At 42.5% G+C, this 241,176-nt stretch overlaps 2 protein-coding genes across 13 annotated transcripts; one reads left to right on the forward strand and one right to left on the reverse strand.

Moving 5' to 3' along the window:
* Positions 1 to 16,010: 16,010 nt before the first annotated feature.
* Positions 16,011 to 202,422, reverse strand: NHSL1 (NHS like 1). 10 transcript variants are annotated; one of them, XM_049800371.1, is made up of 10 exons: positions 202,016 to 202,422; positions 68,012 to 68,164; positions 52,895 to 53,022; positions 49,904 to 49,975; positions 43,628 to 43,820; positions 38,606 to 38,737; positions 25,517 to 28,942; positions 24,837 to 24,966; positions 24,375 to 24,426; positions 21,110 to 21,279 (listed from the first exon to the last, which is right to left on the reverse strand). In XM_049800371.1, exons 1-10 carry the CDS (start codon positions 202,371 to 202,373, stop codon positions 21,253 to 21,255), a joined length of 4,671 nt encoding a protein of 1,556 aa, XP_049656328.1. In that variant the 5' UTR covers positions 202,374 to 202,422; the 3' UTR covers positions 21,110 to 21,252. The 10 variants fall into 10 exon arrangements, with proteins under 10 accessions (XP_049656318.1, XP_049656325.1, XP_049656322.1 ...); XM_049800361.1 differs by lacking the exon at positions 24,375 to 24,426 and having other exon boundaries at positions 16,011 to 21,279; XM_049800368.1 differs by lacking the exons at positions 24,375 to 24,426; positions 202,016 to 202,422 and adding an exon at positions 107,442 to 107,461 and having other exon boundaries at positions 16,011 to 21,279.
* Positions 202,423 to 219,836: 17,414 nt separating this feature from the next.
* CCDC28A (coiled-coil domain containing 28A) lies at positions 219,837 to 227,862 on the forward strand. Of its 3 annotated transcripts, XM_049800667.1 has the most exons (5): positions 220,040 to 221,070; positions 223,783 to 223,946; positions 224,944 to 225,098; positions 225,722 to 225,744; positions 226,786 to 227,862. In XM_049800667.1, the coding sequence occupies exons 1-5, from the start codon at positions 220,913 to 220,915 to the stop codon at positions 226,838 to 226,840; spliced, it is 555 nt and encodes a 184-aa protein (XP_049656624.1). In that variant the 5' UTR covers positions 220,040 to 220,912; the 3' UTR covers positions 226,841 to 227,862. The 3 variants fall into 3 exon arrangements, with proteins under 3 accessions (XP_049656622.1, XP_049656623.1, XP_049656624.1); XM_049800665.1 differs by lacking the exons at positions 225,722 to 225,744; positions 226,786 to 227,862 and adding an exon at positions 219,837 to 219,912 and having other exon boundaries at positions 220,876 to 221,070; positions 224,944 to 225,713; XM_049800666.1 differs by lacking the exons at positions 225,722 to 225,744; positions 226,786 to 227,862 and adding an exon at positions 219,961 to 219,980 and having other exon boundaries at positions 220,876 to 221,070; positions 224,944 to 225,713.
* Positions 227,863 to 241,176: the final 13,314 nt, after the last annotated feature.

The raw sequence follows: 241,176 nt of genomic DNA on the forward strand, positions 1-241,176 counted from the left end.
ACTGGATTTAACTCCATTCACCACAACCCTGTGGGCTCGTCCATCCAGCCAGTTTTTCACCCAGTGAAGAGTACACTTGTCTAAGTCATGAGACGCCAGCTTCTCAAGGACTATGCCATGAGAGACAGCGTCAAAGGCCTTGCTGAAGTCCAGGTAGACAACATGCACAGCCTTTCTCTCATCCACTAGGCGGGTCACCTGGTCATAGAATGAGGTCAGGTTGGTCAAGCAGGACCTGCCTTTCACGAACCCATGCTGACTGGGCCCGATCCCCTGCTTGTCCTGCACATGCCACGTGAGCACACTCAAGATGAACTGTTCCATAATCTTCCCCAGTACCGAGGCCAAGCTGACTGGCCTGTAGTTCCCCAGATCCTCCCTCCAACCCTTCTTATAAATAGGAGTCACATTGGCAAGCCTCCAGTCATCTGGGACCTCCCCTATTGACCAGGATTGCTGATAAGTGATGGAGAGTGGCTTGGCAAGGATCTCTGCCAGCTCCCTCAGTACTCTTGGATGGATCCCATCTGGTCCCACGGACTTGTGAGTGTCCAGACAGCGTAATGGGTCACTAACTATTTCCTACTGGATTTGTTTGGTTTGTTGTTTTTTTTTTCCCCAGGTTCAAACTAAGAGAACTGAATGCCTGCTTTTTAGTTCTTTGAGTGCAAATGAACTGAATTTCGTTAGTGGACTTTCATGCACAGAGCACAGGCAGCGGAGCCATACTCTTACTGTCCTACCCCATGAAGCACCCTGAAGAGAAAGGAGTATGCAGAATAATGCAGTTCACAATGAATAAATAAGAACATACCCATCAAGAAACAAGCCTTTTACAAACCTGTTTTCCCTTTCCTTAATTCGCATTCTTCACTTCTCTCTCCTTTAGTTTAATTCTACTTTTATGCCAGCTATATAAAAGGCAACACAGAAAGGGAAACTAAATCTACAGCCTGACCCACAGCCATAAAGAGCAAAACTAAGTATCATGTGTTATTTTTTACTCATAATCTGGAATATCTGTTTTTCATTTTGGAGTGCTTTGCATGAAACCAGCTTCCATTACAGGTTAAACAGACAAATTCAAGCATATTTCTGCAAACACATCTCACTGCCTGTGTAGCCTACAACACACCAAATTACTTAAGCATAGCCATTAAAATCTCAGTATGTTTTTCAGTTCTGTAGAATTTGTCCTTCCTCTTTTTCTTCCACTTTGGAAAACATGCAGTTGACACCAATCTCAAATGTTAGTATGGCCTCAAGTTTCTTCAGAAAGACTGTACATCTGTGTTTTAGACACAAAAATCAACTTGAAGTGCATTAGCCTGCTTATAAACCCCATCTTCAATTAATACTCACCCACCTTACTGCAAGTAGTTTTCCTCTGCAAAGATGCAGAACCTAAACGTGTCTATAAATGGCTAGTTTCTAGTGTAATTCACACAGCAAGAAAACATTGTGGTCATCAAATACAAGAAAACGCTTCTTTTGTATGCAATGGAAGGAAAAAGAAAAAAATGCAGATCCATTACCACAACGCTTACAGTGTTCAGCTCCAGTAGGAAGATCAAAGCAAACAGAGGACATTGGCATGGAGACAGAAGAAGCAAAGTAAGTACGCTCCTGTCTAGCACAATTTTGAGACCTTCACAGCAGCCCTTTTCCAAAGCATTACCAGAAATCATCAACTGGAGAACGAGCACAGTGCTACACAAGCGACTAGCATGGTGTCCCTGACCCAAGACAGGTGAGACGGTCCTTAGGCATTGACACCAACAGGCCTGAGCAGCGCCACACTCCACCCCAAGGTCCTGCACATCTCCCGTGCTTCTGTGCTCCCTTTCTGCAGCCCTGGTCCTGCCACTCCCACCCAAAAGGAGGACAGGCCGAGTGGTCTCAGCCTGTCATCTCATAAGACCTCTATTGGAAACAAAATAAAATAATCAAGTTTCAGACCCTCAGAGCAAATTTTTATTACAAAAGTAGCAAGTTAACACACTGGTAACATCTAGACCTGTGTGCCAGCGGTCATGGTAGACTCTCTATAAACCAGGCACTGAGTACATTCTACTTTCTTTTCCCAAAAACATGACCTGATATAAATTAGAGCACAAGGAAAGAACTGCTGTTTGATATTGCATTTTATGCCTTGCAAGTTATCCTGTAAATCAGAGGGCTTATTTTCTAATCTAGTATTCTTTATCTAACTTATGCATACATTGTTTTAAATATAATATATAACAGATTTTAGAGATAACAGGCAAGGTGTACTATAAGCATGAAGTATGCCTGGATACTGTATCCAAGGGCTCCACATGAACAGCTCACTCTCTTTAGCTAACATCACCTCAAAAAAATTATCACCTCCTTTTAGACCTATGAAACAATACAAGTATTTTGGCAGCTATCTGGATTCCTTCCAAGCAGCCTCCCCCAGCCAGCTAACCACACAGTTGTCAGAGACATTTATGATTTTGCTTTGCCCAGTTTTATTTATTAACAGATTTCCAGTTTTACTTGTGTCACAAAGTACTTACACCAAGTGTATTAATTTCCAGTAAATGTAATTCTCTAGCTTTGTTAGAAGATAAAAAATATTTCCAGAATGGCTTGTATTTAGTGTGATTGTACTGATTTTTGAAAAGCTGAAAGCAAATTTTCATTATTATGATAGCCTGCTTCCCTGGCAGAAGGTGCGCTGTGCGCACCTCCCCGTTCCCAGGAGACCGCCGCAAGGCCTCCTCTCTGCTAGGTCGCTTGCCATCATGTTTCAACAGTGCAGACACCGAGATGAGGTTCCCACTTTCTCAAAGAGTCAGCTTGTTTGGGGAAACAACATGTGCCCCAAGCAGCAAAACAACTGCCAGGTGGCTAAATAATGACTGGCACCTGGGCTGATAAGCAATCAGCTGCCCTTAACAGTACAAGGGCTTCCATCCTCATCCCTGCCCCTCCAAACGTGGCTTCCGACTGAGGCTATCAGATGTTTTCCCACATGCTTCAAGTTCCTAGAAATGAGAACAAACCTCCAAACCCACCCAGGGCCTCCAGGGGTGTGAGACCAGAGTGCTGGACCAAGCAGCAGCTTCGTCCAAAAACCCAAGTGACAGTTCAGTACCGCTGTATTGAACCATTAAGCATCTGGTAAATCAACATAGTTGTAAATATTTAATACCAGATATTTTGCTCCAAGTAGACTAGCACTTGCTAGTTTTTGTCTCAGTTTCCCTCCCTAAGTGCTCTGTGCAGAGGGGACAGGCGGCCTCCAAACCCCATCAGCATTTGCTCCCACATCCCCTACTGGCACACCTTCCTCGGGGGTGTCCATGACCAGCAGGTACCCTAACGAGGTAACAGTGCGAGGAGGTACAAGCCTTATGGAGAGCAAAAGGCGAGTAATGTGTATGTAGGAAGACCAGGAGTGCTAACACCAAAGGGAGAGCTTGGACACCCCAACAGTTTCCTAGAAAGGGTCACCCAGTACCTGCTGAATCATTAAGTTTGCTGTACAGCCACAAGGATCTACCAGCACTGACTTTCTTTACCTTAATTCACAGAACTGCAGCAATCCACCAGCAGATTCACAGGTCTGGCTTTAGAGAGGGCAGGGAGTCTGTCTTGCAGAGAGTCTGGTAATTAGCAAACACCTACTGCTGTGCAATTTTAATCCACAGCCTCCAAACAGCTGACAGCCAGGGCACCCTTAATCTAGCTGTTGGTAGAATCAAGGGCACAGAAGCTAACAGGTAGTAGTAGTAGTCCTTTCAGCAGTCAGATTAAGGACAGGATCAGAAAGAGAAGGCTTTAAAGCCATGCTTTGTTCACCAGAAGCATTTAACACAGCTCCTTCTAAACCTACTTTCCAATTTCTTCCTCTTGAGGTCCTTCAAGTATTGCATCCTCTGGTTCCACTGCTCACACCACTCAAAGTTATAACTTCAGATTAAATGCAATTTGTACTGAAGAACAAACAGCAACAGGACAGTTTCTATACTATTTAAAGCAACTTGAACATTTGACCTACATTGAAGCTACTTGATCACAACTATTTTGAGAGGATTTCCTTAGCTGTTTTCCATACTGTACAAGGTCTTTCTTCAGCTTTGATCTAGCTCTCTGAACAGCAAATTTTCCCTGACAGGGCATTAGGAAGGCAAGGATCCTTCCAACAGAATAAATGACTTCTGTTCTGAGTCACAGTCAATAAAACAGCAACAAATATCCTAACGTAATTCAACACTGTGCACTTAAAAATACCTGTAACAAACAGCACCTGATGAGCCATGGGAAAGCAAGGTTCAGCATTACAGATGTCTTCAGATGCGACCGCCACCTTCGCCGAGTTTTTCAAAGCTCACGCCAAAACTAACTTTAACTTGTAATAAGATTTCACCTGTAGCCTGTTTTTTGCAGAGCAATCAAGGAGTTCCCAGGATTTAAAGGAACCCTTATGCAATCATTATGCAGCCAAAATTGAGTTTTCTAGGATAGTCTGGCTAGTTTCAATTAGATGCGTGCTGCTCTTGACTTCCTTGAGAATTACTTAGCTGCTACCACCTGGCCTAGCCTTTCCAATCCCACAGGCAGCTGTGGCCATTTCTTGTGCCCACCTGTGAGTAAATTTAACTCTTTCCAGTCCTCAAAGAGAAGACAACTGAGATGAATAAACACCTTCTGGGGACAGGAACATTCTTTTTGTCAGGTCTGTAGAGTACTTGGCCCACAGGGACCTTCCCCAGTTCCTTAACAGGCTTGCTACAAAACAAACAACATTCAGGACCAGTAGTGATCCATCAGACATACTCTCTTTGGTCACACTGCTAGGACCCTACTACATAGCTAAGGTGAAAAGGTATGCTGGGTAGCAAGGTTTCCTCAGGAAACTAGTCTAATGTAATATGATTATGTTGCATGGGATCTCAGAATCTTTTCTTCTCCTCCTACTGGCTTTTCCACCCTGTTACGGCCTCTTTTGTGGAATCTGTAAGAAATTAAATAATTTCAAAAATATGAAATTTCTTTCGGTTTCATGGACACTCAAGTTTCAAGGAAAGTGACCATAATAGTGACCTCACTAACAGAAAGACTGTAGTATTCACCTCTTGTAAGACACTAAGAAAATCCACATAGAAGAAAGACTGCATAAATACGATGAGCATGTTATGGCAGCATGCACTGTGTGATGCAGCAGAGAATCCAACAAGACGTGAAGGTACAGAAAAACAGGCATTCATACTTTGTTGCCCAGAGAACTATGGCAGAAAAATGAAGTTATATTAGCTTTATTTGTGGTATTACTGTCCTCTGTACATAATTAAAGGAGCAAATGCAGCCTTTGAACAAGACACCAACATAGATGTTTTCTTAAACTCCATACTCTTTAGCTGATCTGCTTGATTTTTTATGTGCCATTGAGCTGTTTTTACTTATCCGGTCTTCTGAAGGGATGAGAATAGAGATTGTGCCGCAGTAAGTGCACATCCACTCTGTGTCCACCTTTGCAGTCTCCTGTTAATGCCACTCAAACACCAGGGTGATGAAATTAATCTGTGGGAATTGGGTATCTTCACTGAAGAAAGAGCAGAAATGAGTGTGTCTGCCAGGTGTGGATTAATTTGTGTGGTGCTGCCAAATGGTTTGTGTCCTTATAATCCAAAGGGAATCTCCAGAATAATAAAGTTAGTAAACTAGTACCTACTTTCCTGCATTAGGGAGCTGAATTTTCATTTTCACCAACAAAACCATGCACTGCCTAGAGCCAAAACCTGGTCTGAATTAGCCTCTAATACAGCAAAAGTCATTACCCTCTTACCATAGGCATTCACTGGGGTGATTCTTATGCAAACCCCCACATTTTTCTTCTCTTTCCTTACAAAGGCCACAATTTATGTAGATTATATCACATCAGATTATATATTACTTTCTCTAATCACACATTTTCCCTACTTGGTTGTGTGAGTCAGCACAGGCAGGACGCAGGAACAACCACAAAACCCCAGATGAAATGGAAAGAGTAAATTTATTTTCTTTACCTTGCCAACCGGGGGATCCCTGAAGCAGCACCCAGGCAGAGGCACCCAAGTGGGGACGCAGGCACTGCTGAGCTCAGTCCATGCTAGAGGAGTGCCAAACCTGCTGTTTTCACCATACAATTAGTGTGATATAATTAGTGTGATACATTTATTTTTCTACACCCCAGCTGCAGGTCATTTGAGCTTGTTTATCATCCTCCTCCCCAATCTTCTCTTATTATCTCACATTACACCCCCTTGCTCAAGGGACCATCTCTGCTGGGGCTGGCAGAGCTGGAGCTGTCCATTTGGGCTTGCGGGGTGTAGGGCAGGGTAATTTAGAGAGGCATATAATAAACACATATAGAAAAAGGAGTAAACATAACCCTACATTAATGCTTTGAATCAGGTGTCCCACAATTCCTGTCAGGGAATTAAACCACTCAGCTAGCCAGGCACCACCTGTAGATTGTTTCATTTGATGCATTAAGTCCTGGGATGTTGAATGTCACCCTTTACACTGGCTGATTCATCAGCTGGGTTGAAGCAACACATGCCTTCAAAATCAGAGCAGCATTTATGGTGTCGAAGAAGGAGATAGTCCACCACCAATCAATCCTGTAATGTTCCTTGGCATACAGCCATCACCTACTCAGAAAAAAATAACAATGAGGAACATCAATATCAAAAGCACTTAGCATAGTATAATCCTGTAATACAGCTACTGGGGTTGGCACGCCAGTGAGGCACGTTGTCAAAAGATCTGCAGCTGTTAATCCTCCCTCAATACAAAAGGCAGATGAGTTAGTTAAAGTAGAGGCCAACCTAGGCCAAGTATTTACATGTTGATCTCATGAAATTGTATCCAGGGTATGTGCTTGTAGTACAAGACTACAACAAGACAAGCCAACCTGTGATAAGGGAGAAAAACAGGAATGTCATCTCCTTCCAGCAATATGTATGCCATTGCTCTAGCTCCTTCAGCTAATACTACTCCAGGTTTGATAACTTGATGTGGGGTAATTGCCCACACAGACTGAAGAACTATGCCTTGCGCTTTTTCAGATTGAAGTTCAATTCGATGTGGGGTTTGTGACACCGTTAACACCATTCCAATGCTATCTCCTCTAGATAATGCAGAGGTATTCATCAAAGATACCTGAAATACAAGAACTCGAGAATCTGATATCAACAGAGAATGTAAAATAAGAGGAGAAGTTGGGGTGCAGAACCATATGGCATTCTGAGGGGTTATTATATGAATCTTCACGTCTAGAGTAATAGGTCGCGGTCCCACCATGCAATCCATCGGTGTAAACAATTCAGTTTCCCCTGTAGTTAGTATTTTGGGAGAGATACCATCTGGAAGAATTTCAGTCCTAACTTTGTGTTGTACTGGACGTGTTGTAATATGATCATAGGTTGTTTGATCATGAATATTCTGTCAGTTTAACAAAAAATTTGCCTTAGTAAGATGTGAACTCCAATGTTGTAAAGTTTTAGCTATTTTAACTTAGCTTTTTTAATTGTTTCTTCAACATCCCATTCATTCTTTCAGTCAAGCCATTACATTGTGGATGGTAGGTAATGTAGAATATCCAGTCTGTCCCCAGCCCTGGAGCACAATCTTGGACATTATGCCCACTAAAGTGTGTTCCTTGGTCACTTTGTACTTGGTGAGGAGGTCCATAGTGATGAATGAGTTGTTCTAATGGTTCAGTTGTGCTATGTTGATCAGCATATTTGGTGAGTTTAGCAAAAAACAGTCCTGACACTCTATCCACAGCAGTGAATACATATCGCCACCCCCTCAACGGGGACAGGGGACCCATGTAATCAACCTCCCATATACGCAAGGCTCACCGGCCCCATCTTATCTTTTCCCATGGCCTATATAATACCCTTAAATGTAGCTGTGCACAACTAGTACAATTATGTGCACATGTTTTATAAATATGTAATGGCAGAGGTATTTGATTGTGAGCAATATGTCCCTTGCACATGCAGTATGAGCGGATTGATATCCACAAGCTATATGTGCATTTATAGCTTGAGCATGTACTTTGGCAGAGGTCATATCTACTTCCCTATTATTTTGTGACTCAAGCGAATCATCTTTTTGATGAGCTGAGACATGCCTTACTTTTAAAGGATACCTTTGTACATATTGCTAATTTGTTGCCACATATCTGCCCCCCCCCCATATAGGGTATTTTTGTACATGCCAATTCTCTTGGGCCCAGTGTGGTAACCATGTCGTGAGGCTTTTGTATACAACCTGTCAGTGTATAAGCAATGTGCCTTCACTTCCAGGGTGGCAAGAGATGCTGCAATCAATTCAGCCAGTGACTAGATGCCTGTGCACTTGTTTACCATAATATAATTCCTGGAACCGGAGAACACGCAACTGCTCTCCATTGTCTTTGTCCATTTGCCGTGTATGTTGCACTTCCACCGATAAACCAGGCATCCTTTTTTGTGCTCTTCTATTAACTCGTCGTAAGGGGGCGGCCTCCTCCACAGGAGATGTAGGGATATCTCCAATGGGAGGAGTTTCCCCTGGTGTGGGTATAGGATTGAATGACACGGTTCCTAGAAAAGTGGCGTGGAGTGGTTACATGTGGTTTTCCTGGTAGGAACCGTTGCTGTTGTCGTGGTTTAACCCCAGCTACCAGAAAGAAAATTAACTCTATCTCAGCTGAAACCAGGACAGCTGTAAATAATGTTTCCGTTTCCAATGTGGGGCTGCCTGAGCTACCCCTGCATGGCCCCTGATGATATCAGCAGTAACCCACCCATGAATAGGTATGGGTGTGAGTACAGTCATGCTATCTTGGCCTGTGATTCTTTCAGCTTCTTGTAGTGCCCACACTACAGTTAAAATTTTTTTTTTCCATTGGGATGTAATGTACCTTGTAATGTCTCGGACCAAAAGCCTACAGGTTCTTTCTGATTTTTCAGCCCAATCATCTGCCACAATCCCCACAAGACTATGTCATCTAGAATTGTTACTTCTAATTCAAAAGTATATCCTCGCCTAGGAGTGTATAATGGCACGTGCTCAACCAAAGTGTTTTTGCAGGCATCAAAGGCACCTTCTTGTTGCTTGGTCCACTGCCAAACAATCTTCTTCCTAGTTAGCGTCTGCAGGGGGCGCATTAATGCTGCCAGATGTGGGATAGAAGTTCTCCAATACCCTGAAATTCCCAAGAAGGTCTGTGGCTGTTTCACTGTGGTTGGTACAGGAAATCGCTGGACTGTTTGCTGTACGTTATGTGGTATTTGTCTAATCTGTCCGTGCCAAACTATTCCCCAAAATGGTACAGTAGTACTAGGGCCCTGTATTTTCTTTGGATTAATTGCCCAGCCTCGGTCATGTAAATGCGCTTTCAGCGATTTGGCAGCTACTTCAATTTCTTGTTGTGACTCTGTCATAATCAATAGATCATCAATATAATGCTAAACAGTAGCGGTGCCTGGCCATAGTGCTACATCATCTGCTATCATTTGTATCCCTGAGGCAATACTTGGAAAGTGTATTGCTTTTGTTGCCAGGTAAAGGACTGGTTTTGGTGTCCTAAAGCAATGGCTATCGAAAAGAAATCATTAGCAAGATCTATCACCACCATCCAGCATTGTAAATTCTTGCTAATTTTTTCTATAGAAGTAACCGTGTCTGGTACCGTAACTGCAAGTGGGGGGGTGACTTTATTCAGTTCTCTATACAGTCTACAGTCATTCTCCAAGGGCCGCCTGGTTTTTGAACAGGCCAAATAGGGATTATTAAAAGTAGTCATGGTTTCCTTAATGATTCCCACTTGTTGAAGTGCCTGAATTGTTTGAGTAACTTCCCCCACCCCCACCCCAGGATACAATATTGGTTTACAGTTACCGCCTTGGCAGGCACAGGCACCACAACAGGATCCCACTTCAGGAATCCATGCAAGGTGGCTGTAGATTGAATAGTGAATCCCGCTTGAGAAGTCCTGAAGCAGAGGCGACCTTTTAAAGTTTCAACTGTTCATCCTGCCAACACATCAATACCCAAAAGATATTATTTAATTGCGGCAATTAACACTGTCATGGTAAATGGAGTGGCATTTCCTATTGTTAAGGTAACCTTAGCTCAGAGGGCAGGGGTTGGATTTCCCCCTAATCCACAGATCTGTGATGTGGCTTCTTTATTGTTAATATTACTAGGTAATACAGTAACTTCAGCTCCAGTGTCCACTAGAACTAACACATGTAAAATCCCCCCAGACCACCATTTTATGGTTAAAGGAACATAGGGGCGTTGGTCCCCCACACTGTAAGAGGCTACCGTGGCAGCAATTTTGGGGGACCTGCCATACCTTCGTTACTGCTGTTTTGGCATTTGCCACGTAGTGCCTTGCCTTGAGGTGGCAGGTGGGGCGGAGGGTGGGTGCGGAGTGGGCGGCAGGGCCGGGGGCAGTGGGCTTTTTGGCATAGGCACTAATTTTTGTCATCGGCGAAACATTTCTGATGTTGTGATCCCATTTATTTCTGAATCGTGGGACACTGGATTGTAAAAGATCATTCCACATTTGTTTCCTCATCACCTATGCTGTAACGTCTTGCGGTTTTGCCACCTTTCCTTTAGCCCCCATCCGCACAAATGGTCCCGAAGTTACAGCCCCAATTACCCTCAAGGTATTCACTAGGGCGCCTATGTTACCAGTAGCATTTGTGACTGCTGGTATAATCAACGGTTTTAGTGAGGCAGGTGCTCCTCTCAAAAGCTGCATTTTGATACTTCTCGTTACTGCTACCCTGTCCAGATTGGATCCTGTAATCAACGCACGAGCCATTCCCATCTGCCCCACTAAATTAACACCCTCCTCCATTGTACACCAACTTCTGAGGGACAACACTAATTTGACAGGTTCAGCATATACTATTAAAACTGCTGTACACAATTGATACAGAGTAGGTACAATAATATCTTGCCCATCAGGATCTCTGATATTTTGCAACTGAGCGTATCTTTGTTGTATCTGATCATCACTAGCTATAAGGCTTAATAAAACTTTTTCACCCATTAATAAATAGAGAGATGCAGCTCCACTATCCCAAGCTTGCAAAATCCATGCCAGTATGCCTTCCCCACTCTTTTGCTAATAATCTCTAAAAATTCCCTTAGATCTTTCAGGGTGTAAGTATGTGTGACCTGCACTCCCCCATCTGTTTGTTCCTGCTGCCCCTTCACTTGTACGGGGGGGTGTGCTTCTACCACCTCCCTGCCTTCTAAATCCAACTCAAACTCAACCTCGGAGTCCGAGGATTCACTCCAGATAATTTCCTCCCATTCCTTGGGATCCCACGAAGGTTTTGCAGTGAGAGCACAAACTTGGGAAATCAAAACTTTACTTCCATATCTGTCCCTTCGTTTATTAGCAATACATGCTACCAACTGGTCTGCAGTACCTTGCAGCCCATGGCACCGCTCTGCTTGAGTAGTAATCATTTCTTGTATGATCACCTTTGCATCTTGTAAAGTCCTGATTTCCTTTTCCAATTCTCTCATTTTGCTCTGTAATGCTACAACCTCAGGATCAAGACCTCTAAGACAGGTAATTAATAACCATCCCAATCTCCCTGCTAGCTTGCGAGAAGACTCCCATGCCACTTTCCGTGGCAACCCACACATAGCTGTTTCAATTGTCTGGGGGGTTACCACTGCCCCATCACCTATGTCAGGCCGTGCTTCTGGCGGAGCCCACGTAGCTAGGAAAGCGGCCGTGGGGGTCCAGCACTCAGTACTGGGCCAGCCTGGAACACAGGGGGTCACCGTCGTGGCCTCCCCAGTCCCTGACTCTTTTGCTAGCCAGGGCATGGCTGTTCCTGGATCCTGCCAACTACGCCAAAATGTGTGAGTCGGCACAGGCAGGACACAGGAACAACCACAGACAAAATGCAAAGAGTACATTTATTTTCGTTACCTTTGAAACGATCCCAGCTGGGGGATCCCCAAAGCAGCACCAGCGCAGAGGCACACAAGCAGGGACACAGGTGCCGCAGAGCTCAATCCTTGCTAAAGGATCGCCGAAACTGCTGTTTTCGCCTGCTTATCAGGGATTCGCGCAGGCGTAGTTTACCACTGTGCTTTGATCTTTCCCACAGCGGGGCAGGAATCTCAAGCATGTCTGATAGGGTGCCTCTAAGTCTATCACAGGCCTATGTTATCTAAACACAGATGTTCTACTTGTCAAACACACAAGGCTGAACAACAATTAGTATGATATATGTGTTTTTCTACACCCCAGCTGCAAGTGACTTGAGCATTGTTTACAATCCTCCTTGCCAATCTTCCGTTATTATCCCACGTTGGTTGTTCATATATCACAATAAAAACATTGTGCCAACAGGAGCTAGGGAGGAGAGGAAAAACTTGAGTACGTCGCAAACATGAAGGAAACAAACCGAATTCCAGATTCCAGTAACTTCTCAGAGTTATAGACTGCTGAAAAGTGCAATTGAAGACTACCAGGAAAAACACAGATCTTTTCTGTTGTTTCAGTGTTCCTAGTTTGACCCTATTTGATAGAATTTTGCTTCTCCGGGTAGCATCTCTCAGGACATCAAGTTCTTGAGAAATGCAAATCAAATCAAGGTGTGCAACCATTTATCTTAAAAGTTTGCTCACTGAAAATATGTTTAATAGACACTGTCTTTTGTCCTAGGGCCACCTCTCTTCACAGATATTTAGGAAACTCAAACATTTGCAAGTGAAGACTGCACAGTATAATAGACTAGCCGAGAGTCTTGCAAGGTGTAGGAAAACAGGCTATAGGAGAGGCTCCCACACTGTGGGCACTAACTACAACTTGATGTTGGATGCCGACGGCAGAGACATCTCCCACCATGCCTTTAAGTGCACCCTGTGAGCGCCTGTCCATGCCGTTATTGCTGAAGTGGTGTCACTGCTATCTGTAGCTGTTTGCAGTCCTTTCATGGGTGTGATGACAAGGTGGGGTGGCAAAGGACACAGAGCTGAGCTCCTAGTTTGTGGGAGCTGGGTGTGAAATGGGATAGTGAGTGAGAGCTTGGAGGTCAGGATAAGTCTCTGGAGCTCTGCTGGACGAGAATGAAAAGAAGGCATTGGGGATTGTGACTAAGGAGGGCAGACATGCTAAGAGAGGGGAAAGGTAGTGGAGACGAAGATTGGCACATCGTGTTAGAAGAGGCGAGAGAAATGTAGCTGCAGGAAACTCTCCTCTGAATCCACAGCCTAGCAAACTAAAAGGTTTCAGCTGTCTACAATAACTGGAGAGCCAACAAGGCTGGAGGACCCTATGCTGTCATGTACGCACATGGACTGGCACAGAAGCAGGAGCTGCTGCCACTGATGGCATTTTCCCAGACAGATGAACTTTGGGAGTCCATGGTCTATAGACTAGGGCATAAAGGACAACCAAACTTAGACTCCCTTCATATTTATTATTCTTGGCAGGACTTTTGGAAGATGTACCAGTATCACAAAGAAGTCTTGATGATAGCAAGATGTTTGAAGCAGGATGAGGAAATACCTGTTGAAAGAATATTGCTGTGGCAGTCTACGTAAACTAATAGGTGTAGCTTATCCGAAGAAGGAAGAGTCCGACAAACAAGAGTAACAACCAGGGTGACTTTTGAGAAAGACAATTTTCATTTATTGTCAAGATACTTCCCTCTTTTCTCAGCAAGTATTTTAGATAATGTCTAACATGGACTAACAGTTTCTCTTCTAAGAGGTCACTACAATTTCTCAGACACTGGTGATCATTTGAGACAGAGTATGTTCATGGCACAGAAAGTAATTTTTGAGATTCTTTGTTCCCAAAACCCAACCAGGGTCTACAGAGGTTGCCACATCATGCAGGAACTTTTCCCATGAATTAGATGACCAATTTGTTGCATAGTTAGTCCTGGTCTTTAGAGCTGCACTTCAGAAAAGCTTTTATTTTACACAAGCTGGCTTGCCTAGGGTTGTGATTAACAGTCTAGAAACAAAGTAGCGCTGGTGACTTATTAAACTCAGAGAAATAATCTATCAACTGCTTTTCATGTCCCCACGTCACAATCTTCACTTCTGACAAATTTTGCAAAAAGCTGCACCAGTAAATAGGGAAAACCAGTCTTATCAGTGTTCCACATTGCAATAAAGGGCTACCCCCTTGAATGTTACACTGAGGTACACTTTTTTTCTGTGTATCACATCACAGATACCTTTCTGTAGAATTTAAGTTTGGTTGATTATGGATAACAGACTTGCCCTAAAACATCAAGTGTGCTGTGTATGGGAATACGCTAGTCTCATCTGGGATTGCCAGTGGTTTGGTACTGTAGGTCATGTCCATGGCTTGCAAGTGGATGTCAGCTACCCCAGAGCCACACTTTGACTTCTGTGCAACTGCACGACCTCTGCTCCCAGCCACATGCTCCCTGGTGTGCGCATTTTTGTTGTCTTAAGATCTCCTTTCTGAAATGTACTTTTGCTTTGTATTAGGACTCTATAAAAAGGTAAATATATTAAAATCTTTGTCACTCCCTAGCTTGTGACTGCTGTACTGACTACATAAATCTGGACTTTGCTTTTTTTTAAAATCCTTTTGACTACACTGCAGCTCCCAGTGGGCACAGTAATTTACAATAATCACCATTTTTTAGGCAGCACATTACAACATCCTGATTAAGGAGAGGATTGGACTGTCTTTCAGACTCCATTAGGGCAGCTTCTCAACTGGTGATGCTGCACTGGCCACTGAATGCTCTTGTCATTGTAATGCCCTTTCACCGGTTTTAAACTGGCCTAGAAATCAGTTTACTTTTTCCAAACAAAATTACTAGCTACATTTCTAACACTCTTTTCACACGTGGTTGCAGAAAAATGGGCACGGAAGCTCCTGCCTTCAGGAGCTAACAATGTATATTTGACTGACTTTTAAAGACAACATTAGTTTATGACCGAGATGTATAAGAACATGGGAGTTAAGCAATTCTTAAACACTGTCACGGTGGAAGCATTCTTCTTCAGATGGCAGATAGAACATTTTGTTTCTATTTCTTGTTTGTTGCCAGATTTGATCTAATTGTTTTTGTAATTAAACTATCTCCCCCCCCCCCATCAGATTTTACCATCTAAACACAGAACTTACATATTTACTGTTTTTTTCAAGAGGTAGTGAATATGCAGAAACTTCTGGAATCTACATGTCCTGATGGATTTTTACTTTTTTTGTTCCTTTAGTAGCTAGAATTTCTGGTTTTATACTGAAGGCTGGTGCACAAATAGAGCAGTACACTACAGACAGAAGCAACTCATGTACATTGGGATTGGCCTTTCTCTTGTCTGCATGTATCCCCACACATGCATATACACGAACATTTGGATTCACTATTAACAGACAATTTCCTACTAAAAATCAATGACATTTTGCATTAGCATTGTTGGGAGAAGAATTGATTAGCCCTTAAAAGGCTGGTTGCGCATTATGTGAAAGAAGCTAACTGCAAAGAGCCAAATTTGCAACACAAAATGTACTCATTCTGCTGAGGAAGCACTATCAAGGCTTTTACCCAGTCTTTCAGAACAATATAGGACATAGCACTTCTTTATCAGACATCTCTGCATTTTACTCTTGTTCATTAATTCACACCAGTATAGACACAGTCATGATCCAGTACTGCATACCTGCAAGATTTTAATGGTGCACTCCAATTTAAAGTTGATAACACCTCTTTAGAGAGAAAATTATCAATTTTATGTCAGAAGACTTTGCTAGTCTTAACCAGTTAAGAAATAACTTCTGAAAGTTATTCAGAAAATAAAATATAAGGGGGAACTCAGAAAGCTAATATAATGTACCTTGTACATTACATAGCTAATGTGATTTCTAGCTTTGTGGTTTTTTTGAGTACTGAAGTTATTTAAAATAAAATAGATAAAATGATTCCTCATTGCTACTGTAAATTTTTTTAACACTTTGTTTTATTCTTGAATTCCATCCTTTTAATCTTTTATAGACGCAAACAATGCATCATTTTGAACTACTTAAATGTACTATAGCAACAGCTTTGTTGGAGCAGCGACTGCTGCTATAAATGGCTTTTCCAGAACATTCTGGGATACAAACAATACCTGACAAGACATATTTGCTTGCAGCATCATGAAAACGTTTATCCCTGTGCTGCATGCACAAGTGGCCTCTCTTTGCTCCAGGACAGGACACGACTGAAGGTTTAGCAAGTTACCACCACACAGGTGTCTGGAGAACTGGAGCTAGTCCACAGGAATCACTGGACACAGGGCTGTTGGTAGAAATGAGGCAGGATGAATCTGAGCTTTCATCTTCCTTATCCCGTATTCTTTCCAGATCTCAAGCATGGCTTTTCTGTACAAAACCCTTCCAAGTGTTGTGCTCAAGCCTGAAGCCACCTGCCCAGTGTTGCCTGAGGTCTCCTAGAGCATTCCTTACTTCAGCCTATTACTGCTTCTCTAAGCTCTCACAGTTTCGCTCTTCTTCCTGTTCTAAAACGTTTTTTTCATGTTTGACTGACTTTCGCCTTCTATACCCTTCGAATTGTGAAGAAACGCATAGGCTAAAATTTTTCTTTCCCCTTGCTGTGACTATCCCATTGTTCCTTTGCCTTTTTCTGTCTTCTGTACTTACTAAAGCTTCTTCAAGAATCTGCATTAGCCTGCCTGCCTCATACCTTACTGTCCATCTGTGCATTCAATGTACTTCTCAGTAATCTCCCTGCTTCACCTTTTCTGCCATTATCCCATGCCTTCTTTCAGGCCAAGCCTTACGCATGAACCAGCGTTCAGTCCTGGTTCCTCAAAACCCTGTCTTCAAATCTGCTTCCTTCCCAATTCTTTTAACTGATTTCCAGTAACCTTCCAAACCTCCTCTCACCAAGCTATTGCTCCTTGCATAACCATCCTTCATTTAAATTAAGATACTACATTCTCCTCTCTCCAGTATATAAACAGTGAAGGCTTGTAAGTGCCACAAAGCCTTATGAATGTATTAACGTAGTAACTGAAGGGCTCCAATTCTAAGGGGGATTGGGACTGCCTACATCTGACGGCAGGAATAACAAACTTTGAACATAAATGAAGGAAGCACAGAATGAGTTAATACACAGCAAAATTTCAGAAAAGATTGTAGCTGAAAACCATTCCCAATAAAAGGAAAACCAGAAATTAATCTCACACCTAGCTTCAATAATGACTCATTTTAGAGGCAAACTGTAAACCAGCTGTGAACTCTGAACAAGCCCTGAAACAGTATGATTTATTAAACATCAGGGTGACAACAATCTCCCTTTTCTCTTTAGCATGCGCAAAGTTTGTGTACTTTTCCTTCTCTCCTACTGCTCTGGATGTCTTTAGCAGAGGTTTGCTAAACTTAAATCTATACTTGTTGACCAATAAAGCCACAATGACAAAACCTCGCTATGGAGGAAGCTTATCATGGAAGAAAGTAATTTTGAAGTTGGATGCATGACAGCAAATTAAGCATGTTTTCCTTAGCATAATTACATACACATCAAATCTGTTGACAGTACAGAAAACACAGCCTGAAGCTGTCATGCTCTTAAGGTTTCGCAGCAGAAACTTGGGCCAAGGACTGTATTGCTGAGAAAACTGAACTACTAACCAATTCTGTGTGCTGCTACAGAGGATGATGGTAGCGGGTAGATGACATGGTGATATCTCCATAAGAAAGTTACATCAGTTGCCTAAATAAATACCATTATAAGCACTATTAAACATATTTCAGCACATTTAATGTATTTCACTACATCTCATACTGTGTAAAATGTAGTCACGGAGCAGCATCAGTAGGGCTACATAAATGCTGCCTTCTGCACACGAGCCAAAACCTAAGCCTCAACCCAAACTCACCTTACACCAGACGTGGGTTTTAGATGAGCATCAAGGATACTTGTGGCCAGAGAAGTAATTCAGTCCATGCTAACTTTAAGTTTAATCTCACCTACCTGCATTGACAACATGGTGTGCATGTAAGCTGAGACTTTCCAAAGAGTTCCCCATATAGCCTATAAAAACAACTGGCAGCATCAGCTGGCCAGCATCAGGGAAACAAGCTGGCTAGGCTCCCTCCTACAGGCACTTTATGCAGAATGCTGTGAAGTACTGCAGAAGTTGCAGACACCAGAACTATAATTTTACCCAGTGCTGCAATTCTTCACTTTTAAGTGATTTCCCCATTTGTAAACAATAAAACAAAGGCTGAGTACTTTCCTGGCAGGATGGTGGCATGAGGACTAGTTAGCATTTACACACAGCTTTGACAGGGACGGTACCTGGTGTGAAAAGGACACAGCACTTATGTTTCATGTGATTAGCTCTGGGAGAATCGCCAAAGCAATGCTCACGAGACATTTAGCAGCTGCGGAAGAGTTCACACTACCTCCCTGCAACAGTATATAGTTCAGTTCAGTATTAATAAAATCTGAAATAATCTACTTTATCCAATTAGGTTTTCATTTAATTAAAAAAATCCAATGGTTCTTTAAATATATTTAGCACACAAAAATGGTAGAAAGTTTGCTGTGCACCAGTTAATCCCACCCTTGTTCCAGTGAGTGCAGCTGGATTTATCTTCTCCACTTCATTTCACTTCTCACTCACTCTGCTTATAATCTGGTTCTCCAAGAATTTTAGTTTTCTGCGACAGGTTGCAAGCAAGAGAGAAGCAGTAGGAACACTCACAAATGATACTGGAAAAAGCTTTGGATTATTTCAATTTTTTTAGTCTCAGCATTGAGGTGCCAAAATGGGATGGATATGTAAGTACACTTTAGTTGTCTCTGAAGTGAATTAGTAAATACTGCAATGAAAACTGGAGATTAGTAGTTCGATGAATGGTTTATGGCATTCAGTGGGTTGCCATACGCTGTGGGACACATCTTTTGAAGGAGATTTTAATCAACTCAAAAGACAATATGGCAACTGGCAGCCTTTTTCTTTATTGAAGCAAAGTCACAGCATTTTCAACACTATTCCCCTCTTGTGAAGGGAAGAGTTAAACGAAGGCCCCTGAAATTTACATTACTAACAAGTAAAGGATTGAAGAAAGAGATTACAAGCATATTTCTCTAAAATAAATAATCTACAAAGAGTGCTTTTTCTTCTTAAAAGCAATCTAAAAATGTATAAATTCTACGGTAGGGAGATCAAAAGATATTTTAACAACTTTCAATATTTACAAACAATACAAAAACTGCGCACGCCATCAAGTGATGCAAAATTCTTCTTAGAAATTAAAAGCTTCATTCCTACTAAGAACCAAAAACTGCAGCCAATATTTCAGTTTTAATTAATGGTCTTCTTGACAATTGGAAAACCGTTAAATGTTTTTATTACCTGTAAAATATACAATAAAACCGAACCTCACTAAATTATTAAGGTTAAAAAAGAAGAGAAATACTGCAGGCAAATAAAAAAGGAAAGTAACTGTAACTTATTCTTTGGTAACCAAAAGTTAGCAAGTATCTGTATTTCAAGTGATGAAAAGTAATAATCTTCCCATTTTGACAAATGGAAGACAGACTTCTGGCAAAACACAACTCCCAGGTTTCAATTTTGAAAGACAGGCCCCACCTACAGCTCTGTAGTGCAAGTTCCCAAAGTCAAATTTTGCTTTCTAATTCAGAAATGCAACCCTTCCAAACTCTGGCAGTACACTGCTTAATTCCTCTCCCACTTTTCTGTTGTCTGCTGGCATCCTCTGCACACATCCAGTTGTTCCAGTTCTCTAAGGGAATACTCTAGTCAAGGAAGCAATTCACTTGGAAATGAGTGTTTCACCAAGCTACACGTGGCTGCATAGCAGCTAGCAGTGTGCTATAAAACTCAGCTCCCTTTTCCATGTTAACTACGTATTTCATTTTCCCTCAGGAAAAAAAAGGAAAAAAAAAAAGTACCCTGGACCAATTCATAACCTGGTGACCTAACCGCTTTAGCAGGACACGCTTCATTGAACACTGGGGCACACCCCAGTAATAAGCCATGTAACCCCAGCACCAACCTACTACCTTCTCATAGGTGAATGTGCCTCATCGTGCCTCCCTCTGCTTAATGAACACACTACGCTGCACCACTACAATGCTTTTGAAGCAGATGTCCAGCTTGTACCACAGGAGCCTTCCCATTCCTCTTTTTTCAGGCTTATTCCTAAATTTTGCTTGCACAATTGCAGTCTCAAGAAAAAGAAAAACTTCACACCCCTACAGGCTCTGAGAAAACTCCCCCCCCCACAAGAGGACTTCTAAGGCTTTACACAAAAAATTCAACCGTTAACTTTCTTGAAGCCACAGACCACTCATTCATAGCAAGTCCTCCCCAACACAACCATGCAGAACTATCATTGCTTTAGCATTTAAACACACACATGCAGTTCATGGCATAAATGCTCAGCAAAGTAAACTTGTCCTGGTCTGGGCTTTCTTCTGGAATCTAGTCCTCTGACATTTTCTAGACTAATATCCAATGCCTTCTGTCACTGCCTTTTAACTTTCTTCAGCTGAAGGGCTTAGATACTTCCTTGAAGTACCTGGCTGAGTCATTAAGTCTAGATGGGTTGGATCCAAGGTCTCCTTGCAGCCTGCCTCCTCAGCATACGGAAAGTCATTCGTGTCCATTTCATCACTGTTAAACATATCAAGCTGCCTCTCTTGCTGCTCTTCCAAAGTCCTTCGGACCCTGCCCTCTGACTGTTCCACCACTTCCCCATCTCCTTCACTAATGACAGTCATGGGGCTGCTCTGGATGCGGTTGCGGACATTGTACTTGCTGCTGGCAGCAGAGGGGGGTGTTCGGGACCGCCCGTACCTAGTGCCAGAGAAGGACATGCTCCTTGGCATCAGGCCCTCGCTCTTGGCCCACTCTTCCTGGGCCCGTTTGCTCTTGCTGGGCGAGCAGCTGGCAGGGCTGTCGGAAAGGTCAGGGGAGGCATCTGTCTTCGGCCGGTGGAACCGCGGGTCCGTGTTCTTCAGCATCTCTGCCGCGGACATGCGGGAACTGGTGTCGCAGCGGCTCCCTTTCTTCAGCAGCAGGGCTTTGAAGTTGTCGTTGCTGGTGCTGCTCTTGCGAATGCTTCTCTGAATTGATCCGGCTTGTTTGAGGGTAGCTAAGGTTGGGGAAGCACCAGTGGGAGTTACGGGGGGCGACGGAGAATGGTTGCGGGTACGGTCGTCTTCAGAATCTTTACGGCCAAGGACTTTCCTTTTGGATCTGATTTTGAAAAACAACAGAAAAAGAGGACCAAACAAAAAATGAAACTTTTTACCTCCCCTAATTAAACTCAGCGTAGAGGGATGACAATGAATTAAGCTAAAGCAAAGAGAGGAATAAGGGAGAAGTAATCTAAATCTAAAGCATGAGTAAGAACACCACCAAAACTGTATACGCATTAATGCAGGTATTGGAGGTATAAGCCAAGTGTATTATTCTTTTTCTGCAAATCTGGAACAATGAAACTACTAAGACCGGCAATTCTGATGTCTCAAACACTTAAGCAAATTTAGTGAATCAGGTTTTCTGGAGTCAGTATTCAATTGCTAAGACTAATGCATTATAAAGATTATACATAATGCCATTTTTCTGTTAGTTTGGGGATTTGATTAAAAATATGTAATCTAAAGTATGTTGGGTTTTTTGGTTTTTTTTTTTTTGTTTTACTATTTCATTTGATGCTTTCTGGAGAATTAGAAGTGTAGTTTAGTGCACTTGCCTTTGAAAGGGATATTGAAACGTACTCCTGCTGAAGTTAAGATAAAGTGAGCCACACGTAAGCATTCTGGATTAAATGATTAAATAAAAAAAATTCCCCTCCCCAACCCAAACATTAAATGAATAGTGAAAACCGAGTTTTCCAGCTTCTTTTAACATGCACAGACAAAATGCACAGTTCTGTTGGTGCTCTGTCATTGCACAACTTGTCGACTAGATGAAGGAGAGACCAACTTCCTGACATGAAAGTTATCTTTCCAAATGAAAGGGCGGAGTGTTTTTTTAATTTAAATGTAAAGTGCGTGGATAACAAAAAAACAAAATTAAGAAACAATCATGGAACTGGGAATAAGTGGAAACTGGACTTCTATTGCCCCATTTTCACATTATTAGAAATCTTAAAGAAAAACATGTACTACATGCCTGGTATCTGTAGCAAAGCTGCTTTGCTTCTTTGTTGACTAAGCAAAAATTAATTCAAAAAGATTGTATAAAGGCTAATTTTACATATGCTATTTTGGCAAAAGTTTAAAAGAAGTCAGCAGACTTGTTACAAATACAACATTATCATGCTATAATTCCATTTTAATTTTTATCAAGTATGTGTTCAATACAGACTGCTCCCCCTGTAAAACAGGTTTCCAAGTAACATGATCTTTAGCTGTATACTTTCTTAAAGGCCTTGAGATTTTGCAGAGGCAAGCTCAAATGTCTTTTTGCATTGCAGCCTACTGATAACAAAAAATACCAGAAAACAAAGTAGCAGAATCCATCAGCTGAGTAGGTGGCAGCAACAGACATTGCCATAAACTCTGCCAAGACTTTGGAGCGATCCTGTCTCTTAAGTGGTGAAGTTTATGCACAGATCACTTACGATACCCCCACAGGCAGCTGTAACAGCTGTTACTTTCAGCTGCTGGTGCCTCCACCTGCCTTTCTGGAAGAAGAATGTAATACCGAAATCCATTCAGCCTGAGGATGAATGGACACCAGAAGATAGCATTGGGATAAAATGATGACATCAGTAGTGGCAAACATAAGAACCTTGTCTAGATTTAACTGTCTATCAGTACCGTAGGCAGCAAGTGAATTTGGTGCTTGGATGCTCTGCGAGTCTGTACACGAACATGCGTGTGCATTAGTTACAGGGAAAAGATTTCCCTTCGTTAGGGTTTTGGCTGCCTAGGGGTATCTTTAAACACTGCAATGCTGGGATTGTACTGCTGCCAAAAACTAAATGAAATTCCAAATAAACAAAAAGAAAAATTCAGTTGCAAAGATCTGCAGGGAAAGACTCAGTTATCCTGACTTAAACTAATTCAGTAAGACTGTGAATGCAGCGCAGAGCAGTCAGTCTGCTGTCAGCATCTAATCAGCTTTTCTCAGCATGTATAGATTGTGGCAGAAAGTTAAAATTAAGAACCAAATTTGGTTTTGGTGGCTTTTCAGACAGAGATAGGGTATATATACAAACAAAACCGTGACTTAAACTTGGATTGTTCTTCCTGCCCTTAACGCACATACCACTAAATTTCTTGCCTTACTCCAAAGCACGTATTCAAGAGTGCCAATCACTGAAATAATACCTTTTAGAAATAGCGGGGGGGAAACCAAAACATTTTTTATTAATTAACAACCAAGGAAGATAGTGGTTCAAGTCTAAAGCCAGCAAAAGCAAGGTCTTAATAACAAATGTGTCAAGCAGTTTTAACTATGTCACATCCAGTTCCATTGTCCATTTCCCCATAAACTCATGAATTACATGTATGTGCATACACACAGAGATCCACTCTCTATCTGCATACATAATGGAAAGGCTACTGGCCAGAATATTTCGTTCTAAAAATAGATTTGTCACAGTCCTAGCGAGTGCCATGCAACATGAATGCAACAGACCATTTTTAGAACAGCTCCTACAGGCCAAGTCCTAAGGGGTAAGCGTAAGTTATAAAAAGTCAGTATCATCTATATGTAATTTTTGTAACATCTGAAACATAATCATTTAAAAAATGAAAAAATAGCATTTGCATCCCAAGTGCTGCAGTCTCCCAGCTCCCAGCCACGTTCTCACAACAGGCTTTTCCCATCCCTCAGTACTCCTGACACAAAACTCAGGCACAGATGCGCAAACTGACTGAACACCTAGATAAACCTGTGTGGATGCTGCCAAGCACTTTCTGTAACCAGTTAAAAGAGATGGCCCCTTTACATTTTAAGTAAAAGACAAAGCCACAAGATGGCACTACCACTACATCGATTCTAGTCTAAAAGCAAGCTCAGTAGTTCAGAGAGTGGTAATGGTCTTCTGTGTGTACTGTTTAAATGGTGCACACCTTTCTTTTTCTGGTTTTAAGCATTTTTTTCCTTTTCTTTTTATGACAACCTAATGTGAACAGCACAAAAATCTAGTTGCCTATTCAGGATGATTCTGTTTTTAAGGGAAATGAATAATGTCGTTAATAATAGAGCCAGTATTGCACATTTCATTCATTAACCAGTTTGACACAAAACACCCGACCTCAGGCTGGATTATGGCAAACTATAATCCAGCGTTTGCCATATGTTTTGCCATATGACTGACATGTTGTGTTACTTGCCAGTTTCAGCCACGCTTGCCATGAAGCATTAGCGTTGAGCCTCTGTCCCAAACTGCACCATATAAGCAGCGAAGAGAGTAAAAAGAGATGGAGAAGAACGAGAATGAAAACAAAAAGATACACAGAAAAAGCAACAGTAGAGTTAATATGGCAGATCGAGAACAGTACAATAAATACTAGATGTAACTTGATATTTTAAGGGGCAGGATATTTGTAATATAATCTACATTGATTTAATCTGGTAGCTTTTAGTTCAGAATGGATTAAATATATTTGTAAAACAATAAAACAAAAGTTCTTTTCCTTATCTTTGTCATACATAGCCTTAGTAGAAAGTTGATAAATGTGTGCTTTCTGTTAAAGCAATGACTGTTGTAATTGTGTGTTTTAGTAAAACAATGTTAATTAAATTTTGAGAGAACTACTGGAGCTGACAGTATGGAAGGGCAATTCCTCCAGTACCTGTGAATGGCTGCAAAAAGATCCTCAGTAGTCCTTGGTCTCGCTGGTGTTGCCACTCCGTCCGTCTCTTCCCCATATCTATTGCTCGGCAGGAATGAACTATTTGCTGTATCTGATTCAAATACCTCCGCTATGCAGAAAGAATGAACAATACTATCAGTCCATCGTGGGAACCCAGCAGGCATATAATGCTGAAACTAGCCCTCGCTGCCTCTAAGGCAAAGCATTCGAGAGATTTAGCAAGTGCACTGTTGTCACTATTGTCATTTCAGAACAACGCTTAGGAAATTGCAGTGCATGAAATGCCTACACTTGCTCACACACACAGGCGGAGAACAGTACTGAAAGAAAATTTGTATGGTTTCCACTAAAATGCAAAATCAAAATTAACAAAGCCGACCATGTGTTCATAGCATGTTTTAATCCTAGCACAGTTAAATAAAGCATCATTTTCTTTCCATGTCTGCAATAATGAGAAGTTAGAAAGGAATTCTAAGAAATCTCATAAAGTATTAATCGGATACCTGCAACTTTCTTCAGGCTTTCATTTATAACTATTGCAAGGGGTACTTTTCTCTACAGAAACTCACCTGAATGCTAGGATTGCTATTCTCACTCCCCAGCTTCTTTAAAAACAGCTACTGCTACATCTGAAGAAGAGTCAGAGAAGAGAGACTCACCACTTTCGTTCTCTTGAGATAGGTGCCCGTCAGCGTTACTGCCACTGTCTTGGCTGCTGCCTGAACTGCTTCCTTCATCAAAAGCGGACTGCTCCTCCTGCCTGGGTTCTTCTTGAACTGGTGATGCAGCAGGCTGCACCACAAAGGCATTAGCTCCCGCTGTCTCAGAGAAGGTGAATCCGGCAGCTCCTCCCTCAGGAACCAGGCTGCCAGAGTCCATCTCGCTAGAAATGAGTCCATCTGTAAGACAATTTCTCGCCTCCTCGCAGTGTGCAAGCACAGCGTCTCCCTTAGTTGGGCTTGATGTGCTTCTGACAACATCACTCACTTCAGCTATTTTCTCCACTGTAAAATCTAACTGTGGAGGTGGTACAACAAGGAACAGTTTGGGTTTCTTTGAAATAGGAGGTGGTTTCTTGCTTGGCAGTATAACCTGAGTCCTGTCGGGAGATGCTGGTGACCCCTGAAGTGACACGCCAGAATGGAGGTCTTCGCTCTGCACTGAAGACTCAGGCGTGTCTTCAGCAGCTGTCCCCAGTGAATCAGCTTCGAAAGACTTGCTTAGACCCACTGCACTTGCAGGCTTTTGATCGCTGTCAAGCACAGGTACATTTTCGGAGAGAATGAGAGGAGAACCCCGAGCCAGTGTTTGAACTGAGTTTTTAAATGAAGTGCCTTGAGTTTTCATTTCCTCTTCGCCTAAGCTGTTACTGAGTCTTAGTGAGAGAGATGGCTTTAGGGAAGACTGTGATGATGAATTTACAGTACCCTTTTCCTGAGAGGTGGTTTCAGAAGCAGATTCAGGTGATGGTTCACCTTCTGTCGCTTTTTTCACGGACCTCAGCTGCACCATTTGCAATGCTTTGGTAGTTACTAAGGGCATCACAGGTCTCGATGGGTCTTGCTTGTTGAATGGCTGCTTCACTGGACTGTAGCAAGAATCTTCCTGGTCACGTTTCTTAAAAGAATACTGCGGGTATATTGTTGCACCTTTTGTTAGTTTGGGATCAAGAGGTGGTGCTGGTGGCGGGACAGCTAAGGGGAAAGTAGAAGGAGGAGGAACAGGGGAAGAGAACGAACTGATGGAGGCTTCTTGCGGAAACCACGGGACAGTCTGGGCAAAGGAAGAATTTACATCAGCTTCTGGCGGAGGAGGGGGGAACGTGGGAGAGGCTGGCGATGGTGACAGATCCATGACTTCTGCCGGAGGAGGAGGAGGCGGAGGGGGAGGAGAAAGTTCGGGGCAATGCGGAGGAGGTGTTGGAAGAGGAGGTGTTGGCGGAGGTGCTCCAGAATCCGGAGGAGAGCTCAGGGTGGGGTCCAATTTCTTCACACTCACGCTCCCTTCAGTAGATGTATTGGAAGAAAGAGACGTGGAGGATGAAGACATGGAGACTGAAGACAGAAGAGAGGATTTCCTTTCAGGCACTTTAGGCTTCAGCTTGGACTTCCCATTTCCTGATGATGCAGATTTCAAGACTACAGGCACTGGAGTAAGCGCAGTGGGTGTATTGGACTGGCTGGAGTACCCACTCGACGGCGATGTGACTCGGTGGGATTTCTCTGGAGAAGTGCTCTTTGGTTTGGCCAGTCCACTGGGCACTTGTGGCACAGAAGCCCTTGAGCCATCACTGAAGTGGCTGATGCTGTAATCGCTGAGAGCAGATGATGTACTGGCAGAATGGGTCACTGAGGATTTTACCTGGTCATCTGTCACTGCGGCATAGTCGCTGTAGTAACCCCACTGGTCGGCGTACTCCGACTTGATGCTACTTGTTTCACTCTGAGAGGGAGTGACTGTGCAGATGGAGTACAGGTTTGGAGCAGTGGTGGACATCATGCTACTGCTTGCACTGACCGAGCTTTGGCTGCGGGAGCGCAACACCCAGGGATCCTCATAATCACTGCAGGGGCTCTGGGAAGGGGAGCTGCCATTTTTGCACTTGAGATTCAGCTGCAGAGAATGCTGGAGGGTGGCAATGAGGGTTTCATCAAGTACCTGTCCATTAGACTGGGCTTTTTTCTTGGGCATCCTTCTGAGTGAGTCTGTTCTGGATGGTGGCAAAGGCGGCTTCTTTGCCTTTTTCAGAGAGATGTTTCTTGCAAGGGATTTCTCACCTTGGCCTGTCTGGTCACCCTGATGTTTCTTCTCCTTTCCTTCGAAGACATTTATCACGCTGTCTCTGGGGTTCCCAAAACCATTAGTACTACTGCATGGCACGTCTGACTTCAGTCCCGAGTCCATATGCACGGAACCGTAATAACCATCGTGGTCCACAGAATACAGAGAAGTAGAATCGTCCCTGACCGAAGTCCTCTCCAGGCTGCTGCTGCTCAGGTTGCTGCCGGGAGTGGCACAGCCTGGTGTGGTACAAACCACCTTGCATGAAGGAGTCTCACTGTTTTCTGCAGACTTGTACAGCCAGTGCTCTGTGCTGCTCACTGCTGCTTGTGCTCGCTCCCCTGAATAGCTAGATTCACTCCTACCATCGCTGTCCTGGGAAGGGTTTGGTAAAGCAAGATTGTTCCTACAGCTGTAGCTGATGCTCTGAGACCCAGACTCCGCATTTCCAGGAGTGCTAAGAGAGACAGCAGAGTCGCCAAGAGAAAGCATCATGACAGTATTAGATGGGATGGTATCTGAAGTCTGTGAGTGACGTGTGGAGCTACTCTCACTCCAGTTACCGCTTGAAGAATGGTGATCTTCTTTCCCACTTACTGCACTGCTGGCAACAGGATTGTCTCTTGGCTTTGGGTAGGCAGTGGAGCTGGTGATTTTACTATCCAATGAACCAGCACTCTGGGCAGTGTGAATAACGATAACTTCTGAGGAGGATGACAGTGTTGCATTGGGTATGATGCTTGTTGAGTAGGTAGCATGAGGAGAGACCACACATGCCGGGCTTGCGGACTTTTCGCTATCATAGCTTCTCACCTCTTGAGACTTTGGCCTTGACAGGGTCCCCGCCGTGGGATTATTCCTCAGATGCACGACACTATCATCCACTTGCAATTTACTTATCTGGTGAGGTAAAGTGCCAGCAATGTCTTCTGTCTGCCTAGAGATGCTCTGTGTCTGCTCTAGGGACTGCAGAGACACTCTCGCACCAGCCCGAGGCAAGCTGTGAAAACCTATGTCGCTATTTTGGCGAGAAGCAAATATAACTGCAGCAGAATCACTCATCACTGACATGTTTCCAGATGAACTGGAGAACTGAGACATCTGGGCTGCAATGCCTTGTCCTTTCTGTGCTCGTATTCTTCTCATTGAAGGGGGCACAACTTTAACTTCCTCCGTCTGGCAGCTGGTGTCCTTGGTTTCAGAGCGCTGCATAGCAGAGCGATAGCTGTCTAGTCTCCCTAGCGTGGAACAGTGATCTGGGACATACATCGAATGCCCTCGGAAATCACTTTGGCCAGTGCCAACTGCTGGAGTCAAAATAAAACAATTATTTCTTGAAGCACAAATTCACATCTATCTTCTTACTCATTTAGAAACACAAAACCCCAGCAAACTGCTCGATCCCCATGCTCTTGCAGGTTATACCTTCTGAGAAAGAATCTGCAGCAATGGCTTTTGCACAGGCATCATGTGTTTTCTGCATTTCTCTTCCCTTTTTCCTTACTACCAGGAACCTTCTGCTTACAGAATCGTCTGTGTTCCTGCCGCACATTCGACACATGAAATCCTCTGTTTATGACATGGTAATGATTTCCATAGTAATCAGTTATGTCAGAAACCAAGTAGCACTGTTTGACTTCCAGTAGGCAAAGCAGCAGGAACAGACAAAAGCCTGAGAAACGTGAAGTGTGTTTCCATGCTAATGCCTCATGTAATAAAGAAAAGGGGAAGGAAATCCAGAGACTAATGTGAATAATCAGATCTGCTTTTTAAAAGCATTACAGCTCAGAAAAAAAATTTCAGGAGACACGGATAGCTCTCCAAGTCTTGCAGTTTGTCTGAAAGGAGGCTAACACATTGAAACATGCATTGTTTTACCACAAGTAATATATACGCTATAAGAGCATTTATACAAAGACATTATCCAACACTACAGAGAAAAATCATTAAATAACATTTTTCCATACAACTACTTTCTATTTATCATAAAGGAAAAACTCTTAAGAAGTGGGGAAAAGAAACAGCTAGTACTGATGGTCGTCTCATCCTCAGCACCGTCAGGAAATAAAAAATAACTGTACCTTTTTTTAAAAGAAGTAATAATCATATATTGGCATAAAAAAACCCTTTGAGGACAATAGAAAAACAGTTTTAGTTCAAAATATAGTTATCAATGGGTCAGTAGAAAGGACTCTAGGGTTCTTTTAAATTTACATTTTTATTGGTAGCTGCCTTTTAAAATCACAAACCAGAGCACTGCTTTAAAATTAGCCTGTGTATAGCTGTTGCTTTTCAATTCAGTTGCATTACTGTATAAATAGCAGACACGAGAGGCAGGCGAGCTGCTGGAGATGCTTGTAAGGATGCTGCATATGTAACTGCGGGGGAAAATTGGTTATTTCAAGTCTCCGCCTCAGCTAGTCTCAGGAGCGATGAAGTAGCACACTTGATAGGACTGTTCTCCTTTCATATTTACTATATGGAGTTGGATCAGGAGAATAGGTATTCTTATCATGCAGCTTTAAACACCACTTAAAGGACATTTAATTATCCTTATTCTTGGCAGGCAAAAGAGGCATTTAGGATAAGGAAAAGAGGGCTCTGAAAAGGCTACAGTGAAAGCAGTACACACAAAAAGATTGTTTACTTCTTTTCCCCAGGCACATAAGTAGTCTTTTAGCAGCTTGAAGCCTATTTAGTTTGCTTTGTATAGAATCTCTTGCTCTCATGAAAACCGTAGCCTCTTTCTGCTTCTGGTAGAGGTTTGCAGCAAAGCTAGATACTTGGATGCTGGCAAGCATCTTGGATAATCTAATATGAGATACTGTCAGAACAGATGGACTACTGCAGCCAACCAAGAGGGGTATTTGCATATTTTGTATAGTTATTAAGAAGCTTTAATTTTGCTTTCCCTGTGTATTTTTTGTATAGAATCAGTGTCCCCCTTTGGTTAAGGCAAAGAAAAACATCAAAGTAGACATTATGAATGTTTCTGGAACCATGACATCACCGATGACAACTGTTAGCCAATTAAAAATATCCGCTAATAAAAATCGGCATACTAAGTTATGGAAATAACCAAAGAGATGGGGTATTTTTCTTCTTTCTACCACTGTGAAAGACAAACATGCACACAAATACACACACACACAAGATAGGATGGGGCTGGTGGAGAATGAAGCTGTCAGCACTACACCAAGTATCTAAAGCTGGCACATACTGACCTGTGGCTGAGAGCACCTCATTTCAGTATGCGGTATGTTTGTATTCACGAAGGAAGCTAAACGCACTGTATTTCACAAGCAGCATAACACAGATGGATGGTTTATGCTTGTTAAAAACGTTACTGCTAGGGAAGGTAAATGGCAAAGTGGAACGACACTGGACTTGCTAACCTCCCCTTTCCTCCTTCCAAACCCAGGAGTGTTAGAAAGCTCACAAGGGGGGGCAGCATGAACAACCACAGGGCACTGCTGAGCATCCCTGCTAACCCTGTGTTTGTTACCAGAACAGATGTAACTCGGGGTCCAGTCTAATACACTCATGGAAACTGCATAAACTGACTCAACACCAGTAAACCTTTACAACCTCGATCCTGCAGGGAAGCCCATCAGGGCAGGCCTTTGCACCAGTGCAAAGCCTCCTGTAGTTAGAACGGTTCAGAGCTCAAATAAATACAGGGTTCAGAGGGGGCAAGACAGCCCAGTCTCAGAAGTATAAACTACAGGGCTACATGCTTCAATCATTATATGTGATATGGTCAGGGAAGGGACTTCTCACGGCTGTTGCTACTACAAAAAAGCAACTTTAAGGTTTTAAATATTTTTTTGTAGAAATGCAGCATATTCTGAAATTACTTCAGCTTTGTTTTTGGCTTTACATGTATGCACAATCTCATGCAAAGCTGTGAGGATTTTCTTGCCGTTTATAATACAGCAATTGCTCTTTTTACAGTTCCATTTCCTGAAGAGGGACAATAGAAATCTGCAGGGAAAATGGTTCAAAAAAACAACTAAAGGAACATTTAAGACTCAGGTATTCTCTTAAAATGTTGAGGGTTTTAAGATTTTGGTGGAATTCAGAGGAGGGTAGCAAGGAGTATTTTGTTTGTAATTCACAAACGCACTGTAAAACCCCCACTCGCTTCCAGAGAAACACTGAAAAGCACGTTTTTTCAAAAATCCTTAAAATGAAACTGCCTTTGTTGGTACTGCAGCTAGAAGATGAACGATCCAATTCTAAGGGACAGCTCAAACCTTTAATTGACTATTACACTGAAAATGCCATGTCTCTCAGAAAACCTCTACTTAAATAAAGAGCAGTCAGAAGTTACAAGGTGTCTGCAACACCAAAATTCTGGAACTGAATCAGAGCTTTTGAAGAATACCATCCACAAATCCATCTAGTTGCAGGGGCAATGTCTGAGCAGACAGCAGCAAAAAATATTGCAGAACTGGACATCAGATTACAGATGCTGAATGTTATGAAGTCAGAAGTGGCTGCAATTTGGTGGTTTGATAAAGGTGGCTGAAAGTAATTAATAATCATCTTGTTTGCATCTTATATTATCCTGTGTCCAGTAGACCTGCAGCCAGTGCTATGTCCACCACAGGAGACCTGTTATCTCCACTCCTGTCTTCTTTATTACCCTACTTCTTGGGGCAAAGGCTCTTCCCTAATGCACATGTTCAGTGTAGACTCCAGAAGTGAGTAAAGAACACCTACTATCTGGAACAAGCGAAACATGCAACATATTTAACAACTCTTGCATGGAAGCACAGAGAAGAGGTGCAAATACATACCTTAGCTCCAAGCACTTGATCCAAGATAGGCATATACAGGTTACACCAGTTTTCCCTGACTCTGGTAGTTACTGGTGTTGCTCATTAGAGATGACAGGGATTGAGACTGACTGCATATTTGATGGAAAAAAGAAAGTGTCTGCATGTAATCCCTAGGCCCAGGTAATAGCTACTAGAAGGCTCCCTATCTCACTGTGACTCTGGGTGATCTGGTGGCACCTGCAGCTTGCTGCAGAGAATCAGCACAAAGGTCCTCTGTGTTGAAATAAGCGTAGAAAACTGAGGATTTGAGAGGATAAAAAGTATGTGTGTTGATATCACAAAGAACATGCTTGTTTCAACTAGTATATAGAAGTAATCTCTCTTCCCAAACTTCTTCTGACTAATCATTTCTACTATAACCATTTGTCTCTTGCGCCACAGGCACATTCCTAAGATTTGTTGCTTTCATCTTCTCCTCATGCCCCACCTAGCAATCCTCCTCCAAACCTGGTGGCCTGGCCAAGTCACTGTGCAGGCACCACAACTTCCAGTGTTACAAAAAACCCCAGGGATTTTTAATCTGTTTTACCCTAGTACGTACTTACCAAATGATTGTTAATAGACTCTCAACAAGAAACAGACAAGTACATCAGGCTTATGGTAATTCTCAGGAATTTTCACTGTGTTCCATGAAGCATCTATAATCTCTCAGAGGGGAGAAAAATATCGCAGAGAATCCTGTGATATTTTTCAGTACGGCCAGCCAAAATATATCCTGAATCCTTGCACATACCACTGCCACCATGAAAGGGAGAATTTTGATGAAAATATAGGGAATTTAAGTTTTCTTGATCCTGTTAACTTCACTAACTGAACAGCCTCTGGTAAAGATTATATTCCTGGCACCTCTGCCTTTTATCTCTCACTATCAAAAAGCAGATGATACATACTTTGTAATGCCCTGGCCTCTGGATGAGTAGTGCTGGAAACCTACAATGTTGAGAAACTACAGCTACAAAACCAGTAGTTAGTTAAAATGCACAATAACTCTTGAGAGATATTCTCTCCAAATGCTGTTCAAGTCGCAACTTGAAGCAGGTGCAGAATTACTTGGCTTGAACAGCCGGGTACTTGCATGGTATTTCTGTAGGACCACTGGATATCTGGGACTCTTCTTACCTGTGGCACCTATAACTTGAATGACTGCTAGTGCCAAAGGAACTAACTGGAGAAGAATATCAATTAAAAGGAGTCTTCAACAGAACAGCTTAGTTCCCAAAGATCAGGACTTATGTGCCCCCCATGTTGCTGAGATGGAACTGTTTCCTCTAAGGTGTGTCAAAGGAGAAGCTTCAGCAGTCCCAAATGAAATCTGGGACACTGGCTGGTACTAACAGGGGGTCTGAGCTGTGCCGCAAGAAAGCAGATGAGGGACTGATGGTTCAGGTGTCAGTCATACCCATCCTGATGACTGACAGGAGGTTCTGTAGGTGACAAACCATTGTGAGCTACTGAAAATGGGAGGCAGGGAAATAAGCTGAAGAAAAGCATATGAGGTTATTCTGACCCTCTGAACCCTTTGGTTCAGAAGAAAAAGGAAAAAAAAAAGTAGATGGGGGGGAAAATCACAGGGCTGTAAAGATCCTGAATAGCACCTTAAGGTGGAGAAAAAAGTATTTAAATAATTCAAGGGAAGTACATATACAAAGCATACAATTAGAAGACATTTTTTGAAAACCAAAAGAGGACAGAAACTTTCTGTTTGATTAAAGAAAAGCAAAATGCCTGGCAGAAGAAGAGATCAAAAGGTGGAAAACTTGAAGATTCTTACCTCTCCCCCACTTTGGTGAGGTACGTTTATTTGGAAGATGAACTGTGGTGAACCAATACTTGGGTCTGGTACCTGCTCCTCCTGCAAGACAGGGAGGGAGTCCAGGACACCAGAAGATGTCCATCAGTGCCTGGGACTGCACTGGTGCAGAGCTCTGGAGAAACACTCACAACCAGGTAACTTGGTACCTCCACAAAAAGAAAGTTAGTCTGAGCCAGACCCTAGAGCACTGACACAGAGAAGGGACCAGGGAAATGTGAAAGCATTTTGGTGCCTTTATTTCATCTGGCGAGTTGGGACGGGTGAAGGAAGCTGAAGATAACCAAGAGCCAAGAAATGAGCAAGGCCTGCGACAGGTTCTCCCAGAGAGCTGCTCATCCCTACCAAACTTCTGTTTGGGAATCATCTTCTTGCCTGAGGGTAGAATACCAGTTTGATTGTAAAATACCATCTGAAGACGACAGCTAAAGGGATAATGGCAACACAGAGCAGAGAAACCAAGAACATGGAAACGTGAAGTGAAACATCATCTCAAAGTTTCCTGCCCTTTCTGCAGTTTTGATCCAACACTGACTCCATGAAATATACATAATATTTATGTTCTGTAAGACAATGAAGGTAATTGAGAAGTAAGCAAAACTAATTTTCTCATTGCTGTGTTCGGCAGAGAGAGGAATGCTTTGCCTTCTCCTTTTACTTTGGTGTCACTCTGCTAAATAGTACTGAGAGTCCTGCTGTTAAAAAATAACTGTTCAGAAAATAACTGGCATCTGTAAACTGGTAAACATCTCATATTCTTATTCTGTCTCAGAACCCCATCTATCACATTGCATTTTATTTATGCAGCATTTTTTATGCAGAAGTTTCCAGTCTATGCAGAGAGACTGGTTCATTGCTGGAAGACACCTGAGAAAACACGGCAGTATTACAACGCTCAAAAGTAGGCATGTCTAAAGATACTTTGAGCGCATGCCTCATGGGTGCAGTTAATGATTCCTTTCAGTACGCTTGGCTAAATTCTACGAGGGCAACATGGCCGCTGAGCTCAGGCCAGCAATCAGCGCAGGCTTTCTCTTCTGTTTGGGTTTTTTTGTTCCAAAGGAGCCAAAGCAGCCAGGGGAGAACCCCAGCAGCCTGGCCTGGCAGAAGGTCTTCCAGGCTCTCTCGCTAGAAATGAAAATAGTTCAAGCTTGGTTGAAGCTTTGAGGTTCTCTCAAATTTCTGCTTCCTTCTGAAGGATAAACAAGAGGTAACAAGAATCTGCTGTATGTGTTGGTTATTTAGCCTGTGCACAGCAACTTTGGTGTACCAAGGGATTTTAATCTTTGTGTAAATATTATAGCCATTCACAGCAATGCTTTAGGGGAGAAACAAAGAGATTTATTCAGCTGAAACCACAGGAAAAATGTCAATAGGCACAATGCAATTGCTTGATTTGGAGTTTAGTCCGGATCCTTGTTCCGATCAAATGAACTGTGGAATGTTTTAAAACAACTCATTGTTTGTTTTGGGACAGTGGAAGAGAAATAGGGAATGGACAGCTACAGAAATATTTGGGGAGTGACAGGGGAGAAAAGGCAGTAAGATCAATGAACAAGGATGGGGGAGACTTAATTTATTCCCAGCCTTGCCAGAAGCCTAGTGGGTGACTTCAGCTAAGTCACTGCAGCATGCCTGGTTTCCTCATCTACAAGATGAAGACACTGACAACTGTTCTCTTTTCAAGCACACCTTGTTTCTAGTGGTGGAAAGCAATACACTAACAGGATGGATACAGCCATCAGAGAGCTTTCCTGACATACATTTTGCCGTCCGGACGACATACAACCACCATGGAAGCAATGTGAAGCTCCTCAGACAACTTCCACCGTAGGGCAGATGGCTGAAGCCCTACATGCCTGCTGGTCGTGGGCCAGGGAACCATTCAGAGAGAGCTCCTACAGTGACATACTGCCAACCCTGAAATTTCCGCAACTTAAAATAGGAGCCAAGGAAAACCTTCAAGCAGTGCAACATGAAATGTGCTCAGCACAGAGAAGAAAGACCGAAATCAAGACCATAAAACCGTCACCCTTAGCAAACAGATTGGCAAAAGTCACAAACTTCTTTTAAGATATTAAATAAAGAATTCTTTTTAAGATAGATGCCAAGTGCATTCTCAGTTTATTCCACCAGATAAACTGCAGTTGATGTTTCCAAGCATTAAACATCTGTCTGAAGTGGTCACAAACATAACCTTGAAGTTTTGGAAACTCTGCCAGCAGGAAGCATTCTCCACACATCCACCCAAGTACTGCTGCCATCCATTTCAAAATCCACGTGCCTGAAAGAGTGTTGGGAACCCCAACAACCGACAAACAGTAGTGTGGAACAAAACGTCGTGCTTCGCTCTGCTTTTCTCTACTATCTGCCCTTGAGGCAGGTCCTACGTGTGTCAGATCACCTTTGTCGAAAACTATGAAAACCACCTCTGTCAAAAACTATGTGTGTAATTTTCACACTACCACACTAGACACCAAGACCACTGTAACAACCCTGAAAATGAACAGTTTAAGTCATGTCCTGTATCTGTTTTGTATTTAAGTGGCACAAGCGTTTTTAAGTAGCACAAGTCATTCCACCTCAGCTCTAGACAAAGAGCAAAGCACTTTAGTTTAAAATGGAAGAAGGGAATGTAAAAAGTGTCCATCCTGAACAGATGAGAGAGGATGAGGGTTGTCTCTGCTATTCCTCAAACCAGCTGTAAACATGGTATCTGAGGGATTAGCCTCAGAGAGACCTAAAACAGGAGAAGGGCATCTTTTGTTAAGAATAATTCAATATTATGTTTTATGTAGCTTTGTTTCCAGCTTTGATCTTCGGTTAGAACAAATCTACTTTATTTTATTTAACTCTCAAGCTTGTTTATAGTTAATTGCAAGGCTGATAAATGTGTCATTCTCTCTCAGGAAATAACAAATTCAAATTTTGACCTCCAGGAGGACTCCAGGTCTGGAAAGTGTCTCCTGCCAGGTGCCAAGGCCCACTATGGACAGTGAAGAGGGAGGAAGGGAACCCACACTATGAGGAAGAGTTCCCTGTGGCAGGCACAAAACAGAATCCATCCCACAAGAAGAGACGGTCAAAGACACCTGACAGCTTTGGACAAACCTCAGAGCAGCAGTTAGAAATAACATCATTATGTGAGATCCAAAGGTAACGAAATGTGAAGCTGCCTAACTTTAGCTGTCCTAACAGGGTTAGGGCAATTGAATTTTCTTTCTTGAGGCAGGGGATTCCCATGGCAGAGCGCTGTTTCATTATAGATGCTGAAGGAGCACAGTTCCATTCACAAACTGCTCTTCACATACTTGCTTGTTTCTTGGCTTTCTCTACCCCTGGCCCTCTAGCTGATTTCAAACCCATCCAGACACGTTACATATTTTTATTTCTCTTTCTGAAAAATCAAGACAAAGAACCAAGAATTGAAAACATAATTAAAAAAAAGATGCAAAATGCGAGGTAGTCAAACTTTCTGAAATCATCAATATATGAGACAATTCCACATGCAAAGGACCTAAAATTATGCTCTGCCAGCTACTTTAAAAGACATTCTTCCTCTACTGCAGAAAAAATGGAGGGGGAGCATAATTTTATCTGTGAAGTTATAATTTGGGAAAAACTTAAACATCTTTTTTGAAAATAAATATGAATGACCAGATTTAAATCAAAGAATTCTGCAAAAAGTGTCTGAAAGGTCTGCCAAAATTCAGACTGCTTCTTCAACCCTGAATATCATGTATGCTACTAACTGTGAAAGAGGACAGCCTGAGGTAGTGTAAGTGTGACCCAGTAGGCATTTTTCCTTTGGAATAGATGCAATAGCTAATAAGCCCATGTAAATTACTTCCAATCAAATAATACTGATACTTAAGGGGTTGCCAAATAGATCTAAACTACACTGGAAAACATACACGTTTTTCATTGGCAGGTTCAGGAAGGCATCGATGAATTGTTTTACTCCAGTGAGTAACTATTTGCAAGCCAAAATGCGTGCCCGCTTCAGTTTTGCTTCAGTGAACATCCTGGGGGAGCAGACCAAATCTCCAGAATAGCATTAAAGACCAGAAACCTTACATCCCTGCAGATTTCCATTGTACCAGTACACCCTGTTCCCTTCAACAGATGAAAGTCAACAGATAAAAGGTCCTAATTTCCCAATGCACAAGGTGGCAAGGAGGCACACACGTATTTGGAACTGTAATAGGCTATCAGACTGTATTGGTTTCATGAGCACTGGCAATGTTATTAGTCGAGTAATGATAAGCAGTGACAATGAACAGTGGATGGAATACAGTTCTGATGAGCCATACCTAGCTCCTTTTGTATGTTGTCAGGGATTCCTGTAATAGTCTTTCTCCTTTTGACTTTCTTCGGCCGTCTTACCACCGTGTCTGTGTAAATTAGAGACCGCCGAATGCTGGCTTGGCGGTCGAAATTCTCCCCTAATACATGGTAGAACAAGCAAAGCAACATTACTTCCAAGCACGCTGACATCATGCACCTTCTTCCACTAGTTTGGTTGTAGAAATGGAAAAAAAGGCATTAACAAATGATGTTAGCTTGGTCCTACAATGAAGGTTTACACTGAAGGAAGATACTGCATATCGTCACAGTAAGGCTTTAAGACACACATATCCATTACACAGTACTGCAGGTTTTGAAAGGAATTCTGACTTCCTCAGCCCAGTTCAGACCTGGTAAGAGCAGCTCTAATTCCACAAGTGAACAGAACCCTTGCTTTATTTTGGCCTTTTGTGGGTTTTTGTATGGTTTTGTTGTTTTATTTTAAAGTAACGAGCTGCAGAAAAAGCAAATCTGCTCATGAAAATGGTTTATGCGGGAACAGACATTGCTATTGGCAACAGCTATTACAACGTCTTTGCACAGCTCCATCATTAAATCACATGAGACGCTTCTTTTTCATTCCAAGTTGCTCTGAACCTGTCAAATGTACCACATTTTTGGTGGTGATCTTTTAACATGAATACAAATAAGTACTACGGAGCATGCAGAGATCAAACTGATCTTGTGGCCTCATAAATATTTCAGTCAGAGTGGAAGCTGCTTAAAATTGAAACTTTATAAATTATTAGAAAAATATACAAAGCCAAGAGCTGAAAAAATGTGCATGTAAGTGCACGTTGCCAGACAAAGCCTTATGATGACCATGTGCTGTATCATGATGGGACCCAGAAGCACCACTATCATTAAGCAGCTTTTCTTTAGGAATTCACTTTTGTTTAGAGGTTTGTAATTTGGCCATTTTACTAGTAGCAAGATAAAACTTGCTCTGCAGATTGTGAGCTGAGCTAATTCTCTGTCGCTTCTAAAAATCTAATGACTAAACCCCATATCTCACATGTAAGTTCCCTTTTTAGAAGTTAAAGCATTTTAAAGCACTGCTAAATGTCCTTTAGGTGACCCATTTAAAACTTAAATGCAGGAAAAACTTGATATACGTGTATATGCTTTTTGCCTTGTACACTTTTTTTGAAAATTGATGACCAAATTATTTACCTCTAAAAAGTGATTAATGCACAGTAACTAATACATCATGAATATTATCCCTGGCTGACTGCACATCAGTATGATGTGTGTCGTGGAAACAGCATAGAAAACCTCATTACCTCTACAACAGTTAAAGATACAGTCATATATGAAAGTACAGCATGTGGACTTGTGGAAATGCGAAGAAAAAACATAGCAGTTTCATTCACCATATTGTAAATATAAAGACTCTGACTCTGTTTGACCGGAGCCTTGTGCTCCCATGAGCCACACTTGTGCTAATTGGAATCCTTGCAGCTACAAAGAAGTGCCAGTTTCATCCAAGTTTTTAGATTGACTGAAGTCAGGGCAGATTAAGGGAGGAGGAAGCCCATGGGATCTATAAAATTTAGACCTATGGATCCCACCGGCTTAGTAGAAGCTCTGAAATACAGAGACAGACTATCCGCTGTCTGGGGCATTGCCACTATCAGGACGTTAGGATCCTTATGGGGGTCAGGGTCAGGACCATTAGGTAATCCTGCCATGCAGGATAATAATTACTCTAGCCACATTATGACAAATCCAAAGAATTTGAAGGAAGAAGTTTTGCATCTCTGATCATATCTTTATCCATTTGAAGGCCAGCAATTATGCCTGAGACAGTGAGTTGCAAGAAAATTAAAATACAGCTTTGAACGCCCTGGAATAAAATGTAAATGGTAAGTAGAGGGTGCAAACAAGGAGAGAGTCTTTTACATGAAGCCTCAGACAGCACAAACAGGATGACCATGGGGAAATGTTACTGTGTCAGCTGATCCACAGTAACTTCTTCCCCTGAGCTACCCAAGAGCTAACTCAACCAATCCATCTTCAATGGCTTTTGATACATAAAAGCTTTTTCAAAGCCACTGTGCAAATTTGTAGAATTTCAAAGTAGCAGCTTCAATAAATTCCAACAAGCAAAATCAGTATGCCTGTCTTTTTTCTCTTCTCCATTGTCATCTTTTTTTTTTTTTTTTTTTTTTTTTAAGAAAATGTTGATGTTAAATATATTTTGCATATTTAAGGATACTTTTCTTCTTCTGTTACAGGTCTGCAACAAATCATCTAGGCATTCCTTACACAGTTTATTCAGTTCCCCTTCATGCATTTGGATTCACCAAAAATATTTAAGTATGTGCTTAAATCTCACTGAAGTCAGTCAAGCTGGACTCAAGCAAATGCTTAAATGTTTTGCAGGATCCAGCCTAGCGCTGATAACCTCCACCATCACCAGACTCCTCCATCTGGAAGGAAAGTTCCAGAAAACCCACGAGAGCAGGCACCATTATACATCTTTTAACCCCCAGGATACGTAAAAGCAAAGACTGGCCACCACTGAAAATCCAGCCCAACCCCTTCCAGGCCAGAATAAGCTCAGCCCAGGCACACCCAAAGACTAAAACTGCTTCCAAATCCCAATGTCTAGTCAGCAGCTTGTCAGCCTAATGCAATGCCCCCGCAGCTTCAGGCTATCCAACAGATTTTTACTACTACTGTATTAGTTGCAATCTGTTCAGCAAAGAGCCCCAAAAGCTGAACTCGTGGAGCATTTATTGCACAGCCACGGGAGAGGCCATCGTAGCAGAATCATTACTAATGCACTGCTGAAAACGGTGTCAATTGCCAGCAGCCTCTTCAGAGGTTAACCTTTTATTTCATGCTAGAAGTAATAAAATGCAAGTTTTTTGACCTCTCTTCTGGGAGAGTGAGAAAAAGAGCAAGTGAAGGAAAAAGCCAAATCAAAACAAAAACCGCAATGGTTTGTTCCACGGCACGTTGAACAAACGGCACAGAATTTTTGGTCGTTTTTTTCCCTGCCTTATCCAGTAACATAAGGAACTTCACAAAATAAAATTACTCGGTGTGTGGGAGGGCAGAGGAGGGGAGCAGATTGTGACTTTTTAAAGAGGAACAAGGACAGCAGCTTTTTTGCGTGTGTTGTGCGTGGCTCGTAGTCTGTTACTGTCGCTTGCCTTGTTTCACAGCAGCAATATAATTATTCCAAGAGAAAGGAAACAGTGGATCCCAGAGACCAGTCCACATAATGCAACAGCAGTCTTGTTTTACTGCCCTCCATTTCTATCCTTTCCGATTACCGTGTTTATAAGGGAATAAACGCTCAACGGTACACTTTGGAAAGGTGAAGCGTAATAAGCACGTGCACTATTTTTATAAGAAAAGTTGAGAACCGCTGAGTTTCCTGAGCGCAAACCGAACAATTCAGGGGATGCAAGGTTTGCTACACCAGTCGAATTAAGCTGGCTGAAGTCACAAGTGTAGTTCATCCAAACATGGTAATGTTCCCAGTGACACTGAATTAAATCTATCAGGGTTATTTGACCTCTTTCACCTCATTTTTCTTTCTGTGTTTTTATTTCCCCTGTATATTTTCAGTACACAGGGTCATTAAATCAAATAGCAGACTACTCTTTCTGCAGGTATACCATGTTCCTGCTGTCACAATACCTAAGCCCTGCACATCTTATCGATTATGTCAGATTATCCGTTGTTCCCATAACTCGGCTTTCTGCACCTGTATCCTACATTCCCTAGATAATGCCAGCTAGCCTACTAACATTTCAGCATTTCATTTATTTTCCTTCTATTAATTTTCCAGAGGTGAGGTGTTCGTAATTTTCTGTTGTCTTCATGCTATTTATTTCAAATACTTTCTGCTATTTATCTAAGGAAATGTTTCTTGTTGATTTCTCAGAGCTCTCTGATGTTTGTCACAGAAGTACTGCTCCTATACTATTTAAATACCATTAAATAATACTATTTTAAAATACTAATTTATAAAAATATAGGTGAAAAAATTATTGGTAGTCACGCAGGGAAAGAGAACACCTAATTTACTTTCAGAACAAACCAAACATTGCAAGCTATTGATTGTAAGAGCGAGCATGGAGGCAGAGTGCGCCATATGGCGTTTGAAATAAATTGGATATTGAATATCATCCTGGTTTTGGCAGGCAAACGGTCAGTTATTTGAATTAACTAATAACAGACAATCTTGATACTGTACAGAAAAAGAGGGATTATTAAATTGAAGTGATAATTTGATCTTTCACAGAAATTCAAACACACAACAAAGTATCTATTCAGTATTAGGCTTTAACATAATTTAACTTCCACAGAGCGGGAGTTCTGCAACTGTAAAACCAAAGAGCATTTTCAAAATGCAGAGTTAACACTCAGTTCCTAACAAGAAAATGTGGACTATGGTCACGTACGTGGAATGTCTTAACCAAGAGTCTTGCTCGAAGACGTAGTCCCATTAACTTTTCCTGTTCTTACCCTACTCTCCTTGACACCTAAACCTTTTGTTGCTGATAAAAGTGAGACCCTAAAGGTTTTTTTCTTGATTTTTTTTAACATTTAGTCTTTGGAATACAGAAGTCCCTGATAATCTTCCTTACACAAAATTGCTAGAACAAAAACCTGAAATATCATTAGCATTGCATAAAACATGATTTTCCATTACATATATTCACTGCAGTCCACACCAAAACAGTTATTTCTCAATCCTCTTGTATTTCATGAATATCTAATGCTGTTTCAAGCCCATATTATGTAGACTATCTTCAATAATGATAATTTTAAGGGATTTTGAGGTTTTCTCATTAAGTTTGGAGACAGACTATTAAACAAAAAACAGTTTTTACAGAAAGGTGCAATAAGCAATTTCAAATTCATGCATCAAATATGTGAGTGTCAAAATACTATCAAAGTGTATAGATCCCCTTTTATCTGTTCCCTCCCTCATCAGTGTAATGTAATTACTGAAATTAAAAGCCTACCAGTCACATTAATAGGAACCACATCTGTTTGGACTGCCTGGGCTTGTTGTCGCATTTTCTCTTCTGGCGTTGGCAACGGGAGTGACTTAGTCCAGTTGGTTTGGGTGTTAATATCTGATAACTCATTTGAAACTGGAGTTTTAGGCCTCTTGATGGTAATAAGCTTTTCTTCTTCTGAGGAAGAGACGGGACACTACAAACAGAAATACATGCAACAATGTAAGTTTACTACCAAAAAAAAAAAAAAAAAAAAAGTAGGACTATGGTATTACTAAGGCATTGCCACTGCAGTCAGCACAATTACTCATGGAGCAAAATATACCCTCACAAATATCACACTTTGACCTACAAAAAAAGAACAATTTAAAACCCACACAAACAACCCACAATGAAACACCTGGATTGTATTGTATTTATCCAAGACATCTGACCAGTCTAAGGAACGTATACCAATGAAAGAGAAAAGAGTGGTCTTGAGCATAGCAAAGCGCAGTAACTAAATATCTTACACCTTGACATCGTCCGTGGAGTGATTAACCCCGTTCACTACACTGAGGTTTGCCTCTCCTGTCCCCTTCCCTTCCCAGTGACTATTAGGAAGGTGAGATTTGAGCATTGCTTTGCTCCAGCTGTACTAGCATTATGAGGATGCGTAAGGTCTCAGCAAGAAGCCTGTTATAAAGAGACAGATTTCAGGAGAGCTCAGTAAAAGAGCCAGCCAATGCACTCTACAAAATCATCAGCCATGGATCAGTGAGGTAGCAAGAATAACTTTGCTTTGGCCTTGGAGAAACTCATGCCACAGTCAAGGGGTTCACTTTGCCCATTATTCAGGGGGGAAGCAGTTAACAATATTGGTAACCATAGAATGGTCATTTTAAGAGTAATTCCTTATCAAAGTGGCAGATTTTACCTCCATGATGGGCATGTCACTAAAAATAAAAAAGAAAAAGAAAAAGAAAAAGAAAAAGAAAAAGAAAGAAACCAATGAAATAAAAAACTTTCTGCACCAGAAAAAAGAGGTTGCAACAGCTTGTGCAAAACTTTACCCCAGACAAAGTTGTAAGCCAAAAAAGCCATTTGCTTTCGGGGAGCAAAGCTGGTTTTATTACAAGGTCCTTGCTTGCATGGAAGAAAAAGCCATAATGTAGCCTTCTACTGATAGGACAGTACTAGTCCATGGCAAACCCCGAGGACAGGGAGGTTCAGGGCATGCAGAAGACATGACTGGGGCTTCTATAGCAGGTGGTCATAAGCTCCAAGCAAACACGGGGGAAGCAGCCTTCTCTCCTCCCCGCTCCTGCCAGCAAGGCACCCCAGGGAATCCCAGAAGCAGGAGAGGAAGGAAGCTCTGGAGGAAAACCTACCTCTGCCTCCTCCCGCCCCCAGGCAAAACAAAAAAGAGACAAAAACCATGAAGAAGAGTTGCGTAGCGGATGCAGCACTAGCAAAGATCTCTCTGCAACCTCCCGACTCCTCTGCTTCAGGGGTGTTTGCTTTGGGACCTCCCTCACTACCAGCAGACCAGAGTCACAGTCCTCCCCCCCTTTTCTTTATTCCTCTCTCCCTTTGGAGAGCGGAATACTACCCAAAATAGGGTTGTCAGTACTGGATCACTGCCTCTCCCAGTAGTTACTCCCTCACTGCTGTACATGGTCATGGAAAGAAACATTACGGTTATTTATAACATATGGATTTATTATTATTATTATTATTATTATGGGGTTTCGGTCTAAGCGATCTGTTTTTTCTTGAAGCTGAGTGCTATACAAAAGACACGCCCAAACACTGTGCTGCAAACACTGTTTATCATTTCTGGGTTTAATTTTCTTCCTGTTACCATGAGGAGTTCCTGCTGTTTATAAATAAATAACCATTTATTTATTCCATTATACTTAGACTCTACATCCTTTAGGACAAGGCCAAACATTTTATTTAATAAAAAAATAAAGATAAAAGCAACTTCCAGGCAAAAAGCAAAAGAATAGAAAAGTAAAATCTCTTCAGGTAATAATAAAAAACCATTTCAGGCAATGAAATTATTACTAATGTCACCCTGTGGTTTGGAACCACATTTTGAAATGTAGGAGCTTTTCTTTGAGGAAATAATCCATTTCTGCCAGTCTTGCATTTCTTTACTAGAGAGGCTGCAGATGGGATAGAGGCTGCTCTGTAGGAATGGGCTCAGCCCTGTGAAAGCCCCAGCAATTTTTTCAATGCAAGCTTCTTAGAGAACACCAATATTTTTTCAGGCCTGTATTGTTTTTAAAAGGCTCTAAAACCATTTCTATAAAAATATAAAGTGAATGCTTATCTTCTTATGAATGTGTGTACATACACTGTTTATACACAGTGCAGGCACACATATACGTATGTATTTACACACAAACACAAGGACTTTCCTGCCTCAAATAGCTCAAATCCATAAAAACCTTCATTAACTTAAGCCATTTGGGAGAGAGATGCCATTGCAGAAGGGAAAGCTGCCTCCAGGCCATGCTTCCCGCCAGTTAGGTTTAAAACCAGCTGAGAACAGGTTTGTGAGGAATATGGCATGGGGGTGCTAGCCCAGTGTCACGATGGGCACGCGTATGTGCACTTAAAGGAGTCATCGGGGTTGAGGCAAAGAAATACCGCTTTCCCCGTTCTCCAAAGAGCTCTTCTCCTCCTGAATCGGGGCACCAAGGGAGACACCTCAAGCCTGGTTTTCCAGTTTGTGTGGGGTGAGGATGAGCTCCAGTGACCTTCGCTCTGCTTGGTTGACACTGTCAGCATCAATTTCCGTCACATTCAGGCTACACTGCAGTGCCAGGTCTCAGCTGTCATACAGCAGTCACCAGGGGCTACTCCAGTATGTCAAGTGGCAGAGATATTGGTTACAAAGCCACCCTTCCTCTTCAAGGAAATTACCCAAACCATGCAGAACACTTTTTCCATTACAGTATATAAATAGATAGAAGAACTGAAGCATCTACTACAAGGAAATCCTAATTATAAAAAAAAAAAAAAAGTGGAGCAACAATCACAAGTTTTGCAGAATTAAAAGCTGAGAAAATTGGGGACAGATGGAGGAAGACGGCAGAAATTAATCAGCCCAGTGAGCATATAATGAATGAAAAGCAACCGAAAACCCCAATTGTGCAGTTGAGTTCAAAGCACTGTGCCAGTAAGAATGATTTTCTGCCAAAGGACAGTGGTGCGTACTTCTACAAAATAATTCAGTAAAAGAGTTGTGGGTGGTTTTGGGTGTAGGAATAAACGTTGTCATTTCATCTGTAGGTACGCTTTCCATGGTTCCTGAAGAAGCATGATGGTCTCTAAATTCTTTCTTCCAAAGTACTCACATTACAGTGGTATAGAGTTTGTTTGATGTGAGGATACTTTTAACAGGTATGACAAAGCTGTACACAGCTTTATTGCACATAGAAGAAAAAAGCAGCTCACCTTTCAGCTTGCTTCACACAAATTATTTAACTCTATAATCAGGATGAAAATAAGGATTTACATATTTTTAGCGAACATTCCCAGGTTTACAACACAGAAGCTTGAGAGAAGATGCAATGAATTGCTGCTGTATAACAGGAATGTCTGTTACATCAGAAATAGAACTGGACTAGGCAGTACTTTGAGATTATGTATCTGCTTAGCAAAGCTGATCATAAACACTCTGTTCATAATAGAACAGAAAGCACTTGTCCCATTTTTAAAGCATCTCTGATTCATTACAACTTTATTGCTAGAGTTAAATGGCCAAATTTCTGTGCAACATGATGTTACACTCATCTCAGGAAAATTTGTTAGAATTCATTCTTCTTAATGGACATATAGGAAGAGGGAAAGGTGGGATGTAAAAGCAGCAGCCTTGGATGTTGCAGTGTTTTCACGAACACGCATTAGAGGGGAAAAAAGCATGAACTTTCAAATGGGAGTTGAAATGAGAATCCAAGAGAAAAATGGCCTATAAATACCCTGTAGACAAGCTATATGGCTCAGTAAGCCAGAGCCTCTCCAATGCCTTGTTGACATATTGTCCCCCAGCCTACTCAGCCGCTGAGATACAACAAAAGGGTTTCACCATCTCAGCACATTCACGCTATTTGAGAGGTCCCAGATGACAAGTGAGTATATGCTGTGTTTCTTGCAGCATGCTCTGCCTAAATACACTGGTTTTGTATTCCAGGGGTTTACACTACACTGTTTGAAAAAAAAGATGGGACCTCCAGGAGGAAAATTCAATCCATACAAATTTTACCTTTCAGCAAAGGAACTTCAAACTTCTGGTCATGTCATTTACCTCACTGCCTACTGCAATAACGTCTAAAATTATAATTTATCAGGAAAAAAAAAAATTGAGGAAAAAACCCCCAAACCAAATCAGTCTTGTTGGACAGCAGCCATACCAACCCAGCTGTCTATTACTATTTGCCAACATCCTATTTCTTCTTCAACCTTTTACGAGGTTTGATGGCTTCAAGTGCCCTTTTACCCAATGCAAAGGGATCAAGACAAACAGTAACAGGGAAAAAAAAATCCCAAGCCCCAAATCTTTACATTAATCTTTCTTGGTCAACTGAGAATGTAACCATGTGCCTGCTTCAACCTACGGGGTTTCACACTGTGTTATGGAACACTGCCACATTATAAATTTACATGAATTTGCACTTAAGTTTAATTAGTCATGTCTTGCTCTATTTGGTGTCCTCCAGACCAAGGTCCCCTGTCTAGTTCCCCCAATTTTCATAGAATATTCCCATTTATTACTTCTACACACAGATCTTCAGTTGCACTAACCAACTTTGCTATCCTACTAAATCCTTCACTGCATAACCGTCACTGTCTCAGTAAAGAGACTTTTTTTTTGTCAGCAGAAATTACTGACCATCAAGCAAGTTATCATCACCTTAACCAGCATTGCATAAACGTTCCTTTCTTCTTCCTCTACTCTGTTGCAAATGGGATTAAAAACATCAGAAGAGCTGTACTGCATCAGTGCAGAGCTTTAAAAGCCTACCTACGATAACAGCCAGTCAATGGTATACAGCCAATATAACAGCCAATCAAGGTGAAATTAAATCAGAGGATGCATACAGTGGATACCTTACCCTGAATATTCTCTCAGCATTGGATGGAGTCCCCCCCCCACCAAGAATCTACCCAGTTGCCTTCTGAACCCATGTAAACTTTCAGCATCCACAATTCCTGCAGCAGCTGCACAGTGTATGTGGTGAGTGAAGAATTACTCTCTTTAGTTTGTTTCTGCGCTCACTTCCTTATGCTTTCACACTTTATGCTTTGTATTGCTGCTTCAACTCAGCAAACTGAGCAGTATTTTCAAAAATATGGGAAGCAGCAAAATGTACATGTGCTGATTACAAGAGCATCCCCACGCCATGGCAGCAGAGGGGCAGGGAGGCCAGCTGAGGGCACCAGCGCCTGCAAGTACCTCCAGCTCATGCCTCAGGGCTCCCAGGCATTCCCACCTCCAAACTGGAGGGCACAACTGCTTTAGCCTCTCTTAACACCAAGCAAAATTTTGAATTAGACCTCCTCAAGTCCCTGAAGCCAATACAGTTAATGCATTTGTTTTCACTTAAGATACTGAACAGTCCTGCAGATATTGAAGAGACAACTAAGTTTGGCTGAGTACAGTGGCAAAAATAGACTCTTTTTTTTCCCCCATGAATAAGCAAAGTAAGTGTTTTTGCACCCGAGGCTTAACAGACTGTATCAAGGCAAAGTTCATTAAGTTAAATGACAGGACCTGGGGAAAAATACTGTGAGTTTTTGACATACAAACATTTTCATAGATGGAATAAAGACATGATATACTGCATGCCTGGGAGCAACTACTGTCTGTAGCTCACACTCATCATTTAAGAAAAAAAACATTACTCCAAATCAGTGAAGATTTTCCTTGGCTAATTAAAACCCAATGAAGCAGCCATTTAAATAAAACACAGTGTTCATTGGGGGAGGGGTTTCAAAGGAGGCAACTGTTAATAGACAAAAAGGAATTTAAAAATTTCAGTGAACCAAGTAAACAGAGGATATTTGACTGTAGACAAGAAGGAGTAATGAGGACAAATAGAGGAAACAAACCTGGTATGGCATTCTTCTGTTGAGCAGTTGATTTTTCAATATTTTTTTTTTTTTTAACAGAAAACAGAAGCAGGTAACAAGTGAAGAGCAGAATAAGACTGCATATATACTAAATGCTACAAGTAACATCAAGCTGCAGATATGGCAGCTGGATGGTCCCACTCGTGGGCAAGGTACCTTTTTGCTCCAGGGAACCAAGTTACAGCAGGCGCTAATGCAAGACTGAGAGATGCAGTCTAACAGACTAGACTGTTGAGCAAGACAAAAAGAAACACAGAGAATGAGTGATAAAAAGGGAAAGAAAAAAGAATGAGAAAAACACACACAGAAGACAAATACATTTAATATACACAATGTATCCATTTCAGAACATAAGCTGAACCAGAGCTTGAAAGTGACATCTCAATATGTCTTTGACACTCAGAAAACAGACCAATACTGAAGGACAGGAATAGCTCCCAAGTTGCATCACCAACAGTGGTATGTAAGAGATGAAAAAGAAGGACACTGGTCACAGTACTGAGATGTAAAATCCAGATAAACCAGTTTAATCTCCAACAAACTCAATTAGGATCAGCAGAAATACACTGCAGTGGAGCTTGGTCTGTGCTCCATTAACATAACTTGTAAGAATCAACCTAGGAGTAAAAGGGCAGTTCCAAGAACTTCATTTTATATCACAAAACATGAGAACGTTTGTGGATCAAGGTCTCCTCTAGCATCACCTGGCCATGGTTTCAGATTATGGCTCCAGTGAAGACAGCCAAGCAGAATATCTGGCTACATCTTTTTTAAAACCAGATCAAAACAAGTAGGGAAAAATGGTTTCCTTTGTGAAATCACCATGCAGCAAAACATAGGTTTTCTGCAAGTTGGCAATTATGTCAACTTAGAAGCAAATTTCCCAACAGTAAATAGCTATTCATCCATCCACCATTATTCTGCTGTTCTCAAATTTCAACTATTAAGTACTGGATGTACAGAATTTAAATGTTGGCTTTTTTGCTTTGAATAGACAACAAAGCTACAAAGCTTTCATCTAGTGGTGAGGAGTTCACATTTTGAATCACAGGATTTTGGTGACCCCAGTTCCACACTGCTGCTGAAGAACTCTTCTGACAGCTGAAATATGACTTGCTCAAGGCGTAAGACTTACTAAAATTACTTGGCACTTTACCAGTGGGATTATAATTCAAATTCAGAGATCTGTTGTGGTAAGCATTCATTTAAAAAAAAAAGAGTAAAATTTTAGGCCATTACAAAAAAAAAAAGCAGATTAAACAAAGATACTGGTCAAAGGACACCACTAAACACTCAGTTGTACAATATGAAGGGAGAATCATGCTACGTTTTACAAGGGATTAATGCCTCTCTGAGCTGCAAATAAGAGCTGCGGGGTTAAGGTTAAGGTTCTGAGATAATCAGTAACATCCAAGACTGTCAGTTTAGGATCTTTCTCCACAGCTCTGAATCATCCTTTCAGCTAAAAATATTTAAAGTAAACTATTCAATTTGAAATGCAAGTGCTATCCTATCCTTGAAGCATAATTAGTTGCATTAATTTTTTTCAGAATGTACAGAAATTGTTAGTAACACATTATGTTAACACTCCAGAAAAACCTTAACCATGATAAGGATGACCACTCTTAGTCTCTAAGAGGCCTAACCCATGCTTATATGCTCTCATTTGAATTGTTTTTATATTTTTTAAATGTTACATTAGTTTTACATGTGCAGATGGTCATATGCTGCACAGCATTGGCTAAGACTAGTTGATAACATATATGTATGCATATATATGAAGTACATTAATAGCAATGAACAATGTGTTAATACTTTCCCCAGTGGAAATCATAACTCCACTGATTTCAGTGAGGTTTTTCAAATTATCATTATAATGCATTCCACAGTATGAATGTGCTTTACATTCTCTGCTCACTGCCAGTACATACCACACACAGCTAAACAAGATGCTCTAACATTCCCTGCCAATACACAGATATAATGCAATTGCCACCTGGATGAGAGAGTGTCCGTATTCCATGACACCTTTCATTATGTGATTAAAAACCATGGAGGACAGAACTGAAAACACTGTACCCTTTAAAGTAGACCCTTTCAGGATCTACACACTTTGTATAGAGACAGAGTTATTTAGTCCATGCTACAGAGGCACATATGGTTTAGTACGGTTTCAAAGAAATTTAACTGCATTACAATCAAGGATATCCTCCCACTCTCCGAGCATCAGTTGGTGGCAGAGTATTCTGGAATTATTTATCTTGAAAACCCCAGGAGCTCCAGCATTGCGGGTTTGGACAGCCAGGCTCCAGTTCATCTTGCTGTCCACCCCAGCAGTGATGTCCTTTCCCCCAGCACCAAAGTTAGCTTCTCTTTCAGAGCCCACAAGCAACACAGGGTAAGATAACGACAGAGGAGAAAAATTTCTTTTCTTCTTTAGAACACTAATGCAACTTACTGATTCTGTAATTGAAGCGTACATAAATTAAAGTATATATAACAATATGTCTTGAAAACTTTCTTAGGATTTTTGCTCAACTGTCCCTTCTCTTTATTTGTTTAATTAATTTCTAGACTCTAAGCTAAGCATACACGGAGTTGAGATGTGGGCATATAAACATGAAAACCATTAAGCAAACTGAAAAGAAAACCGATAAACCTAACTCAGTGAGCAACCTTTCATTCTTCTGGATGCCTTTATGCAAACAGTTGTGACGCATTAGGACAAAGCCTCTACCTAATGAAACAGCATAACTGCCTGTATTAGCAATTCAAAGTGTGTACATGTTGCTGTTACAGTTCCAGTACACTGATGGCTGGCTAACAGCTCTTCCTGCTACTTGAGTGTCAACACTTAACAGATCCAAAACAGCTACCCTTGCTCGGGTTTTCCCTCCAGAACATTACCAAACTCCTTCTGGCTTTCACACCTTTATTTTGCCAGTGGCAACTTTACATAAACACATGGGTAGAACTGGGATTTTTAAGAGACTACAGAAGTCAGACGACCTAACATCACTGTAATTCAAAGGAATATGCATCTTTACGATGTTCTAAAAATCCTACCTTATTTGAACAATGTTAAGGCAGGCAATTAAACTGCACTAGGCATGTATTCTTTCCAGCACTTTGCCCCTGCACCATTACCTTTTGTTCAATTTCTTCATAATCATCCTGGTAACTTCCACAGATTGCGCTGGAGGACGAGGAGAAGGTAGGGCCCTGAGAGTAGTACTGTGAGCTCCGGTAGCCATCCCGACGCAGCTTGTCACACTCTGCCAAAGGACAGAGAAAGAGGAGATTAATTCATGACAAGAGCCATTACTGTTTACACTCAGTGTACAATGGCACTTAGGAAAGTACTGAATATTTTCTGAAAATGTTTACCATGTGGGGTGGTTTAACCCCAGCCAGCAACTAAGCACCACGCAGCCGCTCACTCACTCACTCACTCACTCACTCGGAAGAGAATTAACTCTATCCCAGCTGAAACCAGGACACCATGCATTAGCATTGCCTGTCCCAAGTGACAGAACCCGAAGGTGCATTTCTCATATTTGCATCTGTATTTCCCCTCCCTCACATATAGCATATACATAAGCCCACACAGCATATATATACATGGCTTTTATTTAACTCAGGAGATGGCTACAGCTTTGGAAAGAAAGGGGAAATGGATTTATTTATTTATTTATTTAAGCGAGGCCTGGCTCCATGTCTTGACAGATGGCAGCATCTTGCAGGATGGGAGACGGAAGCGTGTGAGTAACACCGGGGGTCTCATTTGCCAGGCCGGTAGACATCCATTATGTGCCTTACACTTGAAATGATGATGTTGCTCACTACTCAAGCACCATCTGCTAAATAACTTTGGCACTGACCACTTGTCTTGTCTTCCTACCCGTGGAAGAGACCATTTATTCTGATTTTGGAGAGAGGAATGCAAATCACAGGGATCTCAAAATCTCACGTCACTGCAGAGCACGTGTAGTTTAATACTGAAGAAGTTTCAAAGTTCCGAAAGAATTCAGAACAAACATGCATCCCCACTCAAAACAGCCAAAATCCCAGTCAGCATCTCATCCCTCTCACCCAAGTTTTCCACAATCATCTTCCCGCCTCCTAATTGATATTCAGTGTGATTGTGCTAAAGAATAGCAGACGCCAGAGCATAAGGAAAAATTTAATGTTCAAATGCGGCAACCAAACTCATCAGCCCAGTCAAACTGTTAGCTTTACATTTCCAGAGACAGATATCTCAATCTGTTGAAAGATGAGGAAAGCAAAAAGAAAATTAAGTATTTTGTACATTTCTGTCTAAGGAACTGAAATTTCTGCACAATACACAGGCATTATCATGATGCAAAGTGCTTTTATCATCACTTGCTGGAGAAAGACTTTCTGTGACTGTTATCATCTGTCTCCCTATCTTGATCTTTTGAATACCCCTTAAAATGGAAAACATGCAATGTTTATATTGAGGGCAAGGTTTTAGAGAGGCTTTTGCCTGGCAAATGATAAAGTGGAGTTAGAATTTGCAACTCCAGCATACATTTCCTCTGTTATCCTCAGCTGCTTCTGAGACTAAGGTCTGGAGGACTCTGTGCCGATGGGTTAAGTGACCTTGAACAACCACAGCTCTATGAGGATTTAATCAGTACAGACTCCCCTGTATCTGCACATGCACATCAAGAAGGCAAGCTTACAGTTTGACAGCTAGCCATTTCCATCAGAGCCAAATGTACGTCCTCGTCTATCACATGTTTCTGTATGGGGTCAAAAAGGGCAGCATGGCATGAGCCTGTTAGTTCTCTCTCAATTCGAGGACCGAGGATAGCGGTGTTGGGTTTTGAGATCCAGATCAATTGCTACATCTCAGGAGCAGAGGGTTTACCTGTTTCGCACGTGCGAGCATGCTGACACTGCATGCATCTGGCAAACAGCTGCTGTACTTCAGGAGGGGGTGAAAAATGACTGCCAGCAACCGCAGTAAAACAAATTCCTCCACCGCCCTTCCAAATCTGGCACTGGATCCAGCCAGATCCAGCACATAACACTCACAAATGTGAGCACCCTGATGGGTTGGCTGTTTGTCGGTCTGAGCTACAAATCAACAGGATAAGCGGGCTGCGGCAGAACAAGACAGTCCAAAGACCTGCGTCAACTTGTACCGTGGGTTAACACGCTAAGTTGGCAACTCAGACGCTGCAAGTTTTACCTTCAGATCAGCCGCTAATCACCACAAACAAAGATGAATACAACTTCAGGGGTATGTAAGAATGCAGTTATTTTTTCCTCCCATTCTTGGGGTAATGCCCAGGGTCCTGGCTGGCCAGGCCTGAGACTCTCCAACACCAGGCATCATGGCACACCCCAAGGGTGATGGGCTCTTCTAGAGCATGACAGACACACGCTCTGATGTTAATTGCTTGACCTTATTTACTCTCATAACAAAGGAGATGAAGATGATGAATAGTGCACTTCATGAAGCCCAGAAGAGCTCCAAAAACTTAAGGAAGCCAACACCGAAGGTCTCAAGGCCACCGCAAGTTTAAGCGGACTGACAATAAAAAACTGGCAGTTTATCAAGCTCACAACTGCCATTTGTCCACAACACAAGATCCCTGAAACATCAGAAACTATTGCAGCAACGTTACTGAAGAAGCCAAGAGAATTGCTACAAACTGCCAGGTGAACCACACCAACGAAAAGGTGATTTGTCCCTAAGAACAGCTTTTCTGTATACGCACTGTCACCGTACATTTTGCAGCACAGCAGGAAACACACACCGTGGATGGCACCCGAGGCCAACAAACCTCAGCAGAGGTTTTAGGAGATACCTTTTACTTCACACTGCAACAGCCCACAAGTGCAACACAAGGTCAATCACTGCATCTAACTGAAGCTACTGTCACTGCCAGACCAAGGGTGGCAACTTCTGTTTAAAAACTGTTCTAGCTGGAGGCAACCCCCTCAACCTCATCACTATTATTAAAGGTGCACATGGTCTTCTGTAAGCAATCATGTTTGTGTTTTTCAGATAAAAGGTTTTTATTTATGTAAAAAATACCGACGAAGAAGCTAGAAATACTTGCTCTAGGAAAGAGTAAGTAGGAAAGCTGCTCTAGGAAAGCTCTCTTCCCTCCCGCTGAGTACGTGGGGGAACAGGCGGGCACCAGCAGCACCACGCTGAGAGCGAGGGCTCAGCTGAGCTGACTGTGATTCTGCACCAGAGTTTTGAGCCACAGACAGGCACTGAATTCAGCGCTGCTGTGAATAAGTCGACCTCTCCGCGCAAAATCGTATGGCCTCTATGACAGGCAGTCAGGCCATGCATATGAAAATACTTCCAAGGCCTCTCAGACCAGACCTCCTCTCCATTTAATACGAGGAACTCACATGGAATTGCATCTGACCCTGAGCCAATAACACACAGCAGCAAGTCTCACACGCAGAGGCGATTTACTGCTTTTCCAACAACTTGAAACAGTATTCTTGCATGGTAATTTGAGCCACAAATCACCAGAGTGAACAGAAGGCACAGCACGGATACCTCAGTAATTCGTCTGACATGGTATTACTGTGGAAAACCAGGATTAATGTTTACCTTGTCTGCTTAGTCAGACCTACACACGGCACTGCTCCGCAGTGGAAGAAGGGCTGGGTTTGCTGGGAGGGGACAGGATGAGTTGGCTCTTGTCCTCTCCTTTAACCAACTTGAGTAACATTTCATACCTGCCGAGCTTCCTACCACTAAAACTAGTCGCAGTATCTTCAAGTTTATATGAAGGAAAACGCATTGCCTTGCCAGCAGCAGAACTGGTCAGGGGGAGATGGATTCACGGTTGTTTTTCAGAAGTTTTCCATTAATGTTTTGTTTTTTGTTTTTTTTTTAATCATAAATGAACTATATAAGACTAGGTGCCACTTTTCATGAGGTTCTTCCTAAAACTGTTCTTCTGCCTGCCAGGGTCGGGGCACCCCGTATTGACCTGGCAGCCGGGAGAAAGACTCCAGGGTGCTGGTTTTCAGGGCTGGATCCCATCTGAGCCTGGGCCACCTCCCCAAGGTGCAGCCCCAGCAGCAGCCCAGAGGCACAACTTTCTGCCACCACCCTGGACCAGTCCTCCACGCCTCAGGCCTGAACTCGTAACCATCACTCCCTAAATTAGCCCTAATGAGATTACTCGTATAAGTAAACACTGCCCACGTGACTGTTGCGGGATCAGGCCTTAAGCTCTGTAGCCATCTACATCCACAGGTACACACTCAGACATACTCTTACAAACATGTATTAAAGAGTTAAATGTAAAAAAAAAATTCCACTTTTCTGTGTTTCTAAGTAGTTATTAGTAACCGGTAAAGACACTGGTTAAACAATTAAACTACCACAAGATTCACAGGTATAAACTTAGAAAAATCAGCATCAAGGTTATTCAGACATCTGAATAGCTTTGACTTGCTTAGCATAACTAGCCATCCTCCTGGATAGGTCAAGCAATGAAAGACTGAAAGATAGTGTCCCAGAAACACCTGAATTTGCCTCATTTCCAAGAACAGCACCTGGAACTCGAGACCAATTGCTAAAACCCAAAGAGAGAACGCCGGTCAGACCAGCAGCAGGTTCCTGGAGGAGCAGAGCTGCCCAAAGCCACCGACACAGAAACCCCAGTGCAGAGAGAGAAAGGGGAAAGACCAGCACACGCTTCGCTTGCCTTTGCGCCATCCCCTGGTGTCTCCTCGTCAGCAAGAAGGGACAAGCGACGAGCTGACAGCTGCATCTGCATGCTTGAAAAATTATCTCAGCTAAAGTCACGGTGACTTCTTGGCAGAGCCTTTCATGTTGTAACTTGTATTTTATAGAGTGAGATTTTTTTTCTTTTTTTTCTTTTTTTTCGTACTAGAGAGAGGCTATAACTGCAAGAGTCAGCTAAACTGTCAACTACAGAAATAAATCTGCTGACTAGTATATTAAAACACATTTATCCATTCACTGCACATATCACTGGAAAACTGCTCTACTCCCTGAGGTCTGAAATCTTTTTTTTTCTTTAATCTTCAAACATTGTAGCCAAGTCCTTCCTCTGTAAATACCCACAAACCACATTCCTCCCTAAGTCACAACTACAAACACTATCTTACAAGCAGCTTTTCAAAATTTCACCTAAAACCAGACAGACTGCAGTACAATACACATTCATCTGGTAAAAGCGAACTTCTAAAAATGACCCATTACTTTATAGGTCATGTTGCACTTTAACAATTGCAATATATACTGTATCACTGCTTTTTGTTTTAGAAGAACCTTACGTTTCAAAGCTGAAAAATAACTGCCTATCATTTTAATTTACTTCATGCATATTTTGAATTTGTTTTTCCAGTTAGGCTGAGACAACTAAGACTTCGTGGGTTGGCGACAGACAGGTGTAAGTGTCAGAAGGCCTGGATTCCCCATCCGGCATTGCTGCATCTGAGCAAATCACTTCAGGTTAGATCCAGTAAAGAATATTTACAGACAGAGGCAACACAATCTAAATTTCACGTGTGTGCCTCCTAAATGCAGAGTCCAAGCAGGTATCTACACTCTGCCTGCAGCACACAGGTATACAGCGAGGCACCTCGGGGTAAGTCATCAACTAAGGAAGAACCTGAGGTGCCTTAACTCTCGTCCTCGCCACACAAGTAACGACCAAAGCTGGGTCCAACGCTGCGGGCATCCCTCTCGCGAGGGGCAGAACGTAACAGGGATTTCAACATCTCTGCTTCTGAGGATTATGTGCTTTTTATCCAACAGTTGCTTAAAATACAGTACTGCAAGTTAAGAAAGTATTTTTCATGTAGATACGAATTTAAATTCTTTAAGGATGAGATGAGCATAGGCTAAATCTCCAAATTCCTAACAGTGTGCTCTAAATGCTATGCAAAAAGGTTGCCGCCTGAAGTGTAACAGCCACAGGGAGATCTTGTGTGGGACTGGTCACACCGGTGTGGACCGAGACATGCTCTGAGCACACCTACCAAACTGGGACCTCTCCAAGGGCACAGCTGACTCTCTGTCTGCTTGCATAGATGTAGTTAAGACGTGGATAACACCAAGGTAACTCTGGACTACACAGTTAACTGGGGAATTTCAGGGAGGTAACTTTTCAAGATAAAGAGCTTGTTGAGAATGATTATGCCTGAGACTGTAATTAAAACAGACGCCCTAGTTCAAAGGTCTCTTTGGTTAGTAAAGCTAACTAAAATTACTGCCTTTTGCTCTGTGCCTCTTTATGAGTCCCTCATTCGTAAACTGGGGATAAGAATGCACAGCTCTCTGTGTCGATGAAACAGGCTAATATAAAAGCAGAGCTGTACAAAGGCAATCTTGTTTTCGACAAATATCTCATGCTAAATATGACTTTAAAAAAAGCAGCTCAATTTAATTCCAATGCAGCATCTATTTTTGTCCCTGGATCTAAATATGAGGCAGACAGCTTGCCTCTACCACTTTATATTCCTCCCAAAAATTCATTCAGCTTGGATCAAAGCCCATTTCCCTTAAATGTATAAATCCCCGTATCATCTGCAGAACTTGACTATCACAGGGAGTGCTTCTATATCAAAGCTTTAAAATATGTTGTAAAGCCACAGCAATGATGCACTTGTGTAGCAACTGAACTGTAACCAATGCTGACTGCAAAGCAAGTTCATGAACTTCAGCTGTGATATATCCAGTGTGCCGTTTTCTTCAGACTCCCATTTTAATGGGTCAGCAATTGCAACAGATGTAGTACCGTGGCAACCCAGCTGAAAAAACTTCTGCTCAACAGCTCAGTCTAGATGCTTTGGCTAATACCAGCCTCTGCCAATCCAGCTATCTTGCCTATTATTCCTCCCTCTTCCCCCCAAATGCAATTTTATGTCGCTATTTCTAGATCTTTATTTTTATCAGTACATACAGAAAACCATAAGACAAGCCTGGAGACAGTGAACACTGGTACCCAGCAGGCTTCTTCTACAAGCAAGTGCCATATGAAGTGGCAAGTTTTTAACCCACTGGCAGAACTTAATTGTTTACTGCAAGGCCTTCTTATCTGATGACTAACGAGAAAGGTCTACTAGACTTAAGTTTTAAGACTTATGTGTTCCCTCTCTGAATTAGCAGCCAAGCCCAGCCACACAGGTAGCTTTTAGTATCAGATGCTGTGGGGAGTTTCCCAGAAACAAAGATGTCTTGGGCTCTATGGGATGAAGGTAACCCTAACAGAGGGCTGCTGGACTCTGCAACGGAGCAGTCTGTTGAATGGATACTTCAGAGAAATCTTACTGAAAGCAACCAAATGTATTTATGTTAGGTCAATTCTCTCGCACAAGTGCTCACTGCCTCGTTGGGAAGAGCGTCCTGACGTTGTAATGGGACGCCCAGCCAGGCTGGGAAGCACATCCTTCCAGATTGGCTTCTGCACGCTGCTTCACGGCTCAGCTGTACAGATGCTTGCACTAGCACAAGGATGGGGCATGAAAGTGCAACATTAAAGTATATCAAGTATGCAGTTAGACTTATTTTCAAGGGTCCAAATCAGATGCAAGTCTTTAAGAAGGATCCAGACTGAAAGGAGCTCTGCAATGTGCAAATACCTTCAACAGGGTTAAATCAATGCAAACACGTTGATCACTCCTTTCTTTCTTTTCTTGCAGCTTTTAAAAAACAAATACATTTAATCCCACCCTTAATTCCCCAGGTAATCTGCATGATTTAGCCATACAGAAAACCTTTTTAATGGCACCAAAATGCAACAGCCATTACAAATTATATTTGTTAACAAGCTGTCACTGGGGAGTGCTCAAAATAATTATCACCGTTTGTCTTGAGCTAATTTAAATTTCTGCAAGTGTGTTATACGACTACGTTTAGTGCTGACAAGATGTCTTAAGTTTAACAGTTTATTTGCTTCCTTTTGCGTGTTTGATGCTGGCATTAAAATCATTCTCCCTGCTTTTTCTCTGGCATTTTTATGGATATTTCTTGTTTCTTAGACAACCGAACACAGCTAATATAAAAATATGAAGAGCATTTTCATTGTTTTTTTCTCCTAGGACACTTAATGTTAAACTCAAAGCTATCTAAAGTGCTGCAACCGACCATGTATAACACCCCATTCTAGGAGAGGAAGGAGGAAGAAAAGCAAAAAAGGGAAACAACCAAAAGTCTGATATTCCTTGTGATGGAAGTTGCTTTACTTAGCACTAATACTACACCACAGACAGTAACAGTTCAATTTCTTCTGTCCACTAAGGCACAGATCTGAAATGAGGTGAGGTTTGATAATCTTTCAGTTAAATCTTCCTACTGATTCTGACCTGTATTATAAAACGTTCAGAAAACACATTAATCTGGTTTAGGAAAAAAATAGTATCATTAGTGTTACTTTTAAAGAAATGATCACCTTCTTTTAACCCTTTCACTAGGACTGCTTTCACTATCATGTATATCATGCAATCAATCTACATATAGCCACCCTGTATGTTTTTACACTCAGCACTGCACTATATAACTAAACCTAAAATAGGGAACCTAAGTGCTTCCAAGTAGCTCAATTTTCAGCACAAGAGCAGCTTTCAAACATGTGCAGTGTAGACTCCCAGTCAAATTCTGCTTAGTTTCATTTGCATATTCGCTTTTTTTAAAATCCTTACTAGAAAGGGCAGTTAGAGTATGGAACTTGGCCAAAACCATCAACAGATGTACTGTGAATTAATTCAGGAACAGTAAAAAGGGCAGGATACATGGGCAGAACCTCTGGTACCAACTTGACTGTTGAAATAAATAAATTGATTTCTATTTTTTGATTTTACAGCTCCAAGGCCTTTCAGGAACATATGGTCTACCCCTAGCCTTTAATGGTGTTTTACTTCATTAAGGTTTCCAGTTGGTAGGGAGCTCACATCTTGACATCTCTCTGAACCTGAACCAGATCTATTGTTAATAAAGTGGTTCCACCCTATTTTGCAGCTCTTTAATGAAACATAAGATTATTTTAAGTCCATAATCTTCTCAGCAGGATTATCGACTAGTAGGGCTGACCCTAATATTGCTCATCTGAACAGTGATCTGGCAGATGCACTGAGAAAACAAAGGCTAAACACATACCTGTCTGGAGGGTCTTGCAGCAAGACATAATAGAGGCTTTATGAGTAACTACTTAAATCCGGTTTTATTTGACAATGCTAACCAGATGTCTTCTGGAAAACAAATCAAGTGTTTCAATCACTGCTGCTTAAATACATTCCTTGAATTTGGCCAACAAAGCTAAACAGAAGCTACAGTCAGCCAAATCCAGCTCTTCTGAAGATGAGATAATAAATGAATCATCGCAGACATTGGAACAACGAGCCCTATATTATGTACATAGCTTGAATCAACACAATTACCCTGGGGGCAGGGGAGGAAGGCACGAAGTACAGGCAGTTGTGCAGGAAGTCTCTGCAGCTACAGTCTAAAAACGAGTATGAAAGTCAGCATATGGACTGTTCCCACTATTTCCTCCTCCACCTTCCTCAGTACGTATCTGACACCTCGTGAGCCGCTGGAAAGGACAGCCAGGCTGGGCAGTAACCAGCAGCGTGCGACAAGACATTGCCCCTCATCTGCAACTTGAACTGTGCAGAGAGAGCATCCACAAGACCCTTCAGGAGCTGGCTATCGCCTGAGAGCCTGACATCATTCCAGTCTGGCTGTGTTTGCCCTTTAACATTAACACGGTTATTTCATCACTTCCCTTTATGCCTGTTGTCTCTCCACTCATGGACAAGTGACAATGCACAACAGTGGAGCTTGTCCTCCCCCACTTTTTTTCTTGATTTAAATCAAGTGCTCTACGCTGCTAATTGCAGGAACTGGAAGATAACTGCCCATTGGAAATCTGGCTATATAGGCCCTGCTCTGGCTTCTATCCCTGCAACTGACTTATATCCATGTTTGAGGGAGAATATAGGATAGTTTGAAAAATGCAGAAGCAAAGAGTGTTCAGGTGCATGACAGGGAAATTTTTTTCTGTTCCTTCGCTTCATCATAGTTTGCAAGAATATCTGAGGCCAGTGCATTCCAGATTACTTTTGGCTTTCCTTTAGGACACTGGACCTACACCTGTGAACACACTGCTAACACTACAAACCTGTCCCGGCACAGGTAGACAGGCACGCTTATGACACGCTCCAAGCAGTTAAGCAAAGCAACGCCACAACAGCGCTGTGTCGCCTCCCTGTCTTCACACTTCATGCCTTACTGCTTGTCATTTTATAGTACAGTTAGCAAAATGAGGATTAGTCTCAATTTAGTTTTCTTACCAAATATTTGTGTCATTGCTATATACTACTGCTACTGTATATGTGCTTCCAGCTGAAGACCACTGTACATTACGGACTTCTTCAGACTATGGTCCTTTAAACATGAGACCATGCTGCAGAGCAACAAGCCAGACCTGTCAACGCACTGTGTCAGGGATGAGGGCTCTTTTATGGTGCTACCCTCTTGATGCCGCTGGTTGAACACCCACTCAACCTCTTGGCCTCACGGACCAAAAAAGCTGTAGGAAACACTGCAGTATGTGGCACTGCCCCTTTAGCACAGATAACGGTCTGCCTTAAATGAACCAATGCCACTCTGAACAACATTAAATTCATAGCTCTACTACTGTCGAGACCAGACGCTCAGAGCTGGTCCAGCCACTCAGTAGATACTGGCAACATGAGACTAAATAGTAAGTCAAGCAGCCCTTCAGCCTTGAAGCAGAGCACACGGTGCAAGGGGAGAGGATCGATTTGAGGATCCTGACCCCATGCAGAGCCTCAGCTCTTCCTCCTCATCTGTCACCTTCATCTCCTATTTTCATGACTCCCTAGGAGGAAACAGTGACATGGAGCAGAGAGTCACACAAGACTCCTCAAGGGTCAATATTGATTTTTTTCTATCTGAACGTCTGTATGCTGGGAAACAACTTCCATAAGGTGACTGTCAAAACACGACGAAGAGGCCACTTAAGATAGGCTCTCAGGAAAGGCCAGTTAGAGCAGTTTGGCGCCGAGGGTAAGGAAACAGGCACCTTGGATGGCACATGCCACCCCATCTGCTCCACCTGGCACTCCAAGGTCCTGGCTCCTTCCCCAAAGAAAAGGAGATCCTGTTTTATCCAATGCAAACAAAACATTAAAAAAAAACCTATCACCACGACCCAAGAACTGCATCATTTTCTAAACATTTAAATCACATTACAATGGTACGGTGGCTGTGAAGTGCAGCTGAATTTGCTTTTCTGCTTTAGCCATCAGATTAAGCCACTGAGAGCTTTCATTTAAAACGTAGTAACACAGCCTGGGTTAAACATATCAAGCCACTGATTTTAGTCAATGACAACTTTAAATTTTAATATAAGTTACATAAAGCCACTTCAGTTCTCAGGAACAGATACACCGTGCACCACAAACTATCCAGCTAACAGGTGCTTCATTTTCTGATTCAGATTACTGGACAATACTGCTTTTTAAAACTTCAGGTGGCACCTGAGCACTTGTGTGCCTAAAGGAGGATACATAGCTTTACCTCAGTTATGAACAAATTTGAATGCAGGATGTCACCATGTATACTTGAAAGTAGATTCATAAAGGAAAAGCCCAGTATCTTCCCCAATTTCAAAAGAGTAAAAGGCCAGCTTATAGGTATGAAAATCTAAAAAATCTCCCCATGCAACATCTACTATCACATGCTGCATCCACTTCCCCAGTGTGATAAGCAGAGGACATTTCAATATATAATATACAAAGTAAAATAATAAACTGCACAAAAAATAAATGAAAAAATCTCTTCCTCCTCCAAACACAACACTGCTTCCTGGAAAGGTATGCAGAACGTGCAGAGATCACCAGAGTACTTGATTTTTCCAGACAGGTTAGATACCATACATTTTAATATAGCTATTCCTAACTTCTGTTCTTAAGCCAGTTTAAGAATAAGCAGTGAAAACAGCTTTTCTGGTCCTTAAGTGGTGCTTAAACGTTTATTCTAGACAACAGACAGCTTCTTATCTATTCCACTAGATTATTTTTTTTTTATCTAGACCTATGCTGTCAAAAATCTGCTGTTAAAATTGTACCAGAATAAATAGGTTTGACCTTGCATTGTCTTAAAAGCTAGCCAGGATTTCATCTGGTTAGTATTAGATGGGTGAAAACACCTTGATAGAAAGGAATACCTTGCTTGAATCATTTTGAAAGATTTTATACATTCAGTATCTTTACAGGTCATTTAAACGACTGTTGTGCTCTGCATGTGAATTACTATTTGTTACCTAAGTTTTACACTTACTTTTCCATTCACTGGGGGGAGCAATGAATGCAGTAACAAATTAATAGACTGCAATCAAATTGCTATGTACCAGCAACGTCAGATCTCATAATCCAAACAAGAACAGGACTGGAAAACTGTCAAATATGTTTCAATGGTCTGAACTATAGCTACTAGAGCTACTAGCCCTCAGGACCACATCACCAGGTTCGAGGGGACCACCAGAGATTATCTCTTCCTTCCCAACCTCCTCTACAGGTAGGATTAAATATGCATAAATGATTTCTGAGTAGTGTTTCTCTCACCTGTTCTTAAAAACCTCCAATGATTTCATGGCCCCAAAAATTTATTTTAGCGCTTCAGTATCTTTACTGTGAGGAAGTTTCCCCTATTACCAAACCTAAGTATTTCTCCACTGCCATGCATGTCCGCTACTTCATCTCCAACTTCCAACAACGAAAAAATTATTTTTGCTTTTGTTCTACTCCTTTCCAGTTTGTGCAAACGCTTTCTAGAGAATGGTGGGGATTCATCCCACTGTTTCCTGCACCGAGTACGGCACACCTTGTCATCCAACATTGTTCCTTCCCTACCACCCATGCAGCACGTTGGGTCACGTACAGCTGTTCTACTGCCCCATGCTTCACCCCAACCCCTGAATTTGAAACACCAAAAAGACGTCAAAATGCAGCTTCATCATGAGGCCAAGAAAGGCAGAATTAAGTTCCCATGATAGCCGAACAGTGCTTCTTCTCATGAGACTACTTTTCTCCAAGGTCTTCTATCCTATAATCACATAGCATTGAATTTACTTCCTACCCATTAAAAAGCTTTAGAAAACTCCGTCTTTTCTAAAGCAGCAGGTGGAAAAGCAGTTCAGCAGTTGTCACAATTACGTCACAATTTCAACAGCCCTTTCACACTGAATGAAACTCAGCTCTGGCTACAGAACGTTTAACCCAATCCTCCAAATGTGATCAGAAGCACCGGCATCTTCCTAATTTCACAGTCCTGGCTGAAGCAGCAGCAGAGTAAAACTGATAAAACCTCACTCGGTACCTCTCTTACTACTCAGAACCCCGACCAGCAAGAATGAAATTGCTGAAAATGGTGTTAAATTCATGCTGTAGCTACTCAGGACAGCTACAGGCCACAGCAAAGAGTTACTTTAAAACTGCTCTTAGGGAATAAATATGGCCCAGGGAAAGAGCTGGAGGTAAAATAAATAAATAGCAGAGTTTTGTTGACTATGTCAGCAACTTGAGGTCTGGTGAAGGCATCACAGTTTCTTCTCTCACTTACTGCTCTGAAAGTATGAAACTGAAATTCACTTCATTGCCAAGGAGCCCTACATCATCGGCACAAGCCAGTTTATTTAACACAAATGGCTAACTGGTAAATTGCAGTAGGACTGAATAGCTTTTGTTTTATAAAGAGTAGCAGCTCTAGAGAAAAATCCCAACAGACTGAAATAACTTCAGATGTGTAAGCCGGGGGAAGCAGCATATATTACTTAGTTTCACACAAATATGTTAGATATACATTTATCGAAATAGAAGAGGAAACTGCAGTTGATAAATTTCCGATAAAACACAAGAAAATGAGAGCAGCTTTTTATCCTGTGCAGTTTTCTTTGATAATAGTCCCAAACAGAGAAGAGAAAAATAGAAGAATGAGTAGTTAAAAGTTTACAAAAAGCTAGCCACAAGCAGTATTCTTTTTAATCTAAAGCAGGCAAATATTTTTCTTTTGTGAAGAACTGGTAAGTGTGCCTGCAAGGGAACAGTAAACATTTCAAGGCTAAAGGGCTGTACAAATGTATTAATCCAGTAATAAGTATAGAGGACACACACACTATCTGCTGAGCCAGGCATGAGCTAATAACACTGGCTGTCAAGACTCCCCTATTAAACGATAACAAAAGGCACCTAGTAAGAGATGGTGAAAATCAATTAACTGGAGAAACAGCAAGAGAAATAAAATAGGGCAGCCGAACACTTCTCTATTCAGACATACAAAATGAAGTTTTCTGCACTTCTAAAAAGCAGAAAAGTCATGTTAAAGAAACAAAAAATTACAATGTTCTTTTAAATCAGGTTAACTTGCAAGGTATCAAGTACCTACAGTTCCTGCTGAAACAAAAAGGGACTTGAAACGAGTTGGCTCTTTGCAGGGTAACCCCCTTTGTTAAGTAGCCAATGTAAAGAAAAATCTAGGTTAACCATTTCCAGAACACAGACATTAAGCTGTAATTTTAAACTTTACTTCTGGCCCAGGGACAGGTGTTCTGCAGTCCTCCCCGCTAGCTGCCTGCCTCTGGCCTCATGGCTGCACTAACACAACACAACACCTTCTGTGCCAGACTGTACGGGTACACCCCCAAAGAAGGTACCAAGGGTAAAAATTGGTCCTTAAAAATATGCTGCACCCTTCTGCAAGAAAGCACTGAAGGAATCCTTGTGAGTGCCCTGTTCCCCATTTCCCTTCTCTTCCCTCAGCACCTTTTCTGACTTCTCACAAGTAGCCACATCCCTGGAAACGACACTGTACAAGAACAAAAGAAATCATCAAATGAAACACCTCTGATGTGGTTCTTACACTGAAGTACAAATGGAGTAACTCAGGACTTACTGAAATTGAAGGTACCATTTTGGAAACACTCCAAAATCTGAATGGAAATGGCCAAAACACACAAGGTTGTCCCCTTTTCTATTCTAGAGAGCTCTGCCAGGTTACACATTTCCTTGTCCCTGGATATAGCAAAAGCATTTTTGCCCTGTCCCTAGATTTGAGTGGGTAAATCCCACTAACGTTCCTGATGTGCTGCAGGCAGAAAAATAAGTAAGTTTCTTCCGAAGCCCGCAATTTGGTTAAGTTTGGAAAGTCTGTGGCAAAAACTACCGCCCCTTTAAGACACATCTGTGCCAGCAGCAGCATCTTACCTCTCAGTACTGACTTGAGGTTCAGCTTGGCTTGTCGGTGCAGGTCCTCCACACAAGGTGGTCTTGAGGAGGGCAGGAAGACATTTTCCTGCTGGTGCCACGGAGCGGTGTAGTGCACAGTCCACCTACTCTCTTCATCTAGGTTGGAAACCGCTGCAGAGAGAGACAATAATGAGAAAGTTAAATGCTATTGTACATAGCCATATCGTGAAACCCCACATGTAAGTTTGTTGCGCATCATCTTAAAACGTAAAAGATTGTTTGCCACCGTAGTCCCATCGAAATGCTCTCTTAGAATCTCACTTCCATGACAGTTAAAAACCTTCCTCTCATTTCCACTCTAAACTTATGTTATGTAGGAAACACCTTTCCCTCTTCCCATGTTTATACCTGCTGTCGTATTTACTCTGAACTTGCAACTCTAGCAACTCTTTTCCCCATCTCTAGCTCCCAGTCTTCACAAACGAGATCGGTTTCCCTGTCCCCTGATCCCACCAGGCGCTGCGCATTACAGGATAGCTTCCTCTTGCTCAAAGGTGACCCTGGGAATATGACAGTCGCCATGAGAGATTACGACAGGTTCATTTGTATCGGGAAATAACCTCCTCTGACCTCACGCTCGCTCAAACCAGGAACAAAGATTCCAGTGAGAACAACAAATTAGCTACTTTCCACTGCCATCAGCGGAAAGCAGATTTGGACAACAGCAACTCCCTGGGCAAATACTGCTCAGGGCACAACAGCACTGAAGAGGGCTTGTTCCGGCCACCTCTTCTCAGCCAATACACACGTGAAAATAAAATACAGACCTTGCTCAAGTTCGAAGTTCCCTATAGACAGTCAAGTAGTCAATCAGCCAAAGCACATATTGCTAAGGTTTGTTTATCATTTATGCTTCCTGAGAGACAGCCATTACCTTTTGTTTGAGGCTTATCATCAACAAAAACTTCTACAGTTGAATGGCCTTATCCCTCCACCCTCTAAACAGGAAAAGGGCAGCTGGGGCTCATACTTTATGATCCCCCAGGCACCTTTTGGTCTTCAGCCAGCGTGCTGCACATCCTTGCTTTTAGCTCCCCAAGGCAGAAAAAGCCACTACAGCTGCGCTGCCTCCCAAGCACCTGCCATGCTGGCCTCGCTTCCAGCTCCGCACCTTCCCTTTGCTTTCCCTGATGCCTGGGCACTGCTCGCTGCTGCGCTGCCTTGTAGCATCACTTTGTGTGAAGTCTGGCTGATGCCTCTGTGGTAGCAGAGGAGGTGTCTAAACTGCAAAGCAAAACGAAGGCAACAGCCTCCTGCCATCTGAAAAATGAGTCCTTCCCTAACACCACTGCACATCTGCCAGGATCATTTCAGATGGAAATAATCGGTACTTGTTAAAGAAAATAAGCTATGCCTTTAGCTTCAAAACCTATCCACAGCCTAATGCTCAACACCTGTTTTGTCCTAAAAGGACTTGGGGTGGGAGGGGAGGTTCTTAACTGCCTTTCCTCACTTTGTTTAGATTAGTGTCAGACCTCGAAAAAGGTTTTTCAAGACTTTTCGATTGGTCTCTTCATCTCTGTGGTGGCTTGGTCCTGCATCCCCCCCCGCCCCCGACATATTGGCTGCAACAAGGCAGATACATGTTCAGTCTGTGCCTGCTTTTCCCGTCCTTGCTAACTAGAGGTCAAACCTAAATCACAACAAACTGACAAGTCACCACCTACCTGGTTACAGCATCAATCATCCCGATATTACAGAAAAAATGATAGGTATAGTCAACGGCGTGCTCGGAAAGCGGCCCTCGCCATCCCCTGGCAGAGCAGGGGAGCAAGGCTGGGGGAGGAAGAGGAAGAGGGAAACACCAGTCGGCAAGCCCGCTGTCTGACTGCAGTCCCACCATACCAAAATTAACGTTTACTGCTCATCAGAGCCATGGTCATCAAAACTAGTCGACAGAAGGGCTGCGCACATTTGCCAACTACTCTCCCTAGTGCATTGTCTTCACGAATTGGATGAAGAATTGCGATTTTAAAAGCTGTCCTGAAACTAGAGCATCTTTAAAAGACAAAACTCAGCTCATTACGACACGCTTTATGTAGATAGCTCCCAGGTACAAGCCCATAGCTACACATGGGCTCAGCAGCCGCACAGGCAGAGACAGATTCCTGAGAGAAGCTGGGAGGATGCCCCAGCACACAGCAGGGCACCTGTGCACGACTGCAGGTGCCACCTGTGCACGACTTGTCACCGACCTGCTCCTTCCACACCCAGAAGTTTGGCTCCTTCAAAACCAACAAAGGACTTCAAAAGCAACAGTATTCCAAAGCAGAGGTCCTAAGGGGCCTCATAAGGCTGCCTCCGCACGTTACAGAATACTCCACGGAGAGTGAGATAAATCTTAAAAAGAGGCTTCAGGAAAGCAGGAGCAAAGCCAAAGGGAACTGCACTTCTTTCCTGCAGGACTCGGCTGCCTCCCGAACGGGCAGCGAGCACGCACAACTACTTACTCTTTCTCTTGAAAAATTTCATGAGAGATTTAAGCTTTGTGTTGATGAAAACCACCATGTTCAAGGTGTTGAATTGCGATCCTGGAGTTTAAATCTCAGAAATCCCAGGAGCTGCAGAAAGGTGACTGTTTTCCGGACTGAGCCTGTTCAAACTCTGCACGCCAGACTTCTCTTCTCCCGGCTTTCCCCCTCCGCCTTTCTTTCCTGAAATCACAACTTTAAATCTGTCTAGATCTTCCTGACGCACGAAACCATTTACAATTCTTTAGCCTGAATTGATCCTCCTTACTTGTGACCCTGTGGGCTGAAAACAGCCAGTTTCAACATGCGAAACAGGAGGAAGAAGAGGAAAAAGAAAAAAAGTTAATTGCTATTCTCGTTTGCACAGGAGCAAAAATCGGGCGTCCTTGCTACCCATGCGTTTACTCAGTCGCTCCTCTCCTCCGCTCCCCAAGTCTGGCTGCTCCGTCAGGTCCGGGCTGGCAGGTGATTTCTCTCCGTCCCGTCGCGCCAGCCGGCTCTGCCGGCGGAGGAGCGGGAGATGCCGGCACCTTCCCTCCCCGCCCCCTGCACCTCCCCGGTGCCCGCCGCCGGGCGGGGGGGGGGGGGGGGGGGGCGGCGGGCAGGCAGCCCCCGCGCCCCGCCGGCGGCCGCCCCCAGCCGCTGCCCTGCAGCCGCCTTCCAGTTGCAAATGAGAGTTGCATTTTCGTGCAAATCAGGATGCCCTGCTTTCCCACCGCTCCCATCCTTCCCCCTCCCCCCCCCCCGTTGTTTTTTTTGTTGGTTTTTTTTTTTGTTTTTTTTTGTTGTTTGTTTTTTTTTTTACCCTCTCGCTCCCACTTTACTAAGGACCCAGGAGCTGCGGTTTAGCTGGCTGTAACATGCAGTCTCCCCTCGGCATCGCCTACCCTTCCAGATCCACTGCTCTCCTCCCCGTAGTCATTGCCACTGCCTGGGACATCAGCCCACTAATTTTACATATTGAATTTCGTTCAGTAACGCTCCTAATTTATTCTTATTAGCGTCATCTCAGACCAGATACACGGACAACAAAATCGAGTTATTTCTGGCTAATAGAGAACCTGTTATTCATCAAATGAAACTTGGGCACAGAGATGAAATAGCCCAGCTTTTTGCGATGTGCATTATATACTCATGCCTTAAAAAAAACCGAAGTATCTGTACAGAGGTCCACAGCCATCCTTCCTAGGAATGAACTGCTATTTTGCAGAAGTTAAAGAGAAAATGCTAAGCACCAAATCAATGTGCTCAGCAGGGCATGCCCTTCGCACAATGTTCAGGCTCAAGAAGCAAGCCCTCCCTCACAAAGCAAGCTTAGGAAACACCCTCGGGTTAACAATGAGAAGGATTTTTTCCTCAGGAAAAAGAAAAATGCCAGCAGCAGGGGGCTCAGACTGACCCCGAAGCTGCAGCAGGATCTGGCCTCTGGAGCGCAGCATGTAAAAAGCAGATGCTCCACAGGAACTCCACTCCCAAGTCTCACCAAATGGCCGAGACTTGGCACCGTGCAGAACTGACCATAAACAAAGTGCCTCCACCGTTGTCTGAACACACCATTATCAGGACTTTATCAGGATTTTCCAAACACAGAGATTTTACAATTACAACACGGGTTTGACACCAGAACTCCCATTAGCAGCCGGGCTCTCCAGCAGCTGCTGGTCCAAGAGACATTTTGACTGGCTCACATCTCCCAAGAGGACAGAAGACCATGCTGCCCCTGTGGCAGCGACAGCGGGGAAGGTACCTCTGGTTTTGCATTGATTTGATCTTACACAAAAAATGACCCTGGCATCAAACTCTGATAACAAGATGACTATTTAGTGTTGCCTTTTTAAAAATCACATACACAATAATACTCCTGTTAGGAATTTGCCATCAGCCATACATCATTAAAACCACTTTAAATGCACACTTGCTGGACACACTCTGGAGGTGAGTGCAGAATGGCTCCATTTCTAACTCCAGCAGCATTGCCATCTGAGAGCAACCCCAAAGGTGCTAATTCCTTTTTTAGTGTGGTGGTGATCTTTTTTAGGATGTAGGAAGTGCCTCTATAAGTGGGAGGGGAGCTACCATGCGTTTGCAAAAGGGAAGGTGACAGTTTCAAGCTAGCACGATAGGGAGACTGGGCTACTGGAAGCGGAACAGATTCTCCCTGCGGCCTTTATGGCACCTCACAGAGGCTTACAAGCCCTGGGAAGCAAGACTTTGTTCCCTTTTTATGGTCAGGCCACGTGCATCAACATGATCCTGGGTACTCTGGGCGGCTCAGGGAGCCCTTCCGCGTTCCAGACTGGGCTGCGCCAAGTCCAGTGCTGCTCTTTGTTACTGGATCCTCAACCCACCCTGAAGCCTTTCTCCTGCCTGAGAACAAGTGCTTGGCCACTGCCCTCAAGCCCTGATCTCCAGTAAGGAGGCAGCTATTCAAACCCAGTAACAAACAATGCATAAGATGACGTCTGCCTTTCATCCTCATCCCCCTTTGCTTCCACATTCCCTCAGGTCATGCTGATAAAGAGGTCAAACATCAAAAATGGCTATCATGAGGGGATACCCCAAAGGAAACGCCAGTTGGCTACTTGTATCTCCATCTCTCAGAGTCTGCACTAGGTCAACAATGACCAAAAACTCTTCCCCACTTCAAACCCACAGGCTTCCAAGAAATTCAGCATGTTGTCTCAATACAGCTTTTTTTAAAAATATTTTTCCTGTCACAAGAAACCGTCACCGCAATTGGCTTCTAATAGCACTTCTCTGAGAGCTGAAATCATGAAGTAAGTGTGCTTCTCCACAGCCTGCCTCTCTGCACTGAGAAGAGAAGGAAAAGATGGGACACTGAAAAATTTTATATTGTAGTCACCATGCAAACAGATAAAGGACTTTAGCCTCCAATGTTGCCAAGCCCGCAGACAAACCCACAACCCCAACCCCCCCCCCCCAAACAGCAACAAAAAAAACACCTAAAATTACCTTCAGAGAAAAAAATGTAAAAGTTTGTTAAAGCTGAATAAACCCAGCATGAACAGTAGGTGTGCACACACTGTGGTATCAGTTCTTTAAAAGCAAATGACTCACAGACAGGTAGCAGACTGGGGAGACCTTGCTCTGTGGCACACATCCTACTCCACCTTGGACAAGTTAATATTAACCCACCGCCTCAGCTCCCACATCCTTACAAGCAGGGATCACACTCACTTGCCACCACACAAGTACACTATCACAAGGAATACAGAAAATACAGAGAAGATTTTCAGCAAATGGCAATTCTCACTTCATACAGGATGGGATTGTTAACTTAAGTTACAAAGTTTGCCCCAGAAGAAACTCCTTAACAAACAAGAGACTGAAGCAAACTGAATGAGAGGCACAAGATGCAGTGCCAAACAGCTTGCTCAAAATCATGAATAACGCACTCATTAGCAAAACTGTGTCTTTTTTTTAGTTCACATTATAACAGTTTTTAATCCCTGGGTGGTTAAACTGATTTTACTTTCTAGTAGAGGCCATGTACACCCAGAAGAGAAGTGAACCTGAGTGGCTGCCTGAGCATGGCGTGCCTGAAACACTGCAGCCATTCCTTCACTCCTCTCCCTGCTCTCTCCCCTCTTTAGAGGGGCTTTACAGCTGACCTGCTCTGCGACAGCCATCTGGGACAGCCACCCTCCACATTCACAGCAACATAAAGCACCGGTGCCTGTGAAACAATCTGGAAATACTCGGCTTCCATGGAAATATTTCAAGCCAGCCCCTGGGGGAGAGGGGCTTTCCTGTCCAGCCCCCCCATTCACAACCCAATGCCTCGAACCTTGCACTAGTGCACAAGATCCGCTGACAAAGTTGAGGCTTTATAAAAAGGCAAATGTTGAAGAGGGACATAGTTAGGTTGTTGGAAACCACAGCCAGAGCAGCTGCCCGGCGGCAGCTGTCCATCAGGGACACTAATGAATTGGTGAGAATCAACTCTTCTCCTTCCTACTGCCACTCATCAGCCTATGCACACATGTAGTAAGAAACTGAGGAAGTACTAAGTTTAAAAAAACCACACAAATAAAGCACAAGAATAGTTCAAGCAACCCATTCCTGCTCCCTCCCACAAATCAAGACAAATTTTACCCCTTATTTTCATGAAGGAGAAGTAAACCCAACACACATATGAAGTTCACGAGAGGAATGATGCATCAAACTACTAGCATGTATCACCATCGCAAAACCTAAACTTTTAGTTGTAAGCCGTAGCAACTTTATTCAGACAATGGAAAAATCCTCCACTAAACAACTGCATAGCATTGATGGCATTTTAAAAGGAAAGAAAAAGTAAAACCATACAACTGAGTTGGGAACTGCGCGGTGAGAGCTCTTCTCTTCCAGTGAGTCTCTGTTCCAATAAGCAAAAGGGAAAGTAGAAACGTTGGCAAGCAGATGTACTCAAAACAATTAAATCGATGCCTTTGCTTTTACGGACACATCAGTCACTCGCTCAAAGTAAGTTTCCACTCTGCCACCCTCCAGCAGCTCGCGTGGGATGGACGCATGAGGAAGAAGCTGTTGGAAGGCAGTTGTTTCCAGCACGTCTGCGAGGACGGGTCCGTGTAGGGTGTGCTTGGGATTGCTCCCTGCCAACCCCGTCTGCCCCCTCCGAGCAGCGGCGGTGTCTGGAGGGGAGCGGTGATGGGGCCGACCCCCGAGCACCCCCTCCCCAGGCTGCAAGGAGGCACCCAGGCGTCTGCAGGGCAAAGCCTGAACCCAAGGCGGGTTATAAACCCCTTCCCGCAGGTCAGGAGGCTCCTGCCTGGCTCAGACCAACACCACCCGGCCTTGAAGGCTGCACCTTTACTTCTAGGAGAGACTTCCGTCATTAAGAAACAGCAAGCACCTGAGATAAGAAACACTGAACGTCTCGAGCGTTTTCAAAACTCGTGCCCGAGCCTTATGCCTGTTCTGGCCCCCTCCGCCTGTGCCGTCAACCACTGGCTGGTGTTTACATGGAGCCGAAGCCAGCCCCGCGCACCAGAGGAGTCAACCGTTTGTGGTCAGAAGGAGTCTCTCCCTCCCGAAGAGCCAGTCCTGGCCGGCCCTCTCCAGGCATCTTCCAGGAGAACAAAAGTGCTCCCTCCACAAAGGCAGTCCCGGGCGGCACCGCGTTCAGCTGCCCTCCCGTCTCCAGCTCAGCTCGCTCACAACGGCCTCTTTCAAGGCAACCTCCGCCTTGGTGAAGCACGATACTTCCCCGGCTACTGAGAAATTACAATTCATTAAACCTGGGATCAGGAGGAAGAGGAGGAGGAGAATGCATGGGGGAGAGGAACAAAAGAGGAAAAGTACTTTATCCCAAAGCCACCCCAACAAAAAGCCAAGAAGGACCTGTGCCCCAGCAAACTGGCAGGGGACGCCGGGCACTGAGCCCATCTCTGCACGGGCAGTTAGGACACAGGTATTATTTTAAAGAGGGCACCCCGGCAGCTCCCTCCTTTATTCATGCTCCTAAGGGATTATGGCTGCAGGCTCTGGGAAGAGGGAGGAAGATGAGAAGGAGAAGCAGCACAACCTAAGCCAGAGAGGACGGAAAAGCAGCAGACTGATTGATCTGATGATCCTATTTAGGTCACAGCACAATAAAGCTAATTCATTCCTTTGACAATTCAAAACATCTTTGCACAGGATCCTCTATCATGCAAACACATCACCAGAGAGAAAAGGGAGCATTTGGGCAGGGCTGCCTGCAGACAAAGCAGCAGTTTCTTCTGGTTAGAGCATCTCCCCACACACTGTAACTGCAGGCAGGAGAACAGAAAACATTTAGTGAATGTGCAATTCTGTTTCATGGTTTTGTTTTAAATTGCAGGGCGAAATCCTTTTTTCCTTTGGCCATTCCTGAACCCCAGCTAAGGCAATGTCAGCTCCCAGAAGAGTACTTTTCTCTCTCCCTCGGAAGACCCTTTTAAAATGCCACCAGGAAATAGTCTCAATTTAAATTCCAAATCCACCTCAATGCTCCTACACTACAGCTTATCCTGAAGAACTGATAAAAAATGGCTGCAGCAAGTAAGTTAGTCTGCAAAATCTTGACTCTTATTTGCCCTAATAATGCACCATAGAGAAGATGCTTCTCTTCTGAATTAGTGATGGAAAAAATACCAGGCAGTCAAGTTTGCATAAGTCTTCTCATTGATTCATCCTGTAGGACTCAGAGTGAAGCCAACAAAACTAGACAGCAAAAATGCCATTTCTGAACTTGTGTTCCAGACCGTCTCCCTGTTCAGCCTGTAATTCCATCTTTGGCAGCTGTGCACTTGTGGATCCACACTAATATTCAACAGACATCTTCAACTAATCTCAGTCTGCATTCTCCTTATGGGCATCCTGAAGGGGACATGCTCCCCACTCATTTCACTTATTTAAAGGTCACAGAAAGAATTCTTGTAGCCTGTCTTTGTCCCCCCGCCCAACATTGCTCTTTGGCATACTTTTATTTATATATGGATTATCCTGGTATAAGGAGTTGCCAGACTCTTCTCTTCTTCTTTCTGCTGACTCTTAATAAACTCAGGGTGAGTCTCATTTAAGCTTGGAGACACCCTCTCTTAAAATTAGGCCAGTACATCCTCTAGTTTCCCAAGAACTTTGCAATCTATAAATGAAAAAAATTAAGCTCCTTAGAAAATACCAACCTTCATATGATCATATAACTGCTCGTGCCAAAATCAAGCACCAAGTTCTCGCTCACTGTCTCACACAGCAACTTGAAAAAAAAGTTTCATTTCTTAGTTAGAAACTTTCAAAAACTTCACCTGAAAATGTTATCTGCAGAACACAACAGTAAAATAAGTAAAAGCTAAGGTTCACAAATAATAAACGGATTTCAGCAGTTGTGGCATTTGGTATTGTCCCTAAAGCCCTAAGATTTTTGACAAAATCTGAAAACCTGGGTATGTTCTAATTAAATAATGGCACAACCTGCCCTGAAAAACAATATTCTCTAAACTAAAGTAAGACATCGAGTCCATATAACAGTCACCGAATAATTATGTTGCTGCAGGATTCAGCAACCTGTTTTAAGCTCCTCAGGAAAACAATTGAACCAACATCTCTACCACAGCACCTCCAGAGAACGTCTTTGGCTGGCCATGGGCATGTGGATCAAATACCAATAGCTTTTGAAAACAAATTGTAAGATGATATTTGTGTGGTCAGCATCTTCTTATTAGATGTTCTCAATAAAGCCAAATGAAAGGATAGCCTCCTAAATTCATACTGCTAATCAGTTGAACTTTCAAAATCTATAATGTGGATAACCAACTCAAAATTTTATTACCACCTGTTTGATTAAAAGCATCAGAGATGCAAACATCCTTGTTATTAATCATACGCAATCTAGCAGCCCATACCTCACAACATGCCATGGTCAGTCAACATTAACAGCTGAATAGTTGTGTTTCTTTGGATTGCTAGCAAAATGCATCTAACAGTTTAAATGATGCTACTGTGAAAAAGGTGCTTTGCCGCCAAATGTCTTCAGAAAGCTCTAGTGAGCACACCATCTAACAGAATTTTTAATATTGTGGCAATGGTTTCAATAAGTAAGTATATGGGGGCATTAAGAAAACAACAAGGCATCACCAGGTGCTTTATCAAAAGGTAAGCCACAAAAAGATTAAAAAATGGAGATCCTCTCCCCTCACGCGGTCAGTCTGCCATTTCTGCCCCCATTTCCCACCAGAAAAGGAAAGGAGTGGATCCTTACTTTTTTCTACAGGATCCCTACTGCAGATACCTACACTTTTTTGTATTTTAGAAAAACTAGTTATTCCCTGCTATGGCTGGAGAACTTCAGAAAACTGAACAAACAGTAAAGTTGCAACATGACAAGGGGTTTAACATACAACATTTAAAATGAAAGATACCATTTTTAATTGCAAAAATGTCTCTTTTGGTATCCTTGGCTTCCCCACCTAGCAAAAAATCTAAACTGCAGAAAAGTTTGTATTTTGTTGGAGGAAATGAAGTGTAAATTGGAAAAGTTGGAAAAGAAGTGTACATGTAAAACTTGAGACAGCTGATGCTAGTTTTAAAAATATTTCTTCAAGTACTTTCACTATTTGTATCTGAAAACCTTTGAAAGTGTGCAGCTGTGGCACCATCACCCCCACTTCAGCTCAGTAACCTGACATCACGTCTTCAGAGTTACTTGCTTCCAGTGGTGAACTCTCACCTGAAGTCAAATGAAACGCAAACGTGCATCCACAATTCAGATCAACACCCCTTACACTACAACTATCAATACATTTTTTAAAGAGCTTCTAAACATATCATCCTGCCAACTCAAGATTCACTGTGACTTGGAGATTTCCAACATTTGATTGGAGACTGGAGACACCACACGAACAAATACAGACACAACTATGCAGAGCCTAAAAATAAATTACTGTGCAGAAATACCACGGGTATTCCAGCCCAGACAATAAGCTTGCAAAAATCAACTGTCCTGCCCAGTTTGGTCATTCCTGAAACTTCCCAGTAGCTGTTACTAAGACAACAGTAAGAACAAGGCAAAGAAATATCAGTAGTTAACTACTACTAAGCAAACAACCCTGCCATCTCAAGACAGCTGATAAAACTACCGTGTATCCCAGCAGCTGTATTTTTAAACTACACACAACGATCCAAATTCAACTTTGGGTTACAGATTTGTCCAGAGGACTGTTAATTAACAGCTTGTGCTATTACAGAATTGGAATGGGACAACGTTTTACATCGGAAGTTATTGAGAAAAGGGGATGAGCCCGATTTAAAAATAGTCTGGAAGAGTGAGGTGGGAAACCTCCCGCTGACTCCAGGGCAGGGCTGACCCTGGAGCGGAAGTTACAATTCCAAGGTAAAGAAGGAGGTGGGAGATCAATAACACGGTCAATGCGAATAAAGTTTACACTCTCAGGAAAACCAGTCAATAAAACCACAGCTATATTTTCCCAAAATTATTTTGCAGTATGTAGTCCATGAAAAGGCTCTTCCTTTTTCCTGTCTCTATGGATAATGACACAAGCAGTTCTAGACTTTGGCACCTTTTGAGGACGCTGCAACGCGGCACTAAACAAACTTCAATTCCAGTCCACTTGAGTTAGACAGAAGCGTTGCCTAACAGGATCCCTGCTTTGCCACCATGCCAGGAATCATCTAAGTTGGTGCACACCAAAGCTCAATTTACATTTTTGTTTTTAAACCATGGCTGGTTTGAAGAACATAGTTGAAACTACAGCCATTAAAAACATCTGACACATCCTGCAACATCTAATATTCCGTACAAAGAATACACCTTGCTCCAGGAGCGAAGAAATTAAAAAACTGTGTTCATATAGGCTCTGAAAATATTTCTTTTTATGTCAGGGCGATTAGCATCCTGCTCCTCTTCAGATTAATTAAACCTAACAGGACAAGGTTAGCATCACACATAGGAAAACACTTGCGCTCACCTTCAGCTACTGGACATAAAAGAGTGTCTTTTTCTCTGATGCTATTAATTATTTAACCTAAAATTGCTACCACCATCTGCTTGGGGACCTGCTCACACCCACCAAACAGCAGCCCACTGTCCCTGGTCTAGCCGTGCCATCGCGTTTGTGGCAAACGTCTGACAAACAAAAGGAGGGCCAGGCTGATTATAAGTTGGTGCTGAGAACAACCATGAGGGATCATTCAGTTAGGAGAGGCAAGCCAAACCCGCTTTCGACATGCTACCCAGCTGTAAGTTTAATTAGCCCTCCCTAGAACAGATCATGAAACTGCAGAGAAATGGTTTTATAAACCTCTGTCGATGCTTTTGGGCAATGACAAATGTGCTCCGCAGCCCTTGTGTGTAAAACTTCACTGTTCTTAAGCTCCTTGTCAAAGCACCCAAAGTTCAGTGGACAAACAAATGACAGCACTGAACGTGAGGAGGAGAAGTTGTCCCATAGTCATCATGGCTCAGATCAGAAATCAGAGGGATGGGGGATGAGACCTTTGGGATGAGCAGCATGGGGCCACTGACCCCTTGCAGAGCGGGTAGCTGAGCACTCCCACGGAAAAGGCATCACAGTTGGATAATTTGCCTTTCAACCACAGTATTTACAAGTTTTTCGCTCTTCTCCAGAAGCCTAGCCTCCAGTTACACCAGTTCATGCTCAGCTGATGGGGACAAGCCCTCGCTGGTAACCTAGACAGTCACCAGCATATTGAAAAACAGTTTCCAAACAAAAGCCAGGGGCTGCAGTAACAGCCACAAGCAGCACTTTGGGGAATTCAGCCTTTAAATTAGTAATAGCCAGGCCACAGCCTGCCTGTCTGTGCACTGAAGACACGGGAAGGCTGATTAAGTACCCTTCTGATGTGAGTGGAGAAGTGGCATCATGGGGTTTCGCATTTATTCTCTTCCAGTGACTCCAGGTCAAAACTGGTCAGCTCACAAGTCAGGCGCTGTTTCTGTTAACTGCTGTAATGGCAGGCACCGCTTGCAATCCGAAATTCAAGCTGTGTCTTTCCAGTTGTGCATCATCCACACAATCCAGATCCCACTGCAGTGTATTGCAGCACCAACTGAGATGCAATTGCGATGAACCACTTAAAGCGTTTTTCTTACTAAAAAAAGGAAACAACCCCTCTGACCCAACTTCTGCTTAGGCATAGGAATGTCACCATTATTGTTTGGCACTGCATATTCTTAGAATAGATCAGATCCAATCTACCTTTCAACTGCTTGCTAGTAATTTCTTAATTGTACAATCCTTGTGTCTCCTTTGGTGTTTTCCAATACAGTTTGAAAAATGTTTTTAGGGTGGGGTTTTTTTGGAACAATATGTTAATCAAAACAAAGGCTCTGTCTACCTCCCCGCCCCCCTTTTTTTAAATAACCAATCTCTCCCAATCCTAGCTCTTCTGAGACATTTATAGGAAATGCAAGCAAAATGCCATCTGTTGGCAGTGAGGTGGGACTAAGCCTTTAACGTTGAAATACTCACTTTAGAAAACCCAAGCAGGCAGAGTTAATTGACTGACAAGATTGAGTTATCTAAATCATTGCATATTCCAGGTCCAGTCCTGCGCTTCCTTTCACATAATTAGACATGTTTCTGTTTGATCTGCCATTAACTCATTGCTTCCTTTCCAAGAAAGCAATGAGCTGCCCTTGAGTCCTCCTCCTACCAAACCTGCCGCCCCTTCACCAGCTTAAAAATTCCAGCATGGGGTTTTGCTCACCTTCCTGAAGAGGTGTGAAGGGGAGGAGAGAGCAAATAAACTCCAGGTAGACCTCGGGTGGTTTTTTTGTCTTGTTTCAGTGAGCTTCCTTTGCACGTATCATATAATTTGTCCCTGCTGCGGGTGCCCGCCTGTGGGCCAGCGGCTGCCAGGAGGCAGGAGATGGCCACCCCGCAGTGCCACAGCCCCGCTGAAGAAGATGCTCTACAGACCGTGATAATGTCAGTCTGGGGGTGCCAGGAAAGAAGTCACTGCGTGCGTACTCCTAACCTACACCTGCTGCCCGACAGCATCTGTCGAGAGCGGCTGCTGCCTTCAGACACCGCAAAAATGAAAAAGAGAAGTTGAGGGCAGCTCTCTGAAGCTCTCACTTTCAGGAAGAGCATCATCCAACATCCTACAAGGTAACCTGATGCCAGATACATGCAGCAGCCAGTCCACTACCATTTGCTTTTTGCTGTAGGTATTTTACACCAGCTAACCCACCTGCGTCAAGGTTTTTATTTTTCACTCTTAAGAAGCCCAGTTCTGCTCAAGACTTTCCACTGTTACCTAACAAGACTACATGCTTGCAGCAAAACTGCATCAAGTATAAAAATCAGCAAGTTTTGCACTCCTTTTGGCTCTTCCAGCCTTGCTCCCGTGACAAGCGATTCCTGGCAGCGCGGGTGCATCCATCGGCACAGCAGGCAGACAAAGGCGGATGGCCACATGCCAGCTAGGCTGCCTTCAGCAAATTAGCAAACAAATTTAGTACCAACTTGCTAGTAACAGTAGTACTGTCACAAATACACAGTCATCATGCAAGGCACAGTCCCTTCTACTCAAATCCCCCTCACTTTTAAATACAATAATGTAGCATGGGGAAAATAAGTACAATTTCCTTCTAAAAATCGGATCACATCAGCAAGCTCCAGGCACCTTATCATTCTGAGATTTGTCCTCTGAAGATACCACTCTGCCAGTTCATTTTCTCTTTTCCACCACTAAGTAGCCTTCACTCCACTCCACTATCTCCCATATGGTTAACATGAAAGTGGCAATTAATATGCAATTAATAAAATGGTGCGATCAACTGCTTTTGTTCACAGCAGCAGCTGGTCTGCATGTTAGAGCGTAATTAGACAAATTAAGATGTACCGCTTTTGTTTGCGGATGAACTGACAGCATCGCTCATGCTTAAATGTCACTAAGCCTATTGGCATTTGGGATTATTTTAAACATGTCTTTTTTTATTAACACTACAAGGTATAAATAAGCCAGATTTATATGCTGCTAGCTGCAATGACAGCAAAGTGCAAGTCTGCTTTACCTCCAAGACGTTTGTACAAGCCAACCGAGAGTTAAGAAGTGATGTATTTCAGAGAATGAGCATGTGTTTGCTTCAACTATCACAGCCGTAGTACAGAGCGAGTGGCTGTCGATGGGGGACAAAAGCAGAGCTGATGTGTAACTGCGTCCAAGCAGAGGTTTGAAAATCTTGAGGATCAAGCAGCGCACATATTTTTCAATGATTTGTCATCAGATTAGGGCAGGGAAACAATAGAGGGCTAGAAATCCGTTTTAATCTACCAGACTTTTAATACCATTACCTTTAAAAGGTGTTACTTCGGCCTATGCAGGAGTAATACGGAGGAAAAGTGGTTTCAGGGACAGTCCTCAGCTCTTTGGGAGCTGAGAGCAGAAGCAAAACCCCCACGCCCTGGCAGGGCAGGGGGCCAGGGACCACAGCACCAGCTCCCAGCACCAGCAAACCTGCACAACCCAGATCCCCCAGCAGGCAGAGGCACTGGGGTGGGCGGCTGCGATGCCCTGCCAGCCTGGTCCCCCCCAGGCCTGTCCACAGGAGCTGCCACCCAGAAGCCAGACCCCTTTGCCTGTGCAGGGTCCCCCCGCGGGAGCCCATGTCCCCTGGGGAGGCTGTACGCCCTTTTCTGGTTGTCCCTCGCCGGTGGTACGCTGCGCAGCCCGCATTGCTCCGTCTCAGCACAACATAGAGGTCATCATATCCACCACGTAAATGGCAATACACTGCTTTAATCATCGCATTACCACCTACCACGGGCTCTGCAAAAGCAGCACTGCAGGTTACCTACATTCAAACTGAGGCAGCACGTGCCATACACAAAGCATCACACACGATACTTGATAAATCAAAGTATTTGCAAGGCAACACACCATCACACTTTCCCAAGGTGTCATTATTGAAGCTTCTGGCTTCCCAACAGTGTGAGAAAAAACAAGGGAAAGGACACTGTGCAAGGCGCAGTTGGCACAGGAAAAATAAGGGAGTGGTAAGGAAGCCTTTGAAGGTTTTCACATCTAGTAGCAGTTAACAAGAAAAGACAAGTAACCAGGAGGATTTCTGCTGCAGGAGCACTGCAAACGTGCCAAATGCCACAGAAGCGCTCTACCACCATAACCTAGCACGCACAGGCACACAACCTGACTTAGGAGATGGGTGGAAGTCACCGATCTGCAGACTGCTGGAAAATGGACCCATATCATCCCTTCTGGAGTATCTGCCTTGTTAATGGGAGAATTTGCTTCTCCACTCCTCCAGCACAAGGAAACGCACTGCAGCTATAAAACCTGGTTACCTTTTATCACTTCATCTCAAAGTGTTGGCCTGGGGGAGGGTGGGATGGAGTAAGAAACATGGCATAGTAAAATGGATTTTGATAATGCTGCCATAATCCATTTCTGATTGCTAGTGTGACTCCATTAGCCAGGCTGATAAAGGCGTCCCTTAAAATGCTTGTGCCTTTTCCATGCAGTTTCACATTCTCCCACCGTGTTTCAGCTTTAATCTCATCCGAGTCTATTTTTTTATAGCACTCAAAACCATTTCTTGACTTCACTACACTAGATAAAGCAACTCCCAGTAATATCTGCAAACATACTGTACCCACCATCCATAGACCACAGGACTTCTAATCAAATTAAGCACTGAAGAGCCTATTCAGTCTACCATTAACCATCATCCTCAACCACAGGCTTTCCAATCTCACCTGTTTCACATGCGGATTTGCACTTACATTACTCCACCTCCTTAATTACAGCAGATGCTCCCTGCTCCAACTGCCAAAAAAACTACACAAAAGATGTCTCTGAACTCTATTTTTTCAGACTCCTCCAGATGCACTTGAGTGATGTTAATGAGCTCCGTACCAAAACCTCCCCGCCTCCTCCTTGTGCTCCTGAGTGCCACACGCAGCTTCTCATCTGCTCGCAGGCAGGGAGGAACGCATGAAGCATCCACCACCAGCACCTCCCTGCAACGGCAAGCGCAAGTTCACACCTAGCAGCGAGCAGCCAGGCTAGCAAAGCGTTTTCTTTTGGCAAGGCAGCACAGCAAGGCCTTCATACTCACATTACTGATCCACTTATTAAGTGTTTTACAACAACCCAACATTAATCTCTTTCTACCCAGCATATTCCGTGTTCTTCTTCATCCCTCCCTGCACCCACACTGCTCTCGCATCTGACTCTCAAAAGGGCTTATGAGCCGTACGGCAACAGCACAGGAGACCAAGAGCTGGACCTCCATGGCCGGGCCAGAAAAGGACAGGCGGAGAGGCTTGTTCTCTACGGCATACGCAGGGAACGTGCAGCAAGATGAGCCAGAAATGCAAGACACATACAGAAATGCGCACCAGAAGAGTTGTTATTTATCCAAGATCTGAAGTAATTTTGTACAAATGAACAAGTTCCTCTGCTTTGCAAGACTTCGGTGGCTCCTTTTCGCCAAATGAACAAAAATTCCAAGAAAACTCAGCCATTAAGACAAGCCTTCATTAAGAACACTGAGAGAAAAGGGGAAAATAATCCCCTTTTTTTAGGCACGCAATAAAAATTATATTCAAATTACTTTTTGTTTTCAAAACAAACCAGTTACTGGCTTTATCTCTGATGCAGTCCGATATATCAGCTGTTATGGTACAAGCTGGATGCCGCAAATAAAGCTGGGAACGAGGATGGCCAGTCACTGCAAATAGCCATCCTGGCCATTCACCGCAATAGACTGTCCTTCTGTCACTTAGGGCACAAAAGGCCACAAAGGCTTGCTCAGTGCTCTGCATGGCCTGGGATTTGCAGAGATGGAAAGTGATTCAGTCTTTGTTTCACACTGTTAAATGAGAAGGCAAAAGATGACTCCTCCCAAGTCACAAGGATTCTGGTGCTTTTTTTTTTTTAATATATAACAGCCTTGAATTGGGAAATTTAAATCTCAACACTATCAGAAGAGAAACCTGGGGAAAAAAAGCCATAGCAAATAGCGAATAGTAAAATACCTACCTTGGTTCAGAACATCCTATTAATGTATAAATAGATTTAGTTATTATTCTTTCGAATTCTATGTTTTTCACAAAACACACATCACACAGAAAGGTCTTGGCTTTACAGATGAGACAGAGCTGTTGTTCTTAGAAAGCATAATGAATGAAAAAGAAGAAAGCACTCTTTCATGAGCTAGCAGGCAACAAAACACTGAGAAAAAACCCAGTAAGTGAAGCTACTGTTTAACAAACATTAAGAGTAATCTGACACTGCCATTGGCTGGCTCCCACATCTGTAAAAGGAAGGAAAAAACCTCCAAAATCATTACCAAAACTTTATCATCACAAAAAGCCAGCAGATGCCACAGTTTAGCTAGGTTAGCAACAGCATACCACATCTTTAAACTTTGTGAATTTAATAAAATATGAAGTGGCAATGGGAACCACAAGAGGCCGGCGATGCTCTAACCAGGAGGAGGTGACAGCCTACCACAGCAGCAGTCGCTGCCAACAGCCTCAGACTCCAATTCAGCCGGCATTTAAACCAAACTAAACCAAACCAAACCAAGCCCTTGGCATTTCTGCCAAACCCAGTCAGTGGCGGATCTCAGCTTAACTTTGCTGCAGGAAAACCAACTACCAAACACTCAGCACCGCTGGAGTTTGTCTGTAACCGTGAATGAACACGCGATGGAGATAGTCCCTCCACCACTGTAACACTGTTTTTCCAGCAGGCAGGCTGTTAACGGATATATTGCTGCACTCCAGGCTGATTTCAATCCTATGTTGTCTATTTACAGTCAATCTGGCAGCAAAGAATGGCAGAGGAATGGCATCACGGCTGCTGAAAGGAGGCTGACATGGTAATGCAGAACCTCCACTTCACAGAATCACTAATTTAACAGTTTTCTCAGAACAATTGCTACAGCTTAAAAAAAACCCCAAACCCTAACATGGTCACTTGATTGTTACAGCTGCTACATCACGCCATGAATAATCTGACCACTGAATATTCTGTAGCAGAGATGCTGTAGGGTGAGCAGGAGCGCTGGGGACTACTGCTGCAGACCATCGGGATCCTCTCGGCGAGGATGCTCCCCCAGCCCTAAAGAAACTTCAATAATTTGACTGTATTACGTTTTCAAACAACTCTAACACTACCGGAGGCATTTTCTACAGAGTACATCAGCACTGTGAAACTTCTCGAAGTGCAGTTCTCATGACGCTCAACAAGGACCCCCAAAGGGAGACCTTTATCAACAGAGATAAAGCTCAGCCAATAATCCCCTACTGTGCTCCGCAGTTATCACTTGACCTGGTCCCAGAAAGCACTTCCACTCTTAAACACTTTTGTTCCTTAAAATAAACATTAACAGAATTTAAAAGCAACACAGCCTCCCTATCTCAAAGAGAAATAGTACCTGTCCTGCAAATAACGCTTTTAACTGATGGCTTAATCACGTTGCCACTCTTATTTCTATGGACTGGAACTGAGTAAGAAGTAAAGGGAGCCAGCGGGAGCAGAGCCGGTGTCCCACGTGTACATGCTTGTACCACGGTGAGACACCACCTCTGAAGCACAAGAGCTGGGGAAAGTCAGGGCAGAAAACAGGTTAACTGATTTTTGCCACTCACCATTTTAAGGATCCAACATTAAATACTGAAACTTCAACAGTTTGTAATTCAACAAGAACAAATAAAATGCACGGGGACCAGAAATTGCATTGAAAAGCTTCAGTAGATCACAAGTCAAACAATTCAATTGCTTATACAAGTGCTAGACTATAAATCAACAAAATTACACACATGCACACAAGTTTAAAAATATTAAACAGAATTAAACAGGATTCTTCTCTCTTCATTAGGAATATGTTGAAGCAACAATAAAAAATTAATGCACCTGGACAGGGAGAGCAGGTGCTCCCACCACATATGTAGGAACTACATCACACCACTCAGGTGAAAATTTCCCAGGTTGTTCCTTGCATACCTATTTACATAATTTCAATTCACAGGTCATCAAGTTCTCATCCCAGAAGAAACTGGACAGTGCCTTGAAGTGACTCAACTATTTAAACACAAAAATAACCAACAAAAAATCCCTGTGTTTCTGTTTCCAAACTTTTTACATGCAAAGACGACTTAGGATCATCAGCACTTACTTACTATCGCTTTCTAATACTGTAGTAACGCAATTATTCTTTAAAGTACTGCTCCGTTACCCATTCCTCTGTCTCTACCCATCTTCTGAAAAGTTTTATTAATTTCAATTCAAGTGCATTTAAAAGGAGGGGATGGGCACCTTTCCTTACAGCCAGCACAAAGAGAAAAAGGAGGCAGGCTGCAGGGAAGGAGCAGGGATTTCCGAGTGCCCTAGCTATACTCCTCAATCCCATTTCCACACTCCAGAGAAGCAAGTTCAAATCGAGCGGCTTCTCCCGATGCCCTGAGCTCGGCTGCCAAAGCAACACCTCCGAGGGCACTACAAGAACAGCTCTGAAAGTCAACCTCATGACTTCGTAGGAACGAACTAACCTGTCACCCAGCCAGGGAGACAAAATCATCAATCCCCAGGCTGGCTGAGGTACAGAGGGGCCATGTCCTCCTCCCTGAGAGCATCCCTGGAGCTGCTTCCTAGCCTCCTCAGAGTTTCCCCAGGTCCTACAGTACAGAAGCTATATAATTTTACATAAAGGAAGCATTTCCATTTTCCCCTCTGAATGAACCAGAATTGACCCTGTGCTCTAAAAACACAAAAATTCAGCAGATGAGCTGGATTTTTCTCTCCCTGCATTTTAAGAAATTGCTTCCTCTTGAAAAAGGCCTGAAACACCCATGTGGTAAATCACACCCCTCCTACAGGAGGGGACATCAAACGAAGCTTGCTTAGCACTAGATGGAAAACGCTGTAATACAGAAAACAGAAATACAGGTGGTTTCACTAATCAGTGTTAGCATCGTGTTCTAGACAGTGACTTTTCAATTGCTGGTAATAACTAGCCATTGTCAGATGATCAGCATGAGACTAATGAGGAAAAGAAAAAAATCAATACAGTTGCAAATATATTCATGTACTTTTTTTTTTTTTTTTTAAAGGCCTGGTGCAAGATAGCCAGCCAGCTGGCTTTTGCAGGAAAAGCTTTCTTTGTCTTGTGAAATTTCTCCCCCATCGCCCTTAAATACACTTTTCTGAGCAACCATTCCACAAACAGCTGGGTGCCTTTGCTTAGGTGGTCAGAAAAAAGGGGAAGGCAAGCAATAAGGCTAAAAACAAAACAGCTGAACGTTACCATTGTCTGTCCTATTCTGTCCCTATTTCCCATCTGTATTTGCCAGTGAAACTTGAAACTACACAGATTTAAAAAGGAGAGAGTCATCACAATTCAGGAATTCTTTCTTCTCACGTTCAGAGGGAGAATAACCTTAGACCTAAGGTTATTCAAAAGCAGATTTTTATTTTTTTAAATAAGTACTCATCAACTGCATTAAGCATCATCTTTGAGTCTGTTAGACCTTTTCCTTATTTTTCCTGGCTTTTTCATGCACTGATTGTTTCTAAGGCTTTCAATTAGAGTGCCACGTCAACAACTCCACTCATCTAAAACAATCATTTTGCTGAAAAGGAGCATTATTGAACTGCAAGCGAGTGCTCAAGACCTTTGAAACATAGACATGCACAAAGACAGTGTCATCAACGTAGCGGTCCCACCAGATACAATATTTACGTACGCTCTCCTGAAGTGGGAATACATTCTTACAGTAAGAAAATTGTTCGCCAATGCCTTCATCCTCCAAAGAGTAAGAGAAACACGAGTGTTTTCCTTGTTTATAAGTCTGTTTTCCTTATTTATTTCCTCACTAACGACAACACCACACTAAACGACCAAAACAGCTAACAAAAAGGAACCGATCTTTCTTACTTGGCCAGAAGGAGTTGTCGTCTTTGCTCAGTAACTTTTTCTTGAGGCGCCCGGGCAGCTTGGTGTGAGCGTTTCCCATTTTGCTGGAATACAGCGGGATAAGTTCCTCCTCCTCCTCATCGTTGCAGCTGGGCTGCCACTTGCTCCTGCCGAGGCACCCGACCATGGGGTCGGCGGGCAGGCAGTGCACATAGGCGATCATTGTGAGATGCTGCTCTCAAGGATGTCCCTCCTGTCCTAATGGCTGGTTTGGAGTAGAAGGGAGTGGCCTGCTCACAACCCTTGAACGGACGCATTCAAAAGGCTGCCAAGGAAAAGATTTTCTCCTCCTCTGCACTTAGGCAAGCTAAGCTATTTGGTTATGCTGGGAACTGTTTTGAATGGGGTTCTGCCAGCCCTTAAAAAAGAAGGAAGGAAACAAACAAACAAACGAAAAAATCAACCACCTGGTGAAGCAGCTCGCTCCGGCTGCTGGATGCCCTGCCTGGCCCTACCACCAGCCCCCAGCTCACAGCCACGGGCTGGAAAACGCGGACGGCGGAGAGCTGGGAAACCCCGGCACCTGCCACAGACCTCAGACTTCTCCCTTCCTGCTCCCGCTCCAGTCTGCTGCTTCTCTTAAGCCTTATCCCCGATTATTCACCACCCTCTGAACAACAGGTACTACGGCCACACGCAGATGGCCATGTCCGAGAGGCTTATTTAAAGCTAACTTACTGTAATTGCTGTTGCACTGACGGCTAGGGAACCGTAACTTGGCAGGAATCTGCCAAGAACAAGAACATTTACCTTCTAGAATGCAAAAGCAGGAAAAATACACCAACTAAAGAAAAAAGAGCAAAGTGTCACGATTTCAGTACTTGGATTTTAGTAAGGTAACTCCCTTTCCAAGTCAGAATCATAATGAATGTCACCAAAAGGAGGTGGTGTCTTCCAGTTCAGACTACAACTGGGTTGATGCTGAATACAAAGCACAAGCAGTTCTCAGTTTGCACTCAGTTAGTACTGCATAAATACATAAAGCCTTGCAATGCCTCTAGAGGATAGGTATTATTCCTATTTAAAGATGAAGACATGGTCTCGAAGGGATTTAGTAACCTGTCCACAGAGTGCAAAAACCAGGATTAGAGTTGAGGTATTCTCAGTTCTTTAGCCTCATCCGCAAGCCATTAGTCTGTGGCACCTCTCCCAAATACTGCACTACTAAGCAAGTTTCCATGCTGGTAATCGCGTCAACCCTAATCTCGCATCCCCTATACTGTTTTTCTGCGGGATCCAGGAAGCATGCCCTTCCTGGGCTTTTGAATTGGCTGCAACTGCACAGTCAGATTGGGACAGCAAGAAAAACAGCACATGAAGAGACATGCACCCTGCATAAACTGCTGTCTTCAGCAACTTCTTAAAGTTTGTGTTTCATTTTATATTGTTCAAAAGATTACGTGGGATAATATTTGTTTTTAAAAATGGGAAGATATCAAAACCCTAAGTAAAAGTACATCAAAGACCAATTCTTAGTCTGCTTCCTTAACTCTATAAATGCTTTGGTCGCAGCCCATACCATTCACGAAACTGGCTGCTCTATGTATAGGAGCACAACAGTGTCAGGTAAGTATTTATGCATTTTAAAAAAGTCTTTATCTGCTGTTCGGTTGGTATCTAGAATAAACTTTGGGACAGAAAAGAAAAAAAAATCACCGTTTAACTACAACAATGACAAAAATATCAGATCGGATGCACGTCTCGGCTTTCTCCCTGACGCACGCACCCATCTCCTGCTGCCTTGGCACTGCTGCTGCCTGCATTGCAGCCGCAGCCTGGGAGCGGGGTGTATATACCAGCTGCCCGCAGGCACTCCACCAGTGTGGCTTCAGCATTCAAACATGCAGCAGAGCACCACCCAGCATAAACTGTCCGCAATGCTGACTCAAGGGTGCTGGCAAAATGCAGCAAGTTAGCAAGAAACCAGCTTGTTTGATATTTGGATTTTTTTTTTTGTTTAACATCCTGTTACTCTGCACAGCAACCTGGGCAAATCATTTTCACTATATAGTGTCTCATACACACCTCACATGGTCGAATCTTAGCAAACTTGCAAATAGATGAAAACAGGTCTTGTAACAAAACATGTCAAGTAACTTTAATAAATAGGGATGAAACAAGCCCTGCCTGCAATTTTACGGTTTTTGACAACAATTTCAAGCGTCTGCAAAAATATCGATGAAATGGGGAAAATGTACCAACAGCATGGGCGACTGCTGTTGGCACCGCTGGCTCGTCTGTACATATCAGCAGAAACTCACCGGCATAAACTGAATGCTGGCAACCAGGAGTTTGAGGCAAATACAGATTTACAAAGCCAAGTACATTTACTCATCAGACTATGAGAAAGACAAACTGTGATTAACACTAGCCGAGTTCAACTCACTCATCAACCACACTGATATTCTTGCGTCCGCCAGAATAAAGGAATGTCTAGACAGTCCTCCTGGGTGGGATGAAGCTCCGAGAGCGCTGTTAGTGAACCAGCTCATAAGGAGGCCCTGTTAATGCCTCCCTAATGGGGCAATATTTCTGTAACCCACTTGTCTAGCCACGGTGCCTGCTGTCTCACCCTTTCCATTCCCTGCGATCATCAGAGTCTCGGGAAGAGTCACTCTCATAGATGTGAGGCACGAAACTTCTGAACATCAACAAGCTGTTGATAAAAGAGTGCACTGGGGCTTGTATTTATTTCTCCTGCAGACAGGAGCAGTATCTTTTATTAGACAAGAATACAGTTGAATTTCTGTTATGCTTTTTATTTTAACAACTCAAAATCATGTTATCAAATTGTATTTCAAAAGGATATCAGGTGATGTTCGCATGCAGTTGTCCTATCTCTATGCAACCACATTAGTTGACATAGAAGTTAAGTGTAGATCTACACATCAAACCAGTATTATTAGGTAAGGTGCAGTGCAAACACAGGAGCAACACAACAGGGGACACAGGCAAAATTCAGTGTACAGCAGACTCAGATGTTCCCAAACACTTAACAACATGACACAGAATAACATATTGGCCTGGAGTCCCCGTGACATTTCCCATGCACTTCTCTAGACTACAGACATACTCAATTAGGCATGTTTCCAATGCGTGCTCACGAAGCAAGGCTGATGCACAATAATGGGATCAAGGCTGAAATCCAGTTTAACAAGTATATTTACCATATGGTAGGCATTAATGTCCCCACAATTTTTTTACCTGAAGAATAAATCAGTTCTTCCCTGAAGCCTCGAAGACCTTTGTAACATATATGATAAAAGATTTGGTGATGGTTATGGTCTCACCTATTACCAAACACAAAACCATAAAGAGTTAGGATGAGGACGTACCATCTCATGTGAGAAACACATCATGTGCATTGCCTCTTCCTCTTCTAGTCTCCCCCCAAAAATCCTATTAAAAAAAATTATTTTATACTGTGTCTATATGGAGCAATAATCTAAGTTTCACAAAGTAAAAATTTCACCCAAAATTTTACCACAAAACTTCTGATTAAACTTCACTGCAGCTATAGCGCTGGTTTATGTTTTCAAATACACAAAAGTGAGGCTGTTCATTTTTCTCAGCCTTGGGCTATCATTTATATAAAGATTTTCCCCAAATAACATTTTATTTCCTTTATTAGTCTTTTTCACGCCTTTCAAAGATTGAACTATTAGTAATGCAAGTATGAATGTTCTGAGCAGACTGTTAAACATGCATATTCATCTTTATCAGCTTATTTCATTTTTGCTAAACCACCTCTTTACAGTCAGGCTCTATTAGGGAGAGCTTGAATAATTAGGAAGAAAATTGATTACATTATACTGGGAAACAACATTTGGTCTAAAGAAAAAAAGATTGCTAGGAGTGTGACAGACTCCCAAAATTGTAACTAACTCTGCGATTACAAGAAACAAATTTTTAAAAAAAAAAACCAAAAAACACATTAGCCCTCTTATTAGACAAGCATATATGCTCCTGAGCTCTGAGAACAGCAATAATACTGATGACTTATTATACGTAGGAGTTTAAAAAGCATACAGGATATACCTAATGGGAACTCAGGGGAATTTGGAATCACAAAATATGGCCATGTCAGTCCTACGCTGGTATTAAGATAATCTTTGTAAATATGCTATATAAGAAATTGTATCATCAGTCTGTACGTACAATTTGTAGATCCTCTGGGTAGAAGGAAAACGGTAATATGCACAACGTAGTGAAATAACGTCGCTTTTATGAACACCATGCACAACAAAACCATCAAATGAAGTAATTTCTGATGCAAGCCCAACAGCCACATTGGAAATTGAAGAGAGCTTGTGGAAATCCACAGGGATAAACTTTGTCCTAATTAGACAGCGATTCTATTTTTAGCAGTGATGGGTTGATGTATTCTGGGCTTTTTGGCTGATGAGCTGGAGGTTTTAAGTTGTACTTAAACAGTTATTTTTAAAAGAAACAAGAAAAAAATTATTTATACATTAAATGTGTTTCATCAGAGCCATACAGCATTGACTAAGCGTTAGAATAATACTCTCAGAGAGAAAGTATCCTCCCTTTGCAGACGGACAACTTGGGACACAGCAAGAACGAGGACATGCCCATCACGGCGGAGCACCCCAGCACCCTCGGGAGCTGGCAACGGGCAGATCGGACACAGGATCTCCTTCTCTCCTGGCCTGCGCACGTATCTCTCCTCTGTCCTGTGCGTTAATTCAGTGTGTCTGAAGTCTTAACTCATGCTCCTTAAAACACACACGCAGCAGACAAAAGCTAAAGAATTTCAAAAGAAGGGAAAAAAATCCCCTCGAGGTATTGTAATTTGCTTTTTAACTGAATATGAATCTCTTAAACAGGAAGCAAGCAGGAGGTACCAGTTTTACAGTGTTTAAAGCAAGCTGAACATTTAATGAGCTCGATGAGCTCGTACAATACTGACAGACATCAGGGCACAGGGGAGATGAAAGGGACCGGGGTGGGGGGGGGGGCGGTGGAGGGGACAGCAGGCACCACTGCCAGGATGCGCACAAAGCTTCATGAAGCTCCAAAAAGCTCTCTCCACACGGCCATCTTCACATTTGCCAGCATTAGTTCTATCCCTTACTACTTTCATGGATGTATTTTTATCATATGCTTGCGATCACACAGCTTCTACCAAGCTTTTAGCTTTTTTTTTTTTTTTAAAAGGTCATACACAATAAGGCATGACAGCTCAAAGCAGTCCTAGCAATCAAATATGCTTTGTAAAATCTACAGCAAGTGTTGCTGGCAATTGTGTGCCTAACAAACTGGTTGCGAAGCCCTGAATGCTGGGGCATTTGACTAATTTAATTCCTGGTACCCAAATAGCCAGTTCTAGATTCAAAGTGTCATCCTTAGGCGAACCTCAGCCCTCTCCAGGGACACCAAATCTGCAAACCATTTGATACAGCAGGAACCCATAAAACAGAACAGAAAACAACAACAACAACAAAAATAAACTGATTGTGAGGAATCAATACTTTGGTGGAAAGCAAAAAAATCTTTACAAACCTTCCTGACATAAGTTTCTTGCTTTCTGGCAGTCTCCAGCAACTATAGCCCTACTAGCAAAATAGCTCCTCCGGTTTCACTTTCACTGTAAGCGCAGAATTAACAGCATTCCCATTAAAACCATGCAGAGATTGCCGCACATACTTCTGGTATCTTTTGGTTCCATCAAGAGCCTTTTTCTGTCTCTTCATGACAGAGGAGGAGAGTCTTTTCTTACTATCTGGAACAGCCTCCCCGTAGCTCCCTGCTGCATCAACTCTCAACATGCCCACTACCCTCTCTTTTATATCTTAATTTTTCCTTTGCTGTTATGTAATGGCCCTCTGTAATTATTTTTAATCCAATAAATATTTTGATATATAGCACATACGTAAGACTAGAGGAGAAAAACACACTTTGCATTACATTACTGGCAGTCCCTGGGCACTTAAAAATATACTTCTATGTTCTAATTATTCATCTTTACTTTCAATTAGGAAGCCGCCTTAAGAGCAACAAGCAATGTCGTATGTTTGATATTAACTCTTGATCACTGCTTTGCAATATTTAAACGAGAAAGCAAATAAAGCCAGCTGTATAAGGAGCAGGTAACTCAGAAAAGCTTTTCTATGCCTTTCCGTTGTAGCTCTGTTGCCATACAAAAAGAAAGATAAAGTATTCTGGTTGGTGCATTCTGTGAACCAGACCACCTTTGGGAAGGGGGTGACACACATTTGGGACAGAAAACAGAGCCGTTAGTGAGACCGAACCAATTAGATATTACTCCTGGTGGCTGAAACAGAAGCTATTCTTGCTGCCTTACTCCAGGGGCTGGGTCCCACGCGTCTGCCGATCCTTCTGAAAACGCAAAAGACGCTGCTGCCAAGAGCTGGGGTAGAAGCTGACTTCCAGTCTGGAGCCACAACGGAAGGCAGTGCCGGTAACGCTGGTACACCCACGCACTCTGCGAGCAAAGGAGTCGCATCTCTACCAGCTTATTTTACAACTCTCATTAAATGGCAATTCAGACAGAGTTGGGTAGGATTACCCGCTTCAGGTCTGCTCATTAAACTCATTACCATGGCAACAGGAAGAGAAAGAAGTCATCTCCCCACTCCTATTTTCTCTCACAATTCCTTTAATGGATGTAAAAGCCCGAAGAGGGAAGCACCTCTCCAACACAGAGCAGCAGCGACCTCCCTGCCACCCAAGCAGCTCACTGGAAGAGTCACACACAGTGGGATCTTCAATACGAAAACCAAAGCAACTTACACTCCTTAACAAAAGCCACTGTCGAAAAGCAGCCTTCAGTCAGAAGGCTCCGGCATCCTAGCCCTCCTCCTCCTGGAGGAGATGCTCTGCTGAGGCTGCCTTCTGTCCGTGTTCGCCATCACCGCTGCCAAAAACGCAGTGCCATCTCCTGGACACGCACGTTCCCGTGAAGGCCTCCTTCGGCCAGGTGTGGAAGGGAGAGCCAGGAGGGCTTTCAAGGTTAAAACGGCAAAAATTATTAAAAGAATTCAAATCCGTATCGAGAGAGTTCATTATTTTTAGTGGGTTCTTCTTAAAACGTCTTGGTTTTAAATGATCGGGGGGCTTCGATGAGTGCCCTAAAAAGAAATGCTTTTAAGCTTCATGTAACAAAGAAAAAAAAGTGAAACGCAGTTTTACTAACAAAGCACTGCTTTGGTGTATAGTAAAAAAAAAAAAAAAGTCTCAAGATGTCAAAAAATGAGCTGATCTGTTGCTGACCCGTTTTAGACAGAAACCGCTAGGTAATACCCACCCCCACAAGGTCAAGACTTTCTACTCTGTAGGGCACAACAGGCAACATCGAAGAGCATCAGTCAGCTGCTGCCAGGCAGAGGCATTTGTTCACTCTTTTTCAGACCACAGAGCAACAGCTAACACATTAGGTACAAATACATTACATATAATGCAACAATACTAAAATGTCGATGAAGGAGCAAGAATGGCAAACCCAACTGTCATAACAATAAGAAACTCAATGGCCGTGTTTTTTCACTTTGCAGCCTGAAAGGGTGCTCCTGCATATTGGCACGCATTTCAGCCACACGTTAGTTCAACTCCGGGATGCTCCTTTCGGCACAACCCCGGCCACCTCCACGGCCCGTGCCACCGGTTTGCATTGCAGGCACAAGGACCTCACAACTACTCCACGCTACAGATCCCCTTCTCTTCCATCGTGCTACTTGCCAGTGTAGACATAGCTTCTCATAATCATTGCTGTGTGCTTATGGTAAGGTAGTTTTATTATTTTTAAATGCCCAACCAATGAAAAAAGTAACCTTGCCACACACTTCTGTCAGCGGCTTAAGGAAAGGTTATACCTCAGCAGAGAGAAGTACGCTAAAAGAACTAAAACAATACTTTATATCAAATATCACCACATTAACCTGGAATGGTTCAGTACAAAAACTTTAATCTGAAGTGTCACATTTACTAGAAAATCGTATTTATGCAAGATAAGCCAGTTAGCACTAGCTTCTTAGGAATTATGGCTAAATACAGCCCACCTACTTTCCAACAGGTCACGTAAAGGCTTTTTAAAAAGGGTAAGTAAACTGTCGGATTTACAGATCACGGCAGAGGAATGCATCAAATTCCATTAGAAAGAGTAATGGCAAAAATATTCACCCATTGCCATGGAAAAGATTAAGCTCATGAGAAGCAGTACAAAGTAACAGTATTTCAACCCAAAACAATCAATAATATATCCATATGGTATGTAAACTTTTCAGTATCAATTATATAGTCAATTATATAGTCTCAATTTTTACAGAAAATTCATATTGACTTGTCACTTCTGTATCCCTAATAGCAAACTTTCTGGACTGCTTTTTCATGCAGAATGCGAAATTACTGAAGTCAACTGTTCTTACAATATCTGATTTTCCAACAAAATGATTAAATGCAGGTGCTATAGCTGCTACACAGCCTACCAGTGCCCTTCTTTCTCGGTATCTGCAGTTACTGTTCTGTAAAAAAACACAAGTCAAGTGGGTGAGCTTCACAAAATCAACTGGAAAGAGCAGCCATCTGTATACATGTCACAGTAAGCACACAAATTAATAGATGCAGTTGTCTATGGGTTTCATTTTCAATCTGTTTACTAGCAAAAAAAGAAATTAAATTAATCCTGAATTTCCAAGCAATATTCTTGAAAATAAGCTTCCTTTCTCATTACCCTCCCTACATGCTGACATTGTGTCAGAGAAGGATCTCCTCTGCAACAACCCTGACTGACGAATGCAAAATGCCTTGGTTATGGAAGGCCCATATCAAAGCCATAAACTAGGACATGGAAAATTTGTATAATTCTTCAAATCTATGCTTCTGTTAATTTCAGAATTACGTACTCTGAAATTCCATACTTTAACAGAATACAACCTCCTCAGGCTACTGGATCAAGATAAATTTGAAGCTGAACAGATCATCATAAACTTTTTTGTTCTTGGAAAGAGTCACTCAGCCTTTGCATGTATTTTGCACTACACTTTCTTTTTTTTTAAGAAAAATGACAATAAAGCCCCACAAATTAGGATGCTAATTCAAGAACAGGTTTCAAAATTTTAGAAGCAAAATAAAATCATTTTTAACTGATTTGAAAACAATCCTTTAAAAGAGAAGCAATAAGTTGGCAGAGCAACCCCTGCACAGCACAAGATGAGAAACCCATAACGACCTTCAGGGTGGAGTGACAAGCTGTTTGACCCAACAGGGTGGGACATCTCTCACCACAGCAATCCCCTGGTCAGCCACTGGGCAGGGACACTGCCCTCGCCAGCCACGCTGCTCCAGACCATGCATCGACACGTAACGATACACATGGACACACCGAAGATCGAGAAAAATAAGACTTTGAAAAGAACCAAACACTGTCTTCCAAATATCCGTTAGGCAGGAAAAAGAGCTTTTCTTTTTTTCTATTCTTAAATATATTCTTGGCCTCAAATCCTGCCAAGGAGTGCTATTGCCATCTCAAGTCTCACCACAGCTGCAGAGAGGAATACAGCTGAGGAAGGCATAACTCCGTATCACGGGAAAGCATTCTTCTGAAACCTTCAGAAGGTAACAGAGAAATAGAGACAAGTTGGCAGCTTTCATGTGCCTTTTTTAATTCACTTTTCCAAAAAGGTAAGGTGAACAAAAGTGACCTTGCTCCTTATAAAATTCTCAAAACATAGCTGTATAACAGGCAGGACAAAGAATGTATTTTGTCTTTTAAATTCTAATTAAGGTACTACGCACATATTCCTTTACTCCAGCACTCTGCCTGTAAGGAGAGAAGTTTAACACCAAACCTTGCACCCTTCTTCCCCAAGAAGGACTCAGTCTTCCCACTATCTGCTGTTTTCCAGCACGGTTTGCATGGGGAAGGGCACCAATCCACAGGGTGCTGCACAAATGATGGCTCCTGGTTGCCAGCAACTACAAAAACCTCGTTGTGATCTTGAATTCATCTGAGGTATGAAACTGGGACAACAAAAAGCAAACCTGATCTACTAAAGAAGGGTGCATTTGTGCATTCAGATGGTAGAAAGCTTTTCTCCTATTTGTTTAACACAAACCTCCCTGCAAATTAAGCCTTCAGGCAAGAGCGTCCAACTGGTTGACCTTAATAATGAAGGGAGGAAAAACCTGGGTTCTCCTCATTACTTAAGCGTCACGCTTCTTTATCCCACATAAGCACGTTAAAGATGCAGCAATTCTCTTAAGGCTAAGAGATGCACAAAATAACCCAAGACTTTGTGACTGAGGTGCAGACAGAAAGCACATTCCCTTCCCACAACGCAGAATCTGCCGCTGCTGAAGATGCCTGTGCTTCAGCACAAGTATTAGTCCTCGTCTCCACTAGGATGTGGCTAAAATTCCCGTTTTTATCTTTCTGTTTCGGCAACTATTGATGGGTTTAAATTAAAATGGGGATGGATTAAAAATCAGAAACAGAAAGGGGCCAGGATGCTGTGCGGCGAAGAGCAGATTTCCAACAGGTCTCTGGATTAGGAGGATTCTCGGGTCAAGGAAGACCTTATAACAAGCAGCCTGCAGCGAGACACGGCAGGATCTCACCACGTACGTAACGGCAGCACGTCCCAGGAAAAGAGCAAGAGAAAATGGAAGGGTGTCAGCGAGGTCCGAAGCCCCTGTGAGAGCAGGAAATCTGTAAGACAAAACCTGTAAGGAGCGTGCAGCACACCCAGCGCTCGAAGAGGACAGGGAGAGCCCGGCGGTCCCGACCAGGCGGAGCTGGTGGGGAGATTCCTGCCGCAGCCGTGCCTGTTGCTCAGCCTGAAGGGACGGATGGGGCGAGCAGGGCACAGCGGCGAGCCAGGGCGATGCTGCGAGGACCTGCAGCACACCCCGCTCCTCCTCCTGCCTCCCCCTGTGGCCGGCCCCCAGTGAAGCAGAACAGAATAAAGAGAAACCTCGGAAGCTGCAACGACATTTTTAAAGGGATAATTCTTCCCGGTCTTCACAGGAGGACCAACAGAAGCAGTTAAACATGGGGTGACTACAACATACGCACAGGACAAATGCCTCCACGTAGGCCGATGGCCGTCCGTCACAACTTCCCTTACCAGCTCCAGAAATTCTGACTTAAAACTCTCCCCAAACTTATCAAGAACCATCTTAAAAACACTTCTTTGTCCACATTATCCTGTTTGGAAGTCTGTTCCACAACTTCCCTCCTCGGATGGTTTGGGATCTTTTAATGTCTGACTTCAGTTAATTCAGAACGCACTCAGAACCATTCATCTTGTGCCAATACTATCCTTGGACTTCAACAGGTTTCCTCCCTCCTTGGGGTATTTACCTCCCAAGCTACCAGCTAGACTAAATAAGCCATGCTTTTGTAATCCCTCTGCATATGACCAGCAATTAAGTTTAAAATGTTTTAAATTCTGAAGGTCCAAATAAGTTACACAAGAGCCTCAAATGCCAAAAACATTTTCTGAATTTTTTTTAAATATAGCTAGAAAAAAGTGGGATGCTCTAAAGGACTGGAAGTCAGACAACACTGGGATAGTATTTAAAAAAGATGCCTGGGGTAATTATAGACTGTTTTACCAGCCATTAACCACAGGCAAGATCACAGCTGTGACAGGACTCTGAATAAAAGAATTAATAAAATTTCCATCTCTTAATACCAGGCAATGTGCCTTCACAGGGAACGGGTCTCCCATTTGACAAAGGTTTATGGCATTTCCCCAGAAGGAACAGCGGCCTTCTGCACAAATGCTGTTGGGAGGAAAAAAAAGCCAACGTAGAAGAGTCACAAGCATAGACAGTACAAATCTGGTAACACAATACTTAAACAATGTGAAATCATTACTATGCTTAAACAACTGAAAAATGTATGAAGATATTTATAGGTTCCAAGTATGTACGTGCTGTTTCAAAGACCACTTCAACATGAAATTCTTTCAATGCTTATGAATCCAATCAGCTGTGCATGCTACTTTTTACATCTGTTTTAATATTCTCTAGCCTGCACGCTTTCACTGTTTAAGTGTTGGCTTCTTGCTACAATTTGTCAGAAATTCACTGCCCTCCAATCCAATACTGCTTTGCACAGCAATCCCCATCTGCATTGTACTCGCAGCCCTCCAGATGATGGAGGGGGTTAATAGGTATTCTTCAAAAGCAAACATTAGCAGGTCAAGGAAAACAGCAGACGATCTTTCTACCTATGATTCATTTACCAACAGGCCCTCTTTGGGATTGCAGTGCTCTGTGAATTGTGCAAATGGCTCCTGTTGCAGCCTGCAGTGAAGAACTAGGTGTGGAGCAGAAAGGCAGAGTGTGCATTAAATGCTCACATGGAAGTAAAAACAGAGCCTAAGGAAAAGCTGTGTGTTAATTATACAGTTGTGACAGCAGACGAGTCAATTTTCATAGAGTCTTAAAGACTGAACACCACCTGAGTAAACTAATGGACTACAAGCATTAAGTATTTTTGTGTGTATTTATACTGCCCTGTGTTTGAAAAGCACAAGCTGAATTCAAGTACTGAAAGCTGGGCACATACAGAAGTCTCTCCTGACCTCCACGTTTCCAATCATCAGCTAAGGATTTACTGAAGGAGAGGTTCAATACTAACTGATTTCACAGCTGAACCTGTATGACTCGCCTTGTCACCATACCACTTGTGCCCTGGGAAAAGCTGGTGTACCTGCCAGAAAAGATTTTTATCTAATGCCTGATTATGTTCACCCTGCTTCACCCACTGCCATTGGCCTTCTTAAAAATTTAACGGAAAAAATAGGCGCCCACACCCTGTTCTATGACCAAAAAAAGCAAAGCAAAACGACAGCAAACAATAGGCATTCATTCTGCAGGTTCTGTGCCAGTGCCATTTGGTGGTCTCCTCGGAGGCGGTCAAATGAAACAGCTCCAAGGAGTGGAACAACACGCTTACACAATGTGGTGAACAAATGTATTTACGGCCAATCTCTGAACCACAGAAACGAGAGCTGGGGTAGGGTACTCTCCCCCCGCGACGGGTCGGCACGGCAGCAGTATTCTCCGAGGTCTCTGTCCGCCCCCGCTGCTGCAGACAGAGCCAAGGAACAAGTCGGGCAGAGAAGCGCGGGCACGGCCGCGGCTCAGCCGCCCAGGCACTCTGCTGCCTTCGAAAACCCACTTCGCTTTCATGTATGCTGCCCCCTTCCAATGTATTTAGATTGTAAATTCAACCAAGCAGAAACAGCGTTTTATTTGGTGCTGAAGGACAACATTACACAACAGGACCGCAGCTGTAGGTGGAGCGGTTGAATGATACTTAAGAGGGGAAAAAAGTAGAAAGTACACGGGGATCTTCAATACTTCTGAGCACCTGGCTTCAGCGAGAATGTTATTATCCAGACCTATAATCTTCCTTTCGCTATGTTCAATTTCATTCCGTTCGTCCAGGCAGAGCTGGGAGCGATTCACGTTTACTGCTGCCTGACGGAGAGTGGCCGGTCCTCCGCCAGATGCTGTCAGCCATGCTCAGCCACAGACGTCAGTACCTCTCCTTCCTTCAGCCTGAGGTAATAAAGTCGTCGTTTAACCAACAAAACCTTCAAGCTTCAGGCAGTCTTAAACACTAAAATCTCTTCAGTAATTAAGTAAAAGCCTGTTTTTTACGTCGCATGTGAACACACCGTGTTTACAGAGCTCTGGTGGCTCTCCTGGCATGTCAGGGATTCACACAGGTGTAGCTGTGAACACTTCCATTCCGCCGACAGAGCGAGAGAGAGAGCGAGAGCGGCAAGACCCCAGGTGCACCCAAGATGAACCAGGCAGTCATTCACTTGGGTGGGGGCAGGAAAATCGGGGGGGGGGGGGGGGGGGGAAGAGGCTGGAAAAAGCACAGCAGAAAGAGTAACTCTATAAGACACAGGAGAAATTAAAAAAAATAGCAGAGCTCTTCTTTCAGAAGTAGATTTTTTTAACTCAGAGTCATATGCTTGAATCTTAATCCTCATTTGTTTGTACTAATTCTACATTTGTTCAAACTGCTTTTATATTTTGAAAAGTTGCAGATAAGAAGTGTCCACAGTTACTCACCCTATTAAAATTATGCGTATGACATAAAAAACGACTACAAAAAGAATGGTCTGACTCACGAGTCCCATTGTGATTACACACAACTCAAAAAACCTGAAATGAAGTCAGAAGAACAAAGGCCACACGACCCATCTTGGGCTCAAACAGAACTCATCAAATTCTGCCAGGAATCTTCACTTTGACAGACTCCTTCATTTAGATTACCACACATCCCCTCCCTCATTTTAGCCTGCGCTTATACACACAAAAAAGTAAAACTTTAAACAGAAAAAAAAAAAAAAAAGAAGAAAGCAACTTGTACAAATTTTTGCTTGCCTAGTTTGACTTGGAAAATGCATTTATTTCAAGACATCAGAGAAAATCTGTTTCTGATTTCAAACACTGGATATTTTATGAGAACATTGCCAAGAAAGGAATCCAAGGAATGTCCTTACGCGCACATAACATACGAGACAACTGGTGAGCAGCCCTGTGATCCTTTACAAAAAAATAAATAAAAAAAATCTGCATTTCTAGCATGGAACCCTTCTCCAGGGAGTAAGCAGCACATGCCTGGGATTTTTCATGGATAGCTTCTATCATAACTTCTTGCTATTATTAGTATAAAAGACTTCCCTCTCAAATCCACAGCTGTAAGACAAGCAAGGGTGGAAAATACTTCCCAAGTGCGGGCAAGCAGTAAGCACACATGCTTGCTTTACAGCGTTTCTTGGCACTACTCTCCTTCTACAAAAGCTATGAAGGAAAAAGAAACTCTAGGCAAATATTACAGAAACATGAGCTCATTTTTCAGCACATGGCAATGAACTGGCTCGTGACCCTTCTAGGAATTAATTCTTTTGTAAGAAAATTTATTTATATCTTCCATTTGTACCTCTTCGGTCCAAAAGATCAATAATGAGCACACAGCGTCAAAGCACGCAGCACTGCCTCTGCTGCAAATGCCCAATTTCGATCCAACACCAATACAGCTTGCGCTTCACACGATGGGGGTCACGCCAAGGGCCATGCCAAATAACTGACTGCTGCCGCGGGCCGGTGCGGTGCAAGGGCCACCCCAGCACCGGAGAGCTCGGGTCCACCGGCAAGCGGGAGGTGCTGGGTCGCCCACCCTGCATGGGCAGAGGCAGGCAGCACCCACCGCCTCTCCACCCCAAACCTCTTCAGGGGCAGCCAGGAAGGGCACGGCAACAAGAGGCTCCGTGCTGATGGTACGGACTATCAGAAAGCGAACAGAAACCGCGAACCTGAAAAAAGAAAAAATTAGAGGCAGCAGGCCCCTAGAGCTCGCGGAGACGGAGTTTTAGGGCAGGGATTTCACCACCCATCCCAGGCACACCCAGCACATCCACGCCCACCGAATACACCGCCTCAGTCCCTATGCAAACCTGGGACTAATTCATCTGATCGAGACCGCCTGCCGCATCAGGCTGAGAGGACACCGTGAGAGCTGGCAGCCCGGGCAGCGCCTGAACAACTACCCTGCTCCTTCCTGAGGCCCCCGAGCCCAAACAAACCAGCATCTGAAAGGCAAACAAATCCTCCTCCCTATACAGGCTACCATCAAGTCAGCAAAAGGACTGGTGTGTAAGATTCCTTCGCCTGTTGAGGTTATCAATGATAACACCCCAGCTGATTACTTCAGGATCATGATTTTCAATGCATAATAACGTCATACACAATAACTCTTGCTCCGCAGGGCAGGGAGAAGCCTACTACAACTAACAAAATAGCACAAAGCACCGTGACTTAGAGAAAACAGTATGTAAGTGCAGGCAAACAAGAAAAAACCGAAAACATGTCAAAATACATTGCTGTGCAGGAAAACTATCCAGAACCTTCACTGCTTTTGTATCTTGGAACTAGCAACTTTTCTTATTCAGAAACAAAGCCTGAAAACTTAGAAAATACTTTTTCCATACATTCAACTTCAGATTCACAGAAAAGCAAGTGTAATTCAGTTTTATTACGCAAGACAAAAGTATTTTGCTTCTGTACAAACTAATTTGCTGCACATACGACAGTCTCTGAAAACTTGACTCCTCGGTTCATTTTCAGTCAGGTGATCTAGATTACAGAAGACTCAGTCTGCTTAGCTGTCTGGTTACCCAACCCCCTTGAAAACCTTTATACCTATTATACTTTTCACTTAAACAACAACTTTTATCCTGAGTCTCTAACTTAACGCTTTAACAAAAGTTTCATCGTTCCTTGTTTCTAAATTCCAATGATCTGTTGAGTTGTCATGAGTTGAAAACCTCTTGTTGTGCAGTTAAAATACTTAAACAGTGCAGGTTTTTTGACTTTGTACACGGGAACAACTTCATTTAAGACAAACCACTGCATAGCAAATTCTGTTGTACGATTCGTTAAGGTGTTCTCTAGAAACACTGGTTCACTACTCTGAAATTTGCAAGAAAGGAACTTTTTAAATGCCTTTTTTAATTTATGGTTGGCAGCTGTACCAAGATCCTTAGCAGGGACTTTGCACAAGCAGAATTCATTAGCAGAATAAAAGTAGTCAACGTTTTGAATCAACTTAAGGGAGAAGAATATTCTGAGCAAGCACTCAAGTACTTAACTTCACTGCTGTTCTTTCCCAGAGGAAAGTATGTTTTTTACAACTCCTAAACCCTTCCTTACAACAGCTCTCTGGTGTCAGCTTTCACCAACTGTACTTCAGTAAGAAAAGAAGGGTAGCAGTAATACCAACTTTTAATAAAAACAGAAATACAGACGTTAAACAAAAATAGTAAGCTTTTCCTAGCCGTTTACTTTCAGACCCACATCCTTGGGAAGTTCGATCAGAAAGACGAGACAAAAATAACTCTTTGGACATCGTCCCGAGGGCTCTGCACCGTCTCCGAATGAGAGCACTCATCACCCGGCAGAGCAGCAGCAGCTTCTACCAAGCATCTGCAATACGGCAGCGCGCCCCGTTCTCTGGCATTTCATCCAAACGGAGGCAAACCCCATAAAGGTAAATGAACTTCTGCCGCAGCACCGCGGGTGAAGAAGCTCCGCAGAAGTTCCTGCCACGCAAAGCACCCCCCGCAGCCAGCCAGCCAGCCAGCCGGCCGGCCGGCCCGCCCGGCCTTTTGTCTGTGGCGCTGCCGCGCACCTTCCCGCGGGGTTCCGGCGGCGTCCCGCTCCCTGCTCGCAGGAACAAAAGGAGCAGCGAATTCAGGCGCCCTCCCACCCGCGCGCGGAATACGCCTTCTGGTTTGGGGGGGGGGCGCTGCTGGTGGTTTTTTTCGTTGCTTTGGGGTTTTTCTTGTAATTCAGTTCTCCAATCCCTCCTCCGCCGGACGAAAAGCTCCAGCCGGCAACGGCGGCGCCAGCTCCCCTCCCCGCGCGGCGGCCTCACCTTTCAGGCAGAACATCCCGCAGCCCCGTCCCACGCCGAGGCGCGGCCCGGCCCGGCTCCCCGCGGCGCCCGCGACCCCCGCCGCCCTGCCCCCGGCCCCCGCCCGCTCCCGCGGGCCCCGGCCGCCCAATCGATCGGCCGGCGCCTCCCGCCGCAGCGCGGACGCCTCCCCGCCGCTCACCTCCCCTCGCCCCGATCGGCACTCACAAAACGGGCCGCCGGTCCTCTTCGGGCCGCGCCCGCAGCCCCCGGGCCGAAGGCGGCCGTTGGAGCTCCCCGGGCAGCGTTTTGCACCGCTGCGCATTCAGCTGACGGGCGTCCGTGGGTCAGCGCTCCAGAAATGCATCGCTTCGGTCCCACTCAACCGTTCGTGATGAATTACTAACCCTGCTCTGCGTGGTCGGGGTTTTGGTTGGGCTTTTCTGTTTTTTCCCTTCTGGAATACATGTCTGGTCTCTCCCCAGAAAGTGCTTTCTTTGTGCGGTATTCTCTCTCTCACCTACACGTACAGGCTTAATTAATAAACGGAAACCCTGCAAGTGTACTTCAACATTCGCGCCAGAGACAGCTCATCTTTACCTGACCACTAGCAAGGGACAGAGGACCCCTCCACCCAATTTTCTGTACGAAGAAGATGAAGAGTACGGAGAATCTAAACAAGACGTCAAACCGTGCTGCATCTTAATTGACGTCTTATATTAAGATGAATACCACCGTTTCTGGAGACAGGGCCAGCCTGAACCTCGCAAAGGTGTAGTCCCTCTCACCAACATCTCAGTTCTGGGCGTACTGAATTTCCACAATGCACCAGTTACTCTCCACAGTCTAAGTGGGAAAACGCTTGTTTTCTGAATACTGTGCATCTCTTTCTGTGCGCCTTAAGCCTGCTTCCCCAGCTCAAACACCAGAGATGTTGTGGCTAAAAAGATTTCTCACATACACCTTGTTTCTGCGGAAGAGACTTTCAGGAATAGAAGCACACAACCTTGTAAGCATTGTATTGTTATAAGGGTCACAAAGAGCTGCCACCAGCACTGTGCTTACTGGTGGTAGTTGGGTCTGAATGCAGCTGCGTTGGCTAACTTTTATAGGGCCTGGCCTTGTACAGCAAAGAAATAAAAGAACCAGGCAGCAAGGTAAGGGTGAGGGTAACCTACCTTGCTGAACAAGCCAGAACTGCAACTGTCTCCAAATGCACCAGCCCTAAAACCCTCCATGTAAAGCCAAATGGAAGTAAGGAACACATGCAAACACACATTATCTTTGGGTGGGGCTCCAGAAAAAACCCTGGTCCAGACATCTTGAAAAGGGCAGTTTAGACCCCAGATGAAGCAGCACTGATGCGATGCTAAGTCCCATTAGCCCTGCTTAGATCTTAAAGTATCACATTTCAAGTATCCACCATCATGTAAGAAAAGTTACTTCATTTTAGAGTGGGCTAAGAGCAGGCTGCAGTGGCAGAGAAGTAGAGACGTTACAGTAGAGTAGCTCAAAATCCAGGAACAGCATTTACATAGCTTAGCCTGTCTCTCTCTTTTAAATCCTGCTAGAAGGGGTACAGACTAATGTCAAGATTTCCTTATGCTCTGAGAAGCAAAAGGGCCCTTTCCTCTTAATTCCATTTTCTGGTGCTCCAGGCATGCACGCACTATTTCCTACCATAACTCTTCAGAGGGCTCCAGGAATAAACACTTCATGGAGGCAAAATAAACAAAACCATATTGTAGCTGGAGGAAGGTTACTTGGATACCAGAGGGATTTTAAGGTCCAATCTTGTTAAATCTACTCATTAATTACCTGGAAGGGGAAGTAAGCAGCGCATCAGTGATAATCACTGGGGACCAAGAGCAGCTGTGAACACACCACTGGGGACTGAGAAACGACACAACAGATTTTAGGAGAATCACAAACACAAGCAGAAAAATACAAAAAAGAGACAAAACCAGCAGTCAGTTCTGCACATAGGCAGTGGGAAGAACTGTCAATAAAACAAGGAAGAGGAAGCCAACTACAGAACAATAACATTGTCTGAGAAATTAAGACACAGCTTAGAGGCAATGTGGTATTAAAGTGCTGAAAAGTCAGAATTGCTTTGGGCCGTAACACTGGCGGCTCATACCCCTCTAGGAGGGTTTGGGTCTGCCTCCCTTCCTTGGGGAATACCCTGTGTCCTGTTCACCAGCTCCCTCTCCCACCCTCACGGCAATGACAGCAAAGAAGCCTGAATGGGAGGGATCCCCACCTTCCTGATGACCAAGGCAACGCTTAAAAAAAATAATCTAATAAATACATGAAATAAGAATTCACAGATTTGGGAAGGGAACAGAATTACCAAACCCCAGACAGGCAGAAAGCAGTCCAGCATCTATTTTCCCCCTTTTTTAGTGTGTCAGGACTCTGAGTGCCCCAAAGACGTGCATAGCTTTACAAGCAGCAGAACTACAGAAGCCTGGTATCTCACCGAGTGCCTCAGAGGTGGTGGACCTTGCCACCTAGGAAGGCGGGAGGTCCAAGTGATGGTCTTCTCTTGCCTGGACATTTGCAGCAACTGGACAGGTGCCTGGACCCTCTCTGGCAGCTGTGACACTTGGAGGACATCACACCTGGTCCCAACTCTGAGTCCCATCAGGCAACTGATTCTTTGACTCCCTACACCTCATTTTGCTGTCTGTGACGCTAGGGAACCAGATTTCCCCATTGTACCAGGGTGAACTCTATAGAAGTAACATGGGAATATCTTCCAACAGTCAAATCACAAAGTGTACTGTGGAAAGCATTACATGTCATAGAATCATAGAATCATTTAGGTTGGAAAAGACCTTCAAGATCATCGAGTCCAACCATCAACCGTGCCCACTAAACCATGTCCTGAAGTACCCCGTCTGCTCACTTTTTGAATACCTCCAGGGATGGTGACTCAACCACTTCCCTGGGCAGCCTATTCCAATGCCTGACAATCCTCTCAGTAAAGAAATTTTTCCTAATATCTAACCTAAATCTCCCTTGCTGCAACTTGAGGCCATTTCCTCTCGTCCTATCTCCAGCCACCTGACAGAAGAGACCAGCATGATGTCGAGCTGCATACGAAGAGACAGCTACAAGCGTGCAGCGCTGCCTCCAGGATCATATCCCACCACATCTACCCCACGAAGGGAGAAGCAGAGGAGATAATGCCAACGGCCATCGCCACCTCTCACGGAGGCGCTGCTCCTACTGACTGGATGCTAAACAGACTGGCTCCATAGAGGAGACCACGACTGACATGGGGAATTGTGCATGTACATCTGTGTTTAATAAGGACTGGTCATGGTCTTCTAAATAGAAGTGTTTTAACCACATGAAGTCAGGAATTTTGAAACAACAAACCATGTCTTTCATTCTCTCCCTTACTCTCAAGTCACTGAAATTTCTATCAGCTCTCTGAGAACAACTAAAAGAAATATGTCAGTGTCATTTTTCCCTTGTTGAAAATGTAACATCGTTAGCGCCATTTCTCTTAGCTGTCTTAACCTGAAAATCCAACAGGATGGAAGGAAAAAAATTTAGGAAAAAAATGTATATACTTGCACCATTTTTTGATACTAGAGATCATACCATTAAAACAAGCGTGGAAGAAAACGCAGCTCAGACCTGCCCAACTCATGGAAAAAGAGTGAGGGTTTAGACTGTTTCTGTCTTGCTTCAGATGTTGCTGCACAGCAAAGGGCATCCCGATTTGACTGCCAGCTAGCAGGACTATTGGGACAGCTAATTAAATCCGTTTTCCTTTTAGAACCAAAGTGGTCTGCAGAGACGTACACTTCTGATACCCCGGATGGGTGCCAGCTATCGAAAGAGATCTTTTTCTAAAGCCTGAATCACTCTGAGTGTTTCCTTTTCAAACTGTGCACAAAACCCACAAACAAAACCAAAAAAATCACCCTGAAAAACTATCCAAAGAAAACAGCTGGAGTAAAAATAAAGTTTTCAACTTGAAGGTTGTCACAGCCCAACACCAGTTAGTCTGCAGTCGGCTCAAGCACTAAGGAAAGCCAGACCCAGAGCCTACGAGGCACTGTGGTCCCACTGGTGATAAGAGGGGGGAGATAAAGAGAGGTCAGGTCAGCCCCAGCGTATCTTTAAAGGGGCAGTATCGACTCGGAAACCGAGCACTGGCTGAAAAGATATTAACCATTATTTTGATAAGTAAAACCAAATATTCCTGTAACTCCAAAGTGAGAGAAAATATTTTGCTGTTATCTCTTGCAGTTGATAGCACATATTATATTACCCGTTCCACTTGAGGACTGATTAGGGTGGAGTTTCCTCATACAGTGAGAAGGAAAGAAAAATTTTAAGATTATAGAAGACAAAACTCTTCTGGGCAAAGTCACAGCAAACATAATGAAACAAGTAACTTACTCAAATGATCAGGCTAGAAGTATGTCCTTTAAAGCAGAATCCACTATGAATAATTAGAATAACCCCGTGATTAATTCAAGTAACTCAAATTGATAATATTCACCATAGCAGGAGGTGAAAAGATGTGTTCTGTCCTGCAAAAAGTAGTGCAGGCAGATGACTTGCGGTGTGAATGGACCTTCTCAAATTATCAGTGAAACAACAACTATAGTGCTACTCATGTACTCCCAGATCCACAGCTACAGGGTGTTGTCATACCTTTCAAGACTGGCATGAGAAAAAGAATTTTCCAAATATTCGAATGTTGAGGAAAAATGAATTTTAAGCACATTTAAGCAACAAGTATGAACAGAAACAACATAAACATTTGAAAAAAAATTTGCCCATAATTAAAAGTGATTTCTAAAACAACCTTCTTCCAATAAAACCTCTGAAACCATTTGGAATTGTTTTCCCAGAGAATTAAAACCCAAAGCACTGACCTCTTACTTGAAGGAGGAACATAGTCATATGTAAATTCAGGACCCAAAGTAAAATCCTTCATCTGTGTGTCTGTTTTTTTCATCAAAAGACAATTTTCAATGAAACAACTTTATTTCTGTTCCCACCCCAGCTATAGCTATACTGGCAGTTTTCAACTAGATAATACACACAGCATTTGTGAAATTGTGTTATGGTTTCTGATTATTATAAACAAAAAGTTCTTTGTAATAAACCCAGCAATGTCTGTAGGTGCAAAGTGCTTGGCATTAAAAATAATAAAATAAATGGTTTTAGTAATGGGCTGTCTTCTGCCTCAAGTGAGGAAGAAAACAAACACAATGAAGTCATGAATTAGTTTGCCTTATCTTTTGTTTGCCTTACTCTTCAGACAAAGGGCACAGAGAGGGCAAAATCTTTTTCAAAGCTGCTGTAGGTCAAGAAAAGAATCTGTATCCAACTTCTCCAAATTCATTCAGGAATTTCTTTGCCACAGAAGTTGAACAAAGAGGGAATTCCTGGTTGTGTGGGGAGGACCAAAGTGTATAGAGGCTTACCATGTGACAAGGAGAAAACGAATTATACCAAAACAGTCACTGACTGTCCTAAATTTAAAGAGAGGCTAGAGTAGACATTCTGAAGAAAAAGTCTGGAAAACCAACAGGTCATCCAGTAATTTCAATCTGCTGCTAAAAGACCTGCTCTGAAATAAAAAAATGATTGTTTTGCAAGGGTTGAGTGTCAGATTATCTTTGATGGATGCAACAGGGCTTTATCAATAATGTTTACTATTAAAACAAAACCAAAAAGCCCCTTGCAGGCACTTTCATTTGCCCAGCCACCTGTGCACCACTCCAGAAAATCGCTGCAGGTGTAGCACAGGTTGACATGGGCTTGCTCCTCCAGACTGATGCCCTCAGTATTTCTCTAGCCCTGGTAACAAAACAAGATGCTGAGGAATGCTCTGAGGCTGCCTTTGGGTAACCAGGAATATCAAAATCACAGGTGGCAGGAAGGACACCTGAATTAACCCCGTTATCATCCTGGCATCCAAAGACAATTGTACTGTTACGCACAGCCCTACAAGGAGGAGGAGAAAAGAATGGTTTGTTTCCTGGAATACGCACAATTACAGCGCCTTGTCACCAAATACAGAACAACGGCCTTTCATCAAAAATCTCCCCAAGGCTCAAACACGCACCAGACAAACACAAGAAAGCAAACAGAAAAATGAGTTTCTCTTCTGACCGAAGGGGTACAACCATGCAGGCACGCCATCAGTACTAGCCGGGAGCCGTCTTGACATCGTCAACGTGCTGACCTAACGGACCAGATATAGTTCACTGAAATACTGAGCTAAAACCAGCAGTACTTTAAGCAGTTCTCTTTTGATTTAAAGCTATGGGCCAAAATACACCCAAGTCCTTGAAAACAAATGACAAGAATCAGCACTTTGGCATTCACTGTCCTTGGGTAGCAAACAGAGCAAGCACTCTCATCAGTAACGAAGCACAGAGCAGGGTGTCAGAGCGGTTTGTAGGTTATTACAGCTTCACCTGTGCAATGCAATGGGAAATATTCCTGAATGCCCACCGGTTCTGGGTCTTTCCTTGCTACAAACCCAAGCTAGCCCCAAGGCATTTTCTGCCATCACCCCTAGGGTAAAAACGTGACTGCTTCTTCACTGAGGCTCCAGCACGTGTGTGTGTGAAGCGTCAGCGCAGAGCAAGGAGAACAAAATGAATTATTTCTCATTTGACCTGATTAATTTAATATATTTTCTGCCTTCCCCACAGTCGCAGCTGAATCAGTATCTACTGGAGACTGTGTAGGAGCTTCATCCCCCTCAGTGTTGGTCCAGCTCCGCTGGTCTTAGCCAGCCGGCAGCCCTGTGAAGGAGCTGTGCTGCCGAGCACAGGGGCTTCTTCTCCCTCTGCAAAAGCAGGTCAAGCTGGCTGCAAGTCAAACGTACAATTTCATACCTGATTCTGCCACTGCATGTCACAATGACCTCCTCTGCATTCTGAAATGAAAATGCCATATTTATCATACACGGTATAACATGCATTACTCACGGGTAATAAAATTGAGTTGCTAACTCCTGGATGAAAGTTTCCATGTAAGTGTACAGTGTGCTGTAATCAGTCACCCTTACTCATCAGCTCTTCAGCAGCCTTGACTACAAGGGAGAAAAACAGATACAAAAGACTCTATGGAAATTACGAGCAAGTACAAACAAATTTCAGTTTCTAAAAGGCAACAGCCTCCACTTTTCATTAGTTTCTATACCTATTTCAGGGACTGAAATTGGGCATGAATGACAGAACCGAAATTAAGAGCCTGTTTTTTCCATAGGTCCCTCTTTATTATAGTCACGAGCAAGGTGCCTACAAGAGTGTAATTCAGTGTATTAAGCCAAATGCGTAAACCGTGAGCATCCCTGCTGCATTAGAGAGCAAACACCCGTATGTCCAAAATAAAACAGAGCCACAGAAAAGTAAGAAGATTCACCCATGCAAGCAAAAGGAAAGAGAGGCAGCAGGTGATGGGAGCGGGTCTGAGGGGACCCGACCGATGGGGACATGCTGCCCGAGTGAAGCAGTGAGGAGGCCAAGCTGTGCCTCCATCCAGCAGCCGTCCCCATCAAACCTGACCTGCCAACTGGCAAGCATGGCTTCTTGTACCACGGTTAATGGACATGGCCCACAGTTCACGTAAGAAGTGGGAAGGGGGGGTCACGTCTCTGCCTCCCCTCTCCCTGCCAATATACACGCACACAAATGCGTGTGCACTTTTATTATGGACCTGTGTTACCTTGGAGAAACTGCAACTGTGGCTAACTTCTATTTAACATCTTTGTGAGCTACTCTCAAGCAAAACGCAGCCCTCTCAATCCCTCTGCTTCGGTGGTTTGATTTGACAACTTCTGAGCAACTTTACCTTCTACACACTTCTCGCATCTTTTCATTTTGAGTGAATGGGCAAGTGATACACCACTTGCAATGCATTTAATTCACAGCTGGTAACTGCCTTCGGAACACTGCAAGTTCATCGAGACTCAATGTCCAGGGAATCCATCTGCTTCAGGGAGATCAAGTGCCAAGCAGAAGCTTCCATGCCTTATATAAGGGAAGCTCTAGAAGGAGCAGAGGGTATACATATTAATTACCCTTTCCTTGGGATGGAAAATACGCCATACTCTTACATGTCCAACATACATGCTCACATACTGAAAATATACCTTGCGTAGATATCATAAGCACCTAAGCCTTATATTTTAACTGACCACTTCAGCTCAGGCTTTGGAACAACAAGCTACACATAAGGTTACAGTGGAGATCCCATTTCAGTTCCCCAGAAAAAAAGAAAAAGACAACAAAGGGGTTTCTACCTACAAGTGGGAAAGAGAGGCTAGTAGAAAAATTAATAGGTAAATGTCAGCAAAAAACCAGGTGGATGGAAATCCTAGAATTTAATTTATTTTTATTTGGATTCTGCAACTAAAAGACAAGAAGAAAATGTATTTCACAGCTAAATTACAAACTGTTAAATCCACCCTTTTTAATTGTTCCATATATTGTAATAGAAACTAAATACACTCTTGCAAAATTTATTAACTTTAGTTATTAAACCACATTCTTAACCTTTAACTTCGCTTTCTTTTCATTTGTAATGGAGACTGGAGAAAAACAAGTAGCTGTAATATTTGCAATGTCCTGCCAGAATAGTGAGCTATGACCATGCTGAAGACAAAGGTCCCCTCAGTTTTAGGGGACAATTCATGGAACACTTGGCTAACAACTGCATGAAAACAGAAATTTTCATGTATTCTCTTACTTGATGAGCAGCGTGTAGGAAAGCACATACAGCGTGTTGTTTCAGCTCAAACAGTGCATACAATGTCTCACTGGAAAACATCCAGTCTGCTTTATAAAATACAGCTAGCTAAGAGTCAAATGTGAAGGTCAGGAGACATCAGTTTTGACCCCCTACTGAGGGGGAAACATTTGCCCCAAGTTTTCAGCCTAAGGATTAGCTGGACTTCGGAGGGCACAAGAAGTATCCTGGGAACAAAAAAAAAAAAAAAAAGCGTATAGAAGTGTATACATCATGAAATGTAACTTGAAGCCATTCATAAAGATCAAAACGATACACTCTCAGAAGGGAGATCACAGCACCCTGTGTGTTTCTTCATCTCTGCAAAGAAGCAAGCAAAGGACATACTATTCTGTGAAGAGCACTGCTCTAGCTACGGTGCTAATTCAAACATCAAGTAAAGCTAAATTGCAAGACAAATTGGGTTGCGATGTCCTCGTAACTCTGGAAACACACGGTTAAGTCAGGTGCTACTCAATTTGTTTGCATTTCCCAAGACTGTGGTCTCCTACAGCGATCAGCCAAGAAAACCTACTGGAGCTACTCCGCAAGTGGAACTCAAGGTGTGCTACAGAAGGTAAGAACAGTCAAGGTCTCACTTCGCAGCTTCACGGTTCTCAAATACCAGCAGCTAACTTGCCCTTCATCTAACAAAAGCACCCTTCTGAGACAGCAGCTCTAGCATGCCATACAAGCGTGTTCTTCCCTTCAACTCCTTCCTTCTAACAAAAAAACCCCTCCACAATCCCTGAGAGATTAAGACACTTCAACACAGTAAACTTACATTAGTAAAGAGGTTATGGCTCTTGGAGGAGACAGCATTATAGACAGTGGAACCAGCCACAACTGTTTGTAAAAAAAAAAATAAAAATCTACTCGGAAATGTCCTTTAGCACAGACTGCATTTCTCCAGCCACTGCTTCCTGCAAAGGAATGGACATGCTGGGATAGCAGCTGGGAAAGAGGGAAGGGCTGCAGCAAATGTTTAAGGTCAAGTTATTTTTTCTTCTATTTTCACCTGGGAGGTTTTGATCAGGTGACAAAGAACTTTTTTTTTTTTTTTTTTTTTTTAGTACAAGTTATTTGTACTATAAAAATAGCAAAGGATTGAAATTTGGCAAGGATTTTACAGAACGAATAGCAATGATGGCTGGATCCATGTTTTTTTGATAAAGCAAAAGTAGAGATGTGGGTTTGAACAAATGATTCTGTGATACATGTCAACATTTCTTACTTAAACTTAATTTGTTTCTGTAGCTTACAAATTTTTGCTTGGCAAACCCACTTTCAGATGCCCATCTATGGCAATATTTACCAGAAGACATGGGAAAGAAGGCAAAGTTTTGATTAAATTTGCATTTATGTAGCAGCATACATCAGTTACTACTTCAAGTTGTAGTTAAATGCAGGACTTTGGACTGTCTCCAGCTGTTTTACCAACAAGAACAGTTTCAATTGCAACTGCATATCATGAAAGTTTTACAGAGCTATCCTGCTGCTCCATGATACAAACATACAAATACAAATAGTACACCCTAAGTAATTTAAGTAGTACCTCTGCTTCCAGCTGAGCTGCTTCTATAAAAGCACAACATCCAACAGTTTCAACTACAAATGCTAAGACACAAACTTGACCATATAGGCAAATTTTTACAAATGCGTATAACTATATCCAATTTTACCTTTGCAAACAGAACCTACAACATGTAAAAGGTATGAGAAGACAGAAAATTGGCCTTTATATCAAATCTCTCACTATTTTTTCCACTTAAATATTTAGATTTGCGTATGTCTGCTCATATACACAAAACTGCATGTCTATAAAACGTTCAAGTCTTTTAAAAAAAAAAAAAGTTTTCCACAAAAAGGTATATAGAAGATGTAATATTTGTTTGGGAGTTATTCCAGTCTCTTGCACAAATGCTTTTTGAAGTTTCCATAAATAATAATTTATGGACTTGCCCAAAGCTTCAAGAATCTGTTTCACAGACACACACGCCCCAACACTACAATCCATCACATATTACTGCCTCTACAAACACTAACAGCTCCCTTCAGGTTTATGGGCCCTTATCTGTGTAGGAACTGACATGACTTCTTACCCCCTTGAACACAAGATCTTGTGCAAAAACATATAGGAAAAAAAGCCCCGTTAAATGATTTTACATTACAATAGCAACAGCAAGCCTGGATTCATAAATCTTGCTTATGGGAACTTCCTAGTTCTTGGTACTCTTACAGCTCATTACTAAAAAAAAAAAAAAAAAAAAAAAAAAAAGGTGATTAGTGCTCTGACTCTGAACCCCCCTCGTGAACTGTGTTCACGAGTTAAAAAAAACAAAATTTAAAAATTCATGTGGACTTTAGAAAAAGACCAAGCTGATGCTCTGACACTGCAGTTGGACAACGTCAGAGGTGCATATCCCTACACTAAGTTTCTACAGGAAGCACAGAGCATACAATCTCCTTGGTATTACAAAAACTGAAGGTCTTGAGTCCCAACTCTGCCTCTGGAATGTGAAGAAAAACTCCTCTGATAGTATCAAACTTATGCAATATATGTTTAAACCGACCACAGGTAGTATAGGCATAACTAAAGATCATTTTTACTGACATAATAAGGCAGCACCAATATTGCTACTGTGACAGAAGAAATTAATTGTTCAGTTTGTGGAAATTTAACCCCTTGTTAAGTGTGACATTCTCAGTCCTTGATATGCAGTGGGTGGTAGGAAGTTACCTGACAGCTTTGGTAAGAGTTGTCATCAGGACGTCAGGATTACCTCCATAGGATATGCCACAAGGACATGAAAGGCTGAGCCCACAAGTAGTTACTTATGAATTGAAGGACTTTATAGCATTAAAATAAAGTTTCACATTTAGACTGTTTTTTTCAAGGGAAAAATGGACATTCCACATGCTTTTATGTTCAGGACCAAGACTTGGCCAGCGGACAGCAGAAAGCCAGTGGCTGCCACCTTCTGAACCAGGCTTGATCAGCCTTTAAAAGACCACAGTTATCTGAGAAACGAGGTTTCTCCGAGTACTGACTCCAAATAGGTAGTATAGCCTGCAGTAAAGAGCAGCTAAGGCTTTTGACTTTCTCATGATGCAGAAAGGTTGGAAAGCAACCACGTGAAATGGGGGCGGTGGGTAAAAAATCAAGAGCAATAAGCAGGGAAGGGAGCTGGAGAGAGAGGGAGAAAACCCCCTTGATGGGTAACAGCTTCTTCTGATGCATTGACACCTGTGGCCAGACCTGACTGCTAACTGTGCTTCTCCAACACCTGGCCAGAAGACCACTGTTGGAAGGAAGTAACAGGAGAAATAAGGTCACTAGCTGAGGCGTATTTAACTGCTCGGGAGAAACATCTTCCCTTCCTCTGCGACCCTGCCAGCACGGCGGGGAGATCAGCAAGACCAGTCGTGAAGGCAGCACTGCTCAGAGCTGCTGGCACAAGCTGTCCTTTTCCAACCTCCAAAACCAATGGGAAGGAAGACAGAGAGAAGAGCCAAAAAAGTCAGCAAAACTCAGTAAGATGTTCTGATGCTGAAATGGGACTCGCCTCCTTTCCTGCAAAGTTAAAGCAAACATGGTGAGATCTCTGCCATAAACTGCCTCATGTGTTACCTCTATTCAACGTTAACTTGCTATGTCATACTTGTGGTAAACAGCACAGGCCCACATGAATGACTGTTCGATACTGCTACGTTGTCGGAAACGCTTTGCAATGCACACAAGCACCTTTGCTTCGCTTTCAAAGAGTAACTCCGGCAGTGTTTTTTCAACAATGTGTTTCTGAAAGGAGAAAACACTCTGAGCTTCAGTCTGAAAGCATCTGGGGGTAGGAGCAGCACGCCGCTCATTTTACGCATCTACCGCTGCACCTCCAGCATATGCAGAAACGCACCAAGACACGGGGACCAGCCCCCAAACCAGGACCTGCTCGGTTTTCCAGGAACCATAAGCAAGCAAACCAGCCCTGCTTCTAGTGGTTATTTCAGGCTCAGCCACTGCAAAAATCAAGCAGCTCCCTGGGTTCCCACCAAGCGTACCAGAAGCAAGCTGTGCCGTTAGAAGAGCAAAGTAGATGAAAACTAGAACGTCTACCAACAAAAACCTTGCACAAAAATCAAAGTCTGACTGGACCGACACCTGCCTCTGCAAAGCCGCGGTACTAGCAGCGGGCATCACTGCGCAGGTATCCTCCCTTCTGTGAGGGAAGCGAGGCGGTTGTCCCTCAGGCACAGCAGTTACGGAGTGCTCACAAAGCTGCCTCGTGAGCCCACAGGACCCTGCTCAGCAGAACAACCCAGCACCGCTGCCCCGACACCCCACCTGCGCCCGCGTGAAGCACGGTCAGCTCCACGGGCTCAGTCCGTATCGGGCTGGATGAATTCAAATTCAGATCGACCCTGGCCACGCTGGCCCGCCCTCTCCCCTTGGAGCCACCTCCAGGAACACCGGGAACAGAAAGGGGTAAGCATCGCCTACTCAAGAGAGAACGGACACTTGGAGCAGGCGTCGGGCATAAAAAAAAGATCATTTCACCCCCACACACGCCCCAGAATAAAGGAAACTTCTGCTACCCCAAAAAGTGAGAAGTCAGAACTAAAAACTCAGATTAAAGAAGAGAAACACGGGAGTTACAGTGTGCTCTCATTTCAAAGGTCCTTCAGCTGGCTGTGGAGAAAGAGGACTGAGCAACTAATGTTTCAAACAACAAACCTTTATCTTACTATCAACTTTTACCGTGTCTTTTAGTAACTGCATTATCAGATGTGAAGTCTAATTGGTGCTACCAGTTCCAAAACACTCTGCATTACTGTGTACCTTTTAAAAACAAAGAGCAAAGCAGCAGTCCCCAACTTGACTTCCACACAAATAGAGCTCAGCCACACAGGGCATCAGGGTGTGTCCCAGGTTTGTAGTTAGCGTTTACTTTTTGTTTTTCTTGCTCATTTTAAACTGACAAATCCAACCAATCTCGCTGCTCGCTACTGTTTGCAAGTTCCCGTTTGCAGCCAATGCAGATTAGCCACTTTGCTGGTGAAATACCACGCAACACATGCTGTCTTGTGCCTGTCACCTAGCAGCCTCGTGGGAATGCAATATGAGACAGGAAGAGCAATGAAGCGGCAAAAGAATAAGAGGTTTAAAAAGACAGGAAGAGAAATGGCTCTGAAAGAAAAACAACAATTCCTTCATTTCCAACTTCTGTTAACACTCCTGCCTTTACATGTCCAGTTAGGCGAAGAAAAAGATAGAAAGAGACCCTGTGAATTGTCAGGCTTACCTTTTTACCAATTTACCTAAGGAAGAACTGGACGCAAAATTATTTTGATAGATGAAATTTTAATAGTTTTTCAGCTAATTTAAAATAAACAATCTGGTTTTCTATATAAAACTAGCCACCCTTCCAGCCTGCTGTGCATCCCATTTCTTTCTAGTCTGCGTTAATTTTAAGCGACGTGGTTAACTCAAGCACCAAAGACAATATTGTTTTGAGCCCTCAGTTTTACAAAGGCTGGCAAGCAGTAACGCAACGGTCCAACGGAGCAAGCTAATTCGAGTACACAAGTATTCATTTATCACACATTGTTTTGCCTTTGAACACAAACACAAGATGACAACTCTGCCAGGTACCGATACTCAAACTGCTCCAACACCGCGCAAGCCTGACTCGCAACCCTGGGTGAAACACAGCCATGACAAGCTTCTCCTGCCCAAGTATATAACCCAAACTCCCTCCAGCCCTGGCATCCCCTGCCAGTTTGTCAGATCACTCCAAGCAGAGGATCCCGGACAGGCAGAAGTGCAGTTAGGTTTATGATCCAGGCAGATTTTAAAAGTCGAGTCAAATTGTGCCCTGCAAAGGGGAAATAAACCCTGCATAATCTATACCTCCCTCCACCTTCCTTTCAAAAATGACGTATTGTCATCTCCGCTATAGGCAGGCAGGGAGGCTTTCATAGCTTGCTGCCCAATTACGGGAGGAATTCTGCCCTCCCCCTCCAGCCTGTACAATGGGCTCTTTATGTAAATCACTCAGAAAAATTAATACACCATTAATCCATCAGTAAAGCCTCCTTTCCCATCTCTGCCTTGTGTGAGAGCAGGCTAAGGAAGGCAGCATGAGAAACTTTTATGGAAGTTACACAGTGACCAGCAGCAGGACTATGTGCTTCTTCTGATCGACAGCATGTAAGATCCAACAGGCGTTAGAAGTATTATCTGACATTGCTGTACAATATCAACATGCCAACAATCAACAGTAAAAATTAGCCACTGGTTGCAAATGCAAACTCCCTTTTTAGAAGTTCTTCAGCAGCAAAAGGGGTTAAAAAACAATCTTCAAAGCACAGATTAAAATAGTCTCCTAGCATGCTGCGAGCAAAGCACAAGCGTATACATCCTGTGTGAGTGTTCCTGCATCTAAACTATTTACTAAAGCCACAATTTATTCTGACTCGGAACTGAAATTCCGGTCAAATAGCTATTAACTGCTCCCAGAAATGAAAAGAAATAAAAATCTCTTTGAAGTTCAAATGCCCTTGGAGAGCCTGCCTGCTCTTACAAAGGTGACCTTACAGCAGAACTAAGTCAACCTTACACTTTCCTTTAACAAAGTAGTGCACTGGCAGCACTACAGAAATTACAACCAAATCACTTTATCAAGTATTTTTAACCACACACACGCCACTGCCTGCCAGCCAGTAAATGCAGTGGTAACAGTGCTCACCATCTCAGAGGAGCAAACTTCTGAAACTTATTTTCGTTTATGGTAAATATGAGGTATGCTTGAACAAGTACCTGACATACTCCATTTAAAAAAATGAACACAAAAAAGAAATGTACTTTTAAAAAGTCTCATATAAAATGTATTCCAGGTTTGAGTATTTCAAGGGTTCGTTCAGAGCTGCCTATCTCGCATCCTAGATCTCCCTCCTCCTCTCTGTGGAGCAATTCCCATCAGCATCCCTTCATCTCTTTTATTTTGCATCTGGGACCTCTTCTCATTCTGCCCTCATAAAACAAAATACACTTAAAATTTTCGAGCAGGACCATGAGGCAGTCATCCAAAAAGCCACCCAGACTGTCACAAATGGAGTCTTAAATGGCTTTTGGTACCACATAGAGGGGAGAGATTCCTGCAGCACCTGCCCAAAGGACCTGCCACCAGTGACTACTGGCTACAAGGAGAGTAAACAAAAACTTAGCTACACACCACACAGTCAGTACCCTTATGTTGCCCCGATGGAAATTAAAGGTTTTCCCTGTTGATTACTACAAGCTTTCACAGTTTTAACCCAAGAAAAACTGGGCAAGGCGATGCTGCGCCTAGGCTTTTGTGCTGCCCTGCTCCTCCTACCCCACCTGCGGCTCCTGGCTCCCAGCGGGACCCCAGCAGCTGGACAACAGCATGGACCGGGGGCTGACACAGCAGCAGCAATCACAAGGGTTAAAGAGAAAGCAAGTCACCTTTTCTCTGCTGGCTCCTATAGGTCCAGTTCTCATCATCGTCGTCTACCTGCTGCACGCACATGGAGGAGAGTTCACCATCGCTGCGAAACAATCTCTTTGTCTGCCTTGACAAGGAGGAGAAATTTATCCAGCTTACAGCACGCGAGAGGGAGCCTGGGTTTTGTTTGAGTTTGAAAGATCTCGAAACACACTCCTTTTTCATTTTCTTTCAAGCCAGCTACTGGCCTCGGTTCCAAACTGACCTTTCTGAAATTGTTCCTGTCCCCTTTCTCAGTGGTTTTCGTGGGAGGCTAAACAATTTCAATCCGACTTCTGTCCAGTTTTCTTCTTGCTGCATTTGAACCAGCACCAGCATGGAGGTGGGTGACCGTGCCAGCACAGCTCCCCTGAAGCTGTTTTGATACAGCACTTAGGGAGCTGCCAAAGAAAACAAAGAGGAGAAAAGCAGCAGAAAGTGGCACCTTGCAGCAGCTCAGAGAAGCATGTAATGGCTGAGCAGAATATAGCGCTAAGGCACGTGTTTTCCCCATTCTCCACTCAACAGCAGAAACTGTAGCTCCACTCTTCTCCCTGGCATCGCTCCCCAGGAGCATGCACGCGATTCAGTCCTCTCTTCTGGCTCATCAAAAACACCCCACGACAGGGGAAGAGCAGGCAGAGATCACACCCCAGCATGGCACAGCTCAGGAGGGATGAGGGACTGACCACACTTCTGCCTCCTCATTCTGGCTGCCCTGCTCTCCCCTAGCGAAAAGCCTGGTGAAGGAGCTCCAGGAAGGCTCTTCTAACAATAAAACAGACTGCGTGGCTATCGCTTAGGATTAGAGTGAAATACGATAGGCTCGCTCTCCTACAAGCACGACCACAGAAGCAAAACTCCTCCTTTCCTCAGCCAGCTCGGTGGCAGCGCAAACTTCTGAACCCTGCGTACAGAAATAGAAAAGCACTTGTGCACCTCTGTGGACTCGGAGAGAGGAAAAATAAAATTCTGGAGCTTGTAAATGCCACAAGCATCCTGCACAGAGTGTGCTGAAAACATTAGTGCCCCTGTACCTGGTAGTACAATTAAAAAAATAAATAAATAAAAATAAAAAACAAGTGCATAGACACAAACAAAACCTGTGCATAAGCAGACATTTTTACTGACCAGACTCCCACCGGTGTGACTGCAGCTCACAAAACAGGTTTCAATCCCAGCTGTGCTACATTCTGCCATCTCTTTAAATTAGTAGCTGGGAAAAGCACTCTGTGGTGTGAAGGTTTTAAAAAGTCAGGCACTACTGAAAGCTGCCGCAATGCCAATCGCATGCCCTGCATGCCGACACCAACGCTGCTTCCAGGAAGGAGTAAGTCTGGAAGAGGGAGAGGCAAAGGCAACATTTTAAAGCAGAGACAAGCTAGCAATACCAAGACATCCCAATACCTATGGTTTTTGACAGGATTTGTCACAAAGGTGCAGGCTGACAAAACCCACGCAAGTCTGTATCTTGCAGCAAAAGAATAGACTTGAATATATGAGATACTCAATAAAATCAGCTCAGTGAATCCTCAAGGAGATGCTGGTAGCAAGGAACATGGAGGGGAGGGATAATAATAAAAAACCCCCATGAAACACCAAAAAAGTGCCACCTATCTGAAGAATAAGCATTCATGCCTTAACATCCTAATGGCTGCAGATGATGTTAGCAAAAGGAAAAGCAGCTTAAGAAAATAAGGGTACAGTGTTTCAGCTCCCAAGCTGTCAGTCAGATTTGCGCTATTTCAGAATACGCCCCGACCCCCTGGCAGATGCTCTTGCAGCCCTCTGGATTCTGCTGCACAGTCTCTTCAAAACCATTAAAAACAAAGGCTCCAGCTTTTTCTGAAACTTATGGTTCTCGGACTCATAATAAGAGGATAAGGTTTAACCCACTGACTGGGAGGCAAAAAGCTAAGTACTGTATCAGATTACCCTATGAATCAACCAGGCACACCAAAGTGACCTTTGGCTCCTACTAACACAGCACAATGGGTTGGCCAACTGTCTTCTGTAAATAATTTAATAGGCTGCATTTAAATTGAGCTGGCCCAGAAAGGTAATGCATATGCACATACGCATGTCTTCCAGCACTTCCCAAAGTCAGTGGTGGTGTAGTGGGCTTGGGGAGGGGGGCTGAGGGGGGTGCAAATGGGAGCATGGACCGCTAACATTTGCTTTTCTGACTATGTCATCAAGTCCTTCTATTTTGGAGGTTTTTGTCTTAAAAAGACACACACCCCCATCCATGATGAGACAAAGACTTGGCTAGGGTTTGGGGGTGGTTGTTTTGGTTTTATTCTTTAGACCTTTTGCTTAAAAGAAGATTTGGAGACTGTGGGATGACATACCCCTCGAGACCCAAATACTTCAATGTCCATTTTGGGGCAGTCCATGTTCAGATAGGCAGGATTTAATGTAAAAATAAAAGAATCAAAGGCCATGCCTTAAGTCAACTTGTGTCTTTTGAGAAAGAGCAAACATTTGGAATTGCCAGTACTGCAAAGTACAGAGAACTGTAAACTACCACAGCTATTACTGGCTAAATTATACAGAGCCAGATGTATAAAAACCCTGGTAGGAACTGCAGAATCACAGTCATCTCCTCTCCACTGTACTACTTAGAAGATTAGAGAAACCAACAAGAAGGAAACCCTTTCAGGTTAACCCAAAATGCCAGGGTAAATCCCAGAGACCTGCCCAGAGTCTTGGCAGCAATCTGATTTTAGGAATCTTCCTGACCTGTCTGGAGGTCTACTTTTATATCATAGTGCTGAGTCACAACTTGATGATGCAAGGGTGAAAACATTGCTGCAGGTGATTGACCATAGCATTTCCACTGTAACTGTAAACACAAAGTGGTGAAATACTTTGCTCAGAATTTGGTATTATTTTATTTCATTGCAGGCAAAAATTCATCACGATACTGTCATTACCACAGAATGTTTTTTATTTGTAGGTGACGAGGAGCTTAATATCAGCATACATTGTTGCACTTGTGGATCAGAAGTAAATTTCCCAAGATCAAGAGAAATTAATGATTTCCATTTAAAAAAACAATAGATATTGAAGCATTGACACCAATGGAATTGCAGGTTAATCCATGCTTTAATCAGCAGCCAAACGCAAGGCCAAGGAGTTGGAAATTTTAGCATCTGACACACTTTAGAGGATTAAATTTAATTTTGTGAAACACTCCACAAAGCCATTTAAGAAAAACAAGGTATGCTTCTAATAAGCTTAGCTAATTTTCCAACCTGACTTTTTTCTCCCCTATGAAGTTGTCATACAAGTAAATGGGCTTCATATTTTCCAGGTTACGCATGTGAAGATTAAAGCATTATTTTTGGTTCACTTAATGTAAGCGCATCTCAATAAAAAACCATGAAGGAATCACAGAAGAAGAAACCTAGGGGTTGAAGTAGAAAGCTAAACTGGTTCCTCCCCCCTGCCTTTTTTTATTTTTAGAGGTGAACAAGAGTAAATATGCATAGCCTCACATGCCATCGCGATTTTTACCATCTATCACAACCTGATTGTCAAAGAATTCTCTAAAAGTTGTTAAGCAAACACACGTACATGGCTCACAGCCACTGCATTCCCCTAAGGCCAGTAAACAAAAAATTGTTGCACGGAAAAGGTTTCAGTTCAGTGTAAAACAACCAACAAAACAGAAAGAAAAAAAAAAAACACAACCCCAAACCCCCGTAGACGTGCTCTGGTTTTGGTTGGGCTGTGGTTTTTGGCATAATTCACATTTTAATTTAATTCCTACATTTCCTAGTCTATCATTTCTGATGATTCAACCAGACAGTAAGGCGGGTGATTCACGTGTACGGCTTCCTGGGGCAGCCACTACTCCAACAGCCGAGAGGACACCTCTCTCAGGCTTCCTGGGTGTTTTCCTTCAGGTGGTAACCACTCATCACCAGTCAGTCATAAAACCATTTCGACTAAGCACCGCCAAAAGCCCATTGAAAACACCTCGCCTGCAGACTCAACCCTTCGTCCCACAGCTCTTGTGGCAGCCTGTGAAGGGTGTGGGCTGCCCTCGGCAGTCCCGGGAGACCCTCCATCCCAGAAACTGCCCTAACACCACTAAATCCACTACGTAGGGTCATCTCCCAAGCACCGCTCATCATCTCCGGACAGAGATGCATGGGAATTTCAGTAGGTATCGAAACCTTGTGAACTTGACCTCCATCGGAGGTCTTTATCTACAGCATGCCTGTTCTTATACAGGTACCCTATAAAATGCTCACATAGCAAACCTGCAAAGTAATCTATATTCCTGCATGATTATTTACAGCAAAGCAGCCACAGAGAGCGTTTTGGTATGACAACAGGGCCTCAAACTTCCAGTTAAGATTGTGTCCCCTTTTGTGCAGAGCACATAGCAAAAAAACTCTTTCCCTTCTGATGTGAATGGACCCGAGAAGGGCAAGAAATAGTAAAGAAGAGGATCAAAAATGAAGTTACTTGCCCAAGATCACAGAAAGGATAAGCAGCAAAGCTATGAAAAGAAAGTAGGTCTCCGGGCTACCAGCCTCACGACCTACTTAAGTAGGCCCTGTCTTGCACAAAAAGCAATGCCTATTAATTGCTTCTATCACAACCATTACAGAGCCTTTGAATGCCCTAATTACAAATGAAAATTTCCTTTCTGTTTTGTTACCAATTTTATCCTTCTGGGGGTTTTTTTCTACTTATAAATATACCATACCATAAATGAGCACCTAAAAGAGAAGGGGGTTCTGCACTGTAGGATGGCGTCAAGTATCCCCTTCCCATTTCCAACTTTATTAGGTCCGGCGGGGGCGGGAATCAGACTGCAGACCACCATAGAGGATAAAACAGGTTTTGGACAGGTCTGTATGATGCACCTACCACCAGCCTCCCTCCCTTCAACTTCTGTAGCCTGGAAAGATTCACTGCATCAGGGCAGGCAATATTTTTTTCTTATTTAATAGCTGTACTTACCCTGGGTAAGGAAATTTCAGAAAACCTGGGGGACAGTTTCTATAAAGCACTACGCTAACCTGGGCCTGGTTCTCACACACACACACACACACACACCCAGCTGCACGTAGGGCTAACTCCTGCCCAACCAACCAAACCGCTCTTACTGTGAGAGAGGAACTGAACAAGGAGCACGGACAAGGCGCTCACACAGTTTGGTTGTTAGCAAAAAAGTTATTTGTAAGAGGGGCAGAACGAACACTAGAATCACCCAGAAACAAATGCTGGTTTTCCCTAAAATAGTTTGATGCCAAAAGAGCAGGCAAGTCGACTGCACATAAGACACCTGCCTGCTTCAACCAGGCACAAATACACTTGCAAGCTTTTGGTTTTCTTAATCAGCATAATTCCAGAACCAATGCAAACCCCAAATCTGCTTCCAAGTACGCAAGGAGTTAGGCAGTCACTGACTGCGGGAGCAGTTTCAAGCACTGAGCTTTGCTGGGTAAGAGCATGACGGACATTCTGAGGGACACAGGGGGAAAGGGCTCAAACCGCATGAAGTTTCAGCCTTGACTGCGTGCAGCCGAGTTTTACCTCATGGCCCCCTATAACCATTTTCCAATTAAAGCAGCTTGTATTGATTGGTAAATAACTTCCGCTCTCCCAGCACACAGGTTTTGATGTGAGGTTTTATGTCATTGTACAAGCCAAGGGGACAAGTAACAGGACTTTGATGAGTTCAGACAATGTGCAAATATTTGGATACTTCAGGCAGCCCTCCTCGCTAGCACTGCGGCGTAAGGCACTGCAAGTACCTGCAACAGGAGCTGCCAGCTGCCTCGCCAGGAACGGTGGGAATCGCTGCCCCGAGCACCGGGTGGGCAGGGCATGTGGGCAGGGCATGTGGGCAGGGATGCGGGCAGGGATGCGGGCAGGGATGCGGGCAGGGATGCGGGCAGGCCTGCTCCTGCCAGCCAAGGGTGCCAGGGTTAGCGGGAGATGTCGGTAGCGATGCAGTTGACAGCGACACACGCTTGTGATTTAGCTTTTAGCTATCTGCTCGTAGAAGGATGTTATTACCTCCTCTTAAAATGTAATTAACAGTTTTAGTGGCTTTTGATTCAGGCATGACAACTCGCTAAGACAGCTCTGCTAAAAGCTCCCACCACCTGTAGCCACTGCCTTGATCCCTATACAAGTCCTCTGGAGCTAGGGGGCTCTGCTTTCATGGCACAAAATCTTTTTTTAAAATCTCTTAACCATAGGGTCACCTCCCTACCGAAGCTGAGGCTTGGCCAGGGAAGTACGCCGCTTACAACTGCTAGCCAACATATCCCAAGTGTTGATAGTCCGTGAAGATTAACTATCTTAAGTATTGAATTTTTGAGGAGGGAGTAAGTTTTCTGTCTCTAGAAGAGATTAATTTTTTTCCCCAGGCACTCGTCTGTTCATTGCATCACCAGAAGTTCTCCCTAACAGTTCTGATCAACACGAGAAGTCACTTACAGGGTCTGGGAGAGAAACTCGAGAGGTGCTACAGAAGTCTGGCAGCACTCAGTGCCTCCTTCCTCCTGCATGGCACTGACCCTCACTCCACCAGGCACCCACCTGCTCCAAACTGCTGTCCCCCCTGACAGGAAGGATGCTCCGAACCAAACCACCCCTCGCATCTTGCCGGGCGGCTCCTACCTCCCAGGAAAGCTGCGCGCTTTTGTAAAACCCTGTCTCTACTTCACATATATTCCTCCCTGCTCTTGAACACTCTGCAACAAAAACATGGGTTTAAACAAATTCTGACTTCATAAATACAACTTGCATTGCTTTAATCTAAATTGTTAAGATGAGTTTACTCTCTCCTACTACTTTACTCAGCATACGCTATGTTCATACTAAAAGGGGGCTCAAACCACTTTAGGTACCTGAATACACATGTGAAACTTTGCAACACATCAGTTACATGAGAAATTTAGAAAGACGAGATTTTGGTTAAGCACAAGGAACTTCTACTGGGTCATCCAAGTTTCCTGTGGAAATGCTGACAGCTGTACTAAAAACATCTGGAAGCCTGTTAAAAAACAAACTGTATAAAAAACATTTATTAACATATAATTGAGGACCATTCTGCCAGCAGGGAAGTACTCTAGACAACTAAATGTAGGTCTTTCTATTTCCCACTTCTCTGAATAAGAGCATACCAGGGAAACTGCAGAGAGGATATGGCTGTTTGCTTTGAGGTGGAAGCCCTCTGCTGGTTAACGTAAACTAATTAACGCACTAATCTGAATGTTTTGTAGATAACAGAACCACAGAGTGGCTAAAGAAGCGGCAAAGAATTCTCACTAATCTCAGAAATCCTTATTCTTCATCTTATTTACTAGGCCTGTAAATGCAAAAGGTGTTTTGTTTTGTTTTCTTTTTTCCTGTTTGTATTTACACACTCTTTGATTAACAAAATATGCAACTTAATACATCTTACTAGGTATTTTCAATAATCAAATGCTTAAAAAGAACTTTAGAACCCAGTGAGACACTTGGGCAGATCTGACTATTCCAACACTGAAAACATAGTTCATATGTGTGTTATAATGAGGTCTCACTGTCTGACATGCAAAACACAGGAAGCTATTTCTTCCTATAGATACAAATGCTGTTTGCAGACATCGTTTTGAGTCCTGTATCTTTAAAACATATTTCAAAGTTACTTCACAGACAAAATAGGAAAGTTATCTGACCTTACCGACATTGTACGTATGTCTCTTCTAGGGAGCAAGCTAAGAATGTACTGTTTCTGTAAACCTTGGATACATACTGGACTTCAGAAGAAAGACAGAAGGCACACTTTTGCATGTGTGTGTGCGCAGGTATAGGATTGCTGTCTTGCTTTTTCAGTTCATTTTTAAGTTTGCATGCCTGCTTAGCCTGATACATGCTAAGTACAGAGGAATGTGTTGCAACTCTGGACAAAATTTATAAAAGAAACCCATCCCTGCCACGCCTGGAGGACTGCTGCAATCTCCTCTCTTCCTCACAACAGGCTCTAGGTTAAAAGAAACTCATTTCTAGGCGGAGGATGAGCACAAGGAATGTTGCTGACACACAGAGAGCAAGGAGGGAAACACAGAGTTTGTATCTTAGTTACTGTCCTACATAGTCATATTTAATCCCAATTGAAATAGCCCTGTTAAAAGCTTGATAAAAAATGCAAGAGAAACAAAACTTCTAAAATAATGAACATATGGCCTGTGTATATGTATGTGCTCCCTCTGTACGGAGTGCCTGCGCATGTGTTCACTCCATATGTACACATCCACGTATTCAGCAGGAGCACCAACTGTGACCAACGAGAAAAATTTTCTCCCCCCCTGCCATCTCCCCTTCTGCCATATACAGGCCTGAAATCAACCTTGATTCTTTTTTTTCAACTCTGAAACTTTTTGATATTTTCCCCTACCAGCAGCAGTTTCTAGGTGGAAAAAGACCCGAGCGTACAGAAGAGTAATACACAGGGTCATTCTCGTAGAGCCTATGGTCCCTCCAGCAGACCCTATATGAAACATTTGACACAGGAAGGGTTCTCATTCATCAGCTGCCAAAACAAGGTGAGGACAAGAGGTAAAATGAAAGCCCAAATTATCCTCAGTAGAAGAGAAAACAGGACAAATAAGGACATTCACGCTGGCAGAGGGAATAATCTGATGCTGCCTCTCAACCACTGGCATGTGAAATAATCAGCCTCAACAGAACAGCTGTTTAGTCACAGTTAAAAAAACAAATGTCAGTTCTCAAGTCATTGCTCTCTGCTTACAGCACAGAGAAAACCAAATCAAGTCTTTGCAATCTTCTGTAATTTGCACCACAGCTTCTTGTTTACATATCTAAAGAAAGCTCTGGCATACTACTTAGTGAAATACAGGGTGGGAGGGGTAGAAAGTGAAAGAGAAATCACGTATTATTGAAATTACAGGTGTAAAAAATGTTTGTTCATCAGATACTAATCTGCTGAGAGCCCAGCGGATGTCTCCCACAATACTAACACCCCAAATCAACTTCTCCCAAGGAGGAAAGAGTTTAGAAAGCAGACTTACTGACTTCTCACAGCCAATGCCAACCACCAATCACTATTTCTGGTGGTTTCATCAAGGCAAAGAAGATTCACACCTTGATAGTAATTTTTAAATGAAGCCGTCCTGACATTTCACTATTAACCAGTGGACTAAATTACAGGCTTAGTCTTGACCTAGGGCTTTTTCCTGCCCACAAGGCAATCTGCTTGCAATACCCTACTAGCCTGAAAGCGACTCTAAGCTCCTCATCACGCAGGTTCTTCAAAGCCTTCCTCTTCAGATGCTTGGAAACCGAGTATCAATCCTGATGCATCATTAACTCCCAAACACCTCCTTCAGTGTGACTTCTATGGCCAATGCCAAAATGCTGCTTCTATCCATACCGGGTTTTTTTCTTCTTTTTACCAAATTAAGTAAAGCAGTTGGCACAACTGGCAGACCATGTGCCAAATCCAATATTTCACTAGGTCCTTCACCTTCTCCTTGGCAGAAACAAGGAACTTGGCTTAAGCTTGGTAACTGTGCTTGCACACTTACATAGGAAGAAGTGGAGCAGCAGGAGAGCTCCATGAGAACAGGGCAGCGCACCACAACAGCAATACATCTTTACATCTTTCAGGAGGTGAGGGGTGAGGAAAAGAAGAAGGACCCAAAATGGAAGCTAACCCCTTTCTTACTGTGTTCTCTGTGTAAGCAAAAGTAAAGGCCACTAGACATAAAAGGAAATGTCAAGCTAATTTAAATAAAACACATCCCCCCCCAAATATTCAACATATGCTTTAAAAGATAAGACTTTTTATTGTAAAGAAATCAAAATTAAGATTTAATTGCCATGTTTTTCACCTAGTTCTGCCTGTAAAGTCAAGCCACCTTCATCAACATGAACCCTACTGCACTAAATGCAAATGGAAAACAAATGACTTTGAGAAATAAGAGATACTTATTATTTCAGTTGCAATAAACATTCCTTATTTACAGGCATCTGGCAAACTGCCAGCAATAGAAACCTACCATATAGATATTCCTAAAGAAATACGAGTACAGACACATGGGATTACACAGAAAATAAATTTATGCAGAAATACTTATCTAACCATGTGCTCTATCACATACCACATTCTTGTCATGCAACCAAGTTTATTCACCCAGAGGAGCCCGCTGACAAATAAGGAGAATGTTTCATATGTATTTATTCATCAAATAAAAATAACAATGGTTTCTAGATGGGAACTACCACCTTCTTTTGATTCACATGCCTCCAATGATACCTGTTCTAAACTCATCAAGTTGACAAGATTATCAAGATTGCTTAGAGAGACAATAGTTCTCCGTGGTACTCTTTTTCCCGAAATAGCAAAGTGGAAAACATGATGGCTTTCTCAGTCAGCTTTGGCATAGAGATAATGCCATGCTCTGTGGTTAATTGCTAGCTCTTCTTCCTCCAAGGCACTGTGAGTCATCTGCTTTCCACACTGGTGTCTTCCAAACAATTCTGGGTAAAACTGTGCTGGTTCATTCTCACCAAAGACATTGTATGAGAGCACAATTACACAGAAGGGATCACATATTAAACAAGTTTTTTAAAGCATTCCATTAAAAAAATGTGCAAGGCAAATATTGCAGTAACTATTAATCAAGTCTAAAAATAAATTAAAGCTAGCTTCATGAAAGACACCTTGGCATTTGCTGGCATTTAAAGCTTTTCCTTCAAGTACGAGCACGGCCACAACAGGATTTGCTCCTCTCATCCAATGGCACCTTTTCCCAAGCTTAGACAAACAGATGTGAGGAGATGCTTTCAATCTTTACTTGCAGACAGCTTTGTTTTTTCATTACGACAAAGTGCTACTGAGCTTGGCAGTAGAAACCACCCACTTTCAGGAACTCTCAGTGTAGTTAATATTCCTCTGCTTAACAAAAGAAGCCTTGGTCTAAGGCTGTTTCTACAGCCTGTTGTTACAGCACTGCACCCAACTGACCTTCATTTACACAGAGCCACTCTGGTTACAGGATCCCGAGTTATTCTGTTTAGTTTAGGCCCAGCAAAAGGCAACAGACTGACAGCTCTAAAGAGCACTGGGAGGGGGGGAGTCACATCTTCACTAAAATATATGGTACCTGCCAGCATCCTTCAGCAATGAATTGGCTATCTTAAAAGACACAGTTTAGTTGTCAAGTTAGTATCCTGCATGGTTTCTTTTAAAAAAGGAAAAAAAAAAAAAAGAAAGAGGAAAAAAAATGCCACTTTTAGACACTTATAAAAAACCTAAACAGACAAAGCAGCTCCTTTACGACTCTCAAATTCTGGGCTGCTCTAGGGGTCGCTATGAGTATCTCAGAAGAAAACAAAAACAAAATCAAAAACAAAAAAAACCCCAACCTTACAGCCCCCAGGAGAGTGCATGCAGCCCACCCTCCTGGGTAGTCAACTGGATCTACCCTTACGTGGGGTCAAAGTACCTTTTCTTTTGCTCTCAAGTAAAGCCAGAAAATAAAGTTCCCATCTTTCCCTGTCCTCTGCATGCTTGTTCCTGCGCTGCAGCGTGGCGGGGCCGCTTCGAGGACTGCCCGGGACACTGCACCACTCCAACTGCGGCCTTCCAGGAAAGTGGGGATTTAATCTAAATCACTGCAGCGAGCCAACTTACAGCCCCAAAACAGCTGTGTCAGCACAAGCAAAGGGATGGCAAGCTGAAGGGGAAGGGCGGACGCGAGCACTGAAAGAAGAGGAACTTCAGAAGCAGAGCGCATCAGGTGAAATGGCTGTACCGCCAAAGGCTACAGCTGTCCAGGGGTTTCTACAAACTCTCCATTTTTCTTCTGGACAATTCAAGGTACTGATAAGGACAAGGTCAGAGCAGAGTGCTTTCCTGAATCCCTATTCAACTTGTACTTAAAAAATTTTTAAAAAATAAATAAAAAATCCCCTTTGCTTTTCAAATAGAACTATTCTTCGGGGGAAAATCTGTTTGCATGGGTCGTTTTGGTTTTGTTTTTTTAAAACAGTGCCTTATTTTCACCATGTGTGGGAAAATGATGCCTGAAGTCTTTGGTAGTTTTCAGCACAGGAAAAAATACTAAAGATACTACATAGTGGGGTGAGGTCAGGGTTGGGCAGAGAGAGCATTCAGAACATTTATGTGAATTATGTCACCAAAAAAAATTCAAAACGCTTTATAAAAATGTGTGGAAAAATCACTGCCACAGCACAAAAGGAATATGCCATCCAAGATCACAGGAAGGTCATTACTGGATGCAGACTTTTTGTTGTTGTTGTTAGGTTTGGCAATCAGTTTTGCTATGTTGGAAGTTCTCTCTTATGCTAAGAAGGTTTCATTATATCCAAAAGCATCTCAGCAACCAGCCAAGACAGGGATCAAGAGAGGGAAACACTGTTATGTTCTCCTCAATTCAAGGAGAGGACGAAGCCAAGGTAAATAATTTAAGAGAGCCGTCTTCCGAAGTAAACTTTTCTTTTATTTCATGGGTTATTTCTACATTGTCAGCCAACTACAGACATTACAATTTGTTAGGGCAGCCTGTTGAAATTAAGTGGAAATGTATTTCCACTGTAATTCCAGGGAACCTTATTTCCTTTACAAATTTTTAACTCTAGGCCCCCTTGGCAAAGTTGCTGCCTGCTGCTTGGCTTTCAACACGTCTTTTTTTTTTTTTTTTTTTTTTTTTTTTTCCTAATGGAAACCCTCACCTTCAGTCTTTACTGCAGAAAAGCCAATACAAGACAGGGCAGAAAATATACTTCTGTACTAGAGAGGCAAGCACAGAGAGGAAAAAAAAATAAAGGACAAGTCATTCATATGAACAAAGGGTAGGACAGACATCCCTGGCCCTCCAGCCCTGATGGAAAAGAGTCATCACTGCCTTGGAGCTGAGGTGAGGACAGAAGCTCACTCCTCGACCAAAACACATAACACGCGCACACCCCTCCTTGGAAAAACAGCTCAAGGTGCAGCCTGAAATACCCTGCTTGCCTTCAGCAGCAGGTCCGTTGGGCAGACACCCATCCTTCAAGCACTACCAGCTAGTTTTAAGCTTAGAGAGGGCTGTTGCCTTTGCATGTCTTCAGCAGAGGTTCATCTGCAGTTGTCCTACAGGTTCTGCCTGTAAAACTGGGTCTGCCCTCTCCTTGCAGGGAGGCTGGCCTCCTTCCTACCTTCTCCTCTCACCATAATGATTGCTTTCTTCTCCAGTGATGGACACTGGAGCCACAGTCAGAGCCACACACTGACATGAGAAAATATCTTTAACCTCATCAAACATTTTCTCCAGTATCATTCCCTCTCCACATGCAGCCTTCCCAGGGTAGCGCCAGTGGGAAACTAAGCCAAGGAAGGCAAGGTAGCACAGAGCAACCACACTGCTGCTCTGCAGACAGGACGCGGGGGGAAACACCATGCCTATGCACCCATTTCCCCCCCCCCCCCCCCCCCCCCCCCGCCTTTCACAGCGCTGCCAATTTCTGCAAAATTCAGGGTGAATCATATTTGTGATGCTTCTTCCCACATCCCGGTTCTTGGGAGTCACATATCTGGGCAAGAGTCTCATCTTTTATCTTCAAAGAAAAGAGAAAAATTCTAAACTTAATTTGAGGGATGAGGGAAATTCACACAACCCAAACATCATAAACGTTCAAACCTCAAGAGCTATTAAAAAAATCCTTTTTGTTTTCATATTTCATTATTTTTTCGAGTAAGCTCAAGATCCTAAATGCTTTGGTTAAACACACTTCTACAGGTGGGGAGATCTTAGCCGAATTCTCAGTAAGGGAAGCAGTTACACTGCAGGAATGCAGTTAAAGCAAGATAAGGGATGCTTTCCTGGGGAGGGTGCTGAATGTTTGCATACAATAATTTTCACATCACTCCTGTCAAGCTGATGCCCCATCAGGGTGGAAGCAACAAAAATACAGGCTTTTCATTATTGGGTAATTGGTGCACACCCTTAGTAGTGAAAGCAGTTTACCAAGCAATTGCTCACCAAGTAGCTAGAACAAGAATGCTAACAAAAATACTGCAAGATCCTAAGTGTTAGAAAAGAAGCAAGAACTGAAGCAACAACTGTATGAAATTAAGTAAGAAAACTTTCTGTGTAGTAAAGACTTTAGCCAGTATGAACCAATAACGCACACTCTCCTCCCAGAAAACACACAGCCAATCAAAAGCATAGGTGACTAAAGTTATTTCACTCAAAAGCTAACTAATGAAACTTAAAATTCTTGTCCTACAATACTTATTTTATTCAAAGAGTTTACTGAAAATCTGATCTTGATTCTTTAAAACTGTCATCATTGATTACACTCGTATTTTAATCAAAATTTTAAAAAAAACAAACCACCAACAACTTTATGCTTAAAAGCTCTCATTCTGAAAAGGGTAACTTCATAGGGGTTTTTTAAGCATAAAGCAACCTCTGGATGACCAGAATGGGATCACCACTAGCAAGTCCACCTCCCTCCCTTTCTTCACTAGCTCTGTGTAAAAGAAGTCTCTTTCTGAATCGCCCAAAGCTGGGTGTGTATAAAGATGAGCAGGCAGCTCCAGATGAATGCCTCCACCTAGCTATCAATTACTGTCACAAGCTTTATACTTCACCTGTTTTCCTCCCCTTTTTAGTTTTTCCTTCATCGTAATTAATTTAGGACAAAAACATGACACTAAAAATTCAGTCACTGCCACCTACTGAAGCCAGTTCACCAATAAATGAGCTTACCGATTTTTATATTGCATGGTGTGAAAGATTAAACCACAAGTTCCTATTGAAAAATTGTTTACGTTTCCTTATTTTCATCTAAGAGACAGCTTACTACTGAGTCTGCAGATCAGCTTCCAAAAAAAAAAAAGCTGCTTTTATCCTCAGAAAAAGCAAGTAGGGACCAAATCAACATTTACACTTTCTATCTAAAGATGAGACATGCCCACCAATTTAGCCAAGTGACCTACATCTGCTATAGACTGACATTTTCTTCTTTTGTCCTTTCTTGGAGAAAACTAAGCCAATATATTAAGAGAGGTGAAAAAGAAGCGCCATTAATGCCTGACTAGGTAAATCAGAGTATACTGAAAATGTTTTTATTGAAATTGAATAAACCAAGTCATCAATTGATAGATCTGCCTTGAAAGCAAGAGTGGTCAGCCAAACCAGACTGCCTTTTCTGTTTTTATGATCAAACGAACAGACAGCTGGCAAGAGATATGTAATGCAGCAGAGTTAGTTACTCAAAATGAATCATAATACCTTGGAACTAAACAATGTTTTAGAACTAGAACTAAACAATAGTCTAGAACATTTACAACAAACGTCACATGCTTCTGCCATGCAAAGGAAGACAATGATGAGAGTGCTGGACAACACAGGAGCTTATTAATGGGGATTTGAAAGAAGAAGGGGAAAAAGAAAAAGATAATCAGCAGAATGAGGGCTGACGTTTCCATCACAAGGATGAAGATAACCCTCTGCCCGCAGGAGAGATACCACAATTTCAGGATAGAAGAGAGGAGTATTTCCCTTGCCCACATAAGGCCTCTGACCTAAAGCTTCTCTGAAGGGACAAGATTTTACAAGCATAGGGGATTTGGACATGTATTTGGTTTGGTTTTGTTGTTGTTTTGGGGTTGGGTTTTTGGTTTTGTTTGGGGTTTTTTTCTGAGAATTCAGCACAGCCTTCTTCATACGATATGAAATGGAAAATTTCTTCAATTTTACTGATCCCTTTCACTGCTCTGAAACACAACTTTTCTGTAAAAAACACAAGCTATGCACTACTGTAAATCACCGTTGGTCCACAACTGAAGCAACCTGCTACAGCTACCATCTCCACTATATTTATGTTACTGCTTAATTCTCTCCTCGATTCATGGCATTTCTGAATCATCAACACAGAAGACTGAAAAAGGGTCCTGGCCATTTGATTGGGAGGTTCTCAAGAAACTTGGGGATAGTATTAAGGAACAGGAACTTTGGCGAACAAGAGGAAAGACATACAAGGAAAAATAAACTCCATTTAGTAGGATTATATAGTCAAACTGAAAAATGATTTTTTGATCTGATCTATGGTTTGTTGGCCCTTTGTTAAAGCAGACACACATATGTTGGATGTCTATTTAAAAGCAGAATACATTCACTAAACCATACTGGAGCTAAAAAACTATTTCTAACTGAGACCATAAAAGGGAGAAACCTATGGAATGTGTTACGTTCATCTAGCAAAGCTGTTCTCTAGCAATCAGCAGATTCAGGCAGCTACATCAATCCTGCTCTTAGACACAATAGAGTCTAGTCTGGAATACAAGAGTAAACTAAGACAAACCATTAGAAAGCTCTCCAGAGATTTAATCTTTTTCTTTTTTCTTTTTTTTTTGTGTGGTATCACACACCATTGGCAGGAAATCTTGATGGCAAGAAACATCACATGTTCAAAGTTTACTGCTCCAACTTTCTAGCAAGAGGATGAAATCAAAACACCTCCCTACACATTGCACTTAAAAGAAAAAAACAAAAGAAAGAAAAAATTAAAGAAAGAGGAGGAAAACATCAACAGAGGTCTTCATCATAGTGAAAAAATGTCTGGAAACAATTAGCAACTTAAAAAAAGGAGGAGGAAGAGTAATAAAAAATATACTTAAAATACTAAGCACTAAAGTAGTGAATTTTTATGACTAGAACACCCTAAACACTGCAGAGATATAACTTAGTTTGATACATGCTTCTACAGAATTTCATGCAGTTCAAAATAAAACTAACGTCTTTAATTATCGACATTCCGAGGCCATAAACCTACACAGCAAGTTATCAAAGCAAAACATCTGCACACTGTCCACACATGCAGCGCGTGCTTATGAAACAGAAAAGAATGATGTCATTTCAGCCTGGTTTCTATTATATTCCGTTTTCTAAATTCTCAGCAGTACAGCCATACCTCTGCCTCTAAGAAACAGCCCAACGTTACTTCACCATCATTTGGGGTAAATTTACAGGGGAAGCCACTTGCAGTGCCCCCATGGCACAAATGCTCTCTGTCACAGGCTAAGGAAGATGCTGCACCGTTTCATTTACTCACCACAGCTGCAAACAAGCCTTTGCTTATAAATGAACCTGAAGTGATACAGATTTTGTCAGATTCCCTCTCGTGCCATCAGCGCAGCCAGCAGCCTGCTCCCTGAACACAGCTGGCTTCCAGCAAAAGCGTGCGAGTCGATGCAAAGGCACACAACACTAAAATCAAGTTTCTTGTAGAGAGAAAATCTGCTCTCCAACAGAGAGCAATAGCAACCAAAGCTGAAGTTCTCAGACACCTACTGCCGCCAAGGCTTACATGCCCCGAGCCCGCTTGATGTGGCAAGGAGGCAACTGTGTGCTCAAGAGAAAATGTCTGAGGCCATACATACATACATGTCATTGCTCCTTTAGGCCAACTGCCCTGTGTCCATCAACCTTCATGCTTCAACCTCCCACCCTCAGAGGCTTCATTTACACCAACCTCCTGGCCACTTGTTCAAAAATTCCACCAAACAGGTCTCCATTTTACAACCTGCTGGTGGTTTCTTGAAAATAGAACCCCCCTTACCATTTCCTCCATCCTCCCATCACCGTTCTCCCTCACCCATTACTTCTCCTGGAGATGATCGCTCATGTTATCAACACATTTTCCACAGGGAGAGTAAGCAGGAGAATTATTGTTGCAACCTGCAGAAGCACTAGAAAGCGTGGCTATGCTAACACAGCACTGCGTTGCTTATTTCTTCCCTTTGGGGGGAAGTTAACGTAAATAGAACAAACAGATTTCTGGTCCCATGGCCTAGAATATTCCTAGAAACTGTCAACCAGACTGGTTTCTTTTTTTCTTTTTTCTTTTTCTTTTTTTTATTTACCATGCTAAAGAGAAAGAAAGCGTTGTCAAGCAGAGCATACAGTTTTATAAACTTGGCGATTCATTTCTCATTTTTAATTATTTGAGAAGGACTAGCACATTTCAATGAGGGCTTTGTAAATGTGGACCCTTGGTAGTTTTGTGGAGGGACACGGAGTACATGTGTTTCTCTCTCTCAGATCAGTTCCAGGAGACAGTGGAAAAAAGCCATACCCCTTGATTCGAATGAAGTCACTCCTGCTTCTCTTCCAAAAATTACAATAGCACCATGTACGAAACTCATCAGTAACTGGAGAATCTTGGACTTCACTATTTAAACCTGGATTTGATGCAATATGAACTCTTTTTTAAAAACAACTTTTCACATAAAGGCATTAATATAAACTTGGTCATATGTTATTTTTTTTATGCATACCAACACTTTCTTGTAATACTCTTGGACTGTGTAATATTGGCCTTACACACTGCATGTAAAAATAATCTGTCCTCTTACCAAATGACGGGCTTGAGGAACACCAGGGGTTTTAAATTTGGACAGACTGCAGCAGAAACACGGGATCTGCTTATGGACTCCGAGTGGGAAGCAAGGACCTCTCCCAGCACTGCAGAGGCCAACCTCCCCACATGATGGCCAACCCAGCCGCCCCTCCAGCCAGAGCAGAGCTCTGGGCAGCACAGGGAAAATCCCGCTCCCTACCAGAGCCGTTGCAGCCGCTTTGCTTTCTTTCTACCTCTGTCATCTCTTCTCGCCCTTGCCTGGTCTGATATGGGTATTGCCAAGGTAGCGAATGCATACGGTATCTGGATAAACTGCACAGCAATATAACGTCCTCTTTACCCATCATGCATGCAGCATGTTAACCCACACATTCATCAAAACTTTCACAAGCGTTGTACTAGTCCTGAAATGAATACAAATTTTAAAAATTCCCAACTGTAGTAATTTCCTGCTTTAAAACAGCCTTTGCATATGTCATGGTTTAACCCCAGCCAGCAACTAAGCACCAGGCAGCTGCTCACTCACTTCCCCCACCCAGTGGGATGCGGGAGAGAATCAGAAAAAAAAAGTAAAACTCGTGGGTTGAGATAAACCCACATTATTCTCATACTAAATCCAAAACATAACACTACACCAGTTACTAAGAAGAAAATTAACTCTATCCCAGCCAAAACCAGGACAGCTTATATGGTGACCTAAGCCAGCTAAAATCCACAATCCAATACCTGAAAATCTCCTTGCTGAAGAACTCAGGGGAGGAGGAGGAATATTTCAAGACCCTAAATTAAAGCCCAAAATTCATGCTTACTCCAAACCAAAACATCAAACTGAAGAGTTACTAGCAACAGACAAGGAAATTGCAATTGCACACTTTTACTAATACAAATGAAATCATTTTAACTGTCACTAAGAAAAAAAAATACTTTTGGCAGCTCACCATTCTTATCATTTATAATAAATTCTTTAGTACACATTAAACTAATGTGAAAGCAATCAATAGCCAGACGACTTCATTAAAGGTTTTTGCTGTTCTATAAAACACATATACATAAACAGAAAAAAAAAAAGAAAAAAAGAAAAAAAAATCAATGTGCAGAACAGTGTATTCTGTCAGCATTTTCTCTCTGCAGGAAATTATTCCCCTCAGATATCTGCTTATATCTAGTTATATATACACAAATACATGCACTTTCCAATCTTTTTATATATTGCACACTATTTAAATCTACACATTAGATAAAGTCCTATATACAAAGCAGCTAACAGAAAGGTCATCAAAAAAGAGATGCTGCCCCTGGAATGCACAAAATATTCAAACCCATTTTTAAAAATGTTCTTACATATACTTCTATTGATAAACCTCCTCCATCTGGAGTGAGCAAGTGTGAGAACACTGACACTAATTTAATTGTATTGTAAATCTCAATCTTGAAGACTTCCACCTAAAGGTTCACTTCACCTTAAAGTACTGCTTAAACAGCAAGCAGTTGAGAGTCTTTGCCTTGTTTTACTATTCACTTTGTTAAAGTGGATCTTCCAAGCATTCCGTGAATTATGTTTACTCAGCAGCATTCTCTGTTATTATTTATGCTTGATTTAAAACATATTATGAAATCAAAAGGACACATACTTCTGTTAGAGTCTGTGCACTTGGACTCTGACCCGACTTTCATATACACCAAAACAAAACAAAAAGAAAGTGTAAAGCTTTCATCCATAAACCAAAGTGCGGCTTTTATCTGCATAATCTGGACTTGTGCAAAGCATCTGACACTGTCCTCCATGACATCCTTGTCTCAAATTGGAGAGACATGGATTTGACAGAGGGACCACTCAGTAGATAAAGAATTGGCTGGATGGTCACACTCAAAGAGTTGCTGTAAACAGCTCGATGACCAAGTGGAGACCAGTGATGAGTGGCATTCCTCGGGGTTTGGTATTGGGACCAGCGCTGTTTAACATCTTTGTTGGCGACATAGACAGCGGGACTGAGTGCACCCTCAGCAAGATTGCCAATGACACCAAGCTGTGTGGTGCGGTTGACACGCTGGAGGGATGGGATGCCATCCAGAGGGACCTGGACAGGTGTGAGAGGTGGGCCCATGCAAACCTCATTAAGTTCAACAAGGCCAAGTGTAAGGTCCTGCATATGGGTTGGGGCAATCCCAAGCACAAATACAGGCTGGGCGATGAGTGGATTGAGAGCAGCCCTGAGGAGAAGGACTTGGGGGTGTTGGTTGACGAGAAGCTCAACATGAGCTGGCAACGTGCACCTGCAGCCCAGAAAGCCAACCGTATCCTGGGCTGCATCAAGAGAAGCGTGACCAGCAGGTTGAGGGAGGTGATTCTGCCCCTCTACTCCGCTCTCGTGAGACCCCACCTGGAGCACTGCGTTCAGCTCCGGAGCCCCCAACATAAGAAGGACATGGACCTGTTGGATGGATTCCAGAGGAGGGCCACGAAGATGATCAGAGGGCTGGGAGCACCTCTCCTATGAAGACAGGCTGAGAGAGTTGCTCTTGTTCAGCCTGGAGAAGAGAAGGCTCCAGGGAGACCTTACAGCAGCCTTCCAGTACCTAAAGGGGGCCTGACAAGAAAGCTGGAGAGGGACTTTTTACAAGGGCACGTAGTGATGGGACAAGGGATAATGGCTTTATACTGAAAGAGGGTAGATTTACATCAGATGCAAGGAAGAAGTTCTTTACGGTGAGGGTGGTGAGGCACTGGCACAGGTTGCCCACAGAGGCTGTGGATGTCCCATCCCTGGCAGTGTTCAAGGCCAGGTTGGATGGGGCTTTGAGCAACCTGGTCTAGTGGAAGGTGGCCCTGCCCATGGCAGCGGGCTTGAAACTAAATGATCTTTAAGGTCTCTTCCAACCCAAACCATCCTGTGATTCTATGATAGTCATAAATGCTACACAGTTGTATTCAAAAAACTCAGTTGCTCCTGCTATATTTATTTGTTCCCTTCTAAACACAGAATAATTCCAGGTGTAGAGACTCAGGTCACTCAGGTAAAGCTTTGCAGAGCACAAATCTGTCACCACCTTTGCTCAAAGCATCTCTTTAATCAAAACTCATTTACTGTGACAGTGAAAAGCGGCCGATTTAGACAGCACAGCCAGATAATTTTGAACCCGTTCGTCCTGTTTTCAAAGGAAGGAGATCACAGCGGAAACTCAGAGGAGTCAGCAGAAACTCTAGCAAGTTGTCAGCCTGCCAACCAACCTTTTATCTTTTTGTTTGTTTACTTAATCTTCTTCAAAAATGCATGTTCATTGCGATTGTTACCTATTCCCAAAGAAATTCATATAGCATCAGAAAAAAAATGTATTTCTGTTTTACTTCTTTGTAACAACTATAATTACTAGATATATGGGTAGCCAACCACCACCACAAATAAGATAATTTATTTCCCATAATTATAAGGGGAAACATTAAGACCAATATTTTTCGATTTTTCCAATTAATATATTTACCACTAAACTCTGATTTGGCTCATCTGTATTAATATGAACAGATAACAATAAGTACATTTGTAAAGGGAGGGCAGCATTTCAATTACTAATGTCTAAGGCATAAATGCATTTATAGTAAGCTTTTTCAAAACCACAGCAACTCTACATATTTGTGTATGTCCTCCCTCTTTTCTGCTTCATATATGTGTATAAAAAGAAAAATAAATCTACCACTGATCTACAACTAAATGAAGGCATTTGCTTTAAAAAAAATGGGAGATGTTCACTCTTCTAAAGCAACTTACATTTTGTGAGACAGGGTGGCGCTGAGCTTTAATGAAATAATAAAGATGTGTTCCAAAAAGATCTGTTCAATGTACTTTAAAATATTTTGAAGTATTCCTATTAAAATACAAATGTGAAAATTTAACTGGAAACAAACATTTCTTTACAACTTTAATAAACGGGTCAGCGCAGGCTACCAAAATAGAGAGGCAGCACTAGCACAACCTCATAGGTTACTGAAATCCAGCATTCTTGGGGAAAAATGGAATCACCCAGTTCCCTGTGGCACATCGTATGGTTCACGAGGGAGGAAATAGTCCAGCAATGTTATCACATTTAAGTTTTCATAACAAATGACTTTCTCTAGGGAAGCCAAAACAAATTAAACTAAGTATTAGAGCTGCACGAGCTGTATTTAAGCCGTGATTCGACGTCTGGCGGCAGCACTGCTTCAGCAGCCGTCACCCACAGCAGCTCCTGCTCACACCCTGCGCTGCCGCGCAGGACAGGGGCCAGTGCCACCCCAGCAGCCGGCCGGCCCAAGGGACTGATCCGGCTGAAAAATAACCCCGCAAAGTCAAGTAAATCAAATCAAACCTTCACGGGCCATTTTTCATCCTCTCTACCCCTGCCCGGTTCCCCATGCAATCACACATGCACATTTGTGCCAGCTCAAGGAGGGCACAGCGACAGGCACTGGTGCCAAGGTTCTGCTCAAAACGTGCCACAAATTTTCTTCACTCTCCAACTAAGCCCGTCAAGAGCAGAGGAAGACTGACCAGCTGTAGAGCGGGTAGCAGCCGCTGCCGAGACGTAGCTCCAGCCGCTGCGTTCCCAGGAGCTGCGCTGGCACTTACCCCCTACCCAGCCCCGCCGGCTGGCAGCTCCTGCTGCAAGACCCGCTCTAGTCGGAGCAGAGACCGGCTAGTTAGAGCTGAGAAACCTAGCAGAGGGAAGCCCCGAGGCCCCAATTTCGTGCAGCTTAAGCTGTTCTAATTGCAGTCTGTCAGCATCCCAGCCCTCCACCCCTGAGCCACTTACCCAACAGAAAATAATCTTTTTCTTCTGTTGTGTTATCCCATGGGTTTTGTTTCTGTCAGGTTACTGAAATGGTTCAGCAGAGAGGGGAGGGTGAGACTGTAGCAGTGGAGACACCACTGAGTTCACAGGTATGTTTTCTTAGGCTGCTGCCAACCTACAGCCTACAGTACGATCGTTTTGCGGCGATTCCTACCGTCTTCTTCTAGTTATAACTCAGCATTGCCCCAAACCTTTGCAACACCCGTATTTCTAATTTGGTTTTGCCTTTGCTCGTAGACCGTACATTAAAGCTAAGTAAACAGACGTTGAAAACACTTCTTGTGTCTTTCAGAATTGCAGAATATACAGGCCTTACCGCAGCACTGCTCCAACAACGCTGCCACAGCAAGTCATCAAAGAGGAGCAAGGGTTGGCGGACGACTCCCATGGGTCTCATCACTTGCGTACTAATTCCCAGGCCTGCACAGCAAAATCAATCAGGACTTCCCTCAACCTTCCCTCTTCAAAGCCACGGAGAAGGGCTGTGGTGAGACACGGCGGGGATGGCGTCTCACCGCAGGCTGAGGGAAGCCCAGGCTGCAGCCCAGCCTCCGAACCCAGCTCACTCAAACTCCCACGACTGATCCTGAAGCTCAGCGGAGCTCCCGGGCCAGGCGCTGAGCAAGGGGCAGGTTACACACCCGCCGCTGAGCCTGGAGTCCCCAGCAGCGCAGCACCGGTGGGATAACCACCGCCACCCACGCCTGCCGCGTCTCTGTTCATCTTCTCCGACAGGAGAGCGCCGATCCAACGCAGCCAGCACCGCCTGTCATCGCCAGCGTGTGACAGCGTGGCATTTTCTACGAAGAAACACAGCGTATGCTACGTGCACATGCTACGAAGGCAGGGCCACGATTCTTTAATGTCCTGCAGCAGGTGGGAAAAAATACAAAGAAAACCACCGTGAGGATCATCAAGGAGGAGATGCCCTTGTCTGAAGCAGCCATCCAGCTACAGGTACCTTCAAAGAATTAATTGGTACCTGCTCAAATATGCCTTCTCCTAACAAAGGAGACTTCTTTCTGCTGCGCTTCCACTAGTGAATTAGTATGTAGGGAAGAGACAACTTTATTATTTACAAGAGACTCAATAACTTATCTGCATATCCACATCATGCTTCAACCAAAACAATCTAACACTCCATTTGAGATTATTAATACACGAAACCCCATGACGACCTTGTGATTTATGGTATCATTTCCTCCACTTCACCAACAGAGAAAACTACAGAACAGCAGTTATCTCAGTTGCATAGGTTATTAAAAAGCTCTGCGAGGAAACCCACAATAGAAGTCAGCTAATTTCCATGGGGCCAGGATTTCATGTCTGTTTTTCTGACTCTGTGCCTGTGCTTTAACTTTACAATTACTAGCAAACTTCAGTGAAGCAAACCTCAAATAATTAAAGAGACATAGCCTGCTTCCACCGAAGCCAGTGGCAAAACTCTCATTAATTTTAACAGAAGCAAGACTAGACTGTTTACAAAGCAGTCGTGATCACTGGAAGGCACTCCCGAGTTCTCAATATTATTAGCTGTGAGACTACATCTATCTAAGAGCAACTTTTGTTTTAAAGCATTCAAAACCTGGTCTCAAAACCTACCAGGTTTTTAAAAGTTTTTGTTTTTCAGAAGACCATCACTGAAGGAGCACTGAATGGTTATTACTCATACTGAAATTTTTTATACGAATAATTTAAATGTGTTGCTAAAGCGCATACCAAAGGCCACTCCAGCAAGGGACAGAATCTCTCCGAGGAATCTCACTTCTTTCATATCTGCTCTTGCCCCCGGTTATAACAGCTTTTCATTCATTTTCCAATTAAAATGGTAATGTTACAGGATTTGGAAGATTCATCCCTTTATTGCTGTAATCTCTGGAAAAATCATGAAATACCTCAAAATGGAGAAAGGAAAGCTTTTCAAAGTCTTTTAGATCAAGTTCTTAAATTACATTGTTTGGATTATAAAGCACAGCAGACACACAGAGATTCTTGCACCTGGCTGACCTGTTTATTTTTTGAATTACTAATTTTTTCTCTACATAGTGTCCCACACTGAAATAAATATATCCTAAAGATCACGAAGGATGGGTTCCACCACGTTTCCTTGCTCAATTTTAAAACAAAAGTTATATCCTGAGTATGAGATATGCCTAAGATAAAGGCATACACAAGTTCTCACCAAGCCTTTTGGGCAGCAAGTGAGCAAACAAGCAAGATTTCATTCTGCTTTAACTATGACCAAATTAGTGCAGCTGAGGACCCTGAAGTACAGAATCACGCCCACAGCATCAAAGGGCCTACCTTTAATTAAGCGTGAGCAAGAACTACACTAACGAACACGAGTACGGCAGCTTTCACGAGAAAGGTCACAGCCAAATCACCACTGTGAGCCACACCAGGCACCGAGGAAGAAGTCAGCGCAGCACCTACAACCCTCCCTGCAAGGAAAGTGATAAACAGGCAGCTTTGCTCCATTCTGATCTGGCTATATCTCTCACGGGATTTTAAAGTGAAGGCTTCATTAAATGCCTCTGGAAGCCAAAAAAACATAGCTAACAGCAACAAGTTTCACACAGGAGAAGAATGCCACAATTACTATATCAGAGGACTCTCCAGGAAACAAGGGATGCAACAGCATCACACACCTGTATGTCAGATGAATATCAAATAATGGAATTTCTTTCATAAGCTTTCCTCTATTTTGCAGCACAGTGTAAACATTTGGCTGATGATTGCCATGTCAGCATAGTTGTTTAGACATATTCACCCAGATTAAAGAGAATGGAAGTGAAAGCCGAGAGTGCTGCTGCTTAAAAGAAATTCCAACATTTCAAGTGTTCACACTTTTCACTAAAAACATGCAAGGCCACGACAAGGCAAAGTACACAACTTCAACAAATGCTGCTTCTATCCTACCCATAATCACAGAACATCTTCACAGAAGACTTCAAGTATAACAGAAGCTTCTATTGCTCTTAAACAAGGATACCTGTGAATACTCAAAGCTTTTAATTATTATTTTAAAAGATATGAAAATATTTTTGCAAATCAGCTTTAAGGAAAAAACAATCATTGTTCTTTGCCAGTCTTAGTCTGCAGCCCATGTGGGCTTATTAGTATAAGGAAGTTTAAGTTTTCCATAGTCTCACCTGAGCTTCCAGGACTCATTACATCAAAGTCCCTCACAGCTTCATTGCATTATAATCCCTACATTTTTACTGAAGATAAATCAGTGAATAAATAGATTCACTTAAAGCAAAGATTACTCATGTTTCTCTACAGCAGCAGACCTTGTGCACTGTATATGCTTTGACAATTTTTTTTAACTAACTTCATTTTCAGATAAAAAAGCTGGATTATTCTGAACAGCAAGGACAACTTGTTCTTTCACAAGCGTGAAAGCACACTCTTTCTTCTGTTTAGTCAGCTAAATGCCAAAAATATAACTTCCTATTTAAATCTACCTGCAATAAGCAGGGACTAGAAATACGCCCGTGTTATTTCCAAACATGAAATCTAATTTACACAGAAACAAAATAAGTTATTTCCCCAATAAATGACTGCATCCAGAAATGGCCCTACTCGCACCTGTGCTAAGAGACAGAGGAGTTAGCACCTTGTCCCCGTGTCCACCTCAAGTCTAGCAAATGGGAATCCCAAAGCTGCCCAGAAGTGATCTTTCCCCCTCAGTACCACACACCACAGGTACCTGCCTCCCCCCCATCCACTCTCTCTCCAGATAAACTCACAACAGACTTGCTAACTCAAAACATGTTTACAACAAGCACTACCCGCTACCTCCTCGGATAAACATCTCCAAGTAGCTCAGCTTTCCCATCCTTCGTAACACAGAGGCTTCCCATATCCCTGTAAGTATTTCGTCATCCTGGCGAGCACAGAGCAGAGAATTTCAGCTGTTTAAGCCATCTGCACCACTGGATCCCTTTATTCAAACTAATCCAATTCAATCTCATTCGTGTCTTTTCAGTCAACTGTATATTTTTATCCTTGCAGATAACTATATCTGTGCCAGCTACTAACGTCAGTCACTCACTAACTTTCCATGGCCCCCTGGCCCCTTTCTAAATCTCAGGCAGTAATCAGTTTCACATTATTCCATGATGTGCCAGGTAAGCATCAGTCTCATTTCACAGCTGAAGACACACTTACAAGAAAGTTTACTGGCTTGTTTAAAATGGGGGGGGGGGGGAGACTTGTGAGTTAACACTTGTGATCAAGAAAAACACAGTAAAGGAAAAGAACTATTTAAGACACTATTATTACTGTGCTACTGAAACTTGCAGTTAATACAATATTATATTTATATTTAGCAAAGTAATGTTTTGAAGGCACTCATTAAGCTCCTTTCATCACAAATAGACCATATGCTACTAAAGCAGATTTTTAAAATATAAATAGGGATGTATAGGACTGACATAGGTAAATATTCAAAAGGAGCCCAAATGTAAAAATAAAGGGAAAAAAACCTTATACTTCTTCACACAATCATTCATTCTATTTAAATTGTACTATGAAGCCAAAAAAAAAAAGAGTAGAAATCTACTTACCAAAAGGGTAATCCCTTGCTTTATATACCCAGAAACAGATAGGGCGATTAAAGTACATATTATATTTGATATGAAAAAGAATTAAAGAAGAGGAAAAAAAGAAAAAGAAACTGGTAGCAGATCTAATTTCACACTCGGGGGATTACAATGTAGAGAATACACGCACACATTCTTCGTTGACAACAGCGCTGTGAAATGCTCAGTAGATTGCCGGCACTCTTAGGATTTAAAAGATTTAATGTTCTGCTTCGTTACTTCACAGCATGCAAAAGTTTGGAGGACGCTGGAATACCAAGCAGCTTAGCAGAGAAGAAAAATGCAAGAAAAGGGCCTCATCAAACTTACGGGATCCTGGTAGACCTTATTTGACAGCATTTTACTGTGCTTAAATTGCAGAAAATAAAAACCAGAGCACTTCTGTTCCCTTAACTGCATAGTCAAAGCCACGTAGTGCGTGCCATACTGATTGCCCCAAAAGTAGACTGTACATGCACTGACATCCTATTTTTACCTAACCTAATAAAAAGAAACTTCAATCCTTTCCTCCCTCCCTTCAAAAAGCATAAAGACTTGCAAGGGCAAAAACCAGAAACAAATTGATAAAACTTACACCTGAAGGAACTGCATTCGAAATTTTGCTTATACCTGAATATGGGCCGTTTCTCGTCCTGGATCTCCAGGAGCGGACACTTTGCAAATGCATGCTTTCCAGCGGTCAGCACTGAGGTGGACCGTTGCTCCTCAGTGTAGAATAATAATCAGGGCAAAGCATCTCTGCAAGCTGCAGTAATTTCTCCCTTTTCTCCCCAGTGCAGCCAAGCAGGAGCAACCCCGCAGGGTAGGTGACAGCACTACAATAGCTAATCCCAACAAGCGAAATTCTAAGCAAGGAAATGTGCTCTGAAAATGCAATATTTATTCTAAGAGGATGAGACTCCTGAGAAAACAGAAAGCCTCAGTAATTAGTCCTCGGGTGAGAAGGTGGCTCTTTCACCTAAGAATTCCGTTCAAATCTCGGGTATTTAGTTTAGCTCAAAGGAAACAAGCTTTTTTATTAAGCAAATACCTAAGCACCTGGAAATTTTGGAGACACACATACAACTTCAATGAAAACTAACTTCAAACAACTGAATTTTGTGTTTAAGTTGCCCTCTAAATTATCGGCATAACAGTAAAGGGTTTGTGGCTGGTCTTAACGCCTTAACACATTTTGGGGGGAGGTTTTGTTCCTCTTGTTCTGTTCAGAAAGGGCTTGAGGAGAAAGTCGAAATCCACCCCAAAGTATACCTCCCCTGTCCCTCCCTTCTCGCAGTGCCTCCTGGGGTGCTGCGAGCCTCCCCCTGCGCGTGGGAGAAGAGCGATGGATCCGATCCACAAGCACAGCCCAAACGCCGCAGGAGAAGCTGCTACCCTCTGCATGCTTTATTCCCACCGCTTGGAAATGATTGCACCGAGACCTGCCCTCACACACTTCTACCCCTTTGCATCCCTAAAGAAGCCCACCTGGGCCAGGAAGAGCTCATCGCGGGAGGAGATGGCACGGCGGTTCCTCAGGGAGAGCACACAGAAACGAAAGCGGTTTCTGTCTTGAGCTTCTACAAAAGTTACAACCTATTAGCAGGGAGAGCTGGTAACCGACCTCACGTCGCCTTGAGCAGGCCCGACTACAACATAAACATGGATTAAATTAACCATCTTCACTTTGTTAAAAGCAGACATTAACAGCGGAAGGGTCTGAAGCAACGCGCAGAAACATCTCAGCTGGCAGTAAGTCAATCATTTATAACTAGCTGATGTACTCTCAGACCATCATCTTGCCGCTCACAGTGAAGAGCCATGCGTTGGCTTGAACAGTCCTCACCGCTTCATCCCTCCCCTCCCTCTCCCCGCTAGACACACCCAGCAAGAATCTGACACTGCCAAAAAAAGCCTGCCCCTTTTCCCGTTCTTTCCCACACCGGCTCCGTTCCCGGCGTGGGCTCGTGGCAGAGCTGCACGGCTCACGGCATCCTCACAACCAGCCCACGGTGCGAGGCCACACGGCTGCGGGAGCAAAAGACGCGGCAGGTGAGGGGGCAGGAGGTGGCAAGGGAAGGACAGCCAACACATTCGAAACCACCGTAAATATACGGCTTTTTGGCAATATAGGCAGCTTCTCACATGTGCTCTCCCACCATGGCGCCATGGCTCTACACAGCGCAGAGAGCTCGAGAGACATATCTTGACAACTAGAATTTCTGTAGCTGACTTTCTTCTTTAAAATAATTCAAACTGCATTTCTAGAAACACGACCATGTACTCTGGGAGTTCATCCACTCCTCAGTCTTACTGATGGCCGTCACCCACCTCCTAACCCTGTCATATTTTTCCAAGTACTAAGAAAAGGCACAAGGTTAGCAAAGGGTATTCAGATACAGCAGCTTTCATAGATAAAACACGGGAAGCAAAAGGAAGACAGAATTGAAGAAGAAACAAAGCAGGATTCCCTAAGCAGGTCTAGCTGATGGAAAGTTTGAAATATCTAGCTCTATTTTATTGTGTATCACATATGAAAGTGTATGTACAGCAAGTACAGCACAGAATGTAAGCAGTAATTTCTTTGGAAAAAAACAGTAATATGCAAGATGAGAATAAGTACTGGAGGCCAAGAGTGAACAAATCAAAAAGTATATATTAGTAAGTAAAGGAAGCATCAGCGCAAAATGCACATGTATTTTCATCAAGTACAAGGCAGGTCTAAATGCAGTACGAAATAGCTGCTATTTACAGGAAATTATTAGGGCCATACAATATAGTGTTTCATTTTGAAAGCTTACTGAACTTAAACTAGACTAGAGAGACAAAACAGAAGGTTATTATTTAAGCAGCACTCATCTCAGAAGGATATTAGGTTTATAGCCTGATGCTGCTTACTCATAACAAAGTCTAATTACAGCGTAACAAGCACACCCACTAACTTCAATGAGACTAGTCAAAGAATAAGACAGGCTCCACTGTACGTCAGGTTTGGCAGCTTCCTGATGAAGTACTCTAGAGGAAACAAACTATTCGGCCAGTTAATAGAGGAAACTATTTAACACGGAAGCCAGGGGAGAAGTGATGCCTCACCACCGCAGCCGTCGCCGTCAATGCCAGAAGCAGGACTTGGGAACTTCACAGCTTCTGTGTATGTGCACAAGACCATCAGATCTCCACATGGAAAATGATCACCTTCAGTAGGTCTTTTTAATTTCGTCATTTATTTACAGCTTTGATGAAAAGTTTCTGAATCACTTCATTTTATTATACCAGTAATTGCTTAGGGACTTGCGTTACATATAGGTCACTGTCTTCTATTGGAGGAACATCCACTTTTGCAGCTGTAAAAAAAATGCAGAAAGGCAATAAAGGAAAAGTAACTGGTGAAGAAACTCAGGACTACATGGCTGTTGTTTTCAAGCTCCATCTCCCATCACGAGCCAAACATCAAGTGGTATATCAGCTCTGCGTATCTGCTTGGCATACTACAACACACACAAAACATACCCATCCAACTCGTATCTCTCCTTCAAAACACTGAATATTCAATGCCAGCAGTATCAACCTAGATAGCAATTTCACTCCAAGAGCTATCTCTCGGTTTTGAGTAGGGCTCTGCTCCACTCTTCAAACCACACTCCGCATCACCTGTAGAGTACTCTTGATCATAGTCCCTGCTCAAAGCATCTGAATTCAATCAGGCCAGACAACTAAGTGGCTGTGAGGTGCCTCTGTTACACGGTGTCACAGCTGGGCCCACTGAATGTTACAGAACTGTCCTATGGAGAGCGTACTGAAAAGTGACGCTACGAGTAATGCAGGGACTGGAAGACAGCGACACGTCATGGGGAAACCGTGCCAAACTGACTAAATATGGATTGTTTTCTAAATAACTTTCATGTTCTTTATATGAAGTTGCATTCATGATCTGAGTGCACATGGATTTGGTTACACAATGACATTAAATAAAAGATTTTACATATTTATATTTTGATTTGTAATATTATGATTCAGCTGGTGTACCCACATTTCACACAATGTTTACATTCCTTCCCCTTTCGCTTCCCCCCCACTTCCACCTGAATTACAACCACCCAACCTCCCATCAGCTGTGCACCCAGCTTTGAAACACAACCTCTCTCCCTCCACTTTCAAACCATGTTCCTCCTGGCTGGGAATGCTTTTCCCTCCAACTGGAAGGATGGGATCCGGCCAGAGCCCCGCTGCCAACATTGCCCTGCTTTGTGGCAGGCTGACTCCATTCAGCAGAGAGCTAATGTAAGCACAATTAATACAATCTCAGTTACACAGGCATAAGGGTTCAGTGCCTGGTTAGTCTACGTGCAACGTCTCTGGTGCACTTCAGACAAAGCCAGACTTTCTTAAGCTGTGCAGGCTCAGGCATGGAGTTGAGCCCAACCGCACTTGAGGGCTGGCGATTTATAGGGAAAAGTCTGTGTTGTGTTCATAACAAGCTACGTATAATTTGTTGCAACAGTTGAACAATGGCTTGGGTAAAGAGAATATCCACAGCAGTTGTGTTCCTGATGTATCACGGTGCTAGCAGCCTTAAAACATCCAGGGCGTCAAATATCTGTGTTTTTGAAAAATAACAACAAAAAAAAAAATGCAGAGGGAGGGATGGGTGAGAGTAGAGCAGGGCACATACCTCTACTGAAAAATTATGTCTCTCTGGTCAAAAATTCAAACCAGCTACATCAACGATACCCGTTTGATCCATCACAAAAACATACTTGCTTTTGGAATGCCTTTAAAGTCATTTCATCAAAGCGGAGCAGCCAGCAGGCTGTACGCACACGCGGTCCTCCCGCGCTGAAGCTTGCCCCGCAGCCCACCGCCGGCTCTGGCAGCCCGGAGGAGGAGGAGGAGGACGAGGACGAGCCGGCGGAGGCATCAGCCACGGCAAGGGGCAGCAGCAACGCCCCGCACACGGCACGCAGCCCATCCTTTTTGCCGGTTTTCCTGAGTCGCTGTTTTGTTCCCTGCATTAAGCAAAGGGGAAATTGCAATCATGCATATACAAAACGAGCTGAAGCCTAACATGACAAGACAACTTTGGATATGTACTAACTGGTGAATCAGACGTTTTTCCACCTCTCCTCTTTCCTCTGTTAACTGAGAAGTCAAACTAATCCCTCCCCTTTGAAACTGTAATATTCAGATCAGAGGTGTAAAAGCAGACTCGGGTTGATCTTTAATTATAATTTCTATGTGTATTTTGGTTACAGTCTTAATAAGGGATGCTAAAGGCCCTTGGGTCTTGTTTCCTTTCCTCTTGATTTTATCTCACTTCATTCAAATTACTGTGTATGACTTTATACAATTTAGCTGTTTCAAGCATTGAAACCTGAATGCAGTAAGAATCCGACCACCACCAATCCTTACAGCTAAGGCCACCCCAACACGCACGGATACCTGCAATTTCTTTTGTGTGCCAGTCCTAGAATGCTGCAGCTATCTCTATGTGATTTCAAGCAAGGATTTATGCGCTGCTCCTCCATGAGTTGGGAGGAGCAGAAGGTATGAAGGAAAAGAATAAACAAAACAGGGTGGCCATTATGTCACTGCATCCATTTTTCAGGATGCAGTCCTAAGGAAAAGCTCTTGGGTTCCTGCATCAGCAGGGACAGCCAGTGGGGATTCCTGCCTCGCTCAAGAGGCAGGACTTCAAAAAGCACACACAGCTGGTTCTCAGGCTCTTCAAAGAGCTCTAGAAGCAGGAAAATACCAGACTACAACATATTCAAAACCCAGTAATAACAGTGGCAGCTTCTGCCACCTTCTCACATTAGAGATGTATCTGCAACCTACCCCAGCAGCGAGGTGAGATGAAGAACAAACCAGTATAATCAGCCCACAGAAAAAAGGAAGTCAAGAAGAGGGAGGATGGAGTCTTTTTCCAAAGTATATAAATTTAACTATTTTGGTCAGCTACTGTACTGGAAATTTTAAAGACTAACTTGGGGGAGGGGAGATGCAAAGAAGTAGAAAAATGCTTCTTTTTGATCAGTGTTGTCAGATGCGCTCTTCAACTTGTACTTCTGCTTCCCTGGTGAAGAGGAAAGGAAGCAATAAAGGGGTTGCTAAGCTTCTGAGGAGAAAAAAGGAAAATAAGCAAGCAGGTAAATGTCTCAAAGACAGCTTCAAAAGGAACTGACAGTGCCAGCACCATTAACCAGAGAGACTGCCTGCATAAATCCATCCATATTTGAATGTGTTTGTTTTCCCAAAGCTTACAACTGAATCAAAGGCTATTTCATACCTCAAGGAAAAGGAAAAAGTCTGACTGAAGCGGGGGGGGGGGGGGTAAAAAAAAAATCAGCATAACTGTGCCGGTGACAGGAGGACGGGCTGACCCCCACACAGACGCACTGTAAGCTCATGACATGATTTCACCCACCGGAGCCTCCCACTGTAATGCCTGTTTGAAATGCTGCTGCCTGCCCTTCAGCGATGCCAGCACGCCTGTTTACACAGCCACACTGAGAATCAGATCTGGCTTTGCCGAGCAAAACAAAAACCGCAAAACATGTCGTCATCGTCGTCCCCCCTCCTTTGCATTTTTAAGTCAGACCCCGTCCCCGCCCTGGGTCACAGGAGACCTGTACGGCTGCTCTGGAACAACTGAGAGGGGTGTGCATGCGAGTGCGGGGTGGAAACACGGGATATGAATTCATCTTGTAAAAACACAGCTTAAGCCAGTTCTCCCTGCCAGAGACAGATTTATCTAGGCTTAGAGGAATTTATAAATGAGCAAGTAAAACCTATCCACATAAGCCTTTTTGGAGACAAAGCTACATCTCATGCAGTACCGTATCGTGTATCCAACAGGCATTTTCAAGGGATGAATAAATTCCCCCATGTTCCATCCTGGCTCCCTGTCACTGACAACATCTGCTGTCACTAGACTGGAGAGTCCCCTACAGAGCGGAGCGTAAGACATGAGCTACCTGCTGAAGGAACTGCCTGTGGCTGGCACGCCCAGGCTGCCATCCTGATTTTAGGTCACTACAGGACAAATCATGACATTGCATCCCAAGAGAGGCAACTGTCCAAGGCCTGTCACCTGCTCTCAGTCACCAGCCACGTGCAAGAAAATGGATATAGGAAAAGCTTCACTTGGAAAACCCAGTGCTCTGGTGTTCTAGTGCCTGTAACACCTACATTCAAACAAAGCTTTGAATTCAAGGAAAAAATGCAGTTGCTAAACCAGCTGTGTTATAAGCAGGGTTCTGAGTGCACCTAAATGCCCGTTTCTTTTATTCCATATCAGTTTCAAACACCCCGAACCCAATTTACTTCAACTTTAAAAAAGATAGAATTTCTCATTTACTTGCACAACTTTCACAATCTCTAAATTTTGTTTCGTTAGTACATTCACAACTGTTTAAATGACCATGGATTTGAGAAACTGAATTCTCATTTGCAAGGCAAACAGTGTTCATGCCCAAAGGAAAAAAAAAAATACTCATCACTTATTAGAATACAAATACCTTTCCATCTTTTCAAGTGCTTGATTCCTGTTCCCCTGGGTTTTAACCCTTCTGCAGAGTTATTACAGTGCACTATAACAGACCTTTTCCACCACTAGAGTGGGAAAACATTCAGATGTGAACTCTTGCTTTGAAACAGAAGAAAAAAACCTGGCAGGCTTCTGCGGAATGTAAGAGAAGCCTCACGTGCAGTAAACATCACGTGTACAACAACTCAGCAGAGAAAAGTCACAAGAGTAATTGGTTTGAGTAATTCTTGCAAAGAGAAATTTTGGCGAATAAAGCAACCATATATAAAACTCATGTGCACTGAAAAAATAGTTTGAAATAGGTAGCAGGGCTTGTGCCCCTCACCCCAGCAAACCTCCCAATTACTTAGACAAGGAAAGGTAATTTATGCATTTTATTAGCAGAGGAACAAAAGGTGTAATTCCCAGATGCATCTATGCATCTTTGTAATCCATATTCCACTTATTTTTATAAGTTAGGGATTTGAAAAATTAGTACATACACATCTGAAAGTTTAACGAAACGGCAACTCCAAGAAGTGTCTTAACCAAACCTAGCACTAACATGTAGAAGCTTTCAGCTCACTTAAAAGTTAAGTTGCAAAGCTTGATTTTTAACTCTTTGGGTCTCTCAAAGCCAGCTCCTGGCACTACACCATGGTACACAGATCAAAAAAATTCATCAAGATTTGGAAGCACATCCTAAGGATGTTTGTTTATGTGAAAACCACGCAAGTAGTCAAACTTGCGCAAAATGTATTTTATCAACCCTCCCAGCTACCTTCCCCAAGTTTACATTTATTTCTATTTAACAGCTACTTTCTCCTCATTTAAGTATTTCATAAACAGCCCCAAAACAAGAAGATTATAAGTTTCTAATACTGCTTTTCCTTCAGCTCTGACACCAGCGAGAGCAGCTCTGGCTCCCTGGCATCACACCAGCACACAAATACACCGCAGGTGCTGCAAGAAACTTACAGGGCTCATGAAACCTTCTCAGAGTGCATGGCACATAGCGTGTTCCGTACAGTTACTGTATTTCTGTAGAAGGATGCATCTGATGTAAATCTAGCAACACTAACTGACTGTAGTGGTTGGAAAACAAAAGGAATATAAACAGTGAGGGTTTTTTTCCTGCTGCTTAGAAAGACATCATGGGTCGGCACAGTGCTATGCTTAGTGGAAGCCCTGCCTATTTGGTAAAAAGTGTTATCACTAGAAAATTCCCTATTGTGAGAATTCAGAGTTCATAGACTTGATCAAAAGTTGTATGACAGGCACATGTCGATAAGGCCACTATTTCCAGCTTCAGAGCTACTAGTATTCAGGGTTCTTTCTGCACTAAATTTTCGCTGAGTATGTGGCCTCTGTAAGTCCTTTTGGAGCTATATCTTGAAATGCTGCAAATAAACAGCAAACTTGACATTTCCATAGACATGAGACTACACAAGTAATGCCAGGGGAACCCAGACTTACTAGAAAAAAATATTACTCAAGCTCAAATATTTTGTAGTTATTTACTCTCTTCTGAAAAGAATTAAATTTTGTATTTCTCATGTCTGTTGCAGAGTACAAACTCTCAGGGAAGAGGAACAGATTTTGAAGCATACTTTCAGAAAGTTTCTCTTTTAGGATGAAAAATATTTTTATCTTCTGCAACTTTTAACTGTCAAATATATTTCTAAGAGAGATGATCAGCTCAGATGAGTGTTACTGATCCTGGTGTAGAGATTACTGGATGAAACCCCATGAGTTGTACAGGTCTAACCAAGTGTTCACAGAGACTTTGCTCTGTAAAAGCTTAGTATGAAACCACAGACTCAAGCAGAACAGAAAAGCAGATTACCCCAATTTTGCATCCAGATCATAATCTGGAGCTTATGCTCATCCTAAAATTGGCCCCACCTCTTTACTTTAATGTCAGTGCCAGAACTGCTGTCTTTTACCTGTCACTCGCACAGAAAACTCCCATCGCCTACAGGGCCAACCTAAGCCATACAAACACACAGTATAGAAGATTTTCTCCAAGTCATGTACAACCTCAAGAGAAAATAAAACAAACGGGGATAACAAACAAATGGTGGGGTTGATGGACCGAAGGAATGGAAATAGAGAAAAAAACGCATGCAGCTTCACAATACTATTATAAGCGTGGTTAATTGGAATGGAGCCTATGGATTTGTACTGTTTTGAGTTGTGAGATACAAATAAAATACGGCAGCTTAAACAACTATTTCCTTACTCATTAGACTCAGGTATGTATTAAGCCCTTATATATTAAAATGATGAATAATTCTCTATATATCACTCAGCAAAAGCTCATGCATGCTGTATGACATGAAAGAAAAGTAGAACAAGCAGCAAGTCAGGGAAAGACATTCAATGACTGAACGTTAGAACTGGCAAGGACAACAATGAAGCAATCACTTCACTGACACACAAGGTTAATACACAGTACTGACAACGTGGCCCAAACTACTTGAGCATCAGGAGAAGGCAGCAAAGCTAAGAAGAATAGGACAATAGCAAGTATTTGGAAAGACTGATGTGCCTACTGCTTTCTGCAGCGAGAGCACCGCTTTGCAAGGAGCTCTGGCTGGCTGCTACCCTCTGCCCTGGTGTGCTGGCTCAACAGCGGGGGCTGCACGGAAACGGCCCAGACAAAAGGGAATATAAGGCAAAACATAGAAGACAGAGAACCAGAAAACATGTGGCTATCCAGCCAAAGCTCACTCTTTTTAAAACACTTGGCTCTTTAATATTACCCAAAACTTCCGGGACATTCATCTATAAATCTAAGTGTGCAAATACATTAAGCACCTGCACAACATAGTAAAGCAGTCAAAAATGCAAAAGTTAGGCACATGCTAATTGCAAAATAGGAAAACAGCAAATATGGACAGACTTAATGCTTTTAAGGAAGTCAGATACCTTGTTGAGAGGGCAAATTTCCAATTTGAAATATTGGAATGATATCTGGTTTGAATTTTTCTGTCTTGCAGTTTAGTATAATAAATTGTGGTTAAGAAGGATTTGTGTAAAAATTGGAGCAGGTTACAGAGAAGTGAATTATTTCTGAATTTGTAAAACGAGCATGAAAATATTCTGCCTTATTTACATCTCTATTATATTGAAACCTCAAAGTAGACTGAGGGTAGTTTTTTTTAAAGAAGCTTCATGATAAAGTTTTTGATAGATAAGCTTTGGAAAATCTTGCTGTCGGGGCATTAACCTGCAGCAGAGGGCTCCAGGCAGGAACTCCTTAAACTCTGCAGTAGTTCCTTCCTCAGACACCAAAACTCACATTGGGTTTCTGACAGATTTGTAGCACTTGGTAAAAATCAGACAAGTGAAATTGCTCCTATCTCTACCCACACACCCTGTCCCAAGGCAAAGGTACCCAGTTTACACATGAAGCAGCTCTGGAACAAATGCAGTTTTCCTCCCAGAAACCAGAGTCTGTTTACCTTGATATATGCCCAGTTAAAATGCATAGATTTCTGCATGTGAGCAAGTGGAAGAGCTTGCCCGTTTTAGCCTCTCCTTGAAACACTGTTTTCAACTTCCATTATCGTTTCCCACCACAAGAGCCAGCCAACAGCACTAGGAGATGGCTCCAACACACCTGAGACTGAACTGCGTGTGAATGTACTCGTCAGACCAGGTTCTTCCAGCACAGGCTAAGGCCAGCTGCTCCTTGTTGCCACATCTCACAACTCAGCGTAACGAAGTCTCCAACTAAAGGACCATCTTTTACTTGAAGAGCAACAAACTAAAATATTAACCTTAAATTCGAAAAGATATTCTGTTACAGCACCAACTTTCTGTTGTACCACTTTTGACACACCTCCTGCTAAAATTGCTTCTATTTCAGTAATACTCACTTAGAATCTGCTCAAATACTTATTTAGTATGTGCTTGTGTAACATTCAAATAATGTTATGCATTAACATTAATGTTTGATTTCAGCTTTAACCCCACACAGTGAAATTTACCCAAGAGTAGAAGTAGTAATAAGGAAACCTCTAACTAGACAAGAACCATGAACACCTTAATTAAATGTAACAGCCAGTTATGAACACGACTCTACAGCCAAAACCAACTTCCAAAATACTTGTTATCCCCAAAGTGACTTCCAGTGTTCTTCCAAAGCCAGCCTGACTAGGAGCACAAAAGGATGTCCATCTCAGTCACAGCCTTGCAGAACTTTTACCACAATTCTCATGCCACGCCAAAATTTAGCATTTACCAAAAACATCGCCACAATTTTCCTATGTTCATTGTTACTTATAATAAAGATTTGTTATCAAGATTTGTGCCAAACTTGCATTGATGCCAGTGGCATTTAGTTTGATAAATGATGCGAAGACAGATGATTACATACCTGACAAATATGAAGTTTGGTATAGGAAATGTGAATATCAGCAAGCTCTCAGTCTTCAATTTATTGTTTTCATCAACCCAACCCCAGCTATAATTTGGGAGCATTTTATTTTGGTCGAAGAGCTCATCTAGTAGAACAAGTCAAACTTTGTTGGTTCTTGCCCAGGGGATAGGTGTGTTGTCCAAATTATACTCTCACAAACTAGGAATAAAGAGGATAGGTTGGGAAAAGAAAATCATGATGGAGCTGGGCTTCAATTTGGTTGGAGACAGTGGAAAAGAAAATACTGACAACGTATTAGCACGCTTGGATTCTTTTCATACAGTGAAGTATCAGAAAAAAGCATTCCAGCAAATAGAACTTTTAAAATATTTTTAATGCACCTTATTCTAATAAAATATCCTCTTCATGCTTCACCCTCTAACCTTATGACCCTGTGCAAGCTCCTGAACGAGCGTTGCATTTTGTACATATATTTTCTATTTGGCTTAATATCTACTGTACAAAACCCAAATTTTGTATTAAAGCTACCAAAATTTAATCCTCAGGCATTACTGGAGGTACTATTTATTTTTTTTTAATAATCCTGAAAATTTGTGGATACTGCAGTGTTTCACTTTTCAAGGAAAATCGCTGCAATTGAAGTGTCACTGGTAGTTTTAAGTAAATTAATTAGCGCTCATGAGAAGGCGCCAGGTTAATAGCTCTGGATAAACTTGTCTACTTTTATTCCATTTTGATCTGTAAAAACGTCTGAATTTTTGTATTAGAAATGCAGATCCCGTCTAGCCTGGAAGATCAAGAGTTTGCAAAATGGTGACACTGCAAGAGTAACAAAATGAAGAGCGCAGACACCAACACAACAGATGCCAGAAAGTTCTTATAAAAACTTCTGAGTTTCACAAAAACTAAACTAATACAGTAGGTAAAGAAACACTGTGCTTCTTTCACCATTAAAACCCTAAAGTCTTACCACATAGCCTTCACAAAAAAGAAAAAGATCAGAACTGACATTTTTGGTATTGAGTGGTGGTAAGAAGGAGAAGGAAAACAATAGTGTCTTTCAAATGCTACTTTTTCATTCCACAGCATCAGATTATTAAAAAATAAGCTGTAAGTAAATTAAAAATTATTATTGCGCAGTTAACAGAGTAGACACATCAGCTATATCTCTATGGCACTGCACTAGGTATAGGCGATGCCACTGTCCATATTGCACTACACTATAATATAGCAGAGTCTAGAGTGGTTGCAGCAGTTATTATACATAAGCTTCTCGTCTCACTTCTGGGGAGGGAGGGATGGAGGGAAACCCATCAAGCTACTTAGGTCAACAGTTAAACTTGTTTAAAACCCAAGCTTTATACCTATTTTTAAAAGTTTTGACTTAGTCTCTCCTGTAAAAAGTCTGTAAATTTATGCTAACCACAGTGATGCCTTGGAAACAGGAATAATGTGCCCGTTTGGAATACAACTGAGATCAAAGATTTCATGTGCTACCAAAACCATCAAACTGCAATAACCTTCAGTTCCAAACAATTTACACTTGAGGAAAAATAGATTTTATTTTTTTTAAAAAAAAAAAAAAAAAAAAAAAAAAAAAAGCAATTTCATTTGGCCCTCCCAGAAGTTTTTAAATAATTTTGAAGAAATAAAGCAGCAGAAGTAATTTGCCAGTTAACAGAAAACAGAACTTCATTCATTTTGGTCAACAGGTAAGCAAGGTTGTTTCACATAAATGGTAGAAAGGATCAGGAACATCTCTGCATGGCACACAGAAGGCATGAGGCCCTCAAGGGATACTGCTTCTGAATTCCCTATAGGCAAATTAGCAGAACCTGAAATAATCAGAAAAGTCTTAAATTTCAGCTCTGGCCTGTCCTATCCCAAACATAAACTGATGGAAAGAACAGAATTTATTAAAACTCCCATTACAGCTCTATAGTTCAGTTTACCTTTGTCCTATCTTAGCTTGATGATGCTTTCCCTTTGCCTATACTTCTTGGAGGTTAGGAACAAAAACATGGAAAAAGAATTCAGATTCTACATAAAAGTCTATATGATTTTACTCCCAAATATAAAACATTTAATTAACAAGTCTATAGACAAATACATAAACAACTGAACTGCAGTTTACTTCAACTCTACAACCACATGAACGGCATCTCTACATTCAATTTTTCCAAGTGACTTCAGTTCCTCTATGCTCTATTGCCTGGGAATTTAGCATCTCCAGGCAACATACAAATTCCTGGTCTTCAGTTTAAAAAAAAAAAGAAAAAAAAGGCTTACTCTCAAATCTATTAATAAACATCAAATAATAGTGTTCTCTCCCTCAAAATTTTTCAGACTTCACTTAAGCCTACACACAGTAAGTAGAGGCACATTTGTGCATTCATGCCCTTCCAAAAAAAATAACCACCTAGAACTTCTCCCAGTGGGTAACGCCAATTTAAAAACAATCAGGAAAAGCTTTATAAACTTGCAGTGAACAAAAGATGTTTCTGGTGTCGTGATGAAGCCAACACTGACACAGCGGAGTTAGCAGGGCATTGTATTCCTCCTGAGCAGCTACTGCAAGCTTCAGCAAATGGAAAGATCAGCATCACAATTTAATCACTATTTATTTCTGGGTTCAGGATCCAAGTGTCAGGCTGACAGACTTCTGCCAGCTAAAAAGCAAGTACAGTCACTCTGCCAGGAAGGAAAAAAATAATTAGGTGGAGGACTAACGTGAAAATTAAGAGTAAATTTCATTTCTGCGCTAGTTGTCTCCCCAGGTGACAAGGTGCTAAGCCTGCAGGCACGTCCCCGCTCCAGTGACTGCTACACATGCCCAAGCGCATCTTTAAGCGACCAGCTCGCGCCCCAGTGCCGGGGCTGTCCCAGAGCCGAGAGGGGCTGCCACCCACCACCCGGGACCACGGCAGCTACCGGGGCAGCTGAAAGTACCGAGAGCTGCAATCCTGCTCTGCACCTCGTTAGCTTAACATTAGAGACTACGCCGCAACCACAGCAGCGCCTATTACTTAAAATACGACAAAGAAAACCAGACTGGATTTTACATAATATATCACAGGACATAAATGAAAACAACTTAAGATTTAAGCCTTCCCTTAGACCAAACTCTTCACTGTAGTTTTCCAAAGCCCTCTTTATTTCAATAAGATTAAAAAAATTGACAGCAAAATAAAACAATTTCAGCAAATGTACGAGATGGGACATAGCATATATGATTCTTTACTAGATAATAATAAAATACCAGTTTTTATAAAACCTAAGAAGAGGAGAAAAACTGGCATGGGGCAACTGGCTTAAGCAGCGTGCTGCTGTGGCAGATGTGTACAGCGGTGCAAGGCTGCTGACCACCCAGCAGTGGCAAGGGTTAAAGAGCAAAAAATGGAAGGGAATACCTGCCAACTTTCACCCTCGGACACCCCTCCAGTGAGCAGTTTCCTAGGAGAGTTAAGGAAACACAACAGGGTTTTGCTTGTTTTGTTGTGACAAATAGACAGCCCAACTTCACCTGCTTAAACAAGTTTTAAATTCACCTGACAGCGGTAGGAGAATAAATTTAGAGCTACTGACTGTATAGTCATGAAGAAACTCCCTTTTTAGTAAATGAAGAAGTTTTTTTTAATTCAGTTAGGTCTTCCACATCTAAGCAAACACAGAATTAAATATGCTGTGGAAATGATGTGTTATTTGCGCTTTCCCCTCCAATCCTTTACACTTCTCCAGCCGTATTACAGAGCACTTCTGCGTAGCTGGCATTCACGTATTTCAAGTTGAAGGAACAAAAGCAATGAATGCTGGAAGTGCAGCAATAACGCATCTCAGTCCTGAAAACATGGGAGATTCCAGCATTGCTGGGAATAACCTGGATTAGGGACATTCTGCAGGGAAACCATGCACCCCTCACTACACGGGGAAAACGATTTAAAGGTCAGGTCCTAGCGCTGATGCGTCCCCGCCTCGGTAAGCAACAACTTGGCTGGCACATCGTCTCTCGCTCCCTGCCTGGGACACCCAGCTCAGGACCCAGCTCCCCAGTTCCTGCTCTTACCTCAAAGGCTTTCCCCACATTAAGGTGGCCAGAAACATCTAGGGCTGCTGGCTCTCCCCCCTGTTACCACGTCTGCCTTGCTGATATTTTATTTTTAAGAGAACCATATGAAAATCAGCATGACAATGAAGCAGGGCCAAGCCACTAATCAGAAACCATTCAAAATTAATTTCCTTAAAAATGTAAAATATAAACACTTGCACAGTAGGAAGAGAAATAAAAGCTCTCCAACATAAAAAATGAGATAACTTTTTTTTTAAGTATGACATCATTGGGGCTCCTTTAGACTTTTAGGAGTGAGTAATTTTTAGAAGTATCTTTTGGTTTGTTGAGTTAAAAAATAAAGACAGAGAGAGCATGCAAGAGAGAGAAACACAAAGAAAGAAACAAGCGGGGGGGTTCCGCTGTAGAAATTATGCAGACACACATACTGAGATAAAATACCAGCTACATGTACACCTTAAAACATTTAAAAGCATAAAAATATTTTAGAGATCTTATTTATTTAGACCACTTAAGATTTAATCCTGCAAAGCCTTACGCATTTGATTGACCATGTGAGCAGCTCCCTTCAGGTGGTGCAAGAAAAGATAAATTGTACGTATTTGTAGAATTACGCTCTAATAATTCCATTAATTCCTAAAATACAAACAAGAATTCTAGAAACACATCAGAAAGGTTGCTTTGGAGCACTCTTATCCATCCCAATTTTCAGAATTTGATAGGACACTAAACTAACTGAGCAAAAAAACCTTTAATAAATTAAAAGTGCAAAGAATGCAAGATGCAGTGCATAGACTATTTTATATGTTTCATCTGTGTCTGTAGATTTTTGTGCGATCTTCTCCCAAACCTTAGCACTCAACATACACCATAGTTTCAGCCTTTTCTACATTTTTTTCCTGTTTCACCAAAGCAGACGGTCCAAAGGCCTTTTTCTGGATAGCTCCTTCTCAGTTCTTGCTATTTAGCTTTGAAGGGCCTGCAAAGTCAGATTTCATAGAAGATCCTTCCTTATTCACTACCAAATATCGTTATGATCCTACATATCTATGCAGGATTTTTATGATTTCAGAAATAAAAGACGACAAAAGTCTTCCTTTGTTATCACAGCAATATTCTGCAAACAGGATTTTTCTTTTTCTTCATGGTTCATCCGTTTTCTACACATTTACATCCCTGGGATTTTTGCTGGTATTCAGAGCTCCAAACTGTATTGTGACCTTGTCCACATTCAATCACAGTCATAAAACATCTGCTGGACCTAAATAAAATCAATATATCTAAAAATAGGGACATAAGTAGAAGACTTATATTTACCATTCGGTTCAGAATATTCTGCATCCATCATCAGGTGTCAGCCAGGACAAAACGAAGCGTCTCGGAGCACCAGCAAATGGACTGCTCCAACTGAATAGTTTGGATGCAGTTTGACAATGAAAATACTTTTTAAAACAGAAAACAAGCAGGCAACAGCAAGCTGAATAGCGGGTGGAAAGCACTAGTAAGCGCATTCTGTGACACACGCTGCTGCAAATCACAACAGGCCATTCTGCTGGTTTGTCAAGGGATGGTTAAAGCAAGTTAAAACAACCTGCAAACAACAAAAATCATTCTGGCGACTCGTTAAGAATCATTAACTTAGTCCACATTTATCAGATTTTATCTCATGAATATAGGACGCCACTCGGTATATAAGAGCCTGGCCTCCCAAACAAATTACGTCAGCTCCTCATTAGTAAATATCTTTAGAAACAAAACATGAGTCAAAGTTTTTACAGTTTAAAAGGCACAAATGAAAAAAAAAGTTTTAAACCAACTATAACAAAAGCTTAGTAGAATTAAACAGCTATATTCCCAGCATTCGTACCAGGCAAAACAGCCATGCAGATTGTTTGCTCAGTATCACTTTTTCTGTGACAGAAGAATCAATGTTGTCCATTTGCATTAGAACAGCCACACAAAATCTGTGTGTGATAATTTGCTGTAGCTAGAGAGAATTTGCAATGAGAGCTTTAAAGTTTTCATAGCAACCCACATTGTCCCTGTGTGCATGAAGGATTAAAAAGGAGACACTTCTTTTTCTTGCTGCCCAAAACCACCATCACACAGGGCACAATCCCAATGCCACACACCTTGAGCTTCATCCAGGCTGAGCTCCAAACTTCCTTATCTTCCCTTGGGTGTTTTACTTATTCATCTTCTTTCTCCTGCGAAAACACACTGCCTTCTTTTCTCCCTCTCCTCCAGCTTCCCATTCAAAGCCTCTAATTCAGGTCATTCAAATTCTTGCAATGGACACAGGTATTTCTTGGGGTTGAGTTGTATCAGTTTGGTTCTAATTTCTCTTTCTGTATTGTTTTTTTAGAAGTCGTCTAAATGAGGGGCAGTTCTTACACTCTACAGATTTATGCAGATCAATGACGCCATACGCATAGATTATTTTTAACATACAAACACTGTAGCTGAGTGACAAAAATATTTTATACTTTGACTTTAATGCTTTTATGCAATACAAAACTCAAAAAGAAGTTAAATAGAAGACCCTCAACATAATAAATTGCTTCTGAAATGCATCAGGAACTGGAAGCATGTTATCTCAATACATTTTATGAAAACAAACGCCTGCCCAGTGAAGTCAGTAGATTACAAAGCCAATGGATAAGTCCCTTACAGGACTGCAGCTTTTATTACTGCCTAAGATTCTCAGAAGGCTATACGGATTAAAAACGTTAACGTAAAAGACAGTACAGCTATTTTCTAAAACTCTTCTGGCCGATTCCTACAAGGGTATATGATAATGGACAGCTAGACACAAACCACAGCTACCACAGTGCCCTCCCACAGTTCCTCGAGTACAGAGAAAACAGATTTCATTAGGAAATAAAGAGTACCTCAGCTAACTGCAGTGCTTATTACCATGCAAAGCTTTCCCAGAATAGATGGGAAAACTCCATTGTGTGCCCAAATCTCATTCAAACTAGTTTAACTCAAGAACTATAAATATGTAGTAATGATACACAGTGAACCGTTAATGCCAGGTATGCTTAGCTAAGAAGGAAGACCTTTCACAGCTGCATAAAATAGGCAAAATGAAAGGAAAACTTTTGAAAATTACTTATAAAGACAATAAAATACGTAAGTCTGTACTGGAGATCAGAAATCTTACTTTACAATACGTAACAAAAGGAAAATGATTAAACCTCAGACTGTTGTGGGAGGTGGCAAAGCTGAGCTACAGGAGCACGCAGACAACACCCCAATGTGACACAAACAACACATGGCAATAATGGGATAAGATTGTGAGGCTATAATAGCACAAGAACGTATATAAGTTATAGAGGCTGTTAATATGTTTTGGAGGGCTTTAAGGACTTTGTTTAGCTGCTTAAAAGTAGTCATTCATAATAAAGCAGAACTTGTAGCTTGCTTAATGCTGTTGCTTAACGTTGACCTACCCTCTGATTGAAGGAGTAAGAAGATCCAGCAAGCCCAGAGCCAGTTTGAGCCAGGAGGAGACATAGTAACCACTAGCCTACAAAGCAGGAAAGAGAAAGAACCTGCCGAGAGAAGAGAAAAAGGACCCAGTGAGAGAGAAGACCCCAGACCCAAATATTACTGCTGGACCAGGCCATGGTGTGAGGGACAGGAACTTGGACTGCAAGGGTGTAAGTGGCCAGGGATTTTAGCTTTTGGGGTCCATCTCCAGAGGCAGCCAGCTGCAGCTGTCTAAATTTGTGCAACACAAGGAGAATAAATTACGCTTTTTATTTTGAAGGTCTTGATTAGCAAGCCTGCTTTGGGGAAGCTAGGGTCGAACCTGAGGGAAGCAGCAGCGTGTGCATGCGAGGAGTGGGAAGGGGCACCCGTCGGCTCGCTAGAGTCACCCGCTGCGAAGGGACTCCGGTCCGAGCAGTTAAAGTCTTGCACGGTGTGTGTGAGACTCCTTGATTGCTTGCTTGGCCAGCAGCTTCTCCCTTAATGAGACAACATGATACGCACGGGAAAAGACTGGGAAAAAACCAACCTGCCTAACTGCAGAAACACAGAATCAGAAAGTAGCAAAAAAATTAAAGCTCTGCGTTCTAGCTAATTTATTTCACCATTAAATTTTATCCTTTAATACAGCAAACATGGTAACTATTACTTACAAAGCAGAGAAATACAGCAAAAAGCGAGGCCCTTGCAGATTCAACAAAGATCCAAGTCAAATGGCTTATTGTTAAATATCATTAATATCTTCCTCACAAAGCAAAAAGCCCTTCATCAGTCTTTGTGACAATCAAACTTGGCACCATCACCTTCATTGTCTCAAAGAACCCCAAGCTGGAGGAAAACCATGATACTGCAGCCTTACAGAACTATTCACTGTATCATCAACTGTATGCGTGTAGTGTGGTGGCTTTGAATTCCTTTACGACTATGAGAAGGGCAGGAATCAATTTCTCGTGCTCTACCTTGTCTCAAGCAGTAGGAGAAGGTGAGTCACTTGTTTACTGTAAAATACACTATGTACCCAAGACTGTGGCCGTGGTACGCCGCCTGGGATGCAGGTAGGTACTGGGTTTCCTGCTGTCTGACGCAGCAGAGCGAGGTCTTCCCAACAAGCAGGAGCATTTCCAGAAGCCCCTGGAAAGGACCAAAATCTTAAAATGCCTTTTCTGTATTTCCTCAGCCTCTGTGGTTTTCTGGTCTCTCAACAGGATTGGTTTCTCTTTCCTTTTACTCCAGGTAACGGCCTGTCATGGACAGCGCCCGTTGGGAGCGATGCAGGAGGGAAGATGTGGCTGCTGGCTGCCGGCCACTGCTGTGCCCCTCCAGGGACAGGGACGAAAGGAAGATGGAGAGTTACAAGAAGCACATGAAGCACTGAAGGCCAAGAAGCAACAGCAAGAGCCCAATTCGATGATGGCTGAGCTCATTAAAAGAAAAGAAAAATAAAGAGAGCAATAGAGGAAAAGGAAAACGTGTCTAGTCATCTTAAAAGTGTTTGAAATTGTGTAACTAAACCTGACCCTAACACATATTTTAGTTACTTAGATGAAGGAGACTTGCAGCAAGTAGATACAAATCTCCACATTAGGAAGTACTCAAATCATGAAGAGTAAGTGACCATCCAAATTTCAGCCAGAATGAAAATCACCTTATCTCAATTATAATCATGTAACACGTACAGCATCTTTCTTTTTTTGAATAACAGGCATCGCTTACAAACCTTAATGCATTTAATTTGTAACATTGCTTCCTGTTCCTGATAGGGAAAGGAAAATGCATGAGGCAAATATTTAGCTCCAGGCAACAGGCCAGTATAGCAACAGAAAGTTTTACACTTGTGCCAAGATTTCTTGGTTTCCTTTTAAAATGAAAATCGTGACAATTATCTTGATGCTCTCTGATGAATGAGATCTGTCTATATGAAAAAAAGACTTTTTTTGTTTCCAACACACTATTTTACAAGCTTATTCACTTTCTTTAAAAAAAAGCAGCTTATGTACCAACTTAAAAGCTAATGTGCTTGCATGAAAACATTCGTAACCAGTCAAGCCACAGAGATTTTCAGTCGGTAAACCTCAAATGCCAATTGAAAGAGATACAGAATTTCACCAAAGGGACGAATTTAGAGACACTTTTAAAAAAATACAGTTATTGTCCACTTTATTCAACATTTTCCAATCCACATTATACATCTGACTGGCTTGTAGCGTCAATTCTTGATAATGTCGGCATTTCAAAAACCGTCTCACCACAAATTAAAGCTTTAATTGAACTTGAAAAAAACCCCAAGTACTTAAAATACCATGCCCATGCTGCGTACCACCACAGTCCTAAATTCAAGGTTATTTTGCTGATTCTTTGTCTCATACATGCTTGATTTGTTCTGGGGTCTTCTCAGTACTACTCTTATACTGGTTTTCCACCAAATGTGGAAAGTGTCAGTTGTTAGCTGATTTGCAGGTGGGAATATGAACTCTGCTCATGTTTAATCTCTGTTCTCACAGTGAGCAGCAACTTAAGAAAGGCTAAGGTCATTCCAGTTTGCAAAAAATACTAGCTCATCTCCAGAAGGCTTTTTGAAGCTAAAGTTATCCTGTAATTTTTCAATTTACTAAGGTTCAAGAATCTAATCTTTTTCTAATGTGCATTTGTTTCCCTTTCTTTTGTAGCTCCACCCCCAGAAATCCCCTCCTGGCTCTCATGAATACGCTTCTTGACCAGAAGCTGATTGCTCCCACTGGTAAAGCTGAATCCAAGAGCGCTGCAGGTACAAAAGTTCGCAGCAGAAAACAGCGTCTACATTCAGGCAAGAACTTACCATTTTCTGGACTTCTGCCTCTCCCTCCTTCTCCCCTCCCTGGCAGAGCTACAAGTGCGCTTTCTGCTCCCAACAGAACGAACACACAAGCACATTTGCAACCAGCAAACCCATGTTAAAGGCAATGTCACACACAGGGTTCGAATCTCATCGTGCACAAAACCCAATTCCTTTGGCAGTCAAATTTCCCCATTGTGTATTACCAACTTTCATGACTGTCAGGCTGCGAGCAAAATGTAAGGTAAGTAAACGAACACAATCTGACAGCAACTAGGGAAGCCCTCGCTGTCACACTGCAGCTTCTCAGCTTTCAACCCGCCTCACCGCTGCAGACACAATAGATCTCCTCCACCACTCTCTGCTTACAGAGCTACTACACAGAAACATTATTTTCAGTATAGGAGGAAAGACTCTGAAACCAGATATTCTGCAGTTCTTCATCTGGTGCTTGTATTTCTTTACAAGTCCATCCCCCAAGACAGAGCACAACACCCTTAAGAAGTATTTCAAATCCATTTCAAAAGGAATCACGCATTATGCAAAGCTCCTTTTCACAATAGATACCAAGAATACAGACCTGTGGTAGAAAGTCAGTAGACCTACAAATAAAATATAAAAACAGGACTCGTGGCACTGGATTCTGTGTTCTCCTCAGCCATTCACTTTCTACATTATCCAAACCGGAATCTCCTGCCCTTAATAACATTGCGGTCAGACACGCTCATCTGTACCATACAAACACTGTTCACACGATCGCATACTTGAGATACTTCAAGACACTATCACCGTTCCTAACTTTAATTGTTAGATCTTTATCCATGAGTTTGCTTTATTTTTTTAATACATCTAATATTTGTCCAATGATTGCAAAAATATCCAATAACTAGCTTCCTTTTTATTGGAAAAGTTTCCATCGATTGTAGTTAAGGAAACTAAATTCTATAAATTAAAACTGACTGGTTTTGGATTTCCTTGATGAGGACTGATCTCACATCACTTTGGCCAACTAGAGCTTTTGACCTGAGAGAAGAGGAAGTGTTCTTTTAAGCACGCCCTGTTGAATTCTCGTGGTAAAAACCACTGTTCTCCCTCCAAACATGCTTCATCTGGAGCTATGCAGGGTTGATGCCCAAAACCAAACTACTGGGGACTGTACACAGGGAAGAACATAAAAGAAAAAAACCCAGAATACAGGGTATTATTACTCCTGCAGTAATTATATTGTTTGTGGCCGAGTTTTATTTCTGTTAGCTTTTCAGCAGACGCATGTTATACAGTTAAGTATAATTTCTATATTTGACCTCCCCTGAGATCACCTATTATGATTTTATGGAGTTAGTGCATTTCATATAGCAGCTGCAAGTGGAGAAAACACCCTTGGACAAAGACAAGCTGAATGATACTTCCACAGACACTGTACTGGAGTTAGCAGGGATTGTCTTTTTTTTTTTTTTCCCCCTTCCTTTTTTTCCCCTCCTAATCACAGTCATCATTTTGTGGAAGAGATTGAACCTATATTTCAGTATGAATATGCAAATCTTAAAAAAAAAATGCATGGCTATTCCTCTCAAAACATACAGCAACCATTACTAGGAAAGGGCAATGAGCAAGGTTGGGCATGCTAAAACAATCATAATTACATTTCAATCTTTGGAAGTTAAACAGTCCTTCAGAAGGGTCAGGAAACAAATGCTTCATCACGAATGGATTATACTTTGGTTTTACTGTCTTCTGAAAGATCTTACCCAACCTCAGGCACGACAAGGAACTGAGAGGGCAACAGAGAAACCCTCTGGTAGCAGGAGAGACACACCCACGTACAGCAAAACATTTGCTTTTTCCAAAATGCCAAATTCGAAGCCTAAACCAGAAATCTCTGCCATCTTCTCTGTAAGCATCAGGTTTTGTACGGAGGAACACAGGCACTAGTTCCCATGCTTACAAGCACTGCAGCTGACGCGCCCACAGTCTTAACCAGGCTCCAAGCTTCGGTTTGCCTCTCTCCACAAAAGCCATCTCGTAACAGGTTTTCCACTTGTTTGTTTAAAAACAAACAAACAAACAAGAATAGTCTCCTCTTCCTTCTCTCACTCTTGCTGCTTAAACCTGATCCCTTCTTTTACCATCTCCCCTCTAGTAACCTTGAAGCACTCTCACACACCCCAGTGCTGGCCTGGCCTCCCCTTCACTGAGGTTATCTTTTCTTGCCACTCAACATCTCCTTCCCTTCAGAATTCCTGCCGCTCCATCGACCCCTCTGCCCAAACCTCTCCCCCCACCCCTGCCAAGACTCCCTGCCTGCATGGTTTATGGTCACGGGGGAGCACTGCCTACACGTGCCTAAGACGTGGGCTTCTGCTTTACTATTTCTCTTGCAGTACCGTACTTAAAAGTCTGATTTGGGGCACGACGAGGTACATAGCAGCAAGAGAAGCAGCTGAAGTCCCATGTTCAGCACACTTTGGCACTCCTGATTAAAAGCGTGGCCTACGTGCCACGATTTAACTCTTGCTCTCGGGCAGGCAAAGGGAAGTGCAGGGCAGGAAACTGCCCCAGCAGAGGATGCACCAACCTCTTCCTCCTCCTCCTCCCAGCTTCGTCTACAGCCAAAGCAGAGAAATGCAAGTCACAGCACTGGCTTAGGAGGGATATTAATGGTAACAAGACTAAAACAGGAACTGGAGAGAGGCCTTGATTTCAACAGGAAGAACTGAAGAAATGCGCTCTTCACTGGATTGTTCAATGCTTCCTATTAGCTCACTTGAATTAGACCCCCTAGTAAATACAGGGACATGGGAAGAGTTTATCCCTGTTTTTGGGGGGATTAATGGTAGAGCTGGAATTAGGAGTCCAAGCCTTGTGAGCCTACTCCAGTGCTCAAGCAACTGGACAACGCTGCATATGCAAGCTTAAAATGGCTTTCGATGGCATGCTTCTCTGCTGTTTACAAAATGCCCATCATTTTTTCTTCTGTCGTATTCAGAAAAAGCTAAAGAGAGGATTAAAAGCACAATGACAGAAGACAAGGTTAAAAGAAAAGCCTGAGTCCCAAAACCAGAGCTCTTTGCATTTTTGGTTCTGCACTCGCATACATAAGACTCTACTTACACATTAAAAAACAAAATACTGCTATCACTGTGAAACCTCTAACAGCCTTCCTTCTATGGTAGTGCTCACAGGCAACCAACAAAACAAATGCATTTCACAAACGCCAAGGGGCATCAGCAATCTGACCGACATGTAAGTATTAGAGCACTGTTTCACAACCAATACAGATTACTAAAGGTCAAAACCACTGTAACGCCAGCTAGCCAGTCACCTCAACTTTTGTGGAGGCAATATTTGATCGGTTTGCTCACTGGTATTGTGCCCATAATTACAGGTTGGACAGGCATAGTAAATTTACACCTGCTCAATAGATGCAAAAAGATTTACTGTCCTTTGATGAAGCTAGTACCAAAAAAGAAGTCCATGCCATGCTAGAATCCAAGAAATCCTGCCTCAAACTACATTACTGAGAAACTACAATCTGAGTTCTCAGGATCACTGTTAGGAATGACCAAGTGTTAGGGTCAAGGAAAAGAACCACCATTAATTTTAAACATTTCCTTTGAATAAACAGTTTTCTACTAGTGACATTGAAAACAAAAACTTTGTACAGTGTTTGGATTGTGGTTTGGGGCTGATTTTGAGACAGGTCATCTTCTTGTGGGGAGACAAAATTCTAGAAAGTTATCACAACTCAAAACACCCCAGATATACAGCCCATGGAGTGGCACTGGCTTCACGATCTTACAACAGTTTCCCAAGCTGTTGAAGACTAGCCTGAGAAATGAGCACATGCATAGAGGTGGAACCAGTTTAGAAAAACAACTCTAATGAAAAGCAACTAAGCAATAATTGTATAGTGGGCAGTAAATAACCACCCACCAACATGCCTACTCCTACTAGCATGTCTACTAATTATCATATACAGTGTTCCGAGCTAAACTGTATATATAGCCATGCTTACAAACACAGTAAAGGGAAAGTGTGCTGAGCAGTAACAATCTCCTCACCCCAAGGGGAATTTCAAAATCAGGCCCCATGTGCACCTTACACAGAAGAGAGCTAATATATTAAGAGGCACGCTTGTTACAACCCTAATGTGTCCTGAACAGGAGAGCTTTGGGGAAGCATCAATACTAAAACCAAATGAACAGAACAAATGAAAACAGGGCAGAGATGTGCAAGGGGGGGAGAAATCAAGCAGGAAGAAGAAACTTGATCTTAACGTAAAAGGAGATGGGACACCAATGAACGTAGGAAGAGCCAGGCAGGGCTGAACAAGGAGGAGCAGCAGTCCTCCCACCCCGGCTCCAGGGGAAGCAGGATTACAGGGCAGTCTAAAAGCCCAGAGTTTCCAGCAAAACCAAACAGATCAAAAAAATGACAAGCGCAGACCTGCCTGTTTGGACATTAGCACTAGTTTCTGGTTGAATTGAAGCCATCATCTGTGAAGAATTGTCTAAAACAACTTTTTCAATTCCTATTAAAGCAACTACAAACAGGAAGGGGTAATATCCTGTCTTCTACTTAGGATCTGAGAGGCATCTGCTGTGCTCTGAACTCCAGAGCAGCTGCTTTCTGCCACTGCAACATAAGTCACAGACTGCTACACCAGGCTGAGAAATTCAGTGACTCAGGTTTTTCAAGACATTAGGCATTTTTAATTAGTGAGTTGTAATGCAGACTAACATTGAGCAAAACTGGTTTAATTTGCATTTAATTACAGCAGTAGATCAAGCCACACAGGTCTGGCATCAATTTCAATAGAGGAAACTAATGAATACTCACGGTGTGTGAGAAACAGGAATTTCAGCTAAGTGAAAATTCCAGTCCCTACAGACAAAGACAAGAGATGGCAAGAGAGTGGGGAGGTATACTCTAGAGAAAATAGGAAGCAAAGTTTTCCATTTTGACATGCCAAAAATACTTGGGTGATCTAGGTAAAGGAATTAAGATTTATAAATGACGTGGAATCAAGAACCCAAAATTAGATACACAGAACTTTTTATTAATAACAGTTGTATCATTATTAATAAAAGACATGAAAAAATCACTGGACTAAAGCAGAAAAAAAATCCCAGAGTGCAGACTAAAACCCACGTTAATCCAAACCAGCAGAGTGCCCTAACTCCCACGCTACAAAGCCTAGGAGGCTGCTTTCGCAATTTCTTCCCTTCTGGTCCCATGACCTCCACTTCAGCAGGAGGGATGGAAAGTGCTGCTATTTCACACCGGCCCAGGGACTAAAGCTCGTGCACTCTGACTGCCTTCAGTCTGAAGAGACCACTTAATGAAAAGTACCTGTCATTGTCCTTCAAGAACTAAAAAAAAACCAAACCAACCAAACAAAAGAACCCCAGAATCATGGAGGGAGGTGTCAACTGAGTTAAGGCATTCATCAGGGTTAGCTTGGAAGGTAAGTTACTGGACAGCAAGTCCAGACTCCCAGGCCCAGCAACCTCCCAAACACATGGTTATTCCTGTATGGTTTTATAGTAAGCAAATGCCAGATAAGAAGAGCTCGTAACAGGTTCTTTTACTTCTTCACAGTTATCTCAGCTTGGTTTATTTCTGTGATCACTTTGGTGCTGAGCTAGCACTCTGGAGAGAGGGCAGGAGCTGTTAAGGTAGGCACTGCCAAAGCGAATGCACCATCATACCTCCAGCATGGACATTACTCCTAATCTAGTAAAACTGTGTGTTGTCTCTTCTGCCAGAAAAGTTTCCCCTTGGATCAGTAGGCTGAACTGGCACTGCACCTTGGCTGGATCTGGCCCAAGCAGCCTGCAGCAACAGCTGGAGGAGAGGACAACGGGTGGCAGCAACCTGCAGTTTTGCACTGGGCTGAGCCCATCCACCAGGTTGCTGACACCATCAAAGGGGGCATTCATTTTCTTCTACCTTCTCTTGGGGGGTCAAAATGCATCCAGAAGACGTCTGGAACATTTCTGTGGTGCCTTATTCCCGCTACTTCCCACACACACACCACACCAAGCTCTTCTGGTGTATTAGATATGGCTGGACAGGTTATGCCAGGGCATAGCACAGATGCTCCAACAGATAAAATTTACTGAAAAGACACAGAAGCCAGTTTGAAGCAAAAATCAGCATAGACTGAAGTGCACTGTAGTTTTACGCAGAGCACCATTCCAACAGAGCTAAGCACACACACTGTACATGGCTCTGTCACATCATATCAGACAGGGAAGATTTATGTTCATAACTCTTGGTGTGAAATTATTCTTCTGCTTGAGAACAAGCAGCAACCATACCCCTTATATTTTAGGCCCAAACAGTAAGAGTTAACATATAAAACCCTCTCACAATCACTGCACAAATTCTCTTTGCTACTGTTCTAGAAATCCCAACTCAATCTTACAAATTTGTGAGATCCTTGCAGGCAGCTCAAGAGACACTACTGACACCCGTGTAGTAACAACTCCCAAGCTTGTATCTGAGAGCAGTTGGTGCTACCTCCCTGTACAGCCCTGCAATGCAGGCTCCAACTTCTGCATTGCTGGAGCCTCTCTGGGCTCCCTGTGCTGCTGCACTTTAGAAAGTAAAGTGAAAAACCATCTAAAGATAAGCTTGATAACTATCATGGCTGGAAAAAAAAACAACGAAGAAATATGACATTACAGGCAGAGGAAAGAAAAAGCAAAACCAAGAATTTTCAAAGCTTTCTACTGATACATGCATCAGCTAAAAATAATCAAAGCACCTGCAAGCAGCAGGAACAGACTTCATTTAACAAGTGATGAAAGACACTTAGATTATCTGTATGAAGGTACAAGGCTTCCATGGCAGCAAAGAAACCAGAAATAGAACATTTGTTATCAATTCTGTGCTCTAAACCGATACCTGACTGTTTTTCTCCCTCCTATATTTTTCCTACTGGCTTCTTTTTAAACAAGATATAATGACTAACAGATGCTACAGCAGTGCAGTCCTCAATGAATGGGTAATTAACACATGAAAGTTCAGCAGTTGTTTCCAGTTACAGTCAGATGAGCTGTACACTCCTAGTCCCGTAAGTGAGGGAAGGGGATGAGCAAGCCAACCTCTGCCCCAGTTCCCCACTGTAAAATGGTACAAAACGGTACATATCAAGCAGGACTTGGAGGTGTTGAGATAAAACAAATCTGGACCACTCACGTTTTTTAGGCATCATCTCCAGGATGGAAGAATTGCAAACACTTACAATACTAACTTTGCCAAAAGTTTAAGAATATGCACTACATTTAGTAAAGCTGATAAAAAAACCCCAGTACTAGACATCTGATATTGACCAGTGAGAGAGATAGATAAAATACAGATTCATTACAGTTTGTTCATAAAACATTTTAGTTTTTCCATTGTAAATAAAGCTTGAGAGTAAGTAACTTCTGAAGCTCTGCTGGTCTTCAAAATGTAATTTACTTCCTACAGCATAAACAAATGAACAGAACTACATGCAGAATATGGAGGAACCGCCACATATGAATGAACACAACGTATGGATTCAAATAACTCTAACCCAGTTTAGTTGCTACTCCCACTACTTGATAGCTGTCACAGTTTTCTTTACTGCTTAGCTAACCTTAGAAATATGCCAACTGGGGCTTGTTTGCCATTTCCGCTTCAGGGTTTGGTTGTCAAAAACATAAGCTGCAACCATAAAAACAAGCAAACAATACATAAAGTAAGGACAAGCTTGGCTAGTCTTCATAATTATTCAGCTGAACTTTAATTATTGCAAGAATAAGACCAAGTGCCTCAAAAGATAACAAATGAAGAGTGTCGTTCCATGTGTGTAAAGTAGAGTAACACTGTTATGGCTGTAAATATCACTCTCATCATAAACACACGGTGTTAGACATTCACTGTTTCAGAAATGAAAAAGCATTACTTTGGGGAATTATATTACCCAGAACAGATTTCAGCTGGCAATAATGTGAATGACTCCATATAGGAGATTAGGCCATGCATGCTTATAGGTAGCAGGGGTCTGGGAAGGAGGTTAATAAAACTCAACCTGTAATTTCTGAATTACTTTTGAGCTAAAAATAATGTTTTAAAACATTTTCTTTGGGGGAAGGCAGGGGTTGGGAGAGAGGAAAGCTTTTTTTTTTTAAAAAAAAAAAAGGAACCCTAAAAAATCACCACTATAAATATCCAAGACAATAAATGACTATCTAATAGTATTTAATTAAAAAAAAAAAATCTATTTTAGATTAATGCATTTATAAACAGGGTTGGGGTTTTTTCCCCCTCCAAACAGTGGACTACCAACCCATAAACTGAACAAAAATCCTGAAAACATACTCATACCATTAACTGCTTTACAGAGTTAACAATAGTTCAAGACACTTTACTCAAAACCATTTATTAAAGAAAATATGAAGCCTTACATTTAAACACTTCAGTGTTTATTATATCCTTTGGGAGTGGTTATGGAGAGCTGAACTACATACCAACCTACATGAAAATAACTAAATCTGTTTTCATTTCACACTTTTTGTTAATTCTCAGCAAATCTGCATGTGCACATTTATTTTGGAATCGGATACTTTTTCAAAATGTTGCCACTGGCATTGAAGAGATGGAAAGAGGTACTGCCAACAGCAAGTGGTCATAAAGCGACGGAGGGCTGGCCAACAAAGTACCAGAGCTGGCTCCTGTCTGATGGTTTTTTTCTCAAGTGCCACCAAAACCAGGGGCTGCTCTAACTCCTTCTAACTGGCAGCAGCCCCAAATAGCAGCGTTTGACCACACTTGCTCAAATCATTCCCATTTGCTGATCAGGAGCTGCAAGATGACCCACACATGTCCTGTGCCGTCTCCATGCCAGCCAGTGATTTTGCCTATCCTTCTCTGGAGTCATGGGAGCACGTGCTTCAGGTCATTGCTGCCCTTTTTTTTTTTTTTTTTTTGTATATGCACACCAAGACAGAAGAGTGTAAAGTCAATGACTTTTCAAATGAATGCAAGTATGGACTAATGTCTCTCCTCAGCATAAAAAACCCCACGTCATTTTCTGAGCTTTATAAACTCCAGTTCTGTATAGCATTCTCTTCCCTGAAATCCAAACCTGTTTTAACATCCTGCCTTGGAGCTCAAGGCTGATGGAACCACTACTACTTCATTGCTTCAGCGATGGTGCATTTTACTCCTTGCTTCTCAGTAGCTAATCATCAGGTTCTGATAGGGACCAACTATGGACCAAGTAAAACACTACAGCAAGAGGCTACTGGTCACCAGCTGAAGCATTTCAAAAGATCCATCTTCCCCTACAACAGAAAGGGCAGCACTGCCTTGCATGATGGCCTGCAGATGTAGGCATCCTTAAAAAAAACCACACAGAACACACAAAGATGCTGCACTACATTCTTACATTAGCAAAAATTATCTTCTTTTTATTTTTAATAATTATTCAAGCTCCATTACTACAGCATCCTGGTATCTCAAGGTCTGTGCTATGGCCCTCTACAGAAAGCAGAACACCAGCATATCAATCAGCTGCACTTAACGTTGGCCACATCGGCCAGCTGAGCACACACAGATTGGGTCTGATTTTATTTTTATCTGCACCAACACCAAGATCTTCCCGCATCCAAGAAGAAACCAGTCTGTAACTGAAGCGGGAGGGGTCCCACCAGGAGCATACTGGACAAGTCTGTCTGGACTGCCTCTTCTTGGGGGGGGAGAGTGAGGGGGGCTGCTGTGAGCTAGCCCAGAGGAGCTGCCACCGACACAGCGTGGATGGGCCACACTGCTCCCGTCACAGCTGGGCGCAGGCAATTGAGGCCTGAAAGGCACCACTGCCATGTAAATGGGGCCGAAAACGTGGTTGGCGTGATACCACTCAAGAGGTTGACCGACGAGCGATAGACAAAGTCCAGCACAAGGGAACACGACCGCGGTAGCGCACATCATGTGGAGAAACGTGAACGTGCCGGCAGCCTCGTCATTAAAAGCTGGTTATGAGGTAGTAGTTAGTGCGAGCAACACAGGCCAGATAAGCACAGGCTGTCTGCCTATCTGGATTGGAGATCTCGCACTTTCATGTGTTCAGGTATGCTTTCCTTTACCACAACAGATGTTTTACTGTATTTCCTTTACACCTAAGCAGCGAAACTGTTCATTTTACCCATCCCCTGCACGCAGCAGGCACAGGGCTCCCAAGTCAATGCTGATCTCAGCACTCCGGCACAAGAGGTAACCCCCTCCTGCCTCCAACCGCCTCAGAAAGGCTACACCCTTGCAAACCCCATTTTCAACCAAACCCAAAGAAAACTCCCAACTTTGTCTGCGATCCTCAGGCATTAGTACATGTATCGTGAACCTTGAAATTTTATTTTCTATACATACTGAAAACTTCTACACGTTCAGCTCAGTGTTTATCCATTTCTAATTTCTCGGTTGCCAGCAAAAGCACTCTGAAAAATTTAGGACTCCACATAACCAAGAAAAATTGTTAATCATCCTGGTGCCAAAAAAAATATCCTTATTGGGGTACTCAGAAATAGCACCCTCTCATACAATCTGAAGTATATTATAGCAGATTTTCACATGCAGCAGTTGGAATTAGGTACACACCTTTCCGTTTGCTATTTTTCACTTCTCAGCCTTAGACTAATTTCTCTGAATACACTCAACTTTTGTTCTGCCAGAAGCATAAGGAACAATTTATAGCAAAGCCTCAAGTTTTTAAATCAGTGGGAGTTAAACACAAGGCCTTAAAAAATTCTAGCCTCCGTCTTTATCTTAGGAGCTATGTAAAATATTTTTCCCATTAGCACTTTTCACATCTAAAGTTTCAAAAGCCACTGCAGACATTTACATCTACCATTCCCAAACTTTTTATTGGGAATCCTTCAAAGATTCATATTACATAACTCAGCTGGGATAAGTATTTGAGAGCAATTAATCACTGGGGATATCACATACACATCTTTTGTGAAATTTACTTAACTGAAGTCAAAAAGCATTTGACCCTTTCCACACCTCATGAAGTAACTTCAGTATGTACATTATAATCCCCTACCAATTTATGTGGCAAAACTGTTCTTCAATTTGTTTGCAAGGGGTTGTTAGAATTAATCAAAGTAGGGATTTTCGGCGAAGGCTTTTCAGGATTGTTGAAGCAGAAGGCAAGATTTCAGCGTAGGTATTAACCAGCAGACCAGCGAGAAGGCTGCCAGCGCAATCTGGATTTGAAGGAGAAGCACGAACCACAGTGTTGCAGCGAGTGTCTCTGGGCACACACATAGCCGAGCAGGTGAACGGGAGATCCAGGACACCTTTGAACCACTGCAATATTGATCATTAGAGAAGGTACTTCTGTGGTGAATTTCCCAGTACACCAAAATGAAATGTTATCATGATAACAGAAATACTAATTCAATGCAATGCTGGGGTGAAAAGCAATGCTTTGTATTTAAATGTCTATGGAATGTTACAGGGAACAATTTAATTATTTTCCTTTATCAGTAAGTCGTCTTAATCATCACAATCAGCCCAAGTCTGCAAAATACCAGGCACTCCTACTCCCTTCCTCCTCAGATCTGGTGGATAGGTTTGGCCACTGATGCCCTATTCGTCAAAGCCAAACTGATCAAAGTGAAGCTCAAAAGCAGGCAAGCCAATTCCAGCCAGATCAATCTTGTGCAGCCTATGAATTGGAAAGCAGCTTAATCCATTGGGATATCCTATTTCACCGGGATTGAGGCTCTGATACTACCCTACTTGGACGTGCCACCCGACCTTTCTGAATTTTCTTTGTCTTAACTGTAAAATGGGAATTCTCTCATCCTCAAAGTCTTTTTGACATCTATGAGTGAGAAAGTCTTTCAGGTATAGCTATGGCCGTATCACGATGGCCACATCTATGCTGTGTCTCACTTTGAAACATAGGCCTTTAAAGAAGGGATGTTGCTTTTCCATTTAAGGTTTGTTTTTTTTTTATGGTGGTGATGGTATTTTCATACAGTGGCTTCCCAGTTTCTTGTGCATCAGTCCGTTCTTCTGCATCCACAAATTCAGTATTTCCAGTTTCCAAACTCAAGATCTGTCTGAATATTAATAAAGCTTGATTAAAAACTCAAGAGCAATCCTTAGTTAGGAGGAACTCTGTTTTCAGATTTCAATATTGCAAAAATCCAGTTTCCAGAGCATTCCTGGATATACCACCGTTCAGGCTGCTACTTCCCTCTCCTCCCAAAACAACCCCCTCTCTGTTTTTATAGCATTTCATTGAAGAAGAATGAGGGGTAATCTCAGCAATTTTGCCAAAACACGAACCTGCAGTAGCTAGAGCTACTGAAATAAACGGGGGAAAAGCTGGAGGGTGATAGGATTCCCAAAGACTTTTTTATATAAAAAAGTAATTTAAAAAAAGGTACCACAATCCATACGCAAAGCAAGCTGTTCGCAGAGAGGAGATAAGCGGAATATAATAGCATTTCCTATGCAATAGATAGGTAAAATGTTGACCTAAAACAGCTACCTAATTAGGAAACATTAGGAGATATCCTCCCCCCAAAAGAAAAAAAGAAAAAACCCAAAACTTACCTACACACCTTTCACTTTTTCTCTCTCTCCTACATCTTCACTACTATAAACACACTCCCGAAGAACCAGCCTCGGCATTTTTAACTCCTGAAGCAAGCAGGCTCTTCTCTACGAAGACAGTGCTTCAGCCTAATGACAGACTGAGCTCTGAGGATGTGAGCATGGGGGAGGGAAACTTCAATATTACAACCCATCCATCAACCACTTCTATAAAGCTCTTTTGTTCCAAGTTCATACTTAGCAACTCAAGGTCAAAACTGATGTTGGAAAATGCAAATCGTAAGTCAACCCAGACTTTCACCCCTCCATGTCTTCTTGACCTTAAATGCAAACAAGAAACAGGCAAAAAGTAATTTTAGCTACACAATCTACTTATATAAAAATGTATATCAAGGAATATAATCAACTTCAAAATGACTGCAGTTTAGGTCCTTAATCTAAACTACTAATGATACAGCTTAGAAAAACAAAATCAGAATATATACATTTAGGATATAATGCCTTTACTTCTTTGGTTTTCTTACCATTTGGACAAAGTCAATCAGTTGTTTTTAGCTGCTGGGGGCTTTTTTGTTTGGTTTTTTTTATTATTTTATTTTTGTTGGGGGTTTTGGGGGTTGGTTTTTTGTTTGGGTTTTGTTTGGTTTGGGGTTTTTGGTTTGGTTGGGTTTGGGGGTTTTTTTTGAGACACACATGCACAAGGTTTGATTGAAAACACCACAGGGAAAACTAACTGGTTTAAAAAAAACCCAACCTTTTCCTCTCCAGTAAAAAACAAAGGAACACATCTCTCTTAGCCTTTGGCTTTAAGAAGTCCTGGGTCAGATGTGGGCAGCCTTAACAAAGAAGAAAAATAGTAGGTATTACAAATAAAAAGCAAGGGTTTCATTGCAGCAGAGAAAACAGGATGTATTCTACAGGCTATAACTATTCTCCTTAGTAACACAATAGGGGGAAAAAAAAAAAAAAAAAAACCAAAACATTCATAATGCTCAAATACTTAAGACCAGACTTTTCAGTGAACCCCATTTTTGCAAGGTTCCACAGCAGAAATCAACAGAGGTGCCAAATACCTGAGATTACAAGCTTATCCAGTGGATATTTCCCAGAGGTGCTGTAACAAAAAAATCAATTTACATGTACAATACAAAGATGGTGTAAAACAAGAGAACTCCGACACAAAACTGTGATCTAGTATTTAAATCTCTTAATCTTAGGATGATCTGGTAGTCCTTAGCATTGTCATCTCAAAAAAGTTTTATTACAAGAGCTTACATATAACATCTTTCATATGGGAAAAGTCCTGCCAAGAGCTTTAAATATAGCTTTATCAAATGCCAGTTTGGCTTCTTCCATGTGAATTTGGACACTTTAACGAGAGTTTATGAACTTTCATTGGAAAAAAAAAAGAATGTATAATAATAGTTTGCCATCCATGTGTCTAAGTAATAGGTTAGGTAAAATACCAGATAATCCTGCAGTCTAACAAAAACATTTTAAAATAAGTTATTTCTCTCCAATAGCTTTTATTTAGCCCTTAAATCACAAGTTTCATTTAAAGCACCATCACGCGTACAAAGTCCTGGCACTTAACTTGGCCTAAAGGGGTGCTTACTTAGGGGAAGGATTGGAAAATGTGTGTAATTAGCAGCAACACAGGATACCGAGGGACTACTTTATTTGATCAACTGCTGCTGTGGATGACGAAGAAGGTGTTTCCCATAATTCTCATCAGAGTTCACTTGCTTGCACCAAGTAAGATGAAGAACAGAACTATATGGTATCTTTTCTAACCTGCTTAATAAAGCTCCCATCGACAAGAAAAGAAAAAAAAAAAGGGTACTGTAACCTAGTTCCTAGACAGTTTCCAAAAACCTAGCCAAGAATCTTTGTCAGAATTTCAAAAAAAAGCTGCTGCTGAAATTCTTAAGCATGCAGAAGGGTTGTTCAGGACTCCTCCTGCAAACACTGAATGCTTTTCACTCTGTAAGAGACATTGCCGACAGTATCTGTAAGGTGAAACACTGGAAGGTTTCTGCTATCTCCGTTGGAGATAGTTTCCATCTTTCTGAGATCAAGTTTATTACCTTGCCTCTCAACAGAAGCAGTAGGTATTTTTATTGAGAATATTAAAGCTCTTCCAAAGATGCCCTGCAAGGTCAGAAGCCCTCAAGTAAATAATTATAAATAAAAATAAATAATATTTTTAAAAAAATTAGAATTTAAAAAATGTGATTTTTGGCTGCCGGCTGTGTTACTTGATTAACTAACATCTTCCCTTACCCATCCTTTTTTGAGATAAATGTGCTACGACATTTACCTAAGGCCACAGAGTACCCCAGCTCTCTTGATCACGTTGTCCATCTTGGGTGCAAATTAGCACCCCTCTTGGACAACCTTCCAGTAAGAAAAGTATATTAGTGGTCCTGCTTATAATGCTTTGACAAGAGGCAAGGAGCACAAACAGAAATACAAGAAATGCCATTTAAACATAAGGAAAAACTTTTTTACTATGAGGGCAGTCAAACACTGGCACGGGTTGCCCAGGCAGATTGTGGATGCTCCATCCTTCAAGATATTCAAAACCCAACTGGACACCGCCCTCAGCACCCTGCTCAAGCCGAGCCTACTCTGACTAGGGAGTTGGATTAGGTGGTCTTATCCAGAGGGTAGTGGTCAACAGCTCAACGTCCAGATGGAGATCAGTGACATGTGGTGTCCCTCGGGGGTCAGTATTGGGACCAGTACTGTTTAATATCTTCATCTTTGACACCAACAGTGGGATTGAGTGCACCCTCAGCAAATCTGCGGACGACACCAAGCTGAGTGGTGCAGTTGACACACCCGATGGATGAGATGCCATCCAGAGGGATCTGGACAAACGCAAGAAGTAGGCTCATGTGAACCTCATGAGGTTCAACAAGGTCAAGTGCAAAGTCCTGCACATGGGTTGGGGCAATGCCTGGCATCAGTACAGGCTGGGGGATGAAGGGATTGAGAGCAGCCCTGCCGAGAAGGACTTGGGGGTACTGGTGGATGAAAAGCTGGACATGAGCTGGCAACATGCGCTCGCAGCCCAGAAAGCCAACCATATCCTGGGCTGCATCAAAAGCAGCATGACCAGCAGGTTGAGGGAGGCGATTCTGCCCCTCTACTCCAGTCTGGTGAGACCCCACCTGCAGTACTGCATTCAGCTCTGGGGCCCCCAGCGTAAGAAAGACATGGACCTGTTGGAGCAAGTCCAGAGGAGGGCCATGAAGATGATCAGAGGGCTGGAGCACCTCTCCTATGAAGACAGGCTGAGAGAGTTGGGGTTGCTCAGCCTGGAGAAGAAAAGGCTCTGGGGAGACCTTATTGAGGCTTTTCAATAGTTAAAGGGGGCTTATAAGAAAGATGGGGACAGACTTTTTAGTAGGCCCTGTTGTGACAGGACAAGGGGTAATTGTTTTAAACTAAAAGAGGGTAGATTTAGACAAGATATAGGGAAGAAATTTTTTACAGTGAGGGTGGTAAAACATGGGAACAGGTTGCCCAGAGGTGGTAGATGCCCCATCCCAGGAAACATTCAAGGTCAGGCAGGATGGGGCTCTGAGCAACATGATCCAGTTGAAGATGTCCCTTCTCATTGCAGGGGTGCTGGACTAAATGACCTTTAAAGGTCCCTTCCAACCCAAACTATTCTATGATTCTGTGATCTCCAGAGGTGCTGTCCCATGCCCAGGATTCTGTGATTTCAAGGACCGTGAAAAGAGCATCTACCCTTTCAGTTGCAAAGCTCTCAATACATGATCTTTGGTGACTGCTCAAGCAGCCTCAAGAAATTTTCCTTGAAAAGTTTCATTCCATTCAAACTCAAACTCACACAGTCACACCTTCAACAGCCATCACCGAGGTGCGGGGAGAAATCAAAAAAGGTACTGCAGCAAACAGCACATAGTTCAAGTACCTTTTATAACACCCTGTAAGTGGAAACTACGCTCTAGCGTCAACTGAGATCACGCAGGACTTTCAGGGTGAGCAGTGAGAAAGACTCTGGCCACTTCAGCGTTTACTTACGGAGTTCATAACAAAGCCTGCTATTTGGTGGTGTCTGCCTTTTCTCAGTCGGTCATTTTTCCAATTTGCTATTTCTGTTAAATGCTGAGATATTCTGGGGTTCTCCCTGGTAAGTTCAAACTTCTACTAGAAATATACCCACGCTTTCATTTGCCTTCAGGATTAAGTTTATTCATATTTTATTTATATAAGCCACTAATAATAATCTAAATTAGAAATACCATATGTGCATAGACATAACTAGTGATAAAACCAACAGAGCACAAACGTGCCAAGCTGACAGGAGCTCAAATGAAGACAACCTTTTGTCTATCGTGACCTAATTAGTTTTTCTACCAGTTGCACTACACAATGCATTTAAATCATTTAAATATTTGATGTGTTAACCTGCAGCACATTATCTCTATGTACAATGCTAAATTACCAACTCTTCATCCTACTGTTTACAAGCTCTAACTACCTCTAGGCTGCAGCAAGTTTCACAATTTGTCAGGAAGGTTACTAACAGTAACAAAGTGATTCGTGAGGAAAAAGCTACTGTATTTTGTGTGTTGGGAAAAGCAGTGGGAGAGGAAAACATGCTCTGTTAGAGCAACAGGGTCAAAACAACATGCCTTGCAGAGTGCTCCCTCCCATGTTACATACCATGCTCTTTAGAGGGGACATCACAAATTACAGAATTCAAGCCAAACTCAACAAGGAGTGGGAGCTGGCAAGATAATAAGTACTGCAGATAGTTTTGGTCTTTGTTCCCATCAAGTAGACACAATGTCTGTTTAACAGATACAGAACAAACAGAGGCTTTTGTGACATGACAAACTAAAAAACACCAAGAGCTGTATGTTTTTGTGCTATTCTTCACCTCAGGCAAACACTCCGTGGATTTCTAATTACCTGTTCTTCCTCCAGACCTCAAGAAGGCCCATAACTATTATGAAACCTTGGGTTCTTCAACACAGACCTTTTTAAACCACACTTAACTAAATTGCCATCTTCTAGCTTGACTTGTATGTGTTGAGACTAGACTCTCTCGGGGCAAAGAGCCTTACGCTCACAGTTAAATCTGTATTGTGGCTGTGCTAAACAAGTGCTTTCTAATGTTTTAAGGAAATCTGTGATTGCAAGTAGGCCAACACTGCAGTTCCACCTTCCTTCAGGATATGCAAGCACAGCCATGCAGGGGACTTCTTGCTGAAGGGCAGCCCTGTCCTACCACCGACCACCAAGACAAGGCAGGGCAAGCGAACTGGCTCACACTCACCTGATTTTCTCCAGCTTTCCTATCTTTCTTGAAGGTAAAGATCATGATTATAGATTACAACTCTGTGTATTTTATAATTATTATATAACTGCGACTATAATTTCAAGATCAACTGTAATAATCTATTTACACTTAAACCACCCTCGTTAAGATCATGCTTGCCTCCCCAGGACGAGGTAAAGCCTACACGACGCTACCCAGGATTTCAGCAAGCGCGGAGGCAGAGCCACTTCGGCGCACGTTGCACAACCGGGGCTGAGCCCAGCTGCAGCCTGACAAGGTCGGGGCCCCCCCTCTCCGCGGGACTGCTCCCCGCAGGGCTCGGGCTGTCCCAGCCTGCCCAACAGGACCGTACATGCTCCCCACTGCGAGGGCAGCAGCCAGAGATACAGGGAAGGGTGTTGGCCCCGTGGAGATCGGTTGCTATACCAGTTTCCCGTATCTTGGCTCCCATCAAGCTCCCAAACACGACTGGTACAAAACCTTTCTATTCCCCCCGTTATTGCCCTTTTATTTCCTACCCTACCCGTTCCCCACAGCATGCATTCACCTGTGCAAACTGACTTTTTGTGATAAATGTGCTTATACCTTATAATACTTTTGATCTTCTATCACATACTCGTGCTAGTAAAAAAAAAGCTAGCAGGAGGAACCATGCAGTAACTACCTACCTTCATTTTAATAGAACACAGAAATAGTTTAATGAACAAGTTTTATAAAACTGCATCTAAACTAACACACCAAGGCATATTATGAACATTACAGTATTTTCATTCTCCCTCATAACATACGTAGAACAAACTTATTAAGTTCTTCCTCATATCTGAAGTTCACAAAATAGGGCCTCCATCTTTCCAACACTACAAATCAAAATAGTATAAAGGCAACTATAACCATATACTTCATTGCATTATTGTTCATATACACATTAACATATATCTCAATCTTACCGAATTATTATTTCCAGAAATTCTTGGATTCTTGGACTTCTGCAAAGAAACATTTTCAGTGTCTACTACATATCTTGGAGGGGGGAAAAAAATCATTCGAAATTTGAGAAAAAAAGGATTTTATTTGCTTCATGTCCAGAATAAACGGGGTGGTGGGTGGATCTTGCTGTGTCATCAATCAAGCTTTGCTTGCGCTATCTTTCTTCTAAACTGAAAATCAAGTACCACAGCCAACAAAAAAGGGAATGTTTTAGGTAAGTTTTGTAAGAGGTTGTTCCCATTTCCTGGTAGTTGGCTTCTTTTTTCCAATTCAAAATGTTTTCAGCGCCTCTAAGGACAATGTGGCTAACAACATTTTGAGGTTTTCTTTTTAACATTTAAAGATACTGCATTAGCCAAACGCCACTTGGTTTTTCAAGACACTCAAGCAGATTCAGTTACTCAGCATGAACTAGATACTGAATAGGAAGGGAAAGCCAGCACCACTCACTCGGGAGCTCTTTCCTCCCGTACAACAGAACAAAAGGTGCCACTAGAGATAACCCACAAAGCACCCCTCTCAGGTCCTGCTGAGCTTCCCGTAAGCAAACTCCATCTGTTGCCAAAAGCCAAAATTCGCCAAAGTAGAAAACAGAAGACAGATGTCCATTTGCCAGGAGAAGGACTTAGCTTGCTTTCTTACTCAAACCCAAGCTGTTGAGAAAGCTTACCAATGTAACAACCAGACACAGAAGAATATATGTAAGCCAGTGGCAACATTTATCCCACCAGTTAAAAGTTCATGAGAGCTCTTCTGTAGCCAGCATTTTGATACTAAGAAGGAAAAAAACTGGGAGGAGCAAGGAGACAGAAGAGCATTCAAGTACAATATGTTACCATTTAAAATATTCTGGAGAAGTCTCTTGTTTTCATTTGCCACTTGGCCATTCAACCAGAAAAAATAAAATAAAGAATAAAAAAAAAACCACCACTGTCACTATTACTCAATATACTTGAAATTTCTACTTTATCATTTTTCCACTACAATTTACGTTAGTATTTATTGCTAGTAGAAAAATTAAGTGGCTCAATTCTTCACCTAGCATCCACGGTTCCAATTTACTCTAAGAGGCATCTGTTATAGTCCTAATCTCTGAAAAATAGGAGCTAAGTTAATTAAAAAATTACTATCTTAGATTAATCAAAATTTGCTTAGTTAGCCTACAGCCTGATTACAGTAAAAGGAATATCCAATCAACTAACTTAACAGATCTACTGGTTGTCCAGATGTTAAATTTCAGATTAAAACAGAGCTGCTGCTCACATACAGATTAAGGAAATTAAACCTACTGAAACATTAAAATGTTCTTTAAATTCCAAAGTTGTAAGAACTCAACCACAGGTACACGTTACAGGGAATTCCTTTGAGTTTTTTTTATTTCAAGCGATACCTGGATACTCTCACTTCCACCACCATAATGGTGTAAATGGTTTTGCTCCTGATTTATACTCCTATAGCAGAGCAATATACAACTCTGTGTTTGGAAGGGAAGCATCAAAAATGAACAAAGAGACGTAGTCGGACCGGATTAAGACTATTACTACGGTGCTATCCACTGTGCCGCAACCCCAGCCGGGAAGGTCTTACACTGGGGCTAACACCAAGGGCTATCAAATGGAGGGGCGAGAAGGGGTTGTCATGAGAAAGCCAGAAGCTCCATCGCATTTCACCCTTTCCTGCCTCTGCCCCCCCATGCCCTCATCTCCTTCCTCCCAAATCCTGCCAACTCTCAGGCACGCAGCAAGTGCTGTTATCTGAGGAAGGGGAGATGCCCCAGGCCAGTTCTATCAGGCGCGACATGGGTGGCGAGGTGCAGAGCGGACATTGAAACGGTCACACCTCAGAGCAGGCAGGACGGGAGATGGAGGGGCAGCTCAGAGCACGCCAGGGGTGGGGAGCCTAAACTACTAGAGAAAAGGAAGAGAAGAGGAAGGAGAGAAAAAATAAAAAAAAATAATCAGGCCTTAACCTAAAAAGCCTGTAGACCGGTGGCTCCGACGGGGAAATTACGAAGAGGAGTTACGGCAAAGCAATCACTCGGCACTGCCTCTCTGCAGGCATAGCCACCCTGCCTCCAGACTGAACAGCGACGTAACCTCAACCACATTCAGCAGGACCTTAAACATTCGTATTCTAACTGCTCATAATTCTCAAAGGGCAATGAAATCTCATATGCACAATGCTGATTAAAGGACAAGAGGCCAATAAATAAATAAAACCTAACTTAAAACACCATAATTCACAAATGACAAAGAAAAAGAAACACGACAGCCTGAAGTCAGAAGCAGCCCTGCCCAACTAAAACATGGTACAATATAAATACAAACAACTTGCAAAATCCACCCACATTACTCTGTGTTTAACCCACAGGTAGAAAGGTATTTTTTCGAGTCTCTTAAGTGGCGTGTCATCCAAGCTCCCCGGAGATTGCCATCCAACCAGCAGGTTTCCTACCCAACCTACAGCCGAGAACAACATTTAATTACCATGTTTAATTGATCTTGTTAACTGTTAGGGTGGACAGCTTTGATCTCACCTGCTGATAGCTAGTTTACTACTACAAAAGAAACCAGGACTTTGCATAATTGCCAAGCCTTCGATGCGCATTTTTTAATTCCTTCTATTTCTCAATCTCCCTTTCTGTTTGTGCTGCACTAATGCTCCTCACAACAGGAACCAAAGCACATGCCCTCACTTATTGTATCATTTATTTGAACATGCAGGGGGAAAAAAAAAAAAAAAAAAAAAAAAGAAAGATGAGGAAAGGGAAATCGCCCCTCCTTCACCCAGAAATACGGAAAAAGGCCAGGAATTACCATAGTGAATCTGGCCTTGGCAACGTTAAGCACAGTATCCCGTGGCTGATGCCAGCCAGCACCAAAAGCTTCAGAGGAAGGTGCAGGAATCACTAAGCGCATGTGGGATAATCTGCTCCCCATCCCCCTTGAAAGCCTCATCTGACTCTCCACTGATTAGAGGCTGGTTTAAATTCCAGGACAGAGGTTTTGAGGAATTTCAGTGGTTTTGCACTGTGTTGTTTTATGTTTGTTAATAGGTTCACCCCAAAAATGCCTCTTCTGCAGGAACTTCATATTAGCAGCTTAGGAGAGAAGCCCACAAGACCAAGATTACTAGCTCGCACTCAACCAAGCTGAGACTCTGCCAATACTAATAGGAAGAGAAACTTCTGAAGACATTTTATTGTATCCTAAAATATCTAGGAACCTTCAAGATAGATCCTAATTAAAAACAACTAAATACAAGTATGTTTAATTCATTAACTACCTCTCCTAAACACCATTTTCCTGAGTGCTCAAGCCAATCATAAGATCTACGGAAATAAATGTTCATAGGTGGTGTATAATAGGTTCTGAGAAATGTACAAAGCAGCTCTACATTTCAGCCAAAGAGTGTCAACTGTTTTCAAAACAGCAAGCCAAACCCTCATCAAACTGAATTCAGCTGGAGCTTTGCCACTCAGCAGGACAGCGACTTGGCCCACCGTCCCCATGGGAAATCTTTTTCTAACTCAGACTTTCTTCCTGCTTATTTCAAATGAAATCTCCTTTGGATCAGGTTGAATTTCCACAGATAATTAGTCTTGCACTAGCTAAATAAAACAAGAGTTATATTGCTTCTGAGCAGCAATCTGAATAATTACAGCAGGGTAAAAGAGAAAATCCGCCCCCCACACCCCCCCCCCACCCGCCCGCAAGGGGAACTTAGCAATTAACTGTTTAACATGGCTTGAACTTTGCTGCTCTATCTTCATATTACACAGCAAGAGAGAGAGGAAAAGTACCATAGTGCACAGTCACCTCAAGCATCTGCAAAGTATCGTAGTTGAACTGTAGCTCCCACATAGTGTTAGAACAGAATTTTTCACCTGAAAGTCAGTCCTTTCTCATCAAAGCTTCCTCAACAGCACACCATGGTTTTGGTGGTTGGTTTGGGGTTTTTGGTTGTGGTGTGGTGTTGTGTTGGTTTTTTTTTTTCTTTTGGGAGGATGTGTGTTTTGTTTGGGTTTGGGTTTTTTTCCTACACCTTCTTCTAAAGAAGGTTTCTTCTTGTTGTTGTAAGATGACAAGTATCTCGTACACTCTATCCCTACACCAGAAGCTACAGAAAGCCCAGCAAGTCAGCCTGCCCGTTCATCTCCTGCCTACTGCTGATACTGTCTTGAATAGTGCTCACTTTTGGTGGCTAGGGATGGAGGAGGGGTTTCCCTAGGAATAAGCTGAATAAAGCTTCCTGTTCGGCTAAAGCAGGAAATGTGCTCCAGTACTGCCTTGCACACAAAGAGTGGAAAATACTTACTAAACAAAATAGCAGGAGATGAAGTGTAAACTGGATTGTCCTTCCATCATGCAGACAAACAGAAAGCCATACTCCCCATCCCCCCCAGCTCTCTTGCATTAATGTGCTTAAACTTGAAAAAAAAAAATACATACATATGTATGCACGTTCTGCATGAACATCAAATGATTATGCTGTGCCTTTAAAACCAAACACTGAAGGATTTTAAACAACAACAACGCTAATTATGAGGTAGCATTTCCTCCCTCCCACAGGATCAGTTTCTTCTTGTTAGAATAGGAGGTACAACTGGCCAAACCCCATCCTACTACTGGAGAAACTGAACCAGAAGTTGTCATTAGGTTAACCTCCCAGCATTTCTCTCAAAACATCTCTTCAGAAAGACTAAAAATAGCACAGAAGATGGAAGGGACAGCCTTCCAATCTGTTGAACCATTAAGATTCACAGAAAAGAACAGCAATATTAATTTTTGCCTAAGTATCTGCAGATGGTAGAAGACAAATATTAATGGAAAAAATGTCCTTCTTCACGCCCTATAAAAACAATGACTGTTTAAGGCCTCACAGCGTTTCCCAAGAGCTGGCCTTGTAATTCACACAAGATTTCTCCACTGCCATCATATGCCTTTTGATGAGCTCTGATCACTTCAAAGAAGCATTTGTCCTCACCCACCCTGATGTTTAAGAACTGAAAGTGATGAAAACTGCATCACCTAATGCTAGGTCACAGCTACAGATGCACACTACTAGAAGATGAAAAGCTGTTAGGTGAGTTCCATGGTGTAAAACATTACAGCAGCTGGATGCTGGAAACCTGTAACAAAACATCATGCAAAACAGCAATGCACATAAGCTTAATGAAAACCTGACGAAAGATTGTTAAAAAGAAGTACTGAATCTAATTAATTCTCTAGACATGGCTAGTGCAGTTAAACTAAGGTCACGAGTACTGCATACTACACTTGAATTTTATAAACCACCTCGAGCCATTAGTGCCTCCCACCACCATGAGTTATAACCAGTCATCAGCCCCACAGGGACATGTGTCATCATATTTTCATGTCCCTTCTTATGGCACAACACCCTGCTCATCATGCAAAGCTCAAATACATGTCAGGAAAGCATTTTTCTAAATGGCCTTAAAAATATCCTCGTATTGAAATAGAGTCAGGCACAAGTTTCTCAGCTGAGGGACATAAAGAGAAGCTTCTCTACCATCCTAAATGGAAAGTTTAAGACAGCCAAACCAAACCAGAGGAGCTGAACTGTTCCAGTGAACCCCAACATCAGTGGCAAACCCTGGAAAAAACAACCATCACTAAGACCACATACAACTGAAAGCTACCTTCAACATCCTGAAGCGGACATGAAATTAAACTCTCTGAGTGTGGGTGGCACACCAATACAAAACCCTTGGAAAGCAGGCCTCCCAGTTGAAGGGCATGGCAGAACTCCAGCCGCTCTTGATAGATGAGGAAGTTCCCCCCCCCCCATACGGGTTGCAAAGATGTAGCACCTACTGCAGTACAGCACATCACGAGCCAGTTTGTCACATCAGAAAGTTCCTTTACATGGGGTGCAATGAATGGATGTGCTTGAACTAACGCATTCACTACGGGATACCAAAGAGTATATAACAGAAGAGAAATGGCAGAGATCATTCAAGGCACACTGACCTATTAATACTCCAGTACGTGTATCTAGGAGCATATGGATCACACACACACAAGGATGCACCGTACAGCCAGACGAGCAAGCACAGTCCATGACCGTAAAGAATGACTAACTGAAGACAAAGAGCTTTGTTCTGCCTGCTTTCCCTCCCTCACACCCCCACCCATGCTCAGCCAGGAACAAACACTAATGGACCCCTGTTATCTGAAGGATACTACACGGAAACTTTACTTTGAATCAAAATGATGACAGTACACAAATAAAACCCCCTCACAGTTTCAAACCAACTACTTTCCCAAGCACCAGGGCCATATGTAGCGTAGCTTATACCAGCTTCCAGCCTGCAGCTACTTCCCAAGAAGTGGTTGTGACCCAGATTTGAAGTTTGCTAGTCCTCTTCTGGTCCTTCCCATATAAGATCATGGTGGGATCACAAAAGTCACCCTGTGACCTTTGGTTCCAAGAAGAAATTATTGTCTGGGCCCCACGAAGAGAACAAAAGCCATTTATTCAAGTAAAAATTACTCATGATTTGAAAAGCAGTTGTACAACGTCCTATCCCCTCATCCTGAAAGCCAGAGCAAAATACTTCAGTCACCTGATACAATGTCATGCTGCTTCTGCCTGTGCGCAAGAGATATAGTAGTTTACAGTACTTTCCCCACAAGAAGAGGTTTATGAGCAATAAGAATCTAGTAAATGGGAAAGCAATTAAATTTGTTCACAATCCTTGCTGTTCTTAGAGTCCCACACCAGCAAACAGCTTTCTCCATGAAGCTTCTGTATCTTCAAAAATGGGAAGGAAAATCCCCCTTGTCATTGTTCCCAAACAAAGCCAGCATTATCAAACCATTCTCTTTGTTTTGCAGATATTTCCCTTTAATGCCAGAAACAGGGGCAAACTTGCAGACAAGCCTTGATGGCTTGCATTATAGAGACGTTTATGATGCTAACTACAACCGATCATCCCACCCGTCCTCCTTGGCCAGATTACAGTATGTAGAAAGCACAAAAAAAGAGAACTGGCATGTCTTTTTGTGCAACTTCACGTCACTATGCTTAGCCTGCGTATCAATTCCTCGTGACTGTTAGGCAAATAAAATAATCCTCCTTTACAAGAAGTCTGTATTTCATAAGAAAGAAATCATCATTAGTTCTTGTTGACTTTAATAAATGAGATCTTTGAAAAGTAAATATTAGCAGCAGCAGTGCAGCTGTTAAGTAGCAAAATTAAATTTGACAGCAGAGACGCCACTTACCAAAGAATTTAAAACCAAATGGAGAAAGCCAAACATAAGAACTGTGTCCAGTTTGGGGAATTGCAATGACAAGAGCAAAGATCATAAAATTAAAAGCAGTAACAGGCTTAGCTCAAAGAACTGAGTTGTAATAGAAAAAAATTAAGTAGTAAATATAGAACTTGTGCAAAACTATGACCAAGAAAGAATACCATAACTAAACATCTGACACATGTAAAATTTCAGGGTTTGCACAGTGCAGCGCTACCCTTAGTTCACTCTTCCCTTTAGATGTGTTGCATCAGTGTGCAGTCATAATTAGCTCCCTATTTAAAACAGAGATAAATAAATACTGCTTCCTGTCAGGGCGTCAATGTAATATACCACCATACTGCAGGCATCCTCAGTAATAAATAATTCTCATTTCAAGTCTGACTGCACCTTGCCATGCCAAACTAACATAACTATATTGGCAGAAAAGGATATACCTGTCTTGATGAGGAAGAAAAGCTCCTTAAGTTTGTCAAGCAGTTACAAAGCCCCCAAAAAGCCAAACAAGTTATCACAAAACTTTAGCCTAACACTTACAAACCACAGAAATAGCCTTTTGGTAAGGGTGGCGATGGTTTCCTCCTTTGGAGGAACCGTATACTGAAGTATACAATAAGGAATAATTATGCGATGAAATGGGTAAGTTACCCATACAGGGTTCATACTCTTTGAATCTTATGCGTGAAAGGCCTTCCTTATCAATTTTGTTCCTAAGTACGCCATGCGCAAAGCAGCCTTTCTACTCCCATTTAAAAGAAAACTACGGGTGGTCTCCGAGCAGCGATCGTATTTAGGCTAGGCTTATACCCCATACAGCTGCCGCAGAAGTTGCAACACAGTTCTTTGGATTCTGAATGTTTCCAACACACTGAGAAAGCTAAGCTGATGTTGCAAGCCATCTTTCACCGAGTCTGCGGGGAGCTAGGACACGCGCAAACGCAACTCCTCCGTGTAGCTGGTACAGTTTTGACGCGATCCTTTCTCCAAAGCTGGACCAAGCTCGGAAAAAAAACCTTCTCCTGTAGCTCTGTGTAGCTGTACAATCAGTCGCTTCTGAGGGCCACTTTACAGGCTCGGAAAGAACTTAACAAGAACCCCCCCATACTGCCACTACTTGGGACTCCCGAGGCTGAATCTGGATCTTGCCGCTTGTGCTCCTTATCAGGTCGAAAATACAAACTTGGGATCAGCGCTGCACACAGAACAGAAGCGCAGGAGAACTGAGAGGGGTACAAAACCAGCCGCAAAGTACATCCAGGCTTCTGTTTACTGAGGTCCTCCCGTGCGCACACAGAAGAATTCATGGGGCATGTGGGCTGAACTGTCAGGAGCCCGGCTGGCCCGAACTCTAGCGCAAACCCGGCAGAAACAGAAGAAAAAGCCCACCCGGCCCTCCCCCCACCCCCCTCTGGATGACCGCCCTCTCTCCCAGCCAAGGTCTCCCCGCGCTGGAAGTGCTGACAGCCCGCCGGCTCCCCGCCGCCCCCGGGTCAGCCCGCTGCCCTCGCTGCGGACACCCTCTCTCTCCCCGGTGAATTAGACCGCTGCCCGGCGGAAGGCACCGGACCGGCAAAACACCGGCAGCCACCGGCCCCGCACGCTGACACCTCCCTGCCCGGGTGGCAGCCAGCGCCGGAGCCGCCGGGACGAAGCCCGGGACTGGGGTCGCCGGGGGAGGGACGGGGACGGGGGGGACGCGCTGCAGCCGGCGGGAACCCGGGAGGACCCGCGGCGGGAGGCCGGGGGCGGCCGCCGCCACCTGAACACGGGAAGGACGAGAGGGGGATGCTTAAGTTTCGCCTCTTGCTTCTCCCTCCCCCCCCCCCCCCTTTTTTTTTTTTTTTCTTTTCAAAAGCAGATAACTAAACGAAGCACAGCCCGCCGCGCAAACCGCCCCGCCAGCGGGCGGGCGCCCCCCGGCCGGTCCCGGTCCCTCACTCCCCCTCCGCGCCCCCTCCTCTCCCCGAGCCGCCCCGCCACCCGCCGCCGTCCCGGGCCGGCGGTAAGGGTCGCACTCACGGATCTTGACTTTGCGGTGGTCGAGGCGGGCGAGGAGCCCCTCCAGGGCGCCGAGGCGGCGCTGGAGCCGGGCGTTGCGGTGGCAGAGGGAGTCCGCCTCGCTGAGGATCCCGCCGAAGATGTCGCCGGCGCAGCGGGAGAGGTCGGAGAGCTGCATCAGCAGCGACACCAGCGCGTACGAGCTGACCTGCTCCAGCGCCCCGAAGAGCGGCACCGCGCCGCGGCGGCGCCCGCCGCCCCCCTCCGCCGCCCCGCCGTGGTCCCCCGGCGCCGGGCCGCCCCGCTCCGCGCCGTCCCCGCCGGCCTCTTCCAACCTGCACAGCTTCAGCGGCTCCAGGGTCCGCAGGGGGAACGGCATCGCGGCCGGGGGAAGGAGGGCAGCGCAGGGCACGGTGGCGGGAGGTGGGGCGGGGGGGGGGGGGAGAAGCTAGGCGTCCCCCGCGCAAAAAGTCTTCATCCGCGCAGCGCCGCGGTGACAAAAGTTCAGAGGGAGGAGAGAGAAAGGGGGAGAGACGGAGGGAGGGAGGGACGGAGGGAGGGAGGGAGAACAACAACAAATGAATCGGGGCGGGAAGGCGGCCGCGCTACGCGCTCCGGGGCCGGGGGGGAGCCGCCACTGCCGCCGCCGCCGCCTCGGCGGAGGGGGAGCCCCGCGCGGCGCCCATGTGCGGGAGCGGCCCCCGGAGGAGGGAGGGAAGGGGGAGGGACTGGACGGGAGCGGAGCGGAGCGGAGCGGGGCCGCCGCAGCACGGCGGGCGCGGGGAGAGCCCGGGGCGGCGCGGCGCTGCCCTGCGGCCGGGAGACAGGAAAGAGCGCGGGTTGCTCTCCCCGAAGTGGAGATTGGGGAGGAAGCGTGGGAGGGGGGCCGAAGCGCCCTGGATGCGGCCACAAAGGAGGAAAGCCAGCCGGAGGGGCGGGGAGGGGCGGGAGGCGGAGGACGGAAGAGAAAAGCCCGGAGCAGCCCCACCTGGGCAGCCCCGCGCCGTTGCAGGCACTTTTCTGAACGCACCAAACTCCCAACCCGGAAAGCGAGAGCTAGGAAGAGAGGAGGAGAGAGGGGAGGGAATTAAAAAAAAAAAAAAAAAAAAAAAAAAAAAAAATTAAAAAAAGCCTCCACGAACCTGGGAAAAGAAAAAGAGGCCGCCGCCTACCTGTGGCTCCCCGAACTGGAGCCCCTGCCAGAGCCTCACCCTTCCCGGGCAGCTAACAGCCGAGGTACCCGCCGCCGGCCCGGGCCAGCGGGGCTCCCCGGGGGGACGCCAGCCCCCTCCGGCCCCGCTGCCGCCTCCTGCCCGGCGAAAGGGGCCAAGCGGGCGGTGGGGCAGGTCTGGCCTCAGCCTCCTTCCCTGCCGCGCCGCAGGTCGGGCCGGGGCTGCTGCTCAAAGGCAGGGGCAGAAGAGCAGCCTGCCCGGGGAACGCGAGCGGCCGTGCGAGCGGAGCTCCAACTAGCGCGCGTGGTTAATTTTTAGTAAGAGAGATTGGCGCCGAGGTAGGAGAAGCGAAGTCTGAACCGGGCGGCGTGAGACCGAGTGCCGCAGCACGTCGCTCTGGTACGGACCGGAGGAGGGTTCGAGCCCGGGAAGCCCCCGCGCTCTGCCCGTGTGAGGGGCGGTCAGCCCTTCATCGAGGCGACTGCTCTAATGGGCTATTCCCCACAGAACCGATTTAGGCTACTAGCAACTGTCAGCAGCTGCTATTTAATTTTAATTGGGCAATGCCCTACTGGCTCTGGCTCCTGCTATGTGATCAAGAGAGGAGCCCAATCCCTCTCGCCTTGTGGAAGAGGGCCCTGGGGAAAAGTGGTTGTATGGTCCCGTCCTGCCCCACAGCCTGCTCCGCTTCCCTCTGCAGCTGCCACTGGTGAGGCTGTGTGATGAAAGAAAGGTGAATCAGCTGGAGAAGGAAGGGTCCAAGGACAGATCCACTCCGCCCTTCCGGTAGCATCTTGAGGACGCATAATTTATGACAAAATATTCTGCATCAAAGTAATTCTCATATGCAGTTTTAGCCCTGGTTACTTCAGGGAAACCTGAAGAAAACTATCCCACCAGTAGCGTTTCGGGAGCTCCTTAGTGCATGGAGGAGTTTGGAGGCAAGGCTGCAGACAGTGGTACACAAACCAAAGGCTCAATAGCATGCACAAGAGTTAAGAGCCACAGGAAACACGTTTGGGGTGACACTCATAAACAAAAATTGCAAGTCGCTAATTCTTCTTGTTCATTAATCAAGAAAAGTCTTTCATCTTCAAGTTTTCGGGGAAGAAAAGAAAAAAGCAATCCAATCTAGTGTTAAAAAAATAAAGAGCAAAACCACCTTTCTTCAGACCTCGGTCCGAACAGGTTACCAATGGATAACTTTGCAACTTGGAATGCTCCCGCTGATTTTCTGTAACAGACAGTACCACTGAGTGCATATGTGCAATATTTGTAGAAACTGATGAGAAGAACATGGTGCAAACAGGCTAAATGGTGTTTAATCAAGGGTTTAAGCACATAAGGAATCCTAAGCAATAGTCTTGCGACGGGGAAGCTGTCAGGGTTGATTAACAGAGGATGATGGAAAGCAGTCATTCTCATATTGAATTCTTCTGGGTTTGTTTTGGGACATAATGTCTTCATTAGTTCTTAGACGTGTTTGTTTGGGATAGTTGTTTGATAAAAACTATGGACTGTTAGCTGGCATGTTTGAATTGAGAGGAGTGTATCTTTGTATGTTTTGTTTAAATTATAGGAGTATGATCGAGAAACCAAGTATGAGGTGGACTTAAATATAAAACACAGTAGGAAGAAAACAAGCAAAGAGCTTGGCTCAGGTGTCAGCTGGAAAGAACCCAGAGCAACATATCTGCCGGGTCAGATATCATCAGACCATGAGCATGTTTGTTTGATTGGAAATTACGCATTCTTATTTTGGAGTTTTAGTAATAGGTAGTTTAAAAAAGATACATTTACCAGTCTAATATCCTTTCTGAAAATTCAGATCAAATCCTGATATTGCAAATATTCTTGCATGTTCTTATCTGTAAGCAGGAAAAAGTGTTTAAAACAGATATGAGTGCAGGGAGAATAATAACAAGAAATCAAATCTTTAGGCAACACTTAAATGCAGTAAAGAGCCTCAGCTACTGTGAGTGAGTGGAATTTCACTGCCAGTGAAGCCTACTTTACCTATTTCACTGCTTCCTATGTTTGCAAACTGTAAAATGAACTACTGTGACAGCTTGAATATTTCTGGCGGGAAAAATGTCTCATAAAAAATAAGGTCTTTTTAGGACTGACCGTTAAACCAAGTGAAGAAATAAATCTGAATTTTAAATGCACTGACGTTCTTGAAACATTCAAAGTCCACATGTTTATGCCAGAACAATACTTTTTTTCTCATTCATTTGCGTGGGTCTGGTTTTTCTGGAATGGGCTGTTACTATACGGAATACTCAGAAAAAAAACAGGTGGGAAAAAAAGTAAATATTGAGTGACTGAAATGTGAACATCGGTTAACTGAAACCAGTAAAGGACAGTCTCAGAGCTTGTTTCTTCCCGTGCAAAAGGAAGGGATGTAGGAAGGGAAACGGAGCCTAGATACTTACACAGACAGAGATTTAAAGTATTCATCATGCTGGAAAGGAACGGGGATGGCCCTGCTGCTTCTCCCCACTGTCTGGCGGGCTGCTGCCCTTGGGTGAGCCTCCCCTGCGGCTCACAGCCCTGCACGTTCATGTCAACGCAGTTTGTGACACTTGTGGTATGCAAGTGGTGGGAGCGAGGGGCTGCTTTCCATTTAGCTGCGTCCGCTGGAGAAGGAGGTCTGCGAGCTCAGTGGGCAGCAGTCGCTGTCACTTGTGCAGCTAAGCCTGGCAGAGCTGTGACCTGACGTTCTGGGTCTCACACACCTGCAAATGCCCTCAGTCAGGAGTGGGAGATCCTCTGAGAAGTGGAACAGAGCCTAGAAAACCAAGATGCAAAGGAGGAAGACAGACAAAAGGATGGTTCATTTTTAATGAAGGTTCGAAGTTCACTGGAGAGTTTATTAGGTCTGAATTGCAGTTTTCTTCCTTCACCATTTTAAGCCTCAAGTGAAATTACCAAAGTAACTTTCATGTTCTATTTCAAGAAAGAGGAGACAAGTCTTGTGGGAGTTACTCATCACCTATTGCAGAATGAATGCTGCTCTTCCCTCGGCTTGCTTCTGCAATCCATTTGGGCTCTTAGAAGCAAATGGCAAGCATTAGTACAAGAGCCGCGTGGCCAACCATGAAACATCAGACAGCTCTTCCTGAAATTGTAGTTACGTTCCAAAAGGGTAGTTTAGATGTGGTCAGCTGGAATCGCCAGGCTCATCCATTCTAGCTTAGCCCACAGATTCAAGCTATATGCCTGTGTAGGCTAGCAAAGCCCAACCAAGTTGATACACAGAAATAAACAACAGTACAACTTGGAGGGATTGAGGAGGCCATTTCTGGATTGCTCCCAGAGCAGCACTAATGAGCTCTGGTTTGTAATTGAGAAGGCAAGCTCAATGTTCTGGGCACAGAGTCAGCTTCTGTATTTTTTAGTTACTTTGGCTGTTGAGCTGTAGAAGTTTGATGAAGGCTTAAAATAGAGGCAATTCTACAAGAGAAGGATGTTTTCTGACATTTTATTCTTTCCTGGTTAACCAAAACTATGTGGATGCTCCCAGTCTTGTTGGGCCACTGGGCTCTTTTAATCGTCATACATTTCATTTCTGTCTTCAACAGAAAACCTTTTTCAAAGAAACCTGCATAAGATAGGCAGAAAAGTTAGATGGTACCAGAATTTTGCCCATTTCTTCTGTGGTCAGTCCCTCATGACTGCATACTTTTTGTGCTTCATATAAATATTATCAAATGATCAAATTAATTACCACAGAAAAAAAATGATAGCTGGTTTGCTGCATTTCTTTAAATATACACGCCACTATGTTCACTATGAAGATCACCTTTGCCTGATGATGCCACAGAACTTCCAATCATCACTTTTCTTCCAGCTTACTGATGCCAGGGACTGGCATTTTTGTGTACTGGAATTCGTACCCAGCATGGCCCAAAAGACTCCCTCCTTGCCCAGAAATGGAATCTTGTGGATATTCTTTCAGAACTAATAGCAGAACTTCTCCAGTGATGACAGGTGCTTCTCTGACACAAGTTACTTACAAAGTCCTGTCTCCCTGGATGTTCCCTGTTTCCAACTTCTGTCAGCCGGAAGCTCACCTTCTCTGCCTTATCCCTGCGTCATGCACTTGCTTGAAGCCTGGAGCTGAGCTCCCTTTTCTATTTCGTTCTGTAATATTTTTGCTCATTTTCCTCACCGTTAAACAAAGGCAGCAGTGTAACTCAAAACACCTTCATCCCTGTTATTCAAAGTACTTAGCAGATGTATCCACACTTTCACAGTAGATGAGTTTAGTATTTTCTTGAGCACTATCTTAAAGGTTAGTGGTTTGCTGCACCAGTCCCAGTGATTTTTCTGTCCTTGCTTTCTTTTCTCTGTCCTAACATTGAGCTAAAACTTACTGAGTCTGGGTTGTTCTGCTAGCTGGTCCTTGAGCTTTTCAGAACTACAGAGCTCTGCATATCTACACAAGTGCAAGAGCTAGCACACTGTGTTCTGCCAGCTTAAAATCTCTCAAACCCTTTCTCATTTTTCTATCCTTACGCAGCTGTCTTTGGATAAAAGCCATGCTAGCAATGGTGCAATGGAACAAAGCTAACTGCAGTAGGAACGACACCATGAGGGAAGTGGTAGTTGTGATGGCCTAAGGATATGATTCAACAACACACCAACCAGGCGTAACAGCTCTTTGCCACTAAAAGAGGAGCTCTTCCACCCCTGCTTTCCTCCTTCCATTCCTGCTTACAGATGTATGGTCTGTAACTTGCTCTGCAAGCATCTATGGTCCTCAGTGTAGAGCCACTGCAGCTGTGCTGCATAAAATGAGGCAGCTGATGTGTTGTGAAGAAATTGCAGGAAATGTGCTCTCAGCACTTTAAGACACAGCAGTATGTTGGATCATTCTCAAGGGAGCAGAACAGTGGGGTAAAATCTAGGCTGTGAATAGAAACACATGCAAGAGATCATAGAGCCTATGAAAACATGACTATAGCATTACAGCCCCCTCAGAGCTCAAAGCACATAGTGATCGTCAGAGGCTTTTGGTCCTTGTGTTCAGTGGACTACAGTGCAAAGAGAAGACTGCCAGTCACAATGGCACTGTGGGACTGAGAGACAACCCACCTTTAGGACTCCAGTTCTTGGAAAATGGAAACAACCTCAAGATGTCTCTCCCCATAGAGAAACCAAGTTGCTGAGAAATTCCCTCAATGGATCAATAATACTACTCCTGCAGTTGCCATACCAATTTTCTTCATTTGGTTAAGGCGTTTCTGTGTCTTTTAACAAAGTGCATGCCTCACTTCTGCTTCCTCTGTGGCAAAAAAACCTGATATATTCTTCTTCTAATTGACAAAGTGTTTCGGTTTCCACTTCATAAGGACTTCAGCCATCTAAATATCATAGAATCACAGAATGGTTTAGGCTGGAAGGGACCTTTAAAGATCATCTAGTCCAACCCCCCTGCCATGGGCAGGGACATCTCTCACTAGATCAGATCACTCAAAGCCCCATCCAAGTCTGACCTGGAATACTTCCAGGGATGAGGCATCCACAACTTCCCCAGGCAACCTGTTCCAGTGTCTCACCACCCTTATTGTGAAAAAGTTCTTCCTTGTATCTAATATAAATCTAATCTAAGTCATGTATAAGTATTCATTATTACTGAGTTACACAGCTACAGGTATGCATACAAGTGACTGTAGGACAAGAATATGGGGGTCATCATTTGTAAAAGAAAACCTTCATCTGGGAAAAAAAATGCTGGAGGAATTACCAGCTGAAAATCAGACTCAACATATGGAGGTTTCATAAATGCTGAGCAAGTTCTTTTGTTGCTGTCCCTAGCCTTAATGAGAATAGTTTGTGTTGAAAGCTTTTGTAAATTCCATATGAAATTTTTATCTATCTAAGACACTGACCACATTTATGTCTTCTCTAATTGTGTTATATGTGGTCTCCTTTGAAGTAATTACACAGTTTACATTTTGATTCATTAACTAAATATTGTAACAACAAAAAAAAAAGTTTGGAAAACAATTCAGTCAAGACTTGAAATTGTATTCTTTTAACAAGGCTGATTATCTTCTCAAATGAATGCCTCAAGACTCAGGGCAAACAATACATCCAACAGACAGGAGCCTCTTAAATTGCTTCCCAAACATGCAGACTGTGCCGGTCACTAAAGCAGAACTCAACTTCTCCTTAGGTATTAGCTTCCCACCATCAGTCACTACAGCTACAGCAAAGTACTTGTTTAAACTATAACACTTTTTAAAAAATATGCCACCCTGTTTTAGCTGATGAACACAGATGGATGGTACGCCACTCAGTCACAAATGATTTTTGATACGTTGCAGCAGCTCCTGCCTCATAAGTAAAATACAGGCTTTGGTCACTGAAAAAAATGTGGGGCATGATAAACCATCTATCAACCAATGCAAATTTCCCCATTCTCTTCCTTGCGAGTGAGCATGGTTTGTCACTGTGGTCTCCACCATGGATGAACCAGTTGCTGCTGAAATTGTAGCGGGGCTGTGTGCAGCAATCTGCCACAGACTCCACCACTGCCTGAACTCACCTCCCCACTGTTTTAGGGGTTTTGGATACGTCTCGAAATTTTCAGATTAAAAAAAAATACAAAATATTTCTGAAATATATTTAGTATACTATCCATGTTGTGGATATTTACAGGATGCCAAAAAAATTCTTTTGGCTTTAAGCTGACTTTTAAAAATACTCATTTGAGAAGAATGTCCCACTGTGGTAGATCATTAAAGGTCTCTGGCTGCCTTGTTTATGTTCCTCTGTATAATTTCATCTACATGATGATTGGCTGGGATGAGATCCAATGTGTTCATGCTGCAAAGCTCAGTGTTTCTGTTTATATACCCAGTCAGTCTCAGAGACTGGCATATTGCTAATAAAATATTTTCAAATTCCAATATAATAATTTGGAAGACTGACAGTAAGGGAAAAGCTATTTTACGGCTATCTAGAAATTACACCGAGTAGTAAAGTCTACACTACATGAGGATCTATAGACCTCCAAATTAGGAAACTCAAAGCAATACCTGTGACAGCTGGCCTGGTTTTTTCTATGACATGTGCAGTGGTAGTACCACTGCTTTACAACAGTGTAAGTGATCTCAATTACTGGTGTTGCAGAAACATTACTATTAAAATTTCTAACTTATACAAAGAAACCCTTTTATTAAATTTAAAATAAATTGAGAGTGATATTAGAGAAAGTAAAGGGAATTAGGATTTTTAGCACATACTGCTTTCTGCATATTCCCAGAAGTTTGTGGGTACCAAGTATGTGATTATGTAATCACTGTCATAAATGCAGCTGTGTTTATTTCATTGCCTAGATCAGACAAACTGTACAAGCTAAGTATCAGCGTCTTGTTCATAAATCAGTAAAAAAAAATGTAGCACAGTATGCAAGATTTACTCAGACGTTCTTTCTGTTCCAAGTGTTTTCAGACTTGGCAGAGTATGCATTCCTTAGAGGACTATGAATGTGCCGAGTTTTAAGCATTTCTAGCAAAATCATTTTTTAGTTAGTACAAGAAAAAACATATAAACACTTTGCTTAATAGCACAGGAATCAACTTTTAAATACAGTGAAATACAGCTTAAAAAGTTCTGTTTAGTTTTTCTTAAAAGTGGGATGAAAGAAAGTGTAAAGAATTTCAACCTATTTCCTATTTAAGGAGTAGCTTCTTTAGAAGACAAAAAATGCTGACTGTATTTGAGCCTCTATTAAGACTCTCCCTTACGGTCTCTTCCCAAAAGTCTGCAAATTTAATCCCTGGTTGCACATACACGGGGAAAAAAAACCCACAAACCAAACAAAAACTAACACAATGAAACAAACCCCAAAACCCAAAAAACAGTCTCACAATGATGCCACTTTGGTTCTTTAATGTGTTGACTTTTCTGTGCTTTGTATTTAATGACAGTTATCACTGCAGTTTTGAATACTAATACAGCTGTGATCCACAACCAAAACTTGTAAGTGCATATAGTCAGTTATTTTCCACTGGAGTCTATAACTTTTTACTATGCTTTCCCTATGGTTGTGGTTTTTTAATATACTTTGATAAGGAGGTCTCATTTAAACCTGTTATTCTATTAAGAAAACCTTAAAACAGAAGTATTCTCACTAATATCTACTGTACCATACTATAATTAACTATTAGGCTATGTACAATTGCCTTCACTGAAACAGTGCTACTCGCATGCCCACTGTATGCCATAATGTATTTAAGCCTTTAATGTTTTGCTACAGAAGCCCCCTTTATTCTACACGAACACGGGGCACACAAACACAGGTGTCCTGTTTGGATCTGAGACCTCTTGCTGCTATTTCTTTTTAGTATTTTCAAGGCAAAGGAAAATGCTTTGAATATTTAACTTTTCCTTTGCTAATTAGAGTTACTGGAGTAAAATCATATTAAAAAGAAAACTCTAGTATACCATTTACCGTATACATTGCTTAGAAACAGTTTTCTGAACAAATATTTCTGTGTACATTTATTCTCTTTGGGGAATGGATTTTTGGTTGGGTTTAGTTCTGCATTTGTGTATGTCTAACAAAACAGTGTCTGAAATTACAAACATGCTTTCCGATGTCTGTTTGGGAGAACAGACATGTAGTCAGTGGAACTTCTCAGCAATATATCTTCTAGCCTGGAAAAAAATAGTCAGCTGACGCTTTTAAAACACCATAGCAGTTGTATGTATACCAAGCCACCAAGCTATATAGGGGGAAGGGAATTATATTTCCCAAGCAGCATGAAGAAGTGACTTGAGGCCAACTACAAATCTGACCAGGAAAAATTGCAGACTGCAAATAAATCACTGTCCTACTTTGATATTGAGATAACAACAATCTGAGTTATATTTCTAGAATATAACTATATATTTCTATAATATAACTTTATTTCTATAACTGTAATTATGAGAGCTGTATTTCATGCTCTTAGCACATTCAATAAAGGAAGTCTACCTGCTTGCCTTCTGTGCAGGAATAATCTTCTCACTTAGAAAAGATTACTGGATTTTCTTGACCTGAATTGAAGTTTCCAAATGAGGCCTATAATTTTGTGTATGGAGTTTACCATTTAAAAAAAAAAAAGTATATTCAGGTTAGTTTTATATTGTGTGGCTCAAGAAGAAAATTATAAGTTTGCCTGGTTTTCTTTTAAGCCAGAGGATCCATCAACAAAATTCACCTACAAATTCTTTCCTGTAAGCTACAAATTCATCCTTGCCCATGATGCCAACAGAACCTTTGACAAAAATTAGGTTGCTGCTGTGCTTAAACCATGGTCGATCATGTAGATCCAGGTAGTCTAATTGTTTCCTTTTTTCTTTTCCCTCTTTGTCTTGTATCCACCTGTTGTATGACCTTTGTGGTAGGAATTGCCTTTATTTGCTCCCTGAGTTTGTACAGAATTTCGCACCATTGGGATTCTTGGCCATGACTGAAGATTCTGAGGTGTGTGCAGGTGATTATGTCCACAAGCCCATGTTTGTGCACACTAGAGGTGAGGCTGAAATTGTTTTGAAAAGTTAAACTGTATTTACTGGACCTTCCCTGACATGCCTGGGTTATTCTGTACCAGCAATACTGTTCAGTGGCATTTCCTAGAGAGAATGTGAATAGTAGTTTCTCCTATTGACATTAAGTGTAAATGCTGGCAAAGAAAATAAAACAATTTTTGTAGGCACTTAGCCAAACTATTAGAACTACTGAGCAAGTACTTTATTTCAATTGCTACCTTAAGACTGTTTTTTTTCCTGCAAGGTTTTACTCCATTATTGTCCTCTTGTGATAAATTACTGGACAGTTTAAAAAGCAGGCTACAGAAAACAAAAGATGCACCTTGGTTCTTTGTGATATGAGCTGCATGTTCTATCTTGTTGTACTAAATTAATCATAAACATTATTCAATATTTAAATATTTAAAAGGAGAAAAGAGCAGGTGCCTGCCAAGAACAGGTGGTACAAATTTAAGGTTAAATAAAATGCAACAATCCTTTCCACATACTATTTCCAGAATATACATCAGAAATCATACTCCGCACTAATACGTCCCCAGCTGTGCAGAAGAAAAGCCTTTTGCCACATGTTTTCTGATCTGGTCTTGTTTCTTGAATTTACTTCCCACTTTGGTTCACAAGGGTTCTGTTTTGCTGACCTTGATGGAATTCTGTAAATATCATGTTGCCAATCTTAGAATGATTGTAAACATCATTACATTTACAGTGAGTAGCTCAATGAGTACCTGCAGAAATAATTCAGCAGGCTGCCCAAGGATGAAAGACTTGCCCAAGGTTTATTTTGATTTATTTCAAAAGCACATACAAAATTCATTGTTGTCTACTATTGAACATGCATGCAAGCATTTGAAGGAGTGGTGCCATATTATCCAAGCCTTTTCTCAAGTCTTATCAATGTGTCATTTGAGTCCTGTGAGAAAGGGTAGTTATGATAAATTTAGTGAACGTTTGGTGGAATCATTTGATTATAATGTATTTTAACATGTGAACAAGCACTGTCCAAGCAAGACAATGGTGAGAGATGGAGATTAGCAATCATCCTGTGCAAAAAGTCTTTTACCTCTCTGCTTTACCTCCACATTTCCTTTAAGCGACCACAGCCTTATCCTGGAGAAAACCCTACTCTTTTTACAACATGCCAGCATCTAAAAACATGGAAAACGTTTTTGCAATAATTCTGATGGAGAATGCATTATACACTAGTGAACCACCAATGCATTTCTGACTGATCTTAGTTTTAAATCCCTGACGGAGCCTGAAAAATTGTATTGGGTTTGGGACTATACCTTAAATACTGAGTGTGTTGGCAGAGCCAATGATAGACTTTTTCCTCTTCCAGATGGAGCATCAGGGTTATTAAAACAACTAATGTACAGCTCCAAAGTGCTTTCTCTCTGGAAGATCTTAATGCATGTTACAAATATTTAGAGGAAGGCAAATGTAACTGTACAATAGCTTCTGTGTCTATTGAATCCATATAGAATAATACCATGTGCTTATATATAACTAACAATTGTGTAAGGAAAAACTTCTTCACTAGGACTGTAACGCAGTACTGGACCAAGTTATCTGCGGGGGTGGTGGAACCTCCATTCTTGAAGGTTTCAAGGCCTGGCCAGACAAAGCCACAGCTGACCTGATGTGGCAGTAGCCCTGCTCTGAGCAGGAGGTCGTACCACAGGACATCTGTGCAGTCTTCATCCTTGAAGGTTTTCAAGATAGGCTGGATTAAGGCCTGGGCAACCTGGTCTGAGCACACAGCTGACCCTACTTTGACTTGGAGACCTCATGGTGTCCCTTCCAACCTGAAGTATCCCATGATGCTATGACCTCAAGAGGTGCTTTCCAACAACTATTATTTTCATGATACTGTGAATATGAAATCCCGACTAACTAGTGGACATGTTAATAATATTCTTTCAACATTAATTTTCCAGGCATATAAAGAAATCGGGGTGGCTTTTTTTTTGGAGACAAGACCACAGCATACATCCCAGGGGTCCAGCCAGGAGCTGAAGAGAGAGCTGGAGACCCTTAGGTTAGGCAGGGATTGAAGGCCCTGGGCTGAGACGAAATGGGGCTCCTGGGCCCATGGGCGGGGAGGGGGGGTTCCCAGGTGGGACTGGCCAGGGCCATTCAGGCCCTAGAGGCCTAGTTCTTGGGGTGCGTAACATTGCTGTGTGCACAGCAACTGCAACTGAACCACAAACCTGCTGGAGACTGGGAAGTACTCAGAGGCAGCATCACATGTTTGCCAGGTTTTTGGCAGGTATCTGCAATTGGCTGCTTTGGAATTAGGACACTGGGCTATATGGACCTTTGCTCTGACCAGTAGAGCTGTCTTTATAGTTGGTGGAATTCATCAAAGCTCCCATGATAAGAAGAATCAGCTTTCATTCCTAGGGATCTCCTAGGCCCTAGGGAGATCATCTCAGTCTTTGAGGGACTATAAGAGCAAGGGGCCAAAGCAAGGCTGGAGAGGAGAACTGAAGATATACTTAGTCAAAGAGAAGGAACTGGGGCACGACAACAGTAGACACCTCCAGAAGTGAGGAAGGCTGGAACAAAACCGACCAAGAAAGTCCCAGGAGAACATTAGCAAGGAGCTAAAGAGGTTGGTGTATGGTAGGAAACTGGGGCAAACTGAAGGGAAAAGCTTTGGGCAGCCATCCTACTTCAGAGGCAGGCTTACATGTAACCAAAAAGATTCTGCTTTCCAAGTGATTCAAGCAGGTCTCTTCTGTTCTCCCTCCTTCCTCCCTTCGTTACTGCATTGTGGGTACCCGAATCACCATACTGCTGGCCTGAGGAGGTGGTTTATTCAACATCCACGTTCTGGCTAAAGATTTGTTTAGTTTGTAAGCAGGTCACATATTTAATGTTTTGGTAGCTAACCAAGAATCGATTTTTTGCAGGAAGCTGACACTGGATACACACATAATACTGGTGGAGGTTTTCAACTACTTGCTTTCCTGTGTAATAGTGCTGACTTCAATGGACTATTCATGTTAGAGAGACGGAAACTGATCAGTAATAATATAGAAGTCTAAATATTTATATATGCTTATATTCCTTTGCTTAGATGGACGGCCAAATTGTAGTGTGTGTATATATAGAGACAGACACAATGTAAGTATACATATTGACACATTTTCAGTGACATTTCTTGAGGGCATATCTGTCATCATTCTGTAAAGCAGCACACACATGTGCCTAACCCACATGATTCTACATCTATATTAATCCAGTGTTAATTAATTTTCTTTATATATCATTTCAACTTTGCTGCACTGTTCGGCACATTTAGGTGGCTGATAGATACACACGCACCTTGTTATGCTGCTAGTCGTAAACCAGAAATAATTACTTTACTTCATATGAACAGGTATGTCCCAGACTATGCTCTTTTTTGGAAGGTGATGCTACAGTAATGTCATGCTTCCATGAGTACAAGTTACCACCCTGTGAAATACATTGAGATTAATTATAGAAGCTAAAGAACTAGATGCTTTCATCACTGTCTTGGAAGCCTTTAGAACTGACTTGCCATCTCATGTTAACTGAATAGGGTTTTCAGAAAGAAGAATCTGATTTTATTTGCATGCATATCTCAATACAAAGTACAGACTAACTTCTTTGAAGTTCTTCTTCAAAGCATCTTCAAAGGTGGGCCTCTAGTTTGTAAGGAGATATACAGGTAAATAAAATCAGATTCAATTAACTTATTAATTTGCTTCTTTAACAATAACATTGTTACTATTAAAACACCGTTATCCTTGGAGCACTTCAGTCAACAAGTATACACAAATGCTACCGCTGTAATGCTTGATGGTGTTGTCAGAAAAAAGCCTTATAAAGGAAGAAAAAAGCACTTTCCGAACTGTGAATCATTACCACAATACAAAATTATGCAAAAGCTCAGCTACATGGAGATAATCCAAAACACACTTTTTTTCCCCTGGTGAATGTATGATATCTTTATCTGATTCCAGGCAACAGTGTTATCTGCAATAGGATTTGTCCTATCAAATCAAGACCATGCTACCTTTGAATCTTTGCTCTTAACTCAGTATTATCTTTCCTAAGGCATTAATTATTCACTATAAAATAACTTTCACTATGAAAACATACAATAAAGTCTGATGCTTTCCCAATTATCTGCCCTTGTAGGCTCTGTTAAATCAGATATAGAAGTAACAGAGACATTTTAATAATAATTCTAATGTCATGTAGTGTGCAGTGATAAGAAATGTACTTGGAGCAAATCATTACCTGCATGCTAAAATTGATTGTACGTCTTTTCTGGGGTGCCAAGTCACACACTGTTTTTGTAAGAGTAACTAAGTTAGTGTACTTGACCCCTCATACTGAGATACTAAACTGAAGCAGGGTTGACTGCGGAATCCAACTGTTTTCTGAATATAACAGTAACTTTATTTTAAAAATGCTTATCGTAGTGATGGGAAGATTTTCCCTTTATTTAAAAACAGCCCATAAGACATTCTATTTCAACTGCTTTGGTAGAAACAAAGGATACCTAGTCACCTTCCGTCCTGTCAAACCTCTTTGCTTTGTTCTGCATGCACAGAACAGCATTAATCACAGGGGAAAAACCAAACCACACCTCTATATACAAACTGCAAGGTGGGTACATTTACTTGCTTATATAGTGCATGAGAAGTAAGCAGAATGCACACAAAACAAACATTTCTGAAGTTACCCTGCAGAAACAGTATTTATCGCATAGAAATCTCCTAAACATCTGCACAAACATGTCTGTAAATCTTGTTTTTTCCAGTTTTTGTAGCCCCCCCACCCCCCAATACACACACACACACACACACACACACACGTATATGTATGTGTGTGAATGAGGATTCTACTTGGGCAGCCCTATGGCTGAGAATTTGTGACTGGCTTACAGCCTGTGTGAATTTTGCTAATTCTTGTTTCCCTGTAATGCATGCCAAACTAGGTATCAGAAGCCTTTTGTATTAAAGAATCAAAAAGATGATAAACAACTGTTTCTGCTTCTCTAACTGTCCCTTAAGCCTTGTACCACCACCTTTTTGTTTAAGGTATCTCTGATGTTACAGAGTTTTCTTTCTTTCTTCTCACTTGCGCCTTTTTTCCTGTGATACTTGTAGCTTATATGTAAACACCCCTAGATAGTTTATTCCCGTAAGTGAACTGTCAGTCAATCCCTGGTACAGCTTTCTTGCAACAAAACTCTACTTGTAATGTATCAGAACTGATCCAGCTCATCAGTCCCAAGCTGTGTCCTGCTGCAAGGAATTACGTTCACTGCAGAGTGACCTGCAGTGGACATTTGGTCCCTGTCCTTCACCTGAGAGTCATTGCAAATGCCACCTCCCTTTAAAGCACCCCTTTTCAGACTCAAAGTGGCCACTGAGTCTGACAACTGCAATGTCCCACAGAAGTCTTGATGAGGCACTATTATATCCACCTATCTAGACCGCCTTGGGTCTAATTCAAGATCCATGAGAAAGTTTGGGATCAGGGTACAATTGGAAAACCCTTTTTTTGGTATCATATAAGGTCTAGGCAGAGGCAGGGATGCATCCCAGATGCACCTCTTAAGCCATGAGATAACTTTATATTGACACACACCCATGCAAAGGCTGGTAAAGCTTCGGGCTGATGTTTTCACTCTGGGTGATGTGGATTATACCCACCCTTCACAGCTGGTGTGTGAATAACGTCTGAGAATTTTCATCAGAAAACACACAGTTATGAACGTGTTTCTCAGTTAAAAACTAGGATCTCATCGCAAGTAGAAGAAATTCAGGTTGATGGACAAATTGTGGAGATAGTTGGTAAGTTCATCTCTCTAGGCGACAAACTACTGTCACATGGGGGAAAAATGCCTCGAGCTACCAGCCATAGCTAGGAAAGACGTGCCAAGCCATCAGCGACAGGGACCACTGAAGAGACAAGCCATGACCAGAAATGCAATTGAGTTCCTCTACAATAGCGACGGCACTGGGAAAAAGAAGCGGGGGGTGGGGTGTGTGTGAATTTATTAATTACTAAGGCTAGGTAGGCACGCCCTGCTAATACTGCCTGCCTTGAAAATGAAGTTCCTGCAAGCCAAGTACTCAGGACTGGAATGGAGGTCAGAAAAGACAGAGAGCTGCATCAAACTAGACGTGGCAGCAGGGTCCTCCTCCTTTAACTTGGATCGATAGCCCCCGCCAGGAACATCTGTCGCGGGGATGTAGCTGTATGACAGAAGGGTGGGTCCTCCTTGTCTACCAGACCCGTTACCCACCTACCCCTGCTGCTTCGGAGTAGAGAGCTCCGCCGCCGGGAAGGGAAAGGTAAAGAAGAGCGGAGGCTTGAAGAGCTCCGGAGTGCGAGGTGACGCTGCCCTCTGGAGTACAGGGCCCGTCACTGACGAGACCCCGTCACGCACCAAACCAACGCCTCAAACCTACAAAGCCCATTCGCGTTCCAGCGTCTGCGCCTCGGCAGGTGACACAGCTCCGCAGGTCCCACGGGGCGCGAAATGCAGGGCTCTCCGAGGCGGCCACAAGCCCTCTTCTAACCGTTCAGCTCCCCTGACGTTTTTCACGTTTGAGAGCGAGGGAATTTGTCGTTTCGCCGGCATTTCTAGCACGGCCAGCGCCGCCTTCGTGACGAGCCTGACACGCATGCGCAAATCGGAGGGCCGCCCCCCCCCCCCCCGGTGCGGCGGGGCGGCCCGCGGCGGAGGACTCCCGCCGCCGTGGAGACACCGGGGCCGCAGACAGCCGTCCGTCAGGGGAAGCAGCTGTGCCGGCGAAGACGCCCGCTTGCCCGCCCACCCACCCCTCGGGGCGCGGCAGGAGGCGGCCGGTGGCCCCGCCCCTTTCAGACGTTAACGGCTGCTCCGGCTCCGCCCGGCAACCCCACCCCGCACGCGGGAGGGAGGGGCGGGCAGACGCTCGGCACTCACGCATGCGCAGGGAAGGGCTCGGCGCCGACTTAGGCGGCCTGCGCGCGTTCCGAGCCGGCCGCCTCTTGCCGCGGGGGATTCTGGGAACGGTAGTCGCCCTGCCCGCCGAGGGAGTAGGGCCGCCGGCAGGGGGCGGGACTCCCACAATGCATCTGGCAGGGCAGCCGCGCCGCTCCGCCCCCCAGCGCAGTCATGTGACCCGCGCGCCGGTCTGAGCCTGCCGCTTCGCCAAGGGAGGGGTGAGAGCCGGGGAGGCCGGGGGGGGTCCGCGCGCGGCCCCGGGGGCGGGGCCTCGGCCTCCCCACAGGTAGCGGGCGGGCGGGGGGGCGGGGCCGCGGGGGGCGGGGCCTGCGCTTCGGCGGCCGTTTAACGTGCGCCGTCAGGGCGGCTGGTGAGGGTGGTGGTCGTCGTCTTCCTCCTGCCCCCCTCCTCCTTCCGGAGTGACGGGCCGCGGCTCCGTTCTGATAAAATGGCGGCCTGCGGCTGGGGCCGCCTGTCGCAAGGGGCAGGGGTGGTTGCTGCGGGAGGTGGCGGCGGCGGCGGCGGCGGCGGGTCCGGAGCGGGGGAGCGCCCCTCGGTGGGTCGGCGATGGCGTCCCGGGGCTCGCCTGGCTGTGCGCGCTGCACCCTCTGCCGCCCCAGCGGGGTGGTGGATCGCAGAGGAGGCGTTTCCCCAGGCCGGGAGGTTGTCGGGTAGCACCCGGTAACAGCAGCCATCTAGCGTATGTATCACTGGGTAGCACCCATCAGTAGCACCTGCAACAGCAATAGTTAACTCGGCATCGGCTGAGCTTTTGACAAGGCCGCTGCCCCTCCCTTTAGAGGAAGTTATTTGGCAAGGATGAATCACGACGTCCTCGTGCCACCGTCGTTTCTCGGTATTTTGATTGGCGTGGACTTGAGCAGTCGCCGTGTTTTCTAGCAGTAATCCATGGGACACAAAGCTTGAGATAATTTTGAGGTACCTGTCGGCCGACGCTGATGCAGAAGACTTTAATTCCTGCCTGTTTTGCTGATCGGGCAGGCCTGGGCAGCGTCTCCTGAAAACTGGATTCTCTTGTTTGAAGAAATGAGTGACTGCTCATCTTCTTGAAGAAACTATAAAGCTGTATTTCCATGCACTGTGACCTGTTTTTTCCCATGCTCTTATTGTACGTGCCAGTTTTAATGGATGTTTCTTACTTTTTTTCCTTCCCTTTGGAGGGCAAGAAATTAGTCCAGATGCAGTAAATGGGAAGAAATGGAAGAAAGGAAAATCAAGAGGAGGAGCCCTAAATCATCTACCAGTCACCCTGCTCAGGTTGCTAACTCCAAGAAAAACTCAGTGCCGGTCAGCAAAAGTACAGCCTTTTCAAATCCCACACCGCAGCCTGCAGTACAAAAACCAAAGTTAAAACGGTAAGGTTGGGAGCGTCTTGAAAGCTTAGTGGAAGAGAGCCAGAAACCTGCCAATGCCCGGACAGTCTGAAGGGTGTTTAGACTGACTGGGACAGAATGAAAAGAACAAGCTTCAGACTTGTGAAAATTTTTGATGATGTGTCTTTTTTAGCAAAGCAGTTTGTGTTTAATGCAATGTAATGCTTTTACAGAAAAGGAAGGTGCTCGATACTCCTGTAAGCTTTATAAAATGTTACGCAATGCTGTAGACTCATAACAATTTAGCTGAAGAGATGGTAGCCTGACGTGATGGGTGAAAGACAGGAGTTGGGTGATCAAATATGGCAAATGTGGGTGTCATATGGGAGACAGAAGAGTGCCAGATGTACAGCTGTGAGGAACAAATAAAATATTACCTGACTGCAAGGTTGGAACTGACAAGGAAGGCAGGAAATGAAGCATGTATATTGAACAGGATGAGCTAGAACTGGAATTTCTGGGTGTCTTTTGGGGGCCTATGAGTGGGGGCCGTGGTAGCTCCCAGGCCATACTTATGTGCAGAGAGAGGTATTCAGCTCTTCAGAAAGTACCATTTTGGAATAGTTTGTGTGTTATTGATGATGCATCTAATTCAGTTTGAGAATGTTAATTTTCCTGCATGTTACAAAAGATATTTCTTGGCCATGGCAGATACAGTAGATAAATGAGCGAAGAGGGATTTTTAAAGTGAAACGTTAGCTAGAGAAAGGCAGATGAGTTTATTGACCTGTAAGTATGAGCAGAAGTTTAAATACTGAACTGTTGTCTTTAGCACAGATAGTCTGTTTGAAGGATCCAGTATCGACCTGATGTATAGACTTCACATCGCAGAAATTCATTATTCATTATTTTTCAGGAAAAATGTTTACTATTTTGAGGGAAATAACAGTAATAAATACCAATGTGCTATAAATCAGTGGTTTCTGCAGCTGGCTGTACAGTTTACTTAAGTCTCAACACTATTCTGGAATGTACTAGGAATTCATTTCTTGTAGCCCACAATATTGGCTAGAGAAGAAAACGTCCTTTTTGCTTTAAGTTTTGGAAAAGGACGTTCTTGCTCAATTGTTAAGTCAAGCTTACCAAGCAGTGGCAATACAGAAAACTTCTGAAACTTTCCCAGCAGGAGTGGTAATTGACATAACAACCTAAGGATGAACTGCTGTTAACGATAGTGGAGTAGGAGTAGTTAACTCATTTTTTCACTTCATCTGCAATAATCTCATGAAGTAAGTTTTCCAGGAACAGTAATATATTGTATTAAACTTCAGATACAGGTGGAAAAAAATCTGTGACCTTTCTGGCATACAAACCTTTCTTTAAGTCTGAAATTGAAGCAGAAATAGCCCAAGTTAAATTGAGACGTGTTGCTCTGAGTTGAACCGGATATGATAATTGTTGGACCATTAGTTGTTCCAGCATATTTATTGTGTAGTCTATATGATAGACTACAGAAGCTGTTAGGTTGGAAAAAAAATTATTATTTCCCATAGGGAAGAATTTATGACTTGCAGAGCATGGGAGTATTCAAGGGAAGGGTGGGGCTTACTATGCTGTAAACCCTGTTATCTTCACTAATTAAATAAAGCCTTTACTAAGCCTGTGATTTTATTTTTTTTTTTTTTTTTTTTACTATCCCACAGTATTCTAAATTTTAATTTTTAGGCTCCAAATCTCTCACTGAATCAGATTCTGAACAAACTCACTGTAAGGCTGCAGAAGCAGCCATGCCAGTGTGAGAGAAAGGCTGTGTGCACATGTGGGTGGGCAAATCAGGGATGAAAACAGCCCCTTACCTGAATTGTACTAGGTTAGGATGCAGTCTGCCTGTCTGTCCGTCCGTCTCTGGGTCAGAGATGGAATATACTGCTTCTCACTGGTAGTTGTCTGTTTAGCTTCCCTATCTATTATGTATTCATTTGGATTTATAATCGTTATTCATTTTCATTCATGTAGCTTCTATGGGCACATGGTGCTCTGAGTAAATTTTATGTCTAGAGAAAAAAATACGGCATCCAGGAATTTTGATGGTTTTGTTGCAGAGGGGGCTGTAGATGATTTTTAGCACGCTTAACATTTGTTTGGGCATGGACTAGTACTGTTTGGTATGTGTTGGAGTACTGGGAAACTGCTTTTGATGGTGAGTTTTACAAAATTGGGATGTTATTTGAAGGTGCGAAGAAGGAGCTCTAGGAAAATTTCTCTGGAGGCAAGGTCACCTTCCTGTATAGGTTGTAATGAATTGTTTTCCACAATGGTTGTAGTCTATAGGTGTTTGCAACAATAGGAGCATATGATTGTTGAGAATTTTTCTCCCTGGCTTAAAGAGAATTTGCAGATGCTTCTTGGGTGATTTTACACAGGTAATACCCCATGTGCCATTGTTGGGTAATGGTCCTCTTTAGATTATTAAGATGGCCATTACAACATACATGTGCTCCATTGATGTTTCCCACTATTAGTAGGAAAGCAGATTGTTGGAATCCATTTTGCAGTATTAAACTGTCAAGACAGTGATGTTGTTCTTTTAAGACAAACTGGTGATCCATTTTTTAACTTAAAAGAAGTAATTGAAATGTATTATATATTTTTCCATTTCATTTTCAAAGCCCAGATGTACACTTATCTTACATTTCAGATTCTCAGTTAAAGTGAAAGCAGGAAGTAATCTTTTTGGTTTATTTTTTTGTTCAGTGTAATAAAAGAGAAAGCCAAACCTCCAGGAGGCGAAACAAAAGGGGCACAGGCAGCACCAATCCAACATTCTTTTCTCACAGATGTATCAGATGTCCAGGAAATGGAAAGGGGACTTCTGAGTCTCCTGAATGACTTTCACTCTGGCAAACTTCAAGCATTTGGTAGGTGCATGAATTGTCTGTATGCAGTAATTGTTTTTATAGCTATACAATGGTAACATTTGCAAAGAAATGTGCTGTATGGACAGACTGCCAGTTTGTCTCATTGGTCTCTGCTATATGAAATGTTTAGCATAACTTAATAGATCTTAGTGCATTTAGAAATGGTAGTCCTATTGTAATGTTGTCTTGATGATTCAAATGCCATTTTATTGTTGCTTCCAGCAGAGCATACCAAAGGCAGTACCTTGGCTTATGGATTTAAGATACCAAGTTTAAAGTCATTTATGACAGTATAGGAATAATAAGAAGTAACTGTATTTAGCACCTGATTTTGCAGCATATTAACTCTTTAGACTGTTGGTAACAACTTTTATGGAATCCAATGCAAGTTGCATTTTACCCAGCTTACTCTTCTGTCTTAGCATCTTATTCTTCTTACTACTTCACAGTTGATGGAGGTTTCAAAAAAAAAAAAAACACAACACCATGACACTCTTGTGCTTCCATTTTTTTTCCCTGTACTGTGTAGAAAGATGCATATATGCTTTTGCAAGTTTAGTGTTAGGTCAGCATGTCATGTTAATTCCACAACAATTTTACAAGAGAACCTGAAAAGTGTGTATTATATAAAGCATCAGTTACAAGAAAGAAACCCTCAAGATTTATCAAAATTAGAAAGAAAGTTTATTGTGATCATATTTAAAGTTAAAAATACTGGGCCTTCCTAAATCAGAGAGAAATTCTGAGTATAGAAAAAACACATATATGCTAAAAACCAGGTTAGTACATTCAGTGGTTATTTTAAGTTCAGCACAATGTAACACCAGACAGGGTGACAGAAATTTCAGTAGTGAAACAGGGAAAAATCATTGAGAAAGTGAATTAACTTGTAAATTTGATGTTTAAATTCCTCTTCTCTGATGTAAAAAGCTGCATCTTCACACCTTCATTTGCTCTATCAGGTTTCTTTAGATAAAGCTGTTGCTCATCCTTTTAGGAAATGAATGTTCCATAGAGCAGATGGAGCACGTGCGGAGTATGCAGGAGAAACTTGCTCGCCTCAATCTGGAGCTCTACGGGGAGTTGGAAGAACTCCCTGAAGATAAAAGAAAACTAGCCAGTGACTCCAACCTGGATAGGCTACTGTCAGATGTAAGTACTAGGAAGGCAGAAAATATGGAACTTTGCCCACAGCACTCAGCTCAGGAAAACAACACTACTGGGTGGGCAGTGATTTATAGTTGAGGAGAAATAGTTCTGTAATCACCCAAGACATAAGCCCTGCCCTCATTTTGGTTTTAGAAACACAGTACCTTGTTTTCTTTTTTTGATAGGCTGCTGCTTGTTTTGGCGAGTGGAGCAGTCTAGCTGTAAGCTGTCTGAGGATGTAGGCCTGTTTAGAGACAGCCAATGTACCAGGGAACTATGACCATTTTCCTTGTGGTCCATCCTCCTGCATCTGGGGAAGACCACATACAACAAGGAAATTAGATGTGTATATTCTACACTCAGTTTCTCCTTCTCTATTTCCATAAAAACCAAAACTGTTAAAATATCTTTACATTTCCTGAGATCAGAAGATGTAAGCTTAATTTGGGATTTAGCTCAGTGCAGGTTTGCTTTGTTTTTTGTAATAAAATCATATATTTCAGCCCACACTATTAGTGATTTCCTTCACTGTCTTAATGTATTTATTTCATAGTGTCAGCATAATTGTTGCATTTATTTGACTAACTGAAATGCCATTTCTGATACTTTCTACATTTATATTGCAGCTAGAAGAACTGAATTCATCTATGTATCCTTTTCCTTAAATGTCTATTTTGCATTATAATTATTAACTGTAATCAAATTACAGTATATTTCCCCAGTAGCTGGTGTCTTTAGAGGAGTCAAATTGCTTCAATAACATCCTTTCTTTTAAGTTAGTACTGTAATACAGCATGGATTTTAGGTTCTTCCATTACATAAATGACTGGAACTTAAGACTTTTAATTAAAGGACATTTTTAATACAGCAATTTATTTAGCTAGCCTGTACCACTTCAAACAGCGTGTTGACAGTTGATGGCAAAGCCCCTCAGAAGCAGGGTCTGTCTTCATGCATCCTGCTGAGACACTCTAGAACAAACATAGTAATATTCCTTTTATAGTATTCAGAAGTGTTCTGTCCCATTGATAAGTGAATCCTTTTTTTTTTCTAGAAATATGTGCAGCTGTTTATCACTTATTTTACTCTGAATAGTGGACTGACCTAATTTTTTGTTTCTAGGGTCAGACTACAGTTGAGTCAAATACTTCAGCAGAGCTTTGGTAATTGAACAAATGTGTGCTCTTAGCCCACCCAGAAGATAGTTGAATGTCTTGGCTTGTCTTTTACATCATGCTTTTGATAAGCTGAGAACACAGTTGAGGAGTGTTACATTCAGTTTATACTGCAGTCTAGTTATTTCTGATATTACACACTTTGTATGTATTGAGGCAGGTGGGACTCTGGTTTGGGACTTGAGATACTGCACTGGTATATACATTCTCTCTGTCTGTGGAAAGCTGTTTAAGGCTAGGTCTCATAAAGAACACAACTGGAAGGGGATGTTACTATCATACAATAGTGATAAAAATAATCTACCATCCCCCTTGATCTGCTAGCTAATTCTGGAGGTATGTAATGCTTAAGTCTCATCGAGGAAGATTAATCTACTGGGTGACAGCTAGCATAGGACTTACTAGAACTGAAGTCATCTGGACTGGTGCATACCTGCCACAGGATGAAGCATAGTTTTGTGTAACATAGTATCTTATCTATACGTGAAATGTTATTCCTTAATGGTTTGCTTCAGCCAAAAACTACATTTAGCAGATGCTCAAGATATTCCAAATAGTGCCACAGGCTGAAAGAACAGCTTTGTCAGTTTGGATTCTCCCAGAAGCTTTTCTTTTGTTTTTCCTGACAGCGGAATCTGGAACAGTTGTGGTTTTGTGGTTGCGTTTTGTTGGGTTTTTTTAATTTTACACAATGAAGAATCAAAGTGCAAATCCAAATGTTTATTTTTGCACATTCCTCTGAAAACTGTAGATACTGAGTCCTGACATAATACAGTGCTAAGTAGGTTATTGTGATGCTATGCTTTTTATTATTGCCTTATTTAATAGAAAAACTGGGGAAATGTGGAATTGTATTTCTTCTGTGTTGTTCATATGGTTGAAAATGAAATATGTATATAAGCTCATTAGCATTGCTCTGGTTTTTATGAAGGTAGCAATGATGTTGCATTTGATCAGTATGTAGACAATCTGTACACTTTATCTTTTAGTGTTTTGTTGATCAGTGATTCCACAGATTAATTTATTGTTAATAAAGTATAACATTTTAAATATATGATGTGTCATTTAGAGAAGCTGCTATATGTTCAGCTGTGTTAAGATATGAGTTCTTGCATGGTCTGAATGTTTGCAGAGTTTACTTTTTTCATTACCATGAATAATTATAAAATGTCACTAAATAAGAACTAGCATCCATGCTAGCAGTCCACACAGTTTGATTAAATATTGTGAAATTCCAAAGTTGGGTAAAGAGTTACTGTTCAATAAATCCAGTATATGCAATTTTGTAGTCATTCCTATGTTAGTGTCTGGTATTAATTGGTATCATCTTTGTGCTCACAGTCAGAGAAAGAAATTCTGTATCAATGTAAAATGAGGCTGGTTTTAGATCCAAAGTTTCTATCCTGGTCCATTAAACTGTGCCTTTAGTTCTAGATTTATTTTATGCTTGCTTTTTAGGTAATACATTCAGTTTCTATAGTGTGTATACTTAACTGTGCAATGAGTGAAATCTTTATCCTTCTACTTGAGAGTGAAGCTTTCATCTGCCCAAAGTGGGTATGTCTTGTTCCCTGGCCACATGCCTTTTGTTTGGCATCTTTCGAGACGGTGCTTCTTCAGCTGCAAGATGTTGTAGTGGATTCCATTAGCTCCAGCTCCTTTCTGAATCACACATAGGGCCAAGTCTGTACTCTGCAGCTGGGGACAGAAAGATCATTTAAACACCGCATTGTACTCTGGCTACAAATTCAGCCTGAAACACTTTTATTCCCTACCTCACTTAGTTATCAGGCAAATCTCAATGATTAACAAACCAATAAGGAGCCAAGTTGGGCTTTTCCTTTAGGATGTTCTTGTTCTTTACATCACTTGCCTCCTTTGTTGTTGAGATTCTCTAGGAGTTGTGCATGCTGGTAAAAGTATCCAAAGTCCCAGTCTGCTGCAGGGTATGTACCTGTGATGATGTGAAATCCAAAGACAGCTTAGGAGAACTAGAATACAACATGCTTCTCACAAAATGAACCCAAGGTTATGGAGGTTTTTTCCCCACTCTAACCAATAACCGGGCAGTTATCCTTTTCTGCACAGTAACTTCTCACTGTCAGCACTATGGCCTTGGTTTTGTGCAGACTTCTGAACATCAAGCAAAAATGCAGCATGTTTTAGCTTCATGCCTCAAGGGGTGTAAAGGTGCAAGTCTAGTTCAGATGGTGAAAGTCAGGAGCAGAGCTGCATTTATACTAGGAAAATGACAATTCTTGCAGCTTATTTTGATTCAGGAGGAGAGCTGTACCTTCACTAGCAATGTACTGCCAGTGCCATATATTGCAGCATCAGTAGTTGTCATAGTTTAAGCTATTCTACAATAGAGATAATTCTTACTCCTTTTTGGGTTCTGTCATCTAACTGCTTAGGCTTGCTACTTCAAACACATTTCAAGTAACTTACAAATGCTTGGCCTGTTGGATGTCTTGATCTCTCAATTTCTGTAGCGGTTCATGCAAGTACATAATGCATAGGTATAATTCAATATAGGGACATAAATACCTTTCTCAAGCAGCTGTTTAGAATTCTACAAGAATTGGCACCTTTTTCTTCAACCACCTTAACCCCAGAGGCAATCACAAGTCACAAAGAATGCATTAATTGCAAATTATTAAGAAATTAAAATTCTCTTATCTCCTGGATACAAATTTGCATCTTTTACACAATCTATTAATGGTGTATGCTCATTATCTTTTGGATTCCTACAAGAAAATTTTGTAGCAAGATCTTGGAGAAACTGAGCTTCTCTATGTGGTAATAATCACGTTTCTAGGCTCTTGCAGGAAAAGAAAAAAAATGTACTGTAACACATTTGTGGACAGTCTTGTAATTACAGAAGTACATAAGCGGCTGCAGAAAATGAGGTCATTTTCTGTTAGCTTGTTTCCTGAAGAGCTGTTCATAGAGATAAAAGTGTAGTAACATTGAATGTTATCAGTGTGAGTTTAGGCCAGGAAAACAGGTACAGTGTTTGAAAGAAGATGGTTTTTCCTGGGTCACTGATGTAAGATTACCTCACTCCAAGAGACATCTGTGGAACCTCAATGAACTAAAAAAGAAAATAAAAATCAAGAAGAAAAGTTAATAGATACTTTCCTAAGAAAAGAGGATTTGGAAGAGATGAGAGTCAGTAGTATTAAATTAACTGCTTCTTTCTTTGAAAACAGCAAGACAGTATCAAGGCAGACATCTTATTTAGAAAATGTACAGAACTCTAAAAATAAGTTTCAACATAAATAGGTAAAGACCGATTATTTTTTTTCTCCAATAAGGTTGTTAAAGTGACAGATGTATACAAACACTAACATGCCCATGCTGAATTGCATCTTGAAATTCTCATTTGTGTAAAGGAACAGAAACATAAATTTATCAAGGCATACTGACCTGATTCTGTTAGTGTTCAGCAGGTTGTGTTTTACAACTACAGCAACACAACAGTGCAAGGAGCAAAGGCTTAAGAGCAAAATTAAAAAAAAAAAAAGGCAAAAAAAAAAAGCCTGGTTAAATTTGGATCATGACCTGTAAATTTAGTTCAATCAGTAAGAAATTGGGAGTATTTACTGTGGAGTTCAATGGCATGTTAGAGCCTTATAAACCACACACAACATACTGAGGCTTCACAACTACATCACATTCTTCTTATTTTATATTGGATATTGATTGTTAAGGCCTATTCAGTGTCCCCATTGATCCCAATTCATCATGGTTACGTTGCAATTCAAAGTATTTCACCTTTAACACAGTGTACACAGGGGTTCTGAAGCATCAGTGTATGATGCTTAGCATTTTTCATATGCTTCAACTCTTGAAACTTTATGTATTTTTAGTTCTATTTGTTACAGAAATTTAAAAATGCTACCTCACTCTCCTCAGCTTCCCAAAGCAGACAGACACACTCAATTCTCTAATTTTTTTTATTTCTTCAAACACAGGTTAATCATTTTTGCATGAGTTATACTCTAATCTTTCACATACAAAAATGAAGGAGATTACACATTTCCCATAAAAGGCAATAAAACCCAACTCTCACCCTAGGACAGGAGCAGATGTGGGAATGCTTTGCCCGCATAAAGTCTTAGGCTTCTTACGAGACATCAAACCTCTTGTTTTCATGTGGATAATTTCCCCAGCTATTCCCTTCTGTAAATGCCAATTACTGTAGGTGTAACAGGCGCTTTGAGAGTACTGTTTTCTAGAAGGGAGCTTATCTACCACAGGGAAAGCTGGGCACAGAGCTCACTTCTTAAAAAATGAAGATGGCAGCCAAATTTGGCATAGACTATCCCAAAGCACATGAGGATGTAAGCAGGCTTACTATGTGTTAAGAGTTGTTTCTTCTAAATGCACTTGCATTTCATCACTCCTCATGTGATTGAATCTGGCACTTCATGTCAAATGTCACATACATGAATCAGTTCTGTCCATATGCAAACACTGAGTTCAGAGATTCAGTTAGGATTACTAACACACAACATGTTTTAGCCAGAAATACTGGAAATTCATTCCTTTTTAATTACAAATAATTAAATTCACTGTCAGCGATCTCTGCCTTGTGCATCTCACTATCATCATCACAAAACATGGGCTTTTTAACAGCCCTCTTCACTCACTATAAAAAAAATAGGTTAGAATATCTAATATGAATGAGTACATACCAAATCCTCAATTGACTGCCCAGAAGTACCAACCAGCATGCAGTGTAAAACATTTGACAGCAGGAACAAGACATCAGAGCAGGCCCCACATAGCAAATGCACTATAAATGAAGATATTTTTATTAGACCTGCATCAATACAGCAGAACAATCTAAACCAAGTTCTAGGCTTCAGCCGGCTCATAGCAAGGAGTTGTGACAGACTACCGATTGTTACAGCTGCAGATCAGCTGGCATGTTTTAATTTATAGGTGCCAACCTAGAAAGACTTCATGCTAGTTGCATGTTTGCTTCTTTGCTCTTGATAATGCGCTACTATTGCTATATCATACTTTTACAATTTCTTTAAAATTGTTAAAAACTTGCAAGAAAGAAAAAATACTGCTCCAAAACACACCCTTTCAACTTTGCTTTTGAAGAAACAAAGGATGTATATTTTTTAATCTGGCAGCAGAGAAGCTGATTGTATCACTCTTTAAAAAACAATGCTCTAAATGTTCAAGCTACTGGAGATAATTTCAACACAAAATATAAAGCAACTCCTGGAATGCAATGGTTGGTAAGGGTAACCGAGTATACTGCACAAAATCAACAGCATCAAAAATGCAAATATCTGTGCTCATATGATTTGGCTTTTGGTGCACAAACACCTCCCTCGATGGAGGAGCTCAACTTCTCTCTTCATCCTAATTAACTAGCTGACACATCTTTGCCTTCTGATGCAGCAGTGGTTGTTGTCTCCTGTGCCAGAAGCACTTGCAGTAGATGTACTGTAAATTCAACCTCTTTAATTTAGTGGAAGCCATGAAGGGTTTTATCCTAAGAAAGTGACTGAAATTCAAAGTTGGCAGCAGGCTTGGTTTCTAAGGCAAGGCAATGTCTTAGTTCGACAGGCCTGAAACAATTGTCCTGACTCAGAAGCTCATGAAACTATCTCAGCAGATCTAATTTAAACCTACAGCCATGGATTCAGAAGGGCGTACAAACAAAAACCAGCGGTCCCTTCAAAGCAGCCTAGGACTCAAGAAGTTGCTAGTCTGAAATGGAAAACTTGACGCTATTTCATAATTTTTGTCACGCACATTTGAAAGTTGTAGCCCCTTGGGCTAAACCTACCTTGGGAGAAGATAAAAGTGTGCCAACTCTGGATTTACAAGGAAAATGATTACCCGTAACTTGTAGTTTACAAACATCAGAAGCATGTCTTTAAATTCCCCACTCCCCGTATGACAACAGCACTGGAAAAGGCCTTCTCTGCCATCAAACCCACTAAGACATGTTTTAAAAATAAACAGAGTCACCAAACCGCCTAAGCTTACAAATCTGCAATCCCATATTATTAGGTAATGAAGTTGGGTTTTCTCCCAGAAGAGTTGGGTCTTCAATAGCAAATGAAAAACATGTTGCAATAGAGCACAGTACTACTTCTGTAAACATATTTAGCCAAGGAACCACTGGTGAGCTGGGTCGGGAGTAGAACCACCGCTCCAAAGGCTCTTTTTGGGTAGGATTTCAGAAACACTGTCCAGCCTCCAAAACTGGGTCTGCTGGAACAAAATCCAGCCTAGCAGGGCTGTAACCTTGCACATTAGGGTGCTACTGACTTTTCACTCACTCTTCCTAGTGAAAAAGTCTAACAAATAGCAGCAGGGTGTGACAGTAGATTTTTAGAGCATGAATGATGCTGGGTCTCGGAAAACAACACTACAGCATGCATTTTCAAAATCGTGAGGGGTTTTTTTTCAAGTTTCTCTAGTAAATTAGGGATTTATACTGTCATTTTGAAAGGTGTGTAAAAATGGGACACCCTCAAATAGAGTACGGAGTAGAAGTTGTTCTTGTTACTATCCAACACACCAACATGACCATCACAACACTATACACAGTTTGAAAAATATTAAAAAGATGCAAACTTTAAAGCAGCTCCCTCTCTAGCAGGACAGTATCAGGGAAATTATTTTTTGTCTCCAATCTCCAGCTCATTTCGGATTTAGCTCTGGAAAATAAATGCTTTTGCAGCAGCATGAATATGCCAGGAGGAGGGAACCCAACAGTGCCACTGCTAGAGTCCCTTGCAGAGCCTGTACATGCTTTGCTGTCACCTACTCTAGATTTTGCATCGCATCGCTGTAGTGGCACCACTTCACATCGCTGCCATCGCACTCCAGCGATGCAATGGAAAATCTAGAGTAGGTGACAAAGGCTCCCCCACCCGAGTAGGTTGGGACAGGGACAGGATGCAGCCAGGAGAGCTGACCCCATCTGACCGAAGGGATATTCCCAAGCTGAGCAATACAAGCTTAGGGGAAGGAGGAGGAAGGGGGGGATGTTTGTGGTTACGGCATTTGTCTTCCCAAGTAACTGCTGTGTGTGCTGAGCCCCTGCTTTCCTGGAAATGGCTAAACACCTGTCTGCTGATGGGAAGTCGTGAACAACACTGAGCAAGAGCTGGAACAGACTTTAGGTGAGGAGTCGATTGAACTTGGTCAGATAAAATTGATGCAAGTAAAACAGTATTTCTTAATACCTGGAGGAAACAATAGCTTAGTTATTTCAGTATCTGTTCTCATATTAACAACTCTGTTGTGCTATATGTATTTACACAGTATTTAGTTAGATGATTGTCCCTGGCTCTGATACCAAGGCATTCATCTCTTCTTCTCCCTAGACTGGGGCCCTTATTAGAAGGGTCTTGTGATAAGTAGCTGCTGAATACAGAAATGACTTGCAGAGACTGCCTGCTGTTGCTTACAAAGTTTTTTCTGCTGGTTAGGTCAGTCTATAAAAGACTGACCAAGTACAAAAATCAACACTCCAGCCAGAGCAGCACTGGAACTTATACTGCCGAGCTGGGAGACAAGCAAGCAAGAGATTCTCAACTGGTAATTCTCACCATTTTTCTGTACAAAAGGTCTTAAGTAAAACTGAGCCTGAACATCTCTGTGCAAGCAAACTCAGATATTTTTTTTTTTCCTTTTAAAACTACCAACATGATTAAACATTCAAAAAGGCATCTGTCTGCTCCCCAATGAATAGCATACTCCAGATGTATCCTTTGATCGGTGGTCTTGTTCTCAGACTAAGTGCATGATGTCTGGATCCTGAGAACAATAAAAATGAAAGCTGTAGTTCATGACCTAGAGCCAAGAAAATCAGTTTTAAATTAATACTGTTCCTAACGATCCTTCTCAGCTAGGTTTTGAAAAACACTGACTTACTAAGGAATTAAGGCCAACCACATTTAATACATTAAATATTAATTTCCTGTAATAACAGTGTACTTTACAATTTGTTTCAGCAGGTTTCGGATTCTGGAATAACTGCAGATGCCTATAATGCTCTTTGGTTCCCTAAAGAGTCAGTTTAGTTTTGGTAATTTTTAGCTTTTTAATTTTGACACAAAACACAGTTTATAAAACAGTTCTTGCATTGTCTGTTTTTGACTAGTCAAACAATTGCTTGAAATGCTTTAGTTTTCAAAGTCCCAAAGTGAACAGAGTCCAACTATTAACATGGAACACTTTTTTTAAAAGAATAGTGTTACTAGCTTAGCTCTTTCTTACAACTTCGCTCATTTCCTTTCAGTTTTTGACTAGGAATCTGCAAGCTGTTAAAGACTCATCAACCACTTTTAACACATGCAAATAGATAAAGAAAGTAGATGAGCACAGCTCACTTTCATGAACTCTTCTGACATAAACATGGAGTCTCTATGTACAGTACTGGGACAAGGACTGCATCCAGTCCTAATCCAACTAAGTATCACATCGACTCGTTCGTGGACAAAGCGGTCACCTTACTGTTGGCTAATAAAGACAACCAATTAGTATTTGCTTTTTTTGCCACTACACAATTATGTACACAGAGCTCAGTAATTATCCCTGCGTGGAGCGTGACTTGGTGCGTGCCTTCAGGTGTACTGCTCTCTTCAGTATAATATGTACTCAGAGGCCAGCTGGTCAGTTAGTCCACTTACCTGCCAGTTCTTGGGGTTTAGCTTCAACATCTGGTTTCGGTCAAATCAATGTTTCATGGCTTACTGTACATTCTTAAAGGACATTCACACCTCTGTCAGGTAAACACTGCTCAGACCAGAGCAGTGCCAAAGAGAAACACAGATTGTTATTCAGCTCTTGCAAGAAAAGGAGGCATGAAAATACATGAGCCAAGTTTGCTTCTTGTAAATAAAGTCTGTCACACAGGATGAATTCAGACGCTTACAGCTGGGGATGCAGAGCCTTTAAAAGCATTTTCTCAGGAGTATGTTACTGCAGTAAGTTCGATTGCATTGCTAATACTTACTTTAAAAGCTTTTACTGGCATCATTATAATCATAATCATTTTAACACTTACATATTTAAGACTTCTGCCAGTCAAAAAAGTTGACAGAAACTATAGTAACTAGACCAATGAATAATTTTAAAAGCTTAATGCAAGTAAATACTTTAAACAATGTATTTCCTACTCAAATGCAAAAAGGTTTCTATTTATCAAACCTATCACAGAAATTAAGATATCTCTGAATCACAGGACTAAGCACAGGATGAGTAAGAACATGTAAATCACCTGATATAGTCTATAAGCAGTGAAATTATTTTACATTGTTTTCTGTATATTTTTAACCTGCATCTTGCTATAAATGCTAGAAGTTGAAAACTACCAGGAAAATAGACAGAGAAATGCACATACCAGTATGTCTATAGCAAGTGCTAATTTTTGCTAAGCAGGTGCCTAGAGACCATTTTTATTTTGGAATTTTTAAGCAGAATTCAGAGCTGAATGCCTCAAGGAATAAATAATTCTGATTTGTGTACTTTTAACAACAAATAATCCTTGTCATGACTTCAATTCTCTGTTGTTCTTGTCCTCTGATCAAAAGAAAAGCATCTATAGATACTATAGAGCAGAAGAAAGAAAAAAAAAAGATGTTTTTAAAATCATTTTGTTGTTTAAACCATCATCAGAACAAAGTAAAACTTAAGGTGGTGCTGCATTTCAGCTCTTAGTCCTTTACACTACATAAATTTAACACTGCTAAGTTAACAGCACCAAAATTTTATTCAACCTCAGAGTGAAAAATCCTGCTGGATTTTGTGAAAAAGTTTACTTTATTCCATGGTAAGCAGCATCTGAAATTGTGTTAATGTCCAAGTGACCTTCTCTGATACCACAATCTTACAACTGAGTGTGCCCCAGCAACTAGGACAGGTAAGCAAGAATCTCCCAAAATAGCTGCTGAGATAGTATCCATTATCTCAAGTGACTGGACACACTGCCTGGGGCACAGGACTGAGGTGGGAGCCATTACTCCCATTTTGCTGGTACTGCTGGCTTTTCACACCCCTACCCCTGGAAGGTTGTTCTTTTCTTTAATGACAATCTGCAGCAGCAAAAGCTAACACAAGTCAAGAGCTCTAATATATCAGAAGTGACTGCAGCTCTGATTCTACAATGAGACCTGACGTGACACACTTCCATATTAGCACTGAACTTTGCTGAAACAAGGCTTTACACAGAGACTTGCGACACACCTCCATGAGAGCTGTAAATCTCTTTATTCTAAGTAAAAAAAACAACTCCCCATGATGTTTCTAATGGCTGACGCTAGATCTAAATTGTGAATCTCAAAAAGTTAATCATTGTAATAGATCATAACTTTCCCCCCTCCTATTTAGAAATACCAAGATTAGTACGAGACTTCCAACATATAGGTCTTTAACAGTATTAAAACAACAAAAAACAGAACATGAAACAACCAAGAACAAAGTTGTCCTGCAAACTGGAAGACTGGGGCCAGAGCAAATGAAAGAGAAAGAGTAGTTTGCAAATAATCTGACCTCCCTGATCAATGCAATATTGCAGCACTAAGCCAAAGGCCAAAATACTGAAAAAGACCGAACATTTCAAAATACGAGAACAATTACAGTCTAACAGTTAAGCATGTGCCAATACAAGAAACATTTATGTGGAACCCTAAAAACTGCAATGCACCTGTGAAAGAAAACAGGGGTATGTTAGAAGAAAATGAAAATCAGCATTCCAGGTTAAAGCCATTCAGACTACTATTGAAACAAATAAAAATTGTTTCAACTTTTGTGTCAGGATTTTCAATCTAATATAAAATAAAAACAACAGAAACAGCAAGAAAAAAGCAAGCATTTCTTATTTTAGTTCTAAAAGCTGGCAATTCAGCTGATTCAAAATGTAACCTTGGCAGACTTACTTCAACTTTCAATGGTTTTACAAGAAAGCCTATGCAGCCTAGTTGAGAGAAAGTCTTTTTCTTACTTTCTGCAGGCTAGAAGTTAAAAGCATCTTAATATTTTCAGAGCAGCAGTAACGGGCTGAATAGGCTGCCAAATCAAACAAGGTCTGAGATCAAAGCTGTACATTTATAAGGTGTCCTGAATTCATAGAGATCCTGAGGATCTTAACCGCAAACCCAGAAATGTCTCACTGGGTTACCTCCTAACTCAAGAATGAAAAAGAATAATTAGTCTTAATACTACAAATATATGCTAAGCACCAGTCTAGAAACAGAAAGCAGGCTGGAAATGTTTTTATATTGTAAAATTGGGTTTTAAAAGTTTAAAAAGCCCAACTAACTTGGCTTGTACTTTACAGGATAACAATTTCTTTTGTTCTCATGTGAAACCTAGGCAGATCTTAGATATTCTGACAGAAACATTTCCAGAGTAAAGTCAGCCCAGACCTTAAGCAAATTATTATGTTCAGTCTACCCCTTCAAACATGTACAAACTTCTTCAGCAACATCCTTTATCCTGCAGACTCAGTAAGTTTGCAGGGTAAAGTTGAGATCAACAACAGAAGCCCACATTTATCGTGCTAGAAATGAAAATGAACTTCTCACAGCTTATTTGACAGAAGAGTTAGTTTGAATGAAGGTTTGATTCCACAAGATCCCATGTCAGGACTGAAATTTTCTGAAGACAACTACAAGCAGATTGTAAATCCACATGAAACAGGAATGAATTTTGTATTAAGACTATTAACTTCATGCAACTTCACAGCAACTAGATGCACTGTACTACTACGAGTTTGCATCAGGCTATACTTTCACCTTAAGGTTTCAGGAATGCACCTAAAATACAGACTTCCTCAGAAAGAAAGCTGCATGCATGCACAATTTCATGTCTGTTGGTAAATTTATAAGCCCAAGTGAGATGTACGCAGAAATCCACATAATTCACCAAAAGTCTCGTTAAGTTTGTTTTGAAGTTTCCAGCTTGATCATCCAAACATGTAGATGCAGCATAAAAACGGCAAATCTCAACCCTATTCCTACCTAACGTAATCAGGCAGATAGGAAAATACGTATTCAGACTTATAATTAAGCACATAGTATCAAGTACCTGAGTTGGACAATAGCACTACAACTATAGATACTGCTACACATAGTTGCAACATCCCTTTGGATCCAGCGTTCAATCTATTTGCCCCCATTTTTCTCTTATCCTTACTGTTAAAGTGTGAGGACACGAATATAAAATAATACATAAAATAAAACATCATAATGCCATTTTCATGAAAATTTTAAGCCTAAATTCTAGCTTGGAATCAACATCGTATCTATTTTCAGTTCAATTTTTGGCAGTACTCACTTTGTATTAATTCTGATCAGGACAGTCTTGAGTTGTGACAACTGAAATGCAACCCCACTGAAATCAATGGATAAAATTTTTTTCCACAAGTGGAACAAAAATTTTCCTACTATTCCACATGCACAGCTATTTGCAAAAAAGAAGTTTTAAAACCTCAAAGGATTTCATTGCCTGAAAAGGCTACAGGAAAAACCATTCACAAAACAACATTTGATACTTTTGGCATGAAAAGTTCTAAGAGATTTCCAACTTTAGCGTGTTTCTTGGTTAGCGAGTCCACCGACGGAAGCAACTTGGCGGAAACGATAATATCCATCCAAATGATCAGCCTCTTAATTTTGATAAAATGACATGTGAATTAATACTGCTTTTCCACAGGAATTTTCTTGCTTCAACACTACTTTATCCTCAAAGACAAAGCGCAGAGCAAACCAAGGAATTATATTCAAGTACCCTTCTACAGCAAAAGGACCTCTTGATTCTTCTATGACCTCTTGGTTCCTTCAGATCAGAAAGCAGGTAACTAAGTTCCTTCATGAGAGCAGTGAAAGACAATGGGATTGAAGCTCTAGAGAAGGGTTTGTTGTAAACTGCAGCACTCTTCTTCCACAGGCAGGGATACATAACAGAAAAAACAAGTTAAAGTTGGAGGCACATCACTTCTGCATTTTCTGATAGAACACGTTGAATTACAACTTCCTAGAATTCCTTTCATGAACTTTCTTGAAATACATACTGTATTTTCATACTTAGACTGAAGTCAAGCTTTTTATCAGTTCAAGATGATCTGCAAAATAAGGCACAACAGCACTTAGCAGAGTGCTGAATTCTATGGCAGTTTAATGAGACACACTAAGATACCGGAAGGGTTCCCAAAGTATTTCCTTCGACTTCTGCTGAGAAATCATATATTGCTGAATCTACCTACTATACATAACTTTTTGCTAAGTCTGACATAGCCCATCATGTATGCTAGACCTTCAGAAGCCCTTAACAAGTCTTCACATACACAAGTGTTTACAGTTTATAGCAACTGCTGTAATGCTCATTCCACTCCCTGCTCCCCCAACTGCATGTTTGGGCAAATAATTGATTTTAGTGCCTCCTTTCTCAATATGCATCTGTTCTTTCAAATGCTAGTCTTTCTTTTTTGCCTTTCAGATGGCTACCAAAGACAACAGGGTCCTTGCAGAAGACATTCCTGATTCAAAGTGCTGTTTCGTACATTTAACTTGTTCCACTCCATGGACCATACCCTCTTCTGTCAGTTTAAATGCACTCTTATTTGAGCCAGAGAGAGAAATACAGTTAGACCTCTGAAGTTAGATGTCAGAAAGCAAAAGCCACCATTGCTGTTACATGAGATACATCAAAGAGTTTACATGCATTGTAGAATAGGTTGTATCTCTCAGAGTTCCTCAGTAGACTGGGAAAAAACCACTCCAGTCACATAAGGTTCCACAGCAGTATTGCTAGAATTTCTTTTTTTCATTAATATACCACTAAATGTCAGTTTAAATTGCTTTCGCTATTTATGATGTTTTGTTCACTTCCTAGGTCACTCATAATCAAGACCAGTCAAAACAACAGAGTAATTTCAACTGCTTCCAGATTAGATGCATTCTTAATATCTGTAAGAGTGAAAGTGTCAAGAACATATTCTACTAGAGATAGAAGAGAATTCATATAGCTTTCTGTGTTGCAGTATGCTGTCAGTGTGATAAATAGTACTAAGTCATCTTAAAATTTCGGATATAAGCTGCAAGATCACAAACTTAGTATTTCAGAGAGTTACAATTCTGAATTTTTGAGTATTATAATGAAACAAGGGCTGTTTCTGACAATAACTTAAATGGAAGACATGGAATACCTATGTATCAGTAAGCTGGAAAAAAGTACTGTAAAATCACTTTGGAATACACTAATAGTGTACAATCAGGTACAATTAGTGTACAATCTAGCTTTAAAGCAGGAATTGCACATTTAAAACCTATTTGGCCAATTTAAAGAAGCATTACTCAAAGTAAATTACACAGTATTAAACCCTCCCCCCAAACATGTAATTGAATTTTGAAAAGCAATGAAAGACTCCTGTGGAAAAAAAAGGTTTCTATTTTGCTTGGGTACTAATTATCAGGACAACACTATATAGTCTCATTTGGTTATTAGTATATAGACATTAACATTTGTTCCTATACAACTGCTAGTCAGTTGTTTTCAAAGACTATTAAGTCTATTGAAATTTTTTTTGCTGTTAGAGAACAAAGTCCTTGGTTTTCGTGTGTTTTCTTCTAGAGAGCTGTATTATAAATGATTAGTATATCAATATACATGGCAAAACAAGCTGGAATTCTGCTTGTGAAATTAAGTTGTATGTCTCAAAAATAGAACTTTGGGGAGTATAAATGAATACTCAACTGCACATGGACTGCTTTGTAAAGTATTTAAGAAACTAAAGCATGCAAGCATGTTTAAAATACACAAGTTATTTTTTAACCTTCTACACAGAGTAAGAATTGCATTGTTATTACTAACTTGGGAGTAATATGTTTTTGTAACGCATTACCATTTCATGAAACTACATT

Source organism: Accipiter gentilis, chromosome 5, assembly GCF_929443795.1.
Source record: "Accipiter gentilis chromosome 5, bAccGen1.1, whole genome shotgun sequence".
NCBI lineage: Eukaryota > Metazoa > Chordata > Aves > Accipitriformes > Accipitridae > Astur > Astur gentilis.

Coding starts and splice junctions, on each gene's coding strand:
- NHSL1 (XM_049800361.1), bottom strand. CDS start 202,373: ATGCCGTTCCCCCTGCGGACCCTGGAGCCGCTGAAGCTGTGCAGGTTG. Junction 24,967..25,516: donor ATCTCAAGAGAACGAAAGTG/GTGAGTCTCTCT, acceptor CTTTCTGCATAG/CGGAGGTATTTGAATCAGAT. Junction 21,280..24,836: donor CTTTTTGCAGCCATTCACAG/GTACTGGAGGAA, acceptor TTTCAAAATCAG/ATCCAAAAGGAAAGTCCTTG.
- CCDC28A (XM_049800665.1), top strand. CDS start 220,913: ATGGAAGAAAGGAAAATCAAGAGGAGGAGCCCTAAATCATCTACCAGT. Junction 221,071..223,782: donor CAAAAACCAAAGTTAAAACG/GTAAGGTTGGGA, acceptor TTTTTTGTTCAG/TGTAATAAAAGAGAAAGCCA. Junction 223,947..224,943: donor TGGCAAACTTCAAGCATTTG/GTAGGTGCATGA, acceptor TCATCCTTTTAG/GAAATGAATGTTCCATAGAG.